Source organism: Ammospiza nelsoni, chromosome Z (genome assembly GCF_027579445.1).
Source record: "Ammospiza nelsoni isolate bAmmNel1 chromosome Z, bAmmNel1.pri, whole genome shotgun sequence".
Classification (NCBI taxonomy): Eukaryota; Metazoa; Chordata; class Aves; order Passeriformes; family Passerellidae; genus Ammospiza; species Ammospiza nelsoni.
The window spans coordinates 1,709,449-1,921,900 of NC_080669.1; the positions used below are offsets into that span (position 1 = coordinate 1,709,449).

A 212,452-nucleotide genomic window follows, 5' to 3' on the forward strand; every position below is an offset into this window, starting at 1 on the left:
TCTTGGTTTTTTAGTTTGTTTTAGTCAATTTCCCCCCTTCATTTTTTGGTTGAAAGTTGGACCTGATGTTCTTGGAGGTCTCAATAATTCTATGATTCTTTTCTATTACCTGTTCCACTCACTTGCACAGTGAAATTGAGCATTTTTCCCTTTCTTATTAATTTTCCATGTTCTCTTCAATGGCCAATATTATTGTGATGATAGATATAAGAGGATGATCTTTCTATTTCAAGTTATTTATTTGTAATGAAGTTCAGCCATACTTCACCTGTGTTCAAAGCCTTTCAGACAGAAATTAGGGATGGAATAGTGGTACAGCTGTTCCATTTCTTTTGTGCAATGGCTGTTAATTTTAAAAAAATAAGTTGAGCTGGGATCCTCTCAGTGGTGTCTTCTGAGCTATTCCTTGCTGACTAAAAAAGTCCTTCTGGTCTCTTCTGGAGTGGAGAATATTCCTCCACTCCTAAGGGGCCTCTCTCAGTTTCCAAGAGCTCTCAAACATGACAGAGAGCAGCCTCAGGAGGGCATTGACTTGGATGAATGTGCTGTCACCCATCCCTTCTCCAGCTCCCCCCTTCACCAGGGAATTAATACAGGCAGGGGCTGGTCTTCATGCTCCACAATACAGCCAAAGAGCCTGCACTTATCCATCATAAAACTCTGTATTTCAAGAGCGTTGAGTGGCACCAGGAATAAATTTGTCTACCCTGCTCTGGTTTATTTCCTTATCTTGCTTATATGTGTGATAATCCAGTCACTCTGGAATTCTACAGGGTCAAGCAAGTAATTTATTAATTGTTTTGCTCTTCCTCCTTTCCCACGTGAATGGTTTCTTAGTTATAAAAATGAGACTTGAAGGCTTTTCTGGTTTTGCACTAATTTCTGCAGGTTCTTACCTCCACAGCTGATGGTATTAGCAGTGATAATAAGATTATTACTAATGATTTTGGTAGCTTTAACATTATGCATCCTCCTGGATCTGCCAGTACACACCAGCATGCTTTGTACTGCATAACTAACCTAGAATGTAGGAAAAATATATTTTAAACTCAGAGATTTTCCTCTTTACTTGTGTTATCTCCTCTGTTTTGATCAAAACCAGAAGCCACCATCAGTCTGAAAGGGAAACTGCAATTACCTATGCTAATTTGTAGCTGAATTGGAAAGTTTGGGGTTTTTTCTTATTATTCCACCATTTTCAATATGCAGGGTGGGTTTGGTGACATAAGTATTGTTCCTCTTCAGTCCAATAAAAATTCTTGATTTATGCAGCCATGCAGTGGGTTTAACATAATGATGGAATTGTAATAAATCCACAGAATAATTTCTTTGTCATTGCTGTCACATTACCTCTAGCCTTCTTATCCAGAGTAAAAATAGACTAATCATGTGAGAAAAGTTGATCTCTGAATTTTTTTTTTTTTGTTTTTTTGCAAACCCAGAAATTAAAAACTATGGATTTACTATATCCTCACAGGCTAAAACCCTTTGAATTCATGAGTGTTTTGGCTCAGTTTGCCTAGGCAACAAAACTTTCAGTCCTGACCTAAGCCAGTCTTTCCCTCCCATTGTGATTTGCCATCCCTAATGATAATGTGAGTAGACAATCTAGGACAAAACAGGTTTAAATCCTCTTAAGCTGTAAAAAAGAAAGAGAACCCAGGGATGTCTGGGCTGGTTTCTTCATCAGAGACAGAAGGTACACACCCATCACACAGCAAAACATCTGGACAGCATCAAACTATCTGGGTGGAGGGGGCAAAAGTCTCTGCTGAAGTCTTTCATGAAAGATTAAATCTCTGCCTGGTTTTTTCAAATACAGTTGTTCAAAGGTGCCTTAATTTCATGTTTCCAATTAGTCTGAAAACTTAAGTTACCCATTTTTAGACACGGCTATAAAACACAGATTTGGTTTGGCAACAACATAAAGAAGAGGTTTCAATATTTCATTTTCACTTTGAGGGGGAATGAATTCTAATCTTGAATATCGTGTTGTAGAAAAGCAGGTCTGCAAAAAAACTCATGTCCCCATTGTGATGGCTTCACAAATGGCAAAAACAGAGGTAGGAACAAACGGAGCAATTTGATTTCTGTGAATGAAGAGGGTTTGACCATTATCCTGCTGTACTCAGAATTACACTTTCTTACATTTCTGCTCTGGTCTGTGATGTGGTTTCAGGTGTGGTTTCCCCTGGGGTGGTTTTATTTGGAGTGATTTGGGGTAGCAAGGAGAAAGGGAAGGCTCTGGGGTAGGGGTGACACCCAAGGCACACCCTGGGCTGCTCCCTTCTCTCCCAGGGACGTTCCAAGGATTCATCCCAGCCATCCTAACACACTCTGGCTTTTCCACTGATGGTGAGCAGCACTGGCAATGTGAGTAATGAGGCAAAATAAACCATCTGCCCAGGTCTGGTGTGCTGAGACCTCAGGATTTTGCCTTTTGACCCAAAGATGATTCTGTGTGCTGTAGGGTACCCTCCACGAGTGGCCCAATTTTTCTCAAATAATTTCAGTGCTCCTGCTTCCTGCTGTGTGGGTGTAAGCCCTGCCTATCAAAGGTTTTCCCAGCTGTGAAGAGGCTTTGCTGCTCCTCCAGGAGGACCTGGACACAGCAGAAGAAATGACCAACCTGGCCATGCTTCCAGTGTGACCTTGGCTTGGGATGTTTAATCTCAGAGAGTTTCCTCTCTCCCCCACAGCCCCAAAAAAAGGGGATAATAATAGCTGCCCATATCATCAGGGGGGTGTGAGGATTAATGAGTTAATGCCTTTAGGGCTCTCTGCTGACAAGGAGCTGCCTGAGTGCCATGACAGAGCACAGGAGCTGGCAGGGCAGGAGTTGTTCATCCACAGTGTTGATTAGGGGGGCAAAAAAACATCCAGGGCAGAGCAGACAGCAGTCATAAAAGCTGAAGGAGCTGCAGAGGCCCAGCAAGGCTAGGAAACGGATTGTGGCCCACTAGATGAAGAGGTTTGTGGTAAAAGTTTCATCCCACACCCAAGGGGGAGGCCTTTGGCACACCCATGTGGCATCCTGCATGGGACAGGAGCAACTCAAGGCAGATCATCCAGGGAAAAGGGGCCAAAACGGTGAGAGGAAAGGGGATGGACTAGCAGAAGGAAAAAAGAGACACATTCTCAAAGTCTGTAGCAACAGGAGTCCCCCAAGGGTTGTGCCTGTATATGCCCAGCCCTCATAAGGGATTTTGGATGCTGAGAAGGTACCAGGGTCAGTTTAGGTCCTGGATTAGAGGCTGTGATTCCTACAGGCACAACCATGTGTCTTTCATTGGCCCACTGTGATTCCCTTTATTTCTTCTGCCAATTAACCTGCTTTTTCTGCTTGAAGTTTTTTTTTCCTTCTTACCTCCTCCCCAGTAACTGATCCTAAAGGGAAAACAAGAACTGAATCCATTAGCATCAGCAGCATGGAATAATAGTTTAAACTTCATGAGAAATTATTTATATGAAAAATCTCATCTGTCAGAGCATTTGATGTGAATTTCAGCTTTCGCAGTAGGCTTCTGTTGCTCAGTTCTCGCAGTTACTGACACATTATTGTATCTGTGTGAGCATGGTCAAGACTTGAGGTGAGGTTCTGAGTGATCTAAAGGAGAACATTTGAGAGGTTCTCCTAATGAGGGCACAGACTTCGAGATAGACAGGAGGGTTGGCAAATCTTTATGCTGATAAAAACCCTCGGAATAAGCTGGTAGTGTGTGCTGGGACCCCAAAGCTCCATGCCGGGCCCAGAGCCCGGAGCCCAGAGCCCAGAGCCCAGAGCCCCGTGCCAGGCCCCGAGCCCAGAGCCCCGAGCCCAGAGCCCAGAGCCCAGAGCCCAGAGCCCAGAGCCCCGAGCCCAGAGCCCAGAGCCCAGAGCCCCGAGCCCAGAGCCCCGTGCCCAGAGCCCCGTGCCCAGAGCCCAGAGCCCCGAGCCCAGAGCCCAGAGCCCAGAGCCCCGTGCCCAGAGCCCAGAGCCCCGAGCCCCGAGCCCAGAGCCCCGAGCCCCGAGCCCAGAGCCCAGAGCCCGGAGCCCCGTGCCCGGCCCAGCCCAGCGGGGGCAGCAGGGCAGGGGCCATTCTGCCCCTCTGCCCCTCAGGCAGAGCCCACCTGCAGAGCTGCCCCAGCCCCGGCCCAGCCCAGCAAGGAGCTGCAGCTGCTGCAGCCGGGCCAGAGGAGGCTCCGGCACGGGCACGGGGATGGAGCGGCTCCGCCGGCACCAAAGGCTGCCACGGCTGCCGTCGCTCACCCGGGCACCAGAAGCTTTGGCCCGAGCTCGGGGCGGCCTCGCGGGGCCCGAAGGGGCCGCGGCAAAGATGGACACGGACGATTGCCGAGGGCGGCGGGGACGGCGGCCGGGGAACGGCTCCCGGTGCCGGAGGGCAGGGCCGGCCGGGATCTTGGCAATGAGGAATTGTGCCCTGGCAGGGTGGGCAGGCCCCGGCACAGGGTGCCCAGAGCAGCTGGGGCTGCCCCTGCATCCCCGGCACTGCCCGAGGCCAGGCTGGACACTGGGACAGTGGGAGGGGTCCCTGCCATGGCTGGACGGTTTGACAGAGCTGAGCTTTAAGGCCCCTTTCAACCCAAACCCTTCCATGATTCTTCAATACCATTAGATTGTCATTATTAGCTTCTCCAGGTGTTCTTTTCCTGCTCCTTGACAATTTTTTCTGTAACTGCTCAGTAGGATGATGTCCTACTGCTTTTACTATGCTTAGTAAAATCCAGCTTGACCCAGGTGGGACTCAAAGGCATTTTTACAAAAAAACCAAAACAAAACCCAAAAAATTTTTTTAAAAAGCCCCCCCCCCAAAAAAAAAAAAAAAAAAAAAACCACAAAGAAAAACCAATTAAAAAAACCCCCCAAACAACCCCAAAAATCTCCAAAAAACCAAACCCAACCAAACTAACAAACCAAATACAAAATCAACCAGAAACAACCAAACAATAAAAAACAGCCAAAAAAACCCTCCAAAACCAATCCCCAATGAAAACCAAAAGAAAGAGAGACAAGTTTTAGCATTTAGCTTTAATGACAAATGGCAATTAGACAACTAGTACACTTACTCTCTTTCTAAAGCCTATAAAGATTTTATTTAGAAGGTAACACATTTTAAGGAAACTGTCCATGCTTTCCCTGTGTTCTTGGTTTTGAACATCACTGTAGAAATGCCTCTGCCTCAAGGCAGGGATTGGCTACATCCATCCTGTTGCAATAAAAAACCCTTCTGACTGCAAGTAGGGCAATACCTGTACTTCACTCAGAAATTCTGCTGCACAAACAAGCTCATTTTATTGTAGAAACAAGGCAGAGCAAACCTTACTTCTTGTAGAACTGCCAAATCTCAGGTGAGTCCCCCACTTTTCATGCCTGAGACTTTATGTCACAACCAAGACCTTTCAAAAGGAAAAGTATTTGTGCAAAGGATACACATCTTCATGGCACGTACCACCACCAAGTGTAATTGCCCATTTTTGTGACTTTCTTCATCTGCTTTACAGCTCTGCGATTCATATCTCCAGGGATATGTATAAATTGCTTCTATCTCTAAAAAAACCAGCCATATGCATTTCAGCATTGCTATCTTTTTGCTCTGGAGACTTCATAATGCAAATAACTCATCAACAGTTGGGTTCCTTCCCATGTAAAGTGTGATAAGAAATTATTAATTCTTATGCCAGAGTCTTCTTTTACTCACATCACAATTTTACAGAAGTTTTGAAAATCATTTTTTTAGCTGAAGCGGTACAGGAACTTAAATACAACATATAGACTGAAGATTAGCATTCTGCCTTCACAGAATTAAGGCTGGAAAACACATTTAAGGTCACCAAACCAAACCACACACCCCAGTAATTGCAGGGGGAGATGTCACAAAGCTACAACTTATTTGGTGGGAATTACTGTCCTTATAGAGGAAAATAAACTCAGGAGGATCCATCCTAATTCACAATGCACCCCACAGGTGTTTGGGAAGCAAAAGCAACAGAAGATATCTTATCTGCACCCTTCTTCAGGGGCTTGGCATGACCATCCCAATGCCCAAAGGTTTTGTGGTAAAAACATGTGGATTTGTGGATTTTTCCTTTTTTTTTTTTGAGGAAAAATCCCCTCACTCCCATTTCTGTGTTGAGGGGGTGGGGGGTCACTTTTGGGGCAGCAGAGCCCCAAATGCAGAGTGGGTGCTGGAAGATGGGGCGATCAGCAAAGCTGGGGATAAAAGAAAGGAGAAGAGTTGTGACAGGGGAGGGGAGTGGCACCATTGGTGTGACACAGGACACACTGAGCCAGCCAGGAGCAAGGTCTGGAGACCCTCTGGCCTGCAGCCAGCCTGGAGTTCTCCTGGGTGAAGCCTTTTCTGGCTCATCTAAAAACAGAGGCCAGACAGAACTAAGAGAATAAAAATGGATATATTTAATGAAGGGCCTTCAGGTACACTAAGGGCAGATGAAGCCTCCACAGGGTTACGCTCAAAAATGGACAACAGTCACAAGTTTTTTACACAATTATGAGTTTGGTCCATTTACATATCAGGAGTTAATCCTCCAATTACAGATTCAGGTTATGAAGTCATTTACCCCCAGTTTGCTCCCCCAAGTTCACTTTTGTTTATACTGTCAGGGCCTGAGGCTGTAGGGTATCCTTGGACCACAGGCCCAGAGGAATTGTTTTGTCTGTGAAGAGAGTAACTAACACTCCATACGGAGTTTAGAGTTATACCCTAAAGCAGCACAGGATTTGAAAAATATAAAAACCAAAACCCTAAGGCATCGAGGGGGCTGCTGGCAGCCTGGGGGCACCTGTTGGACACAGCAGGGAAAGGAGCCACGGTGGCAACTGCCAGGGGCTGATCCCCAGCACAGAGCATCCCTTGTAACCCTCACACCCTCGGCCCCATGGAGTGTCCAGCCCCTCCAAATAAGCAGGGCTTGGCCACAGGCACGAGAGTCCCAAAACCTGATCTGTGTGAGAGTGGCCGGCCGCTGGCTGGAGGGCTGCCAGCCCTTCCTGGGATGCTGACCCTGGGTCAGGCTGGGTTTGCAGCCACCACCCCAGCCCTCCAATAAATCCCCCCCTCGGCCAGCAGAGCCTCCCTGGCAGGGTGACAGCCCTGAAATCCCTCTGCCCATCTCCTAACAGCCGTGATGAGGTGCTGAAACACGGGAGCCAAAATCCCGGCGTTATTGTTCTCCAGCCTTGCAAGGGAACACGCATTGGGAACATCTGGTGCTGGGCTGGGAATTAGGAGCAGATATGGGTTTACAATGGCCAGATTATTGCACATGACACCGCTGCCTGCAACAGGGAAATCCTTGTTTTAGCTCCTCCAAAAAACAAAACAAAAAGCACGTTAATTTATTTCTTTATTTTCCTAGCGAATGCGCGCCTTTGTCTGCATCCCATTCTGGATAAACTGGGGAAAGAATCAATTTTCCGTGATAAGCCTGGAATAAAAATAAATTAGGATTTCCTATATCCTGCAGAAATTACATGGCTATGAATGCCAGGGTAGCAGTTAACATTTGCAGTTCTCCCTCCTTCCAAGGCTGGGTCTCTTTACCACCAACAGCTGGGAATGGGAAAGATGACACACACAGAGCTTTCCTCTATTCTGCTTAATGAGTGAGTCTCTAATGAGAACAATTACTCTAACGAGTATCAATGGTCCCTACAGGAAGGAAAGTACTGATTCCTCTTCTCTGTGCTACTACTTCTCAAATAAATAGGGTTAATAGAGAATCTACGTAATACTCTGCACTCTTCCTAAATGGATTTGCACCTTTTTCTTTTAGGTTTCTTCTTTTCTCTTCTCTTCTCTTCTCTTCTCTTCTCTTCTCTTCTCTTCTCTTCTCTTCTCTTCTCTTCTCTTCTCTTCTCTTCTCTTCTCTTCTCTTCTCTTCTCTTCTCTTCTCTTCTCTTCTCTTCTCTTCTCTTCTCTTCTCTTCTCTTCTCTTCTCTTCTCTTCTCTTCCCTTTTCTGTCAGGGAGATTTCTGAGTATTGGAGAATTTTCTTTTGTGGGGATGAATTTTTTTTTTAATATTTTTGAGTTTTTTACAGGCATCATCAGCCTTGCTCTGCACAAAGACTGAATCTCTAAACTCTTCAGAATTGACGTCCTTTAGGTGCTTGGATCTTCCCCCTGCCAAGACCTTATCTGATGTTGGGAAAGACTGTCTGACTCTGAGCAAGAAGTTTTCTTTGGAACAAAGGACCTGATATTTATCCTGGAATTATTTTCTGCCTCTGCCTGGTGATTAGCTCATCTACCTCAAACTTTCCCAGTTTTTCCACCTCCTTTCTTGACAGCCTCCCTTGCCCAGCCAGCCTTTCCCACTCCCAACTCTTCCCAGAACCCCAGGGCTCAGGGAGGGATGGTGTTGGGAAACGGGAGTGAGTTGCCAAGGCAAAGTTCTTGTCACATAACACGTGTTAGATGTTCCCAGAACTGGGAAATGCATTGGTGCTGAGGAGCTCAGGAGCTGCACTGAGGCCTGAAATGAGGTGTCTCCCCTTTCAGTGACCATCTGGCCCTGAGAGAAATTAAGAATTCTCCCTGAATTAAATTAGCTGGGATTTGTCTAGGAGCCTGTGGGAGACACCAGGGTACAGCTGATACCTGTGGAGGTAATGCCTGTCAAGCCATGAAGGTTTAATGGAAGCAGTGAAATGCTCTGTGGCCAAGCTGAGCCTATTTATATGAATAAATATGAATAAAACAATACAGTATATGCAATATGAAAACCTCAACCCTTTTAAGAGAAGGGTCAGATGAAAGCTGACTCATTTTTGCTCAGTTTTAATTGCTTTGTTCCAATCATGCTACTATCCCATTTATCCTTGCATTACCCGGTCCAAAATTCACCAACAGAGGATTAACAGTAAAATAAAATTCCCATTCTCACTGTCAGTAAAACCTGTGCCACAAAGAGTTTTCGTGCTGACTGAATCAGAACAAAATTCCTCATGTGTGAACTCAGTGATCACAATTAACTCATAGCAGGCCCATCTTCCACCAAGGACAGTGAGCTGATGGGAAGAAATGTCATAAAAAATTCCAAACAATGCATACCTTATGAAAAGGATCACATGCTTTGGGTGAAACCCTGGTTTTTTCCATGAAAATGCCTCTCCTTCTCCCACTCCAGGATTTTACGCTTTAGGAATAAAGGTGAGTTAATTTTTGAATGTTCAGATCAATTTCTGCTCAGGATCAGGTGAAATGGTGAAGAAAAGGGGTGTTGTGGAGGATGACTGTGGATGGGAAAGAAATTTAATTTGTTTATCTTGACTCATGGTGACCATCTACCAATAAGGGCTTCACCCACCGGGAGTGGCACGGAGCAGAATTTGGATTTTGGATTGTGGCACTGGAAAGAATCTCCACAATCCATGAGTGCAACTCCAAAATCAAGGGGGTTTTACAGCAAGCAATTATTCTTCAGAAAAGCTGTGATCAAAGCTGCACACCATACCTCTTCATTTTTTTACTGCATTTTAGTGACAATAAATTGTACAGTACAATTTGATGAGGAGGCAGGGATTTTCCAAGCACACAATGTCTGTGAGTGGCACTACTTCCCATGACATTTCTGTGGGAGTCTTCCAATTCCATCATGATCCTTTATTTTTAACTTTCAGAAACCTGATTTGAAGACACTTTGTAGTGCACTGCTCTATTCCAGTACAATACAAAACGGAGATAAAGAAGTTATAATGTCATTTTAGTTTTGTCTCCAGATTTCTTGTCAAGCATTATTATGCTAAGGAAGAAAAAGAAGACAAAGAAAGAATTAAAAAAAAAAAAGCCCTCAAGAAACTGCTTTTATATGTAATAATACAAAACTTTGATAAAAGATGAAATGAAGTTTCTGTTCAGGGAATAATTTTTAGAAATTACTACTTGGGTATTACATATTGCACAAAATATTAAGAAGCTCAAAGGCGGAATATTTCTCACATGTTTTGGCCTACATGGAGGAACTTTCTTGAGCAAAGTTGGTTAAAATGAGCAAAATAATAATAATTTTTTGGGTTAGGACAAGTTTAAACTGCCAGAGGGCAGGGCTGGATGGGATCTTGGGAATTGGGAATTGTTCCCTGGCAGTGGGAGGTGTCCCTGCCATGGCAGGGGGTAGCACTGGATGGGATTTAGGGTCCCTTCCAGCCCAAACCAGCCTGGGATTCTGAGATTCTTTCATGGCCATAAACTGCTTGAAGACCCAGAGTGGACTTCTGGGAGTTGTTTCAGGGAAAGAAATTTCCTAAATGCAGAAGGCTTCACCCCTGCTGTAAAGTATGGCTGATGTTGAAAAGAAGGTGGTAGTTTTAAGCTTATATTTCTTTAGGCTGCATTGAGATAAAATAGATGAAGATGCATTAAATTTTTTTCACCGTCTTTTCTGAGATGTACCTATACATGAAACCTTGAAGACACAGCAGCTTTTGTAACCCTGAATTAAATGCACATAGTGTTTAGATGAAAAGCAGGCATGCTGCAAGCTTCCCATTTAATTTGTGCAGAGCCTTCACTCCACCAGCTGGGTTTCTTTTCCTGAACATTATAATACTCACTAATGGGAGGGCTGGAGCCAAGAACAGGAAAAATAACTGGCCCAAACAAGCAAGTTATTTAGGCTGAGAAAGGGAAGATATAAATACCTTTTACTGCTGGGTGAGAATCAAGTCAGAGCTGCCTGGGATTGTCCAAGTGTACCACGAATTGACGGCCAAAATTTTATTTCTTTTACCACGTGCATGCCAAAGTTCACCTGTAGGGTTTGGAACCTTTCAGGGGCTCAGGAGTTAGGGAAGGACTGGTGATGTGGATGTAATTCCTGTGGCAAAGGAAGCTCTGGAAGGGCTCAGCCTCCTCTCTCTCTGAACTTTCTGGCGAGCAGCTCAGGTCACGCCTCCCAGCACACCTTTTACTGCTCGTGCACTTGGCCCGCCTGAACCCTTCTGCAGGCACACCAGTGGTTTTAACGGGGGCAAAACTGAGGTAACTCAGTGTGTTTTATCTCCTGCCTGGCTCTGGTGGCACCAGGGGAACTGACCCTGTCACTCTCTATCGCTGGTGCCTGCGGATGCTCGCGCGTCTCCGTCCCTGACCCATGGCCCTGCTGTGCCCTTCCCCTCGTGCCCACGGGGGTCTTATCAGCAGCCTCTTATGAGGGGTCCTGTGAAAGAGCTTCTGACAGTCCAAACAAAAAAAAAAAAAAAAAAATTCCCAGCTAAAACTCCTTTAGGACTTTTTCTGTGCACGAGAAAATGAGTTTCGCCTTTAAAGATGGCGATTTTTCGCTCGCTGTTATGTTTGGAATATTGGCATGTTTTAAGGGCTGTTTCAATTTGCTTGCAGCAATAAGGTAAATCCTGGCACAACATTACTTAATTTCAGACATTTTCTTAGAATCTAAGGCTGAGTCATGTTTTTTAAGTGAGGAAAACCATGCAATTGCCTGTGCTAGTGTGACATCATGGGTGTCAGAGTTAAGAGAACAAAGCTTCATGAAATATCTTTTTTTCCCCTTAAGAGTTTGATTTAAGGGAATTTATTAGGTCTTGCCTAGAAAAAGGTTAGATCTGGACTTGAATTAGACTCTGACTTAGAGTCTTGGCATGGTCTTTTCTCAAACCCTCTCATGAGAGCAGTCCAGTTGACACGGTGGCCACAACAATAATGCAAGTTGCTGAGACACCCTTCTCTGATCAGATGCTAAAAAAACCATGTATCTATTGCTCAGTGAGGAGTTTGGAGCTAGTTGTTTCCACTAACACCTTGTCATTAATTAATAAATGCTCCATACATGACTGAGAAAGCTGTGTCACTGCTGAGAAAGCCAAGAATTATCTCATGAGCCAAAGCCTGAACTCATGCCAAACACATTTGCCTGTAGACTGTAGTAATTTAGGGCAGAAAATTTAAATATTCTAGACATGAAATTCTCCAAAGTAGTTTTTTCCATCTCATACCAGCTAACAATATATTAAAAATCAGTTTATTCACTGACTCAGAGGATCACTGTGCACATGCTAAGAGGTTTCACTGAAAGTAGGCTGGAGAAATCGTGATTAAACTCCCTGTTCCTGCTCCCAAATTGTCTTTTAGATAGAGGGGTTATCTGTTTTCTTCACCAGGAAATATGCTTCATAACAGACAGCCCAAGAACACCATAAAGCAGGTTCAGGCTGCAGATACCTCTGTTTACATCTGATTCATTGCTTTGTACATTTCTGCCCCTTTATTTTTTTAGGCAAACGCTTTAATAAGGCAGATAGAGGTAGTAAGAAAGTAGAGAGAGGTTGCAGTTTTAATGAGGACCTGGAATAAGAACAAATAAAAGAATGTAAGCCATGTTTTGTGGTTTTAAGGGGGCTGATGAACTTGACAAGAGTAACAAAGAGTAGGTTTTCTTGATAGTTAAGAGTAACTAAATAGTGAAGTTGAGTGTGTGAATAAAGGTTCATCTGCACTGTAAATAAATGGACTTTCAGTGCTGGTATATGAGACTGACACCTTTGTCATCTGACATTACCATTGGCATGAACTTACATTCTTTTGGGAAAGCTTAAAAAAATTTTTTTTTTGGACACATAAACCTCTGGTAATGTGTCCTAGCGGTGGCTTCACACAATTTTTCACTTTAACTCATACGAAAACATCTCCTCAGACTTTTCCCCAACCAGCACTTCTGTGGTGGGTTCACTCTAAAGCTCCATATCCTGAAGCTTGCTATAGTGATTTACACTCCAGAATGCTTTTCCTATTGTTTGGAATGGGATTTACTGTAGGAAAATAATTGAGAAAACAATCCACTGCTATAAAAATGGCCATGAAAATGCTGGCAATAGAACAGTGTTAAATTCTGCAGTTTGGGATTACCTGAAGGTTTGTTACACAAGGGGGTTTTTTCCAGTCTTGCTGTGTGCATGTCCATAAAAGGAAAGGAAAAAGGAAAGGAAAAAAAGCACAAAGTATTCTGGAATTTTCTTTTTTCTTCAAGTGCAGTGTGATCCCAATCCTACCTTATTTCCCTGCACCAGAAATGCCTCTGCTCGACAAAACAGAATTGAAATGGGAATCAAAACTCTGGTTTCACACCACGATTATTGGTATGTTTAGATTTAATATGTCAGCAACTCAGGGCTGAAGCTTGGCTGTCCTGTGGCAAAATCCCACCACAGTAAAACTGAAAAAAAACCAAAACTGAAAGGTTTTATGATGCAGGTACGGCTCAGATGCTCAATTTCAGTGCTGCTGCCTTGCTCAGGCTGGTTCTGAATGGCAGCTTTCATTCCTGGAGCTCAGCTCCCTGGATATCTGGAATTTCCTGCCAGCCCCGTGCTGCGGGGAGGAAAGGGGCTGTTAGGCACTCTTAGGTGGGGATTCTTTTATGTCAGCAGCATAAATCAGAGCAGCTTTGTTTGTGCTCCTGTATGGATTTGCTGTCCCAAGAAAAGCTGGAGTTTTACCTGTCGCTTTCATTCCTGTTGTTTCCCTTCCCCAGGCACAGGTCTGCATTTTGCAGCTGGGGCAAAAAGTCTGAATTTGATTTTCCTGCAGTCACCCAGACTTTGGGCAATGGCATTTATGAAAAATTACTCTCAAATGTGTGAAAGGTGTCTGAGAGTTCCCCATAAATTTTCTGGAAGTTCTTTTAGGCTTCATTGTGCACCAAGATAAAGCACAGGTGTGACTTCCTGCTGTTCCTCTCCTTCTGCTGAGGACTTGGACCTTGTTCCTCACCACATTCCCCATCAAGACACTCTGCCTTGGGTAATCAAGGTCAAACTAAGGTTTAATTTCAGTGGGATTATTTTTCCTGACTGCTACCTCACCGAAACAGAAGTGGCTTTTCCACTAAAATTCTGTTTTCTCCTTGAAACATTGACTCTGGGAGACTTCCCTATGATTATCCACTTTCCACCCAAAATTGCCAGGTCTCTGGCTTTGTCTGTCTCTTCAGCTGTTCAGATTTTTTTTTTCAGATTATTCCAGTAAACTAACAATTGTATTATAAAAAGGTATTTTTGAACTTTTATTATTACTATAATAAATAAAAGTTTTTTTTTCCCAAACTGTTGTTCTACCTCAGAACAAAATACACTTTAGAACACAACTTTTTCCACAGGAAAAGGAAGAAATGTAGTTCTTGTCACCTTAACCATAAATAGTGTTTCATCAGCACCTGCCCTGGTTTGGGACACCTTGTGTGGCTTGTGTTACCCAAATTCCATGTCTTCCCCAGGTTTATTAAGTGGCAGTGGGATTAATTGCTCCCCTTCCATGGAAACCTCTTCTGCTGAAGACTTTCTCTATATCTTTTGCAGTTTATATTGATCTATATTTTCTAGCTGGTCTAACTAGCATTTTCTAAAAATTTTTTACCATTTCCACTATCCCAGGTTGCTCCAACCTGGCCTTGGGCACTTCCAGGGATGGGAATGTTTCTCTGTAGAATCCAGCATTAGCAATTCTACTGGAAACATTTCAGGTTTAAAATATTTCCTAGATACAAAATTCATGGAGGGTTTATGCCAGTTTTGCAGGGTGAGAAACCCTAAAGGAGGGCAGAGTCCTGCTGTAGCTGAGATCTGTGGGAGTTTGGTGAAAATTCTGGGTTTTGTGGTTCCTAATCTGCTGAAACACTTAATCCAAAGTTTTGGTATAATTGTACCTAGTGAAGAACTAGTGGTTTAAGAACTGTGTACTTTGGAAATATGTATGAACTCTTATCTCTGAAATTGTTTGTCCTAATGCCCAGACATCCAGAAAAATGCCTATTATAAGTAAATGTGATATCAATCATAGAACCCCAGAATGGTTTGGGTTGGAAAGGACCCTGAAGATCACCCAGTGCCACCCCTGTCATGGGCAGGGACCCCTTCCACTACCCCAGGGTGCTCCAAGCCCCATCCTACTTGGCCTGGAAAATGTCAAGGCATGTTTTAACTTAAAAATGTGAGGATTGAGGCATCTCTAAAATGACAATTCGCGCTTTTCCCCGAGGGACAGCTGGGGACTTGCCTTCTGAGCTCTCCATGGGAACACCACCATTTGCACATCCTTCATCATTCCGGGGGCAGGTGATGAAAGCTTCTGGCAGCAAAAGGACAAGGTGGCTTGTGTATGGAGAGCAAATCTAAGATTTTTGTCCTGGTTGTGCGCAATGTGGCAGCCAGTTTGCTCTTTGAAAAGAGCCTGGGGCTGGAGAACCAGGGCAAGCCACATTCCCTCTCTCTAAGTGGTGCAAAAGCACCCAGAGCAGCAGAAATAAGATGTTTTTCCTGGGAAAAATATCCTGGCTGTGCCTCTTAACTTTTGCTGTCTTAACTGAAAAAAAAGGATGTTTTTTTGCCCTGTGCATGGGCAAGGAAGATGTGCAGAGGTGGCGCTTGGGGGACAGAATTTAGTGCTGCCCTTGGTGGTGCTGTGCTTGTCCTTGAGCTTGATGAGCCTGGAGTCTTTTCCAGCCCGGATGACTCCATGGTTCTTCTGTGGATCACAGAAGCCCCAGTGAGGGAGGAGCTGCTCACTCCAGCCAGGAGTGTGGCCCTGTCAGACTCTGATCAGGGACAAACAGCCTGTGGTGTTTCTTCTCCTGCGTGACTGAATTCTGACAATCAGCCATAACATTTGTGCAGGTTGGCAGCAGCTTTTCCTCGTTCGATTCATTCCCTACTACTTCCATAATCATAATCAACCTGGGGTTTTTTTGGTTTTGGTTTTTTTGTTTTTAGTGGAGAACTCCTCTTTCATCTTCATTTTCATGCTTGCCTAGAAAAACATACTCTTTTAAAACCAGATGTGATAGAAAAGAGAAATATCCTCCTGTTTCTAGTTTCTTCACTTTTCTTACCATTACGAAACGGATCTACTTGACTTCTGCAGAACTGACTAGTGATGGATTTAATTAATCCTAGCATTTAAATCACCAAAGCTTTAGAAATGTAAACAGCCTGAGGAAGGGAAGACACTCATTTACTGCTTTGTGTCACTTGCAATGATTCCATTTGATTTCCCTGGTGGCCCCAGAGCCTCCCTGGACTCTTTCTCCCAGGCTGCTTGTGGAAAGGAGCCACCAAGCAGGAGCCAGAAGAACAAGAAAAAACGGTCAAGAAAAACTAACCCTTGAGAAAACAGACCTTTTCTCCAGTTTCTTTTCCCAGAGAACCAAAGAGGTTGAGTGTCTATCCACTTTATGCATTTCAACTGCTGACTGGGTTTGGGGTTTTTTTTCCTCAGAAAGGGAGGAAAAATCACTGGGCAAATCACCTGGCAGGTGTGACAATTCCAGGTGAGGTGCTATTTCTGTTAGACTTAGCAGAAATAGTGTTATGTGAGCTATCCTGCAGGAGCAAATGGGCGACAATCCAGTGTCTGAGGAAAAGGGAGTTGTAAGTGAAAAAGAAATTGTGAGGGAACAGAGGCTTCCAAGCTTAAGCATAATGGGCAATTACTATCACAAAATAGAGCACTGTTGTGACAAAATAGCATGAATGATGTTGGGGCAATTTTGGATCAGTTGAAAACAGCCAAGTATGAGGCAATATTAAGACCCAAACAGGGCAAACCATTTTTGTCCTGTTTGGGTCTTAATATTATAAACATTTTTTAGATTAGTTCTCAGTGCCAGTAAGTCTAATTTATGTAGTCCCCAATGGATATAAAGCACCACGGAGGAAACCCCAGAATGTTTTAATTCTGTTTGTGTGTTTTCCATTGACAGGATCCTTCTCCCCTTCAGCAAACACATCCTCTCCCTCCAGTGTGGGATATTTCTCCCTCTCCCTGGTGCACATGCTCTTGCTTGCCAGAAAATGTTGCTAAACTGCTTCCATTAGTGATGCTGTAAATCACAAGGACAGCTGAGATTAGTCTGCACTTTTGGAACAGGGATAATGTCCAGTTGGACACACATCTATTGTCATTCCCTATGAGTATCATCTGGTAGCATCATACACATTAGTGAATTGTAAATTTTGTAGACATTCTGAGGCATTATTCTTTACATTTACATAGAAATCTTTATTTTCCCTCCAAAACAAGAACATTTTATGTTGAAATGGGGGCTAATCATGTCTTTTCTGAGATAGAAAGTTTTGATAAGAGTCTTATTTCTAAGAATAAAGCTTTCAAGAGAATAAAACAGCAGTCTGTTGGAACAGAGGTTTTTGGAAGTAAAGATTATTTAGTCATCCCAAGTGACTTTGTTCCAGGTGGGCATGCAATAGAGAAATAATAGTTTGGAAGGTGGAGAGGGCCAAAATCTGTATCAGCAGCACAGCAGACTTGCACAGGCCTGAGAATTTCAGTTATAATTTGTGATAAATTGATGAAACATCATAGGGATGCTGGAGTTATAGTTATTTATACGACTGAGATCTGGATTGCAGTTTAAATCACTTGGCTGATTTAAAGTCTGAGTAGGTCCCACTCTTTCTGCCTCTACATACAATTTAGTGAACATCCTTCACTATAATTAATAGTTCATCAATAGTCTTGGTTCTCTCAGAACACAAACAGGATAAGGTTTTCCTTATCTGCCCTGAGCTTTTCTCATGTGCTGAATGCTGCTCCCCATAAAGCTGCTGGGTGTTCTGGCATGGTGGAAAGAGACAAGGTCTGTGTTCTCGTCTGGGACATGTCCACAGCTCCATTAGTGAGCAGCTGAGCTGCCCAAGTACCAACAGCATGGTATGCTCTGACCAGGAGTGTTTTTATGCTGAATAATTCTGTCTTCAAAATGCTCTGTATTTCTGTATATCCATTGGTGAGTGCATAAATTACTGGCACTGAAAACTAATCTAAAAAAGGAATGTGACAGACTTAGCAGAACTTATCATTATATCTTGCCTAGATATATGTTTTCCTGGTATTTGCTCTTCATGTTTGAAAGAGATGATTTGACTATGAATGAACAAAAAAAATGCATCCCTGGCAGTGCCCAAGGCCAGGCTGGATGCTGGGACAGTGGGAGGTGTCCCTGCCATGGTGGCACTGGATGGGCTTTGGGGTCCCTTCCAGCCCAAACCAGTCTGTGATTATATGAAAGTGAAGGTGATCAAACCAACCAGCCAAGATATGACCTGAAAGCAGCTGCATTTCAAAGGACTTGCTCTTCCTGGTGAGAAGAAGAGGAGGAAACAGTTTTTATTACTTCCAGAAGCCAGGGTGAACTCAAGAGATGAAAATCTTTTCCATGCCTCCGGTCTGTGCAGGAGGGGTATCATTAAGTGATCAGACTGATGCCAGAATGTGTCCCTGGGCAGGCAGAAGCATGTTTTCTGCAGGGCAGAGGTTGCGGGGAGAACTCACTGAATCTTTGAGTGTGCTCAAAAACCCCTCTGGAGCAGGGAGCCCCAGCCCCAGGCAGGTCTCCAAGTGATGATGATAATTTCAAGTGCCATCTTTGGTATCAGGGTTTTATGTCCTTAGTAAACGACAAACAATTCAAATGTCAAGAATGCCTTATCACTGGGAAGTTTGTGTTTTTTGGTTTTTTTTTTCCTTGTCTCCTGGAGTTTTACCAATCCAATGATCCAAGTTGTCTGAATCAATCGTGAGAATTTGGAGGTAATTTGTTCCAAAGAGACAAGGATCAGTGCATTCCCTTGGCTCCTTATTAGCTGGAAAGGGTGGGGGAAAGAAAATGAGCATGTAGCTTAGTAGGAAATCAAAAATGGTCTGTGAGTGTGTGTCTGGACTGGCTTATTCATGACTGTGATACACTTGTAAAATATGCTGGTGGTGCTGCACAGTCGAGAACACAGCTTGCCAATGCTGTCAAATTACTATTTATTTCCTCTTAATTCCACTGGGTGTGACATTTATACATCCAAATGTCCAAATACATCTATCATTTGGTCGGAGGTTTTGTTAGCCCTGCTACAGCTCTGAAAGGTTATTTAAGTTTTTGCATGTGGGAATGACCAGCTGTGGAGGTTTTGGAATTGAAAAGGGTATTTCTATTTTTTGACCTGACTTGACTTCTTCTCTTTAAAACAAGTCTTTTGTGTTTTAAAACAAGCCCCTACCTTTTCTTTTTCTCCTGGAATAAACAAAGCCATATATAATTTTTCCCTTTTAAAACCTCCGGGTCTTCCTTTGGGGGAAAATACAGTATTTTAACCATTGAGTTTATCAAAGGTAAGAAAATACAGTATTTTAACCACTGAGTTTGTCAAAGCTAAGTGTGGTGTGAATGATGTGATAGGCTACATGAGACAGGGAACAGCTCCTGGAATTTAGGCAAAACCTCTGGACACGGGTGATATCCTGACTGACTAAAACCCGCAGGTTTTTCAGTGCCTTGGGCCACACGAGCCCTTCAGGTTTGAAATGGAGTAAAAAAACTTACCACAGAGTACAGGTTAGCTGTGGGACACTGGTCATGTTGCACCTGGGGAGGATTTTCCCCAGTTTTTAGATCCTGCAGAATGAGTATTCCTCCGCACCTTTTGCCTTATGGCCTGGAGGTGTCATGAAAAGAGGTGCTATTTATAAAATAGCCAGGTAAACAATTGAGGCCTCATGCTCAAAACCTGTTTTTCAGCGAGGATCTCCCATGCCTGGCATGCTGATTTCACTGCAGTACAGGAGCTGAGGGGAAACTGCTTCTCCAGGCAGCCAAGTGCCATCAAACACATGTGAAGCCCTCTGACAGATGCTGGGAGAACTCCCCAAACGTGTCTGGAATGAGTAAAAAACAAGAGAAAAGGGGAGGGAAAAGAAACCTGGCTGGAAAACTTTTCTTTGCTGGGAATGTTTGGACTAAATAATGTAAAGTTGCTGCCTGAGTATGAGAAGCAGGTTTACATCACACTTTCCTGGCTTCTGGTGGGTTTCACCATGTTCAGCATTTTAAATCATTAGGAAGATGCTGGTTTTGTTTCCTTTTCTATAAAGATGATTATCAAAGGGAAAAGGAAGGAAGGAATCAATCACGATGAGCCTTCCTAGGCTTCAGAGAGTGGGCGCTGCCCCAGATGCCAGTGGGACAGAACTGGAGACAAACTGGAATAGTAACAGCCTCAGAGCACTAACAGAGCATTTATTCCCTCCATCGCAGAGCAGCCTCACCTCTTGGTGACACTGTATTTCCACTGCTCACTGCTGTGGTCACAGAGGTGGAAAGGGCATTCACAGAACAAGGACATTGTTCCAAGAACAGGAAATCTTCCTGTCATCCTTGGACTCCACTTTGTCTTTCCTCCTCCACCAGCCACGTCTGCCCAGCTGCTTATCAGTCCCTCCAGAGCATCAGACCTTCACTGTGATCCCATCTCTTACTCATGCTTTACTCATTTCCCAACATGGCAATTACTGCTGCTCCATTCAGCCTCCCTAAATCCCTGCTTTGAATATGAGGCCATTTAAAGTGCAGATGTGGATGGAAATTAATATAGTATTAATCCATACCAAGTACATGCAAAGGTATAAAATACTCTGAGTGTTCCAGGAGCAGCACATTGTGTTTCAGATGTTTGGGCATCAACAACATCCACGATGCTGTTTAGGAAAAAAGGATGAAGTCCCAATGTGGAAATACTTTTCAACAGTAGCAGGCACAACTACAGCTTCAGTCACATTTAATCACTGTTCCTTTTGCACAAAGAAATGTGTACAGACCTGCTGTGGGTGCAAACTCTTTTGCAGGACAAAAACAAAGCCAAGAAAGCAAAATGGTTTTAAGATTCTAACCTGGGAAACCAATATTTACTCTATAACTTACTAAAAGACATGAGGTATCAATCCCTTCAAAGCTAAAAACCAAAGACCCTAGTCCTGAGGCAAACACCTGCCTGAAGCAGCAATTTCAGAACTGCCGTTTATCAGTTTAAAGATCTTGTTTCCAGACAGTTTTGTTGAGCAGCCATGCAGTTAGCACCTAATGAACAGCCTGAAGATGTCATTTATGGGGAAAATTTAAAAAAAAAATTCCAACTAAGAAGTATCCATCACCCACATTTAGGCCAAGAGGATGAGATGCCATATAACAAATAAAGTCTGAACAACAAATAACAGCCAGGAAGAGGCCTGTCTGAGTTTCTTGGATGATAAAACCTTAACAGAGAAGGTTTTTGCAACACAGTTCCTCCATATTATTAATTTCAGGCACTCAGAACAAAAAATTTCATTGGGTTCTTTCCTACCTGCAGCTAAACCCCAGGGACTATTAAGAATTCACCTGGCAATTAGAACATCTTGGATGACTAGGAAATGTGTGAGTATCATAAAAATGCCATTATTTATTAAAAGCAGTAATAACTGGAATATAAGTGCTCAACATAAAAAGTTTCCAGATGATTCTCTGCATATTTTGAACAGTCAAAACCCAAGACTTTTTAGGAATCTCCCTTACCCCTCTTGAGGAACAGCTCCTTTGAAACCCAAACCCGAGTTGCTTTGATGCCCTGTTTGGAGCAGCACCCACATGTAAAGTTACAGAGCAGCAGATTGTGCACTCCCCACATCCCCTGCCCAGTCCAGGCTTCTGTGTGTGCACAGCACGGTTACTGTCCTACAGCTCTGCACTGCCAGCGGCATTTACTGGCCCAAATTGGAGAAATCTATCTTTCCCGAACCCAGAATACAAAAGTTTGGATGGCTACTTCTGATGGTGATTTAGATTCGCAGACAACACAAAGGTCATAACTCAAAATCACTTTTTTGCCTAGTTGCAGGATAATTTGGATTGATGAAAATAGGGTTTTCAAACAAGAATGACAACAGGTAACATACCTTTAAGTGTGTTTTACTGTTCAGCTTTGTTCCTTCTGATCACAAGCCTTTCCAGAACACAAATACTGCAAACACACAACTCTCCCACATCCAACCAGTATGAAGTCACACAGGTGTCTGATACAACACACACCTGTCAAGCATTATTGAAGAAGTCGCTAGATCACTGAAAGTGTGCAAAATTAAGAAATATGTGCTAATGGGAGGTATCATTAAAAGTAATTAATCTTGACTACTGGTGAGCATAATTTAGTTGCTTCAACCTTTGTATTATGACATGCAACTTCCTTATCTGCAGCTAACTGTTCATTCTGATAACTGAGAAATCTTTCCATGCATGCAACAGCAGCAGCAGAGCGTTTTCAATCCTTTTCTCAACATTTTGGAATCTCTAAAAATGAATACATGTGGTTTTTTACAGAGAACAATCCAGGTGTCTCAGATCCCCATCTCTGCCTTATCAGCAGCTAATCACACATCACTACAATTATGGTCCCTGCCTTTATTTCACATCTTAACAACAGAAATATTAAGAGTTTATTTGAGAAATTACAAGTTTAGAAACAAATAGCTGAGTGTTACTTAGGTCAGAGGTCATATTTTTAGGATGAGAGTGGAGACATCACTTACAAATCAAGAGGAATTATTTAGGCAGCAAGAACTAAAAATACTTTGATAAACATCCCCTAGAGTCAAAACACTCTTTATTCTTCAAAGGGTGGTCTTATTGCTGTGGCTGATTTACCATTTCAGTGTTTCATTCAACAGGTCTACTGGACAAGAAATTTTGAAGAATTAGAAACAGCAAGCCTTTTCAACTGCATGGTGCTTAAAAAGGAACAAACACAAAGAGCTTCCCTGAAGCTCAGACACACACCAGACACCCTTCCATGAATTACTGCAGGAGTGTCTGTGCTGACCTGGCTGAACAAGCACATCTCATCTGGGTTGTGATCACTAATGCTGGTCCATCTGCAGGGGTGCCCACCAGGAGAGAGGTTATCCATCGTGTGAGAGGAGACTTGCTGAGGCTTCCCATCCTTTCTTGACACAGGATCTGCTGTTGGCTACCCGGGGACACTCTCCAGCTGCTACTGCACAAACAGGATGCTGAAGGCCATCACCACACAGCACACGGCCACGTAGGGGCTCTTCCTCTCACCTGCCAGGAGGGGAGAGAACCCAGAGCAAACAGAAATTCAGGCGTGGTTAAACAGGTTAAACAGACACACCTGCTTCTAGTCCAGTGTAATTCTGCCACAGCACGTGCAAACTAGTATTGAACATTTTCCAGCTGGAGGAAGGCAGGCAGAAGTATAGCTGTGTATTCACAAAGAAATGCAAGGGCAGTGGGGAAACTCGGATGCAGGACACGTTGTTTGATACATAAAAACAGAGTTGGGGCTCTTGGCTTTAAGAGAGGGACTTGTAAACATGGCAGGGAGTGACAGGACTATGGGGAATGGGCTCAGGCTGAAGGAAGGCAGCGCTGGATGGGATCTTGGCAATGAGGAATTGTTCCCTGGCAGGGTGGGCAGGCCCTGGCACAGGGTGCCCAGAGCAGCTGGGGCTGCCCCTGCATCCCTGGCACTGCCCGAGGCCAGGCTGGACACTGGGACAGTGGGAGGGGTCCCTGCCACGGCAGGGGTGGCACTGGGTGATTCTGGGTCTCTGTGCCAGGCCCACGTAAAGGCTTCCATCTCACTACAACCCACCTTTTCTGAGGTGCAGTTTTATGCTGCTGCTACCTCCTAGTGCCAAAGTCAGGGGGCAGGCAGTGGAAGGTTGCCAAGGCACCCCATTTTTGCTGGTTCTGCTGTTGTGTGTCAGCTGAGGTGCAGCTGGTGCTGCCTGGTCCCGGTACCTGCCACTTGCAGTGTGAATCTTCTGTGCAGGGCGTCAGGCAGCAGCCAGAGCTGTGAGCTCACAGCTGCCCAGACAGAGCCAGACGCCTTTTTTTACTTTTTTAAGAAGACATAACATTGTTAGCATGTGGAGAGGGTCTGGTCCACAGATTTCCATGATAAAAATTGTCACAGAAGCTGCACAGACACCTCTATTTTCTGACTCTTTCAATTGGTGTCAGAGTTTCCCAGGCCAAACTGTGAAAGAAAGTTAATTTTACTCCACTAATATACTTTTATCTGTGGATGGAAATACACATTAATATACTTTTATCTGGTGGCAAAGGCAATCATGAGAGATCTATTTCCACCCATTTGGTCCAGGACAGAACTTTACAGAGGTCTATTTTTCTTGTTTTTCAAGAAAAAAAAAAAAAAAATCTTCTCAGGTGGGAAACTGTAACACAACCAGGGGAACATCAGTAATGTTAATCACACTGGTACATGCTTACATGAGCACTTTCTACATTAATTAGCAAGATGTTCTTACACTTAAACTTTATTCTTCATGGTTCCACTGAATTCTGCTTGGAAAATTCAGCCTACAGAACTGCCAGGGAGTGTTAACACTGAAATGTGTCTTTCAAGTGAGAAGATCCCTGTTTCTACACACCCAGGAGTATAAAGACAGAGCTGGGGCTGTTTGGTTTAAGCAAAGTTCAATTTCCCTTTGCTGTGTGAGGTCTTTTGTCTTTACAAACCACCTTATCAGAGACAGTTTTCAGAGAAACATTAAAGAAAAAACCACCAAGGCTCCCAAGTCTAGCATGGTGCAATTTTTATGAAAAAAAGCCTTTTCCTTTACCAGCAGGACCTTTAAACACACAGGGAACAAACTTTCCACAGTAAAAGAAAAATAAAATACTTGCAGTGACACCTCCCATACACAGGATTGACTGTCCAGTGACATTACAAGATTCTGTCATGATCTGGCATATATTTAATTAAACTTCAAATAACTGAACGAATTAATGTCTGCAGTTTCACATCTGTTTAAAATAAATTTTGAGGAAGTCCAACTCCTACGGTTCAGGGTATTACAATTTTCATATGGGTTATGCTTTTCTGCTCTTTATTTTCTTAAAAGAAAAATCACCATGTGGCAGGATTAAACATTATTTTGCACAACTTTGTAAATATGTAACCACTTGCCGGTGATTAAGATCTTATGTACATGTGAAAAGGTTGTTTAAACATACCAGGGATGTGAAATGTAAAGGAAGCCAGTAGACATTTTCATTTTTAAAACCTACACTTTCTACTTGCCTTTGTGACTAACACACATAAAAGGAATCATGTCCAAAGCCCTTTCTTAGTCTACAAGAAAGTCAAAGTGGTCCACTCTAGATTCAAGTTGCAAAAGAAACATAGCTAACTGAAAAAAAAAATCCTTGCACTTAACTACAAAGAAGATGGCAATGTAAGGTGAGGTGCTCTCTTCAGCTCTGAACAAACCCTAATGCAGCTGAGTTTTTTACATTTGTTTGCACTGGTATAGCTCAAAATTCATTTCTGACAGCTGCCACCTTCCCAGTATCTTTCAATTACAGCACTGAAATTGGTTCTGCAATGTCTATTATCTAAATAGGACAATATCTGCAATCATTTTAACAACCACTCTTCACCAAAACCCTGTTTTTTGTGTCAATGCTTTTCTGACATCCTGTAAAATGTTCTGCCTGGGAATGCAGAAAGGGAATCATAAAGGCTTTCTTTAGGTTCAGTGACAAGTAGGAAGCTCTAGAATTACAATTTCAAAGTTTCTGCTCTGAATTAACAATGCAATTTGAACACTGATGACGGGTAAGTAGTTTGGTTTTTTTTTTCCTAAATTGTGGATATACCTTAATGTTAAGACTAAACTTCTGTTGCATATTCCAATTTCCTTCTCAAAATAAATTCAGGATAAGGATTAAAATAAATATAAAACCAATGTTATGGGAAAATGTCAAGAATCAGATAGAGCTGATCAGCCTGTGTGCAGATGTCACTTGACACGAACAGCTTTGTGTAACTCAAAAGTGCACAGAAGCTGAGCAAAGAAGGGAAAGGAAGAAAACCACATTTATGCTTAAAGAGAACCTTAATGCATTATGAACTCCACGTTGTTTTATTACTGTAAGGTAAATATCTGGGTTTTTTTAAACAGTCCATTGCAATTTCAAACAGACTGCAGTTTATAAGAAATCATTGACTTCTTTGCATGTTATAAATGCACCCTTGGTTGCTTCACCTGGCAAAAAGTGCAAAAGACTTTTGAAAATGTAACATTGGATATATGAACTGACATGAGAAGATGCAGGATTTCCATTATGCTAATCTAAGAAGGCAATATCCTGCCCTTTATTTCATGGAGGTAAAAACTTGCATTTTTGAAGACAAAGGATGTGTATGGTTTTCATTGCTACATGGCAACATAATCCTAATAAACTGTGGTAGAAATAGGATTGATCTTAAGGATTTTGAAGGAAAAAAAGCCAAAAAACAATTACCAATCCTGGCGCATTTCCAGAATATCCCCAACAGTCTGTAAAGATAAAAATAAATTCATTAGGGTCTTGGTTTAATACATCCAAGTCAACTGATTCTCTTTATGTTAAAATAATCTGAATTGACAGTAATTTGTCAATGTGGTTCCCTCCTGAACACCACAAAACAGCAGATACCTGCACATAAGGGTACAGAGTATGAATTACAGAAGTGGCAAAGTTGTAAGTCTAGCAGAGGTCTTTTTGCATGAAAAAATCCATTTAACTTGTTCTGTGTTCCAGATCTAAAGACTTCACCAGAACCCCATATTTATCTACAATACAGTATCCCAGATAGAAAGTTTTGTGAAGAAAAAAATCTTCCCAATTCTTCTGGTTCTTTCTTATTCCTTTACCAATGTTCACCTTGCTCATATCTCTGCGGTACTGCTTGCCCAGGACTTTACCTCTCACAAGTGAAACAGCAGCGGAGAAAAGCAGAATTCAACCCAGGGAACACCCAAAGGGATGTCACAAACCTGTAATTTCTCTGTGTAACTAAAATGATCTCCTGCTGACAGCTCCAGAGGAGCAGGGACTGCTTTAGGGTCTGAGGAAGACAAGGGGAACAACACCGAGGTGTCCTGTGTGAGCAGACAGATTTCAGCCCTTCAACGCTTGTCTGCAGGAAGGTTTCCTTCACACATGGCACAGAACACTGTGGGAGCATGTGGAGAGCTGCCATCCCCCAGGTAGTAAATACAAGCCCACAAATAATGTTCGGAACTCACACCCACAAAGGTTTGATTGTCTTTGCCCTTTTTTGGGCTCTGAGAGCGCCTTACTTCTAACACATCTAAATGCAGACAGGTAGGCTTGGGCCACTTGCCCCTGCATGCTTGAGCAGTCAACATATCTTTTATTTCATTTCTACTTCCATTTTATGTGCTGTTTTATGGTCTTGCTTTACTTCACATCTCTCTGTCCATTTAGCAGCCTACTCTATTTCTGAGACAAAGACTCAGGCCTGGGCAGGTGAAGACCAAGGGTGGCAGCAAGTGATCGAGGTGTTCAAACTCAAAGTGAAATGCTTTTTGACTTATGTACCCCTTGCTGACCAGTTCATCATGAACAGCATTCCAATTCCATTTTCAGAAAGCAGGCATTTCCATCTGTGCTTCAGATTTTAGTTTTATCTCAAGCAAAATACATATACACACATACATATTTAGGTTTGACTATATTTCTGTACTGCCACAGCTCTTTTTTTCCTGCTTTTATGCAGCTCCAGAAGCAGAAGTAATGATCCCTGCATATAGAGCACCACACTTTTCCAGGCTAAGAGGTCATACAATAAAGTAACCTGAAGACATTTATGCACTTTTTGAAGATGTGTGCAGGTAGAAAGGCATTCATGTGTAATTCTTAAGTGATCCACTGATAGCACCTCAGGTTCCCAGAACTGTTGTTCACTCTCTGTAAAATTACAATTTACTGATTGCATGCTGCAAAACCAACAGGAAAACTTCCACAGCCCTGCTTGTCATTTTGCCATCTCTCAAAAGCTTCCCCAGGAGCTCAAAGAAACAAAACACTAACATTCTGTCCATATGCTTTTGAAGAATCTTGCATGGGAAAAAGAATATTAACCATTTCAGGCAGCCTAGAAGTCTGTTGAATTTGCCTCACCATCTCAGCAAGGGTATTTTTTCATCTTCTCAGGGATTTGAAGCCACTACTGCACATTTCCCTACAAAGCCCCCTTGGTGAAAACAGAAATTTTTCTGACGTGCCAGTTACAAAACAGAGGATGGGTTTCACCAGCTGTCCTTCACAACTGCAATTAACAATTTATGAGCACTGACCAGCCTTCCCATGATGACACCAGAACATCTTAAGAGGCTTTTGTGCTACTGGAACAGCTCATTACCTCTGTTTGCTCACACAAGCTGCTGCTGAGCAGAAGCAGACTGAATTCTGGACCTTCTGATAATGCACCCTCTGGAAGAACTGGGGAGCTCTCACTGCAGGAAAAGCCTGTGCAGAGCTCCTAACTGCTCCTCTGGTTTTTCCATTAGTGCCCATCTCAGGTCCACAAGAAGGACCTATTCAAATCAAAACCTGCTTATTACAGAAGTGATGCTGCCTTGAGTAACTCTGCTCCAAAACAATTCCTCCTGCAGCAGCTCCTTGGTGTAACTGCACCCTTTGTTCTTCACCCTTTGTGTTCTGCTCCATCCTTGCTTGGAAGCAGGTGAAGGTGTGGATCTGGCTTGGATCCCTGCTCTTTCTGGCACCCACAGCCCAAAAGTGCAGGTCCTGGCTCTCAGTGCTAAATGCTAAAAGCACTCATTGTGAAAAGTGGATGCGGTTACCTGGAGGACAAAAAACCCAAATAAATGGAACCTCTTAAGCAAAGGAGGAGTTGGTGGAGCCTGAGACAACGACTGCTAAGGCTGTGTGTGCTGCAAAATGCCATGTGTTCACCAGGAGAAGCCCAGTGCCACTGCAGGATGGAGTGTGAGACATCCCCAGTGCAACGCTGATGGAAAATCAAAGGGGATCTCTGCTGCACATGAGCTGACACATCCTTCTGGTTAGCAGGGAGGAGAGAATTACATTGTGGTGCACATTCTCCTCTAGTCAGCATGAAACAGTAAATCTCCACTTGCTTTCCCAGCCTTTAACACTGTTGCTCAGGACTAAGCACATGGAAACATTCAGGGAAAATGAAGGTTTAAGATTCTGTTTGGCTTGGTAGGAAAAGACACACTTTGGCAGAAATGAGGGGGAGGAAATACAGGGTTATGAGGATGGGTGACATCACTGTGCAACAGCATCTCTCAAACAACAGAAATACGTTTCTTCACTTATTATTAACAGATCTAAATCCCCAGCAAAGTTACCATTCGCTTAGAAATACAGTGAATAACTATCAACATTCCTCCTCTCCGTCACTTTGGTATTTTATTGCTACTTTTTTATGCCTTTTATTTGGAGCAGGAATGATGAGGTAACAGCATCTCTGCGGCAAAATGAAACATCACTAGAATTTGCTTCATCCCACATGTCCAGACATTTCCACTGGAGCATGGAGTACATTAGAAGAGAGAGAAAGGGGTTTTAGCACCACATGAGCTCCATGTAAACATCTACCATACAGGAAACAACTTTCATTGCTTCCAGGCCAAGGTTTTATTCTTCAGTACAAAGTAGTCTACAGATACATATATATATATATATAAAACAAAATGGCATGTCCTACATCTACATAAATACAAACCTACACATCAAACGCTCAACTCCTCCACAGTGTCAGCACCCCTTGGAAACGTTTTATGAAGAGAGTTCTATTGTACTCCAGACAGATTTGCCTCAAGAATAAACAGAGTAGCTCCAGATTAAAGGAAACACTCCTTGCCAAGAACAGCACTAAAATTTTAATCAGTAAAATAAACATTCTTACTTCTTACTGTGTATACCTCATTGACTATTGTGTTATCTTCCACCAGCAGACACCCAAACTCCCCTGGTCCCCCCACTCCCTGTCCTTCATGAAGTCATCCTTTCTTCCATCTTTACTTCCATCCAAAGAAACCTCTCATGTCAGTGACAATTTTGTGGCCTCATATAAAAGGACACAAGTGTTTTCATGATAGTACTCCAAATTAAAAAAAAAAAAAGCTGGTGTAATTTGGGTACCTTACACTGCTAAAATTAAAAAACATGAATAAAACCCCAGAGGTTAACTACAAAGAAGGTTTCCAGAAAACAAACACTCAGGTGTTTGGTGTTCTTGGTCACAACACTATTTAAAACTGGACACTTCTGAATTTAAATGCCAAAGTGATGGAAGACACTGAGGGAAGAAGAACATTTTATTTAACAGGAAATGACCTAATGGCAAAAGTGGAGAAGTCAAACACTCATTATACAAAAGCCTGTCTGTTTTTCCACCTAGAATTACCTCCTGCTTCTACAAATATCATCTTCTTTGCACTAACCTGAGGTGACAGCATTACTGAAGTTCTGGGGACAGCCCCAGACATTTCTGTGTCACAAGTGCCCAATGGTTACTCAAAACCCACCACACTTAAATCAGTTCTGCTGATCACTGCTAGCATCCATAAGACTAAAAACCAAAACGTTAGGTTTGTAGAAGTTTTCAAAAACTCTTCTAGACATTCCCTCACCTTAGAGAAACACAAAACCATGATTTGAACAGACCACACAAGAGGACTGCGTTGCTTATTTTAAGAAGTATTTTTAGTTTTATTTTAGTTACAGATTATTGCTAAAGCTGTGTTTCAAACTTCTATCTGCAAAACACCTATCTTGAAAACAAGCAAAAAGCCAGTTTCTGCAGGCTCCTTACGCATCCTAGGAATCAAAAATAAATCATTGCAGCAACAGCCACACGTAGGAGAATGTTTTATTTCTGTCTCTCATTTCTATATCTCTAATGAGCATCTAACAACAGAGCTACAAATCTAGAAGATTAATAACACAGTATTAGCAAGGTTAGCAAGCCAATAAATTCTTTCAATAAAATTTCAACTAAGTGCTTGCCAATACCTTATTGCACTCTGTTGTGAGGTACAAAATTAAGATTTTTATCTTTAAAGAGAGAAAATTTTCAAAGCAGGATCTGCATAATCACAGACCTCCTCAGGAGATGCTGAAAAGCTGCAGTTGAACGCACACAGCTTGTGGATGTTAGAAATGAATGGTCAGGCCACATACCCGGATTTATTTTTGTCCAGTAAGCTGGGAGCCAAGGATCTGATGTAGGCACAGGTACATATGAGCAGCAGGATCACAGTCAGCAGACTCTGGAAGTTGAAGATGGCAGACTGTGGAAGAGAATCAGGGAAAAAGAAAGAATTACATCTCTGCAGTGCAGGAACTCCTCTCGAAGTGGAAATTCTGGAAAAAACAGGTGACCCCTCAGACAACACCAAAAATGAAGCCTACAACGAGCCAGAAAACCTTTCCATCGATGGAATAGGGTGGTGGTAGTGAAAATAGAGGTGAGGACTGAGTGGCAAGGAAACCAGCGGTAGCCAAGACAAAAAATTAACACAAAATGTGCAGTAGGTTTGTTAATATACCACTTTTTAAAAGCTACAGGCCAAATTCAACAGATTTGTACAAAGTTAAGCCCACCTGAACTACGATAACTGATTATTTTATTTTCAAACAACGTTCTGATTGTAAATTGAAAACATCTTTACTGTAAATACACTTTCAGAACTGCTAGTTCTTTGGTAAATTCTGAAGAAATTTATGAAATTGCCTTAAGAAAGTTCTGTTGTTGACAGCAAACACTGATCAGCCTAGTGGCAGTGAGAAGAGACAATTCTTGAGAAACTGCTGCAATATCTGGCAATTTACTGAAGTGTGAAATAACACTAATAAGCAGAAACTGCAACCCATAAACTTTTTTTTTTAACCTTTTATTCTTGTTTTTTTTTTTACGGTTTTTGGGTTTCTCTGAAGTGTCTCAACTGACATTCTGGTCAGTGTAACAGCACCAGGTGGTGTAAGAGGCAACTGCTTATTATAAAAAGCTTTATTTTACCTTCATGCTGCTACGCTCATTTGCAAATCTGATTTAGTGTGAGCTCAAAAAAAAAAAAAAACAAACAAAAAAATGTCAAGACAAATGCAAGAAATTCACTCTTTGTTGTTCTGGAATTCTGATGAACTTCTCTCTCCTGTGTTCGTACTGCTCAACCCAGCTCGCCGAGCAGTGGTATTTAATTAAAGGTAAATATTTAGCACTTAGGAAAGGGTAATACATTGGCATTTCCTTCTCCAAGCACATTTTAGGGCACATCGGAGCCTTCATTTCCATGCAGCCTGAGGCACATCTCTGTCGGTGTGCACGTGCTTTCTTCCTATGTCACAAAATTAGAATGTTTTGAATCTATGATGGTCAAATCTATCTAGCTAATGAGAATTATAAAAGAAAACCACGCTATTCTAGTTCAGTATGGCACTAATGGAAATTAGGAGAGAAAAATGACAAGTTCTAGTAGAAGGAAAACCACTGGAAGACACACAATTGCTCCAATACTGAGATCAAAACCTGGTGACCAAAACCCACCAAAATCAACAGCAAAACAGAATAAAATACTTTATCTTATTTAGAAGTCTCCATGGATCATATGGACTCCAGAACACGGACAGAGCTGCCAGTCTGAACACATGCTTTAGGTAGGGTTAGCTACCTAAAGCAGTTTAACTTAATGGGGTCCAACAGGCCACTCTGTGAAGAAGAATCATTAGAGGTGCTCTTACTCTGCACCCTGTATAGGAGGGATTTCAGCATCCCTGAAACCCACCCTTTCTGTGACGAGGGAACAGCGATCCCACACCCAAAGCCAGCCTTCCTGTCCCAGCCACGAGGCTGTGCTCGGGTTCCTCCTGCACCACAGCCTTTTGTCAATCAGATTTAATTTAGCATTTCAGCCCAACCAGCCACCCCTTCTTGTGCCCCATCAGGTCACAAATAATGGACAGACCCTTCACCAAGGACAACACGCTGCCATGCCCAGCCTCTGGAGCCTTTGTGCTCAGCAGAAGTTTCTGCCAGCTCCAGCAACCAGGCAAGTCTCAATTCCCCGTGGCTCCTGCGGGTCTAGGAACGCGGCGGGGCCGGATCCAGGAGCGGCTGCTCTCAGCACAGCCAGATACTGCCTATCAACTGATTAACTCCATCAGTCCTGCGGGACAGACAGACAGCTGCTCTGACAGCTCACAGCCCCGCGTTCCCATGGATGCCTGCAGCTGCTTCCCGAGGCGGCACCGCGCGCTCCGGCACCGCAAAATGGCACAAGGGCACACTGCTTCCTCCAAAGCAGGGGCTGTAAACGTATACTCATGAAATGTGCTATCAGCCAGCCAACTGGGGCAGTATATAATTGTATATAATTGTTCTTTGTTGGGGTCTTCACGTGTTTCCCCAGATATTTGTGGCTGTAATTGCATCTGCCCTTCCACGGAAACGCGCTCTGAATGACACGTTTATCTGCACACCCGCTTTCAAAGGGCAGATGTGAGCGTTCCAAAATTTGCCTACAATTTCTGGAAATGAGAATTTATCCCTGAATTAGACGGCTTCGCTCTCCACATCTGAAGTAATTCTCATAGCCCAGCTGAATTCACACAGAGCAGCAACCTACATCTGGCTGCTCCAACTGACGTAATTAAAAGCTGCTGCAAGAATTATACATCACTCAGAATCCTTTTAAAAAACTGCATTCACATAGCAAGCTACTTGCACAATGTAGATGTGATGCTGTTCATTTGTTTAGACTGAGTTGCTCTGATGAAAATGTATTAATTTCAATTTTTGACTTGTGTTGACTGGCCTAGATCCTGTGAGCCTCACTCCCACTACAAAGAGATCTCAGCACATGGAGAAACTGGTGCTCTCTCTTAGGCTGTGTCCCCATGAGGGGGAAATGACAACTAACTTCATGAGACCTATGCTGCAATGCCAAAAAGAACCAGCACTGGCATTTTATTCTGGTTTTAGACAGTGCAAGCTTTAATTCCACACGCTGAAATTTTCTACATCTGCATTTCTGACATAGTGGGAACACCTCAGTTGCTCCATTCTGTCTCATTCCCCCAATGTCCCCTCCTGTGTGGAGCATCACCACATCACCTGCAGCACCAATGAGGTATTGTATTCACCTGAACTTGAAAAAGACAATTTTTTACCAATGTCTTTGGAAATTTAAGACTGTGGACTTCAGCTTTGAGACCTACATGCCCAAAGGCTGTTTTAAATCCTTTCCAAAACCAGGCCTTTAAAAAAAGCCTCAATATTATTTCCTGATCATAACATATCTCAGTAAAAACTACATATAATAAACCATAAAGAATTAGTACTCCTGAAATTTTTATTGTGTTGGGATTAACAGCAGTGGCTTGTACTAAAATAAATACTCATGGGAATATACAGTAGTTGGAAATCCAGTGGTACAGCTAGAGTTGTCTGAATGTACTCTCATCTGAGTATAAACTGAAGTGTTGATTGAAAGTTAAAAGTTACCTGTGTGGCTGTGACAGGGAATCATGACAACAACTGCACAGGTCCTGCAAATCTCATCATAGACAATGCTGTCCCTCAGCATTAAATTTACTACACTTGGGCAGAAGAAGAGGAAAAAAAGCAGCAGCTCAGAGTTGTGGTTAGCAACAGTTCTTGCACTTCACAGGAGTATTTTACTCAATATGCACAAATAACCATAAGAAATGCACTAATTCCAAGCACTTTGCTGCACCGACAGCACCCATAGACAAGACACTGTAATTTATCCATTTCTGCAGTTCTCACTCACTCCCTCAGCCCCATATCCTCTGCTTCAGACACGTTGTTGCTCCCTGTCCTTGCAGGCAGCACCACACTCACAAACCACCTCAGTTACTGACGCAAGCCCTGGGTAGCACAGCAATAAATCACACCCTAGGTTTTGATGAAACTGTCAGTGTCATGAAGGACCTGCTGATTTTCCCCTTATCTAACTGACTTTTGTTTAAAATAAACCACCCTGTATCGTGGTTCCAGGGAAAATGAAACGTGCAGGAGGAGAACACAAACCCTATGCTGCTATCCTTTCAGGCTGGTAGAAAGCCTAACACAAAAGCTCTCTGAGTTTATCTCCGCAGACTTAGCACTGAAACCAAAGCTTAACCTTCCCTAGACTTAAAAAGTATTTACAAAATGATTATTTTATCTCTGATTGCAGCGTGACCATGATGATTTCATCCATCTGTGCTATAAAAGCAAAGACCATTGTAGTGCGAGCAAGGTGCAAAACTTTGCCCTGTGGTTACTATTATAACAACCAATTTATGTAGGCAAACACAGATAAATAACTGGAATATTTTAAAGAAAGTACAATCTCTGTGTAATATGCTTCAGAATATTCAGTCTTTCTACAATGTTTTTTTTTTTTTTTCTCCCCAGTATAATAAAATTGATGAATAATTATGTTTTCTGTAATCAAATATGGATACCCAATCATTCAGCTGCCTTCCTCATACTGGAATATGAGCAAGAGCATACATCCTGAAGTTAAACTTTAGTTAGGCAAGAGGTGATAAAAATTTGATCACAGAAAAGTTAAATCAAGCTATGAAATTTTAACGAAGAGGTCCTTACAAAGCTGAAAGAGAAAATGCTTATTATCTACGGTTTCCAATAGACCCTGCAATTCTTATTTTGTCAGTAAAATCAAATTTTTCAGAATATTGAGAAAAATAATAAGATATAAATCACCTAGTACTACTCCCAACCTGAAGGCCAAACCAACTGCTAAAAATTAATTAAAACATGCATCAAACTGTATTATTTTCCAATCTATTAAAAAAATAATTACTTTTCCCACTGCTGCCAAATGCAATCTGATCCAAACAAATGGAAAACAAGCATTTGTAAAACAGGCATGCTAATTAGCATCATAAAAAAATTACTAAAAGTGCAAATTAGTGAAGTTTGAAGCAATTATTGCCAAAAGTACACAACAAAACTAAGCAAGGGCTGTTAGTAAGTATCCCAATACCAGCCAGATGCAGTTGTTCCAGCACAAATATGGCTTTTTACTTTGGATTTACAGCATGTTCTCCTCAGTATTTCGTTTCCAAAGAATTTAAGTACTCTATTTAATGTTCATTCAGATTTCTGTCTGTTGTATTTTTGCACTCATGGAATGTAAGCTAAGGCTTGATTAGAGAAATAGGGAATTTTTTTCCCAGTCATTTTCGGGAGAAGCACATTGTCAAGTTTAAATGGCAAGTACAACTAACATGTATGCTTTCCAGTCAACTGAAGATTAATAATACATCTATTTAAACCAATCTCCTTGAGCAATTAAACACTTAATTAAACATATGGACACAGCTGCCCTCCCCTATAAAAAGCTCATTTGACTTTAGCACATTTAGGATTTTTACTGTAATTCAAATCCACAGACCAGCAGTGAGAATACACCTCCAGGCAATGATGCTGAAATTTCACACTTGCTTGAATTCCTCCCTCTTTGCCCCAGTATCTAGTTTGAAAACTGAACTTTTGCTGCAAGCAGCTAGCTGATGCAGCATTTCACCAAAATATCTTACCATAAAAAACAAAGTGACTACTGAAGTCTTTTACTGGGGTCACTGTAGCGCAAAGGTGGGTACGTCCACATATTTACTAAACAATCAAAGAATAATGGTGGATATGTCAGTAAAATCTTAAAATACCTTTACCCCCAGGCCTTCTCTGTACAGTACAGTTTTAAATTTTACAGAGATATTTTTCCTCTTCTGTCTTTCCCCATTAGATAAACGCAGTATTTTAAATAGCCCCTTTTTTTTAAAGAAACTCTCCTGTCTGAAGTTGCACATCACACTGTTTAGTTCACCATAAATTTAGTACTGAAACTGTAAAAAACAGTAAAACCTCTGTGTGTGAATGGAAGAGGCAAGAGTCATACTAAAGCACACTTTGAATCAGGTGACATCCTTACTATAATAAAAGGTGCATGTAAAAATCGGGAGTTTGGAACAGAAGTGCTACAGGAATGTGAACATGGCCATAGAAAGAAGTCTAACGTCTCAAAAAGTAAGATATACTCTAATTTACCTCAAAACTACAAAACAGATCTGTAAATACTTTATGTATACTGTTTACCAAAATTTTTTTTTTTCATTCATAGTCAAACCATCTCTTTCAAACATGAAGAACAAATACCAGGAAAAAATATACTTAGTTAAAAAACAATGACAAGTTCTGCTAAGTCTGTCACGTCCCTTGGCCCTGGCAGGTCCACAGCACCTCTGCAAGTCTCTTGTTTGGCAGAGGTTCAGGCGCATGGTTTGAGTATTTAGCATCTGGAAGACAGGTAGTATTTTTCACAGCTGTTCCCACCTTGTTTCCACAGTCACCAGGTTGAAAATCAAAAACTTTTGTTGAGTTTGAACGCCTGGCTCTGCGTATTAGCAGAAAAACATATTCAGAGCTGCAGCTGTTACAGTGAATGTGTGTGGTGTCTAACCAAAAAATTAAATTGTGGCATTCACTTTCTTATGGCACTTAGCTAAGAAATGGTTTCTCATAACCAGCATCATTCTGGGTAAATCTCTTAAAGCAGAGTCACTGCATCCTGCTCTTCCAAAAAGAGACCATCTTACCTTGCCAGAATAATTTCCTCAGTTCAATAATCACAGAAATAAAACACTTACAATGTATTTTCACTTCATCCTCCAAGATGACAGAAGTATCAATACTAAACACTTCAGGTGAAATAAATTCACAATACAAAGATACTTTAAGACTGTAATACAACCTAGAAGATGTTTTTAAACCTATGTACCTTTAGGTCATGATAAATACAAAGCTGCTAGCAAATCTGAATGAGGATGGATTCATTCTTATAATTTTGAATAAGACAAACATAAAAATTAGTACTTGAAGACTCCTGAAAGCTCCTTTTTCAGAGCAGTGTCTTGGGTTCTGGTGTGTTTATATCCGACAGCTTGGTTGAAATAATATTTACTAATGAATGTTTTTACATTTGGCTCTATGAGCAACTCCCTTTCCTTCTATAAACACCACACTAAGAGAGCAACAAAGATTATGACAGAAATGTTTGTCCTCGTGGAAAGTTCCCAAACTAATTTTTGTGCAGTAATGTGGGGCCAGGATCAGCCCCAACCAGAGGGTGACAGGGAAGAAGCCGTTTTTGTCAAGTTTCCTGCGCTTTTTGAAAATAATCTCCATCACCAAATTCTGAGTGTAACTCCACATTTCTGCTATGAAGGAAAGGAGGGGAGAACCCTTCAGGAGGGGAGAACCTCTTCACTCGTTTTAATATTACCTTTGGCTTCTTCCCTCCTTCCTACCAGGCACGTGGAAAACTTTTCAAGCCCACCAGGAAAACTTCTGTCGAACTTCCAGATGCAAAATCCCAAAAGCTGTCAGGACAAACTGACTTGTGGAAGCCAGCAAACAACACACCTTCTCCTAAATAAATGAGGGAGCTGTGCATCCCTTCCATTCCCAGCAAGTTTGGAATCCACTGAGAAGCTTCTGCTGGATTCCATAGATGATTAAAGTTAAAATAGTGAAGGGCTTACATGTATATAAATATATAAATATACATATATATATGTAATTTTTTTTTTCTGCTTGGCAGCAGCTGGCCATTCACCCAGCACAAGTTCTCATCTGCTTAGCCAGGAAGGACATGGTAAGGGATCCTGGAAAACAATGGGATGAAAAGTTTCCAAGGGATAAAGTCCTCTGGAAATCATATTCAGAATAATATAGAATATTCAGAGTGCTGCTAACTTTCCAGAACTGCAGCTCTTACTCTTTGGACAAGGAGAATAAAGTGGAGATGTAGCTCTAATCTTTCCATTTCATGACACACAGACAGCAGTTGTTGCCTCTTTCACAGACAAATGTGAGCTCAAAAATTATCCTTTTTTCCCCTAAAGTGCCTTGACACCAGAGGTGGCATCATGGAGGACCCAAGGTCCTGGAGGGCTGCTGCTCTCTTGAAGAAATTCAAACATCACAGTAAGGCTGAAAGAAACTTATTTTCAACATGAAATCATAAGCAAACCATCCTTACAAGAATGTCTTGCTTCACACAAAGTAAGCAACAGGGACAAGTGGAGAAGATAATCCTGACAGAATCTCATACACTTGCCACAATCTTCTTAAATTTAAACATTAGCTTTGTTTTTAAGTTACCGTTATGTGTTTCTTACATATCTGTAAGAAAATGTATAAAATATAAATGTCATAGTGATATAATACTAAATAATTAGTTTCATTTAATCATTACACTGAGCAACCCCAATGTCCCACCAAGTTCTCTTGCCTTTTTCTATCACCTCAAACCCTTTTAAGTACAATAAAAAAGAGTGAGGTTCTGCTGTAATTCTCTATATTCACCTTTCCATGGCACTGATTAGAGATCTCTTGCTTTCTGCACATGTGTTTTAGATCTCCTGAGATAATTTATGCCTCTCATTAATGAAAAAACCTCCTTTGTTTTGTGCTCGGAGCCCCAGACTGAAGCAGGTTACTCTGAAAGATCTGCCAAGGAATGCTCAGGTGAGCAACTCCCAGCAATTTCCTGCTGGTGACAAGATCTGGAGCCTGGGAACCCTTTTTTGAACTGAGCCATAAGGAACTTCAAGTGATATTGATCTTTTCTGTAAATGCACAGGAAATACAGCAATATTCCATTAAGCTGCACAGCAACCCTGCTGTGATGGATGATCTCTCCATGCTCATGGGAAAGGGGGAACCCAGGTGATCTTCAAAGGTCCTTTCAACCTAAACCACATTCTGATTATTAGAAAAATGCCAAAAATTCCCATCTTAAAAGAAGCTCTGTGCTGAACTTATGGACAAACATGTACTTTGTACAGGAAAAATTTATGTTAATTCAGTAATTCTTTTGGTTTTCCTTTTAATTTTAAGTTCGTGTATCTGCCCTGCTCATACAAATGTCATTGATATATAAATATTTAATGTACAAACCCTGACTAAGAAAAAGCATTTCACTGCTTAACTTTAACTCTGACAGAATGCAAAACCTTATTTTGTATTACCTGCACAGACTGTAAAAATGGGAAGAAAACAAGAAAAGAAAAAAAAAATGAAACCCCCAATTTGCCTCTTGATAAAGAATGTATATATTCATACACATGTATTTTATATATATATATATATATATATATATATATATTTATATATATATCTAAGCACAGTCTTTATGTGTGTGGTATATAGAAAAAGTATGCTATTAATATATGACACATAATTATTAAAATATTCAATTAAATATTTGCATACACCCATAAAAAATAAGTATCTTTATATCCACAGATATTGGTAATACACATAATATATTCAAACATAGGCCCAGATATTCTATTCCAGATGTACTTACCTGCCTTTTACACATTTATAAAACTAGAAATAAATTTTAAAATACATATTTATATGGTAAGTTATATTTCATATACTTCTATATTCTTAAAAATTAGAACACGTTGTGAATGTATGAACCTCTAAAAAGACAGGGAAAAGGTAATATATATGTAGACATACATATCAATTTTTCTATACACATACATATCTATAATTTATATATACACATGCATATATATAATTTACATATATGCACACATATATATATGCATCTGTATAATATGTAGTTTTTAATATAATCCAGTTTTCACGAGTAAATGGACCTGGGCCTCTGATGACACCCCTGAAAAGTAGCCAATGACGCGGCTCAGCGCAGTGCTCTGAGCATGACGTCGCCTAACACCACCGTGACGTCACGCAACACAGAAATGACGTCAGGAAGCCGTGAGAGAACCGCACAGCACCTGACCGACCTCGCACCAGCTGCTGATGCCCCGCACAGCCACAAAACGAGGCTTTTTTCCTGCCACCAAACACGTGACGCAAACGCGCCCCGCACTACTCCCACCAAAGCCCTGAGGCGGCTCCGCTCCCGCGGCCCGCGGCTTATGGCGTGAGCGACCTCTGTGGGCACCGCCCGGGCCGAGAGGCGCCGCTGGGGACCGTTCCGGGCGGCGGAGGGGCAGGGGAGCGGGGAGGGCCCGGTCCCGGCGCGGCAGGGCCGTGCGGGCCCCGCGCTTACCATCGCGCCGCGCTCCGCCACATCACCTTCCGGCCGCTGCCACGGGCGGAAGCGCGCACCGCGCGCCCTCAGAGCGCGGGGGCGCGGGCACGGCCGCCATTGGCTGGCGACGCCGCAGCGCGTCTCGATTAGCCGGCGGTGCCGGCGCGGGGCGGGACGGAGGGGCGGACGTGGCGCGGATTGGCCGGCGCGGCGCAGACGGAAGTGGCGGCGCGGGAGGTAGGTCGGGCGGCCTGCCCTGCGCCCGCCGGCACGGCCGGGACTGAGGGGAGCGTGGACGGAGCGGAGGGGCTGTGTCCCGCTGTGGGGATAACGGGATAACGGGATAACCGGGATCGGCCTTGCTCTGACCCCGCCCCGGCACTGAGGGGAGCGTGGACGGAGCGGAGGGGCTGTGTCCCGCTGTGGGGATAACGGGATAACGGGATAACCGGGATCGGCCCTGCTCTGACCCCGCCCGGGCACTGAGGGGAGCGACGTGGGGCTCGTGTCCCGGTGTGGGGATAACGGGATAACCGGGATCGGCCCTGCTCTGACCCCGCCCGGGCACTGAGGGGAGCGGCGTGGGGCTCGTGTCCCGCTGTGAGGGCAGCCGGGATAACCGGGGTTCACCCCTTCAGTGGCGGCTCAGTGGGACTGAGGGGAACGAGAGAAGTCCCTGCCGTGTCCCGGTGTGGGGATAACTAGGATAACCGGGATAGCCGGGATCAGCCGTTCAGTGATCCCCTCAGCGGCTCTGAGGGGAGTGAGGGAAACCCCCCGGTCGTGTCCCAGTGCGGGGACAGCCGGGATCACCGGGATAACAGGGATCAGCCCTTCAGTAACCCCCTCTGGGACTGAGGGGAGCCCCGACCGTGTCCCGGTGTGGGGACAGCCGGCATGACCGGGATAGCCGGGATCACCGGGATCAATCCCTGGCTGGCCCCGCACCAGCAGTGAGGGGACCTGAGGGGAACTCGTTCCTGGCCTGGTTTGAGGACAATCGGGACAACCAGGATGACCGGGATCAGCCCTTCATTGACCCTGCACCGGGCCATGGGGGCCGCGTGTCTTATTGAGACCAAAAAAAAAAAAAAAAAAACAAAGGCAAAAACAACCAAAAAAACAACAACAAAAAAAAAAAAAAAAAAAAAAAAAAACCAAAAAAACAACCAAAAGAAAAAAAGAAAAAAGAAAAAAAAAAAAACAAAAAACGAGAAAAGCCCCCACAAAGAAACAAAAACATACAAAACCCCCCCACAACAATTGGTTCTTTTGGTGTGTTTTTTAGGTGTTTTTTTCTTGGTTCATTGTTATTCGGCTCCCAGCGCTGTTGCCTCACCCTTGTGTCCCTGAAGTGCGAGCCACCAGCTACCGAAGCCTTAATAACATAAAAAACGCCTTAATAACATCATGAATGCCTTAATGAGGCTATTTCTTAATTAGGGCCCTCTTATTTCTGTAGTTGTATAGGGAGAACCCAGGCTGTCATCCCCTGGTCTATTGTATTTTGGATTTTGTGCTACGGTTTCTCTTGGAGCTTGTCATCATCTTTTCTGTAGCTGCACCTGCCCCAGAATTTCCAACTTTTTTTTTTCCTCCAGGAGATTTTTTTTTTGTTTATTTATTTTGTTTTGTTCATGTGTTTTTTACGGAGTAATCTTTGATGCTGTGAGAGCTCAGTAAAAGGAAGAAGTTGTCACTGTAGAAGAACTTCACAGTGATGACTTTTAGTGTTTAGGTGCCTGTTACTGTAATAACAAACACCTGAACCTGTTTCTCCTTATAAATGTGGTTTTAAAAGCATCACCCCTTCACGAGGTGGTGCCTTGGTTTTTGGGGTCTGTGTCATTTTCTGTGTTTCAGCACCAAATTCGTGCCCTCTGCTGAGTGCGGGACAGTTTCTGCTTTTTTTTCTTTGGTGAGGGTAAACAGATTTTTATTTTTTTTTCTCTAAAATGACATTTTGAGGTAACATTTGACATGCCTTGTGCAGCTAATGTGGGAGGCTGAGGATTGATGTACGTGTATGAAATGCATTTATCCCATGGAACTGAGGCCATGATTTACTGAAGGAGTTTGGGCTGAATGAGACCTACACAGCCCACTTAAAATGCTGTTTATGTCTTCTACAGAGCAGCTTCCTTAGCAGTAGTAGATTTGGTGACTGTAAATTGACAGATCTCTGTGAAATCGTGGTTTCAGATTCATAATCACCAAAATTTACCAGAATTTACTGGGATGTCACCAGCACGATCAGGTGTAGGGTTTGAGGTGGGTTCTCTTGTGTGACTGTTTTCTATGCTGTGCACTCCAGGCACTGTGTTGATTCTGGATTTGCTCTGATTCTTCTCTAGATTGTTTAGTGCTATAAAGGTTCTTTCCATTGCAGATTTATCCATCTGTCTAACAGGTAGTGTGCTCATTTTCTCACATTCATGCATCTTATTCCTGTCACTGAATTAAATTTGTTGGATTGGTTTCTTTCCATCACATGTCCAAGTTTTGGATTTAAAAAAAAAACATTACATTCATAAAGACAATTCTAAAAATAGCCTTTATTACCTAGGATAGCTTCACTTTGAAGTGTTTGAATGATATTACATTGAAGTATGTTTGTAAAGAGAGGTAAATAGTTAGTATAATCACTGACTGGTTCAGCCTCTGATGGTCAACATGATTGAAGATTTTAAAGGCAGGAATACTTTTGAACTTTTCTTTTTTGGAATGCCAGAGATAGAAAGCAAAAACTGGGTTCTTTTGCCTGCTTGGACTGATTTCTGGATGCTCAATATGAATTAGAAACTCAAATTGAAAATACTCTGTAAGGTCCAGACAGACTCTAGCTGTCAGTCCTTGTTCACACCATAGCCAAGCCTGGTTTCAGGTGGTCATCTAGCTTCCTCTAGTGTAGTTTTGTTTGCAAACATGCCATTTTATGATGGATTTATTACAATTTTTCTACTTTGACAGTTTCTGGCAGGCTCCCACCTGAAACCCATTGGAGATCTTTGCAAAAAATGCTCTTTGTTTACCCTAAACATTTAATTTCCCAGTGAGGTTTCCAGCAGTCTCAGCTATTCAAAAGGGAATTTTTACTGATCATGTGCTGTATTAAAATGATTTCAGGTGAACAATTTGCTGTGGTGGGAAAAATGCCATTTACAGACTTTGTGGGACCCTTGGTGGCATAACTGAAAATATTGGTGCACCTGGCCTGGAAGTGTTTTCTGGGATACTGTGGGATAGGCGTGGGATGTGGACTGGAATATCAGCTTTCAGATGGTGGTGTTCCAGTTTCCCTTGTACTATTTTCCTCCTCCCAACTGATATCTTGTCATGGAGCTGGGCCAGACTGGTTGGTGTTGTCTGCAGGAATGGGCTGGGTGAAAATCAAAAACTAAATCACAAGTTTAAACAGCTACATTGATCTACATAGCAATATTCTACATAGATATTTAAATAAAAGCTTAGGATGAAGACTGGATTTTTTGTTGTTGTTGTTAGGTCTCTTAAGAGCAGTTTTATGGTCATGGCTGTGTTTCCTGGTGTTGAGAAATATTTTAGTGGTGAAAGGTTTTCATACTGCTCTGTAGAGTAGAGCACACCAAGGAATTTGTGTCTACAGTGAAAGGTAAAAAAGGTTTAACCTCTAGGCTGTTCCCACATGCAGGAAGAATTACCACAAAACAATGACAATTGCATGTGGAAGCCTGGTTTTTATCTTCTGTGTGTTTCACCTTTTATCAGGAGGAGGATTGGAGGGAATGGTTTTAAAAATATCACAGGCGGGTGACTGGCAGGTACATCCATATAAATAAGTTTTTCTGCTTAACACATCCATGTGTCTGTATGAGGTGGAAAAAACATTTGAAAATAAGCTATAAATGCAGTCATTTGGGGTTTTTTGAGAAATGCTGGTTTGAGTGACTGGCAAAAAGCTGATACTGCTTTTCTTTTCTTTGGCTTCTGCGTGGTGCCCACATCTGTTATTCCCAGGATCTTCAAACACGGGCATGAATACTTACAAACTTATTTGCATTTTTGCTACTGCTACAAATTTTTTTTGCTACTGCTACAAATTTGCTGTGCTCTCGGTCTGGAGTGAAGAGGCGGTGGAACACGAAGGGTTTGCATTTTGCAGGCAAGCCTGCTGTGGGTAGGTGGTGTTCCCTGTGCTGACAGTGGCAATTGGAGCGTGGTGTTTTGTTTGCTAACATCGTTTTGAAAGGAAAAAAACCCAAAAAACAAACCCAACAACAAGCAAAAGACAATCCCCCATCTACATGTAGGTTTGGCTTCTCTTCATTTCTGCGCCTCTGCCTGTCACCTAGCAGAAGTGCAGGTGATATTCACTGTGGTAGGATGGGTCTCAGTAGCTGTGAAAGGCTTGCAGCTGTTCTGAGCAGGAATGAACCTCATTCTTCATGTCAGGGGTGCTTTGGCCTGGTGTTTCAACCATACATTCAACACAAAGTTATGCACAGGGTGATGCATGGTGGGGAGTGTTCCTACTGCACTGGGAATTCCCGCACCTTAAAATTTCTGCTTTTTGTGGCAGATTTCATGTGTATACAACTGATGGGCTGATGCAAAGGGTACGCCATCACTTAGAAAGATAATCCACATTACAAAAGCACTCAAGGTGAGGTGGCCTTGATGCAGAAATAGTGATGCTGTGCCTGACATGGGTGGCCTCAGTGCCCCTCTGACAGAGACAATCCCTGCTGCTGGTGTAGAGCAACACTGGATGTCTTGCAGTGCTCTGTTTTGACCAAAACCCACCCATTTCTGTACAGATGAGATAATGTAGGTGGTTTTCTATGCTGCACGTTGGCTTCATTAAAGCAGTATAGCAAATATTTGTGCTATGTGCTGTGGGTGTGACGTGGGCCTTGCAGGGTCACTTGCTGTTTTGTCTCAATGCCTGTTTCTGATGTGCTCGTTATCTTGCAGTGCTGCCACTTGAGGATGAGAAATTTTAATCCCTAACTCTTGTCACCTAGGGCTTAGCAGGAGGTGGAGAATGTTTTTCAGGGGTTGTGTTAGAGCTCGGGAGCCCCAGATGAAAAAGCAGCACACGTCCTTGAGTGAGTGGAACCACCCATAGCTGAGGGTCAGATTTTTCAAGGACTCAAAACCATTATCTGATTCTTCAAGGTTAGTGGGATGCAGCTGTGATTTCTTCACTGTTACATTTGGCAGAAATGCAACACAGTGCTTGCTAATGTGGGGAATGCATAAAATTGTGCATAAATTCTGAACCAACATCACTAAATTACCAAGATTCCACTTTAGACAGCTGTTGTCAAATAGCATTAAATGGTTCTTAAAAGCACTTCTTTTTCCACCCAAATGAATATTTTCTCTAGTTGTATCCCTGACTTGAGCTGTGGCCCTTTCCTGGGTCAGGAAACAACGGCCTTCATCTCCTGCTCTTTGTCATCAATGTCTTGTGGATCTCAGTCTTCCCCACATCCTTTCCCTCTGTTTATGAGATGGAAAAAAGGGAAAGGTGGCAGAAACCTCCTGTGAATTTGAATATTATTCATAGAACATAGTATCAGATAGTGCAAATGGTAAGGACTGCTCTCCAAGATATGTCAAGGTACAAAACACTCACTGAATTATGTATGGTGTCATTGTTGACACAAGCTAAGGTGAAATTTAGGAGATAATTACTAAAGAAATTGCTGCTGTTTGCTAATCTAACACAGTCAAATCTGATCAGCGCAAAAGAACATGTCTTATAGTAAAAGTTCCAATTGGAAAAAAAAAAATCATGCTCAAGTGTGTGTCTTGAGCAAAGGCCTCTGGTGCTACTGCTTTCTAAGGTGTACTGGTGATTGCATAAAACATTTTTTTATTAAATTGTCCAAATTTACAGAGCTTGGAAAAGCCTTGGAATATTTCTGCATCTGGTCTGCAGACTGTTAGGTGGCTTTTCTGGGCAGGGATGTCCTGCAGCAGAGCAGACAGCTAGAGTACAGATTGTAAATAAACAGAAAAAAAAGGAGACTGATCAGATGTGACTTTTAGGAGTGCAGAGACTGAGAACTTTTGTGCCCTTGATCTAGACATCAGCCAAATTGCTTGCTATCTTGGGACAGAAAAATTAATGGAACTAGAGGAAGAGTGAGGCTATATATCCTATCACAGGCTCCGCTTGTTTCTTTTTTGTGCGTGTTTTTTTTTTTTTTTTTTTTTTTTTTTTAATAAATGATTCAAATAATTATGAAAGGGATTGTTTGTTAACAGGTCTACAAAGGGGTTTTAGAGGCCACCCTGTTCAGTACAGAAGCTGGACAGGATAGAGGGAGCCTGGGGCTTTCCAAACGCTGTCAGCTGTGTCGGGCTTGGGGTGAAACCTCACAAAATCCCGGGGAGAGATTTGTGCTGGCTGAGCCAAGCAGGGGAGCATCAGACTCTGGTGTGGAGGCTTGTATTAAATTACTCCGGCTGAGAAAATTAACCTTAATTTTCAGAGTCCAGCACACAGCAGGCACGGACTGGGAGATGGGGCAGAAATGGTAATTTCTCTGAAAGCTGACGTGGAGGATAATTGTTTTAGGAAGCAAGAGGCAGGGAACTAACATCTTGTGTGTCATGGAAATACAGTACTTGAGTAATGTTTTATGGTCTCCTGAAGGCAGTATTAGAGGGAAGGGGTTTTTCTCCCTGTGCCTTGGTCAGACAAGTCTATAGATTAAAAATGTGCCTTATATGTTATAAATTTTTTACTCTTGTCTGTTGCAGGGATTTGTTTTATTTGCCCTGATTGTCCTCAAACTAGATGTTTATTTTCCTTTTCTTTAAGTAAAGAGGTAGGGGAGGAATTTTTTAGTATGTAGTCTTAATTTGAGGTTATTGTTTTGAGGGTGCAAAATAAAAGTACTCAAAATCCAATAAAATAATACTGCAAAATCAAAATACTTTTGAGGGTGCAAAATAAATAAGGGCATTTGTAGTGCTGAAAGAGAGGAAGATGCAGAGGCAGGTTCTTTATCTAAAACTGCACTGGAACAGGTTGTTGGAGCTGTGGAGAGGAGACTCCTGTGTTCAAAGGCTGTTTTTGTAATAATCATGTATTTGCATTATTTCAGGGCCGTTGTGTTTGCTCACTGTTGTGTTTCAGGTACTGATGTGCAGCTGCAGTTGGGAGCAAGAAACACAAAGGTGAAACCCCCTACATAAACTGAGACCTGTTTTTAAAATATTTATCCCTTCTCTGCTGTTTCTGTGCCCCACTCCCCGTGTTTTATGTCGTCATTAACTTACCTGGGAAAGCAACAATTTACCCTGAGACCTCTGTGGTGTTTCACATCTCTGCTTTGTTGCAATCTGAGTGTTAAGATCTCCAGCTTGTGTCTGACTGGTTCAGTGCCAAAGCAGTTCTGTGCTGTATTTTCCTAATGAGTTCTTAATTGCCCTCTCAGCTCAAGTCCCAGTGGCATTTTTGCACTGGTCTGCCCCTGCTGTGCCCTCATCTCAGCCTGCAGGTTTCCTTTCACGCCTGTGCAAGCATTCTTTAGGAGTTGTAAGGGAACACTAATAGTGAAAAGCTGCTTTCCTAGAGCAGACCCCCTGCCTGGCATCAAGTGTCTTGGGTAAGGGTTAAATTTTCCAGTACGGTTTTGTTCTGGTTTTTATTTTGTTTCCAGTCCATAGTAAGAACCAAACCAAAACAAAAAAAAAAAAAAACAACAAAAAAACCCCCAAAAAAACCCAGAAAACCCCACATGAAAAGAGTCAAGTAAATTGCTTAGAAAAGCAGTGAGCTGATGAGTCTTGAGAGGCTTTTTTTTTTTTTTTAATGTACAAAACTTGTGATGCTGAACATAAAAGTGACTCCTGTGAAGGTCTTTGTGCCCTTTTCCCTTTCCAAATGTGGTTTGTAGCACAAACCAGTATATTTGTAAGTGCTGGCTGAGGGTGTAGAGTGAGTGGCTTCAGAATTTTGGGTGGAACTGTGTCCTCATTTATTTTATCTATTTTTTTTTCTTTTTTTTTTTTTTAAACAAATCTACTTGCTTGCTCCGAGCTTGGTGAGGTTGTGGGATTTGTGCCCTCCTTGTTAAAATCTTGTCACATGCCATGATAGGAACTAGTGCTTCTGCCCTGCTTTGATTTGTCAGATGTGGATTATCACAAAGCCTGAGCTAAACCCAAGCTGAACCTGTGCCCATGTGTGGAAACAGCTGAAATTGGTGCTCAATATTGGTCTTTTTGCCTTATCTTCAAGCTCAGCCTAATCCATCAGCAGAGTAATTACTGTTGAATGCCAAGTAATAAACATAGCTGGATAAAGAGCTGCAAAATTGAAATTTGGCTGCATTGAAAGTGAATGTCTCAGTTCCTTGGGAATTGTTCTTGTTTTATGAATTATTTTTATGTGAGGGTCAGGTGAAGCAAAATTAATTACAATTCTTAAATTAATAAATTCAAGCCATATGAGCTCTTTGTTTTCAGGGATTTTGGTGTTGCATTTTCTAATAGATAAACAGCAGATGGAAAGAAAAAACATAATAAAACTTGGGTTAAGTGAAGACTGGGTAATGCAGGAATTTTCTTCAAAGAAAATGCCTGAGGAAACTGTTTAGTAAGATAAAGCAATTTGGAGCCTAGGCCTATTTTTTATTATTAATTTGACAGGGACGGGAAATTAAAATAATCCATCTCTTTGAAAAGTCTTGGGTGTAGAGGTGGGAGGAGAGAAAGATATGTAAGCCTTCATATTTATACCTGCCCTTGTCCCACTGAAGTGGCAACATTTGGTGAAACTTGTTTTTCCAGGTTACTGGGCTCAATTTTTCAAAACTCCTCAGAAAATCCTACACACAGAATTACATCCATCCGTATCTACCTGACACTGATTTCTTCGTTTCACTTATCTTTGTGTCAGACTGGGCGCTCTTGCCTGTGGATCTCTTGTGGATTTGACAGTACTAAATTTATTTGACTTTAAAAAGAAGAAAAAAGGGGAAAAGGAGCAAAAAAACCCAACAAACTTAGTGGAATCCGTTGCTCAGTGATGTCAAGTCAGACATTTAGAGAAACACATCAGACTGAGTGGAATTGCATAGGTCTGTGTGGGGACTGAAAAATAGAAAACAAAGGAAATCTGTGCGACAGATTTGTATTGAATATCCTGATAATATTTAATCCTAAAGAAGGCAGTGTTTTGGAAAACAGATGATACCTCAGCCAGACTACGTTGTTATCCAAATATACATCAAAAACACATATGTATTGGGGTATTTTTGGATGGACAAAGGGTAATTAAAACATGCTGCTTTTTTTTTTTTGTTTGTTTGTTTGTCCTCCCCCCAGAAATGTCCTCAACTTTACTGTCCTCAAAGGGATGATACTAAGGTACTGAAAACTGCAGAGATGCTTTTAAAAATATGACTAAGAGACTTGGAATTCCCAAATCTTTGTTCTCACTGGCTGTATACATTGGGCTCAAAGGTTGTGGCTGGCACAACTTCTGTTTTCTGTTTTATATCTGCAAAACATACAGCAATTTTAGTGCTGTCTTTTCAGAGAAATTACGTGGAAAATGATATATATTTGGAATGTGTGTCTTTTTTTTTTTTTTTTTTTTTTCATTTTTTTGAGGAGGAAGTGAATTATTTTTCTTAATAAGTACCCTGTGGTTTTCAAGTGAAGGCGCTGTGCCACCACTGGCTTTGGTAGGACCTTGTAAAGCCAGGGTGTTCTGCTGCCAAGTTGGAATTACAAAGTATTTGTTGGGACTTGTATCTTCCAGGAGCAGCAGAGAAAGGGAGTCTGGGTCTCTGAGACACGCCTTGCTGACTTTTCATCCCAGATCTATCCTCTGCAGGCTGGGCTGGTTGTTGCCTTTGATCTTTGCTGCCTTCCATATGCACTTTTTGGTAAAACTTCACTACTAAAATTCACTTTTTCAACAGGAAACATGACAGTTGCATGACTTATTTTTATTTTATTCTTTTGCAGGTTTGTAACATTCAGTTGGTGTAAGCTGGCTTATCCATGCATCTTGGAAAGTGAGGATTTGCTGTTAGTTTTGGGAAGAATTGTTACAAAAAGGGTGAGAAAAAAAGGGTCTGCCCCTTTTATAAATCTGTCTGCTTACTTGCCAGTATATACTAGTATAAATGCCCACTTTGGTGTTTATTTTAATACACTGAAGGCCTTTTTTTTTAACCTTATTACAGCTTAATGTAGATGGTTGTAAGTGAGCTTGGCAAGGCTGGATGCCTGCAGTGGGTAGTGGGTTAGGCCTGAGACTTCAAGGGGATGAAAGACACCAGGGTGGGCTTTGCCTCCAGGCTACAATTAAGATCAAGGCTTGTTAGTAAGATTCCTACTATAAAGGTTGTTGACTGTCTGCTTCCTTCTGTTTCTCCTCATTTTTCAGCTGGTGACTGTAGTAAATAAGCCTGACAAGGGTTGTTCCTTATCGTGGATTCCAGATCTCCTGTGGCAAATCTTCCATATACTATTGTCCCCATGGAGCCTGACAAGCTCAGAACTAATTTGTTTTTGGTTTTTTGGCTTGGGGTTTCTGTTGTTTCGGGGGGTGACACACACAATTGCACAAAAAGCATGTGCATGTTTCCAATCGTGCTGTGGCTGCCATGAAGCAGTGAGAAGGCAGCAGTGCAAATGGGAGCCATGTGAGCCTCCTCTCTGCACTTGGGCCCATGATCTCCTCATCAAATGTTGCCATGGAGCACTGAATTTCTTAAAAGGCCCACTTACCCCTCTGCGCAGAGTTAGAAAATCATTCAGTCTCTTGCTCATATCCAAGTGCTAGTTTTTTTTTCATTTCTTTTATCTCTAAGACAAAATTGCATTATTGGTGAAATTGTAACCTGTGTGCTTTTAGGACAGAGTAAAGTTAAACAAAAGAGCAAGTAAATATTACTCAGGGTGCATGTAATACAAAAATGTCTTAGGTCCCTAAGTTGCGTTAGGGAACAAAGCTCTTTCTAATTTTTTTTTCTTCTTTGGCTTCCAGATTTATCTGTAAGTTCCACATGAAGGTTATTATTGAACCATGCTTCATTGTCAAACAAGTATTGTGGCCAGAAGAGTGGGAGGATTATTGTGAGATGGGACAGGAAAGATTCTGTGTTATTTGTCTTCATGTTTGTTGGCCCAGTCATGTTCCTCCAAAAAGAAATGAGAAAAGAGGAACTCCCTATTGGATCAGTAGTAGTTCTAAGATTAATGGACTGAGAGTTGAGGTTTTTGTCAGGTATTTTAATGTTCTTACTCCTGAAGTATAGGAGTTAATGGAATTTTAAATTAACACGAGAGAATATCAATTTGTATGAAATATATCACTGGAAATATGCATAAATATAGGCATTATCTTATTTCCTTCTGTTAGAAAATGTGGTAATAGCTAGTTTTAATCTTTGAAAGCAATCTTGAGCTTTTCTTGAGTGGTTTAAATCTCCAATTATCTACTTATGAGAACATGTAGCATCTCCTGAATAGTACCTCTTCCTTGATTATGAATTTACTATTAACTGTCTTCTGATTATTAGGTTATGATCTGTAGTTTGGGCAGTGTCAGAAGGAAGCAAACTGCAGACTATAATAGCAGTGTGTGGTCTTCTATTCTGAACTCCCTGTGGATAGCTCCCATTTTTCCTCAGTAAGAAAGCACTTAGGTTAATTGCTTCATTTCAAAGACATAGTGGCTCTTTCTGGTCTGTAAGTAGCCTTCCAAGCATAGCTGCTGAGGTTTGGAGCACCTGCAGTCCGACCAATTTGGGGAAAAAAAAATAAAAGCCATTAGTCTGCATGGGGAAAAAAAGAAAAAAACGAAGTGGTGAAATTCAGAATATTATCAATGATGCTGTGTTGGAGCAGCCTGAAAGATTTGGCTTTTGGTGTATGCCTGGTGCTATCCAAAACAACATATAAAATTCTTTGTGGGCCCATTTTAAGAGTGTCTTGTTCATTCAGAAGGGCCTGTGTGCGCTGTTTGTTCCGAGGGCAGAGGCACCAGCCAACAGCCGATTCCTCCTCAGAGGGAAACATTGCCTAATGGCGCTCACGGGAGCCAAAGAGCAGGGGGACAGAGTGCTAAAGATAGACAGCTCAATCCCCGACTGTTCAAAGGCCTCAATGAAGCCTCTGATTTACACATTTGGGGTGGGACCCTGCTGTCCCCACCTGCAGGCTGGCCCCGGGGCCCTGGCGTGGAGAGGGACGGAACACTGCCTTTCTGTGGCCCCAACCCCTGAACTTGCCTGCGGCTTTGCTTTGTCACAACGATGGCAGGGAGAAAGAGCCGGCTGCTCTCATTTTGTGGAGGTGGTGAATGGGAAGAGCCCACAGGGGCTGGGTGCTGAATGGCACTTGAGGGTGCTCCTGTGGTCTGATGGACTCTGAGGGGCTTTTTAGGCTGCCATAGTGAGAGGCTGCTTCCAGTAGTTTGGGTAGCAATAAAAATACAGTCTACTTTTGTGCAATGATTGTATTTTACTTTGTTTTAACAAGCTTCACCAACAGCTGGACTGCTGAATTGTGACACTTCAAAAATTCAGGGGGCTGTTTTAACCTTTCTGAGCAGAAACACAGTTCCTACCTTTCTACCCCAAAGATGTGAAAGAGAAAATAAGGTTTCACCTCTTTTATAGTTTTGTCTTTCTTATATAATGAAATTTTTGTCTGGCAGAAGTATTGTGAAAGGTACATAAGCTTGACGCATGAATTTAGTGAGTAGGTGGGTGCACTGAGACAGGTTAGTTTGAGGAGATTGTTTTATTTCATCTCTTGAAATACAGAGCAGTGCATCTTTTTTTGGAAATACAGTGCTGTACATCTTTATTAAGATTTGCCTTTAGAATGAATGAAGTGCATGCAGTCACCTTATAGTGAATGAATAAGGAATACGCCCTCGTTTATTGTCTGTATTTTCAATTTCTTTAGTGGTAACTGGTAGTTGTTAAATAAGTAGGGATCTCCTTTGGTCTATTTTGCTGTGTTTATGCTTGAACTGTGTGGGGTTATCCATTTACTGAACACTGCAGTCAAGCCTCTGTTCTCAGGACATGAAAGGGATGAGGGGAAAAGGGATTTGGATTTTTAGTTAGTTGTTGTTGCAGTTGTTTTGCTTTCAAAAAAGCAGTAAGGTACAACATTACTGTTTGCAGTGATGTTTTTTTGTGCTGTGTAGGTCAGACTAATTTTCATGGAGGTGGTTTTCCCCTCCTCTTGAAGAGAAGCATATAATAGGCATTGTACACAGCCAGGAGTCCTTGAGCTTTTGCTGATGGGTTGGAGGAGTTGAGTGCTTTGGAGATGGAGTCCGGCTGAGCTCTTCCAGAGGCACATCCTAAACGTGGACTAATAAGTAATACACTCCTTTGAAAAGGACAGCGAGCACTGTGGAGGAGATGAAAGCTGGGAGAAAAAGCGTCTTCATATTGTGCTTCCTTTGAAAATGCTGTTTCTCAGAGCTGCACAATAAAATGTGGAAAAGCAGGAAAACTGTATTTTCCATTTGTTTTGAAGTTCAGGGTATTATTCTTGGTTGTGTCTCCTCGTTCTGTTGAGGTTGTGTTTTACCACAGGGGTACCAATAGTGCTGTCTAAACAGAACTTTCATTTTTAGCTGTGCTACATCACTGTAATGAAATACTGATGCGTGCATGGGAAACTAGCATCACTATATCAAATGAATTTAGTCTCAGGCCTCAGAGACCTTGTTAGTGCATCTTTAAATGCATAAACAGGCTTCTTTCCTCTGCTACTCTTGACCTCGCTTTTTCTGACTCACACTTCATTCGCTTCATCGTTACATAAATAAAAACTGTAATTCTCTTGCTTTGTTTTTAGTTATAAAAAGTCTGGGTTGATAAGAAAGCCTCTAGTGCATGTATTTTTCACTGAATGCTGCTCTACTTTGTGATAAAAATCACATAAAATAAGGAAAACGTTCCTGGTGAACTATACATATATGTGTCAGTACCCTATGTGCTGTCTGTTTGGGTTGTCTGGTACTGCTTTACAGTCTTTAACTGAAATATTTTTAAAAAAATTGTCTTTCTGAGGAGGAATTCTTTGAAAATATTTCACGAGAGACTGTGTTTTACCATAATTAACAAGCAGCAAAAGGGAATCTGGCAGGCAGAGGAGAGTGCATGTATGTGTGCTTGAGCATGCATTGCTTGTGTTTCCTGCTCTGTGCTCATTACTGACCCATGGCCAGGCAGTTAGTGCCCCACAAATATTTAAAATGCCTTAATTTCTGGAGTCACTAATTGCAGAGGCGTTGTTCTAGCTGTCCACACTCAAATATTTAATTTTTTTGTTCTTGCTTACAGGTGCACAGACACACTGTAGATTTTCAGAAATGGCCAGCTGGTTAGTGATGGAACTAGAAAACTTTTTTTTTTTTTTTTAACTGAGATTAATTTTTCAATGTATGTTTTGGTAACGTTTTCATTTCTGTTGCATTTTCAGGGAATAGAAAGGTGGAGTGTGACATCTGTAACAGTAAACACCATTGTGGTTTAGAGATGTAAATATTAAAGCTTTATGCTTGAAAACCAACACTTAAATTCATATATTTTGCTGCTTTTGAATAGGCATTTTGAAATGTTACGGAGTGCAGAGTTGAGCAAGGGTTAGGAACAGTTCAGTCAACTGCAGTTAAAGCTGCTTCTCCTAACCTTAAAATGCCAATTTTTGGGGAAGCCAAGGTAGTAAAATCTGTTCCTAGATTTATTTCTCCATGTCCAGGAGCAAAGAAAAAGCTTCCTTTTACTCCTGCTTGGAGAGCAGAGTCCCTTCAGGGCCTGAACTGATCCTGGTCAAGATTATTTACTGCTGCACTTGAGATGGAAACCTCCACAGAGCATTTAATCCCTGCCCAAGCACCATTGTACCATTGTACTCAGTGCATGTAGTTTAAATTTAAATGCCTCATCTGGGTTTTTCTTCCTTTTACATGCTATTTTTAGTCTGTGGGTGACCATGTGGCCTTTTCTCAGTCACTTCACTTAGGTTATGTATAAATACATGGGATTCTTGAGAAGATCTTAAGTCAAACACAAGTTGCCAAGTTGCTTTCCCATAGAGCAAAAATATTCCCTGTAACATCATGAATTTTGTTCTCTGCAGAATCCAGTGCTTAAGATACTTACGTTGAGTTGCTGGCATTTGCTGTACCCTCTGCTTTGCTGTGAAGCTTAGTAGCAGCTTTCACGTGGGAGTCTTCCAGATGAATATTGATTATTTTGAATTATGTTAAATATTCTGTACTTTGGGTGATAGCAAGCATTGCGTTAAAAACATGGGGAAGAGCTTGTGTGTAGTAATTTCATGTCCCCCAGCTTCCTGACAGCTTCTTAATTTGAGACCATTCAAATATTTTTAATTGTTGACACTGAAACCTTACGTATTATAATCCAGTTTCCTGTTTGCAAGTATCACCAGTTCTCTGACAAAGTGAATTTGGGGAGGAAAGCAGAATAAAATTACAAGCATGCTTGTATTTGTATATTCCCCACACACAGAAGCCCCAAGCTAGTTATGCAAAGCTGTTAATCACCCCAGTGGTTATAACAAGATTATCTTGCTTTTTAAACAGGTGTTGGGAAGATGGAGAAGGCTTTGAACAGAATTCATCCAGTTTCTGATCCAGAAGCAACCTATTTTGTACAGGTGTCATGGGAAAAGGATTTAGGCACTGGCTTTGGTTTACTTCTCAGTGACTGTCAGTGTGCCTGGACTGGGACAGGTAATGGAAAGAAAAATGCTTTAATTTAAATTATTGCTGCTCTTAATTGCTCCTTTTCAAACTTTCTAAGCTGTGTCCTACAGCTTGTGTGGAAATTCCAGGGGCGTTTTGTCCCCAGTGATGGAGGAGGTGGGGTTCATGATCTTCTGGGATGCGGCCAGAGAACTTTGAAATCTGGAGAGATTGTGTGTCAAAGCTAAAACTAATCCATTCAGCACATGGATATGCAATGTTTTGTTCTTTCTCAAGAATGTATAATTTCTTGGAGTGATGCTGAAGTAACACTTTTGTGTGTTCTCCAGATTCTCAAACAAATGTGTACACAAGTTCCATTTGCAAATTGGAGTCCATAAAGCCTTTAATTGTAGATGTTTTTTAAATATTTTCATGCAGTTCAAATAGACAAAGGTAGCTGTATTTTGTGGTGAAGTGAATTTTTGGGAAGGAAAAGGGACAATAAATTATCAGTAGGAAAAACTCAGCCTGTGGGATTTTTGCCCCCCCCCCGAAACCTCCATAAGAGGATGGGTCTTTGCATATGTGCCTGATTCCCCAGTTAGATTTGTGTGTTTCTTGAGAAGTGTCAAATACTTGATCAAAATCCCTTCTCTCAGTAGCAAAAATATTTCAGAGGGAGAAGAGATTGATGTATTTTAAGCAAATTGTAGGCAAAGCTATTTTCTGGACTCCTTGTCTGAATGATAAGAAGTATCTATGTAGCTCCTTTCCTCCTTCCTTCTCCTTACCCAGTGGGTGTTGTTCTTCCTCAGTTCCTGCACAAGCCAAGTTTCATACAGGTCTGACATTAGATAAATGTAAATTAAAATCAGCACATAAATTAAATCTGCTCTTCCATATTCCTGTTAGCATTTCAAATGCTCCATTGATCAGGGCTTCCTGCACGAAGCACATACATGTATTACAATACTGATTCCTGGAAATGAAAGATTTTTCTTTCTTGCCTTGGCAGGAGTAAAGTCAAGTTATTTTGAAAACAAAAAAAAAAAGGTTGTTAACACTGACAAATATTGTTTTTTTCTGTTTGAAGGATCTTCTCATTCTTACGTGACTTCAGAAATCCCCAGCTTAGAATTCACAAAAAGATGATTCTTATATCTGCAAGTGAAGGCTTTACCACTGTAGCTGGTAGTGTATAGAAAAAAATAGGTGGACACAGTTCTCATTTTGTTGAGTTCCTGCATCTGGTAGAATGGAGGATAATGATTTCTCAAAACAGAGGGGCAGTGAAAGCAGGATGACCTCACTCCATTACCAAGGAAAGAAAGAAGCCCACAATAGTTCTGCTGTGAGCATTGGATGCTCATCCAAAGTAAAGTTTTTTTCTCTTCTGGAAGAATCTGATCCCTTTCTAATAAATTATTACTGAATTTCTATTTCTATTTTTACTGAATTTCTGAATTCTTACTGAATTTCTTCTATTCAGTCCCTTGAATAATTTCATTGGGTTTGAGGTTGTTGTGCATGAGGCTTTCCTACTGTACTGATCTGTGCTTTCGTTCAACAAAACATTTTGGTCACTTTCTAAAGTTATCACATCATTTTTGAGACTGCTTCCATTTTAAATTCAAAACCTGGAGGGAGGGAAAGCAATGGTCAGAATATTCCTGCTGTGGGAAATCCCTTTCGGGTTTCTCATGCTGTGGATTATTTTCCTTGGCAAGACCTACCAGGGAGAGAGTGAGAGCTGCTGATGGAGTTGTCTTTCATGGGTTTTGTATGTTTAATGTGATGATGAAATGTGTTAGGAGTCATGTTTAAGGAGAGAGGGAAAACAGTGAATGTTGGAGGGGAGGAGAAGCACACAAATACACAATGTAATCTAGTGTGTTACCTTGGTATTGGGTTAAAGAAATACATCTGTGAGGATTTATGCATATTTCCCTAATGATTGATCAGTTCTACTGGTTTTAAATCATAAAGGAACATGCAGCATATACAGGAAAAAAACCCCAAAACCCAACAAACCCACAGTGCTCTGTTGCAATATTTTAGTGTCTTTCTTTTTATTACTTTCTTACTGTTATTAGAAGTTTATCTTCTCAGTATTGAAATTACTGTTCCAGACAAGTGCTTCCTTTATAAATACTTCAGACTTTTCTTTTTCTACTCCTTTTTGTCTTTTTGCTGCAAGGGATTCCACATTTCACTCTGTACTGTTTTGGGTGATTTTAGGCAACTAGAATTGTGGATCAGTAGAATAAGGAAATAATCAATTTTCAAATGGGGAAAAAAGGAGACAGAACTTCTGAAAACCCCAGTATTCCTGCTACATTTCCACCAGTGGAAACGACACACCAATGTGTGTTCAATGGAAAAATAATCTTGTAATATTCCACGAAATCACAGAATTATAGAATGCCTTGGGTTGGAATGGAACTTTAAGGTCATCTAGTCAGTGTGTGTCTGTATATACATATATATATATGTAAATATTTTCTTAAATTATATATATCAATATATATATATACTTTAGGATATATATATCTTGCACTATGTCTGTGTGTATATATATATATATATATATAGAGTAAATATATAAATAGAGAATTTTATATATATATATATATATGTATGTAAAAGTATATTAATCTATGCTTTGTATGTAATGCATAATGTACATGTTCCCACACATATGGGTATTTGTTCCTCACATGTTTTTTTCTGGTAGTGTCTGAATCAGACATTTCTAGGGAGGCTGCTGACATAGAAATGGACAGAGAAAAATATGTGGAAGAGCTGAGGAAAGCACTGATAGCTGGAGAAGAGTCAGCTGGCAAATACAACTTTGTGATTTCGAGGGATGAGCAGAATAAGGCCTGTCACTTCTCCTATGAAAGGAACCTGAAAGACGGCTCTGTAAGTAGATAAATGTTTAAATTTAACTGTTAAACCATGAGAATGAAATACATTTTTGTATTTTATTGTGGTCTTTAAAATCAGATGTGCGATACTCACTCCACATTGAATGAGTGTTGTGAGCTCTTGCATGGGCCAAGCTAGAAAGAAAGTGAGTGATTTGTGGTGGATGCTGCCCTTTTCAAATTGTATCCTCCCGTGCACTTTTGTTTTCCTTGTTTCTTTATCCTCTCTGTCTACTACTCACCTAAATTAGAAAAAAAAAAAAAATTCAGGCAAGATTATTTTGAAATGCTCAAACATAATTTTAAAATTAACATAATTTTAAAACTAATGCCTACAAATAAAATTGCCAAAGCAGTTGTAGAGAATTAAATAGTAAAATTAAGTATCAGAAATAGCTTTCAGGTGTGTAATAGAATATGTTCCAAACATTTTGCAAACTCTCTGTGGAAGTATTTGTGATCTCTCTCTTTCAGCACCACATTAGGAAATTAATCTTCCTGGGCTCTGTACATCCAGAGGGCTGATATTCAGCTAAATGTAAATTTAGTGCAGAGGAAGCCTGGAGAAACTCCTCTGCAGCTTAAACGCGACTTAAACTCAGTGCTTATCTATTATCAGTTTAATAATTAACAGTTTTTAGTTTTAAAAAAATGGAAAAACTTCTGAAATGCATTGTCACACTTTGTGGTATAAAATGTTTATTAATCCATGTAAGTAAAAGTTACTGCAAAATCTTTTCATGAAATTGGTATATGGGTGCCTGAGAGTAAATTTTGTAGTCTTAGAAAATCAGTAACATGCCTTGCCTTATTTTTTAGAAACATATGCATGCTTATATACACAAATTTGATTATTTTAATTATTTTTAATGGGACCTGCCTAGAACATGATGCTGATCACCAGCAGTCACCTGTGCCCAGTGATTTCCAGAGCTGAGCTCTGTCATAGTTCTCCATCCCACGTGGGACTAATGACTGGCCAATCTCTGATCTAGATCCTGATTTATTGTTTTCATGGTTGTACCAAACCGTGGTATTTGAAATAAGTTTTACCTTCTTTGTAGCATCTTGCTAAAGCTCTGCTTCCATAAAGTCTAATGATGTGCCAAAACTGTGTTGGGTGGTCTGTAGGAGTGCAAATGAAAATAGTGTGGTGATGTTAAGCAAAGGAAAACATAGGCATATTACTGGGAAATGCTTTCTGATATGGTAATTTGTTTTACTGCCCAGGTGTTTTCTGGCAGAATTGGTGGCAGCCCCATTGTGCCCCTTGCTTTGAAAGGGACTGGAATGAAAAATGCACTGTAATTATCTGTATTGCCAGTGTAGTACATTTGATAACTTAACAAGGTGTTTGATTCACCTGTTGTTCAGGTAACGAGCAAAGAGGTTCCTTCCATGAACTGTAAAAGGATGTTACACCTACTCCTGCTTTGATGGAATGAAACCAAACCTGTATCTTCATATAATTTAAAATGTGTTTATAATAGTCTGTATATAATAATGATGTGTATGTAAGGTTTATGTAAGGGATGAGTGCTGGTGGTTTGGGTTTTGAATGGATGGAAAACTTCCCCAAGTCATGAAGAATTCCTGTCTGATTTAAAGGGAGCATTGTGTAACATGTTTGTTTTGTAGTGCCCTGTCTGCCTGTAATTCTTAGAAGTAGGAGAATAAGAAAAATAATTTATCTTAAGGAATGTTCATAAGGGTTTTACTACTTATTTATCTTGAAGTGTTGGTCGGGAGAGATAGTGATGCCTGAGCTTTAGAAACACTGGTTCTGGCTGTGCCTCAGGATGTGCAGCTGAGCCTGAGAAGCTGTGCCTTCAAAAATCCCCATGCCTTTGGTGAAAATCCCGACGGGTCCAGTGGAAATCCCGATGTGTTTTTGTGAGAATCCCGGCGCACTGGGTGAAAATCCCGGCGTGTTTGCGATTTACCTCCCTCGGGACGGGTGGGAGCCGTGTCTGGGGTGCCTGGCGTGTCGGGAAGGACCCTGGAATAACAATGTCCGTGGAGCACAGCGGGAATTGAGTGCGGATCCAGCTGCAGCCCCGGCCGGGCCACACACACACACACGGAGACCCCGGCGAGGCTGGTCCAGCTCAGCTGCTGCCACCTAAACAAACACCAGCCGCAGAGGCAGTGATTTACTGCTTGATCTAAGTAGGTGACCACTGGGAAGTAAATCTTTCCAAGTGCTTCAGCGAGTCACTCCACATATAATAAATAATGGAAATCCGGCAAGCTCTTTCTTTTTTTTCTTTTCTTCAGGGCTGGCAATTAAATAGACTAAATAGCCTTTGATAAACAATTATTTGAGTGCTAGCAGTCTCTTTTTTTACAGTAATGTGACAGGCTCTGAGGTTTTTTTTTCCCTTGCCTTTTGCTTAAGTTTGTAAACAGGGAGGGTAAGAGCTTAACAAATTCCACCTTAGATGCAGCACTGTTGCTAATTAGGATGGTGGAAGAGATGCTGTTATTTGTCTCCCCCATTTCCTGTGGCTGCATTTCTCTGGTCAGGCTGTGAGTTCATTGTAAGTTTAGTAAAAGTTGAAAAAAAAAAGCTGGAGAAGCTTGTGCTAACCAAAACTTTTCGCAGCATGCTAACTGAGAGAAATGCAGTTGGTAGAGCTCTTTGTGCTGTCCAAACTATCTTGGTTCAAGGTCTGAGTAGCTACTTTGCTCCAAACCACTGAGGATGTGTTGTTTGGTTAGCAAAGGTCACTGAGAGTTCAGGTTGTTTCCCAGGCAATTCCACCAGCTGAGGAGAGAGGAGGATGAAATGATTAATCCCTGGGTCAGTGTGAAAGTAATGACTCTCATATCACTTCTGTCACTTAATGTCTGTGTACTTCAGGACCCGAGAGTGGACACTTGAATGGATTTCTTGGAAGCCCATTTTAGAAATAGCTGGCTTCTGATGTGCCTTATGTAATAGAAACATTAAGTGTTATCTTGTAAGTAATCTCAGAATTCTGAGTGCCACATGATTTTCCCCATCTCACCTCGGGTGTTCCTTCAGGTATTTCAAGTACACTGGAAATCCAATGCATCATTTCTGTAGCCTTAAGGTAAGAAAAACAATTTCTGAAAGTGATTCCCTACCATATTAGTAGGTGTGCAATTCACCTACAAGGTGTATCTGTACAAGGTGTGACTGACAGAAGGTGATGAGCTATTTTCCTTGCTTAGCTATTAGATTATGTATTTGATTGCTGCTTCTGATAAGCAGTAGTTTGGAGAAATTAATTTAAAATACTGGCAATTTATGCCTTTAAAACTGGTATTGTTGAAAAAGGAGGAATCAAACACTGTGATGTATAAATTCTCTTCATTTTTTTCTCAACAGGTTAGGATCTGTGTATTTCACTAGACCTATCCAATTGGAGAAAAATGGTAGTTTAAGTGCATTAAGGTGTACTGTAAATTACACTATAAAGGACATCTTTGTATTTCTTGAGTACAATGAGAATCTAAACGTATTTCAAGTATACTTAACGTGTTCATAAAACAACAGATTTGGATTTGTGCAAGAAAAATTGTCAGTTATTCTTTCTCCCTCTTTGTATTATTGTGTCATCTCCCCTCCCTTCTTCTCCTCTCAATTTTTTCAGATTTTCCCTTTTTGGAATACCTGCTGAGCATTTCAAATCCCTGTGAGGACATCAAGACTTGCTTTCATTTGCAAATGCTTTCCTTTTAGGACGAAGAAATCTGTAAATCACAGAATATTGGCAAGCTTTAGTTTCCCAAACACAAATTACAGAGGACAGTAGGTGCTCTGGAAAAGAGATTACTGTGTGTGGGCTGTAAACCTTCACTGCAAGACCCCAGTCCTGTATTTTCTGCGAGGATGAGCAGCAGCCAGGGCCTGGAAACCAATGGGAATCTCACCAGTGGTTTCTCTTCAGAAACTCTCTCACCTCTCACAGCTCTAGAGGAAGCATTCATCTTTCTACCTGCAAAGGCACAGGAGAGCTCTCAACCTCATGTTAACTCTTAGGTTCACTAAAATAACACCTTTTCCACTATATAATATTGAATGGATATGTTTAAACTCAGAGTAACTTCAACACCTCTATTACTTCTGCTGCAGTTACAGAAAATGTCTTTAAATGTAAAAAAAGGGCAAATTCAGGATGTCCTGCATTTTTTAAAAAGTGAAAAATATGGAAATAATGTGAGGTGATGGGATGAAGAAATAAGGGAGCTGCAGAATGTGCAGTAAGGAAAGTGCTGCACTTCCTGTTGATTTCTTTCCTTTTGCTGCAGTGATTTAAAATACACATATCTTTGGTTTTCCACTGTGAAGTCAGTATGTATTAGTAGACACAGATAAAAATGAAATGTTCTTTTAACAGTGAAGACAAGTCCCTAATTTCTGTGTCCAGTGAGGAGAGCAAGATCAGCTCTTTTTCTGGTGGAACTACCAGCACTACCATAAGTTTAGTATGGTAAGCTTACCATACTAACTTTGGTAAGTTTAAAAAACCTAAAAACCCTGTGAGGTGTTGTGCCTGCCCATAGGATCTGAAAAAATGCTAATTACTGCCTGTTACGCGTCAGTATGTGGAATGAGTGTTCTTTATCATGAGGACAAAGTCTAAGCATCTTTGTGTTTTAAACTTTAAACACCAGATTGCACATGGATTTGGAGCTGGTGAGTAGAAGATTCAGTTAGAATTGTTCTGAAATATTTTAGTCTCACTGGAAAATGTGGTTCTCTTGCAAAAAATATGTTTCCTAGAAAGGCAGGTACATCACACAATTTTGAGGGTATGTTTCTGTGTAGTATCATTCCAGGAAAAAGCTCTTCCATAGAAGATTATTTGTTTCATTCTCTTTTCTTGTTCCTCTCAGGTACCTCTGCAAATAATGCCTGACATTTCATTAAAAATTAGATGTCAACCGCTTTGTTGGGTACAAAGTGTAACTGTTTTCTTCTTATTTTTGGAACCCAAATCCTAGTCCTTCTGCATGTGTTTTTCTCAGATAAGTCCTAAGCTTTGGGTTTTTTTAAGAGTTTGAGGTACTGTTTTTTGTTCCATTCATAAAAGCACATTGTCTTTTCAGTGCGTGAATAATACCTGTAGGTTATTCGCTTAACACAGATTTTTAACAGAACATTGTCACTACTCTTAGGGGCTGCAGAGGTGCCAAACACTGGGATTTGGAAGCAGTCAAGTTTTTTTTTTATACCAGTTCTTTGCTCATTTAATTGATGGCTGTACATCTTGAAAAACAATGGGAGATTCATTTCCATTAATTTACACTGAACTTGTTGCCTTGCAGTTGTGTTTTGTACGTGTTCAATTCCAGCTGGAAGGAGAATCTGTTGTTCTATATAGATAATCCATCCCAGGAACATCAGGGATGAATTTTGCTATTTAGTTGGAATAAACCTGACTGTACTCTTTCAGTGTATCCTGAATCCATATTCTCCTCTCAGCTGAATCACTCTCAGGAAAGGGAAGAGAAAAAAAAAAAACAACAAGAAAAGGATTTATCTAATGTAGCTTTTAGAGACTAACTTGAGCTGCTGATTAGCAAGTTCTGATTTAGGTGAGTGGTCTAAGCCTGAGGTGATGTGGGGAAGATACGCAGTTATGAGAAAATGTGAACTTGTCTAGCCTTCACAAGCACTGTTTTATTTCCAGTTTTGGTGAGGTTTTCTTTGCTAATAATTGAAAACAGAAGAATTCACTGTCATCTTTTACTTCCATGGGCTCACAAAGGAGTTACCTGCTTGTAGTCTTGTTACCTGCTGGGATTTTATAAATCAGCCATTCACCACTGCAGTTTTGGTTGTGCCAGTGTTACTGACTTGGTGGACTGGAATACATTGAGCAATGCAGGTTTCATCTCATTAAGAACTAGTGAGACATTGCCTAGGACATGGGTCAAAACTCAGGAATTAAAATAAGGACTGCATTAATACATAGAGTATTTATTTTGGTTTTATATGCACTGATTTGTATGCAAGAAAACTGTTAGGTTTCTGAGACCACCTGAAGGTTTTGCTAGCTGTGATGAGGGGCAAACCCCCATGTTTTCCTTGATGTAAATAACTAAATATGAGTTGTCTCTTCAAGAGATCAGAGAAATAATGAGCCTGCTCTTATGTGGGTGTGCTAGCTTGAAAAGTCAGTAAACTACTATAACTAAGATGTTTTGTTCCAAAAAATCCTTGCAGGCCGTGGGTAAATCACTAAAGATGTTTGGGAAAGGGATTTTAATAGGGCCCTTATGTGGACATGTGGTAGCAGAAATGCTCTGCCAACCAGTGGAAGGGGGGCTGTTATCTCTGTTGGTTACCTGACATAATTACAGTTTAGCAGTTCTCTTTTCAGGGATGTAATCTGGGGATAAAACCAGCATGACTGCAAAAAGGACATTCTTTCTGTGGAAAAGAACTTGCAGATACCAGTCCTTTAATTTTTCCTGTTTGAATGTGGTCCTCCAGAACGTTTTAAAATCAATTTTTCTAAAACAACTATTTTCTTTGTTGAATGCCAAGATGTAAACTTACAGAGGATAAGACTCACCTTATCCACTATCAGTAAGGGTCTTCATTTGTAGGAAATAATCGGGACAGATAAAATGTGGCGAGAATAAGATAATAAAATAGTATTTTTTTGGATCGGGGTCTAGTAAAAACTGAGCACTCCCCCACTGAAAAACCCAAACACGAGATGAAAGACAGATAACCAGATACTTAATTTTGGGTTTAATTTCTGTGAGACAGGCTAATACCTAAGACTGAGGAGTGTGACATCTATTCACACACCGTTATTACCAACTGTTTTCAGGCCTGGGAGCGGGGAGCTGCTGCCTTTGCCCCTCGTGGCTGAGCTGTGTGTTTTATCTCAAGTTTGTCAGGCCAGGCTTGCAGAACACAAGCTGGGGCTCTGCCAGGGCTGCATGTGCTCATCAAACATTGTTTAGTCACTGCAGCATGTTTATGCCATCTGCAAATGCATGTGCTCCCCTTCCTGAACAATGCTCTTAATCAAGACCACTATTGTGGAGAGGCTAGCAGGAGCAGTATACATAATCAGCAGGATGCCAAAATTAGAGTTACACGTGCATTCTGCCTAACCCCACCATGTCAGCTCTGGGTAACAAGCTTCCAGAGGGTGCCACTTCTCTGGAATTAGTACCTTTATCCATAATCTCTCCTACTTCTGTGTATATTATTCAGAGTCCAAGTTGTTTAAAGAGCTTTGCGGTAATAATAACAAATCAAGAGTCGTTGTGGAGAATTGTTAAGCCTGTAGGAATTGCCTGCTATCTTTTATTTGTTAGGAGACTCCATTTTCCAGGTCTGTCTAAACAGAAACATCCACTAAACCATTTCACATCTGTTGTGCTCCTTTCTTCATATTACAAAAGCATGAGCTTTTTGTTCCACGTATTTTTCTGAAAAATTTCTTCATTGTGTTAAAGCTTCTGTAACTTCTTGCTGGTCCTTTTTGCTGGGTACGAAAAGAGCTCTTAGAGAAGGCAAATGTGTTTAAGATGGTGTTAATTCCCCCTGGTAAGAGCCAGGTGAAGTGTGCCAGGCAATGGTCTGAGCAAGTGTGTGCTCAGAGATGATGGTCATGCTATTTGAATGATTTAGATATAATTCATGTGTGTATAATGATATATATTCATAAATAACACTCAATTTTATCTTTTTCATTTCTTGCAAAATAATAGAATAATTAGGGCTGGTATGGACCTTAAACACAACTTCTGTTAAATTCTTGTAAATTTTTAATGGCAATTATTAAAGGTGTTTGGCTTTAACAATAACTTGTCTTCTCTTGACGGCTTAATGGTTTGTTGTGGGTTTGCTTGTGGTTTCTTTTTCCTATGAAAGTCAGTAGTGTAGCAGGAGGAAATATCTCTTCTGACAGTGCTGAAGTGCTTGACAAAGCTGAGCTAGTTAATCCCAGTATCCCTAGTGGTGGTGAGACAACCACCCTGGACTTTTCTTCCTTCTCAAACCAATTTTTTTCTTATAAAATATTTTTAGATTTTAAATTTAATCTTTAAATTTTTCTTAATTGCAATTTTAAGGGTTGAAACTAGATTTGGACAAAATATATCTATCTAAACTCAGAGTTTCTCTGCTCCTTCAGGAGTGTTAGAGTTTCCTTATGGAAAAAGAGAAGCTTAAAACTGAGTCAGTGACGTGTCTGTCTGTCTCTCGTAGGTTAAAATTTCACGACACCATCATTTTGTAGTGGAGGCTCTCTCTGTGATTGCACAGCTAATGCAGAGGTCAGCAAAATTCTGCAACTGCTTTTTCTTTCATTTACCACATCTGACATACTTGGTTTTGATTCATCAAAACTGGGTGCAGTGTAACATTTCTCAATTATCCACCAGTTTTGGACTTTAGTCAATTAATTTTCAGTTCTCTGCTGCCTTTACCTGAAGAAACTCTTGTATTTCATGGTGTGTGAGTGACTCGGCAGGTTTTGCTCAGTGACAGTTACAAAACTGGGTATTTTATGTACTTGAGCATGGAAAATGATGTCATTCAACAAATGGCAGCTACTTTAATTAAAAAAGAAATTAAAGTCCCTACATGTCAGATCACATGGTTTAGGAAAATAACATCAATTCCATGACACAGGAGTGTTTTCCTTTCAGCTGCAACTTTAAACCTGATCCAGACCATGACATTGGAAAGAAATATATTTCCATATGGTAAAAGAAATGTAGTAATTTTTGTTGAAAAATTCATGCGGGTTTCTTCATAATGCTGTTAATGCTTCAGTAGTCTGGTGGGTGACAAAAACCCTTTGTTCCTTATTGTTTTAATGCTTTGGAAGAGAAAATGGCAATCGAGGGAGAGTGGTCTTTATCATAGACACTCTTTTTAAAATTAGATATGAAATGTTACAACTTATTGGTATATGATGGCAACCTCAGGTTCTCTAGGCTATATTGAACTCTCTGTAGCCTTAGATTAGGGGGGTGTGCATTGATTTGAAAAGGAAATTTGTATTTTGCTCTAAGGCTACAACAGCAGCTAAGAAAAAATATTCTGAAATTGGTTTTTGAACATTGGGATATGCTGTGGGAAATGCAGGGGAAAATGTGGGAAAGCATTTTTCTTTTTGTGTTTCTTAGAAATCAGCAAAGTAGATTTATAGTGCAGGGGTAACATATAAGTGGTGTCAGTCTGTGATATTTGCTTGAATCCATCATGAGTGTTGTGTAATTACTGTTTTCTGAGTACTGTGTGACAAGATGGAGACTCTATTTGTTCTTAAAACTTTTGGGTAGTACTCAAAAACAGCTTATTGCTGACAAATGGCATAAATTGGCTGCTGCTAACACCCAAGCTACAGAATTTTGGTAGTTTAGGAAATAACCCTGTCTCTTACATTAACACAACTTGGATTGCACAATGACCTTATTAGCTGAAATGTTCTGGTATTTCTACAGGAACCCCACTGGAAACTCACAGCAAGTTTTGAAAAAGTACATTTAACCTGTTAATTGGCTTACATGGCCTTTGTTGAAGGAACATGCCTTCTGAGAAGTGAACATGCATTTTTACTTTAGAAAAAGAAGGTGCCAATAACACCTGAAGTTGTAGGTAAGACATAGTTGACATAGGGCTTTTTTTTGTTTTGTTTTTTTCAGTAATTAGGGATTTCCCAAATGATGTCCGAATGGACTCTTGGTTTTTGCCCTGAAGTTGGGCATTTAATTGGGAGCTCATTCTGTTACAGGTCCCAGCTGCTTTCCTTAGTGAAGAAGAGTGAGTATTCATAGCCATGGGCTAAGGAGGGTTGTTTGAGAGATAGGATCTGGTTTCCTTCAGTGTTTGTTTTCCAAGGATTATCTTCTGGTTGCAGTAGATGCCCAGCTGTTTAGCAGGTCCTAAATTTTCCATTCATTATCAACTTGACACCTATGGAAGATAGGCAAGATCTTGAGTTTCCATCAGGTCTTTCCCATGGGCATGGAAGCTAATTTTAAAACATTCTGTAGATAAAGCCTTCAAATGATTGTTTCAGACTATTTTAGGTCATAGAATTCTTTTATTTTACTGTGTGCACCATTGTAATTGGTGGGGATGGTAGCAGTTACAATGGCACTGGCATGGATACTGGATAATTTTATAGTAGGGCTGTTGTAGATATTTCAGTTTGGACACTTCTGTCCAAATAAAATTATCATTTTTTCTGGAAGTTGCACGGGGATTAACACTATGAAAATGCTGGTTTTTCCTGAAATCAGTTTTTCATAGTCCTCTCTCTGTGGTCACTTTAAAAGCTGATCTGTCTGTCTGTTGGCCTTCTCGGAGATTTTGTGTACGTATTCTCTGAAGAATTTCAGCTGTCTTTTTTGTTGTTTTACCTTTTCCAAGTGTTACACGAGCAAGTTCTCACTGCTGAGAGAGAGTGATGTGCAGCACTTAAGTCAGCAGTACAATGGATAGCCAAGAAAAAGAACCTGGAACTTTTAATTTATTTGTCAAACACAATTACAAGTGAGTTTGGGTTTCAGAAATACTATTTATTGTTCAGTCCATTAGCTGGATCCTGTTGGAGCAAACAATCAAACACAGCTGAAGCAGCAGCTTTTCAGTTTGAAGCTTCTAAATTTTGATCATTTCAGCTATGTGGCGTCCTCGTAAGTTGAAAATTATTTCTCAGTGCAACTCAGAAATTTCATTTGTTGAAAGGGGAAGTGTGAGATGTCAAGGGAGGGCTCAGTTCTCATATTTGTGCTAAGCCTTAAAAACTGGCTACTAGGTCAGCCAATTTATGTCTCAATAGCTTTGGGCTTGTACAGCAGTCATTCTTTACTGTGCCTTCACAGTGACTCAGCCCAGGCAGATTTCCATCCCCCTTTTCCACCCCACTCCCCTGGATTAGTCATATGCAATTTAGGAGTATTAGAGAAGCTGTTTCTGGGCTCTCTCTGCAGACAGTTCTTGATTATCATATGACAAAAGGACTTAATTCACAGATAGCTTGTAACTTGGAGACTTCATTCTGAACGGAAGTGAAAGCCCATTCCTTTCCTTAAAAAAAAAAAAAAAAAAGTCACTGTGATAAAATCAGTGTCTGGATTTGTAAAGAAAAACATGATTACATTTTTGCACTAAATTCTGTTAGCACAAAAAACCAGCTAAAAAAATCTCAAAACTGATTCTGTCTCTCATGGTCTGTTTCTAACTTTCATCTTTTTTGCCGTGTTTTCGCTTTAATTTTCTGTCACTTTGCTTTTTTGATTCACTTCCCTGAAGCTTATTGCTGAGTACAGCTATAAAATTATCAAGATGAAGATTAAAACTGCTAAAACGCCGAGTTTGGTGCATGTTACACCTTGGAACTGCACGAGTACATTACAAGCAAAGAATTTCCATGGCTCCCCTTCAGCACCACGGTCTCAGCTGCTCATATGGCATCCATCTGTGGTCTTTTGGCAGCAGCCTGGGCTGCTGCATGGGAGTTTTTGGAGTTCAGAGCTAACCTCATATCTGTCTTCCCATCACTCTGGAAGTCATGAAAATCCTTCATGGCTGCCCTGAAGTGAGGTATTAAAATATTACAGAAACATGAGATGGAATTAATAATGCTGCGAGTTAATAATGGGAATGTAGGCTTGGGGTTTGGTTGGTTTTTTGCTTTTTTTTTTAAATAACAAAGCCAGTATCTTTGATTTAGCTTCTTTAGCTGTGTGTTCTCTATGTGCAGATTATGGTGGATTTCCTATACACAGATGTAAAGGGTGATTGATTCTTTGTTTGATTAATTTACTTTATGCTGCCTTGCTTTAGAAAAGGTAATAAAGACCATACAGATGGTTGAATTAAGTACATAGATCTATATCAACAAGATTTAAAACATTTAAAGGATCAAAAGTCTCACTGTTTCTTTCTTAAGAAAGCACATTTAAATGAGGCTTTTCCTGCTTAAGTGGGAGTGTCAAAGTACAAAAGACTAGATATAAAAAAGTGAGTTTACAAAAGATAATCAGAATAATATAATGAAAAAAACCTGCAACTGATAAAATTAAGAGAATAAATGCTTTCTTTTTGAAAAACATTCTGCGAATTGTGCTAGGCTTATATTGTTGTTAGGCTTATTGGGTTTCTGAATAATGCTGAAAAAAGTTGCCATCACTTCAGAGCAGACCAAGATGTTCCATTAGTATTTTTCCTCTGAATCTGAGAAGCAAAAATATTTGTGTGTCACAAAGACAATCCATTAGTTACTAGGGAAGATATTACATAGATGAAAACATTTAAATTACCATTCTCCTCAAATAAATTGTGTCCAAGAGAGCAAAAAGAATTGGCTGAACTGACTTCTGGCTTGCTCAAGTCTGGTTTTAATACTAAATCCATGGGAAGTTATGGAAGACTTGAAAATGTGCTACTGTTCTGTCAGCATGCAGTGGGTATCCTGTCCCACTTGTTGGTGTTGAAATCTGAAGCTGCCTGTGCTGTAGTCAGTCTGGAATTAAAGTAATAGGCAAGTCTGCTAAAATACTAAAGGGATTACAGAATGAAAATGTAATTCTGGCTGGTAAATTTCCTTTACAAAAAAAAAAATCCCTCTGCAGGACAGGATCAAGGCTTGCATCCCTATAGTTACTCATGTCCAAAGAAGAGAATGTCAGGATCACTTAGACTGACCTAAAAGTGAAAAAAAAAAAAAAGATGGCATCTGTGGATGAAGAATATCACAGTAGATTTTTTTGAGGTAATGTTGCAGAGGTTTCCATATTCTACATGAAAGCTGGATTTAATTATTTCTATTGAAATGTCTGAGGATTTGAGACTCAGTGAAATAAGTAATGGCTGTGGTTCTTACATCTGTACTTGTTGTTTAAGCCTAAAATAAATGTGGTACGTGTTTCATGTCTACTGTAGATAGAAAGTCTCCATGAAATCTGAGGATTTAATCCCTGCACGTTGTGTCCTTGAGGTATCCACTACTGTGTTTTCATGAGTTCAGAGAATAAAATGTCAGTGAATTCCTACAGTAATTTTTTATATCTTGTGTTACTCTTTGTCTTGGTTCTTGCATTGCTCTGAAATGAGAATCTGCCGTGCAAGTTCTGCATTTAATTCCCCTGTTTTGGTGAGTTAGGTAAGGCAGAATAAAATCCAGGAATGCAAGTTGTATCAGAAACCAAAGATTTTCAGAAGTGCCAGGGCAGTGTGATGTGACTCTTGATTCATGTATCTGTGTTTGGGCTTATCGTCTGCAGAGTGAAGAAATGAGGTGTCACTTTGAGATGGAGAGCAAAAAAAAAAGTGTCTGAGTGCATTTTCCAAGTGGTGGAAATGGTTATCATGAGGAAACCAGGCAGCTTCTTGATTTTTATAATAAAAGCGAGTTGAAAGATGTGATCTCTTCAAACCAAAACATGAAAACAACCTTAGAACCTTAGAATTTAGCAGGAAGAGTTGCTGGAAATTGGAGAAATATTTTAAAATGTCTTCAGAGGAACCCTCTTTAAAGGGTTTGAGGGGAGTTTGGGCTCGCAGCTTTTGCCAGCAATTTTCCATATTGGAGAGACTTGAGCAAGGGTCAAAACTTAGACACTGGAAGTAAAATGGGTATGTTTGATGTCTTGAATTTAGTGCTTTTTGAGACTAGGAAACGCAAGTTACTGTTTTCTCCCTGTAAACTTTTGGTGGTGGCAGTTCTGTGAATGAATAAGAATAGTTGTGAGGTTGTAAAATCATGTGAAACATTTTTTTTTTTTTGATGAAGTGGTTTGTGCCTGTGTGGAGGCTGGAGATGGAGGTGAGAAAAGAAGAACACAAAGCAGGAGACCTCTGGGTGAGATTCATACATTTGGTGAGATAAACTGACACAGGGTCATCAGCCTCTCTCAGGGGGAGATGGGGAGAAGGAGTGGGTTAAGCTGGGCAGTTTATTAAGGCAGAACAGCTGTAACTTGACATTTTGGTGCTCTAAAACTGGGATTGGCCTGAGTTCATTTTGGATCCTTTCGGGTTTTGTGCATTCGGAGTCCTGCGTCTCCTTTGGCCCAGGACCATCAGTGCACATACAGTATAAAGCTGAGAAAATAGTGCCTTGAACAAATGTGCTCTCCATGTCATGTTCAAAACAAACAGGCAGTGTATTGCTGTGGAAACCAGACAATAAACAAGTGAAAAAAGAGACAATCTCCCTTAAATTCACAGTGTGCGAGCAGTTGGTTCATTTAACAGGATTATCTTCTGCAGCGTGTGATAACCACTTTGTAGCAACACTGAGTATCTGTATAAGTTGTCTGATGTTTCTCAGCCTGCTTTTTATCCCTACAAGTTTATATTTTAATAAAGCTTAAGAAATATTGTGTGAATATTTAGGATGATTGCATAATTAAAGAACAACTCAGCACGAGGTTGGCTCTGATGGTCTTAGAAACCGAACAGAGAATGGTGTCTTGTTTCATTTTTGTTCATTTTTTTTCCCCCTCCAGACATCACTCCAGGTTCACAAACAAGCAAACAAAGGGAGTTCAGCTCAGTCTTTACTCTCTGCCTATGTACCTTAGCAGTGGATTTTGGAGCTGCTGTGGAGCCTGAGCTGGCAGGCGGGGAGGCAGCGCCGGTCCAGGACAGGGTGGTTCCTGCTGGTTACTCACCCACTGGACAATATGCTGGAAAAGCTTGCAGCACTGCTCTTTTCACCAAGTTCCTGAGTTATGAAGGGCTTCTGTTCAGCCCTGCTTGCAGCCCATCACTTTTATTGTGTCTCATTTGTTTCTGGAAGCATCTTTCAGAACTCGCGTTGGTGGGTATGCAGTTACTGTAGTGGTCTAATGCAGACTGCTTTGGAAATACTCTGTGGCAATCTTTAAAATAATTTCCTGGGTATTTTTAAGTCTTCTAGCAAATCTTTAGACATCTAAGACTGATCCGTTTCCTCTTCTGAATCTGAAAAGCAAAAATATTTGTATCACGACGACAGTCCATTAGTTACTAAGGAAGATATTACATAGATGAGCGCACTTAAGTTTGTAACGTGTTGAATTTTATCATGGAATCAAGATTATTAGATCAATATGATTTCATCATAATTTTGTTGGCACCTTGTTTTATAAAGTAAAAATTATGTTCGCTTCTCAAAAGGAGAAGTGAATGGGTGTATTCACTTCACTTCTCTTTTGTTCCTTCAAAAAAGGCCACATAAGTTGATTAAAACGTTACATATAACTTTTTAAAATTGGTTACAAATTGGTAATATCCTTGCAATGTTCATTAACCTTCCTGGCTCTGTTCCTGCTGATCTGGGTAATGAAGAGAGAAACTTTGAGTGCTCCTTGGGTTGTATTTGCACCAGCTTTATTTATTTGTGAATAAAAGCACAGCAAGGCCTGTGACAGCCCTGTGCTGTAGATGTGGTGTTTCCTCAGCACTGCCAGGCACAGGGTGGGATTGTGGGGGCTGTCCTATGAGGGCCAGAACCAGGACTTGGAAGGGACCCATCAGGATCATCAATCTCGGGATATTCCATGATTCTAATAAAGTCCCAGATGTGGTAGCCCTCCTGGGCCCCTTGCTGTAAGCATGCAGTTCATTTAGGAGTATTGGGTCACTGAATTAATTAGGAAGTAGTCTCAGCTCCATACCCAGACTGTTTTCTCCCTCCTGAGTTGTATGACAAGTGCACAATCTTATGACCCGCGGGAAGGCAACTGTTTTAAATATTAAAAATCGTTATGTAGTTGGTCCAGATTGGAATTGCTTTAAGGCCTTGCCCTCCAGCTATTTCAGTTTCAGGTTGGCAGTCTGAGTGAATAAAACTTCCAGTCTTCCCTTGAAAGGAGTTTCTTTTGACTCTGGTACTAAGGCTCATATAAACTTACATTTTATTTCTTTCTTGGCTCGACTGGAGAACCACAGAGACAGGACTGTGCTCTGAGCCTCAGTGGGGCTGAAATGGGGTGTAACTCCTGAAACCTAACTGCTGTAAATAACAGCTCCAATATAAAGACATTGCTAGTTGTGCGTGAACAATGGAAGCATTGTGTATTTACATCAGTTTTGAAACAGCAACCAAAAAAAACCCCCACACGCAGGAGCGCCATTTTGGTAAGCACAAACATCAAAGTGATGGCTGTATATGGCTTGCTAACAGAAGTGCACATCCCCTGAGCTCACTTCATCAAGAAAGTTGATAGTTTTTTTACAGGTATCTGGAATTTTAGGCTAACAGTTGTTTTCCAGCTCAGCCCTGCAAGGACAGCAGTCTCAGTATCTGTGGGCAAATGGAAAGGAGATGTAAAAATAACAGATGCCTTCTGAATAATGACAAGTCTGGACTTGCTGAGGCTTCTTCCACAACCCTACTGGGCAGGAGGTGATTTCTCAGAAGAGTGATTCTGCCAGTCAGGGAGGAGCTGACCCACTGGGAGGGGCAGAGAAAGCTGAGGGGAAGGTCTCAGCTGCATCACAAAAGTTCCACTTTTACAAATCCAGTGATTCACTGGCGCTGCCTGCTGACCTGACTCAGAGCGGGTGGTGACAGCAGCCAGCCCCATAAAAGGCCATTAATTAGCTAATTGCTACTAAAAAGAAAACTGTTAATAGCTCTCACTTTTCATTCAGCCCTACTAAGTGCAGAGAATAATGCAGGCTGAGTAGGAATATTGAGGAAAAATTAATTAATTTTTTGGTTTTTCCGATGTTATTTACAAATTGGATTAAAGCTGCTCAGTGCCACCATATTGTGATGGAAAGGCAAGTAATGGACTTAGGATAAGTTTTCTGATGTTGGTAACTGGATTATTATACAGGAAAAATAGGTTTCAGGCTGTTCTAAGGGGTGAGGATGAATTTAGCTTTACTGGGCTGGCATATGATTGTTGGCACTGAAACTTGTTCTGAAATGAAATGCTACAGAGAAGGAAAAAACTATGAAAAATAATGCTAATTGTAGGGCTTCACTTCCTATAGTTTATAGATTACTTCCTGTATTTGTTCATCCAATATAATTTTAATTACATTTCACATTTTTTGCATGGAGATTCTGTAGCATGGAGATTCTAGATCAGTAGCATCTAGACCCATTTAGGTCATGTCCTTAAGAAAAATAAGTGGTGGTATGGGAAACATCCAATCTAAACAGTAATATACAAGATTTGAAGGCTAAGTGGATGCATTTTACTGATTTTTGAAAAATTATTATTTATTTGATACCTACCACAGTTGTCTAGCTGAGTCAGAATTTTAGCTTTCAGTCAAGTTTTGGCAGTGCCCATTGTGAACATTAGAGGAAAAGCTTAAAAATGCATGGTTTAAAAGCTTAAAAATATCAAAAACCCTATGGAACAGAAGATAACAGTTAATGTATTTTAACCCTATATTATGATTTTGGGACAATGAAAGAGCTTATGATTTTTTTGTGGATGAGTCATTAGAGTTGGAGTTTAACTTGACAAAAGCAAACAAGTATTTGTTCTTCTAGTGCCATTACTGACCCCTTCCTTTACATTCCTTTCTGAATGACAGCAGTTTGAAATGTTTAAATTAGAAAGGACAAACCTTAATGACAAATCCTTAAGAGATTGAGGATTTCTGAGTCCAGCGTGTGCAGAATGTGAGTAAAAGCTGGAGAAGTGCTCATTAGCCAAAGGCCAGGAGAAGTGGATGCTGTGCTTTGTTAATATCCCTTTTCAGCAGTGGCTGAGATTGTCTAATCCAATTTTGTGTTATTGGAGGAAAATCTGAAGGCGTGTGAATCGTGGGCCATCTGCACTCAGGAAATGTAGCTTTTAAGTTAAATAATCGTGATTTCTATGTCTCTGGAAAGGAAATGGTGTAAACAACTGATTTGTCACTCAACTGTATACTGCAAAAAAGTGTCTAGCTTCAGGTTGAAATGGATTTGTTCTTGTGTATTGCCACTTTTGCAGGTGTTAGAAAAGAACAAACAGAAGTTGAGAACTACACTTATTTTTTTATTAAATTCTGTTTCTCTGTTCACTTTTCTTTAAAAAAAAAATGAAGTGGCTTCAATTTGAACAATGCTTCAGACAAGTAATCTGAGTTAAAAGAACTACTCTCAACGTTGGACATCCCTCTGTACTGATACAAAAAAATTGATGAAAAATGGGTGGAAGGGAAACAGTCTGTGGCAAAAGGGGTTGAGTTTTGAAGGAAAGGAGAAAAACAGTGGAATAGTGGAAAGGAAAACAGAAGGCAAACTCCTCATTTTTGTGTCTCAGTTCACAGTGAAGTGATTTGTAGCAAAAAGGCACAATGAAGCTCACACTTGGAGAAGAGCATTTGAGTTTTCTGAAGCTTTGTGAGGCCTAGGAAATAGCTGAAGGATGAGAGTTTTATCCATTACAAGATATTTAAACCCACTGAAATTGTGCTGAAATTTGTCATTTGCTGTTTTCTGTTTTATTTTTGCTGAAGACAGAGTTGGCAACTCAGAATACAAGAGGAAAATGTTTTGGGATAGGTGTGATGATGCTGAAAATGAAGTATTTCAATGGGCAGACAAAATGCATTTGTAATGCTCTGACATTAATTTCTGCTCAGTCTGACATTAATTTCTGCTCTGCCATCTTACCAGTTAACACCCTAATAGCTGAAACAGTGTAAGAAAACACAATAACAACTGTCAGTGTGTGACCACACCATTGTCTGGTCACAAATTCAGTAAAACAAAGACAAAACAGTGAAAAACTAAAATTTCCTCATACTAGATGTGAACTTGTAGGCAGTGGTTCTGCTTTTCAAAGCATTGGCCAATACAGACATTGGACTATTCAAAGAAAAGAAAAGGTCAAATGAAGAATAGTTTTTAAATTTGCATTTTATTCCCATTTTCAGAGGATACACTGTAATCCAATTTCCAGTGTTCATCCTTATCAAAATTCTCCTCATACTAATTTCCCCAACCTTTCAATTAACACAGGCAGATGCATAGTTTTTCATCTGTTTCTTCATAGTCCTTTTGGTTGGACAATATGCAAGTGAAAAGGGAAAACACATTTTTTGTTTGTTTTAAAGAAATTGTCACGTTACAGTCAAACAAGAATAGAAACCCTGAGCTGGAGGGTAAAACCACCTTGACATCATTAGAGATCAGTACTATTTAGTCTTTTGAGTGTTATGTAATTGCTTTTAAATTTTTTTTTTAATTCACAAGTTTATTTTTTATTTTCCATTAGCAGGAAATATGAAAAAAACAGCTCTGTTAATGGGAAAGAAAAATAAAGGTAAAATGCTGGGTTTGCACAGGTAGTTATACTGTATTTAAAAGGTGCTGTAAGCTTACATGAATGATTAAAAAGAGAGCTTACAGAACTTGAGTATTTGCTGATACTTTGAGTTGTCTGTGAATTGGAGTAGTGCTTGAATTGGAGTAGTGCTTGAATAGTATTCCTTTATTTTCTGTCCATGGTAACCATGACAAATTAACCCAAAACATTCACTGTCACTAGAGAACATAAATCTTTCTTTTCTAACATTTTTGCTGTATGCAATTAAAATAAACAGCTTTATTTCCTGTAAGCCCTTGTGAAATAGCCATTATGAATCAAACATTGAGAGTTTCACTCTCAAGCATGAAAGTCTCTGAACAATGTATATTTTGGTACATATTGAACATTTTCTGTAAGCTCCCATAAATAAATCCAGGAAATGTCGGTCCCTTGAGTACTACCTTCATTAAATCTGGAGCAGCTGTTGTTGAACTTCCACCCAAACATATAATGGAGTCCTTGACATCAAAAACTCTTCCATGGCTGGCATATTATTGTAAGTCTTTGTAAACACGCATTTGTTCTGAAAGAGGGCTGATTCTATCGAAACTACCAACTGGTTCATGCTGTGGAAAATGGAACTCTAAATCCGTAAACCCATTATGCTCTGGAAAATGATTAATGGTAAACAAACTTGAATTAATTGTTTATTTGGGTTTTTTTGTTTGTTTGCTGGGCTGGTTTTTAAATGTTTGTTTGTAGGGATTTTTTTGTTTCTTTTTTTGTTTTTTGTTGTTGTTTGTTTGGTTTGGGTTTTTTTTGTGTGGGGGGTTTTTGGGGTTTGGGGGTTTTTTTTGGTTTTGTTTTTTTTTTTTCCTGGTTGTATGGTTTTCTTGGTGATTTTTTTGGGTCTTTTGGGGTTTTTTTGTTTGTTTGTTTATTTGGTGTTTTTTTTTTTTTGTTTTGTTTTGTTTTGAGTTCATTTTTGTTGGTTTTGGGGTGGAAAGGTTTGTTGCCTCAGCATTCTCCAAGATGAGAGAGTGGCAGAGAACCTTGGTGTGATAATGGACAGTGTTAGAAGAGCTTTAAGATACCCAGTTTAGAATTGTAGAGGTAGAAAGTCTTCCCCTGAACTCAGAAGTGTTTTATTTATCACTAGGCAGAAGTTCTCATGTTAGGAGGGATTGTTTCATCTGCTCCAACACTGCAACTTCCCAACTTTTCTGCCAGGAAGTGGCTGCTTTCTGGACAAGTCAGCCATCACGGTTGATTTGTGTTACTGTTTGTTTTACTTACAGCTTATTTAAATACAATATTATATTTAAATATTGCTCCCTATTTATCAAGGAGAAAAGTGAGAGGAGTCATCCTGTTTGGCTTTTGCTTTTCAGTTGCTATTTTTTAACTTGAGAACCAGTGGAAAGGAAAAGGAAGCTTGTGTACATGACTTATGTTACTGGTTTAAAGAAGAGAGGCAATAATCATGGCATGATAGACAACTTATATTTACAAATAAATCCATCCTTAGCTACAATTAATGAACTGAAGTAGAGGAGCACTAAGTATCCTGACCTCTTGCACAATGGGCTCCTCCCAGTGGGTTTTGAAATACAGTATTTGTTTTCATAGTAGTTAGGATTCCTCCTCATTTTGACGTGAATTATCTTGCAGCTCTGCAGAGAGCTGTCTTTCCTCTTGGGAGGGGTATGACAAAAGTGTTTTGTTCTCCATTGATGAGATCTGCCTCACTATGTGTGGGGGGAAGAGAATGATGTCCCTAAAAACAGTTTTGCAATTGCACGGTTTTAGCTGCAGTCCTATTATTTGTGTAGAAGGCTACCCTAAATTACTAATCTGTGCAATTTATATAAAATAAGACATCAGTTAATTGTTGTAGAATACTGCCCTAAGTTATCAATCTATGAAATTTGTATGAAGGTAAGATATTACTTAATTCATGAGACTTTGTTAAGATGATAACAGAAGCCTGATTTCCTGGACATGTTTTTTTATAATCTGTAATCTCTAGAGACACAGAGAGTTTATTCAGTTGGTGGTGCATCTTCTTTTCTGGAAGGAGCTCTGTGAATCTCATTCAGACATGACACAGGTGGTCATGACTGTAATATTTTGTGGTAAACTACCTTTAACTTCAGATTTAAGAAAGAGAAATCGTGATTGCTGCAAGCTGTAGCTGCTTAATTCTGCACAGAATAGATGATTCTATGCACACCAGTGTTGGTTCTTGAGATATCTGATAAGATACCTATCTCATAAGATTCTGCTCAAATTTATTTAGAGAGAGGTGAAATAGATTGATTTGCTGCTCTTTGTTTTGTTTTCCCTCACAATCTTCCAAATATAAGTACTCAGATGTGTGAGATACAACCTTTCTGCTAAGAGTGTAAAAACTTGGAGAGGCAACGTCCATTTTCCAGTAACTTTTTAACACCCTTCTCCATTCCATGCATTTTGGAAGTAGCTGATCTGTAGTTCTTGGTGCAGGAATTTTGCATTTTGGGTTAGTCCACTCACTATCTCTGAGCAACCCCAACTTGCTGGAAGTTGGGTTGGGCAGATGGTGGAAGAATCACACTTATTTTTAAAGTTGAACTTCTGGATTTTGAAGACCCAAGTATTTCCAATGCATTTTTAAAGGCTTAACAGTGGAGGTTCCTGCATCTGCTGTGGAAGGCTGTGTTTCTGGTAGATCACAACACATAAAGGTGATGAAATTATTATCAGATCTCTTTTGCTTCTTGAAAATTTCATCCCCACATTCAGGTAGGATGGCCTCGTTTTTGTTTTAGTTTCCAGCATATTTGAATTGCTACACTCCAGTAGATAAAAGCAAAATGTAGAGACAATAAACATGCTGCTTTTGCAAGTTTCAGTGTGCTCTGACATAATTAATGTGAACAGAAATTTGCATGGTACTTACCTGTTTTCTTTTGTTCCTTGGTACTATTTGCAAGCAACATTTGCTGTGATTACCATCACCACTTTCCAATGGCTCAAAGTAAAGTGAAAGAAATTATTTAGTAATGTTGAGCATCCTTACTTAACTTTTATTAATTTTAATGATTGTTTAAATGTTAACAAGCCAGAAAAAATCCGGTGAGCTCTGACGTTGGGCTGAGTGGTGTTGGCTACTGGCTGCAGCACTCTGGTCTTGCAAAACATGGAATAATATTCTTAACTCTGCAAGTCAGGCACAGCATAGCGATGTCTCCTGTTGTTTTTTTCCTAATGAACACATCCCAGCATGAATAATCACATCTCATGTTAAGTTTAAACCAGCTGTCCTGGAGCGTGGGATGGTTTCTTTTCAAAAGTCTTCTCGTGCGTTTCCGTGGGCTTTGCGTGCCACAAGGTGGGATTTGCTCACAGGAGCATTTTCCTTGTACGTCCCTAAGGAAACCCTTGTGTCACTCTGGTGGGAAGCAACTCTAGTGATCAATTTTGTAGCTTCAGAAATGGTGGTGGGTCTCTCCTGTTTGCTCAGGCAGGGATGGTTTTAGATGTTATTTGGGGCCAGGTTTTTGCAGGTCTGTGGCTGAGCATGCAGTGCAGGAGGCTGCTGAGAACCCCAGTGAAGTTATATTTAGCAAAGTGCAGATAACTGCTTGCCCGAGGACAGCTCAGACCATGCAAGTACTTGTTTTATCCTCATCAAAAAAGGAACCTACATGAACATGTCAGGCCTGTTTAGCACTGGACATGCCATTGTCTCACCAAGCACTGTCTGTTTGACAGTGAAATATTGATACAAATTCAGAAAAATGGTAAAATTGTACTTCTCACCACTCTGTCTGTGTACAGGGCTCTCTGTAGGGTGGTCTTGCAGTCAGGTATTGCATCAGGGCTTCCCCAAACCACCAGAACCAGAACCTGCCCTTCAGAATGGCTTCCTGACAGACACATCCCTTTAGATCTTATTTGGCCCATCATTTTAGAATAGTGGGTGTTTGTTTTTTTTTTTTTTTTTTTTTTTTTTTAATGCTGATAACTGGTGGTTGACGTTTGGCACTGAGACATTTTGTGCTTTAAAGGAAAAGTTACCTCTCTATCTTTACCTTATATTTGCTGTTGTGTATCTTCTTTCCCAGCTTGTTGCTGACAGGAATATATGTTTATTGATTTTTGCCTTTTTTATCACCTCAATTTATGCATTGTTCTCTGGTTGTTGGTTTTTTCATGGGCTTGTTTGTTTGTTTGTTTGTTGGGTTGTTCTTTGCTTTTTGGGGTTTTTTTTGGTTGGTTGGTGGGATTTTTTCTTCTTATCAGTTGTGTTAAACAGCACTAGCTCAACCAGATGTTCTTTAAGGTGATCACACTGCTAGTATTTTATTATTCTGTAGTAAATAAGATAGCAATATTAATATCTTAATATTATATTATTATCCTAATAAGATAATATGAATGTTTAAAAATTGAATGAGCACAAAGCACAAACCAAAGCCAAACAAAACCACAAAATCCCAGCATTTTCTGGTTCATAAGAAACTTTTAGTTCTACTGCTATAGATTTCAGAAAATCCACAGATTCTCCCTTTTGGGCTGGTTTGCTGGCAAGTAAAAATTAAGAAAATAAAACACGAACAATGATGTTCTCCCTCCACTGAAATGACTGCAAAGATGAAATTAAATTCTGAGGTTCTTTGCCATTTCTATGATAAGTGTTCTGCTCTTGGCCTCTGACAATCTCCTGGGGCCTTCCAGAGGAAGCCTGTCCCTGCCTCTGTGCTGGGAGACGGCAAAATTAAGGACACTTCACTCATTTCACTTGATTCCTTGGAAATTTTTGCCACTGTTTTGTGGCTTTTTGGTGCCTCGTCTGAGCACCTCATGTTCTAACACATGATCCCATGAAGTCTCCAGTTGTGCTCTATAGGATCCTAATGGTGAGAGGAAAAAATGCTTTCCTTCATCCAAGGTTGGCCTGGCTTAAGAAAACATTAATTCTCTAAATACTTCATCACAGAAACTTTTGAAAACGGTATTGTGCAGAAAAGAAAGTCAAGGTTTTGTTTGTGTTGCTAGCAACCAGTTTAGTCTAACTGTTTTATCTATGAACTATATTTCTTTTGCAGATGAGAATTTATAAGATTTCAGGGAAAAATATTTTCTAATTGAATCCATTCCAGCTTTTCATCTGAGTTGAAACTTCCATTGTAAGAAGACATATTACAATTGTGTTCATTTAAAGCATTAAGTAAGAGATTTAAGAGATTTAAGATAGGAAAGTTTTTTTGTCTTCAGATAGATTCAGGTGATTTGAATTTTCAGAAAATCTATTTTTATTAGAACTATTATTAGAACTTAATATGGGTTTCTTGAATGCAAGGATTTTGATGCCTTTTATCATTATAATAATCCATATAGAAAAAATTTAAGGCTGCAGTTGAATTTGTAGTGCCCATGAATGAGTCTGACATACAGCTTAATAATCATATTATTCAAGATGAAGTGGCATTTGATCACTCAGGAATGACCTATGATCAGTTAATGCTCTGAAATGGCCTTTACCTATGGAATAAAAATGTCATATTTTAATTATTCTTACATGATAGAATGTGTAGCTCTGACTGGGGTCCGATAATGGTTCCTCCAGACATTTTTGGGGAAAATGGCCCCGTGGACAATCAGTTTAGAGTTCAAGATGTTCTCCTGCTCCTGCCGAACCTGGGAATGGCTCAAGTTGGAGCTGCCCCCCTGTGTCATTAATTCCATGTTGGGACCACTGTGGTCACAAACACTTCACTGTTCTTCAAGGGGTTATTCTTGTGACATAAGAAGGGGCAAAATGCATCCCTCAACCCACCTCCCACCAAATAAGAATCTCTGTTAGCTGTAAAAATATCCATCCTGCTATTACCAGAGTGTGTAGGCTAGAACAAATGTTTCTTGTCAAATTTCTGCCTCTCTGACAGTGAAACAAAGTGAAGTACTCCTTGATTTTTAAAAATACTCCTTTCATTCTTATTTATCTTAAAGCTTACTTAAAGAGTTCCCTAAGGGGTGGGGGGGATCTTTTTCTGCTGGTGAAATTGAACAATAAGAATAGGGATGTAACAGTAGGGAGAGAGAAATCAGTAAAGTTTTTTTCACCTGCATTGCATTCCTGAAGCTGAAGTTGCACTGATTTCTTTCTATGCAAATAAGAAACTAATGAAAATAAGATTTGGGTTTTCTATGAAAATAAGATTTTGGCCTTTTTTTTTTTTCTTTGTAGGTTTCTTTTGGTCCTTGAATGGAAAGAAATGTTCTATTCGTGTCTTGACAATTTATAGAAGTGTTTATGTCCTTCTATGAACTCAGCGCTGCTTGGAATTTTGGCTTTGCTGGAATTTTTTCATACTCAGTACATATTTCTCATGATGCATTGAGTTATTTCCACATTTGTGGGTGGGGCACAGCACACACAGATGTTCAGATTGCTCAGGTTAGGTGAACAGTCTTCAGTATGTTCCTTTTTTTTTTTCTGAATGGGATAGAATAACTTCATTCAATGAAGTTTTTATTAAGTAGTTAGGTGTTTGGATATTGAAGGCTTCAGCAAGTGGCTGTCAACATTCTGAAGGGATTTTTTTTTTTCCAAACAAAGGGTAAAATACCATCCTGAAAACAGTCAATGGTTGTTCTAAATGAGTGCAGTGTTATTACTCACACTGGAAAATTATTTGCAGCACTTAGCTGGGAACACTTTTATATTTTGCCTCGGTCTAGGCATTATCTCATGCTTATTCACGTGGTTATACATTTACTTTCCAAAGACGGGGGGAGAAAGAAAAAAAAGTCATGTGCAATCCTGGAGCTGTTCACTGCCAGCATATTCAGGGGGAATCAGACCCAGATTACTGCAGAATGTTGGCACGTCAGCTCCAAGGGTGTATTCACCCAGCACTTTATAGTTTCCATTACTTCCCAAAGCCTAAAGGTCAAGTGTTTGAAGGGAAGCAGCTCCCAAGACAAGTTGTCTTCATATCTGACAGTTATTACTCCAGACATTTCAGTTGTGCTTTATTATATTTTTTTAAAGGAAAGCTGCAGTCTGGGCTTCACATGTAGGAATAGGATCAGTTGACAGGTAGAATTAAAATACTCCTATTATGCAGCACGTAATGTGGTGGTGTTTTTTTTAATCTTGGAAGTATTAATCATTTATATTTTGTTACCTTGGAACCTTTACTGACAGTAATATCACCAGCACTCCTGCAAGTCTTGCTTTTATTTTGTAGATTTTTGGCTGAAAGCACATATATATGGGTCTACCTTTCAAAATGTTTGTAGAAACTTCTCTGGAGGTTTTTAAAGGCTTGCATGGTGCTTTTTGCAGTGTTTCAGGTTCATACCACATATGCTTTGTGACTGTTCAGAAAAAGAGCTTCACACTGCTCCTTCAAGCATTTTGCTTAAGTTTTTTTAAAAAGCACCAAAATAAGTGGGTTTTTTTCTGGATTAATTTTTTATTTGGAAACCTGAATATAAGTGAAGAAAACAAACAAAACAAACAAACAAAAATGCCATCAAATTAAATTAAAAATCCTTGGCAGGAATCCTTTCATACTTTCAGGGAGGCTCAAGCCTCAAAGTGAAGGAAGGTGCTGTGTGATAAGTTTGTGTGGCAGTTGTTTTATGGTAATGGGCCTATGTTCTGTTCTTTGCCTCTAGGAAATAAATCCTGATAAAAGCTATCTCAGAGGGCTTTCCCTCTGAAATCTAAATTAACACAATTGGGAACTGCTCATGCATTTTAGCCCTGAGATCTGAATCCAGATGTTATGTCTAGAGTCTATTGTATTATTGCCACACTATAAATAACATGAAAAACAAGGAAGAAAACAAGTTTAGATCTGTAAGTAAAGCTGATTTCCTAATTAATTTAGGGCAGGTTTTAAAAATAATAGAAACTGCAAGTGTTTTACCCTGCTTCCCAAGGAAACAAAGCTTACGTGGTCATGCTGTGTGCCTCTGCTGACTGCCAGCCTCTTGCCTCCTCCCTTTCCCCCCAATAACTTCTGAAACTCCTGGACAATTTCAAACAGATTTGACAGGAGTAAAGGTCTCAGAGATATCAGGTTCCTACTAGTTTCATGGAAATAGGTGCCTGGATGGAGAAAAAGAGACCCTATTCATGTGCCTGCTTTGGAAAAAGCTGTGGAATGAGATCAACTGTATTATTAGACACTAGCAAATCCTCATGGGGGAGGAGAGAAGTTATGAATGCATTAAATAAGGGAAAAGCTTTGACTGGATTTCTCACCTTTTTAGACATTAGGGGATCCAGGACAAGAGTCATAGCCGTAGGAAACCAGCCTTCAGCAGTTCCATTGCTCACAGACATTGCTCCTGCTCGGCGAGGTGGGAACACATCTGATCCTGCCTGGAGCCGTGGAATTAATGAGGGAAAAGGTGAAAAAAAATAAAATAAAGGTCCTTTAAGGGTGTGCTGCTTCACTCGTCTTTGTTAGCTCCCTTCAGAGGCAGAGGGGTAGCAGGGAGGTGAATGATGTACAGTATTGCCTGAAGTACAGAAGGGAATGATAAAAAGAGGGGAAGCATACAAGAGGAATGAAAGCATTTGGGGTGCATGCATAAAGTGCAAACCTGATGGTTTTTGCGTGGTGAAATAGTAATTTCAGACCAAATCTAACAAAGTGCTGGAATTGTTGGTTCTTCACAGAATCATGCCATCACTGTTTGTGGAATTATAAGGTATACTTGCCCGTTCCATATTTATTGTTCTAAAAAGTAACTTCTGCACCTGATTTTTATAGATTTTTGCCTCTGGCTTTTTTACTCCTATTGCTTTGATTTTTTTTTTTCTTGGTGAAGGGAAACAATTTATGTGATTACCATTGGGGAAAAAAAAAGGAAAAAAGTGGAAGAAATACCTGATGTTACAAGTGCTGAGTATTACCACTGCAGTTCATTTTAGTATTCAGTGTATTTCTAATTTTTAGGGATTCACTTGCACTGTGGTCAAAAAATGGGTGAGTGGGGTGGGGGGAGATTAGGGGCAACTTTCTGTGGCTTAGCACCTTGAGAGATGAGCATTTCTGTGGTGCAAATGCTCTGCAACTTTATTCAGTTCATGCCTTTTTTGGAAATGCATCTCACTTTTGACAAAGATACGATTTGGGTCTTGCAGATATATATACATATATATTTATCTGTGTGTGTGTGTGTGTGTGTGTATAGGTTTAAGGTCAGTTAAGAGGAAGTGCTCTCGAGCAATATTTTTTAGAGTAAGACTGAAAGAAATGGTTCCAGAGCCCTTTGAGGCAGTGGAATCCCAGCCTGGGTAGATCCTGACCAGACCATGCCACAGCTGTCAAAATTCAGTAGCTAAAGACCGTTTCAGCCTGGGTGGGATTAAGCTTCACAGAAGTAGCTGATGGTACAGATATGTGAAATATGGTGTTTCTGAGGAGTGTAGAGATTAAACAAGGAAGTTTTCGAAAGGCTTTAAGGAAAGACATATAGATACAATGTTTTTTATGGAAGACATCCACTAGTTACTTACTCAGTACATGTTTTTGGTACTCTAACCTATGTACATGGCTTTCTTTTTTTCTTGGAGGGGGGTATTTAAGAATTATCTGATGTTCTTACTATTTTAATTTACCGTTTTTAATTCCAAGACTATCTGGAGAACCAGACATCCTAAAATGTAGGTAATTCCTATATCCTGATGATTCTTACACAGGATACATGTGGCAGAGTTAAAGGAAAGAAATGAAACATTCAAATTGATTTGTGTGACATTTGAACACTATCAGTATTAAAGTCTATGCCTGTTTTCTGTGGATTTTCACTCTCTACTTCAACATAGTTTATATTTGAAATCAAGTGTACAGTTCTGGTCATTCAGAGTCAAGAAATGCAACCTGAACTTGAGAGGAAGGTTGTGTGGTATGAGGGATAGAGAAAGTAACGTGTATGTAGCCAAAGCTACATGGAGCTTTAGTCCAACAGAAAAAAATACTGGCTGAGAAATTTATTTATCTATAAATTATGGAGTCTGAACATGACAGAGGGAAAAGAACACTCTAAGCCAGGGAATAGAGTATGTCCTGGAACAAATGGATACAAATTGGGCATGTGTGTATGTGTTTAGGAGACAAATTAGGAAAAAATATGCAAGCTACACTAAAGAGATGAAGAAAACCTTGTGAAAAGTTATATTCCTCTATGAGGGGGTTTATGTGACACTGTTTGTTGTGATTGCACAGAGCTGCAGGTCCCATGAAAATGATGTTCACACCTCCAGTGCTCCTTCCCAGTCAGTAACTCCATCAAGAGCTTTCAGGATCAGAGCCTGCTGCCCCCGCTGAGCACGGGCTGGATGAGGGGTGGAAGAAGGAACAGAGCCTTCCTTGTCCTTGTGGGGATGGCTATCAGTGTGTTTGAGCACCTGGGGATGCTCCCAATTTCTCTGTGGTTTCCCTCCTTGCACCCCAATCCTTACAGGGCCCGCAGCGCCATGGATGTGTGAGGAGCAGTGGAGCACTCTCCAGAAAGTACTTGGGAGCTGCTCCCATGCAAAACAGTGAATCCAGAAAGAATTTAATTTCCAGTGGACATGGAGCTAATAGGATGGCAATTCTGAAGGTTTCTGCAGCGTGTGGTAAAAACCTGAGAGAAATCTCAAATCACGTCAGCTGTTTTGCTCTAACAGTAGATGCAATGCCTTCGTCAGGGGGCAAGTTTGTTGCAGGCAGAGTTTTTGTGTTAAACTTGTTTTTTTGGAGTTGGTGATCATAGTTTTACACCGTCTGATGTAACCTGACAGATTTCCTGGCTTCCATGGTGCCGTGTAATTTTTTCTAGCTTCCTAGAGTCTGCTGTTACAAAAGCAACTTCTGCTTTCACGTTGTCATCACTGTATTGTGCAAGTCTAGTGTACTCGTTTTATTACCACACCCAGGGATGTCATAGTTACTGCTGAATGATTTCCCTTGAGATAATAGTGGCACAGCTTTAAAAAATCAAGACCACTCACTGATTGACTTAAGAAATAAAAATGGTATAATGCTTTCCAGATTCAAGCTTGTAACAATACTTTCTTTGTGTAAGTGTCAGCATCATTCATTTGTAGGTCATATTCTTTAACCCTGTACATGAATTTTCATTAACATTTTTCTCTTTTAACTTCTTAGGTATTTTCATAGTGAAAGCTTATTTTTATTCAGGTGTTGATTCTACCTTATTTCAGAGCTGTGGAGTAGGAGAGGTAGCTGATATTTAACAGGGAATCACAGCCTGTCTGTCTTGCAAGAGCTCCAGTTCTCAACAGAGAAAAGGAAAGTTGCTGTATCTCACAGGCAAGGCACAACTTCCTTTTGTAACAATTCCTCTGGAAATCAATTAATTCCAGTTTAATTATCAGACTCTGTAGTAAAGAATTTGCTTTCAGCACCAGCAGTACACAAAGGTGTTGTAGGGGGTTTCAGGGTAGCTCACCTGTACAGCTTTTAACAGCTTCTCTAGCAGCATTTTTCTAGCTGGCCAACAGAGCTGGCGAGCAGGACTGGGGCACCTCTGCTATGAAAACAGGCTGAGAAAATTGAGTTTGTTCACCCTGTGAAGGAGCAGGTTGTGTGGAGACCTGAGAGCACCTTCCAGGACGTGAAGGGGCTGCAGGGAAAGGGCTCTGCGTCGGGAGCTGGAGGGACAGGACAGGGGGCAACGGGTAGAAATTTAAATAGGGGAAATCTAGCTGAGATATTAGGCAGAAATTGTTCCCTGGGATGTCCTGGCACAGGTTCCCAAAACAGCTGTGGCTGTCCCTGCATCCAAAGCCAGGCTGGACATTGGGTCTTGGAGCAGCCTGGGACAGTGGACGATATCTCTGCCATGGCAGGGGTGGCATTCAGGGTCCCCTCCAACCCTTCACATTCTCTGATTCCGTGATTCTGTGCTCGGAGCAGGGCGGTGACAGAAGGATTTGTTGTTGTGTGGATCTGCAGGGCTTTCCTGCTGCAGCACAGGGGTCACAGCTGCTTCCACAGGCTCCAAGCAGCCGGACAGGGACTGCACAGCTGCTCCACAAATTCCTCTTTGATATTTCCCCGGGGAAAGGACATTGCTTGGGCAATACCTTGCAGGAGGCAGCGTCTGTGTGTGAGGATGTGCTAGCTCAGTCTGAAATGCTGTTTTAGGGGCAGAGCATGGGGGTCTCTGGAATAGGAATAGGAGAAGTTCTCTCTGTCTCACTCAGAAGCAGGAGAAGTGGAAGCTGGGTGAGCTGAGTTAGAGCCTGTAACAGCCTGTGCAAGGTTGGCTTGTGTGATTAAACCTCTGTCATTCAGCTCACACTCTGGGAATATTTTCATTTCAAAATCAGACCTAAGTATCTGTGAAGTGTGCTCTCTCCAAAAATTACTTGTTAAATATTTTTTGAAACAGAGAAGGAAAAATTGAAATACTGTGGGTTAAGATTTAATAGGAGAGAGATATCGCACAAATATAACATATATATCTATCCATACATCTATATCTATATATCTGCTATAACCTGCCAGGACAACAAGCACAGAATCTATCTAATTTCGTGGTAGTACAGAATTCCTTAAATATACTGTGGGTAAAAAAATATTGTTAGAAAAGGTTGTTAGAATATTTTACTAATACAGAGAGAAATCCCAACCAGCAAAGCAGATGTAATGAGAGTTTCCAGAATGATTTCTTTTTTCAAATAGACACAGTGAAAAGTTGTTGTTATTTGAAGTAAACTCACTGTTAGTGTTTAGTTTCAGATTCTGACTTAGAAAAGAGGCATTGCTGTGTGAATGTCTCCTTTCAGTGCATAACTTCTGATAATTATTGCCTTAGATATCATAACTCTCATATTTAGTGAAGTAATGCAAAGATTAAATAGCACATTATGTGTTACTTAATAAAAAATTAAAATTCACTGTCTCTATACAATAATGAAACTTTCAGTTTTGGAATCTTGTATGAAAAATGTGTTGTATTATTTTTTAATACCTGTTATTTCCTTATGTGAAGCACATCTTCCCATAAGCATTAGCACCTAGAAGAAAAACTGAGAAACTTTTCAGTTATTTCTGAAATATTTTGTCTTATCATTATGATAATTTCTTTCTTCATCCCTAGAAGGGAAATAGTGGGCAGGGTGAGTGGTCAGGGGAAAATGGGATTTTTTTCATAAGCTTCTAATTCTTGTTTTTATTTCTTAAGCTCAAAATACAAGGTCTGGTGGATACATGATGACTGATTTTTGATTAAGAGAACACAGTTTTCTAAATGCTTGTGTCTTCATCTTCTTACACCTTTAAAAAAAAAGATTGAAAAAATAAAATCCCAACAAACAGTAGAACAGATATTGAAAAAATAAAATCCCAACAAACAGTAGAACAGATATTGAAGGGCAGCAGTGTATCAGTCACAGTCAGTCTGTTGTCCCCTGGGACCTCTTCCAGGCCTGCTCCCTCTCTGTATAAATGAAGTGTTTAGTGCTTCAGTGTTTTACATAATGTTTTCTTGAATGATCTGAAAGGGGAAGTAGAAAGCACATTAGTTACATCTGCAGATGATGCAGAGCCAGAGAGCTACAGCAGCTGTAAGGATGGTGAGAAATTTAAATTCATCGGGGGAGCGGCAAAGTGCAGGAATTTACAAAGCTAACAAAAAGAAAAAATTTAAAATTCACCCTTACAAATTTACCAGATCACCTCGGAAACGTGATCCAAACCAAAGACACGTTGCTTGTCAAATTAGCTTAGTGAGGTGTTAATGATGTTTTCTTTCACTCCTGCAGTAAGCAAGAGCTGTTTATCTCGACGTGCCACCCGGTTAACTGTTTTTTGTGGCGTCCTGATCTTTAACCGCTTCCACCGCCTCTCCCTGGAGCTGCTTGCATCTCCCCTGCCGTGGCTTCGGCGGCGAAGGACAAATAACTGGCCTGATTGTTGCTTGAGCTGCAAGGAAAGTCTTAGCAGTGTGTGGGGAAAACGAACATCTCCTTTTTAATGATACACTTTTTCCCCCCCACAACACTTAATTTTAATAGAATTGTGTCTGCAATTCACACGCCCGTCCCAAATTCAGAATCCTTGGATGTAAAATAGTGTTATTTGGTCATTTTCTCCTCTACCAGTCCACTTTCCAGTTCAGGATGCCAGCAGGACTCTAGAGCAGAACTGCCTTGAGATTTCTTTTTTTCCTGACGTTGTTTTAGCGCTGCTTTGGGAATTCCGGGGGGCCTTTTTGGCTTATCAGCCTCTCAGCACCGGGCTCCTGGTGGGGCATACACCACTCAGCTGTAATTTGCCGAGATAGCAGCGTTGCTATTGTTAGTGCTGACGTCCCTGCCTGTTAAAGAGCTGGTGTGAAACAATTCCTCGCTGGAAGAACGGCCTCAGGGAAGGGGATTTTGGTGCACTTTGTGTGAGGGAGGCAGAGCACGACCACACAATCCGGGATCACAAGGCACCATAACGCCCATCTCATTCCACTCCTTTCCACGAGCAGGGACACCTTCCACTATTCCAGGCTGTCGCATTAGTTTTGTTTTAATCAGGGCTGCATCCAAACATTCTGTGTTTTCCTGGAGGTAGCTGGATAATGTGCTCCCCACAGCTATCCTAAATTAAGATTAGATGGCTACTGGAGGAGGAGAGATAGAGAAGAACGCTTGTTTTGCAGAAAACCTTACTATTTTTTTTCCTTTTTTTAGTTGATTTGTCAGCACCTGCATGATAAATTTAGGCCTCCTGCTGATGGGCTTGCTCTGCTCACCTTTGTGGTCCTCATGGAAATGGTCCACAGGTTTCAGTGTCCAAGACAGGAGGACAGTAAATTTTATAGTGAGAGAGGAGGTTATAGTCAGTTGCTTCACATGAAGCCTGAGCTCAAGGCTAAATTAAAGATTTAAATGTCAGTTCAAGTCAGTTTAGAAGTCAGTTAAAGTCAAATTAAAGTCAGTGTTGGACTTCAACCCCTACAAAGATGGACACATACTCTGTGTCCCTGTAGCAGTGTTGGGCTTTTTTTTTTATCATTGCAATTGCATTTGCAGTGTCTGCTGTGATTTTGGTTGTGCAGGTTTTCAGAATAATTCAACTGCTACTCTAACTTATTTCAGGATTATGCATTTTTTATTCTTTCTGTGCAGTGAAAACTGCAATTTGTTTATCCTGATCAAATAGATTTGCCTATACCTGATCTCAGTTGAATGTATTAAGGCAGAAGACAAGGATGATGTGCTCTCCTTGCTATTTCCTTCACGGTAAAAGGTTGTGATGCTATTTATCTGTGCTACCGTGCCTCTCTATCTCTGTGAATTCTTTATCCAAATAGCATGGTGGTGGCTTGCAAGTGATGAAAAACAGTTTCCTTTACACAAACGTGCATCTTTGTTACTGCTGTCAGACAGCAAGTGTGATATTCAGGGGGTGCACGCCAATCTGCGGGCTACTGATAGCGTAATCTAATTTCCAAAAATAAATTAAAAGCATCTTTTCATCTGTAGCCATCAGATGCATGCCTGCTAAAGACAACAACGCTTTAGAGACAGCACATGTGAATTTGGTGGCTAATTGGAAATTAAACCTTCGTGTTTTCCACGTTTTCTGATAGGCTGACCTTGCTGAAGGAGGTCAGGGTGGTATCGTGTGTTGGGGCAGAGACTTCCACAGATAAAAGGTCCACGTGGAAGGGCTGTTGCTTGTTTCAAACAATGTCTTTGATAGCTTTGTGAGCAGCTCTTACCGGGCCTTTTTCAGCCAAAACTTATGCATGACGTTAGTGAAACTTGCACTTTAAAAGGGTAACAAGCAATAGGCATTTTTAAATAGGTGTCTTTTATGTAATTTTCCATCCCCTCCCAAGTAAAATAGGGGGAAAATCAAATCAAACTGCATTTCTGTTTTTCATAGGTGAGGTGCCACAACACAGAGTGAACACTTCCCTAGTGTGTACCACTTATATTTCTGCCTTTTTTAAGATGTTATAGCTATGTATTCAAGTTGGAGAGAAGGGTAATATTTCCCTCCATAGGGAAATGCCATAAAATATATGTCAGTCTTTTTGAAGATGAGAGACAACCCCTCCTCCTTCTTCTACTCCCTCAAACTGTTGTGTTGGATATTAATGGGTCTTCACCCAGGCTTGCATGGTTATAGCTCAGCTGGCACTGGTTTCTATGCATGGCTGAGCTATTCTTCCTTTAATATGACTAAAACAACAGTTTTCTGTTGTTTGTCCCAGGCAAAACAAATGTGTTCAGACCTCCTCTATATCCTGTACAGCATCCCCACTGCTGTCACAGTGGTTCATTACAGATCCTTTCACCTCACTGGCTTGATGAGGCTGCCTGTTTAACTGGGGGAGTCCTTTTAAGACTAAGAACTTGCTGTCTGAACCCCGGAGGTGACAACTTACTGGCTAGATTTTTCAGATTAGCTGCATAAATTGCAGACTAACAGAATCCCAGGATATTTGGGGTTGGAAGGGGTGTCTGGAGATGATCTGGTGCATCCCACAGGAAGGTTTTCTCCACACAGGGACACTCCAGGGAAATAATTCCCATGTAGATTATTCCACATATTCCTCCATTCTCTGCATGACAAAAGTATTATCTCCCTTTAAACTGGAGAACTGTAAGGTATTTCTTATGCTTATTAAAGGTGTATTCAAGTTTACTGGGAGGAAGCCTCAGTGAAGTTTCTTGTTCAGCTGAAATAATTCGTTCTTTCTTTGTGTCTCAGTTCAGACTTGGATCTCTGAAGCTGCAGGAAGTCCCAAACCCAGCAGAGGTGATCAAAGAACTCATTGGTTACTGCCTGGACAGCCTGGGGAAGCTGCAGGCCAAAACTGAGCATCTGCAGAGGGAAAATGAAAAGCTTTTGAGCAACTGGAGCAAGGCGGAGAAGAGGTGAGTTCCCAGGTAGATTCACAGGTGACACCTGAGAAGCTCAGCAGCAGTGGTCAGAAATTTTTATTCATTTGAGACATGTTTTGAGCTCAGGTAACCACAGCCCATGTGGTTGTAGATCTCCTTCCTTTGATAAAGATGCAACTGATGCAAAAAATTTGCAATTAAAGGTGGTTTTAGCTTCTGTGTTAGAAAAAAGCCCCAAACACCTCAAAATCTGTGGAATTAGCTCCACTTTCCTTAGGAAGCCTTTTCATTAATATTATTTCCTATGAATCTTAGGACTGGCAGTGTAAATTATTTACATTTTTGAGTGGGGAATAAATTACTGTTTCTTTCATCTCTTTTCTTTGTGGAGGAAGCCGGAATTGAAAGATGAGTGCAGCATTATAGGAAAAAGTGCCATTATTTTTCAAGAGATTTTTGTAATTGCTGCAGCATTTACAATCTGAGTTGTCTATCATTCTGTAGTGAAATAATCTGTGCTTGTTTCAGTAAGCATATAACTCTTTGAGGGAGATTTGTCTTGCTTTTCTCTAGCTTTACCTGAAAAAACGCACAATCTAGGAAGACTGATGAAAGAATGCAGCTAATTTGCGTTAATTTACCTTGAAAAAGAAAGCCAGCTTTTTGGGAGGAGTTAGTTTTGTTTCCCTCTCATTAAAATGAGTAACAGTTTCTCCTGACAGTCTCCCTGACAAGCAAAGGGCCTCCCTAAGTAGTGTTTTAGTGCTTAACAGTGTAATTGAACAATAGTGTATTGTATAACTTGTGTTCTCTGCTGCATTACATGCTGATGGGTAAGAGGCATTAGTGCTTGTATCAATTTCCATGGTGGGGTGGCAGAGTAACCCCAAAGAAAAGGAGGAATAAGGAAAAAAAAAAAAGTCAGAGTTGTGTGACTTTGTTCTCAGTGCAAGCTGGTGGATTTCTTTAGCATGTTTATAGTTTTGAGTAGATGAAAAATTATTTTTCAGAATATACACTGAAGGTTTTATGGTCACCAGTCTTTAGTCATGTCTGTTAAATGCAGAATAAAAATAATCCAGAAATCATTTTCATTCAAGAAGTATTGGGCTTTTTCATTTGGTTCTTTGGGGGTTTTGGGGGATGGTTTTTTGTTTTGTTTGGGAGATCTTTGGTTTTATTTTTTGGTTTTATTTTTTTGTTTTATTTTTTGACTTTTTTTGTTTTATTGTTTGTTTGTTTGTTTGTTTGTTTTGTTGTTTTTTTGTTTTATTTTGATTTTTAAATTTTTGGTGTGTTTTTGTTTATTCTTTTTCCCACAACCCCGTTCTACCCTGCTGCCTCCCTTTGCTGTTTGAGCTCCAAACACTGCGAGTTGCCCCGAGCTGAACAAAGCTGTGCCTGTCTTTGTTCAGGAGGCAGGAATTCAGGATTTACATCCTGCACCACTCACGGTGCTGAGTGCTGGAACATCAAATACAGAGCACGTGGTGTGCAGAACTGCAGCCAGGGCACACCAGCCCCACAGCCCCTGCAGCTCCCTCTGCTCACAGCCTCTCTCCTCAGGGCTTGGTTAGAATTAAAACATAGCAGGCAGGCTTCTGAGAGCTGCTCCTGTGCCCCTCAGTCGTGGCGCACTGGGTGGAATTATTCAATAATCCCCTTTCCATTTCCCTGTTTGAATTCTGTTGACCATCACGGAGGTTTTGGTGAGCAAGTGGCTGCCTGGATTTGAGTGTGTGTGTCTGTGTGTGTACACCTCAGGGATGGAAGAGTTAAAATATCAGAGCACAACAGCTGTTTTCTTTATTTCTTATAGAAAATTCAAGGCCAATAGCTATTTTCTTTACTTCTTATAGAAAATTCAAGGCAAATTATTTCCAGGCCAAGTTGGACACTGGGGCTTGGAGCAACTTGGGACAGTGGAAGGTGTCCCTGTCCATGGCAGAGTGGGACTGGCTGGAGTTTAAGGCCCTCCAACCCAAACCAGTCTGTGATTCCATGATAATGGAGGTGGCAAATATTAAGTAATAATAACCCGTAGCAAAATAATTCCTTGAACAATACAAATCCAATTTCTGGTTTGGGCGCGGGGTACGCATTTTGGTTTTGGGCGTCCAAAATTTGAGAGACAAGCCAAATTAAAAATAGCTGCCAGTTTATGTTGTGGTCATCTGCTGTGACAGTATATTTAAACCACAAGCAGATTATAAAAATGCAAGCTAGGTACTTTGGGCTTGAAACTGAGTCTTCAGCATTAGCTCATCAACATTCCATACCATTTCCAATGCTGGGGGAAGGGTGAATCTGAAATGCAAGGGAGAGGTGCCGTGGGATCCAGGAATTATTTCAGAGCACTGGCAACAGGGATGAATACCAGAGATGCTGAATTACTTCCTTCATAGTGTTGGACTGTGAAGGTTGCCACTAATAATTAAAGAAAAGCCTTTAAGTTTCATAGCTCACGTTCACCTCTGTAGAGCACATGTGATTGTTCTGTGTTGGGTCAGCACCAGAAATCTTGTTTTTTATAATTAATTTCTCAGTTTGTCATAGTTTGTTTGTCATAGTCCCTAGCAGTGGCTGTTTGACCATTGCCTTTTACTGGTCTCTGCTAAACTATCAGATACGCCATATAAAAGTGTATTTTAAAGGCATATAAGCTGCAAGTACAGCATTAATGTGAAGCTTTTGTAATATTCTGTGTTCTGCCAAATTAATGCCATTCTGTGTGTGGAGAATGTATTTGGATGTGGACAGCTTTGAATAATGGGAGAGAAAAATTAAAAAAAGGTGTTCATGTAAATGAAAACAATCATATAAGATTAACTGATGGCCTACTACTAATTGGTTCTGCCCAGAGGGAAAAGTTAATATTCTAATTCTAATATTCAAGATGCTAATTTTTTTCTCATGAGACTGAAGAAATTGGCTAGTCTTGCAGTTGGTTTCTCCACTGTACTACTCACAGCCCAGGCAGCATCAGCTTCACTTCACTGAAGTTTCCTTTTAAGTGGGTTTTCATCAGGGGATGTCTTTGCAGCACTCAAGGACGTCACTGAAGTTATCTTAAATGGCATTTTTTTGGCCAAGTCAGCCACATTTCTCAATATTTGGACCAGCCTCAACTCCTCCACCACAAACCAGTGCCTTGTCAAAGCAAAGGCAGAGAGCAACCACTTTCCCTGGTTTATGTGTGGGAGAGGGGATTATTCTAAGGGATTTGATACAGACAAGATTAGCATATTTTAGACAAAACCCTTTTCCCCCCCATTTTTATGTATACAGAAATAATTAGTATCAAGCATGTCCAGGCTCTTCTGGGCCTTGCATTAGGGTTTATGGTTCTTTGTGAATTGTCTATTTATTCCCCACTAAACAGTTAACTTCCCTTTTGTAGGTGGGAAGTCTCCTGGTAGTTGATTAGTACCTATGATCTTTCATTTAGGAATTATTGAACTGATCTGTATGGTAATGATGTTCTGCTATTTGCATTTAAATTAGATGAATTATTTATCAACTATCAAGCATATCCCTAAAGCATTGAACAGTAGGCTTAATACTTCATGAGATTTCATACATTTCACCGCAACATAAAAATTGTGAGATTTTTTTTTTTTGCTATTGTCTTGCTTCCTACATCATGTATGGTTTTGATCTGTGAACAAAATAATTAGTATTTATGTAGGAAGTCTGTTGAAATCTCTTGCCTTATACATTAATATTTTTAAAGTCTGTTACATGTCTGGGTTTAATAGCATAACAAGCATTCTAAACTTTTTTACAGCCTTGCACAGGCTGGTGAAAAATATGATTTTGACATGACTACTATACTTACTATGATCAGTAAAATTATCAAGATACTTATTTGCTTATTGTGTACACAGCTAATAAAATGTTTGTGGTTCAACCCAAGGACTGAAAGGTTATGAAATACAATAATTAAATACAGAATTACATTTGCCACAAATCACTTGATTTGCTGTGCTCGGGTTTGCTTGTATTCCAGTTTTGCTTATGAGAGTTCAAACACCCATATTCTTAATTTAATACTCCCATTGTGCTTCCTTTTATTGACATTAATCTACCCACGTAGATCAATACTAAATTTTTTTAAAAACCTGAAGTATATTTTCCTCTGAAGATATTAAGAGCTTCTAGGCATTTTTTATATTTTGAAATTTTCTTTTCCTCTTCAAATATATTTCACACCAATGTGTGGCACAGATTTGAAGCCTGTCTAGGTGAATCATATCTGTTTATAATCTCATTATGTGTTTCCTCCTAAGGTGTATGTCCACTGTTGTGATTCAGCATTGAAAATAAAGAACATTTGCCTGTTTAAATTTTAGTTGTCTCTGGTGGAGGTGTGCAAGAACATACCAAAAATAAAAAAAAAGTTCATGAAAAGAAAGGTTCACATCGGGGAACTTCTCCCTTTTGGAAGCAGAGCTCATTGCACTTCTCTGTGGAAAAACAACCAAAAAAAAGCTTATTCAGGCCTGTTTCAGACACAAGGGGCTGGACCAGTCCTGCGTGGTTTGGAGTGGGGATTCCAGGCTGGCCTCAGGACAGAATTGTCTTCTAGGAAACAGAGGAACTGGTGTAACAGTTAATTTTGTGCTGCAGGCTGGAAAAATGCGTGGAAGCCAAAGAGGAGCTGGAGGCAGACCTTTACAAGAGGTTTGTTTTGGTGCTGAATGAAAAGAAGGCAAAGATAAGGAACTTGCAGAAGCTGTTGAGTGAAGCTGAAGAATCCACAGCGGATGCCAAGTGCACCAGGTATTTAATTTCCCTGGGTTTCTTGGTGTGGTGCACATGTGAGTTTATTAGCTCAGTTTCCATCTCCCTGGCCCTGACAGTGAGTGACAGTTCTTCCTGGCTGAGTGCTGGCTTGTCCAAACCAATCCTGCAAGTCAGGGGAGAGGAGGATTCTTCCTGGCATCCCTGCAAGCAGCAGCAGATTGCTGTGGGCGCTGTAGCCAAGAAGTGAGTGTTTGATGGAGCTCTCCTGCTTTCTGCTGGGCTGCAGTTGATTTTCCAATAAGATCATGTCCCTGCCCTTTCCATAGGTGGTGATTTCATACATATTCTCCCTGAATTATTTAATCCCTTTGAGAAACAAAAATACCTTCATTTCTTTCCCTTTCTTTTGTTGTTTTTAGGGATATTATAGCTGCTGCTCAGGTGGTTGTAAAGATGGAAAACAACTATGATGCCCGCACTGATAAGGAAACTGAAAATCCAGCATGGGCCTCGTTGCCATCAAGTAAGACAGAAAGCATTGTCTTTGTGTTATATCACAGACAGGCTTTGTGTGAATAAACCTTAAGGAAGGCAAAATGCTACCTGACAGATTGCTTTGAGCCAGCAAGCCTCAAAAATACCTCTCCTGGAGCAGAGTACAATACTGGCATTTTCAAATCAGGGAGAGGGGAGGTTTAAAAGCATGTTGCACGAGTGAAGGCACTGTCATTTCTTGCAAAGTGACAAATTACACACTTTGCAGAACTAATGACAGTCTAACAGTATCCGAACCATCAACAATTCCATTTTAAATTCTAGGAATCATGATGTGTGTGCCGTGATTGATAAAGTGTAAAAGGTAGCTCCTGACAGTTTCAATAGTGTTTAAAAAGGGGAAAGAGGGGAGGTTTAACAGCTATAAAAAGAGCTGTGTGCATAAATGGAATGAAAGTGTATTTATAGCAGAATCCACTTATTTGTCAGAGAATTTTTGGCCTTGTGAAGATGCTCATGAAACTTAATCTGATGAATTCTTCCAGGACTAGAGCCTTGTAAAGTGTGTGGGATGCAGTGATGGCACATTATACAGTACAAAATATTTAACTGTGAATCAGAATTTTGGCATGTTTGTGATAAACTAGTGGGAATACCCAGGGCAAATGCTATCAAAGTTTCAAAACTGCATTGATAGTTGTAATATCGTTCGTTTATATATATGTATAGATATATACACATATGTGTATAAAAATAGATACAAAAACTTCCCTTAAGGTCTTCAAAGGTTGCTGTGCGTTCTCTCACTGGAGCTTTTTATTTCCACCGCAGGTAAAGGTAATCCAGACAGCAATGTTTTCCTGTAAAACAGCAATTTTGTGTGCTTCCCATTGGGAGCTGGAAGTGTTTGGGACCCTGGTGCCAGTGGCCAACACCGTGGTCACTCATGGGGGTCTGTTTGCAGAGGAATTTCTGGCTTTATATAAAGTGGGCAGAGCTTCAGACAAGTGGAGGAAATTGTGATCACAGAAAGAAATAATTTAATGCTGCACTGGGGTCTCCAGAAGTCTTTGCTGTCAGGCGCTAATTGTTCAGTTCAGGTAACAAGATGAGAAATTTGTTCTGCGAAAAGGCAGGGAAAAGTGGAAGGTGTGGAGTCTTCTTCTAAATTCAGTGGGGCCTAACTAGCTCAGAGGGAGTTTTGAGACAGAGATATGTATTTAATAATGAAAACAACAACTACTGCCCTGCTCAGGCAACCACGAGGGACTGGACTGGAAAATACACCAGCTGTGTTTTTATTTTAGGTGCAAACAAAAAATGTACTTTCTTTTGTCTTTGAGGGATGCAGTCCTCAGGGTTTTGGTCCTGACTGGAAGAGTTCCGATGCAAAATTTGCAGATAACATGAAAAGAACATAAAGTTAATGCTCTGGGTAACACAGTTGAGTTTTTCAAGGCAATGGCACTGCTGGGCCCTCACAGTGAATATCCCTGAGGTCAGTTGCTGCTCCTCCTGTGTGCACAGCTTTCTCTCCCAGTGAACAATGGGAAAGCGCAGCTGGGTGATGAATATCTAAAGTCTGTCCTAGAATTTTCACACTCAAAAAGAAGCAGATCATGTCTTTATGCGGAAAACAGCAATTCAGGGATGAATGGAATGAGTGGATAGTGAAGCTCAAAGCTACATGAAGCATCAAGGACTGTAAGACATAAAAGATAAGACAGATAATATTTGGGATTTTTTTTATGTTTATCTTAGTTTTCCTATATTCTACTTCATCACTGTATTTCTTTCCCTTTTGGACTTGAAATGTCATTGTAGGAGTCAATGAGAATTAGAAGATTATTGAGGTAGTTTCAGTAGATATTGGTGAAACCCACAAAAGAGAGGTCATAATTAAAAAACTTCTTTGAAGGAAAGTGAAAGCATGTGTGTGTATGCACACATAGATGCACAGTAAAAGTGCATTTGTATATGTGCATGTCTAAATAATTCACTATTAATTGAAAAAGCAGCAGTGCTCAGCAAGTGATTGGGTTTGTGTTGGGAGGGGAAAACTTGTGGTGGTTCCATCACAAGATAACTTTGTTCTAGCAGCTCACAGGAATGTTACACAGAAGCTATGAAATTCAGACAAAATAATTTAAAAAAACATGATCGTTTGCAAAATCAGCAAAAAAAAGATCAGGATTTGTTGAACTGCAGAGTTTAAAACTCTGACAGTTTTTCTTAACACCAATAATTGTTCTTCTCCTTGAATTTTTGGGGCATTCAAATGCCAGGGTATTTCAGTGGATATGGAGGAAAAACCTGCTGATGTTTATTGCAAGAAAATTGAATACCTTATTTAGTTATCAGTCTGGTGTTAATCTGATGGAAATACTGTAACAAGATGCACTGAAGAAAAATATTAAGAAAATTAGTAAGAATGATTAATTGCAATCTTTGTAAAAGGTAAGAATCTGGAGCCTAAAAGTTTACCTAAAGTTTCTTCTTTTTTTGGCATTTCCGGTGTGATTTGTATGTTTGATTTATGGTTTGCTTTCTCACAACAATTTCCGCTTCCTAGCCTAAAGCAAAGATGAACTGAAACATGGTAGTTTTTGTCTTGCTTACACACTAATGTAGTTAATGCTTGCTAGTGCAAAGGGAGAAATTAAAATGGAATTAGTAAGTATTTTAAAGCACTCAGAAATAAGGCTGATGATAATTACACTCCTTATAAATAGTACAATGTTTATAAATAATAATACATTTATAAATAACACTGTGTGTGATTCTTCACAAGAGCTTTGCCTGCCATGCCATGAGCACGGGAGGAATTTATTTGAAACCTTGCTTAGGGCTGTGAATGTGAGGATGGGACAGGCACAGAGCTCCAGCTCTCACTGCAGTTCAATAAATTCTGAAGCAGCAGCTACAGATGCTGTGCCAGGTCCTTGAAATGCCCGTGAGCTCCTGCTTGAGAGAGGAAGGAGGAGATGAGGGAAATGCTGCTGCTGCTCCTCGTGGATGGAGTGCCAGGAATGTTTCTGGGGAGCAGGACAGGCTTGGTTTGGCTTTGGCTGGTTGAGGTTTTGCTCCGGGGCTGGTGAGATTCCCAAAGTTACCAAATCCAGGTGTTTTCTGTAGTGGTGCTTCAGCAAAGTTCCCCCATCTGGAGCAGAGCTGGAAATCTCTCAGAAGGTGTGGAGTGGGGTAAGGCTGTGATTCCCTTGGTGCGCTGGTGCCAGCTGGACACAATTGTTCTTTAAGGGGGAAAAACCAAACCACAACCCCCAGAAATCACCAGCCTGAGTTCCTCCTGGCCCACAGGAGCGAGTGGGTGACTCAGCAGGATGCTACAAGATGTTTCTGTCATTGTAGGATACAGAAACGCCCATTCTGGTTAGGGACAGCCCAGTTGTTAGAGATTCCTCTTTCTTCCCCTCTGCACTGAGTTATACTGGTTTTGTTTACTGCGCCCTTCCTCCTCGGGATCCTGAAATCACAATAGCAGTCTGATAAATCATAATTTGATATCACGGTTGGAAGTAATGGCTTTGCCCTGCAAATCAGCTCCTGTTATTAACTGAAAAATGTTTTAGTGGTTCACCTATCAGGAGGCTTTTAAAACATGAGCAAGGATGGGATAAATGTTCCCCCTCTCTGCTGCCTTCCCAGGAGTTTGAAAGGGAGATGGAGGGTAACAGTTTACTCCTCACAGTGCCTGGAAAGTCACCAGAAAGGAGAATATTATCCCTCCTCCCAGGTATATGACAAAACTGCAGGGAAAGATTTAATTATTTCAATCTATTGTAGATTAGAAGGATAACATAGCAGGTGGGATGTAGGAAGAAATTGTTTAATGATTTATTGTTGTTATTTTATTTTATAAATGCCATTATATGTGTCTGCCTCTGGACAGAACAAGGCTGCTGTGCACCAATTTACAGTCAGCTTGCATCTCGTTTTATTTTCCTTAGTTATATTTCACATTATAATTGGTAGGAGTTACCTCTCCTTAGGGTAAGGAGGGATGTCATGATCTGCCCTGTTGGATCAAATAAAATTTTACGATCTGTGTTTCTTGCCGAGTTGTGTGGAAATATCCCACATTTCCCCAGACATTTAGTGCCCACACTTTTCTGCGTGTTTGATGATGAGGACAGGTTCAGAACTGGTCCTACTAAAATCTCTGCAGAGCGCACAGTAAATAAGAGCGAGCACCTTGCCATCTCCCACTGCCTCACCATGCAAATGTTCTCACCTCTTCCATCCAAGCTCCTGCCTTGGGGATTGTGTGTTATGCCCTCAGGACTTAGTGGCTCTTTAAATTTAATTAGCTCTCCTGTGTAGTCCAAGCCACTGATGGCTCGGTGCTGCTGGTTAATAAGCTTTGATCAAAGTTAATAATAATAAAAAAAGCCTGTTGTAACAGCACCCGGCTGTGCTGTGCAGTTAAAATTCCATCTGTGATGGCCTCTCTTTAAAAGTCTGTTTTTTAGGAGTTTTAGTACTTAGCCATCTTAATTTACCGCGGGTTTAAATTATTTCTCTTTTTGTCAGGCTGTAATTGAAAATGGTTCATCCTGAGGAATAATCTCATTCCCTTTTCCCTTAAAGCTGTAGATACCTTTTCTTTTCTTCTCCCTGAAACTTGATACTGATTTTTCCCCTACAACCTGATGGTTTTGTGCCTCTGAAATAGTTGTGGTGGCCAAACTGGTTTCCCTCTGTGTTACAGCAGGTGTCATGGTCAAAATGCATTTGCAGTAAAAGTATCATAATGTTCCATGCCCCTTTAAAAATCCTCTGTGAGTATTGCGCTAAGAGGGATTTACAACACATTACCTTGACATATTTCTATGAAAATTATCAAAATTGCTTCTATCTCTGCATATTCTCTACACACCTTCTTTCTGTTCCTTCTTCAGTATTTACAGTGATGCAGCTGAATGTGGTTTCACCAAAATGAGTCATTATTTGATGAAATTCTGTAATTGACAGAGTCAGATTTATACTTTGTTAAGGCTGTTGAAAGTTTGGTGATTGATCAAAAAAAATTAGAGCAGCTAATGATCACACTGCGCAGTTAGGTGCAACAATATTGATTAATGTAAAATTTAAAAATGATTGTTGTTGTGTAATCCACATACTAATTAATATCACACATGAAGGACCTTTATTTCCTTGGTGAGTTGTAAAATGTTTTTCAGTGCTATTTAATTTCTGCATAAATCGTCAAATTAACTGCCTTTAGTAGATTTAGTTAAATTGTAACAGCCTTATTTTAGAATCATTTTGAGACCAAGCTGTTGATTACAATCTTGATGCACATCCATTAATCCAGTGTTGTTTTTTTTCCTGTCCTCAACTGAAAAACCAGGTTAATTTCAACAGTTCAGCAATGTGCACTTTGAACAGAGGTGGAATTATTTCATTTTTGGGGGGGAGGGAGTTAATATGGTCGCGCAAAGGAGAATAAGTGACATAAAGTTCTTGAGTAAATAATTCACAATTAAATCCATCAATGAAGCAGTGCCTTATCGCCTTCCATGAATAATGGAATAATTTCTCAAGCCTATTTTGACGCCTGTTGGTAGAGAATTTAGCTCCCCAGTTGTGAAACTGCAACTTGAGTGGAGCTGGAGCTGTGCCCTGCTCTGCCTCATCCTCCTCCAATGCCCAGCTGAAGAGCCACTGCTCCTCAGGTGAGCAGGAAACTCCTGCCAGGGGCAATCCCCATTCCAGCTTCTGTCTCTGCTTTACTCCACAGTCCCTGCATTTGTTTAGCACCCAGGGTAATGCTCCTTTTGGGATCTGGTGCAATTAAAGGACCTGGCAGGGATTATTTTTATTACACCAAATTATTCTTCAATACTTGTATTATGGACCACAGCAGTGACTGAATTCAGTGCACAGTGAAATGCAAGCCTGCCCAGGAAACCTCTGTCACACAGTTTCATTTTGAACTTTGTCCTCCCGCTGTGCCAGGCTGCCCCAAGCCTTGTCCAGCCTGGCCTTGGGCATTCCCAGGGATCCAGGGGCAGCCCCAGCTTCCCTGGGAATTCCACCCCGTCCCCTGCCCCCCCTTGAGGGGAACAATTCCTTTCCAATTTCCCATCTGATCCTGCCCCCAGCCAGTTGTAATTCAGAAGAAACAGCATCAAAAATATTTTGGCATATTTCATGATATATTGAAAACCAGATAATTGACATGCAGAAAACACAGTGGATTTGCGTTCAGTTTTTGAGGACACTGTCACTTCAGAAGAGTTGACATTTGGTTTAGCACTGTTGGGGGATCCTTTCAACAAGGGAGAAGTATTCATTCTTGAGGAAGAAAGGTTCCTGAAAGGGTGGTGATCCTGAACACGGGGATGAAAACCCTTATTTTCAGCTGGGGCTGTCTGTCCGTGGCAGCCAGCAAGCCCTGGACGCTGCAGGTGCTGGCACACCAGGGAGCAGCACATTCCAGCAGAGTCTGCTGTCACCTGTGGCTGTTCCAAGGTCTGTAGCAGCTCCTCTGATGCAGAGCTGGGTGTTTTGCAGGCTGCCTTCTCAAGCTGCCCATTTCTGTGTGTTTTGGGTGGGGAGTCAGGCAGTGGGCAGTTCCCCAGCGCTGGGTGCACACACCAGCTTGTTTTTTATTTGGACTGTGGGGGCATTTGCTCTGGCCACCTGTGCAACACTCACTGCCATAATTACCTTAATGACTTCCCAGCTGCATTACGGTGTCTCATCCCAGCAAACAGCCTGTCTTGATCAAAAGCTGGGTTGCTCAGGATTGCTCTAAGCCTTGTGGCTGTTCCCTTGATTTATTGCTTTTCCAGGTTAAAGCACACATCCCTGTTTTTAAGTGGAAGTTTTCTCAGCCAGGCTGCACCTTGTGAGTCTGGTGGGTCTTGGCTGGATTTGAGAGTTGGTTTCCCTGTTTGGTTCTTTATTGTGTCTTTAAGCCCAGTGGAAACTTGGTGGGAAACAGATTTTACACCTAAGGAAATGTCAAAGTCATCACACTATCTAAAACAAGAATAGACAAAAATGTTTTATTTCAGTGCTTTAAAACACCTTTGAGTAAGAAGAAGGAAATCTCATTGCTTCATCAAAAAATCATGAATGTAATGCACCTGTAAACTTTTTTTTTTTAACTTATTCCCTCCTCCTCTTCTCTACTGTCCTGCTTTTACTGGACATTTTTGTTATTTGTGTCCATCTCAGGTAAAAGGTAGTGTCCTAAAGTCACCTTCCCACCTTAAGCTTTTATTTTTAAGGTGGCACATAGATCAATCTAAAAGACACTGAGAATGAGGTGATAAAATTGCACTAGAAAAATTTGCTTTACTCAGTGGAAACCATAAACGATGGCACTAAACTGATACACAAATTCCACATAAATCACTTGGCATGTTGCCATACTTCCTGAAAAGCAGGGTTTTGGTTTTGGGTTTTTTTTTTGTTTGTTTGTTTGTTTTTGTTTGTTTGTTTTTGTTTTTTTGTTTTGTTTTGTTTTGTTTTTTTTTTGGTCAGTCATTGTATTGAAAGGCTGAGAAGTTCCTTTTCATCTTTAGGATGAAAGGCTCTTCTTGAGGACCCTTTTCCTCAATATCCATGATGCTGCATACATCACATGCACAGATTTAATGCAGAATATTAGAAATCTGTGAAACTTGGAAGGGGGAAAATGGCTTCAAAGGGGAAAAATGGCTTCAAAATAATCCAGGCACAATAGGCAAATGCCATCAGTAGTTATTGTTCCAGATTTTGTTGTGCATTTTGCTGCATTCTGCTTGGTTTTGAAGCCTCACCTGAACTTGCTGGTTTATGTACACCAGGCCAGGTGACCTCATAAAGGAGCTCTCGGTTACATATGCTGTGTCCAGGCAGGTCAAACACCAAATCTCACACTCTAAAAGAGAACTTTCACATGTGGCAACTGATAAAGGGGAGATATTTTCACATCTGGAGCTGTCAGCAGCATCTTATCAGCTTGGTTTTTTTTTTGTTTTTTTTTTTTCTTTGCTTACTATATAAATTAAAAGGAATAAAGGAAATGATGCCAAAGCAAAAATATTGTAAACTCTGAGTTTTGTTTTTTTTAATTAAGTGCAGAGAGAACTCCAGTATACATGAAACACAGTGTGCATTTCCTCATACAAATATCTCATTTATTATTTACTGGTTTTTTCTTTTTAATATCGGATTAGTTTTATTCTCTTAAGACACACAAAACATGACACTTGATAACCTTACAGAGAGAGTAAAATCCATGAGGTTCACAGCTTTATATTTTTATTTGGAAAAACAGGTGCAAAACCATACTCTGCGCATTCTGAGTATGACGCCCCTATCTTAGAAACAAAGTAGCTAATTTTTGTTTTAGAAAGGTAGATTTAAATAAAAAGAAGCTCGCAGGTGGATTCATTTTCATCTCCATCTCCATTTCATAAGGCTTTACCTAGCTTTGCTCCTGTTCCTGTGAGTTAATAGGTGTGATTGTGATCACCTGGGACCAATCGCACTGAAATCATTGGGCCCTCTTTGAAATTCTTCCCAAATTTAAACCAAATAATTCACTTTTCCAGAAAAGGTATCCCTGTAGTCAAGCTACAAACCTCTTCTTCCGTTGTAGCTTATAAAAATATTAATAATAACTCATTTATAACTCATTACCAATTCTGTCATGTGCAAAGAGGCATAATATCACTCTTGATGCAAACAGAAATTTGGATGCTCTGTGAACAGTTCAGAACATACTGTTCTGGAAATCTGGATATTTAAATGTAAATTAAAAAGAGTGACCATCTTTAATTATCTTTTTTTTTCTCATAGAATAGGGGGTAAAATTTAAACCTTTTTGTGTAGATATCAATTATGTCCAAATTCATCATAAATAAAATGAAACAAAAAAGGTACATTACCATACATATATATGTACCAATATTTTTAAATATTATGAGAATATAATAAGAATTAAAACTTGGCATTGATTCCATGATAGTTTTTCTTAGTCTCTCTTAGGTAGTAACTCCCTCAATCATTTGAAAGCCACAATCAAAATAAATTAATGTTCAGTGTTGATGTGCATGGCAGAAAACCAGTTTACTATGCCTATGTCAAATGGCTTCCAGGGCATTCCTTTGTTCAGTTTGAGAGCAGAGTTTTTGGAGTTTGTGTATTTAATAAGGATATAAAACTTCCTCAACAAAAAAGTGAATAGGCAACTCTTAGGTGACTGTGCTGATAGTTAAAAATCTCAGCTTTCAAGAGTGCCAAAGTAATTTTCCTTATTTAATGGGTTAATCCATCAGTAGCTTGGAAGGAAATTTGATGCAACTAGTTCAGGCAAGACCAAAAGTCTTAATTTTTGTCTCTGTAATGAACCTGGTTGTTTCAGGTGGAGAAATAAACTCAGCTTGTAGGAGAACACCTTGGAGCAGGGTTTTGTCTCAGCTGAGACTGGGTCTCACAGGTGTGCTCACCTGGCTGCAACGTTGTCCCAGCTTACACAGCCCCCAGATTTCCCATTGCTGATCCTGCAACTGTCTCCAATTCCATACAGGAAAAGCAGGGTTTATTTGGGATTAGCCATACTGTGAGCTGCTGTCTGAGTCAGGAGAAAAACATCTCTTTAATCTATAGCCAGGTGTTGGATTCTCACAAGGATATTCATTACCTGGGTTCCTGGGAGAGGAGGGTCAGGTCAGGAGTATCTGATTGCCAGCAATTTCCTTGAGACCTTGCCTGGTTAACCTGTCTGTAATCCCCAGGGGTTCTTTCAGGGGCTGATGGTGGCATTCTGGCACTCTCCATGGGTTATTTGAATTTTGTCCCACCATCTTCACGTGGCGTTAATGCACTTCATCTGCTCTAAGCTTCAAAGTAATTAAAAAAAAAAAAAAGAGAGAAATTTCAAATATAAAAAAAAAAGCTGTTTTATACTCCCTACTTGATTGTTTACTTCATTACACCTCAACAAATATTAACTACTTTAGTTAGGCATGAAATCTGGTCTACTTTGGGAACAGTATCATTAACTGAATGGCTCATTAGTATAGCTTGTTGCTCCTTCAGGAAGCATCAAAACACTTTGGGTGCAATCTTTGAATTCTAGCAAGACTCGGAAAATTTTGATGGAGGTGAAATTTTCTTTTGTTGTTTTTGTTGGATTTGTTTTTTCTTTTGTTTTGTTCTAGAGGTGAGGAGAAGAAAGCCAAAAGCAATGCCTTCACTCCATGGAGCTGCCGTGCGGCCCAGGGGAGAGGGAAGGAATATGTGATAGGATTTGGGACACATCTCCCTGAAGGGAGGCAGTGGCTTCTTGCATCATTGAGCAGTGTGTGAGTGAGGGGAATGAGGATGGAGGAGGTGCCAAAATGTGTGTGTTTGTGTTGGAAACAGCATGCACGCAGGGTGTCACCTGACAGAGCCCCTAACACATGCATGGGGTGCAGTAAGCAGCCTTGAGGAAATCTCCTGGGAATGCTGATTTTTCCAAAGCAGTTGCATGTTGTGAACCCATGAATATCACTTGTTAGGTAAGACACTTTGTGCTTGGTTACCAGTGACTCCTGTTTTCCATGTGTGGAAGACTCACAGTGTTTTTTGTTGGGATTTGCAGGAATACCCCCTTGGTGTGGGAAGGAAAAGAAAAAAAACAAAAAAGGAAAAAAATTGATGTGCAAAATGACAAGGATATTTGGTATATAAGTAATTTTCTTGGCCAGTCTCTAAAAGTCCCACATAATCCATGAGATTCACGCAGGGTTGAGTGTAGACCACACAGACTGGTTTGTGTTGGAAGGGACCTTGAGGAGCACCCAGTTCCTTGGCAGGGACACCCTCCACTGCCCCAGGGTGCTCAAAGCCCCAGTGTCCAGCCTGCCAGGGATCCAGGGGCAGCCCCAGCTTCTGTGGGCACCCTGTGCCAGGGTCTCCTCACCCTTCCAGCACCCATGCTTTTCACCTGACTGCTTTTATTGCCATGAATTTCCTCATGGCACATAACAAGCAGTTCATTTTGTGTTCAGTCCTCGTGCTGAACAGAGCCTTTCCTTAGATCAGAATCAGCTTCTCTCCATTTCCTGTGAGACACTGCTTGCCATCAGCTTCCATCTGTGTCCAGAGGTGAATCCTCATCCTCACTCCAGCACTGCTCCTAAGAGCACTGGGCTCATTACCTGTCCTCCACAAAGTCTGTGCCTTGCTCAGCCCTGACTCTACCCAGCACTGCCTGAAGACAGAGTTCCCCCATTCCCTCACTTGACAACAACAAATCTGAGTCACAATTCCCAGCCATGTCTCCAGGTGTGCTGAGCAAACCTCCCCACAGAACTGGGCTGCCTGTTTGTGTGGCTGCTGCCTGCAAAACGAGCCTTTGTGCAGCAGGTTCAAAACATGTTGATGCTCCAGTGGAGGCTGCTTGTAAACTGCACCTGGGTTGATTTCAGTTCTGTAGAGCAAACAGGTCAATTCCAATATCGTCACCTACCTTGGCTGGTGAAGGAAAACAAAATCTGGGGATTGATGTGAAATGTAGATGGACTTTTAGGTTAAATGGATTTTCAATCATTTCACTATACTGTCATTCATTTTTGATGTGAGCTGCTCTATTTTTACTTCACCGTGCTGTTTTTCTGTCCCTCCCATGTCTAAAACTATGTCATTAACCAGTGAAATTTAGGAACATGTTCTGCCAAGCTTCTGTAACTTCTGAGGACATTAACAAATCACTAACCAAGCACAAAATGCCATCAAGATGCAGAAGAAATTTAAATACACCTCCTCTCTGCATGCCCAGGAGGGATAAGCTCCTATTGTGCACTTAGCTTAACTTTTCATCAAAGCAGAGAACAGAGAACTATTTTCTTTCTGGAAATTGTAGTTTAAACTTCCCAGAAATGATTGAGTCTCATAGCTTTTAGGGAAATGTAAAAAGTGCTTCTGCCCACCAAGGACTTCATAACCATTTTTGGCACTTGTGACATGAATGCACCTGTCTTTTCCTTGTGATCGGAAACGGAGGCAGGCTGTGACTGATGGAAATGTGATTTCCAATTCCCCACTTCCCTCTGCCTAAACTGAGTTTTTTTGGGGGTTTTTTTGAGAGACAGAAAAATGAAAGATGTTGCACAGGTAGCCACCAGACTGAGCAGCTGCCCTCAATTATTGCAGGCTGATGACACTGACCACATCACACCAAAGGTAAAATCAGATTTCTGCCATGAGTCCTAACATCTTGGGCGCCTTCCCCATGAAGCAGGGCAGGAATTAGAAGGTTCCCAACAGAGGATTTTTGAGGGCTATGAGTGCTTTCAAGCTATCCTTACGATATTTGAGTAATAGGATAGATGGCAGTAATTTCCATGAAGCATCATCAGCAAGCTCAAAGCTGTGATTAGCCTTCGGTTTGTGAGTGAATTATGTCACTTTCTAGGCTACTGAGCTGCTTCTTGATGCTTTATTCTTTACTCGGTTGCAACACTTGGTTCAGGAGCTGCCAAATGAAAAAATCTACTCTCTTTCTAGGCATATGAGCACCAAAAAGCTGTTTCAATAGCTGAAAACCTCCTGGTTAGCTGCATAGCACAGCTGAATTTTGATAATCTGAGGAAAAAATAGGCAGAAAATCACTGGAATCAGGCATCATTCACACTGCACCCTGAGAGAAGGAGGGTCTTGTCCACCTCACAGAAACATGGAATTGCAGATTCATTGATTCCCTAAGATTGGGTGAAACATGGAGTCAGATGGTGAAGCCAGCACTGCCACATCCCTAAACACCACATCCTCACATTTACTGAACACTTTAAAGGATGATTCCACCACTACCCCAGTCAGCCCATCCACCATTTGAAAACTCTTTGTCTGAATAAATTATTCCTAATACCCAAACTAATCCTCCCCTGGTGCAACCTGAGGCCATTTCCTCTTGTCCTGTCTCTTGTCAGGGGACAGAAGAGATCAACCCCCATGTTGTCAACCTCTGAGTTTTGGAGAGCCAAGGAGAGGAGATGGTTTATTTTGGATAAACTAAGGATGGAAGACATGCAGCCATCCCACTGTAGGCACCTTTATGTGCACTGGAGGTATTTCATATGCAGGGGGAGGCCAGCTGTGCCACTGAAGTGTCACAGACACTGGAGGGCTGCACAGAGCATCCAGACAAGCCAGCACTTTCACTTACTTATATTTTATGGCTAAAAGACATTAAATAGTTTCCTAAAGCCCCAGCCCTATTAAGGATGTGTCTGTAGCCTACTGAGGAGAATTTTTACGGCATGAATGATGGAAAATTGCCTTAAAATAAATCACTGGTGAGTTCCCCCTGTTGAGCTTGAGGGAAAGGAATAGGCACAGGAGATGAGCCTTGGTGGGGTAAGGGGATATAATCACAGTTCCTGTCTTCTGATGGGAGAAAAGCTGTTAAATTCATGGTACAGATTAGGGATTTTGCAGCTCTAACGTGGGAACAATGTCTGTTTCACTCTGTGCCGCTCCATCCTTCTGCAGCAATGAGTAGTAGCAGTAAAGGACATAACAAGATGCATTTTCTTTTAATGTTTTTTTCTTTACTTTTTGAAAAATGGGACATCAGACAGGAAGAAGTGGCACTGCATTTTGGTGAGATTAAGGTATTTCCCTCACTTCATTCTCCTCGCTGTGGCTTGCTGGAATTACTGCAGGAGAGATGTGACATTTATTAATGGCAGCCAGTGGCTCAGTCAGTTGGTGACCCTTATCCATATTGCAGTGAATTAACCGTGCTGTGCATCCATGTCCTTAGTCTGGGGTGGGAAACTGGAAAGGAAAGCAGCCCCCAAATCCTTCCTTGCATCAGCCTGGTGTTTCAGAGCTGAGCTTCCCCCAGTGGCCCAGGCTGCTGTTCCCATTCAGGACAACACTGACATTTTTAATTCACGTCTGCTTCTCAGAACAAATCATCCCTTTGTTGCTTATGGGCCTGAGGAACTTTAAAATCCCTGTCTGGCAGACAGGAGGTGGCTTTATTTTCCTTAGATATCCTTGGATAACTAGATCAACACAGTTCTTGTTATCAGCTGGAATAGTTGTTATTAGTGAAAACAGTGTTAGAGGAAATAACAGGTATTTTTGTAGCGAGGGTTTCTGAGGGTAAATAGTGAAGGCACAGAACATTTTCCTTTTTTAAACCACCAAAACAAGAGGCTCTGATGTGTGAGCATGCAGGCTAGCATTAGTGTGTCAGCAGTTTAAAAATGGATGTTTTAGTCATGGTAGTGCTTTTTTCCTGCTACTTCAGGGGAAAGAAAGCAGCAATGGACCTTAAGCTCTTTCATATAATTTAACAAAAAAGAACAAAGCTGCTGTGTGCAGGTTTTGTGGGAGAGGGAATGGTCAAGAAGGATTCTAGGTGTTTCTCAGGTAATGGTATTACTCAGCTGCCTTTTCAGGAAATACAATTTGAAGTGACTGCGTTCATGCCCAGCATGCAATTAGCCTTTTTCTTTGTTTTGTGCATTTCACCAGCAAGCTCCATCCCAGAATAATACCCTGAATTCTCAATTGGTGTAATTCATGATGGTTCCATTAACTTCCAGAGAGGCTGCTCTGGCTTATTCTGGCCCAAAGTGTTCAGTTCTGAACGTGCAATAAAAGTGTTACTCATCTGAGCAGCCGCTATTCACACCAGCACTCTGTGCCCAGTCCTGGAGGTTTTAATGTGTTTTTTGTTGGTCAACAAAGAGGGTGTTGTGTGCACAGGCAAAGATGAGATGTATCTTTCTCTGCTTTTGAGCTCTGCTCTGACGCTTTTCACTCTTCTGCACAGTGCTCTCCTCCACGAGGAGTCAGACCAGACTGGCCTTCCTGGGAGGCAGGCTGCCAAAATAACACCCAGTGCCAGCAACCGTGGGACTGAGGGCAGCACTGTGGGACTCCAACTGGAGCACACTAGGAAAATATTTTTTTAAAAGTCTGATTTGGAACTCTGTGTGATTTCTTTTTTTTTTTTTTTTTTTTTTTTTTCCCTCCCTCCTCCTTTTTTTTAATTTATTTTTTTTATTTTAGGTATACCAATATAATAATGATTAATCCATTCCGACAAAAGAAAATCGCAGGTTCTCAAACATCTTTTTGGACAAGTATTATGATGGTTAGAAACAATGTTAGTTAAAGGCAAAAATTCTAGCTTTAAATAATATCTGCATTGTTTTTTTCTAAGGATCAGGCTGTCAAACACAGCACTACTCAGGACAGCTGGAGTACTTCTAAGATGGAACCTTTCATTTGGGAAAATGTGATATGAAGATTCTCTGTTGTACTTTTTTTTTTCTGGAAAGAGTGGAAGAAAATCAAATTATGTAATATTTTCTGCTTATAGAACCTTGATATGCCTTTATATCATCCCACACATCACCTGCCTAACCTAGTGACTTTATTCTGCTTTTACTGTTAGTGAGCTTAATCCTTCATGTCTTTGTAGCCTGCCACATCTTTTTTCCTCTTGGTTCTCTAGAAAAATTCACAAAGTAATTCATACTTTCCAACATCTTCAGCAAATTTCTCTGGAAATAACCCACTGACATTCTTCCTTTGACGACATTGTGTTTTTACAGTATTTCATCACTAGGGTTTAGCATGTGGTTTATATCACAGTGATCATCCCTTGATATTTTTTCTGAAGCAAGGTGCCAGAGGAAAAACTCTTTTCAGTCTAAACCAGTCTGTTTTGTTGTGGTGGGAAAAGGAGTGTGTGTTTACACACCCTTTGTATTTAAATCCCATTTTCTCTAAGATTTATTTAGTTAGAGGGAGACTGTATTACTTTTTGTAATCAAACCTTACCATTACAGTAACTGTTGTTTTGGAGAAATGTCAGGAAGTGTTTAAAATTTCCACAGGGCCTTAATAATTTAAATGAATTTTTGATGGTAAAGGGGCATGAGAATTGCCCAGTGTAATGAAGTTACAAAAGTACATTAAATATAGAAAAGCATTTTCTTCTTGCGTATAGATATTTTGAGCTCGCATGAAATATTAAGCAACCATAAATTATCCCTATATATAGATATATTTTTTTTTAGAATTACAGCACTTTGATGGAGGGGTAGAGGAATTGCATCAAGCTTTGCCAGTCCAGGCTGTGTTTCACCCTTCAGTAATCCCTCAAGCAGCTGATACTCTGCAAATTTCAGCAAAACCTATTGGGGAGACTCTTTATCAGAAGAAAATACCATGTTTCCTGAGCTTGGGTGTTTGGGGCTTGTGTTTCCAAGTGGGTTTGGGGGTTTGGGTGATCAAGCCCCTGTCATTCCCATGTCAATAAACAATTCTCCCGGTGCCTCCTGGCCCTGGAGGCTCGCAGGGACGTTGGCTGGGGGAGGATCTGTGCAACATGAGCACAGCCCAGGGCGTGATCCTGTTTTTTCTCCTGCAGCTTTTGCCATATGGAAAGACTATCCCAGAGTTAGTGGTTCCCAGGGGAGCAGGGCCAGTCCTGTGAGGAGTCTGGCCATCACACACGCTGACCTCACCCTGCATCCTGGCTCTGCAGCCCTGCTGTCTGGCTGACTTGTTTGCCATGGTTTTCTGCCGTCCATCTCCGCCACAGCCCTCCAAAAAATCCCTGAGGATGTCCCAGCTTGTCCATTCCCTGTGCACCACAGGTGTTTTTGAGGTCCTGAAGCTGAGCTCCTTCCTGACTGTGCCCTGTTAATGCTGGGCTTTGCTCATGGTCACAGCCCAGCCCAACCAGGAGAGCCCTGCAGATGTCCAAGGGAAGAAAAACAGCCCAGGTCAGGGTACAAACACAGCTCTGGGCTCCTGCCACAGTCCATTCACAATCAATAATTAACGGTGGCTGTGTGAGTGTTTAAGAGCATCTAAACAGAGGTTGTTACAGTTTAAACCAGCTTCTCCATTCTGATTGAGACCTGGTGATTGATAATTTTCTGTTCGTCGTGTATCAACGCCCGGGCTTCACGTTCATTGTTCAGTAAGTGTTGTAATGAATATTAATGTGTTGCTGCTCTCAAAGTACTTACTGAGATCTTTAAAATTCTTTAAATATGCCCTCAGAGCCTCTTAGGGCAACCAGAATTACCTGTAGCATTTTCCAAAGCAGAATTATCCCCTGATGTTGATTGAGATTGTGCCAGTGCATCTGCCATAAAAACATTAATGTCAAGTCTGACTGAGGCACCTTCCATGTTCATCATTTCTGAATCCATTTACAAAGACCTTAGTGGCAGCTGTATATAAAGACATGCCATAATGACATCTTAAATGCTGTCTTTAAATTCACAGCATGAAAAGCCTTTTAGGAATACGGTATGAGAAAAAAAAAAAAAAAAGAAAAAAAAAAAAAGCAGAGAGCTGACAGCAATTTGTAGATAATACTCATGGTATGTCTTTTATTTAGTGGAGGTTTTATATTGATTTCAAGAGAAATAAATGGGTCCAGAAAGGTAATAGTGTAAATAGAACTTTGTTCCTAGTGAATGACATGTGAGACTTCAGTTCAGCTTCCACATTTCACAGGAAACACACGAAAATGCATGGCAGAGTATGGAACTGTATCAGCTGGTTATACAAAATTAAAAAATACACAGTAGAAGTAAAAGATCTAGAGCTTGTTACATTCAGGGGAAAAAAATGTCTATACGTACAAAAAGCACAATATAAATATACCAAAAATCACTTCTACAGCAAAGGTTATTTCGAAAGGGCATGAGCTTCTCATGGAACAGTCTTTGAGAAGGAAGGGGTTTGAAATAATTCTGTCACTTTCTGGGCAATGATCTGCTTTTGCCAGTCACCACAGTCTCCTCAGTTTGTCTCAAAGTTTGCTAAAGGCAGGGAAAGAAAAGGAGAATGGATATAAAAGAAGGCAGTACAAAATCTCACAGGCTTCACACCAATTTTTTGATGTTCGTCACTGAAGAGTGGAGGATGCTGGGGCAAAGTTTGGCCTCCCTGAGGCTGTCATGTTGAACTTCCCGATTTTTCACTTCATTTTTCAAGACATTGAATACTTCGGGCAGTGGTTTAATCTTTAAAATACTTAAAAATTTTGAAAAGGCCAGATCACATTTATGTCTAAATTTGCTTCCTTAATTAGGTCACAATGTCGACGTCACCTTTGGTCCTGTCAGAAGCTCTGTTTGGGGCATGAACTGGGGTTTTCACTTTCAGCATTGGCTGAAGGGTGATGGGCAGGCACACTTTATAATCTTTTGCATGCTGAAGAATCACGTTGGCCATCAGAGTGGCTCGTGGGCCATTAGATCCCAGATTTTCTTGTGTCTGAGCCTTGCTCAACAGCACTGGCCTTCTCCTCGTGCCTACCCACCCCAGGAATCACCACTTCCCTTTTACTCATCCCAATTTGTGTCCTCTGACAATGACATTTTGAGTGGTTGGGCTCTGTGCTGTCATTAATTCTGTGTGTTCACATGTAAGGACAGTTTTAAAGTCGCTGGTTTGTGTTCCAAGGTTAAAGCTGTGTGTTGTTTTGCAGGGGGCACAGGTCTTGTGTCACCGACTTATTTTACAGTGGGTTACTTTAAAGCTTTAAATCTGTCTTTTTCTCTAAAAGATGTAGTGCCACATATTTATGTTGCTATTTTATCTCTAAAATAGCACCACGTATTTATGTTGCTGTATAAATAAGTAGCAAAATCCCTTCTGTTCTGAATGTAGTATTTGTTTAAATATTTTTGTGCTTCCTTACAAATACAGAGTGAAATACAGGCAACCAAAGTTCCTGTTTAAATAGGTTTCTACTTTAGATTTCTTTCATTATTTTAGATTTTTCCACCTGAAATGTTTTCTCTACCTAAAGAAATACCTATAATGCAAAAAACTGTAATGTGTAATACAAGTGAAAAAAAATCTTAGGCTTATAAGTACAACATGATCAAATTATTGGTAAAGGTTACAAATTTATCTGCCAAAAAATGCCACATTATGAAAACATAAATTTTCCAGAGTTGTGGCCTCCCTTGAGTTGTATTGATTTCCTCAATGGTTGTTTAATGGGGAAAGAAATCATTCTTGTGGCAGAGGAGTCTGACCTCCAAGGCCCTGGTGGGGATGTCCCGAGTGCAGCTCACACTTGGGTTTTAAGGCTGCCTTTGGTACACAGGGGGAAATCTCCCAGTCCATTCTCTAGGAATCCCCTGGGGTTCCCAGGGAATTTACTGTCTGTCTGGATAGTGATTCTCCAAACAAGCTCTAATCAGGGAGACCAGGTAGTGCAAAGCCTGCTGAAGCACCAGGGCGACCCAGTGCCTTATCCAAAGGAATAAGAAAATAAATTTAACAAGTGGTGGAATCACAGAATCATTTATTCAGGTTGGAAAATCCCTGCAAGCCCCTGGAGTCCCAGCTGCGCCCAGTCCCCACCTTGTCCCCAGCCCAGAGCTCCGAGTGCCACCTCCAGGTGCCACCTGCAGGGCTGGGCACTCCAAGCCCCCCGGGCAGTGCCAAGGCAGCTCCCGAGCCCCCTTTCCATGGGGAAATTCCTGCTGTGCCCACCCTGAGCCGCCCTGGCCCAGCCTGAGGCCGTTCCCTCTGCTCCTGTCCCCGCTCCCCCCGGCTGTGCCCTCCTGGCAGGAGCTGTGCAGAGCCACGAGGGCCCCCTGAGCCTCCTTTGCTCCAGGCTGAGCCCCTTCCCGGCTCCCTCAGCCCCTCCTGGGGCTCCATTCCCTTCCCAGCTCCGTTCCCCGCCCCGGCCACGCCGCAGCCCCTCCATTGCCCGTGTGAGGGCCCGGAGGTGCCGCAGCCCCCAGGGACGGGCCCTGCCCCGCTCCCGCTGCCGCCCCAGGCCGGCACAGCCCCGGGGCCATCGGCCTCTGGGCACTCTGTGGGCTCAGAAAGTCAAAATAAATAAAGTCAATAGGCTTTCTTGCCTACAGATCTTGCAGCGGCTGTTGTGTGATTCTCTATTCAGGAGAATCACAGCAGCTCTCACTACATGCATGAGGGGTTTGAGGCTTAATTCAGAAGTGTTACACTGTTTATTTTTTAAATAGTGGTCATGAACAAATATGTTACTTACTTTCACATTCCTTATAGCCGCACAGGTGACTGTTACCTGCAGAGGTTGTGGAATCCCCAAAAGGGTCCCAGGCCAGGCTGGACAGGGCTTGGAGCACCCTGGGACAGTGGAAGGTGTCCCTGTCCATGGCAGGGGTGGCACTGGATGAGCTTTAAGATCCATTCCAACCCAAACCATTCCACAATTCTGTGGTTTCATGACTACATAAAGGTTAACAAAATAATCACTTACTGGCTTGAAATCAGTAAATAATGATGATTATTCACGTTCTTCTTTAGGACTGACTTTCAGACCTTGGACTCCACATCCACACAGCCTGAGGTTAGGGATAATACCGATTTCTGACATGTGGGTCAGAAATCTTTACAGGTGATCATTGGAAGCCCTACAATTGCTGGTGCCAGGGCCTGGATCAGCTGGGTGGGCCAGAGCCACATCAGCTCAGACACCAGAAAATCCAAGTCGAGCAAAAAATGATGGAATTCCAGGCACGAGGTTTATGCTTTACGAGCCTGGTGAGGAATTACTCTGGGCTCCACTACCTCACGTTGAATTGAGACATCACAGCCCAGAAATCTTTCCCAAAGCGGCCTCATGATTTCAGCCCTTGTGTCTGCCTGCTTTGTTGTTTTGCTTACTCGACCTGCGTGGTGCTTCATGCCTCCTGGGAATTATGTCCAGAAGCCTCCTACCTCCACCCTGGGTGGTACAGATGATCCAAACGGGACATCCCGGGAGCCCAGAGGATGACTCCAGCAAACAGGCACACCCGGGACACTGAGCTCATCCAAACCTCTTCAAACCACGACCTTTCTGGTGCTGATGCCTGAGCTTGGATGTGCTTGTGTGCTGGATGACTGCATCCAGCCATGGTGCACAGAAAATTAGCCTTAATTCAGAGGTTTGAGGAGATTCGAGGGCCAGAGAGGGAGGAAAGGTCCGTGCAGTAAATCGGGAATTGCAGTGGATTGTTGAAAAGCTGTTGCTGAGCGGCCCAAAGCTTTGTCCCCAAACAGCCCCTGGCCAAGCCTAAAAGCACCACAGCATCTGAGCCACCAGCTTTGGTGCTGCCTCTGTCAAGCACCCATGGAAAATAAAGCAGGGAAGAAATTGCTAGATTTTTATTAGGGGATTTAGACTGGTAAGGAGATTTTTAGGTGTCAAAATTGAAACTGCAAAATGTTGCCTGCCTGATACACACAAGGAATGATCTGAGCATATCCCAAAGCTTTCTCTTTGTGCTCTGAGTGAGGTGCTAACTTCCAGGAGCTACAGGCACTATAAATTTGTAGTATTTTCAAACAAAATCATAACCTTTAGCAATGCTTGTCAGCAGGGAATTTTTTTTAGAATTATAGTAGTGCTGCATTACTTTTTGGCAAAACACATTGATATGGATTATTGAAAATTAGTATCTCTCCTCCTCAATGTGGTTCATTGAAATTTCCCTTCTTAAGGTATTTTGTAAAAGAGGAATTTCTATGACAGATCATAGTTTTGATGATTAAAATTAATGAGCTCCCTCAGAGTCTCTTGGATATGTGTAAAATGCATTATGTTTTTATCCTCATGTGTTTTGATAGATGGAAAGAGACTTTTTCATGCTTCATGACCAAACCTATTATTTGTGTGTCAAATTTACCCAAATTTTTTTTCCCAATGTAGCTTCAAGACAATCTGAGATGGCAACAGATGAGCGCCTGAGTTATCCCAAATAAATAAGCAATGAGAAGGAAACATTATGGCAAACAGATTTTACCATAACTTGATTGGTTTCCCTGCAGGTGTGAAATGAGGGTGTTTTGTGGGGGATTTTTGTTTGGTTTGTTGTTTATTTGGTTTTATTTATTTTTTTTTTAATAAAACAGTCGTATTTAAAAATATTTTAGAAAAGGGTGATGTCAGGAAAAGAATAGACTTTGCAAATCGAAAACTCAGTGGTAATACAGCCTAGAATGGTGAAATGTAAACTTCCTTACTCAGCTGAATACAATTTATAAATTTTGTATAGCTGGAGCTAAACTTCTTGCTGGAGTTGTTTTAAAATGTGTCTTCATAAACACTTCCCATGGAGGTATTCTTTGTAAAAATAAATGTTAATAACCAGCTGACAGAGAATTTATGGAACCTTGGTCTCAGCTGCCTCTTGGCCCCAGGGGATTATGGTACAGTAAACCCAAATTTATACAAAGAATTAAATATACAGTAGGGCAGGACAAAAGGAACAAGGAATGCCTTTCACTATTTTCCTAAAATTAATATAGTGACATATTCCTGTTGCTTTCACGGCAGCAGATGCATGGACTGTAAATAGCAGTGTTTAATATCTCTGAGTGATCTAAACAAGTCAATTTCCCATGAGAAATGCCAGGATCTGTGCACACGGGGTAACTTCAGAGTAGGTAGGAATGGTGTTTCCTCAGCTGCCTGTCAGGAACTACTTCATCCTGCTCTGCAGATATTGCCTCTGCATCCCTGGGATGTGTTAATTTCCATACCCGTTCATTTAGAAGGCTCTGCTGAGACTGTCAGAGAGATGCTAATTATCGTCAGCCACGGTGATCCCTGGGGAATTATGCTGGGATTGAGGAAGCAGGGAACGGCTGGAGTTACAGTCAGGGATTAAAGTGATGAGTTTTGCTTCCTCTCTGCTTTTGCTTTTCTCTGGTGGCTTGGGGGGACAGCTCTCCAGGTGACTCTCAGCCCATTTTGTCTAATATTGGTGCTGATTTTAGGTTAAATCTGCAGCTTTATTAAGGAGCAGAACGTGGGAGTCCAGTTGATTAATTCCATGGAGCAACACATGCTGCCTGGAGTAAGGTAGAATTCAGCCAGGGAGTTCTGCTCTGCTAACAGGAGGGCTCTAGGAGGAATTTAGGGGAGTTACAATAGTGTTAATGTCTGAAAATCTGAGCAAATTCTCCTAAGTCTGATGAAAAAGCTGAATTTTCATTCAGAAGATTTAAAAAATTGTCAGAATTCTGTGCTGCTGTTGATGAAATCTCCAGGATAGGAGATAATTTTAAATGAAGGTTTTTCTTCAGGATAAATGCCCGTCCTTTAAAAATATTTCCTGTTCTGTACCAATCTGTAGAAGCCCTTTTTCTTTTCTTTTTTTTTTTTTTTTATTTAATAACTGCAAGTTCTTTATTGTGATCAAACTAAGTAATTTCACTTAGTGATGCAGGCTGAAAATGTGAATGTCCTTTGAATCCATTTAATCATTTGTTATATCTTGACTATATAACAGCAAAGTGAGGAGAAGTAATGCCTGTGATTGAGTTTCCTGTAGGTAAAATCAGATTAATTGCAGCTTTTTTTTCTTGCTTGTGGTCCATCACTCATAATTTGAACATCAGGGCTGTGTATTCTGTCTGTGTGAAGTTAGGTCATTGTAGGCAAACAAATTCCTCAATTTTGAAAAACTTCTGCGTGCTTTTTGCTTGCTTTGGTCCCTGTTTATATTTTTTATGGCAAAACAAAGCTTTTGGTGCTGATTCTAGCCCTTTATTGCTGTACTGAGAGGATCTGGATCCTGTTTTCTCAGTGACACTCTCATGAATAATTAGGCAAGGCAAAGCTGTAGGATTTTGCATTAGAGGTGATGGTGTACTCAAATGAAGATTCACAGAGTTATTGCTTTTCTCACACTGAAAGGTGGATATGGCAGATTGGAAGGTTTTTTTTAAACAATTGACTTTTCTGTATATAAAAATGAAGTAATGCATAAGTGTATTGTAGAATCTAACAGGACTGCCTGCCTATAACTAGGCTGCAGAAGTTAATTTCTGTACTTTCAGAGATCCTTATGCTGTATTTCCAAATGTCTTATGAGTCCTGACATTTTTCTCTATTAAAGGTATTTTATGTTTCCTGGTCCCCAGCATTGTGGGGCTGTATTGATTTAATTTCATCCTGGCTCTTCCAAACCAATGACAGCTATTTTTACTTTTCAGTTATTCTCTAGAATGCCCTATTGAAAAACTCCTTCAACCCACCAAATAATATCACTTTTCAAAATTACAAAAAAAGAACCCCCAAAACAACATAGAACCCTCCAACCAGCAGGAGTTTTTATTTAAAGCCTTTTATCTTCTGGGCACAAATATTCTTCTAGTACTTGAACAATCGTTCCCTTCTTGCTCTCTTTATCAATCTCATTTCTTGCAGTTACTCACCTGCAGGAAATGTGTTATCTATTGGGAATATTTTCTTTTCTTAATCAATGTTTGGTGTAGGAGGTTTTATTACTATTTTTCATCTAGCAGTACTCTAGTCTGTGTCTAAATTGCTACCATTCCTCTCAAAGGTATAATCATTCATATTGAATTACATAATATAAAAGTAAGAAATTTAATTTCACAAGGAGTCAAGGAACTTTCCTTCCTTAAAACATTGCTTAAATTTGGACAGAAAATATTTTCAGGATGAAAAGCAAGGCTTGTGCCTAAGACTGTCTCTCATTTTTCCAAAAGATTTTTACACTGAGCAATGAATAACATTTTGCTGAAGCTTTCTTTGGCTTTTAGTCAAGTGCTATAAATGAATTCATTAATGGGAATTATTTTTGGGTAGCAGTAGTGGGTGTGTGTTTAAAGTCCAGTGGTGATGCGTGGTACTGTGAGAGTCAAGTGCATTCCATCTTTTCTCCAGCAATTCTGAGAGTTTTAGCTTGGAGGAAAGAAACAAACACAACAAAAATGTGATGGTCAACCCTCACCCATGAGCCAATCTGCTGCTCTTTGTGAGATTGAATTCTGGCCTACTTGAATTCAGTCTTTAAGCCTTTCTTTTGGTATAATTAAAATAAATTGTTTATTTAGAAACAGAAAGAAATTAAGTACTTTTTAAATTAATTTTAGACCCAGAAGAGTTCTGTGTCTCAATAGCAAAAAAACTGCTGAGCACGAGGGCTGTGCTCACCAGTGCACATTGTGCAGGTGAAAACCCAGAGACATTTCTTTACTACGCTAGGAAAATTTAGGTTTTGTATATGAGGCTCACCTCTGGGTCTACTTTTTGGCCAAAATAGAGGGTATGGGAGGAAAACAGCAGAAAGGAAGGACAGGAGTTATGATAGTAAATTTATTCCAATTTGTTGGGTTCTTGACAGAAAACTGTTCTGTGTGTATTCATGATGAAGAGGCCAACTTTGAATAGTGATGTTGAAATATATAAAATAATGTTTATGGAAATGTTGGACACACTGCCCTAGACAGGTAAAGAGTAACTATCATAAATATATTTTCAGCATTTAGCACTGGAAAAGCATGCATATCTGGTTAAAGTTTAGTGTGGAGCTTTAGAATGTCATTTCACCCTTCTCAGCATTTATTGTAGGAATGTATCCTGTTTGTGCTGGACTTTGGAACTTGTTAATTACCTTGTGGCTTGGAAATATGTCAGCTAATACCTGTTGTCACCCTGCAAGTATCTGCAAGTCTGTGATGTGGTGTAGTGCATTCTGGTGAATATTTAATATTAATAAATGTTAGGTTTGTGCTTCACAGAGGGCAGAGGCTCTAGGGAGCCTCTGATTAATTTATCAGTGTTCTTGGCCAGAAACACATATTTCTTTGAGAAATGGTGAAAATGCCACTTGTGGGCTGTGTGTTACCTCCCCGCTTCATTTTCAGTACGCGTGGGTAAGAATTCTGAAAGGAATGGGGAAAAAGGATTCGTTATTTACTTTCTGTGAAAAATGTTTGTCTTGAATCTCAAATTATGGCATCTTTCATCTACGTGAGGATTAAACCACCCTAAAATGCACAGAAATGTAATAAACAGGAAAGTTACCCTAACAGCTTCAGCTTCAGTTACCACATTGTTATTGAATATATTCCAGCTATTTGTGCTGTTCTGGATATCCTTGTCTTGAAAATTATAGGTAATTTATGATTTCATTTTGAAAGCAGGCATACCAAGTGAAAATACACTGCAGGATGTTGATAGCTGGAATTAAAATGTCTGCATAACTTCTGAATGCATTAATAGGGGACTTTTTTTTTCTGTTTTATCCTTCCTTTAGCTTAAGGAAGGATCTGCTTGTCTTGACATTTGAGTTTTGAGTATGTAGTTGTCAAAGTGGAGAGAGGTTTGTTGTTTAAGGGTAGCTAAAGCATATTTTATGAATTTACATGGCAATTTAAATAGTAGATGAACCTGGACAGAGCCTGCTTCACTCAACTTCCGCAAAAGAGGCAGTGAAATTCCAGACAGATTGTCCAGTTTAAGGTTGATGGTGTTTCTCTCCACTGGTTACAAAGGGATGCAGAGGGAAGATTATCTTTCTAGTCTAAATTAAGTCGTTTTGAACATGCCTTTATGTCACAAACTTCACCCAATTCTGAGGCCATTTTGTGACTACAGACATTTTCATAAGAAAGGCACAGAAAATAAATATTTTGAGGCTTGTCTTGAAACACTTCAAATGTCAGATTCCCTTTGACCTTGGCTGTTTTTCCTCTTGGCAGCTCCGGAACGAAGTGATTCCTCCCTGCTGGGCATCCCAGACATTGTGTGCCTAGCTCCCAGGAGAAAACGAAGGCAAAGGATGACAAAACCTGCAGGGACAGGAGCTAAGGTGGCTGCTTGCAAGGCAGAGCAGCCAGCCCAGGAAAAGTAAGTGGGTTTTAAATGTATTGGAATGTTTTTATGCTCACACACCTCATCGGGGTCATGGGACTCCAAACCCATTTTGGCATGGACAGCCTCTGGTTGAGGAGGTTCCAAGCTCACCACCCTGAGATTCTGCCTTTGGGATTCCAGTGCAAAGAAATTACCTCTCAATTCCATCTTTAATAGATTTTTTTTTTTCAGGACGTGGAGTCTCCAGGCAGCAAAAAGTTTGCTCTTACAACACAAAGTGGGTCAGGATTTGTAACACTTAAAAGTATTTTTCTTATGTCCATTTCAACTTCTGGAAATCTTTCCAGGTGTTCTGGGAGGTGCTTATAGCTATGCATAGAGTCGCCTCAGAGCTCTGATGGGATTGATAGCATTTTCTTCAAAAACCTGGTTATTTTTCCTAAATACATGGTAAATTACATTTGAAAATACATATTTTCCATTTTTATCTGTAATATTCCATGGATTGTAAACTCCTTGAACAGCCATGGACAGAAGTAGATTACAAAGACGTTTCTCATGATTAGCAAAGATTTCTGTTTAAATCAGCAGGAAAATTATCTTATTTTGACGTAAAAGTTGTGGTTTGACACCAGCTAGGAATGTTTGAATTTACAATCCTGTTTTATTAGGTTAAAAATTGCATTTTTTTTAGGATGGTTTAGAAATATGTCAGGCCTTGCTTTTTTTGTTCTTTTACATCCCAGTCCATTGCAATGGAAAATCCCCTTTCCCCATTGTATTTGGTCAGTTTGATTTTGACAGCCTGCCTGTGCTTGCCTGAAATTCAGGTTCATTTTATTTCATATTGAAGGAAAACCTATGGAGGCAAAGTATTGCAAATATACAGAGGCCTTGGACTGAGTAATTATCTTTTTATGATATCTGAGTCCTGTGTGTAGGAGGACTAAGAATATAGTGATATTTTTGTTTTAATTCTTTGAAATAAGGGCAAATTGTAGTAGAAACAGAGCAGCATTATGATTTTCATATGTGCGAAGAATTTCTACTCTGCTTACAGTTTGAGTCAAGGTTGAATCTAAAGAGTGGCTCTTCTTATTGGCAACAACATAATTAGTTATATTTTGATACTGGGCATATGGAGCATCCATTCTATCAGTCTCTATCTCCGTTTTTCTTTCCTGCACTTCGTGTGGCGGTGGCAATTCTTGGATTAGATAGGAGGATAGGAAATATTCCTGTTTACCTGCAACCTTACAAAATCTGAGCTGAAATAATTTCCACTTTGCTGGGTATTTTTCTCAACGTCACTGAAGTTTTTGAGCTTCACCTGAAGTCTTTTGCCAGCTGCTAATCAAGTTTTCAGTCAATTTGCTTGGCTAATAATTTTCAGTTGTCTTCAGCCTGTCAAAAGTGGGGAGGTGGAGAATTAGCACGGCCATCCAGTTCACAAATATAGGTGTTCTTTTTGTGGAGTAATTTGTAATTACTCCAGTAATTTGTGCTGATGGAATGCCAAATCCTTGGTGCTGCAAAGGGCTTTATCTTAAGTTGACAGCACATTGGGGTCCTGCCCAAAATGTTTTCCAGTACTGTGTCACTGAGCAAAAACAAAACAAAACAAAAAATTGAAACTTATTTATCCAAGAAGAAGGGGTGTCAGTGGGGGAAGTTAACTTGGAAATTCCTTCAGCTCTGGAAGTGCTCCATCACAAACAGGAGATGGGGAGCATGTTCTGGGATCACGTCTGCAAATGCACCAATGAGTCCTCCCTCCTTCCTGGGCGCTCCTGCTCAGACCTGCAGCCAGGGCTGGCTCCTTAATGCAAATAAAAATGTAAGTGCTTCGAGGCCAAGTCGCACAAAACCCTTCTCCCTCAGTTCTTGCTGTATCAAACAGAGCTTGTTTAGGGTTGTTTCCCATGTGGAATTTCTGGTGACATCAGCAGCGCTCTCCGGGCCAGGGAAGGGCCGCCACAAACCCAACACCTCCAGCCTGATGCTGCCCTAAAGCTGCTGCATCCTGAGTTCCTCGGTGCAAGATCTTAAAACAAAAGACTTAAAAATGTCTCTGCAGCAAAGGAAATCACCCAAGGTTTTATTCTCCCTTTGTCTTTCAGATTGTTTTTTGATAATAAAGTGTTTTTCAGTGTTTTCGCGTAAGAAAAGTTGTGTCTTAACTTCCATCTATTTTTCATAAAACTTTACAGTGTGCTAAGAAAGTAGCATTTATCCTAAACTCAAGAACATAAAGTCATCAAAACCTAAAGGATTCTATTTCTGCAAATATTTCAGATTTATGGATGTCGGGGCTAGTTGTGTGGCAATTCTCTGCTCCTTGTAATGAAAATATATTCTTGGATATGACCAAAAATACTCAGAAGAATGCAAATAAAAATCTGTTTGACACAGAAATTAGAGCAGAAGGAGTGCTGCCTTTCTCATGCTTTGTGTGTGGGTGCAGTGGCAGGAAAAGGAGTTGAATTGTATTTATCCATATAGACATCTAGTATTACTGTGGCAATTTATTCAAGGGCTAAATCAACATTTTTAATGAAACTTGGCAATGTGCTTTGGATAATATTAAGCTTAGTAGCCATGAGAGCAGCAAGGAACTGAACTAGGATTTGTGGAACAAGGTCTCTAAATGATCTGTTTAATTATTTGCTGAAATAAAGATGTACTTTAGGATAAAGTAGAAATTTAGAATAATTAGTGGGTTAGCCAACTGCCAAGAATGAGGTTTATCCAGCTCTCTAGGAGGTTGTTCTTAAATCAGAGATATCCAGTGGAAGGAAATGCTTCTTTGGGCAGACAGATGTTACTTTCAATGAATAACATCTGACCTATGGCTCTTAATTTACACATTTTAAAAATACGTAAGGACAAAAAGTAAATCTTACTTTTCAAAACAGAATTGAGCCAGGAAGTAAAATAAAATTATTCTGATTCCAATACACCGTGATGGTCTTGGTGCAGCTTTAACTATAACGTAATATCTGGCAATTTCCTAAGGTGCAAGGCAGAGATAATATATAAGTCAAGTTAAGATGCAAATTCTGCTTTTCACAATTTGCATTTCGTAATTGGAGGAGAAAAAAAAAATTAATAAGAGCATTCTCAATCCACAGTTAGAAGTTATGGTTATTGAGGCATTACCCAAATCTCTTTGGGGGCTGCACATGAATGTCACTAATAGCTGTGTGGAATATGCATTCAATATAGAGGCTTAGCTCTATGGCCTGTCAGCCTGAATCCTGTAAATAACTGGATGTTTCATTAATATTTTCAGTTTAAAAGTGCTGGAACCTACTTGAGAGCAGATAGTACCTACTGAAGAAGGCAATTTTTTAAATATAATTTTAAAAATGGAGTGTAGTCATTGAACAAAACCTGCAGTCAGAGACTACTATGTAACAGAGATGGGGTCTCTATAGCTAAAATAAAAATAAATCAGGAAAAAGCTTCCATTTCTAGTGCAAGTTACATCTTTCCACTTTGATTTATCAAAATTGAGGGGGTGGTTTTTTAATGAGTTAAGACTAACAAAACCTTTTCATTTCTGTCTTTCATTTTTTTCTAATAAAGGATCTTTTATGATCCTCATTCACACATGTGTTTCCTAGGAGAAAGGCTTTGCTGGATAAGGCTCAAAATATCCATAAGTTATTCTGTATATTTCAAAATATAATCCATTCCTGCTGCTCGAGGGTATTCATAATTTCTGTGCTATTTAATGCATGCCTGCTGTTGAGTGGATGTACAATTACAGTAGTGGTTTGGGGAAAGGCATCTTAAATACAGGAAAAACATTCTTATGGATGCAAATACGCTGGATTCTCCTGAGAAAAAGACCAGAAAAATAATTTCAAGAAAAGTTCTTACAAAGGAAGTGTTCCATAATTCTGAGAAGCAAGTGTTAAGAGATACTCTTAATCCAGCTGAGAAGTAACATGTATTTTTTTTTTAAAGAGGAATCCCCTGTTTACAACTAGCATTGTGACTCTGACTTACTAGTTGTTCTGTGTGCCAAAAATTTCAGTTTCATAAGTCTAGCTCAGTCCATTTGATGTCACTGTTACTGCCTTTATTATTTATTTTTTTTTCAATTGAAATTTGACTTTTGCTGGCTTAGTACCTCCTGCTTGAGTGATAGAATGGAGTAACTGTCAGAATCAGGCCTACATTTAAATTGGAGGAAAGAGATATGTTACCTCATTATGTTTGACTTTGCTGAAATTTCAAGGTGCAGGTCAATTTGATGGAACCTTTGCTACCAGTAATGAAATTATTTCTTTTTTTTTTTTTTTTTGACACATAAACACTGCTTCTTCAGAGAGCTCTCAGGAACACCCAGAGAAATGTAATCAGGTTTCTGAGAGTGTGTTTGAGGGTCCCAGGAGCTGCTTGTGCCACCTGCCTTGCCATCCCTTGCCCCACCAGAGGCCAAGCAGGGAATGTAATTTTTACTTTAAACACAATTTAAAGTTACGGTGCTCACACTCCCTGTTTGTTCCTGGCTTCAGGGCCCGATTAAACTTAGTCATGTGTGTAATTGTGGGTAGAATGAGCTGCTGCATGGCTTTTACTTGTTAATGATAAATGTGGATTTTTTTATTTTTTTCTTGCCCATTCTTCATGCTCTCCTCCCTTCAAAAGTTTTTTTTCGAGTCTTTGCAGGTATATGTAATTTATTTGGAAAGAAATCCTCCAGCATTGTATCCCAACACTGTAATAAGCTGGACTTGTCTTTTCTTTTGATAAACTTCCACCACCTTAAAAGTTCTTGGAGCCTGTGGTGAGCCCAGGGCTCCCTGGGGATCCTCTCTCTGCATTTGTTTAATTCATTGCTTGCGGTTCACATTTTTTGGAGCTCTAATGCAAAGTTTATTTAAAGTGTGGTCTGCCACCACCAGTGACTCAGGTAGGAGAAACCACAGATCTGTCCTGGAATCTGGCATTCTCAGAGGGTGACAAACCAGACTTTGGGTTTTCTGTCTCGCACAACAACTGTTTCTTCTCATAAAAGTTCAACCAGGCAAAAATTGTCATTTTTCTGCTGAAATTGACACCAGAACCTTCCAGAGGGAGTATGAAGTTCTCACCACAGTTATCTTTTTTAGGGAAAGATGTACTTAAGAGCTCAGGATGACCTGTCACTTTTGTATTCTCCTAAGTGCATTTATTTAATACAATAGGAGAGAACTTTCCTGGACTGGCAAACACTGTGATCACTGTGATCTTCCAGTCAGTCAGTGCAGTGAATGTGTACAGCAGTGAGAAGCTCATTCCTGCCATCATAAATTTATGGAAAGCAATGTTTGGAAAGTTTTTGATGATTACTCGTTCAGGCTAAAATGTAAACAAGTTAAGAAATCTCTTAGAAGTTGATGGTTGGGTTGTATGAGCCTTTAATGTATTACACCAAAAAAATTTAAATACTGAGATAAGACATCTTTGTGATTCATACATGCTTAACATTATCTTCCTTCCTTCCTTCCTTCCTTCCTTCCTTCCTTCCTTCCTTCCTTCCTTCCTTCCTTCCTTCCTTCCTTCCTTCCTTCCTTCCTTCCTTCCTTCCTTCCTTCCTTCCTTCCTTCCTTCCTTCCTTCCTTCCTTCCTTCCTTCCTTCCTTCCTTCCTTCCTTCCTTCCTTCCTTCCTCCCTCCCTCCCTCCCTCCCTCCCTCCCTCCCTCCCTCCCTCCCTCCCTCCCTCCCTCCCTCCCTCCCTTTCTCTCCTTCTTTCTCTCTTTCTCTCTCTCCTTTTCTTTCTTTTCCCTTCCCTAACTTCGCTGAATTTCCCTTCCCTTTCTCCTTTTCCCATCTATTTTTGCTCCTCTCTCCCCTCCTTTGCTGTGACACTGGCAGCTGCAGTGTCCCATCACTCACACCAGACAGGTTTTTCCCCACCTGAGCCAACATCAGAAATGTCCCAGCCCCTTTCTGTGCCCAGGGGGAGCTTTGATAAGTGACCCTCATCACCTGAACACTCACCTGCCACTGTTCCAGGCTGGGCTGGGAGGGAGAGCTGTGCTGTGTGACCTGTGCAACAATGGGGGGCTGCCAGAGCAAAGGAAAAAAAATTACACACATATATATATATATATAAAGGCTTTGATGATAAAATTGCAAAAACTGTATAAGACGTGGATCACTGGGGGGAAAATGTCGTAGCAAAAGATCTAGAGTAATTCTTTCTGCTCAAATGAATAAGGCAGAAATAAATGCAACAAAGCACAGCTGGTTTTCCCCTGGTGTTGGTACCTGTGCAATGTCTTTTTAGATAGTAGATCAGTGGATAATTAGGCTTCTGCATCCACGTGGGAAGGGGTGATTTATTTCCATGGGAAGTGGAGGGAATTGGGATCCACCGTTTCTCCCAGCTCCCCAGGGAAGGGTGGGATAATGTGAAGGCTGAAGGGCCAGGGCAGGGAAAAAAATGAGCATTGTCTGCTGACCTCAGAGGCTGCCATTTCTCCCGGGAAAAGTCTCTCAGCTCTCCAGTTGGGAGCACATCTCACAGGTTTTGTCACTGGTAATAGCCCAGTAATTGACTGCTGATGGAGGAGTTATTACTCAGTGAGACTGACAGGACTCTACCCTCTGCTGTCTCAGGGCATGTTCCTTAGGTCAGGGTTTTATTGCTGTGACAAATCTGGTGAGATATGTGTCTCCAGTGATTCATCTATAATGCATTTCGCTGAAACGCTTCCAGAACATTTATTTCATATTTCGGGCTGTGAGATTACAAGAGAAGAGCTTAAAAAATAGAAATACCTTCTTCCTCCATTACCTTTCTGGTAAACTTTTTTTTCATGCTTTTCCCTTGCCTGTTCAAGAAAGGTTTTAACTGGAGTTGTGTTTTACCTGAGCTTTTTTAAAAAGGCCCTCTTAGGTAGGCTGTGGGTTGGAATAGTTTAATTTATCAAACTATGCATTAGTTTTGTTAAATACTGAGAACCTCAATGGGGTGTTTTAATGTGGGAGGCCAAAGAATTTCTCCTCAGAGGTAAATTACACTGAGAAGGAGTGAAGATTGTGTGTGGTTGAGGCAACCAGCAGTGCTGGAACACTTGTTGGCTTTTGAAGTAGACCATGCTCCAACATTTTCAGCCTTTGAGGGTGAAGGGTGGGAAGCTGAGAAAAGGAGACTGTGTTAAAAGCAACAAAGAAGGCAATATTTGAAATTCCACATGCATCCTTGTTATCAGGCTGCAGGAGCAAACGTGCACTTTCTGTGTGAGCGCTTCTGCAAGGGGCTCTTGATGGTGCCATTAAACCTCAATTTCCCAAAGCAGCTTTTCAGGCAGAATTATTTGCACATTATTTGTGATAGGAAGGAGCAGGTAATGCAGGGGCCTGAGATTTTGGTCAGGTGTTGGCAGAAGATTGAGATTAGGCTGATGGATGGCACCTCAGCCCTGGTGTTGAAAATAGCATGGCAGAGAAAAAGAGGAAAGCTTGGCTGTATTAATGACGTAAAGCTGCCTCAAATACCTGTTTCTGCTGTTCTTTGGACTGAACATGAAGTCAAGTCTTCTTTACTGCACTGAATTGGGGTATTCTGTGTAGCTGAGCTGTCTGGGAAGGCCAGTAATCCCTGAAATCATAATGGACCCCAGGAAACCTGCTGGAGAAAAACCCTGTGCACAGAAATACACCAAAACTCATGGTCTGGAAATGGATTTCCCCAACTCTTGCAAATGCTGCTTGCTCTGCTGAGGTGAAGTCTCAGTTCAGTGCACTTTTCAAAATTCACGTTTGCTGCACGAAGCTATTAATCTTTCTATTTTTATTTGTCTTCTTCCTTTTTCCTTTACTTAATTTTTTACTTTTTTTTTCCTCCCAGAAATGTCCCACCTCAGCAAAGCAGGGCTAAAAAGCTGCCATTTAGATTGAGCAAGACTTTCTTGAATTTCTTAATGCTAAAAAAACAGTGCTTAATCCTCTGCTTAAAATCCATAGGACTAAATGCATGGGAATTATTTTTCCAGTGGTGAATGTACTGCTCTAGCAGTGATGGCTGTGTCTGTTTTTCTTCACCTGCTTAATTTCACTGATTATTGTTGATTGTGAAGACCTAGGTCCAGCCAATGAGAAATATTTTTTCATATTTGGGTGTCCTTCTAGACCTCTTGTGTGTGATGCATAAGGATGCTCCTGACACTGAAAAGGATACAGATTTTCTATTCCAGAATACTTGAATTCTGTTGGCAAAAACTGAGGAAAAGGGAGAAAAAGGACTTGTACTGAATTTGTTTTAATCCTGCTCCTGCCTCAGGATGGCTTGGAGAAGGAGCAGGGGGAGGTCTGGAGCTCAGAAATGGGTGAGATGTGGCGCTGGACACGTCTGTGAGCAGAGACAGGAGAGGGAATGTGGTGAGAGGCACTGATGGTGCATTTGTTTTCCCATTTACCATGTACCTATGTCTCCCCAAAATCAGTAAATCAAGCCCTTGATGTCCATGGCAATGAATTTCTGATGATATTTAGAGCATCCCCAGATCTGGTCAGAGGGGATAAATATTCATAAATTTATGCACTGTGACTAATACATACGGCCTGAGCAAATGCACTTTCATGGTTGGGTGAGGGGACTCATCTGTTTCTGTCAGGCTGTGTCAGAATTCCTGTGGCATTAATCGGGACCCCTTCCTGATGAGTTCTGCCATCTGTGGCAGGGCACAGAGCCCATACTCATGCATCAGTCCAAAAACTTTGAGAATTAGAGACAGAGTTGCACAAAACAGGTCTCTCTTAAAATTATTTGACTACCTTTCACTCTCCTTGAGCATAAATAAAAATGCCCTTATTAGAAGCTGCAGGAGGTGCAGCATTAGATTAACATGAGCCTTGTTAACACAGAATTTGCTGTCACACTCCCTTGATTGCTTAATAACACTTAAAATAATTCCTTACTTCATTCATCCGTCAAACCATTCATAACAATTGTCATGGAGCTGTTGCATCACTCAAGCTTGAACATACAACCAGCAATTTGGAAGCTAATTGCATGCTTGTGTTTTCCTCAGATGGTTTTCTGCTTATCAGCTGTTATAAGTGGACTGGGTGTAAAACTGAGGGAAAATGGTCAATATTCAAAAATGATCAGCAGCAGAGTCAGTGTTGTACTGAATGCTAAATAGCAGAAGTGAAATAAAATGAAAGGTTCTTTTCAAAATTGTTTTGATGATTCAAAGTACTGAGGTGAATTCAAATCTAACATTGGTGTAGCCACTGGCATCAGTGTTTCATCCTGTACATTCAGAATGAGCAGAATAATAATGACTAAAACTGAGGAAATGGGACAAATGTGCAAGAAAACTCCCCTGTTGGTGAGGGTGAGTTTCATTCCAGGTCTCATGCCAGAAAGAGATGAGATTTCTCATGTGCTTCTTTAAAAGGTGTTAATTATTCAAGAGCATAGAAATAAATATTTTATGTTCCACTTATATAGATCCCCCAAGGAGTATTTGACATCAAAGTAAGAGACCTGTCTGTTAAGTTAAAAAATGGTACCTCTGGCCTTGTGTTTACCTTGAAAAGATAAAGAAGGTATTTAACTTGAGAAAATAATTTATGAGAGGGTTGAAACCTTTGTTGGAAAAGGTGCTAATTGTAGAAAAAGGTTGAAAGAAATTTGTTTTATGTTGTAGAAGCTCACAGAGATGTGATTTTCTAAAGCCATCACAGAGCACAGAGAATATTCACTGAATTCAGCAGGAATATTAAAAATGAGGGGTTTTTTTGTTGGTTTTTTGGGGTTTTTTTACATATTGAGAAGTTCTCCACATAGTAATTAAAATCACCAGGTTCTGAACTATGATTTGGCCACAGGAATAGACTTTCATCACCACCTCGTTCATATTGGGATCTTCCCCACTCCCCAGATTCCTGAGCAACTCTATAAAACATTTTCACAGGGATTATTTTTTGTTCACAGAGGAAAGTGGTTCATTACTCATCACTTCAGTGTTTTGCCACAACTAAACCTTGAAGTTGCACAAGTGTAAAAACTGGAGTAAAGTGGTGATAAATAATTTGGCTTCTGCTGTGGATGTGAACCATTCAAAGAGTTTCTGCTTTATTCCTTCTGGAGCTGATCCTTGGGTAACTACTGAACTACCTGAACAAAATTCTGCTTTTATTAAGCTATCCTGAAAAAATATATACTTTTATAAAGAAAACCTTAAATCCTTTAGGCTAAAACTCACCCCTGAATAGGAAAACATTTCTCTAAGGAGTGAACCTCCTGGATTTGCTGTATGTCACAAATACAAAATTGTTTTTCTGTTCAAGTGCTGTGTCAGTGTCAAGCTGTTCTGCAGCACCAGGTTAGGAAAGAATATCTTGGTATTAAAACTCCTCTCTAGTTGTATATCTGTGTAGCTGCAGCAGTGACTAAAAATGTTAAATGAAAAAAAAAACCAAACAGAAAAACAGATTATACCCAGTTGTGTTGATAAAACTGCTCAGAACCTGAGCAAGTGTTTCAATTGAAGTAAAAACAGATTTGAAGACACAAACCAGAAGGTGTCCAAGTAACAATAAGACATTGTCAGGTTGTGTTGAGTTGCCTGTTGGCTCTTTAAGTGCTTCAGAATATTTTGTGAGCTCCAGAGTTGTAAAAAGAAGCAAAACCACCAAATTGTTATCAATGATACTGAGAGCCATCCTGGAGCAAAATGTGTAAGCAAAATGTCCAGGCAAAATGTCCAAACCAGTGTCCCCCAGGCAGTGATGGTGGTGAGGGAGAGAAGCAAGGGCAAGAACAGGAGGGCAGGAGAGAAAAGCATTTTTTTTTAGAGATACATGAGGTTTGTGCAGCTTCCCTTTGTGGTGAGTGTTGTCCTTGCCACATCTGGGAACGCCTGGGGTCGTTTGGGAGAACGAGCTCTGCCCGTGGGAGAGCTGAACATAGGGAATGACACAGCAGGAGCTTTGGGAACATTCATGTCAAGGCACCCCTGGAATGAGCAGGGCTGGGACTGTAAGAGCTGGAGGCTTTGAGGTGGTGTGAAATTCAGCTTCGGAGGGATGTGCTGCTGCCCAAGTGAGTCTTCATCCGCTCTTTGGTGTGACCTCTCAGCCTTCTGTTTGCCGTGCCGCTTTCTGCCCTCCAGCACAACGCTTGAGAGGCACAGAACTGAGGCCCCTGCATGCCCGGTGTGCCTTTACACCTTTTCTGCTCTAACTGACACCAAATCAGCCATCACATCTCAGGGCAGGGCGAGGAAGGCTCGTCAGGCTGTTTGCTCAGCATGACAGGGCGCAGGATGCTGCCAGAGACCACAGTCCTGCCTCCACAGCTTTCTCTCATGCAATGGTTTGCAAGGTTGAGGTGTTCCTGATGCTGTTATAACCTTTCATTGAGCTAGATTTACAGAAAAAAAGCCATTTTTTCGTGTTACCCTGAGGCAGTGTTAGCCAGACACTCCCCTTCTTCATGGTTTTGTTCACACCACTCCCAGCTCTGCACCAACTCCTGTTTCTTGACGTGTTCTCATTTTGCCAAGCTGAAAATACAGATTCGTTATTTCTGACTTTTCTATTTCTCAGGTCCCTTTGCAAAACCAGCCCACAACTGGGTAGGTCACATTGAAAATGGTGACACTTGTAATTTTCAGACACCACTGGAGTTTCGTGATGCATCAACCAAAATACGTATTTCTATTCCAAAGAGAAATATGCAAGTGAAAGAAAAAAAAATAAGGGAGATTTCTACTACTGAAGTTTCATTACTTAGATGACAGACAGTAAACAGGCTTGGATGTTGTTGGACAGGTGGGTATGCATGTCCTATCCAAGCCTTCCCAATTGCTTGAATCACCCTGAATCTAAGCTGGCTATTCATATTTTTATTTCTCATCTTCCCTTTTGCTTTTAACCAGGTATTCCTGTCTTCAGTAGTATTTGGTGTTTATTTTTAAGCATTTGCTTGATATTTATTTAAACGTCATTACCTTGGCATCAGAAAGTTGAGTCTCAGTTAGGGCTTCCAAATCATTAACCTCAAAACTTGTGTCACACCTGAAATTGCTGTTCCCTAGCAGGGCACCAACATTCCAAATGTAATTGAGTTCTCTGCTTTTACATATATTTCTTGGCTGGATCATGTTGACAAGTGCTTTTCATCTTGAAAACCTTCCAGTTGTTAAGGCTTAGCTAATTTGAGCTGGAATTCAGAAAATGAATCCAGGTAGAGCCCGGTGCTGCCTGCATAGAGGTGCACCTGTGTGGAGGTTCACCTGCCACCGCCTGACATCTCCAAATATTATTCTTCCATTGTGTGTTCTTACAAAAGTAGGTTTTCTCATGTAACAACGTCTCCATTGTCCCCTGGAGCAGAAACGTGACTGCCTCAATGTAGGTGAAGAAAAGAGGAAGAAAAGAGAAATCAGATTGTTTCTTCTGAGCAATTTCACCCAAGCATTTAGACAGAAACATAGGGCCCACAGCTGTAGCGTTTTTTTTTTTTCCCTTGAGGCAATTCACAACCATGGCAGCAGCATCCTGGAATGGGTTTTGGGATGCTCGTGTGGTGTCTAATTCAGGTAATTCCCTCAGCCCAGGTTTGGGTCTGGCAGAGGTGCCGACCTCAGGGTGCTGCAGGACACAACAATTGCAGACATTAATTTGTAGGTTATTGGTTCCAGTGCTGCTTGTGTCACAACAGCCCTGAACTACAAAATTCCAAATGAATAGTGGGGATTATTTGTAAGCTATGGCAAGATCTACAGTCTTGAAAGCCTGGTGCTCTGCCTGCTTAAAAACTCTGTAGCGTAGAAGTTAATTAAGGGCAAGAGAGTGACAGGACATAATCAGGGTCCTCAGTCTTTAATAATTTCTTACAGGCATTATTAACATGTCATTCCTCATTTGCGTTTTTGTGGATCTGTTAATGGAGAAGGATTGGCAATTCTTAGATGGGAAGGTAGATTGTGGGGTTTTGTTTTGTTTTGTTTTGTTTTGTTTTGTTTTGCTGGGGTTTGTTTTCCAAAGACAGTTTTGCACTATGCAAAATTAATTTTCAGTGAGCCAAGGAAGTAATCAGTGCTTCAGGACAGGATATTACAGGGATATAATTGAAAAATTAAACTTTTATTATAAATGTTCAAGCAAGACACCTCCATAGACTTCTGTCTTTTTCTTCTCAGCAACAGGAAAATTTTAATGTATACTGGTTTTTCTCTTTCCTTATTTTACGTTGTTTTCAATGTGGTGCTATATATTTTTTTTCATTTTCCATCTTTCAGCAAAATGAATTTTCCTGCCACTAACCAAGCTGTCAGATAAATGATAATAAAATTTATTTATTAACCCGAGAAAGAAACCAAAGGAGTAATCCATATTAAAGTAGACAGTAGCAATTCCATATTCCATCTGTATATGAAGCTTATGTGAGAATTCCTTGATAATACCAACTCTGAAGTTACTGTTTTTTTATTTTAACACTCCTTGATTTAACAAGCATTTTGCTGTGGATATTATTGCACAGAAATTAAATGAAACAGTACTTCTCCACTGGGCACATACTGAAGAAAAAATGTAATATGTTGACAATAAATGCCTTTTTAATTAGATAAATAAGACAAGCTCGTGGATGAATGATGACTGATAGGTGATAAAGCTTTCTGGTGTTTAATTATAGATGAACCAACACCATGAGGATAGAGCAGATGTATGAGAAGGGCTTAGGCAGCAGCTTCAGTTTTATTAAAAAGCGCTTCAGAAGAAAGCTTAATTATACACAGGCAGTGGATGGATATAGGCAGGGGACAGAAAAATTCCTGGTCTGTCGAGAGATGGCATTAAGCAAAGTGGCAGCAGGGAAAAGGTTTGGAGAATGATGGTTTTCTGCTCCTTTCCCGCAGCTCAGCATGGAGCTCTCCATCCCTCTCTTCCCACCAGTCCCTGGCACACCTTCCAAAACAAGGCTGTCAATGTTCCACCTCACTGTGAGGCTTCCAAAGTCACAGTTTGTGACAAAATCTGAGAGGTGTCCCCCTTGTACAACCTCATGTTTTCTCGTGCTGTGAAGAGAGCAGGAATATCAGCCCCATCCCCCTTTTCCCAACAGAATTCCTTCTTCTCCCCGCCTGTTTCAGGCAGTATAAATTATATTTATGAATAAACAAACAAATAAATAAATAAATACTCTGTATCAGCTGTAGGCTGTGCTCTGGATTTCTTTGGAGGGCAGGATGATGAGCTTTGTCTGGTTGAAAGAAGCCAAGGAACGAGGACTGAGCCGAGCTGTGGCTTGATCTTCTCCCTGCTTGCCAGATCAACTCGAGCTTGGGTGATTTTGGGGCTGAGGAGGTTGGGGCCGTTCAGCCCGGAGAGGACAAATTTGTGTGGAGACCTCACTTGTCCCTTCCAGGACCTGGAGGGCCTGCAGGGGAGATGGAGAGGGGACTCTTCATCTGCAAGTGGAGTGACAGGACCGGCGAGAATGGGGCAGGACCAGAGGGCAGGGCTGGGTGGGATATTGGGAGCTGGCAATGAGGAATTGTGCCCTGGCAGGGTGGGCAGGCCCTGGCACAGGGTGCCCAGAGCAGCTGGGGCTGCCCCTGCATCCCTGGCACTGCCCGAGGCCGGGCACTGGGACAGTGGGAGGGGTCCCTGCCTGTGGAACACATATCCCAACAGGAACTGCATGGATTTGAGGGTCCTTTCCTACCCAGACCATTCTGGGAGTCTGTGATTCTGTGAACTGTAGGGAAATAATCCACTCCATCTTTTTTGTCTTTACCTTTGGCCAGTCAAACCCTCCATCCATCCTGCTAGAGTAGTTCTTAATTCTGAATTAAACTTTATTTTTAAACTGTGAGGCAGTCACTGGAATATTTATGCATTTTCCTTTTTGGCTCATGATCTATTAATTAACAGCATGCACTTTGAAATAGACACTTTTTTTCTTGATTTTCTATTTTAATCCTTATCTCTTCTTCCTCATACCTCCAGCCTGCTGCGTACGCCCACTGCTTCCCCCTGAAGCTAATGTGAGAATTTAAATTTCAAATTACTGACAGAAGTGGATTGCTGTTCAAACAAGGCATCTCAATGTTCTCAAACACCTTGATGAATTATGCATTCAGAGGGCGTTTGATCAATGAAATCTTTAGTGTGTTTTTATTTATAGTCCCTTTCCTATCAGTGGAGTTGCCTTCTACTTAATTGCTGGAAGCCCAGCCTGACAATTGCTGTGGTTGTTGCAGGTATTTTATGCACTTACCTCTGAAATACAAAGAACAGATTAATAAATATTGCATGATAACAGTGGTCCCTGGACTTATTAATCAATATGGAAGGTTAACTGCTTGCATTCAGGAAAACACAGATATTTTCCCTGACAGGCACTGAAGATATCTTAGATTTTATTGTACCATCTATTCAAGTACTCTGTGCAGCTAATTGTGATATTAAATGATGAAAAGCTGTTTTAAAGGTGTCTTTATAGCTTTAAGCAGAAAGATAGATTTCTTAGGCGTCAATTTGATATATTAGTAATGAAAAAAACCCAACCCAACACATTTAGCTCATTATCTGAATAAAATATATACTTAACAGAGTTCTAAGCATAAAAGAATGAGTCCGTAGAAAGGGGATCACTTCGATTGGGGAGTAAGTTCTTTATAATGGACATATGATCAATACAGTGTGATTACATGGATGAGTGTAGATATCTACTGAGTCTGAAATAAATATTTTCAGGTGTATGGGCCCAGCCTCCACACTTAGTCTCGTCAATTGCAAAAATCATTTGGAAGTGGGATGGTTTTTTAGCCTTTGAATGGCTTGTTTATGCACTCATCAGTCAGGAGGTACTACAGAGGGCTCACCTGCCAGAGTCCTTCCTCAGGGCCTCCAATTTCCTGCTTTTTTAATCACCCTGTGTCATTGTGTGTGTGGCTTCCTGAGGATTTCAGAAAGAAAGCAGGTGAGACTCAAAACTCTAATTGTGGCAGACTGAATTCCCTGGTATTTCAGAAGGCAGCTCTGATGTTGGGCAGCACCTTAGGTACATGGAGCTGCTGTATTTTCACTTTTGTGGGTTAAAAGATAAATTTCCTATTGTACATTCCTCAGGGATTACTTTTGGCAGGTGGCTGTGCCGTGTAAGAAAACATCTGACCAAAACTGTAAATTTGCAGTTCTTGGACAATCTGCAGGGTTTTTGTAAAGATCTCCTTTGGTTAGGAATTACAGAATATCCTGAGCTGGGAGAGACCCATCAGGATCATCCAGCCCAACCCCTGCCCCTGCACAGACCTCCCAAAAATCCCACCTTGTGCCTGAGAGCATTGTCCAAACCCTCCTGGGAGCTCTGGCAGTCTTTGCCCTGTTCAAATTCTAAGCAAAATTGCATCTGTTGTTTCTTTTGCATAGCATGAAATTTTTTGTTTGGGAAATAAGGCAATTTGGTCTCCAACGTGAAAGAATAATGATGGAAAATGGAATTACTGATCTCCCTTCCTGTTGTCACAGCAATGATCAGGGCTTGCATCAGAAGATAACTTTGTAAAAAGGCAGTCTGCAAAAGCTTAAAGCCGACCCAAAAGGCAGTGGCAACAACATAAATTCATCCCAATCTGGAATTTGGCCTATGGCATCCCTTCAGGTGGGTGGGAAGATGGGAAGTCCCTGTAGGACTGTGAGGGCCCAGGGATGGTGCAGGTTCTGTCTGTGAACAATTGTCTCCATTTCTCTGAAGGCTGATCTGGGCAAGAACGTGTCTCCTCTCCAAGGGAAAGGTTTTGATGGCACAAATATTGAGGCACAGGCTGTGTTTTTGGTGTGGATGGGAGCAGCTGTGGTGACATCCAGGGCAGGAGGATGGAGTGGTGCACGGCGAGGACATCAGCACCCCTGTGATGCTCTGCTGGACCCACCAGCTGGAACTAAACTGGGCTTAAACATTTGCATTGCTGCCTTGGGTCCGTGGAAGCAGAACGACACAAGAAATGCACAAAACATGCTGGTGACAGGCAGGCAATGCTTGTGGTGCAGCTGTGGGGAAGCACTGAGTTCTCAAATATGGATTATCCTTGAATTTGTGCTCGCTGGTAATCCACTGTAATTCCCATTAAACAAGCATTGTGAGCAGCCTGTTGTTTTTAGAGGAGTTAAATGAGGGTCTTAATGAATTAAAAATATACCACATTTATCTGTGGGGGAAAAGCTTTCATCTTCACTCCCTCAGGTCCCAGTGCCCTCTTGGGGGGAATGGTCACCTGCTGAATTGACCAGAATAAAGTGCTGAAAATTGCTTTATAGGAGGAGAAGCAAATTTCACTAATCTGTTTCAGGCTTGCCAGAGGTGATTTCTCAATCTGAGCTGTGGCTGCTGGAGCTCAGGGGGATGGCAAGCAGAGATGGGCAGGTGGAATTATTCAGCACAAAGCCTGCTTGCCAGGAGCTGCTGCCTTCCTAGCAGGGAGGTCTTGGAGGGCAAAAGTGCTGCTCAGGCTTTTATCTCCCCTTGGCTATCTGTGGAAGGAAGATGTGTAATCACCCATGACTGGCAAATTTAAAAAAAAAAAAAAAAAAAAAAAAAAAAACGAAAAAAAACCAACAAAACCTCTCTTCCTTCACCTTCCAAACAAACTGTCGGAATAGGAAGTTTGAATTTCAGCAGAGTGAATATAATGAGGTCAGGGCAGCTGCAGAGCACTAATCATTCTTCAGAAAAAGGCCACTCTGTGCTCTCAGTGTGAAACATTTCCCGTCCTCAGACATGCATTTTATCCCCTTTTTGTCTGGCTTTTGCAAGTGGACGGCTTAGTCACCCTGGTATTAACAGTTCTTGTATTCTAGGCCTTGCTATAAGCTTGATTACATAGGCAAATTTTTGCAAAATAAGCTGTTTGTTTAATCAGTGAATTTAAAGGGCAATGGTATTGCACAAGTTCCTGAATTACACTCTGACTCCACAGTTATCCCTTTTTATCCTCCCCAGCTCGAGAGGAGGCAAACCCAGACCCTGTGGATCCTCCCTTAGCACAGGGGTCTCCATCTGAGGAATTGTTCTCCTCTTGCTCTTCCTGTGTGTTTGAAAAATGGAAAAGTCTTGACTGTCTCAAGACCTTAGAAAAATGTTATTTTATCCAGTGCATGTCCTGCTCCATTAGCTTTCCAATACTGTTAATTTCTGGGGGGTAGTTCAGCCTGATCAGTTTTGAGAAAAATTGCCTCTGGAACAGAGAAACTTGATAATTTTTCTTGTTGGGAGCCATAGTAATCCGATTTCAACTTTGCTTTATTTCACGGGCTGGGTAACATTAGTAAATTCATCTGGGTTTTGAGTAAACTGTTAGCATGTTTGGCATTCAGCTGTCTGATTCTGTGCTTTTTAATAGTTCTGCAGCTTAGCCCACAGGGTTGTAGCAGCAGCTGAAAGCGAGCAGCAATGTGAAAGGGCAGGATTTGTGGTGCTGCTCAGCCCGTGCGCAGCACAGCTGGAAAATAAAGCGAAAAGTATTGAAATTATTATGGAAAACACGAAGAGCTCTTATGGGAACTGCAGGCTGCTGGAGCACGAGAGGCTGTATCACATGTGGGGCTGGCAGAGAGAGGTTTTTGGGGGAATGTAGCCCTTGGAGGAGCTAATACTGACAGTTTATCAAAGGCATAAAGCGAGACAAACTGGGAAAAGTCAACAGAGCGACAGAGCCGCCTTTGTCGGAACAGGTTTGGGATACAATGGCTCGTGTTGTTGTTGCTTCCTGAGTGATCCTGCCCCATCCCTGCCAGCCAAGAGCTTTTAGTGTGCCTGATTACCCCTCTTTCATCTCGCTGCCCCTCTCCTCCGGTGGGGCACGAAATAACAGAGTCCCGCCCGGAGCCGAGGCTGCTGCGCTGAAAGCTTTTCCATAAATCGCCCATTTTCTGTGCCTGTCTCACAGATGTACCAGAATTCTGGTCAGGACCAGTAAAGCAGGAGGTTCACCAGCCCCTTAAGACTGGCGGTTTAATGGTGTTCCAGTCCTGTGGATGCAAGGAGATGTTTTCTGGGATAGTTGAGTGTGCCTTGGCTTGCGAGGCCCCGGGGGGATGATTTGCTGTGCTCACTCAGCCTAGAAGGAAAGAAATAAACCTGCAACATCTGCAGAGTCGTAAACATCTTGAATTTTTAAAAAAAAAAATTGTGTTGCTGAGTATCAGGAGTGAAGGTTTCCTTCGCTCCTGTAGGCCTCATCTCACACAGAAATGACTGCAAAGCCTCACATGCCCCCAGAAATGTGCCTGTGGTCCTTTCCAGCCTCTGCACACACATTCTGTAATGGTATCCATTATTACAAATGTTCTGTTCTCGATATAGAAAAGTCCTTTAAAAGGCAGAAAAGAGCAAATTTAGATAAGTGGAAAAAACCAGCATACATTACATATCATTTACAGATCATCTGGAACATCTTTGCTCACTCCAGCAGAAGTTAAGAAATTTTCTTCCAAATAATTTTGCTGTTGTAAGAATTCTTTCAGGCCATAAAAACCTTGAAAAGCTGCTTGTTCCTATTCTGCCTGCAGGCAAATTACAAAACTTGTTGCTCTGAAGAGAAAGAGGACCTGACACTTTTATACTTGCATGGCTTTGGTAATGGATTGTGTGTGGGGGATGCAGGGAGGATAAAAGGAAGAGGTGCATTTCCATATTTTCTTGTAGAGTTGAAGAGTTGAAAGCAAAAATCTAACATTCTGAGAGTCTGCAAGGCAGAAAGAAAATTTAAATTTTCATTATATTATTAATTTACTTTATTACAAGCTGCAAGAATTGTGGCAAATCCAAAATTCATAAAAAAATCTTGTGCCAAAACGGTTTGCTAGGAGAGCAGGGAGTGCAAGTACTCACAAACTGTAACCTTTGTTTTCTCTGTGGAAAGGTGCTTTGTTTTAGGTTTTTTTGTTTTTAATCTATTGCCTTGAATGTTACCAGCTACTTATAATTAGAAACTCGTATTTGCACAAGCAGTAAATTGAGTGCAACCAGAAAGTGCAGCTCTGGAGGGAGCACCAAGCGAGCAGCAGCACGCACAGAATGGAGGTGGGTGATGCTCCAGAGCCCTGTTCTGTTTCCTGGCAGTGCAGGTGGAGGCTGGGAGCTGCCTGCTGCTCCTCTGCCTCCCCAAAGTGCAGCAGCGAGCTGTAAAACCCATCCACTGAAAGCCCTGGAGCTCTGCTGGGCAATCACCAAAACAAAAGGTGCAGTTTTCTTTCAGCACAGCCGGCACAACGTTTCTTTGATTAGACAGCTGAACCTCCGAGTAAATAAAGGAAGAAGATCATCACTTGCTCTTACTTTGGGAGCAATTAATAGTCCTTTGATAACAGACTATTTCCTTTTTTCCGGCTTTTGCATTGCCCTTCCTTTCCTTCTGCTGGTTAAGCACTCTCAATAGAGTTTCCTCTAAAATTGTGGGCAGTTGAAGTCCTGATGGTTTATATCTTTTCCAGGTGATTAATTTTGTTTAGTTTGGTTGGGGTTTTTTTCCTTTTGGTTTTGGTTTTTTCTTTTTTTTCTTTTTTTTTTTTTTTTTTTTGTGGGACACAAAGGTTACCTTTCTAAAGCAAAAAATATGAAAGGTTTTCTCATGATATTTTTTGTTTTCCTCCCAGACTAACACAATTAGGCTGAAACGTCTTGTATATCCCGGATGGAATATTCAATAATTTCATTTTGTTCCATTAAGCATTTATTTTTATTTCTTTTGACTGTTAGAAAGCTCCTGTGTATCTCAGTTGATTAAGAAAAAAGGAGGGAGGGGGTGAAGGAAGAGAAAATTCCAAGTGGATACGTTTCTGGAATCAAGAATCATTCTGGAAACTACATGTTTTTTCTTTCCAATTGAATGATGGGGTTTTTTTCCTTCAAATTGTGCTTCATATCATGCATTAGAGAATTTCATAATTGCAAGCACCATAAAATTAGATAAATTGTTGTTCTCCTTATTACTGGTGATGACACTACTTTAGCAACAAAATTGATAGTTAGCAATCATGCATAATTAAATTTGTAAGTTTCACTCTGCAGCTGTGCATTTGTTTCCAGTCTTCCTGTCCCATTTAGATACCCATTCCGGGACTATTTTTTTTTTTCCCTTGGAAACATGGGAAATTTTTTTTTCAATGTTTCAAATAACTCTAGAACTGACAAGGTTCTAATCCATTTGCCTACAGCTTAAATTGACTTGGGTGATTTAGACCTGGCATAAGGGCTATTTTCCTCTCATGGTAATGGTGTAGAGTTATAAGCTTTTAATTTATTTCATTGGTTCATTATTTTCCTAACCTTTTTTAATTTTTTGTTAAGGCAGATAGCTCTGAATCTGTAATTCCATGCGGGATACATTTATAAAGTCTTTCTGTTATGTATTTTTATTAAGAGGGAACCATGGAGCAGCCATACACTAACTCTCAGGTTTGTGTCCATGTTGGAACAACGTCAGAAGTGGCAGCTTGTTATTGGTGAGAGGGAAATGCAAGTAAACAAGTCTCTTCAGAGGCAAATTAAACTGTGCTCCTGCCAAAATCCTGAAATTATGCACAGCAGAGCAGCCCTTGGGCTGCAAATGGGCATTTTGTAACCATTTTTGCTCCATTTTGCCATCTTTTTCCTGTGAATTTGTGAATTTTTGGCCATTCTCTCAGTGAGGTGCGCTCCAAGAGTGGAATGTGGTTCCCCCACCACCCTCCTGCAGTTCTTACCTTGCCTGAAGACATGAAGTCACAGAAGCAGTCTGGTTTTCCAAATCAGTAAATATCCATGCTGCAGTGACAAGGCTTTTCACCCAGGGGTCTGGGGTCTGTCCCAGGAGCCAGCTGATGATGCTGAATTTAGCACAAAGTGTGGGGCTTTGGGCTGGCAGGTGATCCAGGTGTGGCTCAAGGCCTGTGCTCAGGTTTGGAGGTGTCCCCTGCCCACTGTTTTTGTGTGCAGGGGCCAAGCAGCTTTTTGAAAAGGTTCACGTCACTCAAGAACATCCACATTGTTCCTCCTCCTTTGCTCATTTATATATATATTTTTATTTTTTTTTTTTTTTAATTCCTGTTTCTTAGGCTTTCTGCCTTTACGGCAAAGGGTTTTTAATGTTGCACGGGTTTATTGCTGTGGGATGACTAATGCTGGAGCAGGGCAGGGACCAGATCACCCACTTTGAGGGTAAAGCAGAAGGTGCCTCTCAGTGTCCCCTGCGCCGGCGTGACGGGGCTTTGAGTCACCCTGACTCATCCTTCACCCCCTCAGAAAGCCCAGACCTACAGCACAGGACAGGCAGAATCCCTCGTTTGTTCTATTCCTTCATTACTGATCAGGCCCTGGAGTTACTGGTCCCATAAAAGTAATAATTATAAACAGATTTGTTCCTTCCCGCGGTGAGTGCAGCAAGCCCTGCTGCTGCCGCCCTCGCCTTGTGGCAGGGGTTTAAAACAAAAAAAAAAAAAATCAACACTGAATCCTTCTAGTTTTGGGGGGGGGGTGACTCCCACCCTGTCTCCTTCTTTCACTAGGACGGAACACAAGCACTTGCTGATAGCCTTTATCAACTTCATTAGAAGCCTTTCCAAGCAGCTTGCCTTTTTTCCCCCCCTTTTTTTCTTCATTTTTCCCCCCTTTCTTCCTTCTTTTTTCCCCCCCTTTTTTTTTCTTTTTTTTCTTCTTCTTTTTTTATTTTTTTTTATTTTTTTTATTTTGCATGTGTATGTGTGTGTTGGTTTTGCTGTTTCCTGGATTAAACCCCAGCCAGCAGCTTTTAACCAAAAGCCCTGCTTCCCAAACACCATAATTCACCAGCTCATTGCAGTGACACACCGATTTTTGTCGTGTGTTTTTTAATATTTCTTCTGCGAAACAAGGCTCAATTCTTGTCTCTGTTCCTGACAGGTAACATCTGATACCTTCAGGGGATTAAATGGTTCCCTTAATCAAGTGGAAGGAACATTTTTTTAACCGCTGCCACAAAAACTGGGTCTTTAAAAGGATTGAATGCTTCAGGGAAATGCTGGAGCTGGAGGCATATATTTGAATGCCTGATGATATTGAGTTACTGCTGGATGTTATAAATAGCATTTGTTTCAGTGTCCCAAGGTGTTACCCAGCAGCAGTTTTGGTGAGGAAAATTACTGTTTTCTTTAAAACACTGAGCATTTATGAAGCAACTCACAAAGATCAGTGTTGGAGAATTAATTAATTGCGAAGTTTTAAAACTCGAAATTCTGGCAAGGAGTTGATTGTGTGTGTTAATAAGGTCCTGGGGGTGCTGCTTAATTAATATTTCTGAATTTAGGCAGACTGAGGTTTTGTCGCTACTGCGGTGTTTTGATGCTTTCCAGGAAAGACACAACCTGTAAAGATAAGGACTATTCTTGTGTTCCAAAATTCTGTGAAATAAATACAGCACCCTGAGAAAAAACCTATCTTAGCAACTGAGAGGGCATGTTTCACTTGAGATATTCTTCTTCCTTATGGTGGTATCAATAAAATCACCACAAGATCTCCACAATAATATTATATTATCTTTATATGAGTGCTTTTCTCTCAATTCTCTGGGTTATTCCCCAGTTTCACATTCAAAAGTTAAGAAGAACATGCTTTCCTAGTCCATAAAAAGGGCAAAGTACACCCAAAATTTTGGTTTTATTTGGTTTTTTGTTTATTTTTCAGGAAATCAGTAGGACTTAGTCCAATCTAAGATTATTTAAAAAAAACCAATAACACTTGTACGGGGTGGGCTTTCTGCACATTCACTGTATCATTTAACATTAATAAGGCTGTCGAGAATCTTTAAATTACAGCATGCAATTTATGTACAATCAGCATGGCAGACCTCTAAATGCATCTTGGTTTGGTGGAAGTTTGGTTCTTGCTTGGCACTTTTTATCTCACTTTTCAGCAGGCAAGAAATTTCCCTCTTCTGTTCTTCCTGGGAAGGGACTCCACAGCTCCAGCCCTCCCACTTATCAAATGTGATATCAACATCAGGGAATGTTATTCCCATCTATATTAGGAGCCTTATCAGCAGCTTGTAGTTCTGCTTTTGTCATCATTGATATCTATTTTTTTCTCCAAGTTTTTATTACTGGAAAAGCCTGCAAAAGTAGGTCACTCCTTAGTTTCACAATAAAAACTTTTTCATGAGTGTATAAGAATCTGAAGTAGCTTTGCACTTTTCTAACAATGCCTTTACATGTAAAGTGGTGAGGATTAGTGTAACAGTGGTGGTTCATGCCAGTATTTTGTATTTTCATGCTGAAAGATGAGAAGTATGGAGTGCCTAGAAAGGTGAAATGAAGGTGTTAACAAAACTCATGTCAGTCTGCGCAGGTAATTTGATTTTCAGAGCTGCCATGTTGGTAATACAGGACATTTTTACTTAAATATATTAAAAGAAAGGTCTGTTTTATTTCTATGCCCTCAGTGGATCTGATACTTCAGCTGATGTTAATGAGTGGAGCTGACAAGTATATTAATTAGTATCAAATGAATGCCCTAATGTGAATCTTCAAATGAATTAAAAAAAAAAAATACTGGACTAATGAGGCAAGCAGGTAACACAACTTCCAGGCCATTTTATTTTATTTTTTAATATATGGCAAATGGAGACCCCTCCCATGGCAGGGCCTTCAACTGAATAACTAGAATAAAACTCCATTCCAGCCCCAACCATTCCCTAATTCTGTGATAAGTTATTCACAATATTGCACACCTGGCAGCCAGTCAAAACAGATACAGGCATTAATTCCCTCCCTTTTTCTGCTGTACTGTTTTATTTCTTTGATCATCACCCTGCAGGACATTATTAAAATTGCATTTCTTCAATTTGTGTGTTCAATATCTGTGATAAAACTTGGCTTCTTCGTGGTAAATTTCCATCAGTGATGCAGCTGAGGTGCAACACTGAATTTTGGGGCAGTGCACCACATTTTGTATATTATCCCCATCTTTGGGGATAATATAAAGGGAAAATGAAACTTAAATTTCAAGTGAGCAGTATGGTCAGTGACTGTGACTGACAACAGAAATTTCTCTGGTTTCTCATAAGAGTGGAAATACAATTAATCAGGTCACATTACGTATTATAAGGAATTATTGTGTTGCAATCTTCATTGTCTCAGGTTAATGCCATTTACTGTCTGCAGATGTTTTTGAGCATCATTTCCATCCCTCTGAGACCAAAATGTCTATTTCAGTGTGAACAAAGCCCACATCCAGTATAAAAATGCTGTTTAAGGAGAAATGGCCAGTCGTGTTGGTTTGTGCTTTCAATTGACATTTTTTGTAGCATGGAAATATTCAACCATGCTTTCTAGGGTCATGAAGCTTGTATTTAGTAGCAGCACCTCTGGGATTGGGATGAGTGACAGCTCATAAAATTCAGAGTCACTGGAGACCTCTGTGTATGATTGACATGAAAAGCATTGGATTGGTTGATTTTTAAGAGTGTTTTCAGAGGCCCAAGGCACGAGGCTGTGCATTTTTAAACTGGGTTCTCTGATAGACTGTGTGAAAATACTCTTATTTTCATTTCGCTTTACATCACAATCATCTGTATCCCTTGAAATAACTAATGGAAGGGATAAAAGGGGTGTAGACTGCACATATTTCCAGGGGGAGGGGAAGGGGGGAAAAAAAGAAGTGAAAGAAAGAAACTCCCTTGTGGAAGGTGCTTTTTTGTTGTTTTTATTATTCTGGAGTGGGTAATTGTTTCATTACCTGAATTCTGCAACTTCTGTGCTTTGCTGGGCTGTTTTTCCTGGGAGTGACACCTGAGGGGCCTCTGTCCCCCCATCAGAGGCACAGCCTTGGGGAGAAAGAGGTGCTGATGCCTTGGGATTTTCGCTTTTGTAATTTTGTAATTTTATGATTTTGTAATCCTGCAGTTCTTTGGTGCATAACTCCAAACTCCACATTCAGTGTCAGCTGCTGCTGTCCCATTCTGGGCAGACACAACAATTCCTCTCCAGGCCTGGCAGCCAAGGGCACCTCACTGCCTCAGGGCCCAGAAATGCAAACAAAAGGGAGTTGGGTGGGCAAACTTGGGGTAAATGACTTCATTACCTGAGGCTGTCAATGTTAGATTAACCCCCAATGTGCAGGTGGACCAAACTTACAAAAGTCGAAAAAACTTGTCACTGATTGCTCATTTTGGGTGTAGCCTCTGGATGGGCGTTGCCTGCCCAAAATGTACCTGAAGGCCCTTCAGTAAATATAATCAAACACTTTTTATTCCTTTAATTTTGTCTGGCCTTTGTTTTTAGGTGGCCCAAAAAGGTCTGTGTGGATGGAGAGCCTTGGCTGTCTCTGAGCACCCACTGTGCCCAAACCTTCTCCCTCCACCACTTCCTGCAGGACTTTGGGCTGATTCTTCCCTTTTTTTCCCCCCCCAAAATGTGTTCCCACCCTGCTCATGGTTTCCTGACTGTCACAGTGAGCAGTGAGAATCGTGGAAGATGTGCTGCTAAAATAATTTCCAGGTTGAAGGGTCATGGCCAGCTGCTTAAAAACGTCAGCCCTCGTAAGCAAACCCCTGTTTTATGGAGTTTGTCATCCACTGAAATGTCAACAGCAGCAATTCTCATTAGAGACTGTAATGACAGAGACCTGGAAATGTGGTTTTGAGTTTTTTTTTTTTTTTTACTGTCATGGTTCTGTTTTGGTTAGTCTGGATTTGTTGCAGATGCTAAACGTTTGAAAATAAATAAATGCCATGTATTGTCTCACCTGGCCATGTGAAATCTGAGCTGCAGGACACTGCAAAGCTGGCTGTTTATGAAGCCTTTGCCTTAAAATTCTGTGAGAATATCCCCCTTTATCCATGGGTCTTCAGAAATGCAGTGTTTATTCTAAATACTAATATGACAGCAGCTGAATATGTAACAGATCTGTATTGCAGAGCATGTCAGCAGTGGAATTAGTGGGAAAACAGCAACATTTATTTATGTTTGACTCTTCAGAGCTGATATTTGTGAAGGGGGCTGCTGCATTTTGACCCAGCACTGAATTTTCCTCTCTTGGTTGACAAAACCCACTGCCACTGCTGGTCAGGACAGCGCAACGCCAACAAAACTGGGACTTAATTGAGGTGCAGACCACAGCACAGGGAAGAGGAGGATGAAGGAACTCACACTGCCCTTTATTAACTGTGTTTGTTCATTTCAAGTCATTTCACATCTCGAAAAGTTGGGTGGTAGTATAAGGGAAGAAGTTCATCATGTGCAGGAAAGGCTGTTTTGGATTTTGATGGGGTTTTTTTGCTTCATGTAGTACAGAAATTTATGCCTTTTGGAATTTGAAATGGTTTATGATCTATCCTGCCAAGTTACTTTACGGAAAGATACCATCCTAACTACAGCGTAGATATCTCAATTTTTTATGTTTTGGACTTTAAAAATCCACCATGTGTTACCTCTATATTAATGATACTTTCCTAGTAGGTGTAAGCAAATTATAAAATCTGTTCCTACAGGGTTTGTGCTTATCAGAAAACAAAATGCAAGAAAATGCATTGTTCCTTTATGCTGGAAACTCAGAGTTTTGTGTAGTTGCTGTTCAGTAAAAGTGCTATAATAAATTTGTGAGGGGAAAAAGCAGAATTGAGGTGAGAATATCAACTTCTGTGGCTACCACATATTCATCTTCCACTTTGGTGAAGTCTTGCTTTCCTGGCCACAGAAATGTTGCAACTAAATCTAGTTTTGTTTGATATGAAAATGAAACAAGTGGAAGAGCCAGAGGTGGGAGAAATACTAAAGCTGCATTTACATGTCCATAGCAAAGTATTTATAACAAAAGATAAATTCACCCCCAAACAGACACCCCATCAATCTTTCTGTATTCCATGCAGTTTCCCATTTTCACATCCCAATATCACTGCAGTCCTGTGGGGAAAATTCAGCTTACTGTGGCACCACAGTAAACTCCAGCTCCATAAAAAGACTTCCAATTCAATGCATTCCTCTTTCAAACATGTTCCATGTCATTTCATGTCATTGCCAAAAGGGAAAAAAAAAAAAGTGAATTAGACCTGCCTGAATGTGTGCTGAAAATGGTTATGTGGCAAAAATTTTGGGTTTTTTTGGTTTGGTTGGTTTGGGTTTTTATTCTTCTTGTTTGTTTTCATTGTTTTTATCACTTAGCTAACAAAAAGAAGCTGTTGAAGAGGAGTTTGCAGGTTGCATTGTGCACCAAAAGCCATTTTGCTGTGAAATTCTGAAATCACTGTCAAGCCCAAAGACAAGCAAACAATTTTGCACAGGTTTTACTGCATTAATACAATCCAGCTGATACACAAACATGAAAATATATTTGCTCTTCAAACCACGGCATAAAAAATAGCCATTTTCAAGACTCTCACCAATTGCCAACATGATGATGCTCCTGCATGTATTATTTCAATTTGTCTGTAGAGGGAAAAAGAGAAAATTGAAGCAAGTTTTAAATAATATTAAATCAGAGTGGTGTAAGTCTTTTGTTTGCAGTGCAGGGAACTACATATAAATGTCTCAGCTTTTTGCAGTTTATGCTGAATATTCCTGCTGCTCCCCTGTTGCTTTCAGGTTTAGCATGGATAAACCTTGCTGTGTGCAGTCTTGACAGGCCTAAATAAACTAATGTTCAATATCAGGTAAATATCAGGTAAAATAATGTTCAATATCACGTGATTCCGCCAGTATAAAAGTTTTTTTTTTTGCCCCAGCACTGTGCACCCAGTTCATTTTAGGGCATGGGGGAAGGGCACCAGTGACCTTAAATAAATAATAAATCAATTACTTCAATCAGGATGAAATTAAGATGTTAGTGCTTCCTATTTGCATGGAAATTACTCAGCCATGAAGGCCACAACATTAATGAGATACGAGACTGTGGCTAATGGTGCCACTGGAATTTATTGTGCTTCCCTTTGTCCAAACTCTCTGATTTTATCCTCATTCTTGTTCTGCAGTGCCTGGAGCAGGGTCAGAGACAACCTGCTCCCACCTGCTCATGGTTCAGATCCCAGCCCACAAATGAGCTATCACTTCTCATTTCTTTAATTTCTCATTCTCATTTATCATTATGACTATCATTTTTCACTTGTCGAAACCTTTGCTATTTCTGAACTGCCTCATGAGTGCAGGAAATAAAGGGATTTCTTCCTCATTGCTTTTCTGCAGTAACTTCTTGTTTTCACATCATCTGAGGAAGTTACACAATCACATCTGGTATCAACCACGTAGGGTTCAAAAGGGACAAAAACCATCAAGCAAAAATGTATTGAAATGTCCTACTTGGACTATTTTTTTCCAATTTATGATTGTATTTTATTATCTTTGCTCCTGTATAATCTGATTTTGGAGGGACACATATGAGTTTTAAAATAGTCAGTGGATGAGGCTGCTCCACAGTCTCGCCATCAGTATCTTTTATTTGATTTCAAAAAATGCATTTTTGCATTTTTAAAAAAATTTACATTTAAATTTTTTTTTTTTTTTTAAATACATTTACGTTTTACACTTTTAAAAAAATTCTTTAGCACTGGCTGTGAGATCCTCAGAGATTGGTTCTTGAGTGTTTGGCTGGGCAGGATCCCCTGGGCTGGTACAAATAAAGTCCCAGTTCCAATCTGCCTTGCTGAAGTGTCTCTGAGAAACCCCTTGTGACACAGGAGGCAGAAATCAGAGGCACAGCCCAGGAGAAATGAGGTTTTTTTAATAACTTGTGGGGACTTCCTTTGCAAAGATGGCAGGACGAGATGGTTGGATTGCTTCTGGAGCTGCCTTAGGAGAGATCAATATGTGAGCGCCGTTCCCACGACGACTGCAAGGAAAAGTCTTGTAATTAATAATAAAGAAACATTGATTTTTGTGATGGTGGTGGTGGTTTCACACCACAGCTCTCAGGCTGCCCTGTAGGAATAAAGCACTGCAGTGTTTGGTGAGAAAGTCCAGTATTGATTCAGTTTGATAAAATATTTTTCTTTATCTTTGAAATAGGTTTCTCTTGTTGTAGGTAGACGGGAGAGGTAGTGATACAAGGAATTACAATTTCCCATTAACAAACAAACAAAACCCAAAAAAACCAAACAAAACAAAACAAAAAATCCAAAAAAAAACCCTAAAAACCCCCAGAAAGATCTCCTGTAATGCATGTGAAGAGATGCTGGCATGTGTGGTCTGGAATTGTGATTACCTGGATTAATGAGTTTGGAGTTTGAAAACAGAACAAACTTAGCCAAAAAGACACCAAACTGCACTGGTGTTTTTAAACTATATAATCTGAGTTATGGAGACTGATGAAAAGAATCTCCTTGGTGTATGACAGCAAAGATTAGCATGAAAATCACAGATCTGTTTTTATTATCACATTGCAGGATAATATTGGTTTCATCTTAGGGATATTTAGCCCTGTACTTTGGTTCTTGCAGGGAATATTGTTACAGTTTGGGTTTTTTTTCATTTTTTTTAAGAAAAACCATAACTTGGTTATGGGTGGATGTTTAAGTGTTATACAATATGGCTTTAAACTTTTCCTGCAATTAAAGCCTAATCCAAAACACTGAGGCACATTATTAATTTTATGCTTAACTGGAGCATTTTTTTCAACAGGCCTATTCATCTACTTAAAACTAAGCACATGCTTAAGTGCATTGTTGAACTGGGGCCAGAGTTGTTATGCTGAAGCAAAAGAGAGAAAAAAAGGATAAAAAATAAGGCAACAAACCACACACACACGAAAATTACGCCTAGCAGATAATATTCACTTAAACCAGCTCACAGGCAATTTTTTTTTTTTTTTTTTTTTTTTTTTTTTTTTTTTTTTGCATATGAAGTTCAGCCACATGGGATAAAATTGCTGATTTTAGGGCTTCTTTGTTGTTGTTGTGGACAGGTAGTGACACCAGCAGCAGCAAGAGCACCATGGTGGTAAAATTATTCATGGAATTGGGTTGGGAAGGACCTTAAAGCTCATCCCATTCCACCTGCCACCTTTCCACTGCCCCACGTTGCTTTTAGTCAAGAGCTGTAAATTAATTCATTAATGGGAATTATTTTTGGGTAGCAGTAGTGGGTGTGTGTTTAAAGTCCAGTGGTGATGCGTGGTACTGTGAGAGTCAAGTGCATTCCATCTTTTCTCCAGCAATTCTGAGAGTTTTAGCTTGGAGGAAAGAAACAAACACAACAAAAATGTGATGGTCAACCCTCACCCATGAGCCAATCTGCTGCTCTTTGTGAGATTGAATTCTGGCCTACTTGAATTCAGTCTTTAAGCCTTTCATTTGGTATAATTAAAATAAATTGTTCATTTAGAAACAGAAGGAAATTAAGTACTTTTTTTAAATTAATTTTAGACCCAGAAGAGTTCTGTGTCTCAATAGCAAAAGAACTGCTGCGAACACGAGGGCTGTGCTCCCCAGTGCGCGTGTCCAGCCTGGCCCTGGTGGTGGCAGATGCAGAATAAAACGCTGATCGCCGATATTTGTGGGAGCTGAGTGCAGCCCTGAGCAGAGCCCGGCTCCGGAGGAGCAGGATTCCTGCAGGAAACACTGAAAATCAAACCTTTTATTGTAATAGAAGCGCAGTCTGGGAAAGGAGGGCCACCCCAAGCAAACAGATGTTCCTTTTTCGTTTTTACTTTTCCTTCTGTGTTCTCTCCCCTCTTTGTCCCTGGGTTGAGCAGGACACACACAGCGGTCCCCAGCACTGCTTTGGGGCCCCCCAGCTTTAAAGGGAAGGAGGTGTTAAAGTGGTTTGGAGCATCAGGGAGCCCGGGCAAGAGGAGGAAGAGGCTGTTGTGTTGTAAACAGTGCGGTCGCTATGGAAACTGGTGATTCTCAGAAAAATGGAGGGAGGGCAGGGAAGAAAATAGAATTATTATTATTATTATTATTATTTTCCTTTCCTTAATATTTAAATCATATCTGTGATTACTGACCATGCTTCCTGTATTTGTTTGGGTAACGTGGTGGGCAAATATAATTGTTTTGGGAGTGCCAGGAGTCCTTGTGTGTTGTTGCATGCCTTGTCTGTGAGGCAGGGATGCTTGTGCTCAACAATTATCTACTGAAAACAGTTGACCTCATGCTCGTGTATCCTGAGCTATTCTGCAGATTGCCACGGTTCTCATACGGAGCAATGTATGCTGTCTAATGATTTGTTAACTTTTCACTTCTTGGCCCAGGTTTGGCTGTAAAACCACAGTCCTGCTAATTACAAAGAATCCATGTCTGTGTTTTCTTTACTTGGCCGTGTAGGGGAGAAAGAAAAAATTAAATGTTAGGGAGAGGAGTTAGGGTTTTTCAATTTTTTTTTTCTTATTCATATAAAATGTTAAGTGACCTGTGGCAATTTCCAAAGTATTTCAGTGTGTTCTCTGATGTTTAAATTAAACTTTACATCATTTGTTATAGTGACACCTGCTGCCCTTGCAATGGTTAAGTGTATGTGAGTACACAGAACCCACTTTTCAAAAAAATTTATAACTCCACTGTAAAGATTTTATTCTGTGCTGAAACTTGGCACACAGGCTTTTTGACTAGGAACAAATTATTCTTTTTAAAAATGTGTTGGGGAGAAGTTGGTTATTCACAAGAGCTTACTGTGCAGTAAAAGCAAGCTGATTTTACTGACACATTTATCTGTTTGTGCCTCTGTAACTTGAAATATGAGGCTGAAATAGTGCATTTGTCCAGTTTTTCTGTCTTTAAACCTCAATTCAGGCTACTGCCTAGGTCCCTGGTGGAAATAGACCTGATTTTTTTTTCCTTAGTATTCTTCTTAATATTTCTCTCTGTCGCAGACAATTTGATTAAAGATTGCTCAGCAAGGAGCCCAGATGGTTTTCAGCCAAAGAGGCATTCCTGGATGAAATCTTGGAAAATTCCTTTAAGGCTGTCCCAGTTTCTAGGTCTCTCAAACCTGCTGCTTGTGGAAACAGCAACAGGTGATGTTCTTTCATGTTAAGGCCGGATTTTTAATTTATTTTTTTAATAAATGTTTCCCCCAGTGCTGAAACACCTGGGAAGGTAATCACTGATAATAGGAACGTTTGTTTTATGTAGCATTTTCACCTTTCTAAAATGGCTGTTTGCTGGAGTCACCTCCAACGTGTCTCTGACAAAAATCCCTTGCACACCAACCTCATTGTCTTTCTGGTTGTGTTTTACTGGGAATAGCAATGGGAATAACAACTGCTTTTTTTTGTTTGGGCAATCATGTGAATACAGGAAACATTTCTTTCCAAAGCAGCACTCTATTAGTTTATCTACACAGTGCCAGGAAACAAAACCTGAAGCAAACACATGGGGGGTAATAGTCCAGGACAAGCATTGTATCAGTGTGTAGAAAATGGAGCAAATTGCATTTGTGCAATCAAGGCAATAGAGTGGAACTACAACAGAGCACACTGCACTCCTGAAATTGGCTGCCTGCACCCAGTGAAATGTGCACTTTACATTTTGTGGGTTCACCTAAGTTTCCCTTGTTTCAGTGAAGGAAATCAGGAATTCTGTCCTGAATTACTGCCTTTGCGTCCTGCTGCCGAGGAGATTGGTGTTTTAACACCAATAAAACAGCAATAGCAACAGAGGTGATGCAAACCCTCCCGGTGCTCCAGCTGCCCCTCAGAGGTGAGAAATGCCCAAGGGAATCTGTGCTGAGATCAGCTGCAGCACCTGCAGGGTGTGAGGGTGCAGCGGATGGATGATCCCTGGGCAAAGATTATCCCAGGGCTTCTCTCAGAGCTGCTCCTCATCCCTGAGCATGGCTGGCATCAATCTGCAGCCCTGTCCCCGTGGTAACTCAGTAACCAGCAGCAGCACCAGCACTGGTGACTGTTTATCCAGAGTCTAGACATTTTATACAAGGTTAAGGGCTCTGTTCTATGTTTTATAAGGGAGGCAAACACAACTTTTTTTTTCTTTTTTTTTTTTTTCCTGGTCTTGTGGTAGCATGACGGGTGCTTTGGCTGTGTGCTGTGCTGCCCAGACCATCTCCAAAGTCAACAACCTGCTGGCTTTTTGGTTTGGGAAACCTGCAGAGTGTGCCCTCCTCCACCTGTGGAAGGGGAGAGTGGAAACTCACCTTGCACCGGGAGCTCAGCATCACCTCTGAGAGCTCAGCAAATGCCATGCAGAAGCATCAGGTGCTTGGATGGAATGGCTTTTTTAAGGTCTTTAGGGGATCAATCTTCTGCTTTGGTGTGATGTTTGTAGAGGGACTCTAGTTCAGATAAAGAGGGAATATGGGAAAATGCCTTGTAGTGAACAGGCTTGTTGGAAAACAGGACAGGTGGCAGTGAAGATCTCCCATCCCCACTGCTCTGGGGCAATTCTGCAGAGAATTTATCACAGAATTTCCTGAGTCCAGGTCGGTACATTTAAAAAAAACAAACTGGGTTAAGTGGTAGGTGAATCCTGGTAGATGCTGATTGTGCTGATCACAACAACAAACAAACATGTAAACGCAGAGATTTAACTTCCATATCTCTGCATAACTCCTCAGAGTTCTGAGGAGTTCTGCAGTGAGTGATTTATTGGACCAGATCCAAGAATGCAGCCTTTTGGAAGAATAAACCTTGCCAGCCTATTTACTGCCTGCTTTAACCAATTATCCGGGTTGGTTTCCTTCCTTTGTGTGCCCCGTGCTCATCGTCCCCTCGGGCTGGTGCTCTGGGACAGAAACCCAAGGGGTTAAAGTGTGCACAAACGTGTTCCACTCCTGTGTGGGACGGAGCGTTGGGAGTGACACCCGGCAGAGTCAAATGTAGGAAATAAGGGCTTTTGTGTTAGTTTTGTTCTTCTGAATGATTAATACCCAAGCTGCCTGAGCTCACCAAACCTCGTTTCATTCAGTATTGAACAATCCCCCTGCACCAGGGCTTGCTGGGCAGCCAATAACTCAGTGAGACAGTGTTTATACAGCAAAAAAATGGGTGTAAAATACACAGGCAAAGCTGCAAAATGTTCTGAGTTTCTGTTTACATTCAATTCATAAACAGCAGAGTGGCTTGGGCCGTGTTTTGTGCGTGCAACACCCACATTGCAGGGCCCAGCTCTTGTGTGTACACAGCCCACACATAAATATTTCCCATTATTGCACCCAGTCAGCAGGGCATTGTCGGAAATCAAGTGCCCATGACCAAGGGCCGTGCACAGAGTGTGTTGATGTGAAGTTTATGTGACAACAGGAATGGGCCACGTTTCCCCATCACAGATAAGGACACTTAATATTTATACAGCTCTTTCCACTTTAAAAGCGTTTTGGAAACATTAATTAGCACCGGGGAATTATTATAGGTTATTATCGGGGGAAAAATTATCCGAGCCACGGATTCCTGAGGGTGAGGGGAACCTTGGAAAGCAGCAACGCCAAAAGGGACTTACAAAAAGTAGTAACTGACAGCAAATTGGGCATGAATTTGGAATGCTGATTTGCCAGCGATGAGGACCAATCCAATTTCAGCCCAATCAGCAGAGGTCCCCTGTCGCTGGGGGTGCTGAGGTCTCGTTAGCAGGGAGGCCCTGACAGCTTCAGGGATGGAGGGAACAACTCACTCCGTGCACAGGAAAGGAATTTGGAGCCCGGATTTATGAGGGATGGGTTCAGGTTAAACACATGCAGGCTGGCTGCAGGACAACAAAGGGAAACTTTTGATAAGGCTTGAAGAGTATCAGCACGGAGCAGAGGATGTAATATGAGAAACGGGATTAGGGAAGATGACTTGAAATGAGAAAGAGCTTTTGGGCAGTATATTAAGGAATTGTCAGTTATATTTATTGGCTTGCAAAATGGTGTTTCCAGAGGAAAAAATGAAGCAGCATCTCTGGCTGAATTTAACAGTGTGCTGCAGAAATGCTAATAATGAGGAGGAGTTCTGGGGAAAATAGATCAGTTTGAGAAACTCCACAGAGCTTGTTTCTCTTCACAGTCCTTTATAAGGTAAATAAAGACCCCGCATCTAATTCTGTACTCTGGAAAACCAGTGTAATTATTTTGTGCATGCAGGAATGCCAGTGCAACCCTAGATCTGTGTACAGATAGATGAGCACTGAATTCTGGTGAATTGCTCTTTATTATCAGGGCATCCTGACTCCTTGTTGAGCACCTTGTTTTCTCAGGAGTTATTTCTATGGATGAAAGGCATGTTTTCCACTGGCATCACCTCATTTTCCCCGTGCCTCTTCCAATCAGGCTTTTATGTCCTGAGATGAGCTGAACGTGCTGCAAGTTGGGATTTCATTAAGGATACCAAGGCAACCAGTTCAAGGGACGCTTATTTTGCTGAGGGATGTCCCCAGCCACACTGAGGAGCAGTTTCAGCTGCAGTGACCTGCTGTGATGGGAGAGCTCATCCTTGGGCTGTGGAGAGGAGCCCTGCAGCGTTCCCAGTGCAGAGCACCTGCTACAGGAATTCTCCACTTGCAGCCACAGCATCTCTGTAGGAGAGCACATTTTGCAAAGCAGGCTGCTTATTTCTTTGAATCTGAGCATTCTGTTTAATTGATTATTCAGATTTTTAGCCATATCTGAGGCAGCGACGTGCTGTGGGGTTCAGATTTCCAGCTCCTGGGTGTTTTTATAAGAGGATCTGGGCTGTGCAGCATCTCTGGGCTGGGCAGGCTGCAGAAGGGAGCACGGCCAGGGATGCCATCGACGCCCCCCGACATCCGCGGGGGCTGCCGGAGCACGGGCCGGGCTCTGCTCGGTGCTGCCAGTGCCAGCAGCAGCAGCAGCGGCCATCGAAGAAAGGGCAGCGAGGGGCAGGGCAGCGGGAGGGAGAACTTGTGTGCGTGGAGGGACGGCAGAGCCCTGGAACAGCTGCCCAGGGAGGGCCTGGAGTGTCCCTGTGCGGAGAAAACCTTCCTGTGGGATGCACCAGATCATACCCAGACATCCCCCCAGCCCCAAATATTCCATGGTTTGCAGCTCTTTATGGTGTTACACCCACTGCTTTTACCTCTTTGAACCTCTACAGGTTCCTGCTACCAGGAGTGTTTCTTCCAGCAGGATTGTGATAGTCAAGTCAGGACTAGCAGAATGAGATTCCATCCAAAGTAATTTCTGTTTTATTTTTTCTTCAATGCACAAGATCCTGTTTTGCAGAATTACTTGGAAAAAGTCTTGACTTGAAGCGAGTGCTGTAATAAAAGGCTCCGAAGTTGGAGACCTGTTAGTGTGAGGGACCCCACTGACAACACACAAGTGTAATAAAGTAAATAAATGAGAAGAAAAAGAGGAAAAAATTTTGTCCTTCCATGACACAAAAGAACAGGGGGGAAAAAGCCCAAAACAACAAAACAAAGAAACATAGAAGCCAAAGGGAAAAAACCCAGCTGGGTTGCTATTCTGTTTTGGTTTCCTCAGAACAGGTATTTTTCCATCCCTCCGCCCAGGACAGGAGCATTGCTTGGAGAGATACTGGAGGGCTCAGCCTTGTCACAATTACCAGGGGAAGCTGCTCTGCAGCCATGGCTTGGTCTTGCCTGAGCTCCTCCTGAGACTCAGCTCTGCTGGAAAGCGCCCAGAGATTCTTTCCTTTCTCAAGTGCCTTCTATGAAAGAGAAAAAAAAAAAAAATAAAAAAAGCTGTGTCTGATGGCAGCAGCAAAATTCCACAAACTCATCCATTCCAGCATCACTCCTGCCAAGCCAGGCACGAGTTTGTGCCTTTCCTGCTTCCAGGGCCTTCAACAATGCACCCACGGGATGCGGGGTGGAAAGCAGCAGCGAGAGCCGAGCGCTGCTGGCAGAGTCCTCGTGTGCCCCGTGCCACGTGCAGCCCCTTGGCTGATTTACTGCCCTCACCTTTCCCTCCTGGAGTCAGCCTGAGTCAGTATCTCCCCAGCGAGGGGGCTTCTTCCCGTGTGAGGTGTTGTTTCTTCCCTAACGCCTCGTGGCTGAATGCACAAGAGATTTAGTGGTGGGTTTGACGTGGAAGTGAATTCCTCGCCGTGGTTTGACAATCCCTCGCAGATCCTGCAGCAGCTTTCATTCGTTTAATTGTAAAATCCCATTACAAATACTTTTCATTATCTAGGAAAATATATGTTCTGTGGTTGATTGCCAGAGTTTAAGGCTTTGGGGACAGGAGTTAACTTTTCAAAACTTTTCCTAATTTTTTTTTTTCCTAATAGCCTGAAGAAAATGCGTTGTCCTATTACTTGGCTAATTTCCTTGAAATGTGGAATTGTGGAATGAGGTCTTGTTTAAACAGCTTCAGACTGTGCATTGTGTTAATGCAGAAGATTTTAGGAGGAATAAACTCTGTTCCAGTAAAAACACAGCAATAAAATTTGCAACCTACGACTCCCCTTTGATCACTTGCATTCTTTGGGATTTGATTCCCAGCATTGCAGATTGGGTCAGTAGTTGACAATTCATTGCGCTGCCATATAATTCGTGGGGTTTTGGTTGGATTTTTTTCTTGTTTGTTTTTTGTTGTTTTTTTTTTGTTTTTTGTTTTTTTTTTGTGGTTTTTTTTGTGTTTTTTTTTTTTTTTGTTTTTTTTTTTTTTTTTTGTTTTTTGTTTTTTGTTTTTTGTTTTATTTTTTTTTTTTTTTTGCAAAACCACAGCAGAGGCAGGACTGCCTCCTGGCCAGGGTGAAAGGACTGATTAGGCAACAGGAACTTGGATCCCTGAGCTGCTTCTTCACGCTGGGCTCTCACACTCTTGGCAGGGCCTGGGCTTTGTAATCCTGGCTCAGCTGTCTGAGCAGGGCTGGGATGTGGAAAGCAGCATCAAAGGGGAGGACACTGGGGGAAGGCAGGAATTGGGCAAAAAAAACCCAAATCAGGCTTTTATTTCTTATTTTTGAAGTAAGAAATGAAACCGTCACGATGTCTTTATGGAAAATTAACCAATCCAAGCAAGCTACGAGGGCAATCTGTCTTTATTTCAGTGATAATTCCTTCAATTAAAAACAGGCATTGATTACCATGCCATCAATGCAATGAGACTCTGTGGGCTGCTCTGAGGAAATAGTTATGTCGTTAGAATATGGGTTGGTTTTTGGGTTTGTTTGGTGCTTTTATATTTTTTGGGGTTTTGGGGATTTTTCATTTTGCTTTGCGGTTTTTTTGGCTTTGTTTTTAGTTCTTTTTTGTTTTTCTTTTTTGTTGTTGTTGTTTTTGGAGTTTTTTGAGGGGGAGGGATGTTGGTTTTTTGGTTTTGTTTTTTTTTTGGTGGGGCAAATCTGCCACAGTCTCATTAAAGTATTATTCCACAGAGCTGTAGACAAAGAAATAGCTCATGGTTCAGATCAAATCTGGTAAATCCCAACCTGGAATTACTCATCATTAGCTGTGTTAGCGAGTGCTCGTTTTCCAAAATCAATTCTGTCGTTCTGGATTATTTTCTGTGCACTGTGTGTCACAAGTGTTTATCTCGACAGAAGGCAAGATACACTCCTCTCTGTTCTAAAATTAACTGTTTGAGTTGAAAAATAGCATGTAAGCATGAATTGCTATGATAAATGTATGTGAAGTTATTTTTCCATGTCTTTTGTGGAGGGAACTGTAGACTTGTTGGAAATTTCCATTAAACTTGAAGCCATGGCTGTCCAGATGAGAGGAATTAATATTCATTAAATACCCCTTTGACACCCAAGCATAGAGAGAAAGGCATGTTGGATCATTTGGTTTTAAGGGATTCTTTTAGTGACTTTCTGTCAGAAATTCAGGCCTAAACAATCACTGAACAGAAACAATTATCTTAAAGAAAAGGATTGTCTGGGAAAATGCTCTTTTTCACCTTGCTGTTACTGGTTTAATATTTACCCCTGGACCGTTTTAAGTGTATTCACCCAGAAACAGGAGTTCAGCTGAGGGGCAGAAACTGGAAAAGCTGGAAATTCACACTGTCCTGTCCCAGGACTCTTCTCTTCCCCTCACTGGCAAAACCTCTTCAAAAACAAATTTAAATTGGTGCTTAATACTTAACCTTCATACTTAATGCTTAATTTAAATTGGTGCTTGCTATTTTGCCTGGCAAGCACACAAACTAAATGCCTGTCTTTCTACCAAGTGTTAGACAAACCCCAAAACCCAGCTGTGTATCTGGTGTGTCTTAAAAAGGGAAATATAAATATGTTTTCCTGTGGTGGGGAGGACACCTTCAAAAACTCAGGTGCAAAGGGGAACGTAATCTGAATTTCAGGTGGAGTATATTGCAATATATTATTATATGAATAGAATAGAATTAATATAACATAATATAACTAATATAATATAATATAATATAATATAATATAATATAATATAATATAATATAATATAGAGGTATATATGAATTTCAGGTGGAGTGTGTTGCAATATATTAATATATATATAATATATAATATATATTATATATTACATATATATAATATATATTATATATATAATAATATATATGAATTTCAGGTGGAGTGTGTTGCAGTATATTAATATATGAATATTCACAAACATATGAATATTTATTAATATTGGATGCAAGGCTTATGCTGGACATACCATTCCATTTTGCAAGCCTTTTATTTTTCCTCTCCCTTCCCAAAAGCGTGTGATGGAAGCTGGAGGGAGCTCCCTGGCCATGTGTGTGGTTTTCCCTGTGGAACAGTCACATCTAAGGCAGAGCAGAGCAGCACTGGTGACAGGAACATTGCACAACAAATTTCAGGAAGGGCAGCGGGGGTTGCTGAAGCGTTTTATCTGCTGGGAGTAGGAAAAATGCTGTGTGGGGATGAGTGCAATTAGGTCATTGCTTTGTGTGCCCAAAGCCCCAGTTTCTCAATGTTTCTTAGAATTAACGAGGATGTATATTTAAATGTGTGCCTTTTATTTGGCTGAAGAGCACAGCCAGGCAATCCCCCTGCTGCCTGTACGTAATTGTGTGTATATATTTATGTACAGAGCTTCACAGACAGAGATTATTCCAAGAACACCTCCTCAACACTCTCCAGTTTCCGATAAAATCAGATTTCCAGGCTCTGGAGCACCTTTGGTGCTGCACACCTCCCTGAATATCTGTCATTTAAGGGACAAGCTCAGGGGGTCTATGGGCCACGGTTGTTTCCTTGGGTTTCTTGTGGAGGTGGGGTAATCTGGCCTTGCAAAACAGCCGTGAGCACGTCATGCTTTATTTCTTTGTGCTTTTTGCAGTAACAGCAGCCTCGCCAGCACTCTCTGTGTGGTTTCTCTTGGTGGTGGTGGCACCCCTGGCATGGCAGATGAGGGGTGAGGAGCCCACCTGCGATGTCCTTGCCCTCCTCAGGTGAGGATTGGGGTGCCAGGGCAGCTTTGGTATCCAGCCAGGATCGTGCCACAGCATTCTTACTTCCACACTGTATTTTTTCCTTTTCCTTTCCTTTTTCCCCACTCTTCGTTCCCCGTTGCACAAAGGAGCGCTTGTGAACGCACCAGCTCAGCAGACCCTGGAGCTCACTTCTCCATTTAGGGAGGTCACCTTTGGCAAGGGCAGCAATGCATCACCACTGGGGGCTCTGCAGGAGTGGGGCGTGCTTAACTCCTCAAAAAACCCATTCCTTGTTTTTGGCACTGTTTTGGGACGGGCAGCTCAGTCACACCCTGACCAAGGCCAGGGAACTTTGTGAGGTGTGCTGCGACCCCTTCACCCTGCCAGCAACAGCCTCTCCAGAAATGGGATTTTTGTCCAAATTTGGATTGCTCTGCAAGGTCCCCAGCAGTCCCACATCTTCCTCTCCTACACGCAGCTTTGTAAAACTTAAATTTTTGATCGTTCTGCAGGTATTACTTTAATTAATTCATTTAATCACCATTGAGGCATTTTCAGCATCACCGTGGCCCCTCAGCTTGGAGCTGTGTGGAGAACAGTCAGCCCTGGTGAGGCAGGACAGTGTCTGTGAGGGAATTTGAGTCATCTGGCCTTTCTGCTTTGAGGAGAAGTGTCTTCAGGTTCATTATTCCCTTCATTGATTTAATTCCAGCCGCTCGCCTCGTATCGATCTGCACTGGCCATCAGAGACAGTTTCACTGGAGTTTTTGTCTTTTCAGGCAAATGCTGGAAGGAAAAACCCACTCCTTTGAATTAAGCATCATCTGCTGGGAATGTTTTCTAGGAATGTCAGTTTTTATCACCCTCCTGTTGCCTAATTTGTGATTTCTGACACGTAATGGATGCACAGAAGTGCTCAAGATGAATGACTCTATGTGATAGAGCAGCAACTTCCCTTCCCCTGCCCCTGAGGCTTCATTCCTTTTTTTTGGGGTGGGTTTTTTTTTTTTTTTTTTGATCCAAACTTCAAAAGGATTGTCCTGGATGTTTATGCTATCCCATTTTTCATCCCCCCTGCGCTGTTTTCATCCCCTCTCATTTTTGAAAGCAGCAGTACAGAAATCTTACAGGGGGCGTTTCCCTTTCTTGATTTTCTGCTGCTTAAAGCCTTGGGGAGAAAGAACTGTGTGGTTTTGATAAGCCCCCAGTCCCCTTCCAAACCTCCTGAACCTGCTGAATTTTGTAATGCTGGGATCAGGTCTGGGATGCTCAGAGGAAGAGAAGCACCTCACTGCATCAATTCTGCCTGGGAGCACGAGCACTGCTTGCTGCTCTGGCTTTGTACAGCTTTAGCAAACAAATAAGAGGGTTTTTCATCTTTTTATCTTTTCTCCTGCCTGTTGAGCTGTTGCTTTATCAAGAGTCAGTTAAAGGCACCTGGTCCTGAAAATGTTGAGAGGGAAGGGCAGGAGGAGTTTAGGTTTGAGCAGCCTCCTTTCTGTAAATGCAGAAATCAGAAACATCACCACTGAAACTTCCCTCACCCCACCAAGGGCCTCGAGATCCCTGTCATATTTTTTCACCAGTAATATCAAACTTATTCGTCACATTTATAATTTTATTGGTGGTTTATGGAGCGTTGTGGTGTTCTGCAGTTAAAATCTCTTTCCTTGCATTCCCACCAGAAATTCTCCTCCTTCTAGGACAGGGAAAGTGTGGGCTCCAAAGAATTATGTTAGGCTTGAAACTTGAATTTTGGCAGCGCCAAATCTTGTCTAAAATGGCTCCTGTTGGGTCTCACCAGGTTTAGAATGAGCTTCTGTTACGCTTGTCTGAATATTTCATTACAATTAGTAATACTGAGGATGGAAATGTAGAAAGGATTGGAAACCTGGCTGGTAAATTGTTTTAAAAGTGATGTTGGTTATTTACCAAGTTAAGCTGAGCTCAAACTGAAAACCTGTGCTTCAGACTAAGTTCTGAATTTTTCCTCCCCCCTAATGATACCAGAAATGTCTTTGGTCTGCCAGATTTATTGGGAAACTTTTGAAACAACCATTTTTATTTATAATAATGCTTTAAAATTAATTCCAAAAAGGCTCTTTGAACAACTTTAAATTTTAAATTTTTTTGCATCTTTTTGTACTATTTTAACTGCCTACTCTGAACATGAGACTTTATCCCAGATTTTTAATTTATTTTATTTGGATCTGCTCTTTTAGATGGGAATTCCTGTGTCTTGCTCTTTCACCTTCCTCTCCTCCCTGTCCTGTGCAAAGGTGCCCATTTCAGACAGAATCAGGATTCAGGATGCTCAATCTGTCACAATCTCCATTAACAGCAGGCAGTGTCTTCCCTGTGCTTGTGGGCCATGGACTGACTATTGATTCTGATTTATTTTCCTCTGGAAAGAAAACAATTGAGACATCAGGCGAGGAGGTGCACTTGAAAAATGTGCATTATTCTCCCCCTTTTTCCCAGTGCCACAGGGTGGATAAAAACCACGTGGGCTCCCAGTGAGAGGACCTGCTCCCAGTGCCTCAAGATCCAGCTTCAACTCCATTTTCAGTGCTATTTCTGGGTTGTTTTACCCAGTCAGAAGCACCTATTTAATATGTGAACCATGATTATTCTCCTCTGATTGACACCTGCCTTCTCCTAATAAAGTCCCAGTTGCATGGTGTTCCCTTTTCTCCTAATGCTTTTAATGTCAGATGAAAAATTCCTTTACAGCACTGTGCTGAAACTCAACAGAAAGGCAAACTATTTAAATTTTTCAGTGGTGGTGCAGCACTGGGACCTTTTTCAAGGCTCTCTGTGGATTAAAACTGTGTAATGTTTGTGGTTTGGCTGCTGCTTTGAAACAGAGCAGCACAAGAAAATTTTCTGGACGTGCTTTAGGTTTGTGCTAATATGTCAGAGCTGAAGGTAAAAATCTGGCTTGGGCTGGACTTGGGGCAGCTGTGTATAGAAAATTACTGCACAGTGATATCTAATGAATTTTGTCGCATTTTCGTTGCATTCTGTGCTTTCTGCTGCGGTTTTCCTGTTCCTGCACATTTTGTGTGGGGTGTCTTCAGGGCTCTGGGAGGTTCCCCTGGCCCTGAGAGGACACAGGGCCACGACAGAGAAATTCACTCCAGTTGCTGAACACACCAAAAGCAGCCTGGGCTGACCCAAGGACGGCTGTTCCCACATTGTGGACAGCTGGTGGGTCATCCCTTAATTTCCTTTTGTTTTTTTGGTTTTTTGGTTTTTTTTTTGAGCCTGACACAGCCTCTTTCCTCCTCACTGGAAGGTGCTGATTCCACCCCAAAGTGACCCAAAATTGCTGAGTGATTTTTGCAATGTGTGAGATGGGACCTGCAGGTGTCCATGCAGGTGCTGAGCAGGCTGGCAGGGCACGGTGGCTTTGGGACACCAGTGTCACACCTTCCTTTGTGGGTTAATGCTCCTGAGGAGCCTCACAGCTCACCCTCAAATGCCTGAATTTTATCCCAAACCCGTTCTTAATGTCCTCATTCATGTCTCTGAAAACCTGGGGCCTGAGAAGGAGCATCTGGTAGAGGGGACATGAGGTGCATGGGCTCCCTGAAGCTGTGCCTTGATCTTTGGAGAGGTGGAAATGAGAAATTTCTGTTTAAAATGTCGCTTTTTTGGTTTGTGTCTCACAGTTCCTTGGTTCCTTTCCCAAAAGGTGGCTCATGGATGCAGAGCCTGGTGCCCCTCCTGGGCTCCTCTCCTCTCCACATTTGGGGCTGATTGCCATCCCAGCTGGGCTCTCACTGCTTTCTGTGATTTTGGCCATTTACAGGAATAAAAACCAGAGTGGCTCATGAAGAAGAAAACCCCTCATTTTATGGCAATTTTCACCAAGGAAAACACACAAAGGAAAAACCCATCCTCTTGTTTTGCTGGGGTTTTGTTGTTTATTTGGAGGTGGCACAACCTTTCTTAAAATTCTCAATCTCCAGACTCTTTAGCAGCATTTACCCAGCAAGTAATGAGCTTGTGTGTTTGGTCTAAATACACTCTGTCCCCTTATTTTTATTTTTTTTTTTAATTATTTTTAGTTTTTCCTTTCCTGTGTGTTTGAACAGGTTTCAGCTCTCACAGGTGTCACTGCAGACAATTGTTTGATCTTCATTACCAAAGCTTTGATCTCATTTCAGAAAAGTATGAATGGATTCAGCTCTGTGGCTGGGGAGGGGTCAGCAGGAACACAGGGAGAGACTGGATGGGAGTTAAGAGGCAGCAGAGAGGAAAGCACAGCTCTGAGATCCAAAAACAATCTTATATTCAATAGAGACCTGTTAGAGGGGGGGAAAAAACCCAGCTGCACTTCATCTGCTCTGCCTTAGGTTGTAAATTGAATTCTGCTCCCAGATTTATTAAGAGCTCGCCGCTGCTCTGTGTTACTGAGTGCATTTTGTCATTAGAAAACACCTACAGGAGTGGCACATCCAAATGCTCCACTGATCCAAAGTGTTTTTCTGCAATAAGCTGATTAAAGTGAACGATCCCAAACCTGCTGAGCAGATCTGTGCAAAATAGGTGATCTGGGCAGAAATGGGCTCCTCGTGGTGCCCAGGTGTGTGTGCACAAATTGTTCAGCAGGGAGGAGGAATGTGCTTAATTTGGTTGTGGGAGGTTTTAAAAGAGTCCGTGGATTCTCCTTGTAGTGGTTTTGGTTTGGGAATTTAAGATTTTTTTAATTTTAAAATTTCCTGAAACAAGACCAACCCCACAACACTCCCTCTTTTACCCAATAATCAATAAAAGAACCAACAAACACGCCCAGGAAGACAAACAAACAAACAAACAAACAACAACAAAAAACCCAAAAACCAAAAAAAAAACCCACAAGGGTTTTTTTTGTCATTTAACATATATCTTCCATAAAAACATATCCAATTTCTTAATAATTCCACAAACTATTAATAATACAAAAACTTTTGATATTACTTCCCCAAATTCCACCCGTGTCAAACCACAACACTCCTAAATCAGAGCACCCCAGTCTGGCGCTGAGAGGGGAAATTTTCATCGCACAGATGCTGAACTGGTGCATTTTTGTTCATTCAGAACACTCTGAATGTTGTTAATTTGTGGAGGGGGTGGTTCCACCCTTCACCAGGCAGTGCAGAGGGTGGGCCTGTGCTTCAGGGAGGCTCTGCAAGCTCAGACTCCACACCAACTCCTGCTTTTCCCCAGTTAAACACTCTTTTGTTCTTTGTTTCAGTTGTGGCTGCCGTGTGCAGCCACCAGATTTTGGGGTGGAAAACTCCATCCCTGCACACTCTACCCCTTCAGGGATTCAGGCAGAGGAACGCCAGGGCACAAGAAATCAAACCTGGGTTTTTTGATTTGCCCTCTGAGATCTCTGTGGTTGCCCTGAGGGGTAGGAAAAGGTTATGGATACCCTGCATTTCCAGAATCTGGCAGCCTGGAGCAGGATTATGGCACAGCTTAGCCAGATTTGGTGTTGTGTAAATGTATATGTGATATAAATAGTGCTTGATGATTTTGAGAAATGTCTCCCGGCATTTGCCAGTGGATTTGCAATGCTCTGGATTTATGAAAGGCCTTGACAAAATTCCCAAACAAACCAAGTTTTTTCCCTTTGCTCTGTGCTTTTGTAGCTGTGATGGAGAGGTTTGTGTTTTTTCCCCAGCGAGTGCAGTGGTGCTGGGGTGTTCTCAAAGTGCATGTGGTGTAGTTTATTTAAGCAGGAAGGAGTTTAAGTGGAAATGAGCCACAGAAATGTGTGCCACTTGTCTAAAACAAACATGGTCTAGGCCTTTTCCTTGTAAGTGACATCTATTATTACATTTTTAAGTAGATCTTTGTTAGTGAGCATCTGTAAGCGTGTTTGATCATATGGAAAGATCCAAGGCTGTATTTATATTGCTAAACCAGAATGTTCTCTTGACATAAGGACCTGCACCAGTGCCAGCTGAAGTTCATTGGGAATTTGCAACTCAAAGGATAGAAGTTTCCCTAAAAAAGTTTCTGCTTTGTAGGACTAAATAAATGCAGTGGATGAATATGAATGTTGAGAACTGATCTAGACCAATGACTCGAAATCAGATCAGATATTGAAAGTTATGTCATTAAGAGATAAATATGAGCATCTTCTCAATATGTAGATATATATTTGTTTGCTCTTGCTGTAGTCAGTGTGGATATATAGGATATTTGAGGGATTCCAAGTTGGCTTTCCTCCCTCTGGAGGATTCCAAGGATGTGTGAACTAAAACAAACCCCACGCAACTTGTGCAAGCATCGAACAAAATCATCCCACATTTGATGGTTTCCAGTCCCAGAGGAGGAAGAGCATCCTTCAGAGGAGCTGACGACAAAATTTAAAATCATCCTGGGTTTGAAAGTTTGGCTTTAAGTTGTGTTTCACTGAGGGAACTGCAGGCTTGCCCTGCACTGCAGAGGTGGTGATGGGTGCAGGTGCGGGTTGGCCTCAAGCCAGAGGTGGAAGCTGATGAAGGAACATTTGATTCCCTGGTTGAACATTAATTTTGTGGTTGCTGCATTGAAAATATTCTTCATTAGCTGTGAAATTGACCAAGATACTATTTTATTATTATTAATCCTAATAATATAATAATTTCTAATTTTTTATAATTATTATAATCAAATAGTATAATATTTTATTATAATAGTTATTAATTATTTTTATTTTTATTTTTATTTTTATTTTTATTGGTGCTGTTGTCATTGTCTGTCTGGTGACCTCAGTGGAGACTGGACTTGCTCGCCACACTGAGCTTAGGGGAATGCCAGGCATGGAATTGTTCCACTCAGCTGTTTCCTGAGTATTTTTCTCTACTTTCTATGAATTTGTCTTGGGGCCAGGCATGGATTGGGCTCTGATGATCTCTGACACCACTGCTCTCTGCAGATGCACACAAAAAAATCTCTGTTTCTTCACTACATTAGGGAAAAATCCCTCAACTCCAATTTCAAGTCATGAAGTTGAATGTACCCAGCAAGTTCTTCAGGACTTGGAGGGATTTACATTTTGCAGGATTATTTCGAAGTATATGGGCCTGCTTTCATATCATTTCTAGGAATACATGCCAGCAAAAACTATATCTGGAAGCTGAATACTCTTACTACTGCCAAAATATAAAACATTTTTTTTCTTTTTCCATTCTACATTGAATTAAAAAAGAAAAATGCCTCTACAATTTAGCTTATAGTGACTCTAGCATATCTCTGAGGGGGAATACCATCATAAATTTAATCACATGTAGCTCCCATTTAGCCTACACACATTTTTAATATTCTGTTTTAAAGACGTCTGTCTACATGGAGTGTTCTCAGTGCATCACTTCATGTGAGAGGTTTTCCCCCCCTCCTCCATGACAGCATTTATTTTTCTTTTTATGGTTAACTTTCCTTTTTTTCCCAGTAACCACGGGCAGACAGGATTTCCCTGAGCACCACGGGGCATTGGTGCTTCCAGGCCAAGATTTCAGCTGCACCCCTGAGCTTTAGTGGGGGCCTCAAAAATTCGAGATATCTGTGTTAGTGCTGTAATAATTCTCTGCCTATGAGCTGCTGCTGACACCTATTTTTATGACACTGGAAAAAGTGTGTATCAGGTTTTATCCTGTTATTATCTACTCATGGTATTAAGATTTTATTAAGATTCATGTCCAAATGAAGCAGAGAACCAAACCAAGCTGGGGAAGGATGAACACACTGAGAAACTCAGATGGTGAGAGCTGAGATCCCCTCTCTTGGTAAAATGCCAGCTCAGGGTTGGAAGCAATTATTTTAATTACTAAAACAATTAAGGAAATAATGCAGTGGTTCAGAGGCACAATCCTGGATTACTCAAGTTTCTTAGGAAACCTTTCCATCCACATGGCTGTGATGGTTTTTCTCTTTCCAAATCCCATGAGAGTTGCTCAAGGACAAAAGCTTGAGTGGAATCATAACCACAGCATGCCGGGCTGGCTCTGGAGGCAAAGCCATGTGCAGGGACCCTTCTCATTCCAGAAAATAAAGTGGTTTTTGGTGAGCTCTGAGCTCCCGTAAGGAGAGCGTGTCTCCTGCTCCTCGGGAGCCCTGCTCAGCTCTGGAAGGAAATATCAAGTCATGTAAACCACTTTCTTCCAGTTTTGGGGCCAGCATCTCAGCTGGTGTAAGTCAGCAGAGCTGCAGTGACATTATTAGTGCTGCAGTGATTCACACCAGCTGTGGGTCTGCTTCTTCTGCCTTAATTTATGAACTAAATGTCAGGAAATATGAAATGATCTCTTATAGTCAGCAGTTCTCCAGATGTGTTAATGGAGTTTAAGTTTACCAAAAGGCAAGACTTCAAAAAGGGATCCAGCAGAGGGATAAACTTTGGGGGAGAATGCCTTGCTTACAGGCTTCCTGGCAAGAGGGGGCTGTGCAACTCGCTGCAATTTACAGAAATTAACTCAGTTACGTTTCAGGACAGGGCAATGCAGCCTCCCTGAGAAACCCAAAATAATTTCACAGCACAGAGCAGGCTGCTGGCGTTGTGCAAGTGGGAATCACCAAGCCCTAAAAGCAGAATGGAGCTGCTGATGAGCTTGGTGTGAAGAGCCCAGTGCCTCCCCTCTGCCAGCATCACATTTATTCAGGGCTGGGTTCATTCAGAGGCAGCTTTTTGGAGATGCAATGAGGACCGTGTTGTTACAAGGACACAGAAGCTTAATAGTTGTCACAGTGCAATGTGAAAACTCAACAGTGGCTTGGCTTAAGGATGTGCTCTCGTGGATTGTGCTGAAAACTGTTATTTTAGCCAATGAGGAGGGAATGGTTGTTGACGTTGCTTAAGCCCTGTCAGGCTTCCTTGTCTAAATCAGAAAACTCTGGAACTGCTGAAACCCCACAGACAACAAATGTGGGGTCTCAGAGGACTTTTAATTCTTTTATGCCTGAATAATATATGAGCAAATGCTCCATAAAAAAAAAAAAAAAAAAAAAAAAAAAAACAAAAAACCCCCACCAACTATACCTGAAATATCCTGTGGTGGCACAAAGGCCTCCACAGCCCAATTTATTTGCTAATGAGACCTTTCAGAATTAATTTAAATGATCAGTGGGTGGCTCTACACTGTGTGGTTCACTGGGGATGGACTCACAGAGGTAAAAGGACAACACACCTTCAGTGATTGAATCTGAAATCCCTCTGCTGGGGCTTGGTGCCTGTATTTTATTTTTAAATAAGTTGATTTCTATCCACCAGAGCAGTGGGGGATGCTCTGATGTCACTGGTGAAGGGCCGAGATCTGTTCCACAGCTAATCCCAGTGACTTTTTGGTGAGGCAAATATCTGCTTAGGTGTCACTGCGTGCCAAAAGGAATACAAAAGCTGCTTGGCACAATTTATTCAGGCCTGAAGAAGAGTGTTTTGGAAGAGTTCTCAGAGAAAGCTCGTTAGGCTTTCAGAGAAAGTAATTACCATACTCCGAATATAGCAATATATTGAATTTAGAGGGGTTTGCAGAGCTGGAGTGGTGAGGAAACCCTTCTGGATCAGCATCCAACACTCAGCATGCACAGGGCTTCTGCTGATGGCCATGGAGCACCACAGGGATGGAGTGGAGCTCATTTCCCACCGCCAGGAAACACAGAATGTTCAGAGCCCTGAGCCTCCAGGGGCCTCAGCAGCTGCAAGTGGGAGCCCCACAGTGCCTGCTGTCTTAGAGAGCTCATTCCCCTTTGGAATTGGCATTTTTTTATAGAGATTTCAGCTCCCCAGAGATTCCTGGGTGGGAGTTATGGAAAAATTTGGTTCTGAAAATCGGAAAATTCATTAATTTGACCAACAGTGCTGACTGTACCACACGGAGCAGCTGAAGGCAGATGCTTGAATCAGTCTGAAAATGAAGAATTCATTGTGTGCCTCATTTCCCTGAGTCCTTACAGGGCAGCACTGGAGGGTAGAACTCTCCACCACTTCCCTCCAGCTTTTCCCATCCTGGGCAATACATTAAATTTTCACTTTTTTTGTCAGCATTGCAGGAGTGTAATAAACCTGGGCATGAACGCTGTGAAGCTGCAGCCACGTCCTGAGCCAAGCTTAGGAGATCACATCCTCTGTTCAAGGCAGGGACTGATGCTGGTCCCTGGAATTCCTCGTCACTGGGAACTCACAGCCCTGGGATTGATAAATCCCCTCTAAACACACAGGATAAAAAGTTTCTCTGCAGGATTCAGTTGTTTTTGGGGGGTTTTTTGGGTTTTTTTTGTGGATTCAGCCTATATAAGTGTAATTCCTATAGGCACCAAAAGCTGTTGGAAATGCCACTTTTTTTGTGTTTTTTGGAGACACAGGATACATCACCTTCCCAAGGCACAAGGGCAGAGCTGTCTGTACTTGAATCATGTCCTGGAGAGAGACCAGAAATAGGGAATATGATTACCATGATTCCTGCATCTGGGCTGCTCTGCCCAGCTCTCCATGTGGGAATTGGGGGTGAAATGGTCATTCTCAGGGTGTTCCAACAACTTCTGATGGTTCATTTATAAAATCTTTTTAAATATGATTTTATATAAATATAAAACTATAAATATAAATATATTCTATTTATATATGTACTTATTTTATATAGTTATATATAAAATATATTTTTTTTATATATTTGTATAAAATATTATAACAAACTATATTAATAAATAATTATATTTTATAAATATATAAGAAATATTTATGTTTTTAAAATAAAAATTTATAAACTCTTTTAATATAACTTTTTTATAAATATGAAACCATAAATATAATATATATTATATATTTATATAAAATATAAATTATTTATATAAATTCTAAATATAAAGTATAATAATGAATATAAATATATGCTGTATATAAGTATAAATGTATAAACTTTTAAATATAAATTTTTATATAAATATAAAACTATAAATATATTCTATTTATATATTTACATATAACATATAAAATATAAATTATTTATATAGTTATATAAAATGGGAAAATAAATATATTAATAAATATAAATGTAAATATATACTTTATATAAATACAATTTTATCAACTTGTAATAGAAATTATAATATAAATATAAAACTATAATTCTATTTATTTATAGGTATATGAAAAATATGTATGTATTTGTATAAGATATAAATATAAATATGCCTATAATTATAAAAAATTGTATATTTTTTTACATAAGTATAAATGTCTAAACTGTTTTTATATAGAATTTTATATAAATATTGTGATGGTTTGACACTGGCACAATGCTGGTGCCCCCACGAAAATACCCTCTCCCTGGTGTCTGCTGTGAGATGTGACCAGGAATAAGCAAAGCAGGCTCCCGCTTAGAAATAAAGAAAACTTTATTAACTAAACTACAAGGGAAAAGAAAAAAATCACACAAGGAAAATGAAAACTTCACAAATACATCTCCTCCCCACCGAATTCCCAATACAATACATTCCCCCAAATCACCAACGCTCGGTCCGGCACCACCCTTTAGAATACTCAATCCTCAAGTCATCAAGAGGAGAGGAGTCCTTCTTGCACCATGGGCTTCCCTGGAAACACGCTGAACCCTCGTGTGCTTCCACGTCACTCAGCACCGCCCGCAAAGTCCTTTGCCATCGTGACACCTTCCTTCCGTGCCCAGCGCTCTCACCACTGCGCATGGACCAGAGCTGCTTCTAGGGTTCTCTTTGAAGGATGCCTTGTCTCACTCCAAAAAAGGCACAGTCTCTCCTTCGGGACATCTGTCCCCCCAAATTTCACCCCCTGGGGCCGAGGGGTACCAACACTGAACCCTCCTGGTTCTGAGGCACTGCCTCCCCCTAAATGCAGCCTCTGTGTCACAGGAATAAAACCGGGTCAGTCTATGGCCACACAAGAAAAGTCCAGCCAAAAGGCCACTCCGTCATCTCTCCCCCACTCAAGAGCCTTCTGCACTTCCCTAGTGGCCCATCCCCTCCTATCTCATCTCTTCTCTCTCTTCTCATTCAGCTCCAGGAGGATCAGCATTTGCAAGGTTTCTGTCATGCAAGAAAAGGGTTAAATATCTCAGTCTCTGCCTGTCCGGAGCTCTGGAGCTCCCTCGCTGCCCTGCCGGGCACCTTCTCACCGCTCTGCCCCCTTTTCCTCCTGGGCCGGCCGCTATCAAATCCAGACACCGGCTCTCCCTCTCTCTCTCCCCTTGGGGGGGTGGCTGCCCGATGTCTCTTGGGGCTCCTCCACCCTTCCGTCCTCAAGGGCCTCCTCACCTCCCATCTCTGCCCAGGCCCAGGCCTGCCGCGGGGCTGCCCTGCCCTGCCCAGCCGCAGCTGGACGGGGAGGGAGATCCGACCTCTTTGCCTGGAAGTCCCGAGAGAGCCTCCCGGGGCAGCAGCTCTGCTTTTAACCCCTGGGTGTTCTCGGAGGCGTATCCAAACCTCAGTGGCTAAACCAGGCGCCAATATTAAAATCTGAGCACCCATTGGTTTGACCACAACCTCCCAGAAAACCTGTTTCCTGTCCATGTCAAACCACCACAAATATATAAATTATAAATTTATAAATTTATGCGATTTACAAACTGAATGTCCTCTGCCTGCTTTGCCACTGCCGCCCCAGCGAGTGATTAGGTCTGGAATAACCCCAAAATGAATTGGAATTACTGATATTTGTTTCTAACCTTGTGTGACATCGCTCTGTTTGTTCCAGGGCCGGCCCGGCCTCCTCGGGGTATTGCTGCCCGGAGTGGGATCTCGGAGCCCTGGAGAACTCGTGTAGGCCAGAGGAGCTCTTCGAGGACATGTAGCCACTGTGGGCCGGGCACAGGGACACTGCTGCTCCCTCCAGGGATGAGTTATCAACTAAAAGGGTTTTTGTTACAGAAAAAAGCGGCAACCTTTGCTCTGAGGCTCTGAACCCTCCAAGAAGCACCACGCTTCTTGCAGACCTTGGCCTGCTGCACCTCATTTGTGGCTGTCCAAAATTGAGTTCAGCCCCTGTGTGGAGCTTTTCTCACCCGCATGGGGGAATTGAGGGCACTGTGGATGTGTTTTTTCAACCTCACAGCCTCTGGTTGTGCTCAGGATCAACCATTTCCCAAGCACCAGGCCTGGGGTGATGCTAGACATGCGCTGAGCTCAGCCTTTCCCCAGGCTTGGATGGATAACTCAGCTTTATTTGCCAGGCTTGGATGGATAAATCAGCTTTATTCGAGGTGCAGGTGTGACTTTAGATTGGTTCTGAGTCAAAGCAAAAGGTCCTTTTACTTGTGGCACTCCAGCTTTTGGGAGTAAAGTGCTACTAAGGTTGATATTGACTCTATTTTAGCTTTCTGTAGAAACCCACAGCATTTAAAATTGTGATTTTTGATACTTCAGCTTTTTCCTTATGGCAATTTCTTTAAAAAAAACCAAGAAAATTAAAATGCATTTGAAAAAATAAATCAAATTTGTCTTTGTTTGTTAGACATAATGAATAAAGGTAATAGTTACCAAAGTGTTTTAATGCCTGAGCTTGTCTTGTCCCAAACTGATGCATTAATTTAGATTTAAATCTTCACCAAAAAGACAAAGTTAACATGCATTTACCTTTCAGTGGCCAAAATTAAGAGCTCGAGGTGGACCTCAGGATTCTGCTTTACATTTTTAGGACCTGAATCCATCCTTGCTTGAGACTGAAGGATCCAATTCTTTCTGCAGAAGGAATCCCACTGAAGTGAGTCCTTGAAATCATCTGTGGGTTGCAAAGTTCTTTGGTAAAATACTTGATATTTTTGAAGTGGCTCTGATTCTGCCAGAATTCCATCCTATACCCAATTAAAAGCATCCCTGTCAGTACTTACAGCCTTCACACAAGAACATGGGGATCTGGGAATATTATATTTAACCATTCCTCTCTGAAAATAAAACACAGTTACAGCGTTTTAAATTCACAAAGGGCTTTGGGACAGTGCTATAAATCACACAGCAAAAATAAGAATGGCCAAAATATTTTGCTTGCTAAAAAGGCTTTGTGCCTGGGAAGTGGCAGGGCCACAAAAGGGCCATTCATGCACCCATTCATAGGCACAGCCTGATTTAAAATCTTCCAGTGCTGATCTGACAATGCTTTCAGCAGAAGCTTGTATATGGTTTCAGTTTTAGAGTGAAAATGTTCCATGACTCAACCCAGAGCGCCAGAGCTTGGCTTGATGGTGCCTGCAGCAGAGAATGGAGCTGGACATCCCACAGAACTGCCCCCTTCCAGGAAACTGTTGGGTTTCTAATAGTAAAATGTTGTTGTTGAAAAAAGGAAATGTTACACACTGTTGGCACGTGTAATAAAGTCCATGAGGGCATTTACTTTTTTTTTTTTTTTTTTTTTTTTTTTTTTTTTTTTTTTTTGTTGTTGTTGTTGTTCTTGGAGGGCTTTTTGGGGGGTTTTTTGTTCGGTTGGTTTTGAGGTGCTTTTTGTATGTGTGGTTTTGAGGTTTATTTTTTTTGTTGTTGTTTCTTGTGGGTTTTTGTTTTGGTGGTTTTTTTTTGGTTTTGTCTTGGTTTGAGTTTCTTTGGGGGTTTTGGGTTTTTTGTTTTTGGGGTGTTTTTGTATGTGTGGTTTTGGGGTGTTTTTGTTTTTTGGGGTTTTTATGTTGGGGTTTTTAGTGGCATTTTGTTTTTCATTTTTTGGCTTATTTTGTTGGTTTGTTTTTGGGGTTTTTTTGTGTAGGGTTTTCTTGGATGCATTTTTTGTTGATTTTTAAATTTTTTGTCTTTTTTGGGTTTTATTATTTTTTTTGGTTTTTTGGGTTTTTTGTTTGGTTTTTGTTCAGTGTTGTTGGTTTTGTTGTTGTTTTTTGGGATTTTTTTTGTTTGCTTGTGGGTTTTGGGGGTTTTTTTGGTTTTTTGTTTTGGTTTGGGTTTTTTTGTTTTTGTTTGGTTTGGTTTTGGGGTTTTTGTTTGTTGTTTTGTTTTGTTTGTTTGTTTGTTTTGTTTTGTTTTGCACACTCAGACACCTCCTCTCCCCTCCTGGCAGTGTCCCCAGCCTGGGGAAATCATTTCTCAAGATTTATTTGAGAAACTACTGGTTTTTTGGGTTGTTTTTATAAGTTTCCATTTTCCTCTCGACTTTGACTGGGAAAAATCCACCAATCTCCAAATCAGTTCAGATCAGCATGGGTCTTTCATTGTGTGAGAACAGAGGTAATTTTTTCCTGCAAAGACTGGAGGAAATCAGTGAAAATCCCTCAGGAATTTGTCTGTGAGAGAAGTGGGGATCTCTGCTTTGTGCTCCAATTAATTCCTCCCTGTGCACGGAGATGTGGCCCGACCCACCCAGACAGGTGAAACCTATTTCAAATATTTCAAATCAACTCCTGCTCTTTGGGAAGGGAGCCCTGTGGAAATGCCTCAGAAAAGGATTTTTTAAAGCTTACTAAATTAACACTTCATGTTGCTTGGTTGTCTCTGAGAAAAGCCAAGGTTTTTGCCATCCCTGCACAAGCAGTTCTGGATTTAATCCTGACTCCACTCACCCTCCTCTTTGGCAGATTTTACCAAACTTCTGCTTGTTTTGGTTTGTGGACAGGTTCTATAACTCGGTGTTTATAAGACAAATTTTTCCAGGTGTGCCAGTGAGATGTCAGATCACTCAATTTCTTCTCCCCTACACTAAATCACAGGAGACAAAATAGAGAAAAATGCCCAGAAATGGGTTTTTAAAGGCAGGAACTTAACCAAAGTTAGGAATGACAGATCAAATTCCAAAGATTCTTCTTTATTTATCCTTGATATTGATCTACAAATCAATACAAATTAATTTCCAAAGTAATTTTTTTTCCCACCAGCTTAAACTGTATTTTGGGAGAAGACAAAACATGGAGTTGTCTTGCAGAAGGAAAAAACATGTTTTCTTTAAAGGTTTGGACTCATCTAGAGTTTTATACGTGAAATGTAACTGCTTGAACAGAATGTGTATTTTCATGGAAAACAAATTATTATTTGAGGTCTGAGTTCATCCAGCAAATTTTGAAAAGCACACCTCAAAAATATTTATTTTCAAGAGCGAAAAAAGAAAGTTCTGGACCAAAAAAAAATCACCCAAAATACCCCATCAGTTCTTGAGAAAGTGCTGCATAAAGTGTTGCCTTTGGCATGATAATGCTAATTTGATTTTGAGAAAATGTTTTGACTATCTGTATCACTATTTTAACTCCCTTCTCACCATTTTTCCTCAGAGCAGACACTCGTGTGTGTGACTGTGTGTGCATCAGAATCTCCCCCTCTTTGTGCCTGTGATGTATAAATGATATTTATGTGTGGATAAATGTGATTCTCAGCAAATGCTTAGTGTAGTATCAGTGTTTAGAGCTGGCTCTGACAGCTCCTGCAGTTTGATCCACCAGCCTGGAGGTGCTCGAGGAAAGGAAAAGTCTTCACGCGTGGGGATCCAGCTGCTGATGAATGCTTAAGGCAAAGCTTTTTTTGTTTTCTTCCTGTTTTTGTGTGAAAAATAAAAGATGAGAGCGATGAAGTCAAAATGGAAGGAAAACAAGGTGTTTGTTTAGAGTGAAAGCATGTCCAGGGTGCTTAAAGAGACAGGAGGTGACACTCCTGAACTTCTCCTGAGCAATCCTGACTGAGAGAAATGCCCAGGATTTGGTGACCCCGCTGAGAGAGGACGAGCCACCGATCCTCTCAGCCAGGGCTGCCCCACTGTGCTACTGAATATTCTCCTGCTCGAATCTTGTTCTCATTCCCTTCACAAAGTCTGCCTGCTCATCAAATAAATCTTACTCCCAAAGTTCCTTTGGGTGAGCTCTCGTCCTCCAGCTCATCTTTTTGTTTTTCCTTGTAATGTTGGTCAAATCTGAATTTTCATCCTTTGCTGACCATTAAATGATTTCACTGCTGTTATAATTATGCTCCGGAATCAATTCAGTTCATACATGTCCTCAGGATTAATCTGCTACTGTTAGGAAAATGAAACCATATTTTTATTTTTATTTTTATTTTTATTTTTATTTTTATTTTTATTTTTATTTTTATTTTATCTTGTATTTTTATTTTTATTTTTATTTTTATCTTGTATTTTCATTTTTAATGTTAGTGTTATTGTTATTGTTGTTGTTTTATTGTTATTTTTACTTTGATTTTTATTTTATTTTATTTTTATTTTTATTATTTTTATTGTTGTTGTTATTGTTATTTTTACTTTGATTTTTATTTTTATTCTTTTTTATTTTTACTTTTTTTTTTTTTTTTTTTTTTTTTTTTTTTTTTTTTAAGAAGGAAAACACTGAGCTGGAGGAAGATACTGTCTGGAGATCCTTAGGGATCAGTCCTGGGGTCAGTCTCATTGGGCATTTTCACCAGTGGCATTGAAATAAAAAGTAAGAATTGCAGTGAAACCTCTGGAAGATGTGGATCTTGGAAGCCTGGCACTGGGTGGTATTGAATTTCATGCTGTCCCACTGGGCAGATGTGACAACAGCAACCAGAAATTACCTTTTTTTTTTTTTTTTTTTTTCCCTTTTTTTCTATTTTTCCCCCCCTGAATTCTAATATCATCCAGGCTGATGTTTGTGCAAGCCCTGGATTAGAAGGATGACCATTCCACTGTAAGGCTTGTTCTTGGGAAGGAAACAAAGCTCAGTTTTGGTTTTTGGTTTTTTTTAATGGCTCTGTTTTCCTGATGCAGAAATATTTAACCAAGGAAAATCCTCCCAGAGTCACTGGACAGGTGATTTTGGAAAGGGACTATGAGAATAATCTCTGTAAATGTTTTCTTGTGAGCCTCAGCTTTTTGGGAGTCCAACCACTGGCTCCTTACCCTGCCTGGGTAGGAAACAAACATGAAACCACTTGAATACTTTCAGTATTAAATGAAAAATGATTAAAAATGCTGTCCTCGTTATCTTCCTCTCACACACAGAGCTGCTGTTCATGGGAGAGAGTCTGAAGGGAATATTTGATGGTAAAATTCATGTCCAGAGGTAGACATCCACCCTGTGAGGGGCATGAAGCCAGGAAGTGTTTAAATACCTGCTTTTATGCAGCTATTACTGTAGAATTCATTTAATAATCATCAGTTCAGCATGTAGCACCCATGTTGCTCTGAGTAAATGATGTAATACCATATTGTCCTCCTTTTCCTGCTTAATTAACCATGACTTCAAAGCCCTGCATCTCATTCCTAGTGCATGGTTCTGATTCCTGTTGGTTCAGAGGCCAGGCTTGAGCTCTGTGTTTAATCAGTTTAATCACCTACCTCAACATCCTCCTGCAGCCCTTTCTTTCTGAGATGTTGCCAGGTCTTCTTGGGCTCCCAAGGTAGCGGACAGATGATGTTAAAACTCAATTTTAACCAAAAGCCAGAGCTCTAGGCAGAAAAGGCTGGAGAAAAGTCTGTCCTCCAGACTCACATCCGCGTAAAGACAGAGAAAGGCAAAAAAATATATTTACAGGACTATTCACAAGCCTGCTCAGCTCAAGTTTATAAAGACACTGGGAGAGCTTTTTATGCAGCAAAGAAACGAGGACATGGGGAAGCACAGCAGTTCTTACATTAAATAGTGCTTGAGAATTTATCAAAATGTGCAATATTGTGCTCAAGGTTTTTCATTCCTGCTGTATTGGGAAGGCAGGTATTGACAATACTCTGACAGCATTTCCTCACAGTGACCATATAGTTATTTCCCTTTCTGGGGAGGGGAGAAAATCATCTTTACCCTTCCTGGTACCTGGCAGGCCCTGATCAGGCAGAAACCATCACCTGATATCCTGTGAGGATGAATGAATAAATTATTTACATTAATTATCCATCAATTATTCACATGAGAGCAGAGAAAGCTCAGCAGCACCAGTCTGGCTCAGACCAGGCCATTCCCAGCTCCTCTGCCCAGGAAATTGCAGTGGGATGATTCTGAACCCAGGAGAAAAATTCTGGGTAAAATTCTGGTGATAAAAGCTAAAACCCACCTTGGTGTGGATCCTTTCTGCCCCTGAGCTGAAGGCATCCCTGCACTCTGGTTTTTTTCAGCCTGTCTTAGCTCAGCTTTGATTCAGCTGGTGATGTTCCAGCCTTGCCTGGCTAACCACACTCATTCCAATTTATTTTATTTCACGGGCTGTGGGGGGAGAGCAGCCCAGGGTCTGGTCCTGAGCAGCTCCTCGTGCTGGAGGAGACAAAACCCCGAGTGCTGCTCGCTGTGTCTGCCTTGTTTCAGCCCCATGACTCCATCCTTCCCTGCTCAGAGCCAAAACCCAGAGAGATGGGAAATGAAATCAGCTCTCTATGAGCTGCACTAATAAATATCCATAAAAAACAAGCGCGTCCTCCCCAGAACAAAGGAGCAATTGAGACGTTTTAACCCAAAACTCCGCAATAAATTAATCAGAGCTGATTCGGGGCGAGAATTTTTTTTTTTTTTTTTTTTTTTTTTTTTTTGCTGCAGAGGCATGGAGGAAGTGAAATAATTTCTGCCTAGCACTTGGCCTCTTGCAGCTTGTCCTGCAAGCCTTGGAAAGATGGGGCAGGGCTCCTCGTGACAGCTCCCAGGAATGCTGTGTCTCCCACTTTGCCTTCAGCTGAGCTCCAGGGCCAAACGGGACGATGATTTATTTACTGCAACTGCTCCATAGCGAGCTGCTGTGAGCCCAGAATGAGCTGCTGTTTTGCAATGCTGGTTTTTTTTTTTTTTTCTCCTTCTTAAACCTTGATTTTGCTGCTTTCAGTTGTGCAGGAACAAGCTGGCAGTCTTCTCCAAGTGGGGCTGCTGCACCACTGCCACCAGCCTCAATGGGTGGCTCAGCTGCCCTCAGGGCAGGTTTTTTCATCTTTCAGGAGGTGCGTTTGCCGAGTGAAGCCTAACCAGGGGTGTGCGTGGACCTGTGTTCCTCCTGAGCAGCACCATGGCCTCACCATGGAACCTTCAGGCTCGCTCAGGACTGCTGAGGAGGGAAACTTCTCAAGTCAAACATGCCAAAATAGAGAGCCCAAAGCAAAGTTTTGTGCACAAAAACCACTGGGCAAGGTCTGAAAACAATGAGATGTTTGAAAACGGCCCCGTCTGATTTTATCACTCCAGTTCAAGAGCCTAAAATGAGAAATTTAACTTAAGCAGCACAAGAGGATGCACAACCCCCTGTCCAAAAAAAAAACCAAAAAAACCCCCACCATCAACAACAATTAAAAAAAAAACCCCAAAAAAAACCCAAAAAACCAAAAACAACAAAACAACAACAAAAACAAACAAACAAACAAAAACAAAAAAAGAAAATAAAAGAAAAAAAAACAACAACCCCCCAAAAAACAAAACCACCCCAAAAATATAAAGATGCAGTCTCTGGTTTCACAAAAAATATACATAGGTTCCACACCGCAACAGGTTCTTCATATCTTTTCCCTTTCTCCTCTGTGCAAAAGTGATCTGGAGGGAAATTTTAAAAAAACCAGGCTGGGCACATTCTGGCCAGCTTTTTACTGTTTTTCAGTGATTTCTGTTTCCCAGCTCAGGGGAAAATTCTCAAATGGATGCTCACACCTCACAGGCCTGGCCCAGCCCCTTTGTTCCCCCGTTGCCTGTGACTGTGGCACCCTCACCCTGCCCCTCACCAGCACTGAGCTGCCAAATAAGCTCCTCCACACCCAGCCCTGAAATTACAATTTGAATAGCAAACTGACACGAAACGAAATCCCTCTGAGGCCCTCAAAAAATGTCTCTATAAATTCTACTGACAGGGGTGGTTTTTTTTCTTTATTTGCCTGGCTAGATTTTTGCTGTAGCCCCTCTTGTTATAAATTGCTTTCCATTGTGGAGAGAGTTTTGCTGGGGAGGGGGATGAGTGAATCAGGTCCTCACCACACTGCAGGCAGCCCCAACCCCTGTGCAAGGGAAGCAAAGTTTGGAGCTGTGTGCTCTCTTAAGTAAAAAATGGCACTTTTAAAGTGCATAAAACTGGTCACAGTGGCAGGTTAGGGTGGCTGGGTGATGACCAGGTAGCAGTGAACTGGTTCACATATATAAAGACACTGGGAGAGCTTTTGTGCAGCAAAGAAATGAGCACACAGAGAAGCACAGGAGTTTTTGTGATAAATAATCGTTAAAAATATATCAAAATGTGCAATACTGCTCTCAAGATCTTGTTTTCTTGCTGTCTTAGGAAGGAGGGGCTCTGGGGACAGGAGGGCTCTGATGTTCAGGGTGATGTGTGAAAAGGGATCTCACTTGGCTGTGCTCTGGAGGATTGGGGTAATCCTTGCAAAGCAGGAGGTTGATGTTTTTATTTATGGGTTGATGTTTCTGTTTACCAGCCCTTGAAATGGACACAGCTCAGGAGATCCTCCCTCCTGTTTCTGATGGCTGAAAACTTGGAGCTTTCTGAATTCAAGGGTGCCAGCCCTGCAGTAAACACCTCATTTGAGCTGAGACCTTGGAAAAGGCTTCAGGAATTGAGTGATGATAGCACAGAAACAGTATGTGTGTGGTTTGGGTAGCGTTGTGTGATCTCACAGGGTGAAAAAACATTGATTTGGGGTTTTAGTATATGGGAGTCAAGATGGAGAATTTTGGGTGTGGATTGGGTTTCTTTTTTGCACCTTCTTCTTCCTCCTTCACAAATCTGGGTGTTTTTCTCTAGTTGGGTGAAAGATGTCCACATTGCAGGTTTAGGGTGATCATAATTGGGTTAGAAGCATAAATAATTGAGATGTCAACTGTTTATTGGGTAACTGGGACTTAAACAGCCTTGAACAGACCCCATTTTACCTCATTTTCTCAACTTGTTAGGAAGACCTCACATCTTGTGGGTTTATAATAGATCAGTATAATAAACTTCAGAGTGAGACTGCAAAACCAACATTTCCTGAGTATTATTCACCCTGACCTTGGAGCAGGGAAGAGCCTGACATTCCAACACCCCCCTCCTGACCTCACTGCTGAGGGATGCTCTGCCTTGCCCAGGTGTGAGCTCACCTCTCAATGCATTTAATGTAATATGAGTTGTGTCCCAGCCAGAGCCAGAAAGCTGATATTTAAATATTCTGATATTTAAATGTGACATTTTCAGGAGACCATATCATCCTTTTTACAATAATATGTGTGTATATTTCCCACTGCAGCAGCAGAAAAGCCTTTGCTGTACAAGTGAACACCTGGGCAGCTGCTGCATGGGCAGGTTTCAGCCCAAAAAAGGTGATTATAGGCACAGGTGCAGGTTCTGAGAGCATCCTTAGGCTTCTTGTTGCTGGTCAGCAGAAGGAAAATTTGGTTTTTATTCCAAGAGCTGCAACCTTACAGCTGGACAAGGTCTCACTTGTGCTACAGCCTCTTGTCTAACAGTGTGTCTTGTAAAACATCTTGGTCTCCACTTACCTGTTTACACATTTGCACCACATTGTCTGGCGCAAAAAACATTTCTTGTGTTTCAGCCTGAGAGAAACATTGCACTGCTTGTGTTTGGTTTGTGTGGACAAGTGCTTTTGTGTGGCATTCACATCCTCTGGAAAAATCCCTTCAACCAGGGTTTTCCTCCTGGGAAGCTGAGAAGCCTCAGAGAAAAGGAAAACAATTCTTATCTCATTTGCTTCTCCTGTGTTGTGCTCATGTGGAACGTGTTTGGCGATTGTTTACCCATGGGTGATTGTTCCATTGGATTCTGCTGTGAGTTGTTTTCACTCTTTGGCCAGTCAGGGCCAAGCTGTGTCGGGACTCTGGAGAGAGTCAGGGGTTTCCATTGTTATCTTTTTAGCATTCTGTAAGTATCCTTTCTGTATTCTTTAGTATAGTATATTATTCTTTAATATAATATAGTATCATAAAATAATAAATTAGCCTTCTGAGAACATGGAGTCAGATTCTTCATTCCTGCCTTCATTGGGGCACCCTGCAAATACAATATTTTTGGACTGCAGCACAGTGTTCTTGAGATTTTGTTATTATGGCTGTTGATTTAATCACAGATGGGTAATAACAAGGCTGGTCCCAGGGAATCAGCCCCAGTAGCTGCCTGCTCCCTCTCAGAATCAGAGAATCACAGAGGCTGATTCCACCTTGTCCCCAGCCCAGAGCTCCGAGTGCCATCTCCAGGTGCCACCTGCAGGGCTGGGCACTCCAAGCCCCCCGGGCAGTGCCAAGGCAGCTCCCGAGCCCCCTTTCCATGGGGAAATTCCTGCTGTGCCCACCCTGAGCCGCCCTGGCCCAGCCTGAGGCCGTTCCCTCTGCTCCTGTCCCCGCTCCCCCCGGCTGTGCCCTCCTGGCAGGAGCTGTGCAGAGCCACAAGGGCCCCCTGAGCCTCCTTTGCTCCAGGCTGAGCCCCTGCCCGGCTCCCTCAGCCCCTCCTGGGGCTCCGTTCCCTTCCCAGCCCCATTCCTGGCACTCCCCGTGCCCTCCCCGTTGTCCCATCAGTGGGGAAGGTGTTTGCTGAGCAGCTGCTTTCTGACTCCACTGACATTCCAGAGCCAGCAGCTCAGGGAGGGGGAGGATTGGTCACGGTGCCTTGCTCTCCCCTTCGTATCTCACACGAGTTCATTAAAATTATGAACGTGTTGTGAAATGAAAATAAATATAATTCCGGCTTATCCGGTGTGAAACTAGCTTAGTCATGCCGAGATAGGGTCTGTCTGCATGTGTTAATTACACCCTGACAGGCCTCAGCTTGAGACTCCTGAGACATCACAGGGTTTCCTGAGATCCCCTGATAGAAACCTTTTTCTCCAGAGTGCAGGAGCAAAGGGGCAGGAGGATTTTTGTTTGTTCTTCAGCAGAAACAGAATTGTTGTTGGGTCTGTCAGCTGCTGGGTGAGTTACACCTGACCACTGGTTTCTGTGCCAGACAAGTCACAGAACCTTGTGCAACCCTCAGTCCTAACTCTGAGGGGAGTTTTCTTTGCAGAAACTCTGTGAAATAATATTATAATTTAATGCTTTTCTGCTGTTTTGATTTTTAAAAAGCTGTAGAGAGTCCAACAAGTGTTAAACCTTCTGTAAGAGACACATATGGGAGAGGATCTGCAAAGCACAAGCCAATGCTGGATACCTAAAGCCCAGAGAGAGAACAGATGTTTTACCACCTGCCCACTCTTTCCTACCAGAAAATAATTCAGATTTGGATGCTCCACATTGGATGAATTTTTATTCCTTATTTTTCCCTTTTTTTTTTTTTTTTTGTTTTGTTTTGTTTTGTTATTGTTTTTTTTTTGTTTTAACTGACTTACCATCTCCTTATACTTAAAGTGTAAGCAGAGGGGGTGAAAAAAAAGACACAGGAAAATGTTAAAATAAAGTTTGGATCTCCTGGGGTTAAGAATGTATGGTTAGTGCAGGGTTGTTATGAAAAGAACATAGTTACAGTGAGAGAGCATATGGCGAAATAAAAGAAGGAATCCAGCCTTTTGGAGATGCTGTTCTCATGGAGTGGGAAAGGCATGGAAATGCTGCAAGCTGCTTCTTTTCCTCACAGAATATTAGGGTTCTGCTTCAGTTGTGGTTTTTGGTGGGGTGCAGATTTCAGTGAGAGTTTTTAGGGAAGCCTGAGGGATGTGGAAGCAGGGAAACACAAAATCTCTGATCGGGATTTTGCTAAAGGGGTAAGGAGCAATTTAGGCTGGGGTGAAATCACACACAAGTGTGCCTGCTCTGGGGGGCAGGAGGTGATGGAGATGGTTCCAGGGGGATTCCTCTCTGTGTGCTGGTGGAGCAGAGCTCAGGGGAGTGTCAGGAAAGCCAGACACAGAGAGACTGAATGAAGGGACCTGTTAAGTTTACCGGGGCACAATCTCTGTGTGTTGATCCAGGCGAACGAGCAAAATTAAATTTAAATTTCCGCAGAGCCACAGAATGATCCAGATGGGAAGGGACCTTAAAGGTCACCTGCTCCAGTCCCTTGGGGTGGTCAGGGACACCTTCCTGCCCGGCCCAGGACAGCCCAGCCCTGCCTCCCAGGGCACAGAGCTGCAGAATTCTCCCACTCCCAAACCACCAGAAGAGAGTTTACTTTACTGACAGAGATGAGCAGAGGGAGGCAGCTGTTGGGAGAATTCCATAGACCTTGTAGCTTTCCCTAAAAATGCTGGCAGGATAAGTAGGACATTTAGATTCTGCGAAAATCCTCTAATATTAATTAATTCTGGGGGGTTGGTGCGAGGGCGGTGTGTGGGATGGGGAAAGGGTCCCTGGATTTCCAGGGTGAGCCACCACACTCTCCAGTATTATTATGTGGACAACTCTGTTTTCCCAAACGAGCCCAGAGCAGATGCCCTGCCTGCTGCTGACTGTTCAAGGACTTCCTAAAGACAAATTCTAACTCTGGCATCAGAAAACAAGCCCAGACCACACAGAGTAGGAAGATCCCATTTCAATGCCTTCAATAATTTAAAGTCTTACTGGCACAGCAGTAGTCTGGAAATACTGAGAAATGCATGTAAGAAAACCAAACACGGAACTAATCCTTATTTTATTGATTTTTTGGGGAGGGATTGGTGTTTTTTTAGCTTGATTTAGATCAGTTTTGATATATACTTAAGACAATTGTATGGGAGGGTGTGTAAGTGGTTGCCCTTTTAGTCAATTCTGGTTTTCACTTGTAGAGACCACAAATTAATTTAGTGATGCCTGCAGTTAATATGTGGAAATTCAACTGATAAAATAGAGCTGATCTGTGCCTTTACAGCTAATAAAAGTAGTGGTTTTTTAAAATTTTGATCCTCCCAAAACACCTTCTCAGCAACAAGTACCTGAATTCAAACAAACTTCTTTTTTGGGTTATTAGGCTGATAAATGGCAGATATCTTGGGCATTGGAGAAGATGCTGCCCTACAACCACAAAGGGAAATTGTTTTTATTTCTCCTTCCAGCTGCTGGGTTCATTATTAATGGGAAATAACCCCTTTCTGAGCTGTGTTTACTACAGCTGCCCACAGGGCATGATTTAGTTGGTTAGAACTGGCTACAAACTTTTTCTATGAAACACAGAGTTGTAGTGAAATCGTAGCATTGTTGAAACTCAAATTCAGTTTTTTCCAAGTCATTTGTCCTACCAAAAAAAAATTTAAAAAAATTCACAGAAAGTCCAGGAAAAGGTGGAAGCAGGAACAAAAAGGAAATCCAAGCATTACTTCAGATTATTTTGGGGATTTCCATTTAGGCAGGATTTTTGTTCCACATTTCCTTTAAGTTAAGAATCTGATTCCAAAGCAAAGTCATCTTTTAGGAATGAGAACATATTGCTTAATCCCAAAGTAATTTTTTGAGCTGACTACAAATGCCAGAATTCGGATCTGCCTTAAATGAAGATTTTTGTTGTCATTGCTTTTGTTGTTATTTTGTTTGGTTTGGTTTGGTTTTTAATTCGTCCTTTATTTTATTTGTTTCAAAGCACCAGGTAAACCCCAATGATCTGCTCTCTCTTCATCTCTGGTGGGAAGTGCCACTGGAGGTGCTGGGATTTACCCAAATGGAGCAGTGAGGAGAGGCTGATTTTCCCCATCCTCCCCAGCCACCCTGACTCTCCTGCCCTTGGGGACCTATGAACGCACTCAGGAAAGGTGAAGCACCAAAACTGCTGCAGAAGTTGAGGTCATCCTTGAGAAAGAGTTGCCTTAAAAGCTGCATCTTTCACCTCCAGCTTTAATAAGTTTTTTCACAGTAATATTTTATTTTATTATTTTTATACATGAAAAAAGTTTGGTTTTGGGTTGGGGTTTTTTTGGGTTTGTTTTGGTTTTTTTTTTTTTTTTTTGGTTGGTTTTTTGTTTTTGTTTTTGTTTTTTATATCCTGAAGTATACCTTGCATTGACTAACATCCACTGATGGATATGCCATGCTTGTTGCATCAGGTAAAATAGGACCTGCCTGGACGCTTCTTGGTGGCAAAACATCAGATTTTTGGGACTTGACTTCCGTCTGGTTTGGCTCAGCAAGGACCCCTTTGGGACCCCCCTTTTCATACCTTTCTTTAACTGAGCAGAGCTACAGAACTTTGGCTGGCACTATGCATACCTTTTCCACTGGAGAAAAAATATATCATCATGAAAATTAAAAAAAAAAAAAAAGAATTCCAATGCTGCCATATAATCCAGAGGCATTTTTGTTACTTGTTAGTAAGCTGGGTTTGCTTGGAGTTCCTTGAGGGTTTTTTGGGGTTTTTTTCCATAATAATTCAGTCCCAAAGTGGCTGATGAATACTACAGTTGCTTTCAAAACATGGAACAAATGGATTCTACAAACATCGGCCAACAGCTACACTCTGGTATTTGTTTTAAATGCAAGAGACAAGTGTGAGCTGAGAAATTAAAGCCCATAAATCTACTCTGTTCACATTGCCAGTTTATTTAAGTGATACACTGTTATGTTAGTTGAAGTGATCATAGGAGAGTGCTAATAGCAAGTGATTAGTTGCCCAGGCATATTTATTTAAGAAATATAATGGATTAAAAGTCTTCTGGTCAGAGTAGATACTCCATCATCTTTACAGTAAAATAATTCCTGCAATTTATGGCTCCTTTTGTCATAATTTGGGCTTTAAACCCATGAATCATGACTGAATTGCTGTTGACTGGGCTGTAGGCAGAGAAATTTCTAATGACGATAAAAAGAAAAGGGAAATTTATGATTCCTGAGCCTATTTTCCTCTGCAGGTTTGAAAAGAGAACACTGAAATGTTCATTTCTAATGTCCCCCTGCCTGGCTCTGACATTTTCAAATTTAAAATTACTCTTCACCAACTGAAAGTGCTACAGCACTTTATGTAGTAAAACCATTTACTTTGCATTTTCAAGTAACTCAGTGGAAAATGATACACATTAAAGAGGCAGCAGTACCATTTCTGTAAGCAGTGTGCATTAAACTCTTTTTTGTTGCTTTGACATTCTACTTGAGGGTCATGAATGTAATTCTTGACCATAAAGTGGTGTGTGTGAGACTAATTATAACAGCAGAGATAAAAGGGAAGAGAACAGAAATTGCAGGTGTTGTATGCTGGTGTTTCAGCACCCAAAGCCTGCAGAAATGGGGTCACTAAGGGATGGCTTTGGTCACCAGGAATTCAAGTATTTCCCTCATGTTTCTCATGGCAGCCTTTTTCACTTCTTTGCCACGACATGCCGTGGAAATGGCACCTTCACAAGGTTTATTTTTTAATGTAGTTCTCACCAGACACGGAGCTCCATCAAGCTCCAAATGGTTCTGTTTGATAATTGTGGAATCATGGAATGGTTTGGGCTGGACAGGATCTTAGAGCCCATCCAGTGTCACCCTGCCATGGCAGGGACCCCTCCCACTGTCCCAGTGTCCAGCCTGGCCTCGGGCAGTGCCGGGGATGCAGGGGCAGCCCCAGCTGCTCTGGGCACCCTGTGCCGGGGCCTGCCCACCCTGCCAGGGCACAATTCCTCATTGCCAAGATCCCGGCCGGCCCTGCCCTCCGGCGCCGGGAGCCGTTCCCCGGCCGCCGTCCCCGCGGCCCTCGGCAATCGTCCGTGTCCATCTTTGCCGCGGCCCCTTCGGGCCCCGCGAGGCCGCCCCGAGCTCGGGCCAAAGCTTCTGGTGCCCGGGTGAGCGACGGCAGCCGTGGCAGCCTTTGGTGCCGGCGGAGCCGCTCCATCCCCGTGCCCGTGCCGGAGCCTCCTCTGGCCCGGCTGCAGCAGCTGCAGCTCCTTGCTGGGCTGGGCCGGGGCTGGGGCAGCTCTGCAGGTGGGCTCTGCCTGAGGGGCAGAGGGGCAGAATGGCCCCTGCCCTGCTGCCCCCGCTGGGCTGGGCCGGGCACGGGGCTCGGGGCTCGGGGCTCTGGGCTCGGGGCTCTGGGCTCTGGGCTCGGGGCTCTGGGCTCTGGGCTCTGGGCCTGGCACGGGGCTCTGGGGTCCCAGCCCAGCCCAGGCTTTGGGGTCCCAGCCCTGCCCCACAGCACCCCCAGGGCTCCTCTGCAGGGATCCCAAGAAGGCAGAGAAAAGCAGGAGGAGGAGGAGGAGGAGGAGCCCTCCTCGCTATCTACCCATACTGGTTTGGTGGAGGCCAGGATGTTTGGGGCCTTCTGGGCCGTGAGCACACACTGTTGGCTCAAATCCAACTTTTCACTCACAGGAACCCCCAAGTCCTTCTCTGCCCTCACTGAATTCTTCCCCCAGGCTGCGCTCATGTGTGGGATTGCCCCAGCCCAGGGGCAGCACCAGCCCTGGCCTGCTTAAAACCTCCTGAGATCCCCATAGTCACTTCTGGAGCGTGCCCAGGTCCCTCTGGATGCCACCATGTCCCTCAGGAGTGTCACTGCACCCTCAGCTCGGTGTCATCTGCAAACTGCTGGGGGTGTGCTCCATTCATCTCCTTTGGTGCTGAGGGCCAAGGCAGAGCCCTGAGGACTCCCCTGGACACAGAAGCCACCCTGGCTGTCTCAAATCAAATCTCAAATCACCTCCTTCTCTTGCACGTACCCTAACATTGCTGCCATGAGGATATTTCCACGTCCTCTCCAGGCACAGAGGGGAGGCTCACTGCTCTGCAGCTCCCCAGGTCTTCCTTTCCCCCCTTTTCAAAGGCAGGAGTGATTTTGTCTGAGTGCTGTGACTTTTCAGATGTAATGGTGATGCCTTGGGAAGGCTGAGCTAGAGCAGAAGCTGGACAGAGTTGAATAAAGCTTGGATTTATTCAAAGGATCTCCTCCATGGATGCACCTTAGGCAGCACCAGAGCCCAGCCAGGGCTGCACCCAAGATGAACCAAAATGGCCCCAAAATGCACGAGCAGGCACGGGCTCTGTCCCTGGGATCAGTTCTGCTCCATTTGCACCTTGCAGTTCATTGTCCCATTCCAGCTTTAGCCCTGCAGTCCCACCCTGCTTGTTTTTCCCTCTCCAGCCCACGGTGTTTGTGCTCCTGGGCTGAGATTTGGGTCATTTGTTCCCCAGCTAGAGCAGGAATTGTTTTGTCTCCCTGCTCTGTGCACAGAGCTCACCATCCCCTGATATGAAGCTCACACACTAAAGCAGCACAGAACCTGAAAAATATAAAAGCTAAAACCTGAGGGAACCATGGAAGATGGCTTGGCAACACCAGCCATCTCCCTCAGGGTGCTGGGGTGTGTTTCACCAGGCCACAGAGATGTTGTCACTGTTCAGTTTCATCAAGCGATGCCCAAATTCTCTCTGCTAGCAGTGGCAGGGGCTTTGTTCTTTCCTTGGCCTTTCTTTCTGACCTGCGCACTGACAGAATCTCACCTTGTTATTCTTCACATTCCTTGCCAAATCCCGTTCCACCTGTGCCTGGGCTCTCCTGGCTCCATCCCTACACACCTGAGCCATGCTCCTGTTTTCTTCCCCATCTCCCTGCTCCCACTGGCTCTGCATTTCATTCTCACTCCTCAGTCTGAGGGGTTTAGAAAAATTAAATTACAGTTGTTGTGGTCTTGATTTCTTTGTGTTGGAGTGGTGAGCTGTGTTTCGTGCCACATCCACCTCTGTGTTTCCACACGATACTGAATATTTACCACTTATGTTTTGTCCCTGGAGATGGGTCACCCTTCCAGTGCCAGTGTGGGTGTAGGTTAGGGGTGCTTTCCAGTTTCCCACTGGAAGGGCTTTTAGGAATGAATGATAAGATTGATTGGACAATGCCTCAAGCCAGGAAATGGCTGCAATATTAAAATATCTGCTCTTTTTTCATTTGTCTGGCTGCTGATAGAGTGTCTGTTGCTCTGAAAAAAGGGCTGGATGTACAAGTTTTAATCTGAATAGGTCATTGTGTGAGTCTCCCTCTGTAAGAGCTTTCATTTGCTATCTGGGACCCAATAATGGAAGTGCTCTGTGTGTGGGAGCACTTCTGGAAGTCAGGAGTATGAAAAACACTCTTGTCTGCCTTGCTGCACAGCGGTGTAAATGTTAATATACGGGCAATATGTGAGGAGAAGGTCTCTAATATCAAATCCTCCTGGATCCACGTGATCTGTGGTGGAACTAAAGCTCCTTTATGCTGAGCACCAGCAGGAGATGTGGTCATAGCTCCTCAATTTTGATCCCACCCATGTCAGCCCTTTGCTGGAGCCTGTGGAAACTTGTGGGACCTCTCCAGAGGACAATGCACAGCCCAATCTCCCAGCATGAAGATTGCAGTCCAAAACTGATCATGCCACTGAAGTAGTAATCAGCAAAATTCCCACAAAACTGCATTCCTGTTAGCTTCCCTCCATAAATCCTCCACTCAAAAAACACCTCACCTGTACACACAAAAGTGTGTTTGTAGGGCTACCTATGCCTCCCCTAACCACAAAAACTTGTTGGGGTTATCAAGGAATTATTAAATAGGGCTGTGTATTCTTGTGTGTTTAAAATAGTACCTATTTTTCCTGTCACAGGGACAAAAAAAAAAAAAGGAAAAAATCAGATTTTGTAGAAGCAGCAAAGGCACCTCCTGCTCATTCTGACAGGCTATTGTACACAAGCTATTAACACACTGATTTGTGGCCCGATAGGATGAATGCCCAGGTGGTCTCTGGCCTCCCAAAGGAGCTCCAGCTCCCTCCCTTCAGGCAAAAAGAACCACTCACTTAGATTAATGCTGCCTTATCTCGGCCTCCTTCAAAGACAGCCCGAGTCAGAGCCGGGCTCAGCTTTCAGTGGCAAACCCTGAGCCCCTGGACTGGATGTGAATGCAGTTTTTTCTGGTTAATGCAGTTTTTTTGGGTTTTTTTTGCCGAGGGTAATGTCACGGTGTGTGGTGAAGGCCTGCATGGGCGCGGGTGCATGAACTCACACAATCCCCCTGTCCCGGTTGAGCCCTGTTAAATTAATTGTGACATTAAACGAGGAGCTTACTGCCGGCTTCTGGGGAGCCTTAAACGTCTGGCCTTGGAAACAGGCGTTGCAGAAAGATAGCATTTTTCTATTTTAAATGCTGCAGGTTTCCTTTTATAGAAGCCCGGGCAGAGTCAACATATTCCTTTTGTCTGACCTTTCTGCAGAGCATAAAGCTCTTCAAAGTCAGTGGAAGATTCCTGAGAAAATTCAAAACGCTTCGGATTAAGACCTAGATATATGTTCCAAAAAGAAACAAGAGATAAAAATACCTCCAATGTTTTCTTCTTTTAAAGAATTAGGCTGTTCTAATATTAAAGCCTAATACTAAGGTCTAATAATAAAATCTAATAATAACCAATACGACAGCAATGAAAACAGTGAAAATGTGGTAAAAGTGTAAGTTCTAACTGTGTGGTTACATATACACATCCCACAAGCAAAAAATTGCAAAATTAAATCTTAGGAATCCCTTTGGCTTCTTGGGAAATGAAAAAAATTGAAGTCAAGACATTGATGGCTCCTTGGCAGTAGTAGAGGGAGCACCCTCCTATGAACCAATGAATACTGAAAAATACAAGAAATAATCTTTTTTCTTGATTTAAAACTTTGCTGTCACTTTTCTGCACGAACCACTAACTCTCCTGCAAAAATTATGTCAAAGTGTCCGAGAAAGGTATTTCTATCCCTGTTATGAAGGTTGTCTTATCAGTCCTAAAAGTCAATGAGTATCTTTGTATCTTTTCAGCACCCAAGGATTCATTGGGTAATGAATACATTCCAGCAGCAGGACAGGAGCTCCCATGGATGACACTTATATATCCCACAGGCATTTTAATTGTGACCCAAACTACAGCGAACAGCTTATTATTACTTTATATCTTAGGGGGAATTTTTAAGCTATCTCCTAAATTTATCTTTATTATCTGTGCACCAGTTTAAAGACTTCCTCACCCTCCCTACCTAAGAAAAGAGCTTTATTGTGCTCAGCTTTCTTTGCTGAGGCGGAATTAACCCCGTGCTGGCGTCAAAACAAACATTTTCAGCACGAGGCAAGGAAAGTGCAAATCTCTCCTTCCTCTGTTTGCCCTGCCCAACCCTCCCCTCACATTTGCTGAATCCAGTGAGGGGGAGCAAGGGCTGTGGAGCAGACACCAGCAGGGGTTTCAGCACCCGTGAGTCCGTGCCCCTCGTGCTGATGGAAGCAGTGATGAGGCCAGAGGCAGGGTCAGTGCTGCTGAGTGCTCCTCGGACACAATCAGCCCCTGGGGGAATTTGGGGAACAGATGTTGGCAAGACCTGAGGTGCTGCTCTCCATCAGCACCTGGAGATACCGCAGGGGTTGGTGTGTGTGGGACCTCAAACTCTGCCCAAAAGCCAGGGTTTTCTCAGCTTTTGGGTCAAAATAGGAGGAGTGTTTGCCCAAGAGAGGGAGAGGCCCTGGCAGGAAGCAGGGGTGTTGCACATTCGAGAAGGACGTGCATGAACAGAAGGGGCTGGGCAAACTCTGCAAGGAGAAGCAAAGCCCCATGGAAGGATTTCCACAGCTGCTGCTGACAAAGGCAGCAGGTTTTCCAGGGACTGACAGGGCTCCAGGACCTTCACTGGCCCCAAAGCACCTCTCCAGAGGGTCTGCTGATGCAGTTCTGCATCCCCACAACCCTCTCAGGCACCCAGCGTCCCACTGCCTGCCCAGGGAACGATCACAATCACAACCATAACCACAAACAAATCCAAGCCTTCAGACCCAGAGCCCTTCCCAGGGACCTCACCTGTGTTACAGCCCTTGGTTTCAGCCCCATATTCACAATCTGGAACTCACTTTTTCTCCCCAGCTTTCAAATATTGTAGGGGATAAAAACGCCCTCACCTTTTATCCACCCAGCATTTTGCACCAGGCTTTTATTCCTTTTTTATTTCTCGCACACCTGGGTTGCATATAAGGCCATTATTGCAGAGTGTGGCTGCCGTGACATAATTAGAGTTTGCTAATAAGGCACAGGACCTGCAGTACAAAGTGGCTGCAGTGAAAGTCCTCAGCGAGATGCTGAAAGCAGCAGAATGGGCTGGAATATGTTAGGAAGTTTTAACAGGCATTAATCCTGGGGGATACTCAAGGGCAGGAACAATCCAGGCTTCTGTGAATCGGAGTGAAATGATTGCAAGGGAGCAGAGGTTACACTGCGTGGAGGGTTTAGCTAGAAACCACTCAGACTTTCAGAGAGCATGGAAAACAAAATTGCAGCAAAATGAGCAAGACCTGAGAGGAAATTTTCAAGCCTCTCTTTGTGTTGCTTTAAGCCTGTGAGAATTTATTAAATGGTTCCACAAGTGGGAAATTATCTTGTTCCATTTTTTTTTTTATTAAAAAACACACAAACATCTCTGAGAAACTGAGCATCTCAGGGCACTCAACAGAAAATCATGCAGACCCTGCTCTGAAAACAAAGGTCTCAATCCTCATGAGACGGCACGAGAATATCTAACAGAGCTGAACACGGAGGAAAAGGGCTGGGCACAAAAAACCATGCAAGACTTGGCAAATTCAAGTGTTGCAAAGTCTAAAGCTACAATTTCACAAAAAAAAAAAAAAAATGAAAAGAAAAAAATTGGAGCTAGCAAAGATGGATGGGATAAAAAGTGAAAGGGGCAATGGGAGTGTGCAGGTAGGAGTGGATATCTGGTTGCATCACAGATGATAAAGTATAAACACAGTTGTGCACACTTAAAAAAAAAAAAGGGGGAAAAAGAAGTAAAAATCCCCTCTCATGCCCTTTTCCCATTTGCATCCCACATGCTTCCGCTGAGCCACTCGGGGCTGTGTAAAAGAACCCACTGTTCAGCAGCAACTGGGGAGCCAGGGGCGGCTCCTGGGCCTGGAAAAAGCCACATTTCACTTATCTTTCCTCCCCTCCTCGCGCCCAGATGCTTTGCAAAACAAACAAACTACATATCTACATATCATAGCCAAAACTGCGTATCAGACTACATCCACTGAAAGCCTCACTGTCTGGGGCTGTGGGGTTCAGCAAACCTTGGCTGGGCTGTCCTTTGAGCCTGCTGCTTGATTTATGTTTTCAGATGGAAACTATATGAAGCTCTTAGTTATGCCTGGTTTTCTGCCAAAAAATCAGTTTGACCTAAACTGGGCTTTACAGAAACCTAAAGTGCAAGGTGAAGTGTCACACAATCCACAGTAAAAATTGGGTCTTTTTTTTTTTTTTAATAAAGAAAGCGTACATTTTCTTAGACTGAACTGTGAAGTTTTCATTCATTTTTAGAATTTCTCTGTGGCTGCTGTGAGAGGAGTAGCTGGAAGACCCAAATCGGCTTTCCTGTCCTGTCTTTTTTTTGTGTCCCGTTGGTGGAGTCTGATACCAAGGCAACAAAGAGGGAATGAAATGGGACCAAAAATCGTCTGTTTTCAGTAACAAGCACTGTCTCTAGAGGGAAGGACCCAACTTTACACACGTGTAGGAGACTAAGGAATTCTAACAGAGGCAAAGAAATCACTGTGAGGCTCAGAGCATCTTTAAAAAACAACAAAGAAAAAGCAGTGGGGAGAAGATAAACTGAGACAGAGAATATTCACTAGTCAGTCGCGCCTTTAAAAAAAAATATTGTGCATCAGGTCCCGTGCCCTGCGGCCGATGAAACAGAGCGGGCGATGCTCATTAGCGGCGGCAGACGTGCGTTAATTACTGTAATTTGTAGGATGGGAAGTGCCACCTAGTGGCAAGGAGCGCGCCGCCGCGGGAGCGCGTCCCGCACCCCGCATCCCACACTCTGCATCCCGCATCTCACATTCCGCATCCCACATCCTGCACCCTGCATCCCACATCCCATTCCATGTCCTGCATCCTGAATACTGCACCCTGCATGCCGCATCTCACATCCCACAGCCTGCATCCCTCATTCCGCATTCCCCACCCTGCATCCCTCATCCCACATCCCACTTCCCACTCCCTGCATCCCACACCCTGCACCGTGCATCCTGCACCCCACAACCTGCATCTCCTACCCCGCATCCCGCACCCTGCATCCCACATCCTGCACCCTGCATTCCCAAACCCTGCATTCCACGTCCCGCATCCTTCATCCCACGCCCACATCCTGCCTCCTACACCCCACATCCCACATCCTGCATCCCGCACCCCGCACCCTAAATCCCACACCCTGCACCCCACATCCCGCATCCTGCATCCCTCATCCTGCACCCTGCATCCCATATCCCACACCCTGCACCCAGGATCCCGCATCCCGCGCTGCCAGGAGTGCCCCAAATGTGCCAAGGCCTCCCGACTAACGCAGGCTGTTTGTTAATGGTTTATCAAGTGCCAGTGGGAATCCCGGCTCCGGGCAAACACAAGAGGCCTCCTGGTCTAATTTAGCTGGGACAATGGGTCCCAGAGACCCAAGATGGATATCCCCGGTGCAGATGCATTCCTTTTGATTATGTTTGGTTTACCAAATAGGAATTCCTCTAGGAAACCTCAACAAAGAAGTGGATTAATGAGAACCCTAGCAGAGAGTGTTTGCTGTATAAGCAATTCCGAGCCTAAGTAAAGCAAGGGGCAAAGTCTGATCAGCGTTCAGTACCAAACTCAAATAAATTCTGACAGAAGTGGGTGAAAAATGCGCCAGCTGCAGGTCAGCAAGAAATGCTAACAACCCTCAAACACTCGCCTGCCTACTTTCATTAAAAAGCAAACAGGGAGAAAAATAAACACTTATTTTCCCCCTGCCTTTTGTTGCTCTGTGGAGTTTGTTTTGACACTCGTCCTCCCTCAGCTGTAGTGTCTCCTGGTTTCCCTTGTTCTCATGGCATCTTGCTGTTCCTCAACCCCCTTTTCCTCTCCCTCTGCCAGCTCCATTCCCTGTCTCTGATGTTCCAAAGGCTCCTCAAATTCCCTGTTTTGTTGTCATGCACAGAGGAGGCAAGACCCTTCCATCCGAACCTGCTTCCCTGGAGTCTGGCAGGGAGATCCTCTCTCTTCCTGGCCTGTCCTGGGTCTAAAACTTGCTGTGTGGAAAGATGGAGGTTGTTGTGCTTCAGAGAGCTTTGTTGTAGCAGCTTGGCCACGACCATCTTGAATAAAAAAAAATGGCAAAGCTGTTTGTTCACTGGGCACAAAAAAAAAAAAAAAAAAAAAGAGATATCCTGCAGTGCTGGTGGTGCTGAAGCTGTGAAACAGGGGAAACTGGGCACTATTACCACTGGTTCCAGTAGAAACGTTTTAATCCCACAGCTTCCCCCATGCCTGGTGCATTTGAACCAGGGGAGGAAAAAGACAGGAAGGTGATCAAACAGCTCCTTCCTGGAGTGGGGGAAAGGAGGTACCGAAGGCCAACAACAAGAAAATTAAATACATCACCTCCCCATCTGAGCAGACCCCTTCTCACCCTTCAAAATCGAACACCAGGCTGGTGGTGTTATCCATATTTATGGTTTCTTGGCTCATAGGACCATTGGGAAGGACCATGACAAAACTTCCACATGGCAGAAGCTTTTGCAGAGTCTCAGGGAGACCTCATGCCCCCAGCCCCTTATGTGCTCCTCAGCAGCCCCATGTGCAGACTCACCACCCCAAAGAGACATCAGAGGCTGCTCTCTGAGCACTCGTGGGCATGGAAATGTCCAAAGCTCCTGGACTGTAGTGCTGAAGAGTTGTGCTCAGCCCAGGGATGGGAGAACCCCTCTGTTGCACTCACAGCAAGAGTAGGTCCACTTGCATTACTATGGGGAAAGAATCTCACAAAAGTTTGTGATATTTCTGTCTGCTTTTATGCTAAAAATGGCATCTTTTAGCTCCTACAGCCAATGCTATGAATGCTAACATTGTTCCCGTTTTCCCTCATCCTGGGAGACCCAACTTGCTGCAACAGAGAAAACCTTTCACTGAATGTCTGGATACCAGAAACACTTCTTTTTATCCTTCCTTTAGCAGATAGAGGATAAAAATGGCATGTGTCTCACCAAAACTTGGTGAGAAACCCTTGATGGCAGCCAAGTCCGAGTTATAGCAGAGGCCTGGGAATGGTGTGGGGAGAACATGGAGCTTGAAGCTCTTGGAGTACATCACAAATCAGTTCTCATTCACTGACAGTCCTGGGCTTCCCAAAGCACTGGGCACCTCTTCCTCACAAACAGTATGATTATTTGGCAAAGCACTTTTTTTTTTTTTTTATTTTCTGTCTCTGATTATTTTTATTTGGTGTTTAGGTCTTCAGGGCAAAGTCACTTCCCCTTTCCAAACCTTTCTCTGCTCCCACCACGATTCACGTTCTGTGTAAAACTCAAACGAGTTTCAAGAATGTTACATTTCCTTAGCTGAGGTCTTCTAAAAACTAAAAAAAAAAAAAAAAAAAAAATCATTAAAAATCAGAGAATATTCAACAAAGTAGGGTAGCTCCCAACAGCGAGGGACTGAATTTTTCTCTCTGCTCTCATACCCATTCTTTCCCCACTGAACAAAAAAAGTTACCATTTCCTTTGTATGAACTAATAAGTTTTTTGCGGGGGGCAAATGTTTACAGCTACCCCAAGAGTATTATAAATCGTGTCAAGACATATTTGCAGACATCCCCAGCCCTTTTATTTTTATTTTTTATTTTGTTTGCTTGTTTTAAATGGCATTATGACAGGCATTATCTTGGACATATCTGAGAGCCAATCAAAAGTTGTGAGATTCCAGGGCAGAATCAGATCTTTCAAACCAAATTTACTCTCTTTTACTCAAGGTGGGCTATGACTCTTCCTGTAGACATGGATGTTTTCATCCTTCCTTGCCTGGTACCAAGATTTCCACCTTTCTATTTCAATCAACAAAAAGGAGTCCCCAAATAAAAGCAGAGATTTTCCAGAATGGTGGGGGAAGGGGCAAGGAAAAAGCCTAAACTCCCTCTTTCCTCCAGTTTTTAGGATGTTCCTGATCTATTTAATTTCTTTGCTTCCCCTTCACACAGAGCCAAGGAGAAGAAACTGTTGACTGACACTTGTGGAGTTAGCAGGATCTTTCCAGTGACTTCAGTAGGTTTTGGATTAATCACATTGTGAATGTTTGTTATTGCTTTAGCCAAGGATGAGAAGGCCCAGGAAGAGGAGATTAGTTAAGAAAATCTCTCTTAATCCATTTCAAGAGTTTGCCCTATCAGTGTGGAACCAGAACCAGCGAGTTTATTCTTTGCACAATAGTGGTACCTTCGTATCATAAAGAAGAAAAAAGCGAAAAAACAACAACAAAAAAAAGAGTATGAAAGACTCATTTCTTTTGGTAACAGCAAGAGAACAAACCCACATTTGATTATTCAGGATTACTTCTGCACTCAAGTTTATGATGCAGCCACGGAGTTATCAAAACAAAAATAATGCATGCCCAGGATGGAGTTTATCAGAGGAAGCCCAGGACAGCACGGATTAGCACAACACTTGACTATGGCTCAGGACACCCTGTACTGATAAGTTTCTCAGTTTCTTTCCCCCTTTCTTGCCTTGGCTGCATTTGGTCCTCACAGGGATCAGCCCTGAGAAGGACCTTGGTGGTGACCTGCCCACAGTGACCACTCACCTCCAAAAATCACAAGGCAGCCATTCTCTGAGGAGCCAGACCCAGCTGTGGGAAGCAGGCTGACCTGGAGACACAGCCTGACACTTACACCAACCAGAACCAAAAACCACCAGCTTCCTGACACAGCTTTTGGGGGGATTAGCCTCGGAAACATAAAACATCCCAGTCTGGCCCCTTGTCCTTAGAGTCAAGGCAGGAACACTGAGTCAGAACAGAAGGCAGCATCAGAACACAGGAAGAAAACATCACTGCCTTTGCCATCATCATCCAGTGCTGCTGAAAGCCTGGACCTTCTCCTGATAAATTCTGTCCTGGAAACCCACTATCTCAGTGCAGATAGTGCCGTGTCTGCATCATTACATTTAATGCAGAAATAATACCTAACCATCAATTGTGGCTTGTTCTGCTACCAAATGAAACACTCTATTCATGGTTTTTCATAGCTGAGTGCTCTCCCCTCTGCTGAAGAAATATGGAGTAAAAATAGGTGGAGAAGGGTTTTGCCACAAAAGAAACATTGACATAAGCCATCAAGTGTTTTGTTTGAGAAAGCGGTTGTGTACACTATGGTTACCACTGCTGCTAAGCCTGACTCCTTTGGAGAGTTTTAGTTTGCCTCTGAAAACATATTTCACTCGAAGCATAGGAAAGAGAAGTACTGGGGGGGTAAAAAAAAAGCTTTTCTTAAACGCGGAATCTGAGAACTTGCAAAAAGTCTATTGTTTCGGGAGATTTTGTGGTTTCTGAAAACACATTGGGGTTTAGATAACTGAATCACTGCAGAATAAGGAAACAGCCTACATATCTGTACCTTTGAGAGGCAAACTGGGGCAAAATGGACTAATTTTCAGCACAGCTGCCAAGGCACAGCCCTTTGCAAGTAGATGGGAGTGGGAAGCTGGACCCTCAGAGCCACTGACCAGGTGGAATAACTTTGAAAGGATCTTTGATTTTGCTCAAACTGACCTTAGTGCTGCTGACATCTAAATTACATGAATTATTTCCCTTACTTTAAGGTAAAGTTGTTTTTCACACACAGCAGCTCAGGAGGAAAAAGAAAAACAACACAGAAGAGACAAAGAAAAGGTGATTGTGAAGCCACAAAAGATAGCTTAAGAGAACCTATGCCAGACAAATTAGATTTTCCTTGAGAGACTGCTTCAGATCCACAATATTCTTTCAAGTGATGGGAAGCGCTTTTTTTCCACAGATGTTCAGTTTGATATTTGCACATTGACTGTAGCCATGGTCTAATTAATTTCAGATATTTGAAAACAATGGTTTCTCATAAAGAACCATTTAGGGCCTGTGTTTCACATTTAAAATGATAATCATTGTTGAGTCAGTAACATAAAACCTGTGCTTAAGAAGTGTGTAATGAAAATAGTATTTTTCCTCATCTCTGGACTACGATGTAGCTGGGAGGATTATTTTTTTTTCTCGAGTGATATTGCTTTAGGATGGAGACAAAGCCTAAACATTTTCCCTTTTGTTGGGTTTTCTCACACAAATCCGAACATCTGAAAACAGTGATTTGTCATGGGAGACTTTGGCAGCCTGAGCAAAGGTTTACTGTTTCTACTTTGCCTAAAATATTTACAAAGAAAAGTATCTGACATTCACAGTAAATCAGACAACGTTTCGGGCCCCTGACATAACCCATGGCGGCAGTTTGCGTGGTCTCCAAGAGGAGGAAAGGAGATCCCCTTTCTGGACATTGATTTTTGGTTCAGCGCAGAAAGCTTGGCTCCCGGAGAAGCTGGGGAGGGTTAAATATTAAATACAATGAGATGAAAACACCGAGGGGCTGCCGCGGTCTGTTTTTCCAGCTTGATCCGCTCCTCACTTTCCCCAGCCATCCCGAAGAGCCCCGAGGGTCTCCGGTGTAGCCCACCCTCCTTGCTCCGGGCTCTTCTCTCCCTGCCGGGCTGGGGATGCCCAGGCGGAGTTCCTCATCCCTCCCTTCGCAGCCCCGCAGGGTCCCTGCGCCCACCCCCGCCCGTGCCTTTGTCTGGCCAGCCCCGAAGCCTGCCCCGAGCCCACGAACCTCCGTCCCACCCGCGGGAAGGGCCGGGGCAGCGCGGAGCCCCCCGCCCGCCTGCTCTGCCTGCGGAGGGTGAGCAAGGGCAGGCTCCGCTCCTGCAGCCCCGGGGCCCCGAGGCTCCGCGGGGGCTCCGGGAGCTCCGCGCCGGGCGGAGAGGAGGAAGAGGAGGAGGAGGAGGAGCTGGGGAGGAGGGGGAAGGGGGTGGGGGGTTCTGCATCCTCCGCTTTCTTCCCAGCTCCGAGACGGAGCGGCTTTGGCCGGCCGGTTCCCATCAGAGCTCCGGCAGCCGGGCGGTGGGAAAGGAAAGGGGAGGGGGGAAGGGGTCTTTTCTCTTTAAAGAAATAATCTATTTTCTTTCCCATCGTGGAAAAGAAAAAAAGAGGTGCCAGCAGCGAGCCGACCCGAGGCTGGTTAGCCCCGGGCTATCACCGCCGGTGCTCGTAGGGCAGGGAGCTGCGCTGCCCCCGGCCCTGCTCCCTGCTCAGAATTCCGGTCAGACCCAGGAGCCCCCCATCCCCTGGAGGGGTGGCCAGTGCTTCAGCTGGACACCAGCGCAGCACAGCGGGAGCAGAAACCTGCAGCTTCCCCTCGTGGAGCTGCGCTGCTGCAGCCACCGCTGCCGGAGGATGCTCCGCGGCAGAGCAGGGGCAGCAGAGTCACCCTCTGCTCTTCGCACCCTTTGCCAGGAGCAGTTGTTCATTCTCCCTGCACTGAAGGGATGAGGAAGAAGCAAGCTCAGGGCTGCAGAAGTGACTCCTGCTCTGTTAAATGTCACCCACTGAAGCCAAGGCAGGGAGCAGAGTAGGAACAGGTGAAGCTGGGAAGTTGGGGCCACTGAAGGCTGGAGAAGCAGCTTGACTGTGGTGCCTGGTCATTTAGAAGCTCCTTGTTTGTCCTGACGGGTGGTCTGGACAAAGGGAGATACCCAGTGCCACTAGGGATGTCCTGGGATGGCAGCAGGATGCTCTCCCACCTCTTCACCTAGAAAAAGGAGTGGGCCAGAGAGATTCCTGCCTTACACATATGGTCTTCAGAGGGCTTGTCTGCAGCCTGGGAAGGCTGAGATTGAGTGGGGAGAGGGAACAGTGCCCTCACCGAGTGTCTCACCCAACCCCCTTAGGTCTGGGGGGCAGAAGAGGCTTGTTTGACCCTGTGTGGGAGAGATTCAATGTCAGTGTCCTCCTTTATCACAACACTGTGCAAAGGAAGCGTGCACTGCCTCAGCAGTGACACTGGTGAGACAGGCAAGGCTGCCAAAAACAGGAACTGTGTGAATTTGCAACAAACACCCTCAAAAAAGAAACGTGACCACAACTGTTTGTAGTGCCTGTTTGAAAACAGAGCGTTGTCGTGTTGTCAACTCTTCTGACGCACGATTTCAAGGATTCAGAAAGTTTCAAGGACTGAGAAACCTCATGCCAGCGTGGGGCAGGTCTGGTGTGTTGAGGTGTGGCAGTGCCCATGCAGGGCTGACCCAGGCACGAGGAACTGGGGGGAACTGGTGCTGCTGGGAGGTGGCACTGGTGGGAGAGAAGCCTCTCTTCGACATCCCAAGTAAGTAATTGTGTATTTACCCCGTGTAAGGAGGGAAAACAAGCAAGCTCTGCAAGCTGAGATAAGGTTTTCAGCCAGCGCTCACCCAGGCCACAGCTCACACAAAGCTGATCTGGCTTAAGCCTCCAGGTCTCCATTTCTGCCTGCTTGGCTGTCATCTCTTCCACCTCCCGCCCCTCCAACTTGGCACCGAGGTCTGTCTTTGGAAACAAGGGCTTTGGGCTTGTCTGAAATCCTCTGTCAGTGTAACTCTGGGGACGCAGCAGCAGCTGGAACAGTAACAGCGAGAGGAGATGAAGGAAAACTCCCTCTGCCTCTTCCTAGCATTCCTACCTGGGGCTGCCAAAAACGTGCCCAGAGCAGTGCAATCAGACACACCTATTTCTCCAGGCTTTTCTTTTCTGGCTCCAGCTTTACACCTTCCTGGAGGAGGGGGACTTCTGGCATCTGCTTCTCAGAGAAGGAGCATGCCAGAGGAGCTGCTCTTGCCAGCATTTTGTGCTTGGTGAGGGTGCCTTAAATGTCTCCCACATTCTGAGATAGGTACGTTTTGGGATGGGGGGCTGCCTGGAGAGCACGCCAGACCCTTTATGAACTGGTGAACATCCCTTGTAAAAGGGTGGTTTAGAGTTCCACTTATGAAGAGTTCCACTTATGACTTCATCTCTGAGAGGTTTGGACAGCAAACGCGGAGTCTAATCTTAAAAAAAAAAAAAAAAGGAAAAAAACAGAAAAAGAAAGTGGCTGGAGATGCATGGGTGGAGAAGCTTGGCTCGGGCGGCTGCCGATGTGAGGCTGCCTGTGAATTGGCATCGGCAGGGGAAGTTTGGAACCAGCACCGATTTATTCTTTCGTTGCAACCTCCGCTGAGACTGGGGAGGCAAAAGGGGAAAAAGGCATTTCGGTCCCAGTCACTTTCCCCATTTCACCCGGCTTCGGGAGCCAGGGTGGAGGAGGTCTCTCCATTCTCTTCCCGGTTAATTGTCTAATTGGG

The 212,452-nt window shown here is 41.7% G+C and overlaps 2 protein-coding genes across 2 annotated transcripts; one reads left to right on the forward strand and one right to left on the reverse strand.

The window, feature by feature from the left end:
* Positions 1-21,744: 21,744 nt before the first annotated feature.
* On the reverse strand, positions 21,745-40,899 carry TMEM167A (transmembrane protein 167A). The gene is made up of 4 exons (XM_059492363.1): positions 40,810-40,899; positions 30,863-30,972; positions 26,144-26,178; positions 21,745-22,909 (listed from the first exon to the last, which is right to left on the reverse strand). The coding sequence occupies exons 1-4, from the start codon at positions 40,810-40,812 to the stop codon at positions 22,839-22,841; spliced, it is 219 nt and encodes a 72-aa protein (XP_059348346.1). The 5' UTR covers positions 40,813-40,899; the 3' UTR covers positions 21,745-22,838.
* Positions 40,900-47,893: 6,994 nt separating this feature from the next.
* XRCC4 (X-ray repair cross complementing 4) lies at positions 47,894-181,991 on the forward strand. Its single transcript, XM_059492362.1, has 9 exons — positions 47,894-47,964; positions 50,767-50,860; positions 56,387-56,536; positions 59,226-59,413; positions 95,364-95,530; positions 100,127-100,279; positions 100,663-100,766; positions 127,238-127,385; positions 181,254-181,991. The coding sequence occupies exons 3-9, from the start codon at positions 56,398-56,400 to the stop codon at positions 181,348-181,350; spliced, it is 996 nt and encodes a 331-aa protein (XP_059348345.1). The 5' UTR covers positions 47,894-47,964; positions 50,767-50,860; positions 56,387-56,397; the 3' UTR covers positions 181,351-181,991.
* The last annotated feature ends 30,461 nt before the right edge of the window (positions 181,992-212,452 follow it).

Coding starts and splice junctions, on each gene's coding strand:
- TMEM167A (XM_059492363.1), bottom strand. Junction 26,179..30,862: donor CTGGACAAAAATAAATCCGG/GTATGTGGCCTG, acceptor TTATCTTTACAG/ACTGTTGGGGATATTCTGGA. Junction 22,910..26,143: donor CTGGAAATGCGCCAGGATTG/GTAATTGTTTTT, acceptor CCCTCCTGGCAG/GTGAGAGGAAGAGCCCCTAC.
- XRCC4 (XM_059492362.1), top strand. CDS start 56,398: ATGGAGAAGGCTTTGAACAGAATTCATCCAGTTTCTGATCCAGAAGCA. Junction 56,537..59,225: donor GTGTGCCTGGACTGGGACAG/GTAATGGAAAGA, acceptor TTTTTCTGGTAG/TGTCTGAATCAGACATTTCT. Junction 95,531..100,126: donor TGGAGCAAGGCGGAGAAGAG/GTGAGTTCCCAG, acceptor TTTGTGCTGCAG/GCTGGAAAAATGCGTGGAAG.